This window comes from Enoplosus armatus, chromosome 22, assembly GCF_043641665.1.
Source record: "Enoplosus armatus isolate fEnoArm2 chromosome 22, fEnoArm2.hap1, whole genome shotgun sequence".
Taxonomy (NCBI): domain Eukaryota; kingdom Metazoa; phylum Chordata; class Actinopteri; order Centrarchiformes; family Enoplosidae; genus Enoplosus; species Enoplosus armatus.
Window position 1 is genome coordinate 7,792,845 of NC_092201.1, and position 285,119 is coordinate 8,077,963.

Genomic DNA, 285,119 nt, shown 5'->3' on the forward strand with positions numbered 1-285,119 from the left:
TTTTGAATATGATAATATATTAGTTCTACATAATCCATCTCGTTGCCCTCCATGTTCTTGAGAATAGAATACAAATGTGTGTCATGCTCACATTTACATGACAGAAATGAATAATGCACACATCCATGTGCAGTAAATTTGATTTTATGGCATACTAATAATGACATTAATAGGTAATTTTAACCACTCTGCTGAGGCAGTAAGTACTTTGGATTGGTTCTGAAAAACTTACATTGACTAACTATTTTCTCTCCTGTTAGGAAGCTGCTACTTCTGTTTCTCTTTGATCCACTGATATTTTATGGTTGAGCTATCTATACACTGTAAGAGCATCTCTTTCTTGCCACAGGATTGAATATGCTGTTTTCACATATGTGTGAAGCCACGCACAAGCTCACTTTATAGATTGTCTCCTGAAGCTTCTCTTTGCAAGAATGCACTCTCGTTTTTTCTAGATTTCCTTATGAAAAGTGGAACAAAAATGTAGGTTGTATTTGAACTACAGCATATATTTTCTAATAGCTAATACAGCAAGCCCGGAGGAAGTCACCATGACAACATACTGAATGAATACTACACATCACACTTTTATGGTCTGTAATATAATGCTGAGAATGATGAGTATATTTTGTGAGTGTATGTGTGCATTTATAAATTGAATTAGGATGATGATGAGGTCTGTTGAGTTTTGAACACTCCTACTGGCAATTGATACATCATTGCAAAGCCATTCCTGTCACAATGTGCACATCTTTGTCTCTCTGGGTAGGTGTATGAGAGCGTTTGTGACAGAGAGATGAACATGAGAAAGTGTGCAGTTGTGTGACTGTAAAAGACAAGGAGAGGTTGACATTACAATGCAGGCTTTTGAATTAGCATCATACCAGAAGTAATGTATTTTATTCACGTGACTGTGTGGGGGGAAAAAAACAGATTCAACATAAAATGTCATCCCACTGATTAAACAGGGTATAGGATTTGTGTGTATGTTTGTGTGTGAGTGCAAGAGAAAGAAAATTGTTTTAAAAAAGAGTTATTGAATAACCACGGTACCTGATTGAAAGCAGCCACTCTGTCTCACGGCTTTGTAATCACTAAATGCCGTTTGGGAAGTGACCGTAAGCACTTCAAACCACCTACGTGTTTCACAATCAGACCAATGAATAAAAGATTTGAGTTTTAAGTGCCTACATTTGGAATTTAAAGTAAGTGGAGATGTGGGACCGTGGAACAAAGCCAAAAGGACCAGATAGAGTTTGCGGCGACTCCTGCCGCCCCTCCTCACTTCATGCCACTTGTGGAGGCGGAATTGAAAAGTCTGCTGTCAGTGTATTGCTCACTGTCTCTGTCTTTAAGAGTGAGATGGGGGAGCAGGTGCAGAAGTATTTTCAATCTCAAGTTGTCTTTTTGATGTTTTAGTCATTGTTGCAGAGGTTTGTGCGGGAATGTTTCTTTTTTCTCCTTCGATCCCGCAGGATCTCCAACCATTACCGCCTGATCCCGCAGAGATTGTGATCACCCCTGGCCACAACACTGTCTTCTGTTCTCCACAGACAAAACAACACACAGGTAGCCCTTTATTATTTTTGTAAGCTAACCTTGCAAACAAGGTTCCTTAGCTGTTTAATAAGCCATCTTTTAAGGTTTAAGAAATATTAAACGCCTTTAAAAGCAAAAAAGGCACAACCTCAGGGATGAAAGTGGATAAAAACATTATTAGTTTTCTGATTTTGCCTATATTTATGTCCTTTCCCATAGCAACAGATACAAAACCAGATGCAGCCATGTCAGACTTCACAGTGCCATTGTTTACAGATCATGTTATATTAGGGATGGCAGTCTTTAATGCCACTTACGATGAATGAAATTTATTTTACAGGCTACACAACTTGTTTTAAAAGGAAACACTAACGCACATTGAGTCTACGCCTGTCATATGAAATGTGCTATATAAATAAACTTGACTTGACTTGACCAAAGAGAGAGACTGCAAGTAGGCCAAACTCAAATTTTATTTAGTGCTGTTTGCAGTTTATGGGCCCAATGAGCCTTTTCATATATTTTTACATGTGAAATTTCATCCCACACTGATATTGTGGATACTTCAAAGGCTGATTGCAGTATTTGCTCGATGACGCACATAAAATTTGACAACCTTTAGGCCAAATAAAGAAATAAAAGATTCAATATTTCCCTACCAGGATTTTACTTGAAGAGGCTTTCAAACAGATCTTTATGTTGGGAAATTAAATTATTTGTAAAATGGACAGATTTAAAGGAAGATAGACCCAAGATGGAGAAAGAAACACTGAAAGACACAGACGCAAGATGTTGTTTTAATGCTCACTGACCTGCAGGTGAAAGCTCATTACACACAGACACACCGACTAATAGACCCTACAAGATGTGAAGGTAGCTGGGCTTAAATAGTAATATCTCCTTATTTGTCCTTTTTTTTCCCCAAGTAATTGAGTGTGAATTTGCTGTAGCCAGCAGCTGGACAGGTGTTGAGTGGGACACCTCTTCATCCCTAATAACCCCAGCAGGGGATACACACATACATGCAGACACTGAGACAGACACACACACACCTGTGCCAGAACAGCAGGTGGTACACTGTTCATATTCAATGTTCGGTCAACACTGGAACTCAGGTATGTAACACAGGGACCGACATGAGAGCCATTTTCACTTTTTCTTCTCTCTTATACTTCTAACTAAATATTTTTTTAGCACTTTTCCAAAATTGAGAAAAAAAAATCAGGACTGAGACACAGTGGAGTAAGGCGGCAGGTACAGAAGAGATGGTAGGTTTGATCACAGGCCAGCGGGGGTCCATATGGTTACAAAAGCAGGTGGATTAAATGCTACTCGATATCTGGCAACCTCAATCCCTCTTCTCTTGTCTCCCAATTTGTTCTTTCATTTCCCTTCTACCTTCAACCACTAATCTCTTAGATATTTCTTCCCTCCTCTATCATGTCCATATGGGCAAGATTAACATTTCCTAAAGCAATAGCCACCTGTGAAGGTACATGAAGGCAAAGGAGAGGTAGATTTATTGCCTCTGTATTTGAGCAGCAGACCCCGAAGCTCCGTATACAGGCTGTATGTTTGTGTGGCTGCAGTTTTTCATGGGGTGAGGCACTGAGGAGACTGATTCTGCCTCACTTAGACTCTGTAGTCGAGGCTGCCGCTACACAGACATTATAGGCCACAGACAGATTGTGTGTGCATGCGTGTGCATCTCTTATCTGTGTGTAAAGGCATAATTTCCACAAGAGATTGGGAGGGCATGTTCCCTTCATTTTTCAAAATCCCAGATATGTTTGAGGCTTGGCAACAACAACACTTTAAAAGCAGACATTGATTGCAGGTCGGACACACTACGTGCCTGACATTGGCATTGGACCTAAATCGTAAGGCATAGAATTGTCCAAATTAAAAATGATTCCTGGGATATTTAAACAAAATAGATTTATATTTTGATTTAGGGGTGACAATGTATAATTTTAATATCCTCCTTAAAAGACACTTGATTTAAACATCAATCAAATCTAGGTCAGCACAGGACAGCGCTCTGGAGACTAATTGAGTTTCTTGGTGATTTAAACTATATTTGAGTCTCCTTCTTGTATTTTTGTCATATTCTGTTTGTATTATATACATTTTGTGGCTAGCCTTATCTGCCTTTAAAGGAATTGTTCAATATTTTGGGAAATACACATATCTGCTCTCTTGTCAAGAGTTGGATCAGAATCAATAACTCATATCTGTACAGTAAATGTGAAGCGACAGCCAGAGGTCGGTTAGCTTAGCTTAGAGCAAAGACTGGAAACAGGGGGGAACAGCTGGCCTGTGCTCTGTCCAAAGGTAACAAAATCTGCCTACCAGCACCTATGAGGCTCACTAACATGTCTTATCTCATTTGTTTAATCCATCCAAAAACAGAGGTATAAAAAAAAAGTTGCTGTATTTGTTTTTACTCGAACATCCTCGCAGCAGGTTCAATATCTTAGCTGGTGACATGGAAGGGCTTGAAAGGAAAGAGAGGATGGAGCAAAAGAGGAAGAGAGAGAGAGAGAGAGAGGTGAGAGATGAGAGAGATTAGGGATTGATTATCGATTGCCGTGGAGTTGTCGGGAGGCTGAGGAAAGATGGAGGAGCACAGCCTATTTTCCTTTCGTTTGTGTTTTTTTCCCCAGTCTCTCGTTCATCGACTGCAGGGGAGATTGGTGTGGAAAGAGAGCCGCACAAAAGATTCATGTCATTTCTCCTTCAATTACCCTCTACCCTAAGAAATGTTGAATAAAAAAGTATGAAAAAGAAAAATGCAAGGCAGGAAGATGAAGGTACAGAAAGAAGGATGGATAGAAGAAAGGAAAAAAATGCACAGTATTTACTTTATTACTAAACAGAGCAAATCAGCATGAAGAAAAGATCTTCCAGTTTCCAATTCCCAAATCAAACAAGCGCTCATTAAAACCTCGTTGTCCCCAGTCGTCTCACAAATTACTTCCACAAATTCCATTTCATGGAAACACACACATTTCACCCCAAGACAGTAACCAAACATAATTCTATGCTTCATTTCCATTCAAATAACAGTCCAAGGGATGCTTATCAATGATAACAGTGAATGTAGTCCACAGATTTCTCTGTCCATCAGCATTTATCAGCATGAGCATGTGTGTGTGTGTGTGTTTTGTTTTACATGCATGCATAGGTCAATAGACTCAATTATTCCATTAAGGAGACAGTGCACAGGAGCATGCAGCAACTAAATCAACAGCCTCTCACACACACAAGTCTGCTTTAAACACTGCACAGTCAATAAGCTATTTCCAGTTAAGGGTGAGTGTGTGTGTGTGTGTGTGTGTGTGTGTGTGTGTGTGTGTGTGTCATTCTGAACAATGGGTGTTCCTATTCTTTGGTTGAATTTGTCCCTTTTCCCGAGGCTTGTCTCCTTGATCAGTGGGGAACATAAATCCATGTCAGCCTTTGTAAGTTTTGTGTGTGTGTCTTGCACAGTGTGATTGTGTGTCTGCACTTTTGGGCGTGTGAGAGAATGTGAGTGAGAGGCAAAAAACCAGCCCATGCAACTGTGATTTGGATGTGTATGTCTCTCCTCCACACACACACACACACGCACACACACACACACACGCACACACACACACACACACACCCACCCACACACAGGTTCCTGTGTGTGACTGGCATGCTGAGTGCAGATTGCAGCATAGTGTCCTGCTCTCCTTATTCTTTTACGGAAGGACTACACACTTAATGAGTTGTCCTGGGACTTGAGGCTGTTAAACACACACACACACACACACACACACACACACACACACACACACACACACACACACACACACACACAGAAGTGCACATACACATGCCTTTTTGTACTTCTATACTTGTGAGGAGTCTCAGGGACATAATAAATTCCCTATAGTCTCTTATCTTAACCTTATCAATCCCAACTACAAGCTGAATCCCAACCTGTATCCTAACTTCATTAACACTTAAGTCTTCACCCTCAAAGAGCCCTTTCAAGAAGTGAAGGACAGAATTTACCCACTTTTTTCCCCAAGGTCTAAAGCTCACAGTGACCTTTGTGCACTGCATGTTATTTCATTTATTTATTTTGCCAGATAGAGATAATAGATAACAGATAATTGGCATCTTTAGAACAAAATTCCCATCTGATCAAACCAATGTCAATAAAGCTGGCATGAAAAGAGCTCTACTTCAGGCCAATGTGTCAGTGACTCATGAAGTGCCTTTGAGGAAATATATTGGATCTTACCAGCTCCAGCTGTGCTGTTTTAGAGATTAACCAGACCTTTGACCTTTCTAGGTGAAACACACACAAACTGTTGGTAGGTTTTATTGATAAAGACTGACTGTTTCTCTCTCTCTTAAACTCTTCCAATTAACCAACTTTATTTGTCAGGACAGTGCCTTGGCGAGAAGTGATTGGATCCGCACAAACACACTCTTTCTTGAGGAGCAGCCAAATGATTCAAACACCATACATCTGTGTGAGCTGGATGGTCTTACAAAAGTTGTGAGGGAGTGACATCATACACTCTAGCTTTCCCATAGACACCATCTGCACCCCCAAAAAATCTAAAATATACTTGACACAAGCACATTGATAATCAACAGAAAAGAATAAAGTATAACCCTATAGAAAACCCTTTCTCTCTCCCTCTGCCTCGCTCTTATACCCACACACACGTATCCTGATATATAGCTATTGTAAGGCTGGGTGACGTTTCCAGAAGCAGGTGATAAACAGCAGTTAAAGGAGCCATATCCTCAGTGTGTGAAACTGTCCCCTAAATGTCACCTTGTGGAAATGCTGCACAGGCCCTGGCTGACAAGCACTGCTGTATGGAAACACACACACACACACACACACACACACACACACAGAAAGAGTTGTATAGGGTTGATACTATGTGCTGTAAGGAATACATGGAAGAACACAAATCAATTCATTAATTCATCAATGCTTTTTTTTCCACATTCTGTGTTATTTGTTGCATAAATACACAGATACACACTTTTTGAATTGCTCGCTCGCTCTGCCTGTCAAACACACAGTTAAATCAAAACTATAGTTCATGTAATAGAAACACAGCCTTCCATGATGACCATTTCTTGAATTCAGGGTAAATTGATGACGAAAAAGTCACAAATCCAACAAAATACTCTTTTATGTAAAATATGTACACTGATATGACAAATATCCTCAGTCATGTAACAGTAACTTAACAAATGGAGAGGGAGGATGTACTTTTTGATATTTGATTCCTTCCCATCCGTCCTAACAGTAAGAGGCTCCAGTTACTGCCAGTAAAGTACCAGCAACCTGTAGACAGGAATGTACGGATTCCAGCTCTGGCACTATGTAAATATGTGTAAAATATGTAGAGGAAGAGAGTGAGGATGGAAATGTGAGAGATCGCTCACACCATCTCTCCTCTTTCAATCAATAACCCTGTGATTCTAATAGACATTGATTGCATCTGAATCCCAGATCCCAAGTCACAAATGTGATTATAAAATGGCCACTCTTGACACTTTATTGAAAACAATGAGACTGGAAAGAGAAACGGGAGGAGGGAGGGAGTGGGAGTGACTGGCTGGGAAAGATGGATTAATCTTCTGCTTGTCAGCTTGCTGAAGTCTTCTCCTTCATCCACTTCTTCTTTTGTGTGTTTTTGTGTGTTTATGTGCACGCTCTTTGCAAGATGTCAGGACTGGTGTGTACTGCGAAGTGTTGAACTACTGAAATAGAAGCAATATTGAGGAGTCATGAATACAGTATTTCCCTTGCAGCAGGGCTGTGGTGTAAACCCTACCTTATCTCAGCTACTACATATAACAGAACAACAAAAAGGACTAACATGGAATTATTATGTTGTTTAAACTTAAAGCCCAAGTATAGTCAACCCTGTCTCCTAGAAAGTATGTTTACATAATACTCATTTGTTTTCCCAATTATGTTTTGTTGGGAAATATAATCACTGCCTGGATTATACAGGCAACGTTTTCTTCGGTGAATGAGGCGCCACATCATAGAGAGTTGTTTGGGGAGGATGGTGGCCATACAAAGTGCTGGACTTTAATTCATTTGGTCTAGGGTTTGCAACAAAAGTATTTTTTGTATTTTGTGTGCCTCCCTGAATGATCGTAAACTGAAACTACTGGCCAAAGCTACCATGTTTACAGTAATTACCGATGTAAACAACTCAGAAAACATTAAATATAGTTCTTGTGTAGTGTTAGTCCCTGAATTAAAAGGTCTGTCAGTCATTTTGGGAGCTGCAGTAGGTTTCCGACTTGTGTTTTGAATTTTGCTGGTGTGGCTACCCTTTTGTTTACATTTGGATTACAAATTGTGCCAAAGTTATTCATCTAGCTATTCCATAACTGTTCTCAATATTTGTAATTTTAACTTAAAACAACACTAATCCAAAAAACTTAACCCTTACATAATGGCTGACAGCTGGCTTCTTATTTGGGGGTCTTTCATTCATCTGCTCCACGGACTCAGCTACAGAAAATCTTGTCGGGGGGGGGGGGGGTGCACTTGTTTTAATTCCTGTGTAACATGAGTGGGAGGTGGGTTGATGGTTGCTCTGTGTTCAAAGGATACAGTGGAAGCAAAGCTAACAATCATAGAATTTGCAACAGAAGCTGCTAGAGGTTACCCAGTTTGAGTGCCATAAGAGGTTTAAAGTATGCAGAAATGCTCACATTGTGTAAGTGTAAGTGTTGCTATAATGCTATTTCAGAATTTGACAGGTGGTTAAGAAACGTTTTCATGCATTTACCCTCCACAGCAGCCCTGCATTGCAGTGGGTATCCTTTATGTGAGACTGCTTTCCTTTGTACATTGATGACACTTCCATTGGATAGCGAGGATTTGCGTGTGTCCATGTGTTTGTATGCATATCTCTTGTCTGTGTAGGTGTATCAAATATGGGCCTGTATTTCCGTTGAATGTGGTGCCAGTCTCATCAGATGCCCATGACTAAACTGCTATGTGTTTTCACTGGAGCTGGCAGGTATTTTATACTAGTTTACATAATTCCTTCTGCAATATAAACTGTGATGAAGCTATTTTCTAACCCCTCATTTGTGACACAACCACAGACTGAAACATCTGTTTCACCTTTTACTGCCGCACATCTCCTCTACCTGTAAGTAAAAATGCTTAAAAACATCACGTTATGGTTCCTTTTGAGCTGCTGGAATTGAAAAGGAATGGCTTGGTAATGCAGGAAAGGCTCAGCTTTTATGTCACAATGTACTCATTTGCTTCCACCCAATTCATGTTCGTGTTTGAACAGTTTGTTCCTACTGCAATGTCATTGTGTAATGATCAGAATGGATTTTCCCCCTGACCTTAATTTAGACACAGAAGTATACTGTTTGTTGTTTGTGTGCTTGGTGCTTTTTCTTGCATTTATTTATTAGATTTATTCTATCGCAGAAACATCACAAGCAATGCAGAGTGGGATTATAAAGTATTACTACAACTACAGTACAAACGATTCAATGAAGGATTATCAAAGGTAGGGTAGATCCAGGACGTACGCATTAAAAGGGATTTCTTCAGTCACTGTGACTGCACGAGCAAACAACAAGCGCTGCATCATGGGCATCCATTGAAATGTTTTAATAAAGATGCTCTCCCGCATATTGTTTGACAAATAGGCCTGGATGTGTTGTTCTGGTGCATTTTGCTATGTGCTCTCACTCAGCTTTTGCAAATCAAAGATGTGTTTTGTCTGCATAGTATGTTTGTGTTCTTGTTATTCGGCACTGACAGATTATAGCAACATGATGTTTTGTTTTGTCCTCATTCATATATTCGTAGCTTTGGCGCACACTATTGTCAAATATAGCAACATTGTAATGTTTTGTCTACATGCCATAGCCTTCTCAGTTATTGTTTGTTAACAAGGTGCTGCAGTCCTTCTGTCAAAACCTGCATGCAAAATGAATATGATATAGTCTGTCACTCATTGCTTATGGTAACACATACAGCACTTTCTGGCAGAGTGCAGTGACACTGCGTATTTATGACATGTATTCATGCATGCATAATTACACCATTTACAGCTCTTCTGTCAGACTTGGAAGACAATGATCAATTTAAAATGTAAATGTGTTCCTTCCGTGTTCAATCAATTAACAGTGAAAATAACATTTGTGGGTAATTTAATGTTTTCCCTTCCTATTCCTCCCTCCTCCATCGTATTACTGGCGCTCATCATGCATCATTGTGTATGGGCATGTATTTTAAACTTCAGTGAAGGTATGCTTGACATACATACCATATTTCACCATGATCAGTGGAGAAGGTGGGATGGCGGCCCAAGGATGGAGGAATTGGGAGGGATTAATCATTTCATTTCTCCATCCATGTGTTTCAAGCACTAAACTTGTGTGCATGTGGGTCTGTGATTTGCTTGTGTTGTCATGTCCTTTCCTTTCCTGTCTTTGAATATCTAACATGATGTATTTAGACACATGTCAGGCTGATTTTAAGAGACACATGTTTGTGTATGCAGACTGCAGTTTGCACAGAAGGCTTTATCCGCAGTTTGAAGAGGGTTTTACTGCAGGTCACAAGACCCAAAATAAACTCATTACATGCACGAAAACATCCTTAGAAATACTCATTCAGTAAAGCCAAGAATATCAGCACAGATAAATATCACATGACAAGTATATTTGAAGACATGGGCCTACAAAATAAAGCTATTACGGAGCGAGGATATGAACACACACACATAAATGTGGCCAATGGATGCACTCCAAAGGGAAAATGGAGTGTATTGTGGAACGGTGCCAGTCGATATTGTGCTGAAAGCTCCTGGTCAAGTTGGTGACCAAATGATGAAACATACTGTCGATAGATTATAGCCACAGACCACAGCAATGGATTCCCAGAACTGTGTGTATGTGTGTGTTTACTTGTGTGTGACAAAGAGTGGATAGATGAGTGAAATACAAGTGCCCTCTCACACTGGACAGTCTGGCTTGGTCCTTATCAGTCTACCTTGCCTCGTGAAAGATACAAAGACACTGTTATCATTTTGTTGGCGGCAAAAAAAGATCTTGGGGCCATGACACACCAAGCCAACAGTATGGGCTGCCTGGTGCCACTGAGCCATGCTTCTCTGCAATTCTCTTTGGATTACTAATACACACTACTGGTTAGTTATTTCCTGTCACCAGGCGCAAAACATACCTGCATGTCCGAGATCAGCTGGCCATCATTTGTAGTTTTTGCAGAGTGTAGTCAATATACCTAGTGCTGAGGTTGATATTGAATGATTCTGCAAAATCCTGGATTATGTTCAATGACATTTTTTAAAATATCCAATAGAAATGCTAAACTGAGGTTAAGGTAACGCTAGGGCTGCACAAGTAAACCACTTGGTTAGGGTTAGGGAAAGATTGTGGTTATACCCACACCCTTACTTTCTGCTTCCTGTATTTGCACTGGACGTTGGCAGTGGATGTAAAGGGATACTGGGCTGCTATAGTGAGAGAGGGAGAGAACTATGTTAGCAGAATAACCGTGTGCTCCCTTTGAGCCTGATTCCATTTTATCACTTTATTTTTGGTTATTTGCATATATAATATGTGTCCCCAGTTTCCAACCCCCTGACCATCTGCACTGCCCATCCCAACGGAAGAGTTTAATTCTGGGGGGACAGAAAGAGGCACAGTGGGGGTGACTTGGTTTGGATCTCCACGGACATGAGCTTGGATCTCTGGAGAAATGGCTGGCAAAACATTGACTCACCTGGCCCCGGAGTGTGTTGGTACAGACACACACACACACATGCACACAGCTATATGGACAGACAGACAGGCAGCTGCTAGCCTGATGGGGAGGCTGATGGAGATGATACATGGATGAATAAACACACACACGACAAAACTGAAACACACATTTACACAAAAAGCAGTAAGTCATCAATATGCAAACTAACTAATTATATGACTGAGTGACATATTCAACACACCCGTCCATCCACCCACATGCAGCCTCCCATGCACGTACACATGATATCTACAGAAATGTCAGCTTCAATATAATTTACTATCCAGTAGCTCACAAAACAGATAGAAAATTGAAAACCTATTTACAATCCAAATCAATGGGATATCAGAGTGTCATTCATTGCGTCCATACAGCTCATAAAACTTCATTAGCTCACGACACGCTAATAGATTTTCTACAAAAATGAGATATCATGGATGAGGCTGACATATCCAGTGTTTCAGGGCGCTTTAAACCAGGGAGAAATAAGCCTTTGAAGGGAATGGGCAGACACTTTTATGAAGATGGACACACTAAATCCAGAGTCACCATTGGCAGCTCATAAATATTATCATCCCCAGGATAGAAATGACTTGTAAATTGACCATAAAGCGGATATATACACGCTTTGTATGCGTGATTTAGCAGCCTGCTGCATTGAGGGATATACAATGACAGATGTGTGATGAATGTCTGTGTCTGTGTGTATGTAGGGTGTGTGTTGGGGCTTGTAGGGGGAAAGGGGAAGACCCCCGGGAACAGTGTACCACTGTGGGGTGATCTCTGTATCCCCACAGGCTCAAGATAAACCATGTACAGCTGTGTTTAAAGGGGTTCACCGAGTTAATTCAAAAGGACACAAGGATGCAATGCAGGCTTATGTGCTGCCATACCCATGTACACATGCACACAAACACACACACACACACACACACACACACACACACACACACACACACAGGCAAGATGAGGAGAGCTGCTGAAATAACACTGTGCCAGCTGGCAACAGGATCCACACAGACACACAGATACACGTGCGCACCTCCCTCCAACCCACTTGACTGCATTAAAAAGGAGGCTTCATCAAAGCTATTCATGTTGCCTCCATAAGTCATCATCTCATTTGCAAGACAAATGGGGAAGTCAGATTGGTCAGTGCATTTTAATAAAGAGCCAAGCACCGTGCTAACGTCCTCCTCTCCTCTTCTGCCGTCACAGACGCAGGCTTTAACATAGCAGGACCACATTTACTGAACTCTTAATATACTAACATTCAAATTTATGCTTTAACACCTGTATAACAATAACCCTGCAGGTCTTGTTGCCATTTGTCACTATACTATTGTCTTTTTGTATCAATGTCAGTCAAAATCCTGTGGTGGGATTAAATCTATTTCTAGGCTTAATGTACAGTAAGTATATAACTACAAGAATTTCATCTCAACTTTTAAGATAACAACGAAATGCTCGAACAAATGGAACTTTGAACATGTACAACGCCAACAAATGGACAAACCTCATTGGCTGAGGACGCTCCAGCTACTGATGGGCGTTCTCAGAAATTCTAAGAAAAATCGAAATTTTAACACCTACAATAAAACCATCTGCTGAGGAAACTCTTGTCATATTACTGAAAGCTCCAAAACAGCTCCTAATGGACCTTGTGGTCAGATTGTTTTGCCAACATCTACAAACCCTCCTTATATCAACTCACATTTCTTTAACTAGTATTGGGCAAGAAGCAAACATGAGGAAACATTGTTGAAAACAAACAAACAAACAAACAAACAAACAAACAAACAAACAAACATTGTATAGAGATTCACCTCCAAGCAACAAATAAATGTGAACTACTTTTGAAATGTCTTTGCTTCTAAGCTGGCAACAATCACAGTAACAGGTATTTCTGCTGAGCATCCCTCATGTGTTTGGTCTTGAATGACCAATATCATTGTTTTTACCGTCAGAAAGAACAATGGACATTAAAATATTTTTCTTTAATGCCATGCCTGACATGCATGTAAATTTTCTACTTATCTGATCTATATATTTTTCACCAAGTGTACTATAAAGTAAAAACAAATCTTGTGTGTTCAAGACAAACCTGTGTGTCCTTGGATTTAATTAATTTATGCTCATGCACACAGATAGGATGGAACTCCATTGATAAAACATAATTATACAGACTCATTATCATTTGGTCCAAGCATGTTTGATCTACACATGGACCGGTGACCTTAACATTAATTTCATAAGGTCATGCAATCCTGACCCTTCATGGAACGACTATTGTCACTGTAGATTGCAGCACTATTGATTTGCTGTGTTTTGAAAGCTATCTGATATTGAGATCCACAGACTGTTGATTTAGCCCTGCGCTTCTGTTGGATAATTAAATGAAGCCAATTGGTTAGTTGATATCTATGCATTTTTATCCTTGAAATGACTCCAAGACTCGCACGGACCAAAGTATAATAAATGAACAGATCTGACACATACTGAAATCAATGACCTGTCAAATAGATTTGGGCAAATAGCGACCACCCTCAAACATGCAGCTATTGTTGATTTATTGTGTGAATTGATTTACAAGGGGTCAGTCTTCCTCAGAGGTGACATTGGACTGTTAGATCTAAAAACCTATTTTGTTTGTTGTCACGTGTTTATTTGTTTACAAAAAGCCATCTTAGTTCAAGGCCACCAAGTGTTACCCTGTCAAGAAACAGACTGCCCTTCCAATCCCACCAGTGGGACCACCTTGACCACCTTGTCTCATCTGGACAATTCTGTAAGGGGTCCTTAAATTTCCAAAGAGATCAACTATGTCAGGCTTAAGACTCAATATCTATATTTTGTTTTTGATTGAACACTGAGGCCATTAATAGCCATCACAGCTTAGTTGCAAACAGAAAGAGAATACCCGATATTGCACACAGTGTGGCGTTTTCTAAACAATTAAAGAAACCTAAGAACAAAGTAAGACTTATGTCAGGCTCATTTATACATGTTTATCAGGCCTGTTTGTGTAAAATGTTCTTCCACAAATCAATGGGCTGTATTCTTTAAGTTATAACTATAACCTAGTATGTGATCACATGAACCTTTGTGGTCATTTTACAATATGTATTCATTTTGCAGCAACTTCAGAAGTGAGCTTGTAGTCGTTGAAGCACAAAGAATACACAAGTGGGCGAGATTATAGTCACGTGACTCCAAACTGGCGTTAATTGGCCTGGTGCTGACACTGCCTGTTTGTTTACAATCATTAACTTGCTTAAACCTCAAAGTTGTTTACTTTTAAGCCTTAACCCGAGTTTAAAGCAGTGCTAGACATGCATTTGTACGCAGGAGTTTACTTATTTGATGGACAGCTGTGAAAAATATTCGAGGTGAGTGAGGTTTTTAAAACGTTACTTTTTGGTGGTTGTTTTCGCGTTCTTTCCTTTACACTTCTGCGCCATTTTGGTCCTTGTTAGTTTACACGCAAACTAAATTAGCTGTGTTAATGCCAATGTTAGTCGTCTTGCTGTTATTTCTCGGCTTTAAAATAGTAGCATGCATGTTGAAACTTCCTGGCGTTTTGGTCGCCCTTCCCTTCCAGAGAGACCAGTGGCCACACACGGTATAGCATGACCAATATTCCTGTAATATTGCTAGTCGGCCTATTGTTTCATTGTGATCTTTATAGTAGGTCTCCATCATGTTTCTTTTCTTTTCTTAAAGGCCGAATATTACTAGCATGAATACTTAATGAGACAGTATATCATTGTGGTCTATTGTAGCACTTATCTGGCTTGTCTTTTCTGTGATGCCACATTTGTATCATATCTGTCTGTCTCGGTCTGGACAGTTGTCCTTGTACGTTTTGAAGAAGTTACAGAGCATTGTGGTCACAAATGGTTACAGAGCATTGCAGAGCATGTGGTGCACTTTGCCTCGGTTTGTATTTGTCAGTGTCAGTGGCTGTAAAGTTTCTTTGGCCTGTAGGTGGGGCCCTGATGCAGTGTTTCAAAGCGAGGAACCCCTTAGTGAGAGCAGGGAGGGAAGAGGGATGAAGGGAGGGAGAGGATGCTGCAGCAGGCACGGATTCCTCCCCAAAGACACCCCCCCTCCCCTGCTCAGGGATATGGGATAAACGGTCAGGGGCGCGTGCTAATATTTTCATAAAGTTAGTTGTTTTCATTGAGACTATTACCAAATCCTCAGACCCTCTATCCTGTCATTGACTGTTTGAAATACTAATATTACACGCCAGCGGGGCTTAATCTGGAAGTTCTCTCATGATGGAAATAAAACAAACCTCAAGATTGACTCAATATGGTGCACGATATTTAGTTTATGGATTTGTTTTCAGTTGTCTTTATATGAAGATAAGGAGTAGGCTTAATAGCCTATTTTATGAAAAGGGCATTATTCCTGTACCCCCACACCGCTTATTTCGTTAAATACATGATTACATAATTAGGCCTTTTAGAATATTAATTGCTTAAAATGTATGGGGGGAGGATACCCTCCTGAAGCATGTTAAAAGATCATCAAAGAACAAAAATGCAGATGCTAATCCCCTACAACTATGCAAGTGTCGTAATTATGTTACTCTGTTGCCTAATCTCTATCTTTAAATGATCCTGCGATTAGATATTCAAATCCGATGATCTGATCATTTCACCCCGGCATTGTAGCGTATTTGTGTAAATTCCCCTTTGGCATTGCCAAATCCCATTCTCAACGGGATAGATGCATTACATAAACCTTGCATAAACCTCTATTTTAACAAAGCATAAGCTCTATTTAATCTCATATGCTCTGTCATATTCTTGTATTCTTGGGTGGGAAAATACCCGTCAAAGTGTGGAACTGTTAAACCCAAAAATCAACTTATTTTTTTTAAATTCTTGATCTTAAAAGTGGTCAACACGATTGTTTAAAGACGTTGACACTAAAAATCAACGTGAAACTGCATTGGACACTAGTGGAATTATCTCACTTCAACTGGCACTTGGTCGTTGTCTTTAAAGGAAATTAGATCATAAAACATGATTATGGTAATACGCCGAAATGGTTTGTTGTTTTGTATAGCGTAGTGCTCAGGGTAGTTGCCAGGGACTTGAAAATGTAACCCCAACGCAGCCCCCTCCAGACCCGAGATGTTATGCGGGCGAGTTAGGATCCTTGGTAAAAAAACAGTTGCCTTTTGCAACGGGCGAAGCGCCATCTACTCAGTCCCTCCCGAGCCTCAAGATCCGCGGCGAAGCTGCAAACTCCGAGGCAGCACACCACTCTCTCTCTCCCCGTCCCTCCCGCACTCCCTCTCTTCCTCTCGCACTCCGCTGCAGCACCCTCAGCACCTCAGTTGAGCAGGAGCACCGCACTGAGTCACATCTATACACACACGCTCTCTACACGCACACACACACATACACGCACACACACGCACACAAGCACAGCCTCCTGCGGTATCCCATACGGCGCAGCGGCTTTTCCAGCGGCATACCAAGTGCGTCCTCGCCGGGGGATGGGAAGTGCAGCTCCCGGTTGTCAGAGCGCTCAGAGCGGCATAGTAGGTTCCTGCTGATCGGGGATGCTGCTGGAAGTCTGCTGCTATTTCTTCTTTCCCGTGCAGGAATCGCCTTCTAACTACACCTCTACCGGGGATTTAAAGTGGACAAGCCGTTTGATCAGGATATAACATTATTCTAAGCATTTCTCATTTTTTGGGGGGAGTAAAAGGAGTTGGGGATTGCTCTGGACGTGCCTCTTATCCGCAGTGTCGATGCGGCTGCGGCTGTGAAGTGATATCTGCATAGATTACAGGTAAGGAAAGATGCTTGTCACGGCGTTAGTTGCCACAACCAGAACTGTTTTATGGGTGCTTTGGTGCCATTATAGCCAGGTTTTGGGTGTGAGGTTGCCACTGCACCAGCCAGGTGACGGTGGCATGTTGCACCTGTTCTAGCTGCGCCATGCCCGCTCTGCGCACCCCGGAGATCGGGCGGGTTTCACTTCGAACCTGTCCATTTGGATCGGCTCTAACTAGCCCCGGGGAGAATTGCAGGACATTTTAATGACCTGCTATTTCTCTCAACTTGGGACTCTATATTGACTGGATTCCCTCCGTTTGGCGCTTCATATCATTCATGCCCTTCATCCACTCTCAGCCAGAGAGAGCTGCATGCCCAAATTGTGCTTGTTCCTCTTGCAGCGATAAACTCTGAAGGTTAAAAACTGAAAGATTTGTCGGGGATTCCGCGGCGGATTTACGCAGTGCCTTAGGGGATAAACCCAGTACCTATAGGACTAGCACTGAGTGGCGTGTAGACTCCCGGACTGCGATTGGGATTTCAGCCGTGGCTCGGCTGTAAATCATGGAAATGGACACAACTATCTGGTATTCTACTACGTATGGTTTTGACAGGATTGTAACATATTATAATTAAAATGTTAATGGGAAAACATTGTGAGGCTTGTTATAACAATGACCACAGCGTTATTCTTTTAGAAAAGTTCTTGAATCCATGCGGTTTTGGAGCATGTTCTGCATCTGTAGGGATCCACGTTGTAATGATTTTATGTATCCTGAAACTATGCACGCATGGTAGCCTATGAAGAACCTCTCTAAACGGGTTGTTTATAGTGTCAGGGTATCTTTAGAGCTCGCAATGTAGCCGCACATTCATCATTTTAGGAATAGCTGTGTCAATTGTGTCTTGTAAATTGTAGAAAACGCACGTTGCCTGATGCAAAATGAACTGTAACGGGAGCATTTCTCCCCGTGTGGCTTCCAGGATCGCTGTGATATGGCAGTCTCCTCTCAAAGCTTTTGAACTTGACCCAAGGATGGTATGAAGTGGGCTTCTGAGGTTAATGTGACTTTATCTTAAGTCATGGCATTTTATTACTTATGGTTTTGTATCCTTTAGGGCCACATGTTTAAGGATAAACTTGTTCTTTTTACAGATTGTTGAAAAACATCTGAAGGATTTTTTCTTTGATACAGTAGTGAAGCCAAATGTCTGTGAATTTTTGTATTTGCGCTTGTGTACTTAACTATTTTCATGAATGTCATTCAAGTCCTTCAGTACTGAGTAGATTGTAAACCTGGTTGTGGTGGTCTGTAAATTTTGTTATTCAAATATTGAGTATTGAATATTCACTCACTCGGCTATATTTTAACAGCACTGCCAAATTACAGTTAAACAAATTTGGTAACTTTGATTTACTGGGACGATTTCAAGGTATTTGGATGGACAACATTCACCCCTTCCTCTTTATTGCTCCGCACTTTTCCCTGTGTTGGAGTCGTGCCACATAGAGAAAGCCAAGAGACTTGGTGATGCTGAATGTTTGAGATATTGTCACAGTCAACACAATCATAAAGCGTTGCATTTGTTCTGTACGCTGTGTCTTACTTTATTATCAACACGTTTGGTTTTGCCTACATTCTAGTTGTAGTTAATCATCCCCTTTGGCACAGCGTATCTGTGTGTCATTTCCTGGCATCAGTGTCATCTCTACTTGAATGGGAAGGTTTGTTGGAGCATGAGCTGATTTCTAGACATTTAAGAAGGGGAAGTAACAGTGCAGGCTCTTCAGCACACGCTGTAGTCTTAACCATGTAGTGTGATGGAGGTCCCTGGCTCCAAATGTGACTTTATACTTTGTCTCTCTCCTGCTCCAGCGCTCCCTCCTTCCTCAACCCCCTTCCTCCCACCCTCTCTTACACCTCATGCACAAAAAGCAGCTGCTCCAGCCTATGCAAAATGCAGATCCCTAGTACAGCAGTCACACTGAGTACTCTGAGCCCCTCTGCCGGTTTCTCCCTCCCTCTGTCCACCTGCACTCCAGACTCAATGCATCAATTCAGTGTCGCCCCTCCTAACGATGTCTGGTATAACTCTTAATGTACACCATTGTGTTATTGTTGTTGTACAGATATCTTGCAACCACTGTAATGATACATTTTGAGTTGTGTGCCTTATTTTTTTGGCTAACAATCCCAACAAAGGGCTTACATACTAGTGTTTAGTGCACACTCAACAGAGTGTGGCTGAAGGGACGAGGCTGTATCCTGGAAAAACCATGAGGGGCAGTGTGGCTTCACAGGCTGGTGCAGTGTGAAGATTGATCCCATATATTAAGCTTTTGTTGGCATCAATTTTGATTTTGTTTCAACGGCACAGTAAAATTGTGTGTGGTGTGTTTATTGGATAATTAATCAAAAAACATCCACATATTATTAACATGTGTAACACATTTTACTGAAAATTATAAAAGCATCTTTCCATAGAAGATGTTTTATAGTATTTATATATGTTTAAATGTGCTTTGGGGTGGTGGGGAAAATCATTGTGATATTATTGGATTTCATGCTTTTTTCATTGAGAGAAGGATGGTTCTTTGGTGGACAGCTGAAAACAAACAAACATTAGATACTGGTGGTTGATGTGTGGCTTTTTTTTAGTTGCTGTTAAACTGTGTGTAGTTTGCAATTGTGAGGTACGTAAAGGAAAGTAGCTCACTCACAGGGCAAAGTGTTTTTTACTGAAAGCCGCAGTTCTTCTGCTTGTCTGTGCCAGTGTGACTGGCTGGCAGGCTAGCTTGACTGTGTGTGTCTGTTTTTCAATGTTAATGTGTATCTCCACTCATTCCTGAATGTTCCACTTTGCTTGTCCTCTTAGAAGATGTGTATGCGTGTGTGTTTGTGTTCTGCTGCTGTCAAAGTCTCAAGGGAAAAACATTTAGTCCCTGAGCAGTTTGATAATCCTATCTCATCTGTGTCTTGCCTCCTTGTCCTTTCACCAAATTCCAGCTCAGTCCTAAACTCTTAAAGGGTGTAAGAGCACTTGGCACTACTCAGTCTCCCTCTCTCCCTTACGATTCTCCCTCCCTCTCTCCCTGTGTGCTGTCCATCAAGGCCTGCCTATAGGAATTGGAACAGCAGCCTTTATCGGCCTGTAAGCACCTCACATTGACATACTACCCCCTGTCTGTCGGCCAATGTTACGGCTACAAGGCTGGAGTTTGGACCCGGAGAGCACGGCCCTGTCAATATTATGGCTTGCTAATGGATAAACTCTCACTCCAACCTTGGCAGTAAAGACATTCATTACATTTTGGGGGCGGTGCATTTACAAGAAGAAGCTCCATAGAAAATCTTTGCAGTGTGTTAACGTCAAGGGGGAAACTGTGAATGAGTGTGAATGGGAAATTTTAGAAAGATTCTCCATAGTGATATAAATGCCTGGTAGCAATGTAGGCAAGACTCAGCAGAAGTGCGTTTGTGTGTCTGTGTGTGGGTGTGAATGATGCATCTGTGACTGGCCTGGCGAGGCCCTATACGAATACTCTGGTCACAGAGATGTATCGTCATGTCAGACTGAATGATGTGTCTGTGGATTGGGCTTGAATGGAGCTCTCTGTTTGTTCTCATTCCCTTTCTGTTACTCTCTTTCTCACTTGATGTCCCTCTCTCTCTTTCTCTCTCTCCCACTCACACACACTTACAGCCCTCTGCGCTGTGACAGGACTACCAGACGCAGGCTAGTGTCCAATTAGACCCCCCCTCCTCTCCCATGCCACCAAATACCACAAAGAAGATTGTAAATTGTATTTCCGTGTCACCAACTGTTCTTCCCATCATAACCTGTCTCCCATAATTTAGGACAGTTAGACACATGATTCTTTAACAATGTTGCAGGCTAATATAAAATTGGATGTATAATTTTTGGGTGGTGCTACCTTTTTTTCTTTTTTTTTTTGCTGGCACAATTAAATGTGGAATGTGTTGGTTTATTTGGAAAGTCATTTTTTGTTTAACAATTTATTATGTAACTGGAGTTAAATTTTGAATTATAGTCATTCAATTACACTTGTCTTAGACCTTTACTTGCCACATAAAACCTCTGCCTTTGTTATATTGTCTGTATGGACTTGACCTTAGAATACGCTTCAAACTTGATGTGCAATGCAAGATTCAAAGTCTATTATGTCTTATTTGACACTTCATTAGAAAGATGGTATCACTGACTGATGGCTAGATGGTTTTGATCTAAATTGCAATTGGGGGCGAGGAATCTAAGCTACATTAAGAGAGTAATTGCTTACAACTATGTAATTAACCCTTTGGTAATGCACAACAGAGCTGCATATTGATGTTTGCCACAGCAATGACAGCAGATCTGAAGTGAGGATCTCCAAACAATAGGCGTTGTGAATTCTATGGGGAGAAATCAATACATGTCACAGCATCCAATTTAATGAGAACCTTTCTACTCTGAATAGTTTACTCAGCATATGTGGGACGCCTACAGACAAGGTATATATGAATGTATATGTGTGTGTGTGTGCGCGCATATCCTGCTGTTCAGAACTTCTTTTTTCATCTTGGCAGCCAGAGACCTATTAAGCTGTCACGTGCCTTTATAATGGGGCCCAATACATGTACATGCTACTATATCACAGTCGCACCAATTTTATTTTCTGCCTCCAGCCTTCTCTCATGCTTCCTTTCATCTTTTTTCTCAATCCTTCTCTCTCTCTGACTGTTTCTGCCTCCAGCTCTCTTGTCCCATATCTTTCTGCCTCACTCTAAGCTGCCAAGCACATAACTTTATCTGTGTGTGTTTGTCTGTGGGGTTGGGTAAGAAAATCCCAACTGTTGTGACATTGGAATGACCTATGTGGTAGGATATAAAGTGAGAAGGAGACAGGGGATGTTGCTGTTTTAGATGGGAATCAGGGAGACGTGGAAAGGCACCAACATATCAGTGGGTTTGCCAGACTGCTCCTTTTGATAAGACCATATTAAGTGTTTCTCCCAGGTCTCGATGATTCATATGGAGCCGTGAGTCTGATGTATAAACCGCTCTCTTTGATGCAGCGGCAGGTGACACGCTGTGCATATTGGCTCTTATGTTTGTGTGTGCCAAGCCGAGCATGACAAGCAGTAAATTAGTTTTGTTTCAGATGCATGAAATGATGAGAAAATTGCAGACGGTCTTAGGGCATTTTTCCCCCCTCTTGCTTTCTCTCATTTGCTCCCGCACCAACGCCTTAAGTCCACGCACGGATTAGGCCCCTAATTCTGTTTTCATCCCGACTGTCGCAAAGAAGCATGGGCACGCATGCTTAAGTATGCATGCATGCGTGCACACACGTTTTATTAATCCATATCAGACAATACCTCAGAGCTCTCAATATTTATCACGTAACATACAACTAACACATGATATATGTTTATTTATTCTGACTCAGAGAGGGCTTTTTTTCGCTTCACTCCATTCTTTCAATAGCAAGGGTTTCTTTAAGTGAGACTGCAGGAACAAACCATGTTTTGATAGTGTGTTGCTTAAGCATGCACTTGTACTGCAATGTGTACTACAATATCGTTATGAGTCCACAGGTCAGCTAGTTGAGCATTAAGGCCTGCAGTGCCGTCAACATGTAATAGTAGAGGTTAATGTCAGTTTATTGACAGTAGTGTGTATGCTCTTGACACTCTGCCCTGGTCCCAGCCCTGCTGTAACCTTATTGGTTGTATAAGGTCTGGAGTGACATTGATGAGCACTGTATTTCAGAAAAGTTGAACTTTAGAGGATTAGTGCTTGCGCTGCTAGGTGCTAAAAGAGGTCAGTGACTTCTTTTTGGGTTGTGAGCACTCAAAGCATCACCTCTCCTTTAGAAATACAACAGCTGCGTTACTTTTAAAAGGTTTTGGTAGATGCATGCACAAAGCTTTCATTAGGCTGTCTAGTTTTGCTGTGTGAAAAGACCAATGCTAAAATTGCCATGTAGAATTACTGTATTATTGCTGTTATTTAAAATAGCTTGTCCTTACTGAGGTGTAGTGCTGCTATCATTGGCAAGTGTTTTCAGACCCCTGTAGCAATTGAGTAGTCTTGACAGTAAAATGTACTGAGAATGTGATGACTGTGTTAGATTACTATATTTCTACAGTGTAATATTGTTTCCTAGCAGGAGGGATCCTCTGTTGGGATGACCAGAGGATTTAAAGTTAATGATATGTCTCGCCACTCTTGTCACCCCCACACACACGCTCTGTTCCACTCTTTCTTGTCCCCTCTCTCTCACTTCTTGTCTGCTCCGAGTGTCAGTGGTGTCAGGGGGCATCAGTATGCAGTGTTACCACAGTAATTGTGAAACAGCGGGCTCAGGGAGGACCCCTGCCACGCTATAGCCAGAAGGCAGTGGGGTAGGGGGAGGATCTGCTTTACTGTAATACCCTCCCTGCATCACCCCACCTTCTCCTGTATCCCCCCTCCCCTCAGGATATATCATAGTCTAGCAGCATAATGTTGGGGATGTTACAGAGAGATTTAACAAGGCTTACACTGGGTTTTCATGTTATTCTTCTCTGTGTGTGCTACTCCCTTTTGAGTTTGGGATTTTGCCTTTCTTGAGTATTTTTTTTTCTTCTGTTGATGGGATTTGGAATGGCTTGCGTCTGTGCGAATGCAGTGATTGACTCTTAGCCAGGGCCCAACTCTCGCCAAGTGCTAGGAGAAGTTTGTTGCTCTCCTGGAATAAAAACGTGTTTCATTTGTTATTCTGCTTAAGCCTCGGACTTTCATCACTGATGGGTATTGATTTTTGATTAAACCTGCCAGGAAAAGGGTGACTGCACAGGGACGTGAACGTTTTGCCATTCACCCCTGTTAAACCTCTCTGTCTCTCCCTAAACTGGTGAATCATCAACCTGGTTTAATCTGCAGGATGTGTTTACTCACATGATATCATCCCTCAACTCTGACACATATGTTTGATTTCTGTCATCCTTTCTTACTCACTGAGAATCCTATAAACTGAACTCTGAAAGCTTACTGCCTTCTCAAGCTTGTATTGCTGCTCAGTGTAGGGAGCACCTATTAAATCTTTCCACTATAGTGACACACACCATCCTTACCTGCCACCCACGCAACTAACAGTGTTCCTATGGCAACATGATTTGTCAACTGAGAACCCCTCCACAGAAATTGTCCACACTGCTGTGCTTGCCTCGAAAAATAGCAGGAGGCACTAAAGAGACGTGATGGGTTGATACTGTGATGGACTTGTGACCTTTCATATGACAGTAACTGGACTCAGAAGAGTCACTATTACCATTTTTATCTGCAGTGAGAGAAAGGCACCAATACTTGTTGACATTCTCAGCACTGATTACTATGACTGTTGGATTTTGAGTGATTTTCAATGACTGATGGAGTGTTTGTAGTTTGGTGCTTATTTGGTACTCGTACTACCCTGAGCAACAGCAACAGTTTTTTTTCCGTCTTGTGTCAAATTTCTGAGCAGAATGTACCATAGGGCTGCAACTAAGAACAATTTTTATTATCAATGAATCTGTCACTTATTTTTCTAATTTAGAAAAAGCCCAAATCCTACCATACTACCAGAGAAGAGCAGTAAATGCTATGTCCGTTTGAGAAATTGGAACCAGCTTAGCTAGTTAATAGTAAATAATAAAACAATTATGATTAATTTTATGTTGATCAACTACTTAATTAATCAACTCATCATTTCAGCATTAATGCACCACATAAAGGGGAAAGATGGCAAAGAATGGAGATTGCTTTAAAATAATTTGAAACTTTGCAGCAGCAAGACGTCCAGTAGTATATATGGACATCCATATCTATATGGACAAAGTCTTAGGCTGTTATAACCAAGCCTGTGCTGAGCACAAATCTCCTTCTGCCACCTCCCACACAGAGCACTGGGAGTTGCTGTAGACATCAGCACTACTCCAATCCCCAGATGACAGACTATAAGAGAAAAGGTGAGCCACTTTGTTGTATTGCATCAAGCATCCTCCCTCAGTTTTTTTTCTCTGTTGGCTCACAAAAAGGCCATCTTCTCTCTCTCTCTGAGTCTACAAATGTAAGTGTGGAGAAAGCACAAGTTCTGACAGAGGTTTTCATCCCTCCTTCCACCCTCCCCCTTTTTTGTGTCCATCCGTTCTGCATTGTCATGGCAGTCCTTCCAGCTGAGCTTTGATTGGGTTGTTCTGGCCCCACCGGCAAATCTGGCAACCAGATAGTTATGTGGTGTGTGTGTGTGTGTGTGTGTTTGTCCATGTGTAAGTCAGTGTGTGTAAGAGGTTTTTCTCCATGTCTCTGGGAAAAGCAATGCGATGAGGTAAAGCTTGCAGAAAATCAAAGTATAAAAACGGCCATGACCAACTGTGGGGAAGCGAAAGCGGGGGAGGAGGAGGAGAGGGAGGAAGAGAGAGGATGGGTAAAACGCTGGATAACAATTTGCATCCTCTCACTTGCCACTGTGAACGATAGCTAGCTAGAAAGCTTGTCTGATGTGTTTATGCCATAGGCTTTGAGGGATGGAGTTAAAGGGAGAGGGAAAGTTTGAGGGGAGACAAACAGGGGGGAGGGAGAGAGGGGCTGTGGAAAGGCATGTAATGGAGTGTAAACCTGCCTGAACTCAGTTTACCCACCTCTCAGTTTGTGAAATGGCACACACAAATATTTTCAGCTGATGTTCAAGGATGTCTTTTTGTAAATGCAGAGTTCATATTATAGTGTTGATGTCAAACTGTCAGTTGCATTGCAATATTTCTTAGCAAATTAAATACTATACTATACTACTGATGACATTCAATAAGGAGCTTCTCAAAGTCATCTCCGTTACTATTCTCAGACACACTTAGAATATGTATGCACCCTTAATAAGTGTCTCAAACTTCACAAACTGAAGTCATCTCTTTTTACTGCAGTTTTCTGTCTGTATGCTATCACTACTGTCACAACAAGCTTGCATCCTGAGTGATGGTTGAGTATATTGTGTAATGATCAGCCCAGGGACCAGTGACCATATGTCGCATAAATTCACATTGGCTGTTTGATACATACAAAAGCATACCTCTGGAGAACAATTCAGCTCGGTCCCAATGCCGCGTTTATGTCACATCGGAGTTTTTGTAATTATGAGTTTCCAACTTGTAAATAGCATTCATATCAACATCAATGTTGTAATTACGACAGATTTTTCTTTTTAATCCACACACAACCAACTCTCCCAATCTTACCATCATCCCATATGACATGAACGCATCATAAAGGCCTATTCTCGACCCGTCTTCTTCTTTGGCAGCCAAACAGCAGAGTTCCTGGTGAGTGAGTTTTCCTGCTTTGCGAAGGACTACCCCAGCCCATGGTTAGTTGTTACCTTTTTGATGGAAAGCGGCACAAGCAAACCACAAACAAAACATTTGCATACTCTGTAACAAAACTCTTCAACTGGGCACAACTCACCCACCATATCCAGCAGCCAATGGCAGCAGCTGCAGAACAAAGCTGTTTTGCAACACTACTCAAGTTTCTAAGGTGAAGTCTGTAAATTTGCATCTCTTGCAGCAAACAAGTTGAAAACAAGTTACGCCATGTTTCTGTAGTGGGTAGTATGATGTTAGTATACAAGGCCAGCAGTGGGGATTTGGTGTGTGTGATGCTGTACACTGCTTGTGGTTTGTAATCTGTGTGTAAGCGATAGAAAGTGTGAATGAGTCTGTAGCTTCTTCCAGAATGATGACAGAGTGGATTTATGAGTCTGTGAATCATTTAATCATGGCCCTCGTCCCACTAGACCTCTCTTCCCTCCTCCTCCTCTCAGATGCCTCTTTGTGTGCCCCAGGACATCACAGACCGAGTATGACGCTGACATTAGGCTTGTGGAGCCGATTTATGGCTGAATAGACTGCCATTCTCTTTACACACATGTGTACATACCCACACATTTATTCTGTTTTTTGAATACAATTAAAAAATGTATGAGACCAACAGCACGTTGTTGTTGTGTGACGTATGGTATAAATCAAACATGTAATCATGAGGGATATTTACTTTAAAGACCTTATCTTAAACTCACTTATGGACTCCATTATCTGGATATTTTTCCTACAGATTTGACAATGATTATTACATTGTGTTTTTCAGATTGTGCTTCTGTATTTATATACTGCTTAGATGCTTTTATAAGTTCAAGGGCATCACCTCCATTGACCTGCCAATTTACACTCTTTTCATTTAGGAACATTTGAGCTCTGAGCTCTGATCCTTCCCTTTGCAGTCAAGCACATATAGGCTGTGTGTTAGTGTGTGTATTACCCTCAGCAACACCAGCTTAATCTCCAATATGTTGGCTGCAGAACCTCTATGAATGTGTTTGTGTATTTAGTTTAAATTCAACTTAATGGACATGAGGTTGCCATGCATTTGCTGCATTAACAACTACCATGGAGCGTCATTCGACTCATCAAATAAATGTTAACATTTTCAAAACAAGCCCAAAGGAGACTCTTAACTATAATTATTGACAATTACTGGCAATTACTGGCAATTACTTCCTATTATGGAATCATGCCAATATTGGTTTTAGTTGTTTAGATAGATACATACTTTCCTCATTAGACAGTAGAAGAACGACATAAAAGGGGAGATAATTGGAGTGTGAGGATGTTTAATTTGGGGAGCAGCCCTAAATATCACATTATTTCATCACCACCATTTCTGATGGTAATGACATTGATGTTATTTCACTTTCTCAGCACTATGTGAAAGCTTTGACTCTTGACACTTTCTCGTTTTTTACTTTGACCTTTTAGGGAAATGACACATCCGCTTCTCCGCTTCTGCTCATTTGTCACGGCAGCTGTTTCTTCTTCTCGCTCTCTGTCTTTGCTCATTCTCAGGCAGTAGTTATAATACAGCACCATTTGCTGAATGTGTTTAAAAATGGGATATCTCAGCTGCTGGAAGGGCACTTTTGACACATTCTGTCAAACTGCTCATTTTTCAGTTTTCTGAGACCATTACCACAGGGCTGTAAGTCTCTGCAGGTGTAGACATTCTGTCTTCACTAGCATGTCCCACATTCTCCATCTATCCCACATACTTAGGTCATTTACACTGGATGGGCATGTGAAAAGGATGACAAAGTATGACTTTTTCTAAAAGGAGAGTTGGAAATAAGGTCATATTTATATGTGGCTGCAAAGTTAAGGGCAAGACGGAGTGAGAGGTACATGAGAGATGAGAGACATGCTTGTATTGTATATGACAGTGCATCAATGTCCCTGCTAGGCTCAAGCACTGTGACTGAACTGTTAGTACCAGTAAAATCAAATGCAGTTTTCTGTTGACATTATGTTAAATGATATGTTGATTCAACTGAGTGGTAATTTGTGTGGTTGTTGTATTGGTTGGTATAATATTTTATGGATGTCCTTGTTGTTTTTTCCACCCTCCTCCCAAGTGTAAATTAAAAGATATGCACCATTGGGTAACTTCGGTGGGATGTTTGGTATGAAAGATTCTTTTTCATACCTTGATGAAGAATTAAAGTTTCTCCCTGAATTAAAGGTACTTCAGTAATAATAATAGTAGTGATTTCATCTTGGTTCAGTGGATTAATGGAGAGTTTACTAAATGTAGTAGGCAGTTAAACGTGAATTACAGAAACAAAGGAAATAACAATTGAAAACGTCACTACAGACCAGTCTACTGACCTCAATCCAGCTGTGCGTAGTAAACCAACAGATCTTTAAGACTCTTCTTCATCACCACTATGGATTATAAGGGAAAGCTGTAATCCATGCGCTTCGAGCAAACCAAATCAACCGCTGCACTGATGAGGCTGACAGCTGTGCATGGTGCTCCTCTATTTTGTGTGTGTGTGTGTGACAGAGTGTGTAATGGAATGGGATAAGATAGGATGGATTAATAGGACTGTTTTTCCAATTGTTTATTGTTTGTCCTTTGTACTGAGCTCAGCACAGCATACATGCACACATTTGGTTACACACCTGCACACCTCACATACTGTGTGAGTCTTCACAGACCAGCGCAAACCTGAAAGGCACATTTAAAGAAAAAAAAAGGTGTATAAACAGAGTGAGGGATCAGAGAAAAATTAAAGCAGCAGTTAAACGTTTTATTATAATCACCACAAAGCCTTCTAAATTATCGAGCTTTCATGTCTTAGAAGTTAATCTCAAAGGTCAAGTCTGCTTTAGCTCTGTTCAGCAACAGTATGAGAGGAAGACGGGGAAAGTGGTGGAAACAGACAGGTCACTGAAAAGGATTTAGAGGGAGAAACAGACAAATACGGATAGATATAGAGAATGAATAAAAAGCCATTGAAACCATGAAACTGCTTGTGTGTGGTCAACAGTGTGTGATTAATAGCTTCATTTGTCATGACGAAACATCTAAACTGGGGCAGGTCTGATCCTGTTTACAGCGATTCAGCCAGAAAACCTGATTTAGCCAATGGGTGAGTTCAGAAGCAGTTATTTTGGCATGTGGATATAATGTTTTTCTAGTTTTTTTCCCCTGGCGCCTCACAAGCTGTAACCAGTTGGAAATAAACACTATTCAGACAGTGTTGTCAATGTCTTGATGTCTTAGAACTGAGAATGATTAAGTATTACTAGATGGTAATGACAGTTAGGGTTATTTGGCACAACTGAGTGTGAGTCATACAAGTTAATATATTGATTGATTCACATATGGCTAATTGAATCATGAACATTTTTAAATGAAGTCTTAAAAAAGGGATTACTTTGAGGAAGTCAATGGCATTCAGCTGTCCTGAAGTATTTAAAGTAAGTCTTAGTCAAACAATAGAAACATCTGTTGTGCAAGACTGACACTGATGTTGTGGGGCATTTGACAGTTATGTGGGCTCCTTTGTTCTGTCTGTGTGGCCACATTTAAATACAAGCCATACACATTTGTTTTTCATATTTCTATGTCCATGATGCCAATGTTTTAGATCTGAGCCTATTCAAATGTTATGGTGACAATTTGCATTTGCTTTCCCTCCAGGCACCAGTAGTCTCTGGGCTTGTCTCAACCTGGACCTCAGCTATTCAGCTCTTCTGCACCCATCCCTTAGGCTCTGAGCTTATTTGTGTGTGTGGGAGTTTCATGTCTGCCAGTATGTCTGCGTGTCCTGCTATAAACAGCTAGGGCTAACCATTACACCTAACAGACAGCTCAATGAAAATGGTAACAAGCCTGGTTGCTTATTTGCATTTTTGGTTTCTGTTCTGTTGTAGGCTCCTGTTGTAGTTAAGTTATTTTACCATAACCTCTTGTAGCTCTGTGTTTGGAGGGCCACCCCAAATCTAAAATGAGGGTAGGTACCAAGGGAAGACTTATGACTTAGAGCTTTAGTTCCTACATTGATCATACAACCTCCTTTATCCTCCCCTTCTTGCAGGTTTTCTCCATCCTTGGTCAAGAGGCTTCACCAGATCACGCCCACCATTCACATAACCTCCACTGTACAGTCTTACATAAGCTGTTTGTTATGATGGGAAGCCCAACGTGTGCTGTGTGCAAAATGAAGTGTAATAATTCCTGATTTATTACCTGCTTCAGTGGCACTGACATGCTTGGATATTGCTGAGCAAGAGAGGCAGGGAAAAGGGGAGAGGGACAGGGAAGAGCTAATGTGAAAGAAGAGCTTTAAGGATGCCACCTTTGCTGGAAATCAAGTCTTACCACAGCACAGCGAGCCTGACTGCATGAAGATTAAAATCTCAGAGGTCACAGCATGCATGTGTATGTGTGTGGAAGCCTGCTTGGAAGAGTTTGTTAGTTGTGTGTATGTGTGTGTCTGTGTGGGTAGTTGTCAGTGTTGAGCAAAGGTTTCGAATCCCTCTGTTGATTCAGATTGGAGCCCAACTGATACTGGTTTTCTGAGGCAATGAACCTCTGTGTCATCAGCCAATGCATATGTTGATATTGATGTTTCTATGATGCTAAAATTGGCTGGTAATATGGCCTTGTGGATGTAACAGTCAGGCTCTAACTCAGATAGACACAGATGCTTCCATGATTGTTGAGCAGCAGCACAGAAAATTCCTGCCTTGAAGGTAACATACAGCAAAAGCCATTTCTGTCTCTTTGACCAAAACACACAGGCATTCACACAAGCACACAGAGCACACTACCCTCACGTGTCTTGTTTCAGTGTTTCTCACACTGCAGCAAAACATCTAGAGTCATTCCAGCTTCAAGCAAAATACAACTCATAATTAATTACTGTGTCAAGAGGAAAAAGGGATACTGGAAACCAGAGATGAGACAGAAAGAAAGGACAAAGCAGGCAAAGAGGGATAAAAAAAGAGAGAGAGGAGGGGCAGAAATTTCACTCTCTGAAATAACAGAAGAGCTAAGGGAGAGCTGGAAGGAGAAGAGGTATAGGGAAGTAAGAATGGATGGATGGAGAAAGAGAGGGAGGACGTGTTGGGACTTAAGATGGTGCCAGTCGGCAGCCGATAGAAGTGAGAGCTGATTTGTCTACACGGCCCTGCATTCCTGTCTGCCCGTTAGTGTGGGGAATAAGGGAATTGGGAGAGAGAGAGAAATGAAAAAGGAGAGAGAGCTAGAGGCTTTGAATTTGTTGTATGAAAGCAGCTGTCAGACAGTGCCTAGCAACACCATTTAAGAAGGATTCTTGGCTGCATTCATAGTAATTACAGCAAAATATCTCTGCCTTTTTGATTCCGAACAAGCTTATGTGGCACAACATGGCTATAACTGGGGGGCAGTTCAGAAGGATGATCGAGAGGACATCTTCTTTGTTAACACAAAATATGTCATGTGTGCTTCTTGTTAAATATAGATTAAAGGGAAATATTAAAGCCCTGCTCCACTCTTCTCATACTCGCATTTGAATTTTTTGAAAACACTCCATCTTAGAAAGCGATTGTTTATAGCATTTATTGTCAAAAGATGTCAAACTTAGCTGTGCAGCAGTGGATCAGCTTATCCTGTTTTTACAGTTTCTTTTGTTTTAAACTATGCATTGGTTTGTTATTCTGCATTGTATACAGCTAATTAATAAATGCATATGAAGCTCTTTCAATCATAATAATTTTCTTAACATCATTTGTGTGATTACTGTCCCAAATGCTCACTGATGAGTTGCTTTTGTGTCTTTTGTTAGAACTCAGTCATCCTAATTGAATCCAGAGCTTCATTAAGTTCACCCTGTAAATGGCCTTCTCCGGTCACTGTTATGTGGTCTGCGTCAAACACAGAGACCCCTCCTATTCAGGAAGTCAGCCGCAGTCTAACCCAATCAGAGCGAGCTGCTGACGGCAGGCCAGTGGGCTCTTCAACAGTCCTCCTAATGACATTAGAGCCTCTTGATCTGCACTGATGATAACACACTCCACCAATCTCAGCCTGCATCAGCACCCGCTGCACAAAGGCCCAGCCCAAGCCAAGAGTGTGTGTGTGTGTGTGTGTGTGTGTGTGTGTGTGTGTGTGTGCGTGTGTGTGTTAAAGTGACCTTACTTTGGAACCAAGGACTGTTTGAGTGCTGTACTCCCTCAAGGACTCAGTGCAGTGTAGTAACGCCACTAGTGATATTGTAACCAAAGACGCATTGCAGAGATTATTATTTCTGTACAGAAAACATTCTGGAGGGGCCTGACTCTGAGTGTGTGTTTAGAAAAATTAGTGTTTGAACCCCATCCTACTAAGGAGGATTAGTAAGTCTCAGATGTGAAAGAGGGAAAGAGAAGGAGTGGCAAAAAATGAAAGAGATTGAGCAAGGAAAGGGGATGGGCAGATGTCAGCTATTTCTCTAAAATCCAGAGGGGTTGTCCAGTTGGATCTTTGCCCAGACCCCTTCTTTGAAATGCTCTGACTCACTCTAGGACAGCGAAAAGGAGAGACAGAAAGATCGACAGCAAGCTACCAAGAAAATATGTGTGACACAGAAATTGTGTTTATACTTGACACAGTTATGCTGGATCAGTGACTCACTATGATTGGCTGTGCTTCTTTCATACAGTATCTTTTCAGGACACATACTTTTTCTGTAGTTTTGCCCCCTTTTTTTGCTGCTAACTCTCCCACTTTTGTCTTGAAAGTTTGTGGACAACCACATGACTTCCGATACACATGCAGTCATTGGCTACTTCTTTTTACCCGGCGGTGAGGAGGATGTAACACAAATGTTCACGCTATCCCACCCAGATCACACCTTGTTCCGCTCAGGAACCACGTCCAACCAGTAGGGGTCTCTGTGAGTAGAGCAACAAGGACAATGGACCCTCACTGGTACCATGCCAATCGTGATCGATGGGGCACCTTGCCAAGCCAATCACATTTTAACTATCGTTAGTTTTTAAAAAGATATTTAACAATGACTTTGATCTTTCTCTCACTGTAAAAAAACAAAACATTAAAGTATACCTCAACCATACTGCAGTTGCCATGCCGAGCTGAAAAATTAAATATGTTGGCAAGGAATGATCATAAAGGTTGCCATTTAAAGTAAAGTTTGTAGAGTTGTCAATATCATCATTCTGTTTGGTGAATACATTGCTTAACCCATTGTAAAGCCATTGTTTGCATGTAATTTAGTGGCGTAAATCTATATGAACCAAAATCTGATTAGAAACACTTGAAGACGTGCAGTCCAGTCATAGTTATCGCATAAAGATAGGCATTGTTCCTCCTATTTGCGGTCTGTCAATTGTAACTGCTGTGCAGCTGTGCTGAACTGCAACATCTGTTTGGGGTAAACTTTAACAGACTGAACATGGGGAGATTCCCTTGAAAATTGTAGGTGCAGTTTTTAAAGTCAGTGCTTGCTTTAATAATTAAACATAATGTATTATTTGCAGCGTGTTGATGCTTGTAAACACTAGGTTGATTGCTACATCTGTAGTACATAATGTCAGAGACTCTCCGTCAGTTTTCTGTCATTCATATGATATGTACAGAGTTGACAGTACAATCCTAAGGCTTTCTTTGTAATATCAACAGCTCTGTGGTGGATTAGACCTCCTAACCCCGATCTAGACAGGGTATCTGGTGACAGTAATCCACGCTGCTAATCCACGACTTGATGCAACCAAGGACACCCCGCCTTCTCTCTCTCTCTGTCCCTCTGTTCTTCTTTTTCCTTTTCTGCTGCTGCCTTCCTGAGAGAGATGAGTGTGCCATCTGTTTTGTGTATCAGCAGGGGTTAGCTTAGCCTGATAGACATGTTAGACCTGATCACTCCATCATTACTTAAGTTTTTTGTCTATTCGTCTGTTCATAGGTTTGTTGGTGTGTTAGTGTGAATGATAGGGCTGCACAATTATTCTTTATTGTACATCTCCATTTTCTCTTGGTGTGTGTCATAATAATGGAATTCTACCACATTGATGTGGTTGTTAATGTTTGTCATTCCCCTGAAAAGGATATTTGCTAATAGTTTTAATTATTGTAGAAGAATGAAAACAATTGTTAGCAGCTGCCACTTCTACAAATCCCCACCAGAAAAAGTGAAAATATAAGTTGAGGAACAAAAATGCAATCGCATACATTTGTGTCTTGAAACCAAGACAAATAACTACACAACTACAAGATTAAGCGAAATTATCATAATTTAGCCATAAATGCTGACCTATTTAATGCATACATGTACATAATTTAAGGGTGTTTGTGTGCTAGCTTGGCCTGTGATAGCATTGAATGATTGCTTTTATGTGTCTGCATTCACTACATTTTTGTTTATACTCTCAAGAAATGTACACTTGGATTCATGTGAGAGTGAAAGTGTGTAAGTTCAGGTTGTCAGAATGGTAATAATGAGTCATGACTCCTCCTGTGCTCTGTCCCTTGCTAATTGTCTTATTCCTGGCAGACTGTATTATACGTGGTGTAGTTCGGGTTCTCTCTTCCCTTCTCCTGAGCCGTTTGCTTGGATAGCAGAAACCCATGTTGGAAAAGCCTCAGTTTACTTTGCTCTATTTTAATTTGGTTTTTGCCAGTGTTGATGCAGTGTGTGTGTGTGTGTGGGGGGGGAGGGGGCATAATGTACTGTTTTTGGTGCCAAGGTGTAATGCCAGTTCGCGTGTGTGTTGGTTGGGGGCATTCCTGCTCTGCATGCTAGCTATGTTTGTGTGTATTTTATGCAGAAGTGTCAAGTTGGAGTGTGTGTCTTGCTGTGCTGTGGTCTGGATGTTTGTGTGTAGATTGGCGAGCCTGTGTGTGAGTGTGCATTTGTGATTGTGATTGTGCTGGGTGAGTGCAGGGACACTGTGTTTTCCTCCGGTCCCAGTGTGTGGCTGTGATGCAGAGTGACGCTTATTCCTCTGATCAGTGCCAGAGCTCAGCAGGGGAGGCGGGTGGGTGGAGGTTTGGGGGGGACTTCACTACTCCAGTCAGTACATCCACTGATCTGGGACACACATCTCTATCTGCTTGTTTTCTTTTTTTTCATCTGCCTCTGTGTCACCGTCTTTCTCTCTGTCTTTTCCATCTTTCTCTGGCTCCCTCATTCACTTGTTTTTTGCTTACTTGCTGATCTACTACTACTACTACTACTACTACTACTACTCCTTCTCACAACCCAAATCCCTCCACCCAAAGAACTCAGGACTCATCATATCCTAGACCAATGGCCTTTACGATGATTACAAAAAGAGTCTCAATACCTACACCTCAACAATCCTTAATTATAACTGGTTCTACCACTTCCCACGTTCACCAGTGAGTTGACAAGCAGTAGGTGGCGAGAGATGTAACCAAGCTGCCAAGCAGATCTTATAGTGGCAGTTTAGCAGTCTCGTAAGAGCAGGTGCATAGCCTGAAGCAGTGTTCATGAGAGCGTTAAAAGAACTACAACAGCAATCCACCACCCTGACCCTTGCCAGCTGATATCATGTCAACCAGAAAGACACATGCCCGTAACAGACAGCAGTGGCTGACAACACCATTCCCAGTGGGGCAAAAGCCACAAAAGGGTCCTAGGTCCCATGAAAACAGTAAAGATAATAAACAAATAATCTATGACTTACCTATTACTATAACCTACCTGCTATTTAGGTACTATAGGAGCCTAGAGTTATTTTAATCAACATAATCTTGAAATAAAGTAAATGTTACTGGATGCAAGTGAGACTTTAATCTTTTTTTCTGATTACGACTATCTTGCATCCATCTATGCATCCAGCCATCCTTCCCTCCAACTGCCCATTCATAGCAAATGGACACAGCACTGAGTGACCTTTTTTTGTAGCTGGAGCAAGACATGCTCTTAACATCTCTGTTACTTCTCTGAAACCCTGCTGACCTTTCTTCCTTTTCACTTTGCAGGCTTGGTCCTATTAAACTTTACTTTTCTCCACATTCTGTTGTTCTGTCTCTCTCAAATCTTTGTCATAACTGTGCTGCATTCAAGTCTGTTGACTTATGCAGTTGTCTTAATTGTTGTCTGTGTGTGCTAGCTAGTCATTCATTCACCTCCTTTCACCCCATGAGATTACCTTAGATAAGTGTGCGAAAATCTGTTTTTTTTCTTTATGAATATAAAGGATTATGTGTAATTACCCTACTTCTTACTCACTCATAATCTCCTAAACCCATTTGACTCATAGTGTTTTTATGAATGTGATAGTTATTTTTAAACGTTTTTACACTGTGAGAAGTTAAGCTGTTTACCAAAGACTTTGACGGTTTCTTCATTTCCAAGTCATTTCTTCAACATAAATGCCTCCCCTCCGTCAGACTGTAAATAGCAGGAGATTATTTTGTTGAGGCTTGCTTTTTGTTGTGTCTCCTCCAATTGTCTTGTCTGGCCTGGGTTCTCCATTACACAATCATTGCCAAAGCAAAATGGCTCCTGACATATCCATAATAGCTTTGCCTAATACTGTTGTCCCTGAAATTAGCTTTGCAGCATCAAAATACTTTATTTGAAAAAGGGCAATTTGTACCAGTTGATCTTTGAACGGAACTGGGTGTTTGTGTCTTGTCTGAAGTTTTGAGAATAATTTAGCCAAACTACATATAAGTGTGAGATACAGAACAGAAAAACTGTCATCTGGTTTAGGGTGGGGGAACACATTTCACCTATCTGCCAACACATTTCTGGTGTGTAGCCATGATGATGCCACTTCACCTGATGGCGCTCAGACACATCCAGAGAAACTAACAGCTCTTCTTTTCTCCTATCGGTTTGGAAACCACATTTGACTGTCTCCCCTGAAAACAGTATAATGTCCTTAATTGGTGAAGTCACACATTTATAAATGTAAATGCAGTTTATGTCTCCCTTTTTTAGGCTGTAGTTTTACAGGCATCATGTGATTCCTCCTGGCTGGCTGCTGACAGCGTTTGAGAACACACCGAAAACGGAAACATCCCAATTATTTTCTAAAGACTGCGTTCATACTCAGTTTTAAGTCTCACAGATGGAGATTTTGCACACACACACACACACACACACTGTTTTTTTTGCCCACAGTTCCAGCGATACTGGAAGTGTATGTCAGGGAAAGACTGTGGTGCTAATCATGAATTCATTAGCATTCTTTAATGTCTATGGGGCTGTAAATGTGTGTGTGTGTGTGTGTGTGTGTGTGTGTGTGTGTGTGTTTTGGTATTTGAGTAAATCTGGCAGATAGCCCAGAGCAGAACTTAAAGCCTTCTTCACCTTTCGCGTCTGATCTGCCACATTCGCTGGCTTGTCTGTGGATGTAACACATTTTCACAACTAGATTATGAACTATTTTGTCCACGTAATTAGAAGTTCTTTTATTGTCATACCGTAATTTGCACTTGCTCTCAAACATTTTCACTTTCTATTCTTCTTACCACCAGTATCATACGTTATTTTAATATGCATATATAAGAGCAGGCGAGGGAAAAGGCATGTACTAATGGCACACAACTGGATAAAGATAAACTATGTTAGAATAATCAGTCCCAGTTTGTGTGTGTGTTTGTGTGTGTGTGTGTGTGTGTGCGTATGATGTATAAATCCTCAGAACCAAAGCAAGCTTTAATTAATGGCGCTTGATGATCAGCAGGCAAAGGCAAACAGCAACTAAATGAGCTTGCCCCCCCGTCAGGGAAGATAATTGCATTTCACCAGCATATTTATGTGGCAGACACACTACCATTGCAGGGTACCACTGATGAGAGTGTCATTTTTTTTCCCCTTTTTCAGTTTTCAGTGTTTTATGCTCGCAAAACTCTCATTTATTGCTTAAGGGACACTACTGGGAGCCTTTCTTTTCAATTTCTTTTGTTTTGTTTTGGATATTAGTTGTGTTTGAGGGCGGTAGTGTTTATAGTCATGAGGACAGGTGGATGTGAAGGTGGTATAACAGCTTCTCCCCCTGTCTCTCACTATGTCTCACACCCTTCTTTTCCCTCTTAGTTCCCTTGCGTCTTCCCTCCTTCCTCTATGTCTCTGTTTCTATTAATAATAACTGGATAAAGTTGTCTGGGAATTTCAGAGGAACACTTTGTTATGGCCATCCCTCCTGCTAGGTAAATGAGAGGTGGGAGCTTCAGTGCTGTTCGCTGTATGAGATTAATATGCAGCTCCCCTTTTTATTTTTAGAGGAACATTATGGGCTCACTGCCCTGTCATTACTCCTCAAGTAGCGGCAGCAGCTTCCACTAGCTCCTTTCTCTAAACCTCTCTCTGCTGTCTCACTCTCTTACACTCGCTTTCTCTTTAGTGGGTGGACACAATAACAGAAACATCTTTCACTGCAGTTACCCTGCTGCAGACTCCCAAATGTGTTGATTTTAACACACACACAACCTGTTTTGGGGGATTTAGTTACTCAGTATAATGTCACTTAATTTGTATTTACTGCAGGTTTTTTTTAATGATATTGCAAGTGTTTCTATTATTTTGTCCACAGCTGGTTTTTCCTTCCTTTTCTCTCCCTTCACCCTTATGTCTGCGTCATAGCTATGGTAATGATCACTCTTAAACTCACACTCATCCGTGCAGAAACACACACATCTGAACACACGTCACCTTTTCTATCTCTGTATCAGTTTTTATCCCTCTCATCATCCTCTCTGGTCCTCTTATCATGTGTTGAGAGGCTGTCTGCTCAGTTCTTTCTCTCTCTCTCTGCCTGCCAGGAGATGGAGGGGAGATTGGTGAGATTGCAGTGAGGTTGCGTTTGACACCACCACAACTTGTGATTGCTTGGATATGAACCTGAGATGAGATCTGTGGCTGGATAATGTCAGGTAGCCCCACCATTTATGGGTGCAAGCGTTTATAGAGATCATGGTATAAAGCTTCTAAAGAAATATAGTTTTATTTCATGGAAAAATTAGAATTGGAATGTTATACCAAAATTAAGGAAGTGAAATGAAAAAGTCATTGTTTGTTGACAGCCATGACAAAAAATCTTTTGGCTACGCCATGAAAATGGAAATTTTCTTATCTTTTTATTTGACATTATTTTATTTTATGCCGTGAGGTAAAACACAACCATGACATTGTTCAGAAAAACTGTTTATTTTGCTGATGGAGATTTGCATGAAGTGTGACAGAAAAGCTTTCGCATAGCTTTGAGTGACACTTGAAAGTTTTTCAGCCTGTACCTCTCACAACAGCATGCAGATTGTTACAAATTGCAGATTGTTACGAATTTGAAAATATAAGATGTTGGTATGTTCTATTTTTTACATATTTCTAGATTGTACTGTAAGCAATACGGTTATTTGGATCAAATTAATACCTTGATCACAGCTGCAAACCCTCTTTTTTTATTTCCTGTTGCTCTGATTTTTAAAGTTGATGTTAGACTGTATTTTGTTTTTTTCCGTGAAGGACAATGTGTAAGAAAAATATCTGATGATTGGTTTCAGTTTGATGTAGGTTGACCACACCAGAATAATACCCTGGAGTCCCACTGCAAGATGTGATTTGGATTAGTGTTGCAGGACCTATATTCTTGTGTGTGTCTTTGTAAACCTAATACCTGGATACTACGGAGGTGAACACCCTTCCTTATAATACCCAGCATGCCACTGGAGAAGCCTAATGAGCAGATGACACACACAGGGGACCACCATGTTTACAGGAAATGCTGTCCCCTCGATTGTCTGTGCTGGTGTGTGTCTTATACTGGGTGCTTTGACAGTATAGATATAACAGTTCTACACACCACATGCAAAATGTTCAATAAGTTGTGTTGTGTGTGCGTGTGCTTGTATGCCTTGGCTGTATGTCTAATGCTGAGACTTTGCAAATGACCTAAGGACTATAGGGAAGCTTATTTCTGCAACCACTTGCATTTCCTCCCTAATTGTTCCTCTTTTGCCCATAAACCTCCTGCTTTATGTGTGTGTGTGTGTGTGTGTGTGTGTGTAGGTATGTTAAAGAGAGAAAGAAGGTCCTTTTCTCTCTGCTAGCAGCAGTGTCAGCAGGTGAGCTGCCCTATTGGGAGAAAAGAGAGAAATCGCCAAAGCATGCAAATTGCTACTCCAAGGGGAGAATCAATTAGGTGCATAGTGGCTGGAGCAGAAAGAGAAGGAGGGGCAGAGAGGGGCAGGGGTCCATGCAGAGAGATGGTGCAGAGCTATGCTGATCACCTCCTCTGAGACAATGCATTACTCCTCCTCTTCTGTCCCCTTTCTCAATCCATGGACTGATCCTATTGGCTGAAGCTCTCTCTGCACACTGACTTTTAAACCTCCACTGTGCCTCAGCCTCATTCCTTTTTTTGTCTAGCTCATTTCTTTGCTAAGTATAGATTGTGCTAGAGTCTCAAGTGTGTGGCCTCTTCACCTGTTTTCCTCATTATTCTTTGTAAAGATGCTCTGCTCTAATTTGTGCCTGATAAAATTAGAACATAGATCACATAATAGATACTTCATATGAATAATGTATATCTATCAGTGCCATGTGACAGACTTGAATGTTTAATCATTTGTTATAATGTAATCTTTCTGTTCATGTTGCTGGTTTTCACTGGGTTTTGTCTCTTCCCTCTTTAGGTACATAATGTCCTCCATCTCAAGAAAGGCTTGATCCTAATTGGCTGACTGTACTGGACTGTGCCACCTTCCCTCTCCTCGCCACTCCCAGCCTCAGCACAGCCATGACGTCCTTCACCAGGATACAGACCTGCTTTTTTGTATGCTGCTTCCTGTCTAGTATAGCACTTCCTGTGACGTCACAAACAGTGGTGCAAGCCTCACAGGCCCACAGTGCCGGCTCCCAGGTGATCACGGCGTCCCTTCAGGAGGAGGAATATGCATCATTTCGTGCTGAGAACCCTGAGTGGACATTCAACCATCTGGCGGTGGACTATCGCAATGGCAATGTTTATTTGGGAGCCGTCAATCGCATATACAAACTGTCTCCTGGCTTGGAGGTCCAGGTATCCCATGAGACTGGCCCGGATGAAGATAACCGCAAGTGCTACCCACCACGTATTGTCCAGCCTTGCAGTGAGCCACTGACACTCACCAACAATGTCAACAAGATGCTTCTAATGGACTATCGGGAGAACAGACTGCTGGCATGTGGCAGCCTCTACCAGGGCATTTGCAAACTCCTCCGCCTAGATGACCTCTTCAAACTTGGAGAGCCCTTCCACAAGAAGGAGCACTACCTCTCTGGTGTCAATGAGAGTGGCTCTGTGTTTGGCGTCATTGTGTCATATGGCAATGCCTCTCCAGACATGCTGTTTGTAGCCACAGCAGTGGATGGCAAGCCAGAGTACTTCCCTACCATCTCTAGCCGCAAGTTGGCCAGAAACTCGGAGGAGGATGGCATGTTTGCCTATGTCTTCCATGATGAGTTTGTGGCCTCTATGATTAAGATCCCCTCAGACACTTTCACAGTCATCCCAGACTTTGACATATACTACATTTATGGCTTTGCCAGTGGGAACTTTGTCTACTTTCTGACTTTGCAGCCTGAAATGGGGGGCGGGCCAACCACTGGATCCTCCTCTGCTGGTCGGGAACAGGTCTACACCTCCAAGATAGTCCGCCTGTGCAAGGCAGACACCGCTTTCAACTCCTATGTGGAGGTGCCTATTGGATGCATTAGTGGCAACGTGGAGTATCGATTACTCGAGGCGGCCTACCTGTCCAAAGCTGGTGCTATCCTGGCACGCTCACTAGATGTGGCACCGGATGACGATGTTCTGTTTGCTGTCTTCTCAAAAGGCCAAAAGAGGCGTCCACGGCAGGCCTCGCAGGACTCTGCTCTGTGTGTCTTTTCTCTGCGGAAGATCAACGAGAAAATAAAGGAGAGGCTGCAGTCGTGCTACAAGGGTGAGGGCACACTGGACCTGGCCTGGCTCAAAGTCAAAGATATTCCCTGCAGCAGTGCGGTGAGTACTACTAGAATACACACACACACACACACACACACACACACACACACACACACACACACAAGCAAGCATTTTGTGACTTTCCACACTTTTTATTCCATACCTACTTGGCGTGCACAAGTATGCACATTCTCTACTGTAACATGTAGTACTGTACTCCTAATTTACCAGAACAGCAGGACTTGACCAGTTCTGTTTAAGGTAGAATGTATCAAACCCACTCATTTAGGAAAAGGGTGTTTCATCAGAATGTATTAAGAAAAACTAATAACTGATGATGATTTCTTATTGTTTTAATAATTTGTAAGGGACACTACAGGTGAGCATCTCTGGAGGAAAATCAGTTGTGAAGGCTCTCATGTAACTATAATGAGCTTGGGTGCACTGCGGGAGGCCTTCATGAACACTGTGTTCTTGGGTGGGTTCATGCTCCATTCCATTACGATGAGATATTAACCATCCACTGCCTCTTTTAATCCGCTCACCCTTTAAACAATGCAGCTGAATGCTCAGCCAAATTACCATAATTCCATTCTCCATAACAGCATTACAAATTCAGTGATTCAGTTCATTTGATTTCTCACTTTGTGCACATAAAAACAAGGTTAAATTGGGTGTTACATGTTTAGACCACCTTCACAAGCAGCCAAAGCTGTTTCATGCCTTTTTTTTCTTGATCTCATATTACGTTAATAAAAGCCGCCAACCTCAAGAAATACACAATTACTTTGATCAGGGCAGTCGCTATCATGTTCCTCTACATAGCAAGCATGGCTAGATGAACCATGTGCTTACTGTTGTTAATTTTGAGTTCAGAGAGGTCTAGATAATGGATTAAAATGACAGACCACACTTAGAGATCGATGCACTGAAAAACAGACCTCTTTTAAAAGTCTAAAAGTCAAATTTTTGCAATGGATTTGTGGTAGATTTTCTATAACTATGTAAGTACACTATTATATATAGTGCAGAAGTGAGTGCATTCAACCTCCATAAGCTTTGTACCATAAGACAGGAAGACTAAATGAATGCACTGGTGAGCTTTACCAAGAAATATAATCATTTGAATGACTTTCCTCTCTCAGGCCAGTCAACCTTATCTACAAGAGCTACATATGAACATTTATACAGCCACAAATACTTGTAACAAGAATTTGATTTTGGTCATGGTCATATTTCAGAAACATAAATTTGACCTTCTCCCTGCTGCTCAGTCCATATTGTTCTGACCTTAGCCATGCACTATCTTGCGACATTATGAAGTTGACCCTCTCTTGTGTTTGGTTCTGGAATCACAGTGTTTATCTATTAATCCGTCTCTGGCACGACACACGTTCCGGGGCGCCTTTGTCTGCTGCTTGAGGGCCTGATAAATCATGCCTGGGGTGGAGCTGTCAGCAGGGAGAGGAAGTGTGAGGGAGCACACAGGGGTTAGCGCTGAGGAATGATGCCATTTCAGCATGCGCCACGGTATCACCACCACCACCGCATAAATTAGACCCTGCTGAACAAGTGACGGTGGACTCTGCAGGAGATAGATGAGTTCTGACACACATACACACACACACGTGCCACCACACTTCTAAGTATGGCTACTGCAGAGGTGGAGATGGTGGCTTTTAAAGGCAGTGGGAGGCTTTTGATAAAGTAGAAGAATAGCAATAAATTAATTGTTATATGAAAGGCTTATTAAGTGATTTATTAAAATGTAGATCAGATAATTCTAGGCTGCTTTAGAGTGGAGTTGATTCTGCAGCCATAAATTAGGAGTCATATTTACATGGACACAAACACACACGTAAATCAGAGCCAATTGCTTGAGCATTAGTAAATTAGCAGATGTAAATTTAGGCCATATATATTTCCTATGAGTGTTTCACAATGAGAACATATTACATGTTACAAGATATAGAGTTGTGGGCAAACTCATCTCGTGTGTGTCTGTGATGGATGGTTGCCTTTCTAATATCCCATGCTTGATTTTGTTATGAATCGTTGGTTGTTAGTCTGTGATTAATTCCTTTGCTGCTTTAAATGATGCATGACTGGGAGCGCCGTGTCTCCCTTATAATCAGAAATGTAGTTTAAAGTCATCGTTCACATCTTCTCCACTCTGTGCTTCCCTTGGGTGTGGAGGGCCAACATAGACACACACAGTACACTTACACACACGCTCTTTCTTGAACAAGGTTGCTCAGAGAATTTGTGGAAGTCAGAGTGCTTTTTGGGTTCCTGCACTCATAAGACACTCTAATTGAGGAATCACACTACCACATGAATATCAAAAACTGGTCTTACTTACTCTCTTACAACTCTTGCACTTTTCTTACACAATCTTGCTCTACTTTGTCTCATTTTTTCCTGTGAAGAATGTTTGATTATTTTTAGATCAAAGATGGAATTAAGACTGAGTTCTACTTTATGTATACTGTACGTAGATAGTGTATGCAGGTGTCTTTCAGATACAGTTTATTTGTGTAATTAAAGTTCAAAATAAAAAATAGATACTAGTGCAAAGTGTAGTTTAACATATTTCTGAACTCACTTAAAGGAACTCTGCACACCAGAGTGTGTCTGTGTGTGTATATACATATATATATATATATATATATATACATATATATATATAATTATTTATTATTGTACAACCTTTATAAAAATAAATCCTCTAATAGATTAACAATAAAGTTGTTCATCCTCTGTGATGATGAGTTTTGTACCCATTAGGAAGTGTATCAAAAACTGAAACTCTTTGAGATACAAATGTTTTGGAACAAGAAATAATCAAATCATCAAAGTAGGCATCAATATGTTCAAGGACGCAGTTACATTTACAGGACACAAGCCTGAGCAGGACAGTATAAACACAGACCTTTGTTGTTTTATACCGTCTTTTAAGAGGCTTTCAGTCGGAGTGGGAAAGATGGAAAGGGGGAGAAGTTGAAAAGAAAAAGTATGTGCAGAGAGTGGCATGATGGGCGAGAGAGCAGTAGAGAGCATAGACGGTAAGAGAGGGAGTGAGGCGGGGGATGCTTCCTCTCTCCCCCAAATGGCCACGCTTGGCTGAGCCACATAATGCGTGCTCAACAGTATAAGTCTGCAAAGGGCCTGCATCCATAGATCATTGTGAAGTGGCATGTGACCTATAAAAAAAAACGCTGCCTGCTCCCTCCATGTTCACTGTGTCAGCAGAAAAAAAAACAGAACAACAAAACAGCGGGATCGCAATAAATTCACTCTCTGCTCTCTTCGCTCTCATCCTTGATTCATTGTTCATTGCCTGTGCTGCTCTTTTCTCCTTTTGACTGTCCTCTTCATGTTCTTATAAAAATAGTTGCCGCCATCCCATCTTCTCATTCTGTTATTCTCCCCATCCTTGAGTCTGTCTTTCTCTCCCCTTATTTCCTCTCGCTATGCTTTCCATAAGCACACAGTAAAGTACCGTCTCTCACCCCCCCTCTAAACATGGATGAGAAAATTACAAGGTCGACTGTAAGTCCCTGACAGGCCACGGCCATCCCCTCATCCCTTCTGCTAATGATCATTAATTACATGTCATTAACTAACATGCCACGGGCTATTCTTCCACATTTGTCATGTGCTATCGACTTCACATTCTGAATTCACTCCAATTAATTAGATTATTCTACTCGGCCGCCACTGTTTCTTTGAGTCTTTTTCTTGATCTCTCTCACACACGTGCTCATCCCTCCCCTGTTTCATCCTTCACTTGAAAGGACCTCTTCCAATATGGCATTCTCTGTCTTCCCCCATGCTCATTTTTCATGTTACTGACTCTTTTCTTTCTGTGTGTGACCAACCTTTTGAATGGTGTTGTCTCTTGCGCTGACCATCTCCATCCCTCCTTCTCCTGATTGCGGAGCTTAATCAGTGGCTGGCTGCTGCTGCTGATGAGTCAGTCTAGGCCACATCCTCAGGAAGGGAAAGGCTAGTGGATTCATTAAGAGCATCCAGACTGCTCCCCCCACCTCTCCCCACTTCACCCCACTCCATCCACATATCCGCTATCCTGCTTGCTGGCTGACTCACTAATTAAATCTCCATACATGATACCACTTGCTAAAGGTCAGAATCCATCACAATATCATTATTCTGTGATTAAACAAATGTCTCGCTTCCTTCACTATACTCTGCTGGCTGGCCTCCACCTGAAAACACGACTGAATTGTGTGCCTTCATTTCTTTTCCCCTGTTGTTTTTGTCTTTTGTGAGCTCTGTCTCTCTTTTCCCACTATCTAATTCTCTTACTCCCCAGTGAGTAGGACTGTGCAATATTTGAAAAGTCATTTAGCAAAATACATTGAGTTAGCAGTTAAATTTACCAAGCTCTATATCAAATGAAATACAGTACAACAGCTAATCCAATCCAGCATTCAACACAAGAAATCATACCTTTAAGAAGTTTATCATAGTCACACATTTGTTTGAAACGGTCTTGGAGTGCTGTATTGTTGAACTGTATAGCACTATTTTACATCTCTCTAACACATCAACAAAAAAGAAAATATAAAAGCTGTTGTATTAGATTGAGATGGATGTAACTAAGTATACCTAATAAACTGTCAACACTGTGTAGTCTGTATAATAGGCAGACTTGTTTTTCTCAATTAATCTTTCTTTTTTTTGAAATCACGAATAAATAGTGTTTTGGGTGAAAAATAAGATGGTAATGTCTAGTAATCATTCCAAAAGAAATAATGAAAGATTTTCTGCCAGTACACAGTGAGGAGGTGGAAAACATGGGTTAGGAAGTTATCTGACACATTTTTCTCTTCATGATATTGAGTGCTATTTTCAGCTCCTAGTTTGATTTGTGGGTTTGTTCTTTTTTTCCCTATCTCTGAATCTCTTGAACTCCCATCTTGCCTCTGACATTCTTCTACCTTCTTTCTCTCCTGGGTCTGCTTTAGTGATGTCTCAGTTTCTTTCCAAAATCGTCATGCTGTTTCGTTAGTTCCTGATTTGATTGTTTTCCCTAACCAATATTTATTAACTGTTGTAGCTTCTCAGCTAACGGTTGGCAGGTGCGAGCATTCGCAAACATGAATTAACAAAATATCACAGGCTTATCAAAGCCTGCCTCCTCGCATTGAAACCTGCCAACAGAGCATGCAACTAAATCAACACCCTAAGAATTGTGCTTACTGCCTAGTATACCTATACACACTCCAATAGACACAAATGTGCTGCTTTTTCCAGTAGTTTAGTATGAATGGTGCACCAAGCCGCACTATCATTCCCCGTTTTGCATTCTATAACTGCACTGATCTGCCAAGACTGATGGTACATCTTCCTTGAGATGACATCACTGTCAGGCAACCAGCCCTGTGTGTGTGCGTCCACATATATACATATATATATATACATATATATGTATATATATATGTATATATATAATCTCTTTCTTCAGTCCTAATCATAGTGGCTGGTTTTTGAAACAGTCCCCAGGGCGCCATACAAAGGGGAAGTTAAATCTACTTGACGACAGCTCTTGTACTCCACGACTCTGGTGCATTCAGACTGAGTTTTGAGCACGATTCAGTCAGAATGCTGCAAAAAAAAAGCTCTCTTTTAACAGAACAAGAAAGAGCACTGAGCCCCAGCCATCAGGAACAGATTCACAAGGACTCCTGCTCTTACCGAGGCAACAAACTGCACATTTGATTTGAAGATTAATTACATTTTTCAGTTTAGCCAGTTTATCTCTGTTTATCATTGAATGTGTTGTGTATGCATGCTCCTGTCTCTCTCAAAACATGCTATTCTTTTTTGTGTGATTACTAGATGCGACATTTTACATCCCCATGTTGGGTTCTCATTCATCTTAATGCCACACCTACCTGCCCAACATGATTTTCCCTCAAACTAATCTCTGGATGCTTCGTATAAATTTCCTCCTAGAAATGTTTTACTGCTCCTGCGCTCCTGACAATATATTTTCAGTGTAATCAGAAGTAATTCTGTGTGTTTGTAAGAACATTTGACCAGCAGGGCTTTGATGCTGAGGCTCCTCACTTCCCTTGGCATTCTGCATCTCTGCCTGCAACAGGCATCTAAAAGCAGAAGAGCCTTCAGATGGCTCAATTGGGTATAAGGTTGGACAGTTTCCAAAACAGACAGTTGTTGTGAAGAGGGAAATGGGAAAATGATTTATGGAGACAGGACACAAGTGGGAGAGTGAATTGTGCATTGCACATCACACTGTGTTTTACTTCATGTTGTGTGTGTGATGGTGTGTTCTGTCACACGTTGCTAGTGTGACGGAGGGCACCATGGATCAGTAATCAGACGGACTACATCTTGGCACAATAGCCAGTGGTCCGTCTGATACATAACACACACACACACACACACACACACACACACACACACACACACTCTCTTACTCATGAAGGGTAGAGCTTCATTTAAACTTGCTGACTCAAAGGTTTTAGCTGAATAGAAATGGCACTAGACGCTAGCTTTCAAGCAATGTAAGCCGATCACAGAGAATATCACAGACATAGAGAAGTCATGTACAGTTTACATAACTCACCACAGTAGGAAGTGGAATTTCCACTTTGAATGGAAATAAACTTCATTTGAGTATTTATGAACCAAATCAAAGTCAGTCTGTCAGTCTTTTCCAACCATCACATTTGCAGCCAATCTCAAATAGTGCACTCAGTTGCCAGTTTATTAGGTATACTAGCTAAAACTAATGCAGTCTAATACAGCAGTCCTGCAATAAATCCTACCTTCATGAAGTCTTTGCTCTGTAACTGGGGAGACATAAACACATACTGCTTAAGGCAACATAAAACTGTTTCCATTCAAACAGTCTAATTTGTCTACTTCCATATACTAGTAAAATAAGAATAATATCCTAAATTAAATTGTTTATACATAGGAAATAAACATTCAGTATACATCAAATTATTCCTTTAAAGGATTAAGGCTGACATACTTTAGATGCCTTCTAATCATTGTGAACTAAACATTCTTCTGCATATCTTGATATATAGCCAAAGTAATGAATACCATTTTTGCAGATGCTTTACTTCAAAGTGACTCACTGCTGCTGCAGGAGTCATACAGCCAATGTTTTAGTGTAGTTAAATTGAATGTTGACATTATATCTTACAATGAATGCTGCAAACCCACTTTGTCATGACATAATTCTCTAGTGCCGCCAATCATTCTGGCAGGTCAGTCATTTAGCACAGTAGGGCTAGAGGAAATACTGGATTTCTAAGTGGCTAATTATACAAAGAGCAACCACTGGGATACATTTTTTATTTTTATTTTACTCCCCCAGTCTTTCTTTGTAAGGGAAGTTTTCCCATGTAATCACCAATAACTCCACAGTAAAACAAGCTAATCATGGACAACAAATGTAGCATGAAGACTTTTTACAATAAAATCTAAGTGCAGAATCAGCATACTAAAATTGATTGAGGAAGAAAGTCATTGAAACTGCCACGTGGAGTATAATAACTGCTTTAAAAAGGAATCGCTAGAAGTGCAAGAAAATTGACTCTTTGGAGCCTCCAACGGTTGAGCAGCGACATAAAGCAAAATGTCTCTGTGGTTTAATGTGTGTCATTAACTTTGTGAACTTGCAGCCAATGGAATGGGCCCTCACAACAGTGCAAGCCCAGATTAGGCCATACATCAGAGAGCGTTGGAGAGTGGATCTTTTTCAGTCCCCACTAATCGCATTGAGCAACTCTCTTTCTCTTTCGCGTGCGCCCACTGCCCCCTCTCTTTCTCTCCACTCTGTATCTGCTGATCCCTCTGCACAGTCCAGAAGAGAGCTCTCTTTGTGCTGGTGCTGGCAGGCAAACAGAAGCAGAGAGATGGATATGGCTGAGAGTGACCTGATTCTGCCTCAGTGCCTGGCCTCTGTCCAAATACAGAGACTCTGCTCTCCTGTCCCTCTGTCTTTAGGGAGGAACCCCCTGTCTTTCTCCTCTGTTGCTACGCTGCGGGACGCTGGCTGAAATACCTACCAGACCTGAGCAAGACTTGAGTCTGTAGTTTCAAGTCATTTGAGTTGTTAGTTGCTGTTATTAATCTAGCTGTTCTTCTTATTTTGCATACATATTAAGATGTGTACAACTTATCACATCTGCACCAGTAATAATTTATTTAAATCATATATCTGCAGCATCAAAGGAGACACTGAGCCTTATTCACTTTTCCTTACTTTTTCACATTAATTTTTTCATAGAAACTAATTTAAGATAGATAAGAGCGAGAAAATAAAGAGTCTTATATTGGATGCAGTCTGTTAGCATAAGTAAATGCCCAAATAATCTTATTTAATGAATGATCCTCAAGGTCTACATGTAGTCAGTGTTTGCCAATGCTTGGGCAGCTTGTGAAGAACTGGCCGTCAGAAGTTAAGACCGAAATGGTTGAGAGAAAAAGCAGTTTGAAAGCACATTAATGAGATGGGTTGAGTGAAAGAAAAGGCGCATAAAAAGTGATAGAAGCAGTGACAGCAGTGTCTTATTGGCAGACAATGTCAAGGGCTACGTTGATATTATTTGGTATTCTGACTAGAGACGTCTTTGGCATCACAACTACAAATGTCATGTTTTGGTGGTAGCGTAATGAAAATGTGTCTGCTTCCTGAAAGGGCTGACAGACAGAAAGTATATTTCATTAGATTGCCAAATGCGGGACAGAGATGGCAGCTGTGATTGGCAACCGGCAGAAATAATACAGCATGTGTCAGTGACAAAAGATGAAAACACACAAACACACATTTTCACACATATAAAAACATCCTTTTCTTCACATGCATCACCCCTCACTTAAACAGACACGCACACAAACGTGTTGACAGAAACAGACAGATAATGTGAAGTGATTCTTAATGATGAAAACCACTTTTACTTTTTTGGAAAAAGTAATCAATCTTGGGGGAAATGGCTGCCCCTTTTATTATCTTTTAAAGCAGCGTTCAATCATCGAGGCCCCAAATACTACAAAGTACTCCATTTTGCTCCTGATAGACCCTGTTAACCTTTGAACCCTGAGACGATGAGGCTCCTTTATAACTGATGGCAACATGGAGAGGGTGTTTCTTTCTGTCACCAAAACAAGGAATATTAATAAATGCAAAGAAAAACTGCTTCACTGGTGACTCGAGAAAACATACAGTAAGCGGACACTAGTGGAGATTAGTGTTAGCTTGTTAGTCACCAGAAAGGAAGAGGAATCATATTGATTATGAATTGTTGTCTCAGAAAGGGGGAGACAGGTAGAGTAACACTGCAAACCAGAGTGATATTTCACTGTGATTGTATGGAGTGACCCTGGTTCTCATCAGAGCGTCATTAATCTAGCAGTGAGCCACCACACGACTTGTAGGACAGAGAGTGCATTCTTGACAACGGAAAGGTCGGGGGGGGGGGGGTGCAATCTTGGAGGAAAGATTGTCCGCTTAAATATGTTTTTGCTGCACACCAATATTCATCCTTGTTTGCTCTCTTTGGCATTTCAGTCTTGCATTGTTATCTATCATCTCTTCGTCCTCCAATCCGTCTTTGGTTTTTGCTCCTTTTCATCCTCATCTCAGCCCTCTAACCATATGACATGATCTTGACCCAAATTCAGGTCATCTCTATCGATCATTCATACCACTTCATATAACCCCATGTTATAGCCTAAAGCTCATTGTGGCCTAGACCAGCCATGTTCCATTTGTCTAATGAAAGCAGACCTCATATTTCCTCTATCCCTCACTCTGAGGCTTCTGATGGTGATGATGGCCTTTAGTGAAAGGTTGTGAGGAGACACTTGGTGCTTGCAAGATTGATCGAGAGCCCGGGGGGTGTACTTCCTGGAGGAAAAAACTGAAAATAAGACATAAACTAAAAGACCCTCTGCCCCCCAGAGCATCCCACCTCTGACAGCTCAAACCACTAGGCAACTGTAGATTTGAAATGGTTTGATAGGTTTTAAGTCAAATGAAGGCCAAGATCTTATTAGTGCATGTTCACCTTTTTCTTCTGAAGCTCAGTTTTTGGTTGCGTGTTAAGATATTCCTCTGTAAGGCCCAGGGAATTTGCCACAAGCTTAAAGTTTAGCTTGTTTAGCTTTACCTGACATTTATGAATTACATGGGCTTCATTTGAACATTCAAATCAGATTGCAAGAAATTGCTTTTTATCAAGTCATTACAGTAATGTTTGTATTTCATAACTCATACCCGCTATCTCATCTTACTACTGACGTTTTTTGTGCATTTTGAAAGAAAGTAAAAGGTACTGTCAGCTGCCAAGGCATTTCTCCCCACAGCAACCCACCACATTGCTTAGCTACTGATCAAGAGCAATGTCTGCTTCAGTCCTAAACCCAGCGTTTCAAATCCATCCATACATGCAGAATAATGACCAATCCCCAGCACCATTATTCTCTTATCAAAACCCATAAGTCATTCTGCCCACAGTGACTGGTATGAATATCCCCTTAGCAGGCTTAAACACATGCATACAAACACAAAATGTAAAGAGGCACAAAACATGAAACACACCCATCTGTATTTAATCACAAAATCACAGGAGCATGTCCACATAGAAAGCATAACGGATGAACCTCCATCAAGAGGTGTATTAGAGTCTCCCAACTCTAATTCTGTTTTTAATACATATTTAGATGCATTGCTGTGATTTGCCTCAGTGTGACGATGCAGCACTTCTTTTTTTTTATTTATTATTTCACTCGGTTCACTTTGAATCATTTCACATTGAATATCCTGCCGCACTGGCATTTCTGCAGTTGCTGTTGCACTGGGTGGACGGTGGGGAATTGTGCCTGACAGAGCAGCCTCTGGCGCTATTACAGAGCTAGAGCCTGACTGCAGTCTTCTTCCATCTTCATCTCTCTCTTACTTACTTGCATGTGGACCAGCAGACGCACACACGCATACAAATGCTCACACATTGTCTCTCACATACAAATGCTTTCTCCTTTTTTTGACCCCCCTAACCCAGGGTTAGGTCTAGCGTTCATGCGGGAAACTGAATTAGATGTCTAATTAGATGTATTAATCTCTCCTCTTCTCCACTGCAGCTCTTGACCATTGATGATGACTTTTGCGGCCTCGACATGAATGCACCATTGGGCGTGTCTGAGATGGTGCGTGGCAAGCCTCTCTTCTCTGACGCTGTTGACAAAATGACCTCCGTCATTGGCTACGTCTACAAGAACCACTCGCTGGTCTTCGTGGGCACAAAAAGCGGACGAGTCAAGAAGGTAAGGAGCAGGAATATAGGATGAAGGGTAGCAGGGGCTGAATTGATGAAGGCAGAGATTTGGTTTCTCTCTTTCAGAATGTGGAGTAAGGGCTGGGAATTGGGGACTGTTGGATTGGAGGATAGTAGTAGTAAGGCAGATTGACTTTCAGGCAAATCAGCTGAGTCGGCTGTATTTGCAGAAGGAAGAGGTGTGTGTCTGTGCATGAGAGTGATGGAGAGTGAAAGGAGGAAGTGTGTGTACTTCACTCTGGAGAGAATTTGAGTGTGTGTGTGTGTTTTGAGGAAGGGGGAGAACCCCTGAGGGGGTTTTATTCCTAGAGCCAAGCCTATCTGGTATCTCTCAACATCCTCCTCATCCACTGCACCATATATCACACATACGCTTGTATACACCAGTATCAGGAGTATCCGCTGTACTTTTCCTTCACTTTGGACTTGTAGAAAATCCAGAGCCCTGGGGGCAGATTGTAGCACACATCAGCATGTTGCAGAACTTGCTAGACAGCACAGATCAGCATGTTGCAGAATCGATTAGAGTTTTAAAGTTTCTTATCTGTTTCTTGAGGCAAATTGAGCCACCAGAATATTTATTAAAATGTTTAATTAACTGCATTACAGTGTATCAGTACAAGTCTGTCACACGCAAGTCACATTTGTTCTTTATAATTTAGCATTTTTGACATTTTGTGTAGTAATTTGTTAATGTAGTAAGAGGGATCTAGATTATTATTATTACATAATTAAATGGGTTCTGATGGCTTTTAAGCTCCTGAAAACCTGTGGCATTCTTTTTGCAGCTGGGAATGTCAGCCGTAGTGTTTGTGGACATCTTTGACCATAACTGTCTCTCCGTTGAAAAACATGTCACATTCTGTGTGACAGCAAAGCCCTTGGCTCAACAAGATTAGTCCCCTCAGAGTTAAACAGCACTGGATAAGCTGGGTTTTGGCATGTTGTGGCTTCCACCTTAGACTTTCCTCGTGCCCCTGTGCCCTTCCCCACGTGGCAGCCCTTTTCTGGGCTAATGGGATGATGCACTGCTGCAAGGTGCGATAGAAGGTGTGGTAGCTCCTGTGCTTTTACTCCTACTTTCTCGCACTCACACACACACGCACATATATATCATAGGGCCATGACTGAGACTAATTCTGGGGTGGCTAGGCCAGTGAGCTCACAGGCCTGGGGAAAACAGCATTACACAGAGAGGAGGAGAGAAGGATGTAGTGACTCGGTGAAGCAGAGGAAGGTTGAGCTGGAGGGGAAAGATGGGACAGAGATGGACTATATTCCTGAAATGAAAATCTTAAAGGGTGGAAGACAGTTTGTATGTGGACGGTTGATGGGAGAATGATGAAAACCAGAGTGCAGAAAGTTAAACAAAGATGCGATTGAGGCCAGAACAAGAAACCAATGTTAAGAGGTGTTTTTATACCGATATACAGGCAGACAGGAGCTTTTTATTGCTGTTTATTACGTTGTTTGTTTTTGTTGATTATGGGCCCCTGCCTGTGTTTGTTGTTGTTTTTGTTCCACACAGGAGCAGAGTGGTTGAGGCAGTGGTTTTCCATGCTTTAAGACAATAACCAACACGTAGGCAGATGTTTCAAACAGAGGAAATGTGTAATCATATTTAATACCTACTGCTCATCTGTGATGATGAGTGCCAGTTAGGAATGGGAAATTTAGTGTCTTGGAGTTTTAAAAGCATTTCAAGTTGTTGTCAGAGTTTTCTGAATATTGTTTTTGCTTCAGGATGTTAGAGGCAATATTTTTTCCTGGTTATCTTTGTGCTTTTTTTCTTCCTTCCCTTGGCCTCTCTCCAGACATGCCTCTCAAAACCACACATTGGCACTTGAGAGAATCGTGTCTGCAGGATTTTGGCATTGTTCTCATTCAAACTTGGTATGAATGAAGATCAGGTTGTGCACATATGGTATATTCAGGCAAAGAAACCCCACAGACACACACCGTCTTTGACACAAGGTGATCAATACCCTGTGTGCATGTGTCAACACAGGCACATGCACACAGCCCCATTACAACCCCATCCTCCCCTCCCCTGTACATACTTCCCCTCCCCTGTCGTTAACTGTATACCATTAGATGACATCACAGGCAATAAAAGACAACAACAAGACAATAAAAGGTCTGAGCTTCAGTCCACCTCCTTCATCAGTGACTTTATAACCCCTCAGCTAATGGATGTTGATTTATATACACTCCTCCACCTTACTTGTTCCATCCCTCAACCCCCCCCCTCCTCCTTTCTCTCACTTCTTCTCTCACTCACTCTTTCTGTTTTTTCAGTGTTATTTATGATCCTGTGACTAACACGTCACCCTAATTAAATATAAGCATTACGGTAAAAGAGAGTGGATGGATTTTAATGCAATGGTGTTTGGGTGAGCTAAATATTTACAGTGTTTACAGGCTCACGTTTATGACATCATGAAGTTGAGCTGGACAGGAAGCTGACTGAATTAAACTCAATTTGCTTGTGAAATTGTTTTATGTAATAGGGGTGGGAGTAAAATTTTGCTAGTCTAACATGAGGCCTGTGGACCAGACTACAGACATGGCTGTACTTCTATACTGATGAGGACCTCATTAACATAATACATTTCCTGGGCCTTAAACTCCAGATCAGTTGGCGATATAGACCAATATTTGAGATGGGTGATTAGACTCATTAACATTGAGTATCTTCATGCAATGTAGGCCCATGACAAAAGGAGATGGGACATGTTCCCCTGGAGTCTATATGCTGGTGGTGGTGAAGGAGTGATTCTCCTGGAAAAATGTGAAGATCACTGTGGTCAGTGGGATGTATACGTGTATAGTCATACTGAAAGATAAGCAGAATGATGAATTAGTGGGCGTGGGAAAGCAAACGTGACAGAAAATCTGGAAAGTGAGCTTGGCCCATGAAGAAACAACAGAAATGTACCAATAGAAGAATAAAGGCAAAACATGAGAGAAAATATTTTTTTTATATTGAACTCACCAATGCTTTTTTCCCCTCTTCATTCTAAAACAGTCCTTTTGAAGAAGGAAGGACCAGCCAAAAAATTCCTCTCTTTGCTCTTATGGTCTACCAATTTCAAGTTCGTCCTCACTAAAATAGTACCACAAGACCACACACACATACATAGCCCTAGCCTTAGATGTCTCTGATGCTGAGTGGCTGTGTTGTGTAAAGTCCGTATTGACACAGTCTAAGCTGAATTTCATAACACTCTCCTGTCAGCATAAAACAGGCAGTGCTGTTGAATCAGTAGAATTCTGCACATGCCCAAAACTATAGACATGCCTGGCCTTTACTGTCTCACACAAGGCTTAAAACCCTCACACCAGACAGGGCTTATATGATCTATCCACCTCCATGCTTATTTCCACCTCACTCCTGGCTCCTGGTCTCTTTCTCTCTGCTCTTCACCACACTTGTCTCCTCTTTCTCCTCTTATTTCTTTGCTTCCCCTCCCTTTCTCCACCTCTGTTTGTCCTCTCCTCATAATTTCCCTCTTCCTTTTCCCTTCATCTCTTTCCCTCCCTCCGTCTCTCTGTCCATGGCTCAGTGGAGTTGCTGTGAGGGCTCTTTGATGACTACCTCCTGCCATTGGAAGTGAATGGACCATATGGCTTCTGTCAGCCTGTCTGTCGGTCAGTTTGGTTGTGCGTTGGTCTGTGGCTTTTAGGAGATGGAGATGTGATGGAGATAAAAGGCTGTGGCTGGGCAAGGTTTAAACCCATTTGCCGCAGGTCAGTGCACAGCAGCAGGTCAAGGGGAAAGCCTTAACCCCCTGCAGGCTTTGGTTTAGTTCATGGTCATCTGGTCAGGCTACACATTAGCATGACAGGTCGACAGACACATATGCATGATACTCACACACTGCACACGATTGCATGTATTGAGATAAGCACACATGCATGCATCAATGAACACTTACCCCCACACACCAGCCCACAAACACACTGCTGGACAAAGGCTGGCCAGGTACCTCCATGGGGCCATGGATGGAGAGGTGGACTAGGGGACGAGAGGGAGGTGTGGAGGACAGAAGTGGGGATAAAAGAGCGGGAAGAGATGAGATTGAGGGCCACCTGCCGAGGTGCTAATGCATCTCCGCTCAGTCTGTCCCAATGGGGGAGCATTGGCGCTCAATACAATGAGCAGCTAACCTTGAACTTGACATAGACAGAGGCACAAAAATGAGCAAGGCATGGCATGCAAAGGTAGTGAGGTCGAAGACGCAGTGGATAAATGTGTGTGTGTATGTGTGTTTCTGTGTCCTAGATATTACCAGTTCATACAAAGCACTGCCAAAGGTAGAGTCTGAAAAAGCAGACACACACATGCTTGTTGGAGTGATGGTACGGAGGGGAGAAAAAGAAGGTGGAAAAAAAAAATTTCCACAGAGCATTTGTCAGCATTTGGCCAAAGGCAAAGAGGAGGGTGTTGGGTTGTGACAATTCGTTCACCTCTCAACCACAGTCACTACTTTTCAGTCTGTTCCAGTCAGCGAGAGATGAGGGAAGAAGAAGAAGAAGAAGCAAAAAGGGTAGAATGACATGAGAGGAGAGAGGCAGAAAGGTGAATGAGGAGAGGAGAAAAGCTTGCAGGAGTAGTGTAGAGAGAGAGAGAGATCCGTCATTTAAGGTTGTCAGGAGAGATGGCATGAGCGAGAAACGGGTCAATTCCGACGCTGAATGGTTAATGTTTGTTGTTGAGAAGGGAAAGGTTAAACCCTCACTTTTGACTCAACCTCTACCAATTTTGATCGCAGGTTTCATACTCTGTACAGCCCTCTGCAGCTACATTAATCCTTTTTCCTTTCCCTGTCTGTGTGCTGCCCTCCTCATCACAGACATGCTATTTATCTTTCGTTTAATTTTTCCACTCTCTTGTTTTCCTCTTCCATGCCTTCTATCCATGCCACACATGTCAAACTGAAGTCTTCAAAATATGAGCTTCTTCAGGTCATCATTTCACACCATTGCGTCAATGAAATGTTGTGAGCTGTGAGGATACATGAGGAGACTATTAGTTACTCAAAGGCTTTGTATTGTTAAGAAGACTTGTTTGCTCAGCAACAATTTAAACCTTGCAGTCTAATCATGTAACAATAGCTTGGATTGCAGACACGCATAGATTGAAATATATGCCCAATTACATTATTTTGAACTTATTACACTCACAATTAACATTGCATTTCTGTGGCATTCCCTGTCTAATAAATTAACATGGGAAGTTCTGGCTTTGCTGTTGGCACAATAGATTATGGATGGATAGATGTATCAGTGTGTGGGCGTGAGAGCTTTTACTTGAGATATTTATTGCTCTGGACTAGTCCCATATGTTTTGTGGGTTGATTGTGTGCTTGTTTTGCATGTATGTGTGTGTGTGTGTGTGTGTGTATGACGGGTTGGTTAGCCCCAGATGCAGATTATTGAAATGGGCTGAGCTGAGCCGTGGTCAGTGGAGCAGAGGATTAACTGCTTAGAGCTAATGATGAAATATGCTTTAGGACGGGCAGGCATCGTGTGTGCGTGTGTGTGGACAGTGGTTTATGATTTAAGCCCCCTCCCCACCCTTGTTATGCTATAAACACAATGCTATTCAACGCAGGTGCACACACTGCTACTATCACCCTGGCCAAGAGCCATTACAACCCCACCCAGTAGTCGATTCATTCTGGCCAGTGGTCTAAACCGCTGCTGTATTCAGCCGGTATTCCCAGAATGTCAATGTTCCCATACTGCTAAGTATTCCTCAGCAGTCTTCCTCGTTGCCTTGGCACTGTGTGTGTGTGTGTGTGTGTTGCTGCTCCCACACCAGCTAGCGCAGCAGCACACACTAAAGCATGCTCAGTCGTGAGTTGCCATGGTAGCACAGGCTGTTCCACGCACAGAATGTATAGAAGGCATCAGCGCAGGGAAGACACACATGCGTACACATATCTGAGAGTATATTGTGATACACTCTGTATGTAATTCCCAGGGAAGCTCACAGTATTACACACACAGTGAAGACATTATGCTCATACAATGGACTGAGTGCACATTAGTATGATCTGATCTGACGATAGTGGGCTGGTATTCGATGACAGGTGCTGTCCACCTCACGGCTATAAGGCTGATTGAACACACAATATTAATGTGTTGGTGTTTTCGTCTCGCTGTATTAACTGCTGTCTATAACCCAGCTTTTCTCTGCTGTTTGTTGTAGAGATGGCATGTCAAGGGGAATCGGTCAATGGGAACCCCCCGGCAGCCCCCGCCACCCCCCTTCACCTTGTGCTTCTTTTCATAGCTCTTTTTTTGCACCATTGTTCCTGGCCAATTGTTTCTACATACATCTACTTCTGGTAATTGCTTGGTGCACAATGTTTGCGTACCCCCCCCTTCCAAAATCCAATTTCTTCTCTAGATTTAGGGAGTTGGTAAATAGTCTTTTTGTTTGTGTGTGTATGTGGTACTTGTATATATGAGTCTCTGTGTATATATTAGTCAATTCTGTGCAGAAAGTCACAGGAACTGATGAGAAGTGAAGTCCAGTAATGGCCTGGGAAGAGGATCAGAAGGTAGTGGTTGCCTCGTATGTTCACAATCCCCACAATACTAGCTGTGCCCAGTGCCAACACAAAAAACCTAGTCCAGTAGCCAGGCGGTCTGACTGGGCAGCAGGCAGAGCCCATGTTGAAATCAGTCAGGAAGCCTTAGTGTTCGCTTGTAGATAAATATGGGGTAAGGTTGGAGGGAGGATGGGGTGGAGAGAAATTAAAATGCAGGAAAACTGGGCATGGTTTGGGGTTAGGAGGATGAAACTGATGTGGAGTTGAAAAAAAGACGAGGTGATGAAGAGAGAGAAGGTCAGATGGTTGGATGCATGATGCAGAAACAGAAAAAGATGGATGGAGAGATAATAGACAATAGAGAGGGATGGATGCAGAGATAAACTAAGGACTAAATAATCCAAGAGAAAAAACTGAAAAGGTGGAGGGACATGGAAACAGAGAGTGAGGTAGAAGTGGAAACCAAGGGCCCACCAGGGAGTGATGGAGCATGTCTTCCAGACCATTACGGTACACACACACACACGCACACACGCACCCACGCCTCAACTTTTCCATTTGGCCATTCAGCCATACACAGTGTTTAGTTGATGAAAGACATGAGGGAAGAGCAGGAAAGCAATCTCTCCTCAGATTTAGACAGAGTATCACATGGTGCTCAGGTTAGCAAAGAGCAGCCACTGTGCACTCTGCCTTCCTGACTCAACAGATACATAAAGTGCCTTGATGTGGTAGATGACATTGCATGAACGTGCAGCCTGTTTGGCTGTCAACCTTTGTGTGTGTGCGTACGTGGTTGTATGCAAAAATAGCTGTTCACCTCACGTGTGTCATTCAGGTGTGTATTTATAGATGCCATTGCTGTAGCTTGGCCTTATCCCTCCTTTCCAGTGCTCCTTTATAATTGATGAGCTGCCAGGGGCTGCACAGGGCAATAGAGCACACAAACACACACACACACACACACACACACACACACACGAACACACAACCAACCTTGGTAACCAGCTGCTTCACTGCAGGTTGACACCATTTTTGCACACACATACACTAAGTCAGAACCACTAGATTGCTTCAAGCTCCAGTGTTGTTGCAGCTTGTCGCAAAGGTGAGCCTCCAGCTATGAATCATGGTCCGTGTAGTCTTGCAACCTAGATGCTGTTTATTTTTGCTCTGACTTGCTGATTAGCTGCACCAGCTCTTAGTCAGAGTGAAATTAAACTACCTCGCAGTGTCAACTTGATGTTATGCTGCTGGATATTTTTAACATTTTTCCAACCTTCCTATGAAATTGAATTAGTATTCAGACACAAGGCTTGCAGAAATCAGTTTTTTTTTTTATTTACACAGATCTTTTCTGAAATGGGAAGCAGGAAGAGAGTGGGTGAACAGCTACAGAAAGGAGAGCACGGCAGAGAGAGACTGAAAGTGTAGAGGGCAAAATTGGTGAGCAAGAATGATGGGTGAAAGCTACAGAGATGGAGAGAATGTCGACAAAGGGTAAAGGGAGACAGTCTGATGGGGGAAGAGGGTGAGAGTGGTGAAATCGAGTTTGATGTTCATTTCACTCTTGTGAGTCTGCACCTATTGAGAAGAGTACCAGTATGTGGCAGCCTATTGAGCTGTGAGTGATTTGAGTGGCTATTCTCCGCCGTGTGTACGTGGAGTTGAAAGGCTTGAGCCAGCAGAGAAGTTGGAGAGAGAAAATGACTAACTTCAGTCTGATCTTTCCGTTTCCTGGCAGTTTGAACTGTAGTTGACTCTGATGCGTTGCTGGCTCAAGGTTGGCTGCTGAGAAGGATGAGTCAAGGTCTGGGGACATAAACAAATCAAAGGGCTGACATGGAATCTGGAATCTGTGCTTTGATCGCGAGTATAATTTGCGCCTGTCGTTTTTTTAAATCTCTTTTCAGTGGATGGTTCGTCTAGTACTTCAGCTGAAAACCTCAGAGTTCTTAGACCTTGGGGGAGAACAGTATTTTGTCAGTTCAAATTACTTTTGAGTATTAGTTTGTGTGTTTGTTAAACATTTTCCCTGTTTGGAATGAAAGACTGCAGCAATCTTGCCATGCTTTGACTGTGAATATGTTGAATTGTGTGGACATGGCATGAACATAACTGTTATGCGTTCCAGTACAGTCGTCCTACCTTTTGTGAAGTTTATAATGTTGGATTTTTGATCAAGCTCATGTGGTGGTTTACAAAGTAATTTTGGTCTATACACACTGACAATGCCTGTAATCCGAGCAAATGACTATTGAGCATTGCCAGACCACAGTGTGCAAAGCGAAAATTGTGGGTTGGCTTTGTGAAGCTGGGAAATGCTTAATTTGTGGATCCTTTAAATATCCATGCAGCTTGTCTCAGATAGTGGGGAATGCAACCTTAGCTGTGTTAAGATGCCAGCCCTTAAGAAACAGCAAATATAGGGATGGTGTTGTGACTACACTTTATAATCTAGTGGCAGGTGAATTACAAGCTGCAACAACAAACCCACACCATCTTTTTAATTTCTACCATTTAATTTGTTTCACTTCTCCTTGTCTCTCTCTTCCTAGCTTCACAACATCCTACTCTCTCTCTCTATCCTCCCTATGCTTTTATTTGTCAATCTTTCTTCCTTCCTTCCCCTTCTTTCTATTCTAATTAACATGTTGTTGTATGGCTGTCCAGTGAGAAACGCTGGCAGCCTGTGTGTGTTTACAAGCTGCTCAGTGAGGATGGCTTTGCCAGGCGGGCATGGGGCCTATATCGTGAAGCAAGTTTGACTCAGTCAGGCTCTCTTTGGGTTACCTGTCTTCACTAACACTGCTGATTGTGGATTAAAAATATCACAAAGCTAGTTTACAACTGATGCTGTTAACCCTGGATTAACCAATGAACCTTCAGCATTCAAGTCATCTAGAGGGAGAAGCAATGGAAATCAAAGTGATTCTACTGATCTGTTTTGATGTCACTTTGCAGTAGTTTTGCCTGTGTTTGGATCTTGTCAGAATGATGACTGACTATTTTCGCCAGCTGATTGATTAGTGGGCGGGCTGATTAAACACTTTGATCTGGTCTTATGACTGAATTTAGCCATGTAGGTGGTAATCTTTTCAATTTAATGGTGATCCAGCTTTGTGATTCTGGAAAGCCTGAGTTAAGCCCAAAGTTAGCTGCCCAACTCACTAATCTGGCTTTGTAATAAAAGCTGCTGCGTGCAAAGATGTGCAGTAAACACACACTCTCTCTCCACAAACACACATGCACGTACACATATGCCCAGACACCCTGAGCTACACTGAAGGATCGGTCGAGTGTGAAGACGGACAAGGAATATGTTGTAAAGAAGGTAAAACAATCTGGACTAAAATCTACAAACATCCCAGATATACTTAGAGGACTTCCACATCAAATGCACACTTACATAGTTTTGGATTGACATAGACATTTGACAACACAGCCATGTTTCAGATGACAAGATAATTGCTTGGATACGTCTCTCAAATGTTCATTGTCATACAACACAGTTTTTCTCTCTACCTTGCCTGTTCTGACTCTTCAAGTCTGGATCTACTCACCCAGTTAATTAGCATCACTATTAACATTCTTCAGCCATATCAAGTCTGTGTCAAGCCAGCAAATTGGAATATAATTATGTCCAAGCTTTCTCTCTCTTCTGCTGATGGATCATTGAGTAGGTAACCACAGAGAAACACTCCAAACAAAGCTGTCTCCCACACACATACACACACACTTACACATTTACACAGACTCATGTCAAAGGTGGCAGAGCAGTTAAGAATCACGCTCTGTGGCTGCTGCTGAAGGAAGACTCTACTGTTTTTTTTTTTATTCCTGTTCGTTGAATTGGCATTAATTACTCTTGTGTAGCAGACTGTGAAAGCGTGGGCTCTCCAACACTTAATTGACAATTCCTAAAAGTGATTTATCGTTAATTAAATGGTATAGAAAAAGTTTGTAGGAGCTGCACCCCAACAAAATTATGGTGTATTAATTATCATTTCAATTTTGTTTCATGCGTTGGCATTTGCCTGTATGCGAGTAATCATTTCATGGCGATTGTTAATTTGTGCTCCAGCAGTAGAAAATCAATACGATGTCTGGCAACTAATCACACAGTGTGTTCCTGTGTAGCTCAGTGGATGGATGGCTAGCAGTAACCCTGCCAGGGCCAGTTAAATTTCCCATCAATGCCTCCCATACCATTATTATGATCCCATTATTAAGGTATGGGAGGCATATTTAGTTTTCCAGTCATAACCAGGCATAACTTCAGGTTCATGATGATCAAGGATTCATGAAGTTTAATGTTGTTTTAATTCCTGGACTGGTTTATGAGACACAAGATAATGTTCTCCTTTCTTTTTCATTCCACTCTACACAAACTTTCATCACTTTGTATGTAATGGATTTTCTCAAAATCACTGATGGATGACTGGTTGAAGCAGATCCATTTTCTCTCCATTTTCTATCAGTGGTAGTGCATGTTGCACCCACATTTCTACAATATCTCTCATACTTTGGATTCCTACAAGCAACTCATACCTCTTTCTCTCTTCTATATCTCCATTCCTTTCTTTTCCGACTTACCTCCCCTCTCCAAGTCTCTGTGATTTATGGCTGAGTCTGTGCAGCAATAGAGGACACACCACTGCAGGTGAGCGCTCTGCCTCCCCTCCTTCTCTCACTACCTCTCTCCCTGCACGCCTGTAGCCAATCATTGCACACCGTAGGGACAACTAGTGCCCCCGCACACCTTTTTCTCTCCTCCACCTCTCCTCTCTATCTCCCTTTCTCTCTCTCTTTGCAGAGAACAGTCTGCTTCACAACTGGGTCATTCTAGCAGCCAGTCAGGGAGGTAAGGCTAGGCTAGGCTGCACTCTGTAGCTAGGCTCAACTGCAAGGGAGACTTCAGAGACTGCTGATGGAAGTGTGTGCCGTCGAGGGGGTTGCGTTTGTTTGCATGTACGTTGGTGTATTCAGACCTGTTGAGATTGCAGGCAGATTGGAAAATGTGAATGGATGTGTATATAAATGAGACCTTTCTTTCCATACGTTTGTGTGTGCATGTCCTTTGTTCTGTGTTTGGAAGCTTCTATTAGCCACCACATGTATTAAGACTCCTGCAAACATCAGTTGCATTTCCCAGCACCTGTTTGTTTGTTTCAGTTTATTTGCACATTCTTATATTGCTCCGCTTCTCCTCCTACTCATCTCACAGACACATGCAGACACGCTTGCTCACACACACCCTCTAATGTAGCTGCAGTGGTGTCAGTGAGTTGCGATTTAGATTACTCTGACTCGCCCATTAAGCAGATGCCAGCATAAACATCTTTAAAAGGGTCCCTGGGTCTGTCTGTCTGACATCAAGACTTTGAAGTGTGCCTCAGGTACCGAAGCTGCTTCATAGACACAATGACAGCAGAGATGGAAAGTGAGAGACTGAAAGTGTAAATAAATGAGATGGAAGTAGGAAGAGAGACTGAGAGAGGAATACTGGAAGACATGAAAAAAACAGCAGAGGCAAGTAAAAGGAGAAAGAGAAATTAACATCTGTAATCTTGCACACCTATCCTCGCAGTCTTCTTTTCCTCTCACCTCCTCTCCTCACCCTTTCTTTTCCCATCCTCAACACAGACCTTAATAAGTGGATTTTTATCTCAGCTACACCACCGCTCCCAAAGGATTATGGGATTTTTTTCCCCTACTGCACACACAGAATGGTAATTGCCCATCTGCAGTTAGAGACACTCCTTGTCTGAAGGAATAAGGAAGAACTGGTTAAAAAACTCAGCTTTTTAAAATGTTAATGGTGGCTTGGTGTGGTCTTTTCTATTACCTAGCAGCTGTGCTGCCATCACACCTCTGTAATCTGTGTGTAGTTTATAGTTCACACAGGGTCTCATCACTGTCTAGACTAAGACACATTATCAGTGGCCTGTGTCATCTAAAGATGCAGCGTCCTCCCTTCTTCTCTCTCCTTTTTCTCTCTAAATCTCCCCTTCACACAGGATGCGATGACATGTGTGGCCATGCATGCTATTTACAAAAATTGTTCTTAACACACACATGTAGTTGCACACAAACTGGCTAACTCACTACATGTCTCCTCTTCCGCCTAGTGAGTATTATATAGCTATTCATTTGTCAGTAGCGTCCGCAAGTATGGTGCTGTATAGTGGTGCCCTCCCCAGACACAGACACTCACTCAGCCCCAACTGTCCATGTCCTCCTCCTCCCTTTCCCCATCAACTCCTGCCAACTAAAAGCCAGGGATGGAGCCAGTGCAACATGTCATTAAATGTTTTTTCGGAGAGAAATACCCCCTGAGCCACACACTCAGAGTGCACTGTTTGTGACACCTTTTGAGCAGTTGCACGTGAGACTCAGTCACTACACACCCTCTGTCTCTCTCCTTCACTCACTCTATCTCTCAGCAAGTGCCAGCTCTTTCCTGCTTGATATTCATCCCTGCTGTGAGACTGGACTCGTGGTTTGTTTAACATGGATAACAAAACAGACCTACTGTGTTATTGTGTGTGTGTTTTTGTATATCTATTAGGAGGGTATTTAGCTCTTAGAAACATTCATCACTATAATAAAAAATACAACAAGAAGAGAGGCACCCAGCATGATGTGAGTGAATTTGTCAGATAAGTTTAGGTAGGGGTTCTATTAATGTCGGCTTCCTTTTTCCTCCCTCTACTGTAGCTCAAAACAAATCGGAAATGATCCAGTGGGAGAAGTTGCGAGAGAAAGATTATCCTTTTTGTACAGTAGAGTACAATGCTCTTTTGTGAGAAAAAGGGTAAAAAGCATTGGGAATACCATGTGTTCCTCTCTTATCTGTCGAAATATTGTCTGCCAGCATGACATCAGCCAGCACAACCTCAGTTGAGTCACTGCTCACTGCTGTAATAGAGCAAGATGGATTTAGGTTAGCCATCACAGTAGCACTGCAGCTCCATAAACTGGGGCTGGGTATGCTGAGAGATGTGTGTGTGTGTATGCGTACGTGTTTTAGTGTGATTTTGTGTCGGTAGTACCTGCCTGAATCCTCTAAAAAGCCAGCACATGGATATTTTTTATCCCTTTCTCCACGTCCTTGATTCCTGACACTTGAGCACCCTGGGAAATTTGACTTCCAAGGACACTCTGATGTGCACCCCCCCCAACCCCAATTCCTTTTTTCTCTGTCTGCTTTCATTGTTGACTAAAACTCAGTGCGGCATCTCGTCTACTACACTCATCCCTGGAGATGGAGGCCTAGTTTTTGCTCCCCATATGTAATCAACTTCTCCCCTTTCATTAAAGTTAAGCCCTTAGCACACAGTGGAAGGGGGAAAAGCTTAGTCACCAAATGTGCCCAATATCAATCAGAGAAAAGGTTTTGAGTTGAGAGAGAGAGGATGCAGAGAGGAGGTGAGAAGAGCACATAGAGAGGAAGGACTGGAGATATGCATTAAATATGTGATATAACCAAAAATCTGGAAGAGAAGAAAAAAAAATTGATATAGAAGAGAGTACATCGCTTAGTCGCATTTCAACATTCCTCCCATCTTTTTGTCTTCGTCTTTTAGTAAATCTCTGTCTGTGTCTGTGTTTGGCTAACAAGCCCCAAGCTTTGCCAGGCAGGCACGTGGCTGTGGCCGTTCCATCTGGTTTGGCTCTCCAGATCTCTCCTCGTTAGGCCATTACTGCCGTTTAGTCTCAGCTGCCCGCTCCTACAACTGGCAAACCAACCAAACCACTGTCCTCCTCTCCTTCTGCCGCCACCATCATTGCTTGGCCCTCGTCCGCCATAGCAGCTTAACTGTCAGCTCCAAGTCCTGTCCAATAAGCTTTGCAGCCACATGAAAAGTGCTGTCAGTCTCAGAAAAGTAAAAACCCAAACAGTGCATTCATTCTCAGCAGGAACTGTTGTGACTAATGGAGTGCATATGTGACGAAACCCTGCTGTGAACACACTCTTTTTACTTTTGGGGATTCATGTTAGATTTTTTACATTTTAAGTTAAACCCATAAATAAAACAATCAAGTATATTTAAAACATAAAAACACTGCATGCATCATTCTTGCATCATCTTGCATAATCAGCACATTTTGAATGTGCATTTAAAGGTGGATGCTGGTTTAGCTCTATTTATTCTCACTAGTACCTTGTGTTGTGATACAATGCCCTACAGTTTAGGCTCTGATTCCCTGGCGGCTTAGCACACTACAGATGTAACTGTGTGTGTTAGAACGTGTTGGCAGGCTCCCTGTTTCACACAGCGTGGGCTACAGACTTGGCCGACGAAGACACGCCAAGGGAGACACGTTCCAAAATAGAAACATCAGACCCGCTCACTTCTATCCAGACGGATGAAGAAATAGGGGAGGTAGCGATGGATACCAGAATATGGAGAAGGTGCTGTTGACCCCTTGTTTTGCTCCTCGCAGCTTTCCTCACATGATTGGCTGATCTGTTTGTCAGTCAAATAATCTGCAAGCGGGCTGATATTGCACCATGCTTTGCCTGTGTTAAAACAGCAACTCAGTGGAGATTTTTGATTCCACACTCAGACCTCGCTCAAGACCATCAGGCCAGCTAGCATCTGCTGGATAAGATACTCCTTTCTGATTTGCACATAAGGCCAACATGTCTACCAGTAGTTGAATAATGAGCTTGTGATGCCAATTTGGGAGTTTCCGTGGGTGGAGGGATGGTGGGTGGGGGTGGTGCATGTTGGATGATATGCAAAATGAGCAAAACGAGCAAATGAGGAGGAGGAATGGAGGGTGCATTCACATCTCTTAGGGAAATGTTATTTAGGCTTCATTTGTCCCAGAAGAATGCCGGCAAAAAGTGCTAGAGCTCCGACTCATAAAAAATCACTTTCTTTTTGCTTATGAATATGTTAAATGGTATTGAAGATACATGCTGTACCCTTCCTCCTTTATCTTATCCTTTATTTCCTTCCCTTCATTGATTGTAGACTCTTATGCTTTTACTTCTCCCCCTTCAGGAGCAAAATAAATGCACACTGGGTTCGTCCCATAATTGGTAATTATCTTTAGCTTTCTAAAAGTAGAAGTCTGTAACAAAAAGGGCGTTTTATGAAAATTCACAGCTGAGGTGTGATGCTATATATTTGAATGTTCCGAGTAATAATACATTTATCACCTCTCTTTAATAAGCAGATAGATGCTAAGAATGATTTCAGCCAAAAGGCTGTAAACCGTGATAAGGTGTTAACACTGGTTAAATAAAAGTGGCTCGGCACTGACTGAACTGAACTGTCGATGCTTTTGCTGCATCACCATAGCAAATAACTGTGGGAACAGCTACTACTGTTATATAGCCCAGTATATTATGTCCATGGTATCTGTGTTGCTCTCTGTGGAGACTCCAAGCTTGTTCTCTAGTGCAGCACTCTGTCCTCAGTCAAAAAAAAACATGTTTACTCTACATCAGTATAACTCTTTCTGTTTAAGCAAATCATCACTCACACTGTTCCCACATAAACACACATGGATGTGTTCATGTGCACACACTCAGCACACTCAAACACTTAGCTTCCTCATGTTAAATGGCCACTAATTCTCTGTATCAGGGGATTATACATAATTGATTTATGGATGAGGAGTGAAATTACTCATCAGTTGAAAGAAAAGGGCTGGAACGTGCCAAACTGTACTCTGGAGTTAATAGAGGAGATGTACTTGTGCTCAAGGCCATCTATACAGCCTCTGTTAATGCAGTGCAATTCAGTAAATACTGTTTATCCAAAACTGATGATGATTCTATGACATGGTAACAAATGCTAAATCTTAAGCAAATGGCTTTACTTAAAGTCGTCATCATCTAAGATATTGGACCCTGAGGCCAGAGTAATCAACTAACTGCTACTAACAGTAGTCTGCTTCATTGTGTAGCACTTTAAAGGGACAAGAAGCTGTTTGACTGTAAACAGCTTTTGTCTTTTTCTTGTTGGCACGCAGCAGGCCCATGGCTAAGTAGACAGAATATACACTCTATAAACTCTTTTCACTAACTCTGTTTGTAGCTCAGCTCAGTGTAGTTTAGAAAAATATTGATCTCAAGCTATGAAACTGTCCAAACTCTGCCTGGTACTCATACAGCTGTCACCTTTTTTTCTCATGTCTAATTTGGATATATCCCCTTGTAGCTGTATGAGTGTGTTTGTGTGTCAACAGAAACCTGAGCCAGCACTGAACACTTACTCATCAAAGTCCGTTCATTGTGTTAGCACACAGTAGGAAAGGGATCTGTGTCTACATTACAGTTGAGATGGCAGATCCATTTCAGCAGAGTTTGATGTTTTCCCTGGGCCTCTGTTAATAAATGCCTGCTTTGCTGAAAGTGGAAGCATTTCTCCCCTCGAGTTTCCTGTACTGTGATAGCATATCTAGACTGCTGCTGTTGCTAGGCTCTGTTGCTAGGTAACTATTTATCTACTATTATGGGATTCTGTGGGGCTCAATGGGGAAGTTAGCACAGACAATTTGGCCTTCTGTTTTGTAGACTATGTGGTGTCATATTATGCATATTCAAGTTGCAAGTGTGAGCGTTCTGCTGCTGTGGAGGTAAACAACAGCTGCAAGTCAGCTGCTGCCCACAACATATTCATGCATAAATATACAGTACAAGACCAAAAAACAAAAGCAAAACATACAAGACAGTATCATAAATCATTCAGATGCACACAGCACACTGTCTTTCTCTCTAACACTCAGAAACAGTGATAGACGTTTTGTTTGCTGTTGTCAGTGTGCAGGTATGGAGGCTGGTAAAGGTCAAGGGGAAGTCAGGTGCTAATTGAGAGCTCAGCTATTTATACAAGAGTGACTTCTACTGTATCTCTCGACCTGTTCTGTCCACACACACATAGAGATACTCACACACACACACACAGACACACACACACACACACAAACCTCCTTTCTATCCCTCTACCTGTCAGTCGGCAGTCGATCGTTTCTCTTATTCTCAGCCCCTTCAAAGGTGAGTCTCTGACCTTCCCAGCCCATCCTTTAAAAGTATTACCGTTCAATCCAATCTAACACACTCTACAGGACTATCTGCACACAGTTGCCATAAACACACACACGCCACCATTATATCATCAAAGTGGGCACGCTCAATGTCAGCTCCAGCAGTATGGGCTCACCGTTGAACAGGGGAAGGAGATGAGTGATGTCGATTAGTGGAGAATTTGCATGCCAATAGGACTGTGAATAGGCAGTGAATAGTTAATTTCTTTGCAGGCCTAAGAAAATCTCTTTTCCTCCTCCTGTGGGGTAAGAGACACCAACTGTAAAATTTTCCTGATGGCCTCCACATTTTCATATTATGAATTGGATTAATTGCGTGACTTGGAGGATTTAATGGGCATCTGTTGATGATAAGGAGAAGTGTGGTTGTTGGTTTCCATGCGATTAGGGTCATATTATATCTCTAAATAAGAGAAATTACTTTTATTAAATGTTTTGATATGCATTTTTGATCAAATAAGCATATTTTCTACACTGTTAAATTGACCAACATTGATATTTCCCTGACATGTCGAGCAGTGGTAAGCCATAAATCTTGTGAAACTGATTTACTGTATACATTACATGGATATGTACGTGTGTGTGTGTGTGTGTGTGTGTATGTGTGTTTACTAAAGCTTATGCTTGCTTGTGGATGTGGCGAATCAAACATAGCAAGGGAAGTGCTTTTACGGAAAATGAACACCCATAAAGACAATGGAAGAGATCTTGTGTGAGTGCGTGCGTGTGTTTGTGTGTGCGTGTGTGTGTGCGTGTGTGTGCACATCAGTCTGTGTGTTGTTAGGGCCTCTGTCCAGGTGATGAATGATCCAGGGGGCTGAGTGGAGGAGAGTGTCTATAAAACACCCAAGCCATCCTTCCCCCTTTTCTACCACCCTCCATCCTTTCATCTTTACTCTCTTTCTGTAGCTAAAATCCCCTTCGTTTTCTCTCGCCTTCCCCTCCTGTCTCTGTTTTGTCTGTGTTTCTCCATGTCATCTATCTCTTTTTCCTCACAAACCTCATCTCTGTCTGCGGTGCTTCAGGCCAAAGCTCTGGCGGTAAACAAATGAGTGCAATATTATTTTACGGTACAGCGACTTCAAAGTTTCCCTCTGTTTGGAACAATTAACAAGGCAAAGACCTGAGGGGACAATGCAAGGAGAGACGAGTTGGGGAGAGAGAAATGGAGAAGGAGGGGAAGCTAATGTGGTGAAAAACAGACAGGAGGAGTATGTTTAAAAAACCTGTACAAACCTGTGTACCTAAAAACACAAGGAGAGAAGACAAAGATGACTTAAGGAGCGTTTTGGTAAGAAACCTTTACCATTAATGGCATACAGAAGCTAAAGATGACACTTTGTAGAAACTGGGTAATGCATTTATTAGTTTAAATGAGTTTACCCTTTGATTCTGGGGCAATTTTGGAGGGATGTGGCAGCCACGGAGAGCTGTGTTTCCCTTCTATTTGCAAAAAGTGTTTTGAATTTGTTACAATTCTGACTCATGCCACTGACTGGCCTCTTCTTCATAGCAATGGTGGCTGATGCTCCTGGGTATTGCAGTAATTATAGCCCGCCTCCACACTGATGGGAAAAATGAAGACGAAATGATAAAAGTAATGCCATCCCTTAAATCTTGAGTTATCCAGGACACTTTTATAGCAAGGAACATTGGGGATGTGATTTAAAATAAACTTTAAAATGTAGATTTCCTATAGGGAAAATACCTCCAGGACCAGTGGCTCGTTCCACTTTGTAACTCACTCATTCACTTTGATATATGATTTTGTTCTGCAGCACCTGTTGGCCTTGGACGTTATGGCTGTTTTTCTTTAGCCCTCAGATCTCAGCCAGCCGCCCGCACCCCCACAAGTACACTACACAGACACTACTAAAACGCCCTCAATACCACCCAGCTCCCTGCCTTTATATCATGGCGTCTTGCCCTTGTTTGTGCCAACTACCCCATACTGTGCCAACTAACAACCTCCCTGCAACCCTCCATACACACACAGACTAATGCACACACAGGCAACCGCTTCCCCCCCAAACCAGCTGAGATGAAAAGGCAGCGGATCACACAACTGCTAAACTTTGATCAATCTGGCAACAAGTGTAAATAGGATCATTAATAGGGATTTAGCAGGGGGCTGCCGTCTGCGATTAGACATACGCAAACACGCACATATGCTCTTTTCAGCCGCTAGTATTTTAGATAGCTCTTCTTGCTGTGCATGCACACACACATGCAGCCACACACGCACAGACTCAGTTCATTTTTCTGTTTCCAGAGACGAGATGCAGCATGCAAACAGAGTACCAACGGGGCCTTTAATTGGGGTGTAATCTGAAAAGTGTAATTTGCCTAGAGTGGATAGAGAGATCTGACAGCAAGAGTAGAAGAAGGAGGGATGGGAGGAGAGGATTACTGTGAAGAAAAAAGGGGGTTGGAAGAAAAAATCATGTGGATGAGCATAGAAAAAGAAGATGAGAGCATGGTGGCAGGGCAAGCGAAGAGAAAGGCAAATGTAAAGAGAGTGGGATTCAGTGACAGAAATCGTGAGGGGAAAATGAGTTGGAGGCAGACAGAGAATGAGAAAAAGACGGGCAGAAAGGCTGCAAAGCAGTGAGCTTCACATATTTTTCCAGTATTAAATTATGTGTCACTCATGGCTGTCTACATTCCCCGTCTTAGTCTCTCATACACAGCCCCTCCTCAGATTACAGCTATTTGCCGCATTAGATCTGGTTCTGAACGAGTCTCAATCCAATTCAAATCCACAAATCAGTGAGTCTTCCCCTCCCTAAACTCCTTAGATTTCTATTGCCAAAACCCGATTACATCGCTGTTATAACCCACAAAACCCACTGCTGCTGTGGCTTTCCAGCTGCAAGCCTCTTATCTATCAAAACGGACTAATGAGTTTGAAGCCGACCACCACCAAAGCCAAGGTAGAGAAAGAGAGAGAAATTGTGGCCTTATTGTATTGCATGTGGATGGTTGATGCCTCTACGAAAAACGCGAAAATGTGATCCTGGAGATAAAATTGTAGGACATCTGTGATCTCCCAGCAGGGGTGAATAAGGGTTGTAATTCTGAAAAAATAAAATGGCATTTCAAATCTGACTTTGTTGCCTTTTACTCCCACCCTAATGTTTTGGGTTTTTTTTCTTTGTAATTCAATTTCTGAGCCTTTTGTTTGCCTTTATTCTTCCGAACATTATTGTGAAAATGTAATAGAATTAAGTTATTTGTGGTATTGAATCCCTCAATCATCAATTTACTCAGCAATTTACTCAGCAATGGCTATAGATCATGACTGGAGACTTAAAAAGGCACTGAACCAATGACTCCAATATTCTACAATATCATTATCTTTATTCATTGCAGTTGGCTTCCCCTCTGTGTTAAGATCAATTACGATGAGCATGTGTTTATCCAGCCAAGGTCATATAGTATCAGTCTATTGTTGAGCTTTTCAAAATGGTTCTGACCTCAACCTTCACCTTAACCTCCCGTACCCTGACCCCTGACCTGTGACCCTGGTGTTATAACATTATTGTTTGTCCAATGAGCAAGGCAAAAAGACAGAGCAGTGCAGTGCAGCTGTTGCAGCTACTTGTTTTAATGGGCTACTTAGGCTTTACAAGTCTGAGCTTGTGTCTTTTGAGTCTTTGGTTTCTTCTTTTATTTTCTTTTTTCCCTCCCTTATTCATCCTCCTACTCCACCTTTGGCTCCCCCTTCTTCTAAAATAAAATGAGCCTGGCAGTTGGCATTTTGCTTTTTGGACGGCAGGCTTCTTCCCCCATGTTCAATTATTCATGCTGAACTCCTCACTCCCCACAGCTATGGAGGCTAGAACACACACACACACACACACACACACACACACACACACACACACACACACACACACACACAGCTCTGTAAATGCATGTGCCATGTGTTGGCCGCGATATTTTTGGGGCTTTGTTTTGCGAAGGGGAACTGGCAGCTTCAGTATAGAGTGCAATACACGAGTGAGAGACTATTACTGGAGATGAAGGCAAAAGGAGTTCTATGTCTCTCAACAGTTTGGATGTAATTTTCTTTGAGACTTAAGACCTGCTCTCACTTTATCACAATTTCCAGTTGTTTTTATTTCTCTCTTTGAGGTCCTTTATAACACTATTATTGTCTTCACTTTTATATATCTGCCTCACTTTTATTTATTTGCCAATCTTCCATAATGCCCATCAAACGGTGCATCTCCTTTGTTTCTCACGCTTCTCAGGTTCCCTCATTTCTCATTCATCTATTTTTACTCTTCAGTCCATTTCATGTCCATGCTCTGCTCATTTTTCATTCATCTGTTTTTCCTCTACAACCCATTCATCTCCATACTCTCTCCATCTCCCTCTGTGTGCAGTTTGATGTCCCTCCCCTCTCAGTCCACCCTCACACATGTTGTTATTTTCTCTCAGTGCTGTGACAGTGTCTCTGGCAGGGTTAGGTAACAGTGTGCAGTGTGCCCTACTGAGCCGCGGTGAATAATTCAGTCAGCAGGACATGAGGCTACACTCTTATGTCAACTGGAATTACAAGTTACAAAATACTGTACGTACAAAAGAGAAAGTCAGGGCATCAGCTTAGCAGTGTGTGTTGATAAGAAACGAGAAGTGAGAGACACAAGTGTACCTGCAGATTTAGCTTTCTTAAAAAAGAAAATCGACATAAAGCAAAAATATTTCATACGCAGTAATTGTGCTCTCTTGCTGGATTACATTTTCATAGTGCGCTGTTACGTGACATCTGTAAAACTGATTAGTGTGCCTTCTGTGCTGTTTTAAGCAGTAGGGTACAAAATACTCAGTCAGGGCTGTTTTGTGAACAGGAATGGAGGAGGAAGATGGTGGGAAGAAAAACATGTGTAGGGAGAGGAGATGAGTCAGTGGGACAGAGGAAGGACAGCAGGAAGAGAGTGGAGGGAGAATAAGACTAAATAGGGAATCAAGGTGAATTACAGGGGACTAACTGAGGGAGGGGATGAGAAAGGAGAAAATAAGGGACGTGTGAGTGAGTGCGATAGGCATGGACAGAGGACTCCTGATGTGACTCATCCAGCCGGTGAGAGATGGGTCACCATGGACACGGCCACTGACCCTGCACTGATGCCCGATCTATTGATCCCATTAAAGCTACACCTCTGTGTTTCTGTTCCTCCCTTTCTCTGTGGTTGCTTTCCTGTCTGACTGTATTAATCTTAATGAGATCAACAACTCTGCATCTCTCTTTGCCTCTCCCGTCTGTGGCGTCTGTCTGTGTGCATTAGTTTCTGTCTAGCTGCCTGGCTCCCTTTGCACATCTGCCGTCCTATTTTAGCATCTATTTTGTCCTTTTAACGGTTGGCTGCCTGTGGTTTATAGTTTAAGTGCCACAAATAGCAAGCATTATGCAAATCATGATTAAATACATGGTGAGGAAATAATACTGTAAGATAACCTAATAAATACAAATGTATTGGGCCAAACACGACTGAATGAAACTGTGTCCCAATGTTCAAACCCATTCCTGCCTATGCCCTTCTGTTTTGCCACTTGTCAAGGTTTTCTGTCCTTTCTCCATCGCAATCAGACAGACGGTTTGAAATATTTGTCTCCTGCTAATCTCACTACAGAGAACCGTAGATTAAGTAAAGACCATCAACAAACGAGCGCAGGTTTAGATGGATACACTGTATGTGTAGTAGAGAGAAGTGCTGTCCGATTACTCACCAGTGAGATCATTCGCAATTAGCCCCCTTTGTGCTCATATAAAAGGTTATCAGCCACGTGGCAACGCATACACACATACACACAAGCATCCTCATTTAAAGCCATTAAAGTTATTTCTGTGGGAAATGTCCTAGGCGGCGAAGCTTTACCATTCTACGCTGAGGCTTGATTAGAGGTTGATTTAATGCTCTCCAAACAATGAGCTCCTGTTTATTTCCAATTAGCATGATGGATGCAGACTATAACAAACACACTGCCTTGCTCCTCTTCTTTTCCCTCTCCCACCACATATCTCTTTCTCTCTTCCTTTCTCTCATTTAAACATGGTTTTCTAGGATGGCACTCACATGGCAACAGCACGCTTTCACATGAGTGTTGCCATGGAGGAGCATTTTAACAACTGTGGTTGTAGCTGCACCATGTTACTTATTAATTGGATGTTCAATGTCCTTAACCTCTTTTGAGGATTGAGCTTGGCTCTGCTTTGTGCCACCTAGAGAGATTCTGATTTTCCAGTTTCTTAGGTCACTGAAGTCATTGACAAGGATTTGATTTGTCTTGTTCCCAAACATTTCTTGTCAGTTTGACATAGAGTGTGCAGTAGTTTCTAATGTTTATTGTTGTCATGTGTAGAGGATTAAGTGGCTTTAATATTTTTTGTGACTAGAGGTGTCTGGTGTTCAGACCATCTATAAGCAAAATTAAATCTACTAAGTAATCTAAATCTCAGCATATTCCAGATGAGACACAACAGCACATACATATGCACAAGACACACACATAAGCACGCACACACACACACACACACACACTATTAAGACACTAGATACATGCATATAAACAGACACATTCACTTAAACAATTCCAGTTTAGCCCATGCAGTAGTTTCCTTCCAATCATTCAAAGTTGAGTTGAATGATCTCAACTCTGTAATCTGTATCAAATATAGTCTGGCATTGCACCCAGGGAGCCCCCAGCTATCAGTCTGCCACACATTCACCTTGACACATCCCATCATTTAAAATCAGAAGCACTCAAAGCTCTATTTGCAGGCAAAGAGGGGTGGCAATTTTATGCATTTTTGATCTGAAACTTGAACAAGCTCCTTCCCTCTCCATGCTGGCTTTCAATAAATTCAGATGATTTCCCGTGTCATTAAATACAGAATTTGACTTGCAAATGGCCTCCTTGTGCTTTCTATGACGACGAGATGAATGCACAGTAGACACACACGTTCGTATATCCAGACATACAGAGGCAGACAGACAGCACTTGGTTAGCTCATGTTTAATTAAGCGGTTTGTCTGTGTGAGAGAGTGTGATGGCCCTAGCACAGTGTTACCTCAACGTGGGTTTTCTTCAATAAACTTTTCCTTTCACTACTCAATATCCTGTGGCCCTATAGGGGGCAGTACATATTGGTGGCCTCTTTTGTCCTCTGCCAGCATGACCAAGGTAAACATCCTCTTGGATTATCTCTTTCATTCTTTATCTCACTCTCTTCATCCTTTCACCCCCCTTTCTTCACCCTCCCACCCGCCTTCTCATCCTCTTTCACACTCACTCCATCTTGATTCTGTCTCTTTTTTCCGTCTCAGAGATGAAAGCCTCCCCACAGCTCCTTTCACTCCTCCTGAAGCAGCCCAAATGAGGTAGCTTATCTGATGAATCCCCCCCCTCCTTCTTCAGACAGACAGAGACACACACTTTCCCACACACGCATGCAGATACATATGTCTTGGTAACTTACATTCTCACAACACTGGCTCACACAGCTGTAAAAAAAAACCGTTCTACACATGTACACACTGTTTTAGAGGTCCATAACTCACTAATGCACCATATAAACATATGCATAGGCGCATAATAAGTCAACACCCACACAGACGCACATACGGTGTGCCTGGGGGCATGGCAGGCCTGGTGGGAGATCCGGGGGCCTGGCATCCTGGTATAAGGTGCTTGGCGTCGGATCCCCAGGGGTGCTGGGCTGACTGTGATGTTAGGTTATTGGGATCCGCTCAGCAATGCCTTTTGGTCTGCTCTGTAGGGGGGCATGAGGGAGTGCATGCGTATGACGGCTTTTATTAAACAGTAATCCCAACAGCTGTTGTTGAACCAAGTATCTCCCCTTCCCCCATCTCTCTTCCTATGTTCTTTCTTTTCCTTCCTTCTTTTCAGGCGTCTGTCTGTTTTCCCTGTCAGAGCACAGCACGAGCCAACCGGATCCACTAGAGACCCCTTCTTACCAACTCGCATATCCACCCTGTCTCCTAAACATCTCGCTCATATGCAACTAATTTACATTAGCATATTTGTTTCGTTGGAATGTAATGCTGCCTGGAGTATTTTTTTAATCAACATAACAAGGATATTAATGTAACTGAATGTATCTGTAAACTACCAATGTAAAGTGTTTATACTGAACATATCTCCAAAATAGTCACCTTGCAACCAAAACAGGACAAACACAACATGATGATCTTGTGCTTTTTTCAGTATTTAACCAAGACGGTTAAATACTGAAAAAAGCATGAGACCGAACGTGCTGACTTTTTTACTCTTCAGCCAAAACTGCATTGTTTCCCTAACCATAGTCAAGTATTTTAGTAGCCTAAACCTAACAACACGTGGCATGTAGGACCTAAACTCTGGGCTCCTGTGTTTTTTTTCCACATTTTTACCAAAGACTCCTATGTCCTCCCTGTGTATTTGAAAAAATGTTGCACGTGAATGTAATTCAGACAGCAGTTACATTTCCTCTTAAACATATAAGCAAGCATTAGTAGTATATAAGCTCCCTTCAAACACACACGTGCATGCACACACACAATAAAGTTCCATCAAATGTGTCTATGCTAGGTATGATGTTCAGACAGCAAGTAACACCATTAGGGCAGCCGGTATTCAATAGAGATGTGTGTGTCTCTTTGTATGTGTGCGGGTAAACCCTTTAATGTAGCATAAGAATTAATGAGTCAGAGTGCAAAGGGTAAAAGTGCAGCTGTACACTGGCACCTGCACTCCACACACACACACACACACACACACACACACACACACACAACCCCTTATACCTGCAGCTGGCTACTGATTGAGCTGTTCCCCACCCAGGGGACCCCCTCAATGAGGGGCACGTGTGTCTCCCTCACTAATTACCCCCCTTACACCAGCTTGCCAAGTGTGCACCCCTTCCTCCTTCTTAATAAGAAGAAAGATACTGTAGTTTCATCTCTGTCCCCATACGTTCATACGTCTTCCCTTACTTCCCTTTCTTGGCCTCCCTCCCTCCCTGCTGCCTGTCTGTCACCCAGGCAGGACGTGCTGTCTCACCCCAGCTCTCTCCCCCAGGCCTCTGCCCTCTCCCCTGGGTACCATGTGGAGGAAAGGCCCGGGCTTTGTCTCCCTGTCTAGACCCTGACACCAACCACAAGGGGAGAGAACTTAATGATGGGTTCAGCAAATGTGCTTACTGGCTCTAACCCACATGGGTGTGGGTGCACACACACACACACACACACACACACACACACACACACACACACACACACACACACACACACACTGCTTTCTCCTCTTTCTGCCTTTCTTTTTCCTTCCTCTCTCCCTCTGTCTCTCTCTCTCTCAGTGACAGGAATGACAATGGTGCCGTCTGTTCATCGTATCATTAACATGTCCCCCACTGTACTTATCCTGTTGGGTACATAATTAAAGATCATTTTAATCTAATCGTCATACAGTTTAAGCTTGATACTAAAACTAATAAACTGTGAGCATTATCCACTCTTTAGCTGACTCAATACTGATACTGCTAAATAGTGTTGGTTGGTTGTTGTAGCAGGAGAGCGTTAACTAAACTTTGTTTATTCATGTTTTTCATCACGCTTGTGTGTTTGTGTTGTAGTCTTCTGCATCTCAGTTTGTTATTGGGTGATAACTAAGTTGTAGCAGAAGTGACAAGTGAGTTGAGAAAACTTCTGCCCAGAAGCATCACTCTACTGACATTCGTGTTTCAAAGAAGTAACATTAGTATTCACCATCTCAAAATCATTCACATGAATGGAAGCCCATTTCATTTCTGTGGTGGTTATGTGTGAAATTTGGAAAGACATGTTTTTCATGCAAACCTGCAAACTTTGTGCTTCAACCTGAATACAAATTGTCATGTTTTTAAGGGTGTGAAGGTATATTATATGTCGTTCCAGTCATCACTTATGTAGTTAGGAATTACATTTCAACACTATTGTCAACTAAAAATGTCACACTGTCCTCCCGATTGTGAAATGTAAATGCAGTAGCATGAAAAATAACTTTGAGGAAGATTTAGACCACGTAATTGAGTTCATTGCAATATTGAATGTATTTGTTTTCTGCTTAAGTCGATTGAACAAAGAAAAAAATAATGAACTTGCACATTCTAATTAAAACTATATTTACTCAATGTTTCTCATGCATGCATCATTTAATCCTTGAAAGTCAATGACATTGTAATATCCTCGATTGGAAGATTTAAGCCCCAAACTTTGAGCGTCACAACACTGCACTGCGGCTGGCTTCACCTCAGTGTGACCTACAACGGTTTGGTGACTCAGATGTTATACAACTTTTCTCCTTGATTCACATGTTCAAACACTCCAATTTAGTGTGTGACAGTCCTGTCCCATACACTCTGTCAGGCTTTCTACTTGGTATAACAGGAAACACTCTAAAACTGTATGTAATCCAGATGCAAAAAAACAAACAAATCTTCAAACCCATATCCCAGTGTGTATGAACAGGTGAAAATCAGGGCTGGTATTAAAAATGCATGAGTTTGTCTTTGGTTGGAAAGTGGCTTGACTGGCAGGAGTTGAAATACAAAACATTGTCTCTGCCTCTTGTCTCACACACGCATCTGTCTTTCCCTGTTTATTCCCCCTTCTCTTTCTCAGGCAGACATTCTGCTTTGAGCACTAATGAGAAATCAGGCATGGCTGCTGAAAGCTTTGGTCATGATGGTCGGGACAAGAGATGGACGTTGCCCTTTTCTCTCCTGTGTTAGTTTTGTGTGTGTTTGTGTGAGCAGTGAGCCAAAGGACAGGGTCAGTGGTGTTGAATGATAAACCGAATGACTGTCTGTGTGCGTGTGCATGTGTGTTTGATTTGTTTTAACTGTTTAAATGACTGATATGAAGGCAGTGGTGTGGATTTCGGGGAAGAGGTCTGGTTGATAGAGGGTTTAGGTCGACTTGCCTGTCTATGTATGTCAGATGCTTTCGGTTCTCTTTTTAATGGTGTTTTTAGTAGACATTTAACTCTGTTTCAAATGGGATGTTGCTTTATGCTGTCTTCACTAGCATTATATGCTCCTTATTTGTCTTCTTGATCACATTGTTGAGAGTAGTTTAAGTATGTCTCTTTTCTTGTGTTTTGGTCTAATTGCAGTCTCTCTCTTTCTCTCGGTCTCTGTCTCTTTTGGTCTCTCCTCTGTCTGTCTGTGTGTGTGTGTGTGTGTGTGTGTGTGTGTGTGTGTGTGTGTGTGTGTGTGTGTGTGTGTGTGTGTGTGTGTGTGTGTGTGTTTCTGGCCACTGGCTCTTGTTCTCTCTACAGGCAGTCTAATGAGCACACAGACTTCTGTGGAACACACAAATGCAGCTGCAAGTGCACACACACACACACACACACACACACACACACACACACACACACACACACACACACACACACACAGCTTGATTGGGCCCTGCCAGTGTATCTCTCTTCAGCCTAATGAGCAATGCTGGACAACCAGTATAACAATTATATCTCTGTTTCTGTTTGTCTGTTTGTACTAGAAGCTGTGAGCCAATGCTAATTCTACAGTAAACTCTCTACGGCTTGATGAGCACTGTTTTACTTCAGTACTCCTCGGCAACACAGCCCTGCTGAAGAGTAATATACACCTTAGAGCTTTTTGGTGATTTTGACTGTTTCGTGGCATAATAAGCTGCTTGAATCTAAAAAGGATGGGTGGAGTGGTTTAGCATTATGAAAGCAGCTGTGGTTTCTTAGAGTTTGTTGTTGTAGTGAAGGATAAAGGTCATTGCCATTTCTTTGGAATTGAATGATGAAATCCAGATCTCTGTTGAAATTGGGCAATTTCTACTGGAGGCACAGCATGTGTGTTTCTGAGTGTGTTTTGTGGTAGAGTTCATCTATATATTGTGCAACTGCTTGAGTACTTTGTCCTTAATTGACCTACAGTAAATTTGTCCTGTCTCCAGATTTGTGTGTGTATTCTGAGGGCCAGCAGCTCTTTGATGTTCCTGGAATTGAAGAGATTCAGTGTGATACCCTCCCAACATCTGGCCTTCAATTGTGATCCATAGATTATTTTTTTACTCTCTGCTACTTCAGTACACACATCACTTCATGAAGCGAAAAGATAGTTGTAATTATGTGTTTGTTTGTGTGTGTGAATTCATTTCAGTAGACTGGCCATTGTCTTGTAGCAGACACAGCATCTGGATCATCACTTCATGTGATGTGTGAGGGGGAAATAATCTCAACAAGGTACATTTTTACTAAGTAGAGACCAATAATTATGTCCCTTTGCCTCTTAACCAGTCTCCCAATAAGTTATCCTTCACACATGGATGTAATATATAACACATGAAGTGAAAAGATGGTTGTAATTATGTGTTTGTTTGTGTGTGTGAATTCATTTCAGCAGACTGGCCATTGTCTTTTGTAGCACACACAGCATCTGGATATTTCTAATGGATAAACAATTCTAGTGTTATTTACACTGATAATAAATCTTACCAATCAAATTTTAGAACATTAAGTACTGATAATAACTCTCACTAATCAGGTTTTAGAACATTGTTGTGTCTGGCTGTTGGAAGAACAGCAGAAATGTATCAGCAATGCAGCAGTGGAGGATAAAGAAACTTTATTGTAGTTTAGTATTATTTTTTCCTCAATCTTTTCCTTTTTCATTGAGCCTATAAACCAGTTTTCGCTTGTTTATAGCCTTACATAACTTTTTAGATCACTACTTTATAGCATACTGTATATCACAGTGAGCAGTGCAGACAAAGCTTGTTTTTCTGAATATATGTATTCATATTGATTGCTGCTTAATGATGACCACCGACTGTGAGTCATAGTTCATCATGTTTTGATTTACCACTACATCACTGTGTGTTTGTTGAAACTGGCTGTGTGTAATGACCATGAGAGCAGTGTTCAGAATGGGCCATTAAATTGCAGAATGTTGTTTTGTTTGTGTCAGTTATTTTTTTTCCAGGCAGCAGTTAGAAGCAGCTTCGCCTTATTGGGTCTTTCCTTTGAAGCTGCCAGGCCTCTGGTCAGGAAGTTTAGACTTTAAAATTCATCTCTCTTCCTCCATCATTCGCATCCCTCTTGCCTCTATTCTCAACCCTCTGGTGGACATCTGTGTTCTGTCATACACAACACAAAGAATTAAACACATACACACACTTCTTCTCTGTTCACATCGCACTTTGAATTCACATCCAATTTAGACTCTTTGATGACAGTGTGTGTTTGCGTGTGAATGTTTTAAGCATCAGTAACTGTGTGTGTGTGTATGTGCGTACAAATGTGTATACTATATACTAAACATAATGACCATTTTAATCATTTGGCAAACAGACACACATGCACACACACTACCACCCACGCCTCAGGGAGCATGTCACTTGGTTTGACCTGTGGAGTTTTGGCACCAGATGTCTCCAGCTGGCACTACTGGAGACATATGCTACATCTCTATCCTTCTGTGTGTGTGTGATTCTTTGTGTGTGTGTACCTTGGCACTTTCAAGAAGCCCAGTGTTTGCTTTTTGCCTTATTGCCTTTGTCTTTTCATTTCAGATCTTCTCTTGGTTACCTTCCCTCCCTCTTTTTCCACTTCGCTGTTGTCTTTCTCTCTGATTCTGTCATAACTCTCTCCTCTCTATCTGCGAGTGTTTTCTAAATAAGCAGTGCTTCTCTACATTTAACTATCAAGACAACTGCCGTTGTTGTGTTAAAGAAAATTGTTTGGCCCAATTCCCAGCTGTTTTGTGCTGCAACTCACCCCAAGGAGAAATAGAAAACTATGTATAATATCCACTTATGTGTATGTTTGTGTGCACCTTGTTGTTTGTAGTTTTTCCACACACTTGGAGAGGTATGATAGATCCACATGCATACATGGACGAAGACACTGTGTCACATAAGAAAATGAGAGTTGCTTACACTGTAGTAGCCCTTTTGGTTTGTCATCCTCTCGTTCATCATTTATGAGGCCATTTATTCTTCAGCATGCACAAGGATGTTCCTTTATTTTGTAGTGTTGAATTATTCAGCCGCTTGTTGTGATGGATCCTTGATGATAAGGGATAGTAACACATGTGTACGAGCTTGCATGTGCACACACACACAGGCGAGATTCCCCTTTGTGATCTATGGGGATTCTTCTTCCGTTGTTTATCGCTGCAGTATGTGTGTGTGTTCCCCATGGTAGATGATGATGAATCATAGACTTGCCTGATCATGTACTGTTTAGGAGCAGCACTTTGCTTTAACAAAGACAAGACCCACTATTCCATGATGAAGACTGAGGAGCATATATACACTTAATGCTTTTTTGTATAAAATGATAATAATAATAATAATACACAGCTTTCCTGCCAACCCTCTACATAATGTGGAGTGACTCATCATGGTTCATAGGAGTTTGTTTCTGTGAGCACTTTCTCAATTTTGTTCACTCACTGTCTTTTTTTTTTTTTCTTACTCTGTTTTAGTGAACGGTCACACCAGAAAGTGGCACAGAGAAATTTGTCATGCATCCTTGTGATATAGTGATAACTTGCAGGTTGTACAGTGGCTAAAATTGACAGTGACCAGTTTCGTTACGTGGTAAAATGAATACGAAACGAAAATCAATTTTGACACAGCTCTACTTGTTCAGCAGTGCGGGGATTAAATCGGATGGTGCAACACTGAGTTAGAGTTGAGTTGCGTTGACTTTATTTCCATAACAAAATTTGTAATAGCTTACTTCACTTTTGACTCTCTACTTCTGTCTGTTACCTCAAAGGTCAACGCTGCCAATTTAACTGGACTAGCCTACATTCAAACTGAACTATAAACAAATTCCCTTCACCTCCAGTTCCATTAAAATCAATTGAAATTTGTTGTGAATGCAGGTGTAACCAAGCCCTTTCTCGTTCTCCCTCCTTCACCCATGCACACACACACACACACACACACACACACACACACACACACACACACACACACACACACACACTCACTCTCCCTCTCTGTCTGACGGAAAGTTGCACCCTCTCCTATGGTCTCCAACTCTGTCTTCTTTCCGTCGTGTTGAGACAAGCAGTGATTTGTTCCACTGTATCTGTTTACAGTTTGTTACATCATGGCACCTTTCACCGCTCTCGACTGTTATTAGAACTGGTTTGTCTGTTTTTTCTGCCGTGCTGTAAATGGAGCCTCAGACAGGGAGAGAGCACATGAGCTGAAGAAAAACGCTTTTACATTTGTCTGTTACGAGTGTGTATGAGTTTCTCTTTGTGATGTGTGGTGTGTCACTTTTCTCTTACTTGTGACAGGTGAGTAATAGTGGCTGGCTGATTTGTGGACCTCCAGGCCTCACCATCGTCACACATCATGAGCATCTCTTAGCTGATGGAATTGGTTTACCTCCCACCTCTGCTGCTGATGCTACCAGGGAGGGGTTAGGCACACATGCGTGCACGCGCACGCACGCACACACACACACACACACACACACACACACACACACACATACTTTAGTTGTTGATCCCACATAAACACATTTAGAAGTATAAACCTCCAATATAAACTCACACATAAACACATCTTTGATTAAATTACAAATATACTATACTGAATAACTCCACTATTAATGAGGTTAGTGTTCACTCTTTTACTATTAAAATACTGCTCCCTTCTAGCTTATAGAACATGGCTAAATTTGGTATACTGTAACCTCATTAATAATGTATCACACACATTCATGGACACACAGGGGCCGGCACAGCACTGATGATTACCTCCCAGTCCCTATTTATCATTCATAAGTGGAGAGACATCCGAATTTTAAATGGGCAGAATCCTCAGCCAAATTAGTCAAAGTTGTAATGGTGGTTGGTTTCTTGTTGTAACCAGATCTTGAACTTACATTTCGACACAAGGGTTTTAAGTTATTAAGGCTTTTCTTGATTTCATATGAACATAGAAAAAGTTTTGATCTTCCTCGAAATATGTTTTTCTCTCAATGGTAATCCTGCCCTCTTAAGTTTGACGAGATCACATACACTTGACACCCTTCGACAACTTTGGAGTTACATCCACAAATGTGATAATGACTTCATTAAGCAGTGCTGAGACAAAGTTGAGGTTTCTCAGACTCAGTCACACTAGCAGCTCTTTACCCATGGGGGTGTTTCCCACACTCTGTTAAAGGTTGTGGTACAGTCTTCTCTATATTTCTGAACAGCTTAAACAGCAAGGCTCCCCGGAGATCAATTAATAGTTTATAGAAGAGAGGAGAGAGCAGTGAATTTGCCTGTCTTAGTGGTTCATGCTCTGATGCGCCACCGCCAACGTTTGCTTAATTAGGCCAAAAATATCCTTAAAAATTTGACTGCTGAAAACATTTTTGTTTATGTTTTCACAGGCTTTGAGTTTTTTTAATGTTTATGTGGCTTCATAAGAGTGTGTCTGAACTTATGGTGTACCAAATCAATTCTTCAGTGAAGAGGGAAGGCTTTTTCCACAAGAAAGAAAACAAAATACATTAAGAGCCAACTAATACCATCAGAGGATGTGCAGTATATTACAACTGAGCCTGGTAACAGCTGATGGGTTGCGGAAGCAACTGAGTGAACAGAAGAAGAGGATTGCGTTGTCTACTGTATAAAACGAAGTAACCTGCAGACTGAGCACACGCAGTATGTACAGGTTATATGTTCCCAATTATTTCATGACACTATCCCCGGTAATGGCAGAGGGTGGCGTACATTTGCCCTCAGAGTCAGATCAGCACCATGGACAGGGACCAGGGAAGTCCCTCAGATTGGCATCAACAGCACCACGGCCAGTGGTCGTGATACGGTCCTATTGTTAGGATCCAGTTGCAGATTTAGTTTAGTATTTGTCAAAATAAATGAAATGCTCACTGTTCCTCCAGCTCTGAAAACGTAATTGAATTTGCCACAATTATTTGGCCGGAAGGTCTAAATGTATTACAGCAGGGACTGTTTACTCTTGTTTTATTCCTCCTGGGTTAACATAATCTCTTTAACGTCATGAATTTATTGCAGAGAGGATTCTGTAGCACTGCAGTGATTCTGTCAAGGGTCAGTGAATGCTGTAGCACTGCAGTGGTAGTGGCTGCTGTTGAGCACACTGTAGAGCAGACTGGAGACTACAGAGCACAGACATAAACTCATGATTGTCTGGTCTCATCTGTACTCCAGATGGAAGAGACGGAGGGAGGGAGAGAGAGAGAGAGAGAGAGAGGTTGATGAAAACAATAACTTATGTAGTCAGGAAAAGAGGCAGTGGACAGAGGAACAGTGACAACATGTCACTGTGTGGAGGAATAAAGGTGAAAACTGAGCTGTAATAACTGAGACAGCTTTTTACTCCACTCCGTGTCTTATATGCAGCCCTTGCCTTTCTGCCTTTACAACAACAAATAAATCTTTGTATTATAACTTGCTTAACATATTATTCTTCAGCTCTGTTTTCATTTTTCTCGCATAAAGCTCTTTGCTGATTAATTATTTAAAGTGAAGGGAATATAGTGCAGCTTGCCGTATTTCTCTTTTTAGTTGATTATTATATTATGCTGCTTGCTTGAAGATGTACATGATGTATGTGCTATTCTTTCATATGCAACACATATGTAAATGGGTGAGCGTGTGAAAATCACGTGTCTTTCTTGTGCCGAGGAGCTCCATATGTGTATGTCTCTGTGTAAAACACCTTGCTAGCATGACACTGTGTTAGCATGTTTCTGCACTTGGTACTGACAGATTGTAAGGAAGGAGACAGTGAGCTGTGAGGGTGGAGCATCACAGGTTATCCACAACAGGAAAAAACTGTGTTTCTGTGTATCCTGTAGTCTGTAGTGACTTGTTTATTTGTTACGTCCTTTGTTAATTATGGCATTTTGTGAGCATGCATATATTACACGTATACACAATAAATTGTATCTGAGGCACATGCACTTGCACACTGAGTATCTCCAGAGGGACAGCATACATCTGCTCTTCCCTCATTAACTCCATGCAGAATGCTATTTGTCAGCTCCACTGTCACCGGCTTCAGTAGGCCACATGTGTGTCCAGAGATGGATCAGGTGGAAAACTCAAATCCCTGCAGGCTTCCTTGCCCCCACCCCTCCACAGACATCAGCACAGTGCCAGTCGCTCACCTGCTGCTTCACCTCTGACACGAACACATGGGGAAAAAGATGGGGCGCACTCGGACCACGGAAAGCTGCTGTTTGATGAATTCTGTTTCCTCTCTTCCCTGTTCTTATATAAACACTGCCATCCCTCTTTGCATCCTCCTCAAACTCTCTTCATCTGTGTTTCCGGTGGTTTAACATGCTCTTAAGTCCACCTTGCTCTCTTTCTCTCCTTTTCCTCCCAGCTTTGTCTATTCCAAGGAGGAAACATACCGGTGGTTTTGACCAATCTTGTCCCATTTAAATAGGCTAAGCCCGAAATAGTATGCACATGTAATAATCTGAAATCAGGCCTCATCAACTCAAGTCTTGGTTAATGAAACCAAGATATGTTCGGTTCATTTCCTTGTCTTAACCTTGATGGCAGGTTGTCCGTGTTCATTGTAGTACACTGGCTGGAAAGATCTGATATGTATTTTCATCATGTAATGTAATATTCCTTTCATAAGGGAGTGGTATTATTAAAACATGAATAGATTGAGTAACCTTGAGACTCTGACTCCAACACATGCTCTCTTCACCGTTGCCATGGTAATGCAGCAGCAGCTCCTTGCAGTGTAGAGTGTTTTCTCAAAAGCTCACTGCAGTTTTCATTCCAGTGGATTTTGTCTCCCCTCAAAGTTTCCACCTGCATGGAGATGACCCAACAGCTTGTGCAGCCACTGCAGAGAGAGAGAGAGAGAGAGGGAGAGAGAGAGAGAGAGAGGGAGAGGGAGAGAGGGACAGGGAGAAAGCTGTGAAAGGATGTTTGTGTGTGTGTATGAGTGCAAAATGCAATATGACCAAGTGTGTGTTAGTGCCTGTGTATATGTGTAGCCAGAGAGATAACCATGATTGGGTGTGTGACTATCAACGTGGCTTCATGTGAAGCAGCCCCTCTCTCTTGCCTATCTGCCTTTAGAGATAAGACTAACACACACAGCCACCCATCCAGCATGCACACCCAATTTAAAGTTTGATCACTAGACGCGCATCTTTGCTTGGTGGGAGCACCATTGCCACACCCTTAAATATTTAAATAGTGCATTTCTTGACATATTTTTGGGCATCCAGGTGCCAGAGGCAGCTAAGAGTCATACCATGTACTCAGTGTGTTTGACTCTGGCTTATGACCTTTATTTCATTCTCCCATCTTACCTGTCATTCTTAGATCTTGCCACATTGTCTGAAAAGACTATTTCTGGCTTTCAGTGTCTCATGGCATATGAGTATGTTCAGTGGCTGTCATTCCGCCTTTCCATCTGATTTAGCCCACGTTAACAATATTCAGGAGGGATGGCAACACCTGTCGATGAGCACTAAAGAACAGGTGCCGTCGCACCATGGGAGAGCTGCTGAGTCACTCTCACACTTAGACACACACATACACAATAGACGTGGAAAGAATATCAATGAACCATGACTTATTTTATTGCATCATCATGGCATTGATGTATTTGGACAGATGATTTCTGTTGGTGCAACATTGAAATGAAGGCTGACAATACAGACCTGCTACTAAGCTTTTTGACCTGGATTTGATGTTTTAATATGAAATCCAGCACACCACAGATGATGAAACTACAGGCTCATTGAGCACTCCTTATTTTTAATTTTTCCAGTAATCACTTGGTAAGTGCAAATATGATTTTTTCAAGCACTAGGTGTCATGTTATAAAGTGTATATAGGTTGAAATACTATGGTGTTATATGGATCAGTAAGGGAGAGAAGCAACATTTCCATGGATTATTTATGCTACAGTATAAACTCAATGGCATTAGGTTTACGCTTGCAATACTCCACTCTCTCCTTGACATTTCTATATACATAGAGTGACTTGGAAAACCCCAGGGGTTTATATGGGCTGGAGCTCAGCAACTTAGGCTTGTGTCTAACCTCTCTGTTACTACATGAAGCCAGCAGCTCATGCTGTGTCCGTCTCTGCTGCAGTTATAGCTAAGCCTCAACCCAGGGGAGCCTCTCTCCAAGCTGCCTGGAAAAACAACAACAGCAAAGGAAACATTTGGACACGACAGGAACAGCATCCTCTATTGGTTTATATTTCTCCGTTTCTCATGCCACATCCTCACCTTTTCCCCTCAGATTCTACCTTTGGCTTGTTACTTCTTCTGCTTGTTCCTTTAATCCCCTCCGTCCTTCCTTCTATCCATCTACGTATATCCTCAATTCTTTCCTCCCCACCCTCCCTCCATTTTTTACCTCCCCCTTCTCCGCCTTACATTCTATTCCTCCCTTCCTCCCTCCCCTCCTCCCTCCTGCCTCCTGCCTCCTGCCTCCTGCTATACGCCAGCCAAGCTCCCGCTCCCCACTACATATCTTTACCCGGGCAGCGCTGCCAACAATTAGAACACATTACTGCCAATTGTACCACCTGCGGCCCTCTGAAAGGCAGAAAAAGAGGAGAGGAGGGGATGGCACTGTGCCAGTGGAGGTGGGGTGGGTGTGTATGTGGTGGGGAGGTGGAGTGCTTTACAGCATTCTGGATACTGCCACAAAGCACAGTGTTTAATTACCAATAAGCACCGGTTTAATCAGGGGCCTGAATACTGCCGGATAGACAGACTGCAACTGTCGTCGTCTTTGTGGGGGGCTCGGGTATGTAGGAATGGTAACTGTTTGTGTGTGTGTGTGTGTGTGTGTGTGTGTGTGTGTGAGAGTGAGAGCAGGGGTTTATGGTTAAGCTGTTTGGTTTTGGAAGAATGAGACACAGGCTTGGATAGACGGAGGGGGGTCATTGTGTAGGGGGTCCATTATTGTTTTGAAAATAATTCCGTGGTTGTGGAAATGAGATAGTGGAGTGAGACATGCATAGAGAGGGAGAGACATTATGTGTGTTTGTGCGTGTGTGTATTCACACCTGCGTTTTGGCCAAGGACTGGCTCAAATCACAGTGAATTGGATGTGTTGTGTGAGGCTTGAGTGAAAGCAGTCTCTTTTCTGGTCTTGTGGAGAAAACGAAGAGGTGTCTGTGAGGAGATTTAGCCCGGAGCCAAAACCAATTCACAACCACTCCACACTGGAGAGGGGTCTTATCCCCCCCAACCTGCCCTCGCGGTGACAGGCCTGAGCCTCCTGCACACACAGAAACACACATATGAATGCTGATAGATGCACAGTGGTATGCTGCAACTTGTGTAGCTCGCATAAAATATGAAAACACACTGTCCCTTAGACACAGACACACTGTGTGCCAAGGTAGTATTAAAGCCGTAGTGTTTTTCTGTGCTGGCTGAAGCCAGTGGCCAGATGAGAATGTAATCCTCCATTGTGTTTTAAATGGATCAACCTGAGGGCTTAGTGAAGGCTGGGGAGAAGGCAAGGAGACGCACGTCCATGTACACATAGAGTGAATTTACTTGTATTCACTGTTATAACTTCTCTCCAGTATATTATGGCTATTTCATCACTGTTTCTAGTGTGTGTGTGTGTCTGTGTGTGTGTGTGTGTGTGTGTGTGTGTGTGTGTGTGTGTTTTATCTTGCAGAGAGAGCTACAGCTGCTTGATTGGACTATTTTCCAGAAGTGCCTTGTGTGTGTGTGTTGTGTTGAGAGCATGTGCGTCCCAGCTGTAACACACACATTATCCTCCCCAATGAATAAATGATGTTGTGTCATACTGCTGTGACCCACCTCCCTCACAGACACACACTCGCCTTAACCCCACACTGCACACACCACCACACACAGATGCACACACACATTCACTTTCACAGATAAGACACACACACTCTTGCTTGACACCTTGACCCTGGTCGTTGATGACCAGATGTTTTGAGGCGCTCTTGTTTAAAAGCTACAGACTCTTGCAGTGAGTGACAAGCAGTCTTCATTCACCCTCGCTCTACATTCATCTCTTCTGTTTTCATCCATCCTTCTGTCCTTTTCTCTCTCCTCAGTTGTGCCCCCCCCCCTCCTCTCTCTCTCTCTCTCTCTCTCTCTCTCTCTCTTCTCTAGAGTCTTGATGAGTAATTGCTCAGGGCTTCAGAGAGAAGGAAGGATGGAAAGAAAAAGAGAAGGGGGGGGGTGTAAGAAAGCATGTATGTAAGAGAAACAGAGCAGGAGTGAAGGGAGGATGAAATCGGGAGGATTGTGTGTATTGCTGTGTGTGCACATGAGTTTGTGCACTGTGGAGGGTATATGTGCATATGTGTGGGTGTGGGGAGAGAGTGCGTGTGTGAGGCACAGTGGGATCATTGATCTGCTGAAAGTGCAATGTGTGTGCTGAATTAGAGGAGCAGGCACAGAGCTTTGAGCTTGTAAAACACTCCCACAGTTATAGCTCTTAGCGCTCTCTGTGTGTCTGTCTCTCACTCCCTCTATCACACACACACATACACAAATATGCACACTTGTACACACAGATCTATATTTGGGTGTTACTTACACTATCCAGACTGGGTGTGTGAGGGATTTTATTTATGCCTTATCTGTGAATAGGTGACTGTGTGAAGATATCGGCAGCCTTATTTGGACTGTGCAAACCTGGCTGCTGGGAAAATGGATGGAACATTTTATGTACCCTCATTCTCAGTGAAGCAAATGAGTCAGCAAATGACTGAGTACTTTTCCTATTCAACTTTTAGTTTACTGTGTCAGCAGCATATTAGCAGACCACAGAAAATAAATTAGCAGTAATAAATAAGGACAGAATACGTGTAATAAATTTCAGTATTTACAGAATGACTGTATAGTCCAAACCATGAAATTAGGAACATTCATCATCGAAATAATAATAACAATAACAGACATTGTGAAATTAGAAAAAGCTTTCCCCTAAATCAACATAAAAAACCACTTCATAATAAACACTTCAATCTTTAACAGTTACAATTGAATGAACAATGAGTTGAATGATTGACTGATTGAATAACTGAACTTTTGGTCCTCTCCTCCTCCTTCATTCAGCCCTCAGCCAAGGCCTGGTTCCAGTGTGACTGAGCAGCGCAATGCAAGTCCTAATGGGCACAATCTGTCTGACATGCATGTGCAATCAATATTAATTCTCTTATCTGAGACCCAAGCTCCATCCCATTGTTCAGCCATTCAGTCACATGTCACCTGCTTCAGCCTGATTGCGAGCCTGACATGCCAGATTAGCTTGGCGGCCAGTAGGAAGATAGCAAAGCAATCGGAGCTTATCTGTGGCGTAGCAAAGTGCAAGTGCTCGACAGTAGAGACTGACATTGTTAGGATAAAAGCTCTGATTTCAAATTTTTGAATTCCAAAACGATGTGTAGGGTTTAATTGTGCAGAAATTGTAACGGTGGTGAAAACCATAGTGATGATGATGATGCTAATGATGACTCATTTTACCTTTTTAAGCAGGGAAAGGTTGAAAACCCATTACAACCATTACTATTGAAGAAGGTGTCAAAGTATGTCCTTGAAACCAAAATGTGTCCCTAACTTTTTATTTTTAGGGGCTCAAAGTGCAAAATCAAGTGATATAGGAAAGCTTTTTTCCCCAAAAGCTACTGTAATGCAAAACAAAGAGAGCATAGGTTCAGCATATACGCTGTATTCTAGGAAAAAACACTTTTATTTATGTTATAATTTTTTTTTTACGACATTTCTTTTGATGTCTGTTATGTTGTTGTCTCTGAATGCTTCATCTCCTGTCTGGAAAACAAAATTACCCTTGTGTAAATAAACCTTGAACTTTGAGTGAACCTCACTAAGCACTGCACAAGATGTATTCCTCACTGTTTTGTCGCACTTGTTAATATAATTATAGAACCAAACGTCTTGGCCACTTTGTATGCGGTGGTTTCTCATTATGAATACCGTAATACAGTTGATGACAGTTGTGACAAAAATGATTGTAAGGGCATTTATGACACTAATGGTAGTGACAAGGCCTGAAAAGAGAAAATAACATTTAGCATGCTGACCACAATACGCCTGTGGAAAAAAAATGTACATACCGGAAGCAGCCATAAGGCGTTCAGATCCCACCCCAACCCACCTGCTGTTGACCATTAACATAATGAACTAGTACCCATCTCCATACAAATTACTACTTAAAGCTTTAAGAGCGTCTGGGAGCTCTAATGTAGTGTCTCCAAACTTTCCTATGATGATGTATTGATTATGCCAATCAATGGGCCTAAAAAGCCATAAGTGCATCTGGTAACCATAATGGCGGCACTTAAAAGAAGGATGGATGAGCGTAATATTCACTAAGCATCATTGTCTGTGATGGAGGAAGAAGGAGGGAGATGTGCATAGAGGAATTCAGAGCACGAGAAGCTAAACTAGCAACAAATAGAAAGAATGAGTGTGAGGGTAAGGGAAAATGTGTGAAACAGACGATTTGTAGTCATGGTGGAAAAGACGTAGGAGATGAAATGAAGTGAGAGGCAGTTAAAAAGAAAAATACAACTACTATCCATGTCTTATGTAAGAAAAACTCACAAAATGTTGTGGCTTCAGCGACTGTTGAGCTATGATTTGTGTCAGCTATGCTCTGATACCGAGACCCAGTTATGAATATTAAGGACTGCAGACAGTGCACATTAGGCAAGACGTGGCATTGATCCTCAACTTTTTCTGTGAATGGAAGGGAAATGAGTATATCACAGGAACAAAGTCCTCCTTAAAGTGAATTTAGTTAAGGGACAGAATGAATGTACCCTAACTTTATAGAAACATCTGTTTTTCATCCTGTTGGCACTTCATCCCAATGTTTATCTTCGTCTCGTGTGTCCTGTAGCTCCTCATTGCTCCAACTCTGTTCAACTGCACTTTGCCCTCCACTAAAAGCCCACCTGGCTGTCAGCAGCTGGGTCACACAACAGGCCATTTGGGCTCATCAAACATTCATCCACCCAAATCTCACTGCTTCTCCTTTAGATTATCAAGCATTTTGAATTTAAATCTAAAAAGCCTCATAAGGCTCTTAAAAAAAAGCATGAGGGATGAGACCGAGCTTCCTGCTGGAAATACATTTTCTTTTACAGTATGTGGTGGAGTTGTACCATTCCTGATGGAGTAACTCAAATCTAAGCTTTTTACAATGGACACGGGAGTTTCTCTCATTACACTAAACAGGTTGGATCTGTGGATATACCTGCCCCAAGGGTTGAGGCTTTTGGGCTGATTTATATGTATGGAGGCATAAGTCTGTCTGGGAGGAAGTCAGGGGGAAAAAAGAGGTGAAAGTCGGAGGAGATGAGTGCAGGAACAGTAAAAGAGTATTAGAGGGGAGGTGGAAAGCCCTTAGACCTAATCCTGGAAAGATGGTCTCACTTAGCTTTTAGATATTCCACCACCTCGAAAAGCCCTAAAGGCCTCTAGTGGCACATTCCCAGCTCATAAACTCATGCATGTTTTAGAAGGGCTCACCTCCGGGGAAGTGGGTGGGGGTATTGACTGGTCTAGGATACACAACATCCCACAATGGAGCGGAAGATGGAATAAGAGCCGTAGAGAGCATCCCTAAGGCAAACTGCCTAACTAGCACCCGCCATATTTCATACTGCCTTATCCCTTCCTCCTCCCCTTCAAGCTTTCAAGACCCCAATACTTGAGGGAGAGGGGCTGCACAGGGCAAAGTGCCTCTCCCTTGATAGCAAATGTTGTGTGTTTTGAAATGGTAGGACCTTCTGATTGTCCTTCCTTTGATCCATAAGTGCCCTTTATCTTCTGGAACAGGAATAATGTGAAAATCCTAAGGATCAATCTGGGTCCTACAATACACACATACTCAAAAATGGACACATAACCGTTGGCAGTTGTTTGTGGGACGGCGCCCCAATTTTGTGGCTTGTAGAGACTCATGGAGTCAAGTGTGTTTTGATTGATGAGCCCAGCCAATAACTTGCCTAGCATATGTCTAAGCTATTGATTCCCAAAACTCCCAAACCTCCCCCTACACCACACACACACACACACACACACACACACACACTCTTAAGCTTGTATTGACAAAATACAGATGACCTAAACACAGAAGGGAGATTATCAGAGATCGGGTATCACATTTTAGGAGCCCTTTTGTCAGTTTCCATTACATTATGTAGATTTCTGCCTTGCAGCACCTAATCCATCATAACAATGAACCAAATACACAGCAGGTGTGTTGCAGCCCGTCTTGTTATCCAACTATGAAAGTTTGATTATTTTCTGTTCTCACCTTTTGGGTTTGATAGATATTTTTTCCATAGAATTGTCTCTTCATTTACTGATTACATTTTCTCTTCCCCCATCCAGCCAGAAGAATGTTTTTTAAATGCTGATTTGGCTTAAAGCTGATAAGCACAGCTTCATTTAATGTTTTCTGACTCTGAATTAATGACTTTGTTAAGTAATGAAAATGACATTTCTGCAAATTACTGTTAGGTAATTAAAAAGAATATTCACACATGGACACAAACTCTCACAGGTGCTCCTACCTTCCCGACAGTGTTTACCAGAATTGCAACAACAACTTATTCAAGAGAGTCCCTTCCCCAATATCAAAAAAACATCCTTTCATTCGTAAATCTCCCCAGCGATCAGTAAGTGGTCTAGACGTATTTAGGACTCTGACACTGTATCGAAAGGTCAGAGGTTAAACACAATGCAGAGGCGAGAATGATTGCCCCGAGTGTCACCCCTGGGGCGAAAGCTGGCTTGCACACACACACACACACACACACACACAAGGGAGGACATTTTCCTTTATGCATGCATGACTTGTCTCTGCCATTATCCAAACAATGGAGTGTGTCAGCTGTGTAATTGAGTGGTTTCACTGGTCCTGTGTATACCATAGACATACATAACTCTATGGATATCGGCTTTAATACTTCAGAGGTCTTTATTAGGTCTACCTTTGGACAGGCTTCTATTAAGCAGACTTGGTTCGAGGTGCCTTGTGTTTAAAAATACAGGAAACATTAGGGGAAGACACAAAGAGTGGACAAAGAATGGCAATACATGTTTGTCTTATTATGTTACTGTGTGAGATGATGGAGCACAGACAGACAGGATGATATTATGGACAGAAGTTAAATGTGTTAGACACTTGATGACAGCAGTGCCAGTAAATATTTAACAGGGTCAAGTACTGCTGCCCCCCCCCCCCCCACCCCAGACATGGGGATGTTTGTGTGCGTCTGCCTCTTCTCATGTGGTTTTTGTGCGTGTTTGTGTTGGATGTAGTGACCTAAGCTTACATTTTTGAGGCCTATCCTCATGTAAGCAAACGCACGCACACACACACACACACACGCACACTGGTGACATCTGACCTCAATTTAGAGCCAGAGGTAGCCCGAGGGAAGGTGATGAGTTGAATAGAGACAGAAGGACCCATATGGTTAGAAACTGGACATTGGCCGCTATTGATGACACACAAAGAGCTGTGTTTCTGTCTGGTCGGTCTTTCATCATCTTCTTCATCATCGTCACCACAACGGAAGCATCCGCTTTTCTTTCATCAAGCTCTCTGTTATCTAGTTCCAAAAGTGATTAATGTTCTGACCTTTTGGCGTCTTTGCTTCTTCCTCTTCTCTATGTCTTTATATCCACCCTTTATTTTTTTCCTTTCACACTCTGTTGTAGACGGTAATGATGACAGTAATGGCTCCACTTTGTTTGAAAGTCAAGGTCATGCCCATTGAGGGCCATATCTTTTATGATGCTGCATTAAAAATATGCAATCAGGTAGGTTTTAAACTAATTACTCATTGATATAGCAAATCGAGGGATGAAAATATAAAGGAATATTTGGACTTTTTATAAGGAAGTAAAAGTTTGCATATAACACACTGATGCATGCACACACAGAGAAATACACTGCCACATCAAGCACAACAGACACACAAGAAGTAAGACAGCTCCAGGAGCAGATGCACTGGTATTTAATTAGGACTGACTGCAGCTGTTACTGTTTATTACCTAGACATTGTGAGGAGAAACGTCTTAAATACACACAAACACACACACAGGTCAACCATGTGTTTGAGGTGTCTTCTCAAGAGAACATCGGTAGTGTGTATTAGTTTGAACAGTTTTTGTGTGTCCAAATACGCCAACGCCCTCCTCATATGTGCAGGGTTGCAATAGCGTCCTCTATATCCAAGCAGAGGCTATGTGAGTGGGAGACCATAAATGATCATATACATACATCATGTGACCAACTAAGAGCCCATTCCCTCAACATGCACATACACCCACTCAAACACACACACACACATGCACACACCAGATGGCCTGCTGTTGTCTTTATGTGTAGTCTGCTCTCCCTCCCCTGTTCACCTTCACTTGCCTGTAGCTCATGTGTGTTGCCATCTCCCGTTTGCACATTTTTTCTTTTAATCTCTCTTCTGCCATAAACTTATTTTTTCTGTATTCTCTCTTTTCCCTTCCCCTCCATCCCTTGTGTTCAGGTGACAGGTCCCCTGCTTGCAGTTAACGCTGTCGTGTTCTCTGTCTGCTCTCTGTCAGCATCACCGCTCTACAACACACACTCACACACAGTTGCACATTTGTGATTCTGTTCGGCTTTTTGCAAATTCAGACAGCCTGATATTTACAGTAATGCCAGCTTCTGGTTTTTCAACGATGTTGCATTACCGTCATGTACTATAAGACTTTAACTGGAGGTAGCACAATTATAAACTCATACAAAAATGTACCTTTGAGTATCAGATGCTCATCCAATGTACACTAGAAAATAGTGATTCTTTGCATGCAATGGAGGCTTTGGTTAGCTTGAATTCTCTGACAAAAGTATCAAAACATATTTTTTAACTTTTAAAACAGCTCATATAGTTTTATAATCACTTCCTCGCTGTTCCTTGTATGCTCTTTATGTTCTGAACTAAACATAATGCCCTAAATACCTTGTTATCCTAATGCACAAACCTGTTGAGGTTGTTAGTAGTCGAGTGCATTGGTTTGCGCATGACAGAGCACGTTGATAAATAATATATGTACTGTAATGTAAGTATGGTGTACACTTTGTAGAAAGCAGTCTGTGTTTGTAACATGTCTGCTTGTGGTGAACCCGAGCATCATGTTTGTTTTGGGGTCACTGGTGTGTGGGAGGAATTTTATAATTTCACACTTGAACAGTAATTAGCATAATATATGTTTCTGTTTGTACATGCCCTCTTCTTCCTTATATACTCTAACATACACACACACAGTTCATATGAACACACTCCACCTTAACTCCTTCATATTTGCACTTTTTATTAGGAACTAGGCTAGTATGATTAATGTTCATGTGATGATCCATTGCTGTTCTCCATTCCAGTGGGTCCCATAGGGAGCCCTCTGCTCTCTGTCTCACATACGTTGGCTGGCCAGCTAACAGCCTCCAACATACTGAATGGTTACTGTGATGAATGATTAACATGCAGCCTTGCTAAATGATGGCCAATAGATCATTTATACTGTAACTAGAGAGGAAGACCCTACAGAAACCAATGAGGAGAGTGAGTGAGTGTGTTGCTGCCTGGGATGCATCTGTCTCCCCCTGTCTCATTCACTACAGTAGTCTCTCCCTGTGTTTCCTCCCAAGTTCAAGGATTTCCCAACTGCCCAGTTGCCCAGCGAATATGTCTGTATTGTTTTCTCTACAGGCAATTCTGTGTTAACCCATCTCAGCTGTAGCACAGCACCCATGTGTGTTTAGTCCCTGTCCTCTCCCGACAGTACTCGATTGTTGTGTGCTTCTGGCTGATTTATTCCACTGCACGGTTAAGTTTTTTGTTTATTAGTCAACCTTAGTCACCCTGTGTTCATGATCCAAAGCCTCTGTATTCCCCCATTCAGCATGTCGGTCTGCGTGCTGGCATCTATGTCATGTTGCAGTGTTCGCTGAGATAGTACTTTGGCCTTGGCAAGGCACACAGATTCACACATGCCCCACACCGAACAGCACTCACACTTTGGGTCCATTCCATCGGTCATCAACAGTCTCTTCTGCACCTCTCAGCATCCTTCTGCGTGTCCTCTTCTTCTTCTATCTACTGCCTATCTTTCTCTCTCTCCTTTCCCTGCGTGGTGTGCTGTGAAGACAGCCGTGAAACACAGCCTCATTTCCCCAGCTATTTCCCAGGGAAACCCAAATGAAAAGATACTACCAACCTTTTCTTTCTCCTGCCACACCACTCACCATAAATGCTGACAAGAGACTGCAGTACCATCTCTGACCTTTTACAGGGCTCTCAGAACACACACGTACACACACCATTCCTATTACTGGCAGTGCCTTTGAATCAGCAGAGTCTGGGGTGGTGTGGAGGAATTTAATGACACACAATGTCGCTTCAATTTTAGCGCTCCACGGCCAGGCTACCAGGTGCACCATTTGTCCTTTATTCAAAGGTGAAAGGGGGGCTTGTGTGGCCCTTTAAACTGATCTGACAGCAAGAGAGTGAGGGAATTAGTGGCGTGAGGAGGGAGTGCATTCTACTACTTAGATTTGAATGAATATAAGATCTTTATGTATTTCTTATTGTTACATTTACAACATAGCCACCAAATCCCACCCTTAAAATCCACAGTAAAGCCCCTTAAATCCCCCCCATCTCCCTCCTGTCCCCTTATTGCCACTCTTTCCATATTTCATGAGGGCTGGGTTGTCCTTTCATCATGCACTATGACCCCACAGTATGTCTTCCAGGGATGGTGGATGAGGAACTGAGAGGCAATGGCCTTAAATATCCTTTATGGAAATACTGCTCAGCCTCCTCTCAGACCCCATACGCAGCCCCTCCTCTGGCCCCCTGTTCCCCGATCAATAAATAATGGGGTGAGGCGGCGAGAGTGTGCAGCTAACAGATTGTGAGAGAGGGAAGAGAAAGTAAGGAGCGAGGCAAAGGAGAGTGCTTGCTGCATTGCAAAGAGAAGCTGTGGGAGCTGTCATTGGTTGGAGAGACAGAAAGACAAGGAGACAGAGAGAGAGAGGGAGATGAGAGGCTGAGGAAGAGAACAACAATGGCAGAGATGAAGTGAGAAAAGTAAGAAAAGGTGTAAGAGAGGAGTGAAAAAGATTTAGACAAGAGATCAGAGAGGATGATGCAAGATAGTTCTGTTAAACAGCATTCCTTAGAACTGGAACACTTCAAAATCACTGCAAATTAGACCACTAATGTTCAAGAATTGGCAAAGAAAATAACACAGAGCGAGGAAGAAAAGAGAGACTTAAAGAGAAAATAAAACGACGCTGCCCAGAGTTTAATGTTATCAATATTTTTCTATGTCTGCCAGTTGTAAAACTCTTGATGTTATGGCCACTAATTTCCCCACGCTCCTAAGGCTCAGGCCTGTCAGTTATAGCCTATTGACAGGTAATTACAGCCATATTAAGAGCAGTCATTAGTTGCTGTGAAATAATGTTTTGAATTCTACAGGTAATTAGTTTGAGCTACAGTCGAGTGTGTGAAGGCAGTGTGCAGAAAGAAAACAAGAAGTGCTTAAGCCCCCTCTGTTGCTCCCTGAAGTATCTGAAATAAAGGCGCACGCGCACACACAGACGTGATCTTATTCAGACATGCTCACACTCACATGCCAAAACACGCATGTACTACAATTCTCCTTTCCTCTAAGTGTTTACTTAGTGCAGCCTTATTTTTAGGAGAACCAGTCTCAGTACCCATTTCCCCCTGGCACAGAAATGTCAGCTGTGGCTCATCTACATGACGCCCATCTGTTGAACCTTAATCAAAATTTCCATAATTTTCTTCATGCACTATTATGTTTCTTCACTCCCCTCCTTCCTTCATCTCCCCCCTGTCCGCCTCTTATCTCGTTTGCAGAGTTTAAATGCTAATTCGTGAAATGGGTAGTATTCTCAGGGTGGCCACATATGTTGTGGAAATGTGAATTTGAAATATGATAATGAAATAAGTGGCTCCCAGTATATCAGACCTGCTCCCACTATAAAAAGGGTCTTGACCTACTATGGCACTGTTATGATAGATGGAGGCCATGCAGAGAGGGGTGGAGTGATGTTCCTCAGGGTGTCTCCTTTGCACTGTGCCCTGCCATGATGACTGGCAATGGCCCTGCATCCTTTGGGGTTTCGATATGGATTTTCCTTTCCCTTTAAGGGAGGTCTAATCTGAAGTAAGTGGCGGGTTTCACTAATCAGTTGACCTCTTGAATCACCCTTTGGTGGCTGACAGGACAGGCAATTGGTGTGTTGTTTCAGCCGAATTAGTCTACCCATTTTATTTGGTCATGGCCAGCTGGATAGTTGATAAATACCTCTACTTTTGTTTCTCCACCTCAGTAGTCCGTCCAGTCAGGCAAAACCAGATGGCTAATAGTTGGTTAATGGTTATTGTTTGTACCTTTTAGATTGTGGTGGAGCAATGTTAGGTGGGTGTTATTGTTTAGCTCATTAATTTAGACTAAAGAAAAATGAGAAAAAAGCTATTTACAAAAGACTAAACACAGAATATAATTTCACACCCGGAGCCCTTTCCATGCAGTGGAAAACTATGATATTACTTATACTGGATACTACATTAGATGTCTTCAGTCTGGAATTTCTTTTTGGAGAGAAAGGTATAACTCACCCAAACTTCAAAGTGAGTGGTACCTAAGAAACAAGACCCATCTGTCTTCAGCCTGATGGGACCTAAATGTGAGCCAGCACCCCCACAAATTACATTCAACGCACAGACCCAGCTCTAAACAGGCAAGAGTTACTACTTCCTGTCAGCCAGAGACAAAAGGCTGTTTGGACTGGAGCTGACCGTTGTTTACATTTCACCTCTGTTCAGCTTTTCTGTCCTTTAAGCACTATGCCAAACACACTTGCAGTCAGCTACTGTGCTACAGTATTCAAACTCTTTCAGAAACTGTGTGAACATGGTCAGTGAGCTGCTCTTATGTTCTGTGTTTTTCTCCTTGAATCTCAAAAAACTAAAAATCTCACAAGTTGTGAATCCTTAGTGACTCATCTCCAACCTACAGAGGGAACTATTGCCATTTTTCAGCTCCTTCCCTCACTAAAGCTTATCCATTAAGACTGTTGTGAGAGACACACTGCGTCAAACTGTGTTTTGGCTGCACAGTTATGGTCTTTTATCTCTAATCCCAGCAAGGCTGTCCTCTTAAAGTGTCTGTCTGAGGGCTCCATGGGGCAGACTGCATGGTTACTCATGATGCTAAACCGGCACTTAACAAGAGCCTGGGAACCTTAGGGCATTTAATGGCATGTGCAAGTTTCTTTTTTAGAGCCAGACACTCATCCTCAGTGTATTGATAGGAAGTACTGCATCCACATAGTAGCTTAGCTTGTGTGGCACTCAATGTTGCACATGTTGTTTTCTCAAAAGAGCATGTTAGCCAAAATGACAGGCGTAAATGACAAACATTGTTTTAATTTACCATTATCTAAATGAGAATTTAGTAAAGGAAACTGATGTCTGCAGGGCTTCTAGTCTTATCAAGGTAAAAACATTACAGAAAAAAGCATACACCCCCTAAAGGTCCTCTAACCTTTACAGAACAACACAGGGGACCTGTATAATGTCGTACATAACACTGCAAACAACAATTACTGGCCACTTCAGGCCCTATTATAGCTGACAGTGATTAATAAAACCAATGTTACAACATAAACGAAAATGGGAAGTGAATGTAAACGGTGGACCAAAGAGGCCAGTTCGGCAAGATAAATCTGGAGCTTTCAGATAGAAATTCCCACTCTGCTTTCAACTAATTATCCTTCTAGCCTCGTCAGTCTCCAAACCAAGCTCATTCTATCACAGATAAGCCTCACGGGACAAAGCTCAGGCAAAAAAGTATGAATATTTATGTTGACGTGTGTGTGTAGGTGTGTTTAATTACTAGTGGGATGCATACCGGGGTGTTGGTGTGTTGCATACCCTTATGTATACAGCATACTATTGTGCTGTTTGTCCAGTGGATAGTCAGAGGGGAGTGGAGGAGAATGGAAAGAAAAGCTGTGCCAGCAGGCTGCGTTATTCCCTGCGGGGGGTGTTGATTAATGAATCACATCTTTCTAACCTGAGGCTGCTACTGTGCCGCTGCACTTTCACAGTACTGCAGAGCGCCAGTCAGCACCGTGCCAGCCCGCCTCACTGGCACAACATGGCACAGGGTGTGGGTGCTGTCACTGCTAACCGGGGCTGAGAGTTAGCGCGAGGAGAAGAAAATTAGATTCCGGGTATGAGCGGAAACTGCCTGACAAATTTGATCATTTCAGCCTGTGGGTGTTTTTCGCTTCACACAAACAACCCCCTGCGGAATGTTGTTGAATTAGTTTGACATATGTGGTTATTATGTGGTGTAAATTGAGCATTTCATTTTTTGAGTTGTTTTGTTGTGCCAGTCTTAATAATTTTTGCTCAAAATGGATTATTGTGTATCCTTGTTTTTGTGCCCAGTCAATACTTTATTAATATGTTTTTTTTTCCTTCTCTCCTTTTCTTCTATATTCCCATGTTGCCTCTACTTGTGTACACCTTTGAAATGGCCCTCTCCCAATATCAGGTATGTAAACCTTTTTCAGACACCCGCACTGTGACCCTGTATCGACAGGCAGTTGCATGCTGCCATGCAGCTGTGTACATTTAAAGCAATTAATCTTTATATGAGGACAATAAAACAGGACTGTGTCATGTTTTATTTTGTAGAAAAGTTAAGTAACTAAAGTCTACAAGTCTACTAAGTGTCATCTACTCTTACATAATGATTGATTCCACAAATACTTAACAAATAAAAAATTGTTAATGGTAGATTTTATCATACTAAGGCATTTTTATTTTATATTTAAAATGGATCCATTGATTTCCAACCTTTCTGCATATTAGGCCACTTAACAACATGAATTTTTCATAGTTGCACGTAATTTTTCACAGTTGTACTATCTTCCTGTTAGCTACACAACTGGATCATTGTGCCCAGACTTATCCAGCCTGTCTGGGTGTTCAACTTGTGACCTCATGGTGGGCCAGGTCAAAATGTTCCTGTTGCACCCACTTTGTCATCCTAGCCTTTGTGTGCTGACTGAGCATTACAGACAAAAATGAATTTGAGGCCATGTGATCTTGCACAGGTGTGTGTGTCTGTCCTGTGTGACCTGCATGCCCATCCTGTTTGGGCCGTTACTCCGGGCCAGAGGCTCTCTTAATCAATTTGCAGCTGGCACAGCAGGTACCATGCCACTAGCTTAGCATCCGGTATGTGTTTGGAGCTTCTGTCCTCCCTCTGCTCTGTGTTGTGTTTATTTTGTCTCTCTTTTTATGTCTGTTATTAGTTTGCCACGTATGAAGCAGTGGTACTTGAGGGACACCTAAGATCCAGTCTTGCTCTTTGAGTTATTTCTTTTCCATTAGCTTAAAGCCTTACTCAAGCCATACTGTGGCCTGGATGTAGGTGAATGTTGCTAAACAGTCTTCTCAACTTTCAATATGTAGTAAAACTAGTGTGTGTGTTTCGTCAGGGATGATGTTAGATTGTATTGATCCAGTGGGACTGCTCCCCAACGATAATGCTATGTCACCCTATACTTCCCTGAGCCATACACACACATTGATAATAGTATGGCTTGAGGCAGATATTGGTGTGTATTGTCAGCAATGTTTACTACCACACATTAGGTCCACAGAGGGCCCTGTAATGACTGAGGGACTGTGAGTGGCAGCGCTAGTGTTTGTTTGTGTATGCATGTGCACATGCAAATGTTTGTTAAATGTTTTATGTTTAGAGAGGGATTGCTTTCATAAAATCTACATGTATATCATGTTTTAGATAGTGTTAGACATCAAATTACTGGTTATGAGCTGGTGGAAGTTTGTCAGTATTTGTGTGGGCAGACTGGCATTTTGCATGCCAAGAGCTCTGAAGAGAAAAAATCCATATCAAGTCTACTGCACATCTGTGCTCATTTCCATTCCCCTCGTTCCTCTCTTACCCACAAACACACACAGACACATTGCCTTACAAAGCCAGTAAAGTTAAAGTCTACCACTGCTCAAAACACTCTAACCTTCCTAATGAGTAACTGTCCAGTCCTCAGCACTAATGGCAGTTTTATTAGTTCTCCATGGTGACACTCATTGGCTTTTGATGATGTTTCCCATCTAGTTGTCGTGTCACACAATCTCACATGTCAAGCAATGATGAAATTTTCATAATCTGCTCAGGCTAAACACAAACAAGAAAAAAAAACACATTAAATGCAAATGCAATTATGTAAGCAGCCACTCTGTGGTCTCACACTGACCTAGATGGAGACATGCAGACAAAAACACTCACACTTCAAGGGATCCTTTCACTCATTTCACATATTGCTCTTGGCGATGATGACCCTAATGCCAGAGATGTTGGTTGCTTTGCTGTTGCCAATGGTAACCTGTCTTTACCATCAGTGGGCAAGATTAATAACTTAATAATGCTCTCTTTTCCCCCCTATCTTTTTAACTTTCCTGTTGTTCGCTCCATTTATCCATTATTAAGACAAACTATAGTTCCCCATTCTGCTGTACATGTGGGTGTCTCATAATGATCATCATTTTCCTTTCTTATCTCAGATACACAGTGCTGTAGGTTAATGCCCTTGTTAATCTGAACGTGATGGATACATTACCATGTTACAGACACAACACTTATGTTTGTGTTTCTGATATAAGCATGTATCACACCATGATTTTGTCCCTGTTAAAGGCCGTTTTGCCCTCTAAACTGCCTCAAATGTTTTATTCAAGTATCATTGCCCTGTTAGACAGAAAGTGTTTATATTTGGATACATAGAAATCTTGAAATGAATCCTTCTCTGATATTGATTATGTCTAGGTCAAGCTGTAGTCGCAAAGAACTCTTTGTGTATTTATAACTTGCTTACTTTACCAGGTGTGTCAGTTTTGCTGCTTGTCAATTTACATTGTGTAAGAAAAGTCAATCACTGAAAAACACAACTTCCATATTCTTTGCTGTGATTCGTGAAGCATTTGGTACCTGTTGCCTTGCCCTACATGGCAGGAACCAGGAATGTGAGACTTAGATTCTATATCTTTGCAAAGTTTCCCCAGTTTTCCAGTTTTCCCCTGAATTCATTTTGACGGTCAGTTGACAACAGACAAGAAAAAACTGAGAAACTGTTTCTTTTGTGTGAGTGTGTTTATTTGACTTAATGTATTGAAAATGTCTTGTTGAAGTACTTAGAGTTAAAACGAGTCTTGCCATTTTTCTTGTTAACCATACTGGACGTACTGCAAATTCCCCTTTTTGTTAGTGTGTGCAAGTCCATGCAAATGTGATTTTAACTTTTAGCTTTTGAGGAAAATACATTCGGAAAGCAATATGTGTCACCATAGGAATTATCATGCCAACGTGTGCTGTCGTTCTTGCTGTTATCATCAAGATTTTAAGTGGAAGCCTATTGACCTTTTAGCCAGCGCTTTCCCTCCCCCATTACAAAGGAGGCTGTTAAGCTCTTAACAGGACTTTTTAGCTAGATTTTCAATTGCTGTCTCTTGGTGAAAAACCCTGCCACAAGATGAAAAGCACTTAATCCGTCAGGTGATGTCAGAGGGCTGTGATGGTGTCAAGAGAGAAAAAGCAAGTGAGCAGGACAGCCTGTGATTTTTTTTTCTTCATTTTTTTGGGCTTATAGTTAACCTGGCAAGGATATACTCTTTTTCTGTATTCCCCTTTCCTTCAGTCTCAATCATATATATTTTTTTAAAATCCTCCACTCTTCCTTATTCTCTGCTTTTTCTGCATGACTAACCCTCTGTAACTGCTCTCACCCCTGCTGTGCCTTCCTCAAAAGCTCTTCCAATCCAACCTGGCAACACCTGCCTCCCCAAACATGGAGCCACTCCGTCTCTCTCTGCATCTTTGTCTATCTGTCTCCCACCTAGTGTACACTGTCACCCTCCCACACAATTTAACTACTCATGTGATAGTGTAATGCATGCTAATTTAGGCAGATGAGATGTGTAGCGGCAGAAGTGCCACATGTCCCAGCATGGTGTCATGGGCTGGTGTGATCACTCCTTACCTGGAGGAAGATGCCCTGGAACAGCAGGCTGGGCAGCTGGAGGAGGGGGTGAAAAAGGAAGATGGGTTATTAGAGAAAGAGATGAAAATAGGAACAGAAACGTCTCAGAATTTAGTACAGTGTATTCTGAGAGTGGGGGTATAGATTTTATAACAATTATATATTACATAAGAAATATCTTAAGAAATAACATACATGCATGTACTATCTAGATTTGAAATACTAATAGGAATTAATAACTACCATTAATAGCTACCAAGTATTTGATATGATCAGATGTATCTAATATGTGTCCAGTGGCACAGTAGGTAGTCACATCAGATCAAGTGTATTTGCAGCTCCAACCATTAAAAAAACTGCTAATTTCAGGTAAAATGATCACCTACTTATCTGTACAACACGAGTTGCAGTCATGTTGTTTAGAGGTTTGTCCTGATTTGGTTGCTCAGTTTTCTCTGCTGTCTGCAGTAGTTGTGTTGCTGTTTCATGGTGAATGCAGGTCTGGATATTTCTCATGACACAGCAGCAGCCCATCTGGCTTGATTAAAATTCATTGCGGGTGTTTGCTGACTCATTGTTTATCTCCCTCTCTACTGTCATACTATCCTGACTGACAAGATAAGACACGTCGAGGTCACACACTTGCACACATACACACACTCACACAGACCTTGAGGTAACTCTGCCTGCCTAGTCAGCTGTCATAGGTTTATTGACACCTGTAACATAAATCACTTCTTACTGCAAGGAATAATAGTTGCTAAAGTTAGTAAAGTTTGGTTTCTGAAAGTTTTTCACCCTAAATGAGACTTGGCATTAATTTAAGAGGTATTAGGTAAGTGATCACCTCAAACACCTCAATCTCTGCAAGGGAAATTTCTAATAGATGCAAGCTAGTTGTCATTGTGTCATTTGTGTTGTCCTCCTTGATATTGTCTTTGAGGTGTAGTTAAACAGCTACAACCAAATGAGTTGCAGACATTGTGATTCAAGGGGACACATAAACATGATGAGATAAGAGATGAAAAATATTCCTTCAGCTCCTGTAATGGCTTATTTATTTTCTCGTGCCACACGGGCCTCTAAAACCCCTGGAAACTGTTTTAGCCGAAGAGAGGATGGTAATGAATTGAAGTAAGGATGGAAATAAATAGCTTTAGCAGATTCCACTACAGTGCTCTGCCCTGGCCACGTGAGTCCAACCGCAAAGCCATTATTATTACTATCATTATTATTATTGAAACCATAGTGAGCTGCTGGTCTCACAGCTATCTCAGTGTCACATTAAAATGCCAATCATGTCAAGTACTCACCATTCACCTTCTCTCTCATTTCTCACATTTTCCCTTTTATCTCTCTTCTTGCTCTCTCCACACTGGAATAAGTGTACAATTCTAACTGATTGGGGGGGAAAACAGAGGAATACATTAATAATTTATCGTTTTCTCTCTGTGGGTGAGACAATATGATTTTTCTTTTCTCTGTTTCTCCTCACAGTTCACGTTCTCTCTTCACCTCTCTTTGTCTCTTGTGTGTTTGGTACTCATTTTCTTCACTTCTCCTTCCTTTATTCTTCAGTGCTACACTTTTCCTACCATCTTCACCTCGCACCTCATGCCACCGAGAGATTTGGACCTTTCCAGTGCTCTCATGACTCACTTGTCCACCATACATTTTCTTGCAACATCTTCAATGGAGCACCTCTCACTCCATTTCCCTTTCCTGCATTTGAAATATGTATGACTGCCATTGCCCCCACTGGATCTCTGAGTGGACAAAGCTCATCTAAATGGGGCTTAAATTATGTAGGGTGAATACCAGCGTAGTTCTGGCATGCAAACCAGCTGTTAAAAAGTGTTTCCATGGTAATGTACTACGATCTGAGAAAATGTGCTTTTCGTCTTTTTACTGTGGCGTGACAGCATTTTAGCATGATGGTGTACATGTCTGTGCATATGTGTGCGAGTGTGTATGTGTGTATGCCCTTTGGCAATGTGTCCCTCACATTTGCAGAGGCCAGGTTTTGATAAAGCTTCCCATTCAGTAGAAGAAAGCTTTGAAGCAGATGTGTGTGTGTGTGTGTGTGTGTGTGTGTATGTGTGTGTGTGAGAGAGAGACAGACAGACAGACAGACAGACAGTGAGCACAGTGTAATATCTATGACACATGCTTGCTAATATGTTTTCTGTCTATGGATGTTTTAACATATTCCTTGCCTGTTTAGCTGGTGTCAATCTTGTTTGGGATAATTCAGGTTTATTACATCATCATTTCAATCTGTATTACCACTGTACTGTAATTTGCAGATTTAAAAAGAAATTGGCAAGGACAGCCGTGTTTGCATATTGAGCTTATGTCTCCTCACTTTTCTAGACTACGGAACTTTTCTAGTTACCCTGATTAAACTTATGATTAAAATAGCAGCTGCCACAGAAATCTATAATTTGCTTTTAAAAACCTCTCTATATATGTTCTGAAAATAATAACTGCTGAACATATCGTGCATTGTTCCAAGCTTATATCAAACTTGATCGAACAGGAATTAGTGGAACAAAACCGCCCTCCTGTTCTTTCCTGTTGATTTGCTGTGATTCACTCCACGCCTAATGAATATTCACAACTGCAGTTGGTCTGCTTTTTTGTTTTCACCCTCTGTCTTTCTTTAGTTGTCCCTTTCTGAGCAATGGCTGTTTTCCCACCTACACGGGGACACAGATATACAGAAGCATGCTAACCACACACACAAAAGAACACACACACACTGTCTCACTCACTCTCACTCACTCTCACAATAGTGGTTGGGAAGGCAACCTGATACTCGCTCCAATCATGAATATTCATCCACACCTGCTTCCGGCAGAAAGTTTTTAGCAGGTTTCATTGCTGCTTAGACAGAAGGTTGGACTTGAGCTCTTTTGTCTATTGTGTGTTTGTGTGTGTGTGTGTGTGGGTGTGTATGCTGTGCTTGCCCCACGGCTGTTGTCTCAGTTCATATAATAGGCCATAACCATCTTTATTTCTATATCCTTTTTTGTCAATAAAATTCTACCTGCACACATAATATCTTTGATATCTTTTGCCCCATAAAAAAGGTATTAACTATAATTTGTTGATATTTTGACCTTGTGGTAAAATTCAGCTTTTATTCTCCTGGTGGGAGCGTACATATCATATTTCTATTGCCTATGAAATAGTTAGGGTTACTAAATGGTGACAGGCTGATTTGTTTTAATAGCATGGCCATTATGCAAATCAGCCTTTTCTCACCAGCTTTGGGCTGTAAGGGGCTGTGGTGGTATATGCGGTGTCTGGTGTACAATACCAACTGATCTATACCTCAAGGAAAGACTGTGATGTCATCAAACAGACAACAGTGATGATGCAACATCAGTACAGGGTTTGGAAATCACTGTAGGCTAGAGGGAGGAAGGTTGAGGGGATTACAGTTGGGTGAGAAGGGTTTTGCGGATTGACGGTGAAGCCCCAGGCTGTTGGTGTATGTGTGTCTATGTGTGGATGCTGGCATTTATGCATGGAGTATGTGTCTGTGTCTGAGGCTGTTTGTGCCAAACCTTTCACAGCTTTAGTTTACAGCTATTTGAAGGTGTTTGGTTTAGTTCCGCCTGTCTGTCTTCCATTTATTTTTCATTTATTCTCTTCACTTTGCTTTTCTAGCCTTATTTTCCTTCTTCCCTTCCTTCATCCCTCACTTCATTCTTATCACTATCTGCCATCACTTCTCTCCCCATGTCCTTTCTGTTCCTTGTAATCCTTCTTCTCTCCATCCCTCAGAAAGCTATCAGTGTTTGAGAGGCTGTGTTAGGAGAGTTAAGAGAGCAGGCGAACATGACACTCACTCATTAAAGAGAGGAGTTATTGGCCCGGTCCAGTCACATAGCGACAATTTCTCCCTCTCTTCTTCCCTTTCCTCTCCCTCACACATGTGCACACACACAGACACACAAACTATCTCCTTCCCAGAAAGCTGCCCGTGTTGGAGAGGGTGTGTTTGGGGAATGAGCAGAGCAGGGGAACACGACATGCTCATTAAAGAGAGAAGTTATTGGCCTGTTCCACTCACACAGAGAAAATAGCGTGAACAACTTCTCTCTACTGAGTGCCAACAGTGGTGGGAAAAGTGGAGGCATAAGAGGAGGGAGGGAATAAGTAAGGAGGGAGTGATGGAGGTGCATCAGAGGAAGGACAGGAAAGAGACAGAAGCTTATTTGGCTTGGCTCTTCCAACGACGGTGCAGTTGCCTTTACTCCCCTCTCTTTTTCTGTGTGTGTATGCAGATTGGTGGGTGGATGGTGGTGTGTGTGTATGCATTAAACCAGTTCCAGGATGGGAAGATAAAAGACACAGAGGGACCCTTTGATGTCTTTCTCAAAGACCATATCAGTTAAACACCAAACCAAATAGCGCTCAACTTTTTTACCGTGTTATTTACACATGAGAGCAACATAACAACATGCACTGACAAACATGGCTGCCTGCTTGGACAAGTAGATGATTGAATGTCCTCAATCATTTATCTGTATATGAAAATCCCTATTACAAAATTGGATCAAATGGGAGACCTACTTTGAGGAAATGATTGCTTTCATTAGAGTAAAATGTATGTAAATATATAAAAAAGACTGGAAATGGAATCAAACTCTTCAGCGACATTCATGCTGCCATTAAGTCCCTTTAGTCTACCTCTAGATGTATTCAACACTAGATGAAGTATTTAAAAATTGCGGCCCATTCATTCAAATTAAAACTGTCCACCCAGCACATAATGAAAACATATTTTTTCCTGCTTGCCTCTATATGACCATTGCTTACTTGCATGAATGAAACCAACAAGTCTTAATAGGCATTTTTGTAGTACATGCCCAGGACACTTTGTTAATAGGTTTACACTTTTTTAAAAATAAATGTGTAAAAATGACTTTCTGGGCCCAAGGGAAACGCTAAGACAGGCCTAAGCCAGTAGTCTAGTCAAAAATATTTGTTGTTTTAACCTTGGCCTCTCCTATCCAATGGTGCACTTCATCTTAAATCACTGAGCAATAGTATGACCTCATTTTGACGTGGCAGCTGTGATCTCATATATATCAAAACATCTTCAATTGAGACACGGTTGCAACTACGTTACTGGACAGTGATGGCATGTTGATTAGGTGTTACTCACCTGTTTACGCAGTGCTAGATCATCAGCTGACGTATGCTGTCTTGCCAACCTTTAGTTTGAATAAACAAGGAGGAAAAGAATTCACGTCTGAAACGAATTACCAGGCTGAACATTTTTATTTTCTCTAGGATTTCATTTTTAAAGCTCATTTTGAAGCTCCTGGCCTTACCAAGTCTCACTTTTTCTCCACTATCGGAAAAGGACAATTAACATCAGAGGCTAATGACAAACTCAGTACCTTTTGACATATTATATATTTATATATATGTGCAATACTTATTGTATGTGAATGTGTGGTTGTATTAATTTGTTTCACCTAGCTTGATGCTGAGAGAACAGATTTTCTGCCTTTGCTAGTGTGGCCTCTGTCATTTGCTGTGCTTCCCTCATCCCTCCCTTTTCCCCTTTCAGCCTCTCCACCCCTTACCTTCTACTTCTCTCTGTAGATCGCTGCAATTTGGACATAGTCCACACAAGTCCTGAGATATCGCTGCTTCTCTCATGCTCTCATTCCCACACTGGGAACCAACATGGCGGCCAATTACACTGCGAGACAATGCTCGCCATAAATCATCCATTGGACTGTCAGACACATGGGGACTCAGCACTAGAGAAAACATGCTCTCCTCTATTCTCCTGTCCTCTTTTTACTCACTCTCTCCCTCCTTTGTTCCTTCCTTTTCTCTATTTATGAACTGCTTCAGAGAATCGTATGTTGCATTGCAGTCATGCTTTGCCACATTCAATCAGCATATCTGCTTCTGTTTCTCTTTTGTTAATTTTTTCTCATTGATTTCTCTTTCAACCTGTTCTGGCTTCATTTTAATTACATTTCTTTTCTTACCTTTGTTTCTTACTTTAACTTTTCATCAAGATTGTCATTTGTTTCTATCTTTCTCACTGCCTGTCTCGCTCCCCTAATTCAACTGGGCATGCTTTAATGACATGCCTGTTACATGAATAAATGAAAATGTTTTTCATGGAGCTTTTCAGTTGGTTCATTATTTGGCTCACTGATATTTAAGTACAGTAGGATTTTGTTGTAGGTTAGAGGTATAATACCCTTCTTTTCCCTCTTCCTTTCTTCCTTTTCTTCTCCTCCACTGTTTCTCTGAACTCTGTAGTGATGAAGGAGCTCCCTCTTTGGCATTGTCTTTATGTTTTCTTTTTTTCTCTTGCTCTGTTTATGTTTTACTGCTTTTCTCTTCTTCAGCTTGCATGCCGGGGAGTACAACAGAGCGAAGACATCAGGGAAAAGAGGTTTTGATAGAAAGAAGAGAGAGGCAGACCTGGGTCAGAGGCAAACTTTAAAGGGAGATAAGGGAGATTAATTGAGGAGGGATTTGGTGTTACATCTTACACCATGGTGTATAAAGCGTCAGATTTAAAAGCTATGAATCTATATTTACAGATGTTTACATTATGCAATATGTTTTCTATGCTTCTTCATGTGCCTTTGTGTATGACGACAAAAATATACAGGCAAGTGGAGGGTATTCCTGTAGGGTATGAGAGACTCTCGAGGGTTAATGGAGTGAGAGCTGGACCAAATAAAGGGTCTCTGTGGCAATATTGATGTGGATGTATGTATAAATGTACATGTGTATGTGCTAACATATGGACTTTTTGTGTGTGTATTCTTCTGAGATTTAATCTGTTGGTGTCTTTGTATTTCTGTGTTCACCCAGAGGTGTGTTTACTTGAGTCAGATCACAAAGAAGGTGTTTGGTTGTGCGCTGGTGTGTGTATGTGATAGGAACTGGGCTTTGTTGGTGCCCTCTATGGTTCTGTGTGACTGTACTTTGTCGTGCGGTGAATATTCAAAGGAACATATCAATAATGACCATATCTGGCCGTGTGTCTATACATTAGTGTGTGAAAAATTTATTCTGTATGTGTGTGTGCACAGACAGGTCTTATCTTCTGTTCCTTATACACTGCTTTGCTCAAGGACATGTTTCAGACATCAGTGGGCACACTCACTCTCTACACACACCGAGAGAGAAAACAGCTATTTTCAAAAGCAACCATTTAGGCTGTAACAGATCAGATTTCTTGCAATTATTTTATATTTTGAAGTTTGACACAACAAGAAGTTGCACATACATACTATAGCCATGTGTGTCTCACAATATCAACTTGACATTGCCAAAGTATCAGTGTTTTTAAGTCTTTCCTTGGCATGTTGAAAGGATTAGGCACAGACATTCTCTCTTCATGAACCGTGTATTTGTTTTAAACCGTGTTTATAAATTGTCATATCAGCGTGCCTCCACATGAAGTGCAAGAGCTCCCGGATTTTCTTTCAGTTTGATTTATTGCTGGTGCATCTCTGTGGTAACAACATAAATACTACTGGCCTGCAGCAATGTTGTAGGAACATTGATAGAGAATTTGGGTGTTTTGCTGTTGTATCAGTGGAGCCTCCCTCTGGCAGTGTGTGTTAATTAAAGTAGCGCATGGCAACCTTGAGAGAGGCCTGATAACACTCAGCAAAGTCGTGTTTATGACTTTTGTAAGCCTTGGAAACACACATGGCGGTGGGTGTGCATGCACATTAAGCTACACTTAGACACTTGACAGACATGCAAACCCACATGTGCTATATCAAGTCAGCACATCTTAATTAGTCTTTCCTGTTTGTATTCTTTCCACTGTTCATTTATACACTAATGGATTCTGTTAATGAATGGGTCTTGCACCATAACACCTCTTCATCCCTCCATCTCTGCCTCCATCTTCCCATGCAAGCTTTTTATTATGTTTACACAGACCCAACATCCGCCATAAAAAGCTTTTCCAGCGCACTTCATTTATTCTAATCAACTAGCTTATTATTGCATTTTGTTATATAACTCAACAGGGAAGAGGACAGTGATGGAGTTTAGTATTTCAGTTGTTCTGAAAGTCCTCCAGCCCCACGGCACTATCTCTGTCTCTGTACCTCCTCTTTCTCCTCTGACCTTTAACACATTTCTTTAAAATTTCTCAATTTTAGACACATTTTGGCTGTGTAGTTTCCAACACACGCTTGTTGTGACGCTCTTAGGTATAAAACTCAGACTGAACTGTCTTTATTCAACCTTTCCGCGATCTAAGTTGTGCAGAGAAATGCTTAATACTGTCGTAAGTTTGGACTAAAATGCAATTTATGATGATCAACGTGATCTATGATCCTATTTTGTCAACTGCCTATAGGTACCACATGGTGTCCTTGGCCCACAACAGCACACTGATAGTTGAAATGGCAATGTCGGTGTAAACACCATATTAGATCACCACTGAAACCACAGAAAGAGCAATAAGTGATAATGGCTACTGGTCTATCAAATCAGGTTCCATCTGTGCAATACACCGATTCCCAGAATCCATATTTATATTCCTCTACAAATAAAAATCCATGATTGATGACAGGTTTTTATTAAATGTGATATCAGTGGCAGTATCAGAAGGTCTAAATGTCTTTAAACTGAAGGGATAAAGAAAGATATGTTGTACAGCAGGATAGATGTATGACCTTCAGTAGGATCCATCCCAGTGTAATAATACCTATCTGAAATATCAAGATTCAAAAAACACACACTGCCACACACCCATGTATTGTCAAAAACAGGATGCTGGTAATTGGGTTATGTTGTCTTTCAAAGGGAATGTGAGCTGCAGTAATGAAGGGATAAGCAGGCTGCCTGTGTTATGTGTCAAAACGTGATCCAGTTGGGTTTGGTGCAAGGCATTAGAGGACGTCCCTGAATCTGATCATATCTAGTTTCTATGTGATTTCCTCTTGTCATCTAATACCTCAAATCTGAACCAGAATCAGCTGGTGAGATCACTCCGATCACAGCCAGTTTGGTAGCATAAATAGTGAAGATGAATGGGACAGGAGCTTGGCTTGTGCGCGATGTGTCTGTCTCTCCATCTGTATGTGTGTGTTGTTGTACGTGTGCATGGATGTTGCATCTATATGTGCCTGATAAGTATCTATACACTCCGTGACAGCCAATATAAATCCTTTTATGAACATCTTTATCAGGCTGATGGGAGTCTCGGCACCCTGGCCCTGCTCAGGTCAGATTGTTACATCAGTGTGACAGCTCTGCCTTTACTGTGACTCTAACCGGCGAAGATATAGATAGACTTTATTACTCCCCACTGCTTCTAAAGCCACATAAGCTCCTCATATCGTAACAATATAGTGGGAATTATGATAAGGCTGCATGTTGTATCACTATCAAAGCATGAAATAATATTTTTGGTATATTGCAAGTATAGGTGAGAGAATAAGAAACTTAACTTTTTGATATGATTCTGATGATTATGCATTATATCATTGATTAAGGAATTGGCTTTTTGCTTCAAACCAGATGAACAGCAGCACAACAGCAGCTGATAGGTATTCAGGATCATTCTCAAAGGCACACCAGCACAGTGGATGCTTGCCAATGCAGGCGCTTGATCCTTGTTTCTGGTTGAAGGGCAGTACAAGAGAAACGTCTAGTTAAACCCACTGACATCATGAGATTGATGTAAAACTACAATCTGGGTTGTAGAATTTCTTAAAACTATCAAGGGCATGAACAATCAACTAGCCTGCTATCATTCATGAACACCTCTTCTGGGAGAACACCATCAATTTCCAGTACACATACTATACAAAAGGCCACATACTGTGTCTCAATTGTGCTTGAAAAAAGAGATACAAAGGAAATGTTATGAATATATATGTGTATATATATATATAACAGGGTGAGAATAAACTGAGGCTTGAGGGGTCAATTTTATGTCTGCCACATAATGTCATAAGGTGACATTTCAAAACCAAATATTTCTCTCAGACGTGAAGTGACAGTCATACATCTATAAAGAGAAATTCACTATGACTATTTCTAAGCTGTCCAGTTACATATAAGACTGATATGACCCTGTAAATACAATGAAGCAAAATTAGTCATTTCTTTCTCTCCAACAAAGTACAGATGTCACAGACAGTAATGGATCCTCTCTCATTCTCTTGGTATAACCAGGAGTGACATTTTTATAATTACAATTCTCCTTCACCACTGTGGTCCAAACCACTGTCATTACTAATTCATTCCAGGGGATAGGAGGTGGAGAGGGACAGACGCAAAGAGGAAGAGGAAAGAAGGGAAAAAAGAGGAAGAAAAGGTCGGAAGGACAAAGATTGTAGGAAAGAAAGAGTTGTGCAATAAGAAAGAAGAGGAGGGCAGGATAAAGGAGCAGAGGATGGAGATAAGAGAGGAAGAGACAGAAGGACAAGTCAGTGTTGATGCTGAAGGACAAATACGTTTGTGTGAGAAAGGAAGTTGGGGATGAACTCCTGTCTCTCAGTCTCTCCTACTAGATTCCCTCAGGGTCCCTGCTGCTGGTAGGAGACTGCAGGTGGACACTTCCTTCCATCACTTCCTCTCCTTTCTCATCCCTAGTCCTCGCCATGCCGCACCAGTCCTTGTTGCCATGGTAACACAGGGTGAGTCGAGCCACGCAACAGAGAGACAGAGAGATGTAGGAAGACAGCGAGAGAGAGGGAGAGAGAGAGAGAGAGAGAGAGAGAGAGAGAGGGATCCACTCATCCATTTTCGTAATCTACAGGGAAGAGGGTGTTCCCCCTTAGGTCCACCTCAGTGGAAAAATAGATTCAAGAGATATGTTTGCTTTCAGAGAGCACATGCTTTGGATGCACATGCTGTCATCTATCTGCTTGGCTTGGTTTTTGCATTTTTATCCTGTACTTTATTTGCATGGTTGTTGAGGCTTCACTGTTTAGTTTGGCACGCACATGGCAAAGGAATTAGGAGGAGCATCGAGAGAAAAAGATGTGCATAAGTATGAGGACAAATGTTCATGGTTAACTTTTTTTGTAAGGAACATAGATATGCTTCCAGATTTGTGATGATCATCTAACTCTATCACCACAGTAAATATATTTGTGTTAATATTGGTGGGTGAAACTATTGTGACGCCAGATGGTCCATCATCTCTGCTGTAGTTTGAATGTGCAGAAAGATTTTAGTTATCATATGATGTGTTGACTCTTACAAAGCAGTTTGTTATCATGGTGTATGTGTCTGTGTGTATGTAGACCTCTTTATTGCCCCATGCCAGTAGAAGCTCACTCTAAAAGCCTCAAATGCTTTTATAGTTAGTCTCTTGGTGTCGGTTGTGCGTCTGTGTTTGTTTGTATAAAAGCTGCCGGAGGATAAGCTTATTAACGCCACCAAGCAAAAAAATGGGGCCGTTAATCAGATGGCATTTTAGGCACAGTTGGAAGTGATGTGTGCGCACGCGTGTTTGTGGGAATATGCACTTTCAAACAGGCAGGCATACACACACGCACACACAGCACATAAACAGAACAATCCAAACCGCCAACCAACTCATTACTAACTCTCCCTGCTTAGCAAAGGCAAAGATAACAGGAAGGCAGGCATGGTGAAAGCACTGCTGTGCTTATTCAGCGGCAGAATTTGACTTTTGAGACCAACATGAGTACGATTAGAGTACTTTATTGAACCATTTTGAATAGCTGCCTTGCCTTGTTCATGAATAGATATTGACTTCATGGTCAATTTGGTGGTGTTTTTATCCTTCTTGCTCTTTGGGATCCTAACTGCAGTAGCTTGTTGTACCATGATGTTTCCCCTTTTCTGTACTCTCAATCAATTTTCCATAGTTATCTAGTTCTGCTGATGTTCCATCTATTGTGCAGTTTCCTTTACTGTTGGGAAGGTAAAATATTCAGTCTGTCAGATATTTTGAAATACACCATAAATATTTGAGTTCTAACAAGATCAAACAAAGTTGAGAATCATTTGAAGGGTTATTGTTGGAGTCTATGGACCTCGTAGCTCATTAGTGAGTGTCCTGTCTAAAAAGCACATCTTCAGCTGTATCCGTTTTGTCCCTGACAGCACAAGTGCCACACCATGTTTCACCAACAAACAAGCAAGCCGCTTTCTTGTTAAGCAAATATTTCATTACTTTCCACCCTGAGTTTATGCTTCTCTGTGATCAGGCTAATGGTCAATAACAGCCTGATTGTAGTAAAGTGTGTGTCCATATCCATGTAGAGGGAAGGCAGACAAATTGCACGTGTGTGCATGCAGGCGTATGAGCATACACACAAACACACATGCACAAAGAATAAGAATTAACCCTGTGAAGTGAGGGGGATAATTCCATGGTAATTAGTGTTCTGTGTAATCAGTTTTTATTTTCCTGTGCTGTTGTTAGGCGCAACAGACAAAACAAAAGGAGGCTTGCACGCATCTCTCCCTCTCTCGCCCCCTAATTACAAACATATCCAATTAATTACACACAAGTCCTGCTTTCGTCTGTGTGCACCACGTGAGAGGGAGAGATGAGAATGCAAAGCAGTCAGGCAGGAGCAGTGACACACACTAATACACAAAGAAGAAATTAATAATTAGTCACACACTGGCATCATATGTATGCACATGCACATCCGAGCCTCAGAGTGGTTTCTCAAGACAAACATGTTGTGCATTTGTGACTCGACTGCTGTTGATTTAAAGTTGTCCAAGGTGGTTGTGCGTGTACAGCATGTTGTGTATGTCCCTCTGTGCATACTAGAGACAGGTAAATTTTCCTTTGATTATTTAGTATATGTGGGCGTGTGTGTAAATAGTGATGAGAGACCCCCATAGCTTGTGTCCTATCAGTAGGGGGATTAATACGCACCTGCTGTTTGAAATCAAACAACTTAGCAGGATGGAGGATTCTCGTGGAGTAACATGGAGTAAGTCACTTGATGCTGTATTTCCAGTAGGAGCTGTGGCTTGTAAGCAACGTACGCACTTGCCACGTGTGACATATGTGTTTGCATGACATCTCAGACTCTCACTGATCTCAAAACATCCCAGAAACTTTCTCAATATTCTCCTGTTTCCAATTGACTCTGTACATTCTCAAAGTGGGGTAATACAGCTTTTTTTAAATTCGAAATTCACAGTATCAGTATTAGTAGTTCATATATATTTTTCCACCCGCTTTATATATTTTCTCACCTACTGCCCTCTACTTTGTACATCTATTGCCCAGGTACATGCCAGCCTTATTGTCCAATCAAATCACTTCTCCCACTCCTCGACATTGCACTTTCTCTGTCTCCCCCACGCCCTCCCTTTCTCTTCCTCTCTCCCTATGAGGCCTGCGCCCTATTTCTTTAGTCGAGAAACTAAAGGCCTTTGGGCCTTATGTTTTTCAATTACACACGGTGCAGAGAGTGAGGGGAGCTGGGGAGGGGGTATACAGAAAGAAATTGAGAGAATGCTAGCTGTCTTCTAGTCTCCCCTCAGGGAGGCTGTCCAGGTAAAGCAGAGGCGTTTGTTCTTATTTAGCGCCTGTGGCTGGCTGTGATTTAGCCTGCCCTGGGACTATAGGGCCTGAGCACAGAGGAAACAGCCTTGTTGAGGAGAGAAGAGGAGAATAAAGGTGAGCAGAATAGAGGTGTAGGTCTGGCAGAGGATAGCGCACAAAAGTGGTGAGTGTGAAATAAGAAGGAGAGGTAAAGAGGGACATTAGAAGAGGAGGTTATTGGGAAGGTAAAAGGAAATAAGAGGACAGAATTGCAGGCTGTTTCACAGGTTCAGGATATGACTACAGAGAGGCATGGCTTGGTCTGAGGTCATTCAGTGTATGTGTGAGAAAGATTGAGACAGATAGACAGAGCCTAAGTCATTGTCAAGCTCTAGTGACAGTAATTATTGTGTTCTATGCCCCTTGAAACCCTTAGGTCATAGCATTGAGCCTAGCCCTTAACTCCATAGGCATTTCTGCCCCAAGGCCAAGTGTCTTTGGCTGTGAAATGGTTCTCAGTCTCACCCTCTCTATGCCAAAACCACCGTGAAGTGGACTTCAGCCTGTATCAATGACTCCTCTTCATGGACTCCTCCATTATAACCAATTCAATAGCCATGGCTGCACGCATTCACATCAGTAGCATTCTTTGGCTGGTCTAGTTCCTCTTCTCTTTTTATGAAATCCTTTATCACTGACACACATAGAACATCAGTTCAAAGTTATTTGTGTTTTTTTTTTCTCTAAGGTTGATTAGCCATGCATTCTTTCAGAGTGTGTGTGTCTGTGTGTGTGTGTGAGAGAGAGAGAGAGAGAGTGTGGAATCCCAGTGAGCCATTGTGCCCTTATTTGAGTTTTGACCACCCTCCTGACCCCCTGTGATGATTGACAGGTCTTTTGTCCAATAGAGAGGACTCACTCAGACCCCCTGCTGTGGATGCAGTTTTGTTTTGCTGTGGGGTTTTGTGGAGTCTGAAAAATTGTTTCAGTCTAGATTTCTTTGAGGTGTCATTGGATGCTTGCTCCCATGGAAGCACGGACAAGTACATGCACATCCATGTGCACGCTAGAGACACAGACACACCTTTGATCTTTACACACACCACTAGAGCCCTCAGTCCCTTTGCCTTTCCCACTGTCCATCCTTGTCAAGCCCTGTGGCAGCCCAAGGGCTTTTTGTCCATTCTCTCACTCCAGTGGCAGTAGCTTTGTCCTCCTTTTAAAGCATCTAGTAGACATTTGCCTTGCATAACCCCAGATGGCTTTGGAAGTATGTGTCGGAGCCAATTCACTAATATTGAATCCAGTGGCACACACATGTCCTGTTGATTGCAGTGCCATGAATCATCTCGTCTTTTCTGGCAACAGCTTTTATTTTACAGTTGAATGTGTCCACTACACAATGTATAAACATTATCTGTAATTTAAAGAGAAATAGACAAAAAAGTCTGGAAGCACTTGAGTGTTTGTTAAATCCAGAGAAAATACAGTCCCAGACAGTTGCCCTTTCACTGACTTGGCCTGATGGTCATTGTCTTTTGTGAAAGTGATGTTGCAAATAAAGACTTACCACCCAATTTCTTTCCCCTGCTCAGTTAACCCTTACCATTCACTTGGCTGGTTTCTGTGGATTTTTGAATGGAGAATTGTGGTAATACTAATATTCATATCAGCAGGTAATTACAGTTCCTTCAATAGAGAGTTAATCCACATGTGCCCTCTCTGCGTTATCGGAGTGCATACCAGGGGAGCTTTGGAGGTAGGCCCATAGAAAGACCTAAATTACTCTTTTATTCTGGGAGAAGACACACATAGAGGTTTGTGCGTACACACTCATATACGACACCCACATACTTCCGTCTCAGTCTGTTTCTCTCTCACACACACACACACCTCTCCTCATTCCCCTCTCATCAGCGCCATATCTCACTCCATTTCCCCGTACAATGGCTGCGCTGTATTAGAACCGTCCCTGAACCCCCGCAGCCGTAGTCTGTCCCCAGGCCCCAGACTATGACACAGTTGGCTGGGGCAGAAGAAAGACCCTCTGGCCCTGCCTCATTAAAATGGTAAAGAGCTAGAGAAGGATAGGAGGGCTAATCCTTCTACCAGTCCCCTCCTAGAGTCCTCGTCTCCTGGCCTAGCCTTGCTAAAATACATAACCCCTGGGAGATGGAAACGATAGGGCTCAAATGGGACAGTTTTTAAGCTAGGAGTGATGGAAATGGGTTCAAATTGTGTCTCATGCTGTTCAACATTAGTACAGATTTTCTATTAAGCACAGATAGTTCAGGGCCTCATATCATACAGTATCTATGTTTATTGGAATACCAGATGGGTAGTTTCATATTACTGAATTAAAAATCAATCACAGGGAAGCTCATCTTGTTAATTCATGTGGTATTCACTAAAGAGGTTTAAACAATAATGAATATTGTGAATACTATATCCCAGGACCTTTTCAGGACACTTCATCAGTCATTCAGTCACTCAGTATGTAAGTTGCAGGGCTTGCAAAGCAGAAGGAAAACAGGGAAATGTTAATTTCCCCAAAGACGGACGTTACACAGACTAGCTGAGTAGTGACAACAATAATCCCTTTCACTATTACTACACAGTGACGGCCAGCAAAGAATGCTGCAGTATATGTTTTGAGGTATTAATTGCATTTATTGATTTCACTTTAAACACCACAGTGCCAGCAACTTAATAATGCAACAATTGATTTAATACACAATTAGTGGGACATGTACTGGTTTTACCGTTTAGGCAGTATTAGTTCCCGTAACTCTACACACAATGAGAATTACGGGAAAGACATATAGAGAAAATGGATGAGGTTGGTCAGTGTGCTTACTCAGCGGGTCCACCTGAAGACTTCCCGACAGATAACGATGCTCGGCTTTCATCCCAGAGAGAGAGACAGAGAGAGAAAGACAGGAAAAGGGTGAGCAAACCCATTTGTCTGTGTCCAAAGTTAAAGCACTGAGGCAACAACCCCCTCCAGTCTGTGCAATTAACCCGCTCTGGAGGCTGGAGGGAGGAGGAACATTCAGCTGGGAGACGGAGACCCTGACGAAGACCCTGACGATGGTCTGTTGGGATTATATTAATGCGTTTGGCAGTGGACAGCAGCAGTGTTATTTTATGCATATGTTTGTGCAGTTACACAAGCATTCCCACCAAATAATGAAACAAAAAAGAAATTAAGTGGCCACTTTAGACCACGTGAATAAAAATACTGTTGGCAGAAATTATGATATATGCATGTAGTAGCCTAAATTAGTATACAGGGTTTACGGAGATTTATCCTTAACTCTGTGTCCTGGCTGCTCGTACCCTCTGCTTGAGACAATTCTTCATATGTATACTATGATATATACATACTTGACATTTACCCATATTTGCCTGCAAAGATCATGAAAAGATGCACAAGCAATAGAAAACAGCTTGTGCTTCAAACTCTGTAATCCTTGTGCATTAATGTTATATTCATGCTACATTAATGAGAATATGCAGAGTGCTGCTTTCCAACTTTGCACATTATTGTTGATGTTTCATTTTATAATTACTTTCTTGGCTGATAACAGCAATTTCACCATCACCTCCTCAGTAACAATGAGTTTCCCACAGAGTCTGACGAATTAGCTGTTTTGTGGAAGGCTTTAGTTATAAATGCTTATCACAACAGGGTAAAGCTCGGCTCTTGTCTTTGTCTGTATGTGTGTGTATGTGTATGTTGTGTGCATGCAGGATTCCGCCGTCTTTTTCGAATGCTGCAAGAGGCCTGTTGCCAGACTGTTGATCACTTCATTTATTCACTCATTCACTGAGCTCATCTGCCTCAAGTGATTTCTGAATCTGCACACAGATGATGTGGACAGAAACCAAACAGCCTCTGAGTGCCTATTGAGAAAACTGTAGATGATTCAGGGCAATAAGAACCACATACTGTTAGCTTTGATTATAAGAATTATTATGACATACATGTTAATGTATTCATTATGTGTAATTTCCTTTTTTTTGTGTGTGGGTGTTTTTTTCTGCCAGAGACTTACAAATTATTTTCAGAAATTGCTAATTCAATACAGTTCGTGAGTGTAAAAGCACTGCTTGGACAGTTTTGTTCTCCTCCCCACCCTTCCCTTCTTTTTTTCTCTCAAGTCTTTTTCTTTCTCTCCCTGTTTTTTTGCCAAATTAGTGTGTTTGCGCCTAACATACAGGGATTGGACTGGGAGCCAAGGCTGTGATTTGGCATTTGTTTTTTATTTGTTGTCTGTATACGAACATATCATTTTTTTTGGAGGTTGTGTATTACTTAGTGTTATCTCTGAGCACTCCTCCTTTCTGCCTGTCACTTCTGGCCTACATTTGACTGACATACTGTACTCTACTGTACTGTACAATGGTCTTGTATTTCAACAGTCTCACATTCACACTCTCAAGTGCACACGCACACACACACACACACACACACACACACACAGTGCCTATGTGTCGGTTGGCAGTTATCCAAGGCCATAGTCATAAGGCAGTGACAGTAGATGACAGCAGTAAGATTAAAGGGTGTGGGAGTTTTGAGTAGGGCCGGAAGACTGACAGGTCCATAAATATCACATACAGGGATGCCCTTAATACTTCATAGCACCATATCATCACACAGCCCCATCATAGAGGATAGACCTGGTACAATGAGATTTGGATGTGTCTGAAGGAGAAAGCAAAGTTAGGCTGAAGGCATAGAAGAAATGCTCTCACATAATGCACAATACAAGGGTCCATTTACAAAACTGCCCAAGAGGAAGCAGATGGTGCCAAAACAATTATGCGATTAATTGATAAGTAAAACTAACTAAATTAATTGACCACAAATCTCTTTACTTTTTTCCCCTTGTTTTATGTCATTGTGAAGTGAATATCTTTGGGTTTTGCACTGTTAGTCGGATAGAAAAAGCAATTTGAGAATGTCTGCTCGGGTTCACAGGACTTCAATCAATTATTCTCAAAAATAATCATCAGATTATTCAGTCCTTAGAGTAGTCATTATTTGCAGCTGTAGATCCAATGAAAATTAGTTAAGATCAGTAGTCATGTCATGCCTGAGTGGAGTGCCTTAGTCCGCCTTATACTCCAGCTACTGATTAGAACTGTAGGAGGATTCACTAAATGCAGAAAGGATAGACATTTGAAATGGCTATTTTGGATTTGCTGCTGAAACATGGTTAAAGAAAGCACATTTCATTTTTAAATAACAATATAATGTGCTGCTATCTACACAGACAGGCACACACACACACACACACACACACACACACACACACACACACACACACATACACACTCAAGAACAGAGCTACACACTGAGCTACACTGGATACTCACCCACTGACACAGTCCCCCCATTTCCACAGCAACACACACACTCAAATGCACTTGCACAAAAACACATACAGTAAACGCACAAATGCACACACACACACACACACACACTGAAGCAGAGCGATAAACAGCTGGAGGGCCTTCTGTAATTAAACCTGTACTGCTGTTTGTAAGCTGTCAATGCATGTATGTGGGCAGAAACACATGCACACACACACACACACACACACACACACACACACACACACACTAAGGCACATTTTCTGTTGCATTTACATCTCATACATTCTTTCTCTCAAGGCTGAGTAAATTTCAGACTACTGTGTGGAGCTGAGTGGTGCCTATCTGACTGAATTACACCATGAACACATCTCCAGGTGTATTATCATGCTACCATGTTGTGTTTTCTTACACATGTGTATTGTGTGTTCAGACTACGCTGGTTTGTGTGTACACTCATGACATTGTGTATGTTGCTTGTGTGTATAGTGTCGCTTCAGCCAACTTGTGCATGTGTGCGTGTGCATATTTGTCTGTCCCCAGTGAGGTGTGCTCTCAGTCAGTCAGAGTGGGCGTTTCGCAGACAGCCAAGAGACCAGCGGGGAAATTTCCCATCAGCCAGTGCAATGTGCAGTGCAGGTTAACCACTGAAGACTCTGAAATCCATAGTTGCAGCACAGCACAGCCTAGTACAGCCCTCCCTCTCTCTCTCTCTCTCTCTCTCTCTCTCTCCCTCTCTCTCTCTCACCCTTTCTCCCCCTCTCCCTCACTCTCTCTGTCTCCCCAGATGAATAGGAGCAGAGATGAAAAGCTTTCAGGAATGCTGGCAGACAGGCAGTGCTTTACAGTAATCTAACCTGGGGAAGATGAAAGCCAGCTGGGAAGCTGGGAATAGAGCGAGGGAGGTGGGGGTGGGGGTGAGAGAAAGAGAACGACAGGATAGAGTTTTGGGAAAGAAAGGAGCAGAAGGGATAGATGGGCTGAGAAAGAAAGGGTAAAAGAGTGCGTGAGAGAAGATTTGTGGAGAGAAGGGATGCAGCGGTAATAAGAGAAGGATAGTTTGTAAAGAAGGATGAGGGAAAATATGGCAAAATGGGTAAAATGCTTGGGGGAGAGAGATGGGAGAGTGAGAGGATGAGGAAAGGAGAAAAGAGCTAAACTTACCTGGAAGTGGGATGGATTGGAGAAGGGAGAAGTAAGAAAAGAGAATATAAATATCATGTTGGTGACAGCCATGAAAAGATATTTGGCTTTACCTTAAATGATAATTTAAAAAGTTTATTATCGATTTATAGTAACATTGTACACACCAAGTTAATTCCTTTCCAATGAGGCATTGTTATATTATACATTTCAGGTGGCTTATTTTTACCTCCAATTAAAGTGATTCAGAATCTTGCTAAAACCTGATTTTCTGACTGATCGTGTTTCTTGCCCCTTGTGACCTCATTGAAACAATGCCTGAAACACGTTTCCAGATCTTAGCAGTTCAACATTATCACAACCAGTAGAAATGGCCAAAACTACAAAACCAAGTTGTAATAAACCTCTTTAAGAGTTGTTTCTTTATTAAATTAAACAATACATGCCAGGTCTCAGTTCACTTGATCCTCTTGAGACTCTTTTGTAAAATCGGTGTAAGAGTAGCTAGTAACATTTTTAATAAACTACTTTTTACTTAAATTTAATTTAACTTTTAAATAAACTTCAGAATTGAAGTCAGATATTTTGGTTCTTTTTCTGTCGTGTGAAAATCAGGGAGATGGTGACAGGCGAGGGAATATGAAAGCAAAACACTCGGGTGGGAATTAAAATGAAAACAAACCATGAAAATGGGCCGCTACATTTGGCATTGTAATTGCTGTAAGTCAGTGTCATTTGGAGAGGTTGACACGTAGTGTAATTGTAGCTGTCATACAGATGACGGCAGCCCAACACAAACCTGTGGAGTTTAAATTTCAGATCCTCTTCAGTGGAACAAACTCAATTGCAACACTGCTCACTGAACACTGAAGTAGCATCAAGTGTACCACTGTTGTCACTCGAAATGGCTTTGGCAGGTGGAAGGGGGAGCTTTCTTTGTGTGTGTGTGTGTGTGTGTGTGTGTGTGTGTGTATGTGTGTTTGTGTTCTTTGAATCATAATGTAGGTGGAGCGGGCCTGTCGCTGCTGTGACAAATCCCACCTCATGCACCTCTTGTACTTCCTGCGCAGAATGAGAGAAGCGCACCACAGCAAAACGCTTCCCCACCTAATTGAAATTTTGAGGTATAAGAGGATTTCTGCACAACGTGAGCTGACAGGCTCCATTCACCAAATATCCTCTTAGACTTCCCTCTCTCTCTCTCTCTCTCTCTCTCTCTGTCTCTTCCTGAGAAAGAATTAACTTTTATCTGTCTTCAAGTTTTAGTGCAGCTTACACCCATCTCTATCCGAACGTTCTGCAGGTGATCTGTCTCAGTTCCTCTCAATCTCTCCTCTTTGTCTCTTTTCCCCTCTGTCATTCAGGCTCGCTCGGCTCCGACAGGGCCACTTGGTTTGCCTGTTTGCTCGTCATACTTTGATGTGTCACAGTGTAAAAGAGCAGAATAGGTAGACAGTGAAGAAATTAATGTAGATAATAAGACTGAGAGATGGAGGACGGAGAGGACACAGACAGAGTAGAGGCAGAGTGGGAGTTAGAAGTAAGACAGAGAATGACTGTGGTTATTAGATGCCCTTAGACTGTCATATCAGCAAAGTTTCTCCACACATACTTAAAATGAATTGTCTGAAGAGAAAATAAAGAACTGTATCAAAGTTATGAGTCTCTGCTTTGACACATTAGCATTAATATGGACCCATAATTGAATTTTCTTCAATGTATGTTCACTATGTTTTACACTATGGAAGCCATATATGTTAGTTTTCATGTTTTGAGTCACACAGACTCACACATCTACATGCTTACACACACAAACATAGTTACATCAAGGTGCTGTTTCTATTCGGACATGCTTGCGTGCTCCTTTTATTTATTCCCTTGTCTTTGTGATTAGATAACCAACCATCCTGAAACAACACGCTCATTTATTTATGGGGTGAAGTTATTTGACTCCCACTGTGAAGCCTCCATTATCATGCACAATACATTGCTTTTGTGCTACGGCATAATGCATGGGCGTGAAACTCTAATGTGCTCCCTTGATAAAGAAGCGCTAATTTTAGAAAAACCTCCTGTGGAGTCAGTGAAAGGACGGCTTATACTTTTGATGGCTTCATCGGTATAAGAGAGAGAATGCGTTTGAAAATAATACAGAGAGCAATGTTTTACTGAATGAGCTCATGACCAGGTGGGGAATCATTTTCTTAATTCTTCACTTGAATCAATTGCCATACCATGTAGTAATAAATGTCACTCAGACTAATGCATCATAGTTTTTTTCTGACAAGCCCAAAAGACCCAGTTGCTGTATGAAAGTTTAAGTAGGCTGTAGCCTAATGGTACAATTCCAGTGTGTCAGACATAATTCAGGGTGAGGTATAGCGCAGCATACAGGGAGATGTAGAAATGAACTTGTTGTGATTAATGTGTTTGCCTCTGGTGGATGTTTGGAGTGAGAATAAGACAGAAAATCTTCCTTCTCATCTTGCTCTTTTTTTTTTGAACACTCTCTTATGGCAAATGTCCCCTGCAAAAATGACTAGTTTGAGTGGTAATGTCACGGCAACAACTTAGATGCAAGAAGAAAACATGCACCACCTGTTCAGGATTGTTACATTTTTGTCTAGTGGTTTAGTCAAAAACTCTATTACTGAATATTGAATATGGTGTGTTTTTTTGTTTTACTTGTTTTTCAGTCACAAGCTCTTTTAGGTCAGATAGTTGATACTGTTTCCAATCACCTGTGTCAACAAGGGGATAAAATATTAGATTTGTATAATCACTCGTGAAAACACAATTGCATGTTAAGCTGCTTCCTTGTGAGTGTTTATGTTTGTCGGTAAATATTATACTCCAATAGCATTTCTACTCAGAAAAGAGTCTTTTATGCTTCAATCATGTGTGCAGGTTCACCATGATCATACTAGGCTAAATGCATGAAGTTAATGATGTGACAAAAATAGTACCCAGGAATCTGCTCACACATGGCTCCCACCAGCCGGTGGACATTGAAACCATTATATCAGCCAGTTTCTCAATTTGTTCTCACACACACAACCTTTATGGAATGCATCCAAACCATTTTCAGTGGACATTAGCCTTTAGTCTTCTTGCTCTTTCTCAGTCTCGCCATCTTTCCTCCAATGATTTCCATTATTATCGCACATGCCTCGGGGGTTTACTGCAGTGTTATTCCTTGCTCTCCATGTCCTTCTCACTCTCCATGTTTTTCATTTTCTCACTGCCCACCTCTCTGTCTCCCTCTCTCTGTCCCCTGCTATGCCAGCAATGCAATTTTTCACTTCAGTGGGAAAACAGGTATAATAGAGGGAGTGCGCCAGTCTGTTTAATAAAGGAATAAAGGCAAAGAGGAGAGATGAGAAAGAAAAAGGAAGCGCCCTTGGGGCTAGAAAGCAAGGGAATATACACACAGACACACGCACACATAGTACATGCACGCATACACACTTGCACAGACAATAAGGAGGGAACACAGAAATTCACACCTGCTTATCTCTGAGGAATTGGTTGTGAGGTGCTTCCCTATTTAATTAGAAACTTTGGTGGGTACCTCATAAATCACCACAACATAAAACTGAAGGGTAGGCAATGAATGCTTCCCGTATACACACTGCTGCACACACACATACACAAATCTGCAGTCCAAAAGGTAAGGCCATTGGTAATTCATGAATTCATGAGTGTGTGTGATCTTCAAGTTCAGTCAGTGATCCATAGATTTAATATGAGTGTGCGTGTGTGTACCACTCTGTACTGAGTCTAGTCTGTCTTTAGACCATAGAGGCTGACACCAGTAGAATATTAAACCACTACTTTCAGAAACATTGCTGGAGGAATGTTTACTTCATAAACTTCACCTAAAAAAAGAGTTAAAATTCCAATCAGAAGATCATATTACTCAAGTCTGTGATTGCACCTGAGCAAAGACACAAGACACAGGTAGTGTTGTGTTGAGAGACGGAGAACAGGAGTGCAGAAAGGTCACTGTGTATATGTGCTTGTGTGTGCGTAGGACTGTGCACGTATATAGCCCTGTGTATGTGTGTTCATGCTTGAAGTTGGGGCATGTTGCGCGTGCGTGTGTTTGTGTCTCCAGAGTTATTCTGATGGCAGTGTGTGGTAACGGGATCCAGGGTGATGTCTGCTCTCAGACAGCGTCTGGCTCTCAGCTCCCCATCTATTATTCACACACCTGGATACACACACAAACACACGTACACACACACACACACACACACACACACTGCCTTCTCCCCAATGCCTTACTCTTTACTACACTTTCTTTTCCACATTTATGGCTGGACATTTAAAAGTTCTATGACTTCTTCTTGCCATTTTCTTTGTGCATGTATGGGCAAAAGTTTGTGTATAAGCGTGTCTCTTTGTGTATTTATGTATTTGTGCTTATCTCCCAGGAAACCGATCACACCCTTGAAGTCATTGAACTACTCTGTTTGCTCCGGTAAACAAGCTGAAAATTAGTATTGACCAGAGAGGACAGACTGATAAGCAGTAAAAGAAAGCAATAGATAACCAGTGAAACAAAGCATAGTCTGGAAAAAAGGGACAAAAAAGTTCTCAAAGTCGTCTCTTCACCTTGGCTATAGTTGATCTGAGCCTGTCAGTAGGTCATTATCAGACCTAGACATCTCTTTGGGGACCTGGCCTGGAGTAAGGTCCAATCAAGAAAAGCCTATTGAGTTTGCCCCGTTAAGATGAAAGAATGCACCCCTGTTATTGTGTTGTGAAACACAACCATACATGGAGATGGATAAAGGTCACAGTGAGGGTGTTAGTGAGATGATCCTTTGAATGTTGATCAAAGTTTGTCAGCAGACCAGATGAATATGAGCTCTTTACATAAAGAAGTTTCTGAGGAGAGCTAGATACCTGCTCTATCTAAGGTTGATCTAAGGTTTTCCTATCATTGTTATTTTAGGGTTGTCCAATTAATCATGACCTTACGTGATCTTAGGTCAGTGACTCTCAGTCTGCTTTGCTCTGAAGACAAACAGATCCTCTTCTCATTATCCTCAACGGTTGGATAAATTGGTGATTAACAGTTTACTTATGTGACTCAGTGGAAGGATGGTCAGCGTTGTCCTTTTGCTTTTTCAGTCTTAAGCCTGGACATAACCAACTTCTCAAACAAGCTTCCATGCACATATGCTCTCTACGCTTTGGGCAGAAATGTTGGCTGGAAACTTCCTCTATCTGAAGGCTGCATGCCAGACATTGTGGGAGGAAAGGAGGGAAATAAGGGAGCAGTTTTGTGATGAATATAGAGGTGGTCACTAATGCAAGAACATTATATATTTATATTTATAGTGATAAAAAGTACTTCATTCTCATTTAACTTGTCAGTGTGATGTTTATTACTTTATGCTATTTATATAGCAAACTGTCGTAATAAATTGATCCTTAAGTGGATTTAATTTACAGGTAGAAGGAAGTAGATATTTCTTTCCATCTTTTCCTCCTTCCGTCTGCTTCTCTAATATCAAAGCTAGCTGCCTCTTGCTCTGCCATATGTCCAGCTTCCTGGGGAATGCAATTCTCACAGGTGTGGACATCTGCATACAACATTTCCCTGTCTGTAAAGCACACACATGGACACACACACACACACACAATACAGCCCCCTGAGTATAATCTCAATGTGATTATACTCAGTGGGCTGTATTTATACTATTCAATCTGCCAAAAAAAAAACTTTGCCAGCCGCACTCCTCCAAATGAATGGCATCCGTAGCTCTGAGTTTGTGCACTGCTGTGTCGCCTGAAAGGCCAAGTCTTGATTCGACACAATAGGCTGATTTGGTGCCCTCACTACTCCGGGGAGCATGTTGACTTCATTAATGGTTCCCATAGCCTTTTAGCTCTCACACAGTGGCCTCTGGTCACAAAATATAATAGGGTGCACACCACTCTGTAGCACTGCCACCGGGTTGCACCACTAATAGAGACACAGGTGGTGATGTGTGTTGAAATTATGCCGTTGCCTCTGTGGGGTCCTTGAGGCCCAGCCAGTAGCTGCAGCAGCAGTGGCGGGAACGGCAGCTCTTATCACTGCAGAATAACGGGGTAAGAAAGGAAAAACAGTAGAGGAAATAATTGGTTTGAAAGAGAAATGTGCGTATGGGTTTTTCTCAGCCAGGCCAGGTATTTGTCTGCACTAAATGAGGTCTGTCAGGAGATCTCTACCTGTCGCCTCGAACACCCTGCTGCGGCTCTAATGAGACCGTGAGAGAGGAATTGGATGGGAAAAGACAGAGAGAAAGAAGGACGAGGAATAAAGGGGTTGTATAGAGAGATACAAGCTCTGACATCTTCTCTGCACAGTAAAAGTGATGGAATGATGCATATTGTGATGAAATTTGTCAAAACTGAACAATTGTTGGACAAAAAAATTATTCAAGACCCTGAGCACAAAAGAGATGACTGAGAGAAAAAAAGAGTAAGAGATGGAGCAGTTGTTAAATAAGGAATAGGAACTTGTCCAGACAAAGCAAGGCTTTTTATTCTTTACTGGGCACATTGAATACATTTGTGTCTGTTTTGTCCTTTTGACTTGATAGAAGATACTTCCTTTCCACTTCCACATATAGAGCATCGTGTGACAGTAGAGAGAGTGAAGCGTTTTCAGTCTAAAAATGTGTAAGCACAATTAAAGAGGTCGGATGAATGGTAGACAACATACAAAATACACTGTTCCAGCAGCAGAGGAATAGAGTCTGCAACAAACATACCAAGAAAGAGGGAATGAAATTTTGAAAAGGCAAAAAGTAAATCAGAGAAACTGAGTGAGTTGTTAGAAGTCAAGCGGTCACAAATGTTCTCAAGATTGAACCGGCCATAAGCCTGCAGGTATTTTAGTCAACCTCATGACTTACAGATTGAGACAGAACGAGATAGAGGGAGTGAGAGACCGGGAAAAAGAGCAAAAGCAATAGCAGAGGAGGGAAATGAGTAACAAAAGCTGAGCTGTGAGCCCCCTGCCTGGTCACAGTGCTCTAAGGCAGCTCAGCAGTGAAGGGAATGATAGCAGGGAGACCTGTCACTCACCCTTTGAAGCCATGGGGGAGATTGAGGGAGGAGAGGAGAGAGGGGGGGGAGAAATGAGTTAGGAAGCCTCCAGACACTTGTCCCCTTTCACGTCCAACACCATCATCCCTCACAATAACATTCTTGTCCTTCTCTTTGCCTCTCCCCTTGCTTTTTCTGTCTGTCTCTCAGCAGGGGGATAAGGTTAGATTAGTAAGCCACATGGACCTGCAGGCTAACAGGTACCACACCTTTAATGCCACAACGGTCAGTCACTGAGCCAGGGGTCCCCCTGCGGCTCTGTCTGCTGTAGTGTCAGATCCCAGATGTAAGGTGGTGGAGACTGGAGTAGCACCAATAGAAACAAACATGAGTGCACATATGTTTGCTCACTCCCAAAACTTTAAATTGATTTTAGTTGTCTCCTCTGACTCTCTGTATTGCCATGACACAGCTGCACTCAGGCCAGCCACTAATGCCCCCACTGTCTTTTACCCCTTTTATCTTACGGCACCAAGTTGTGGTGTTCCTAAACAACCTAGCCAAAATAAAACATCTCCAGTGGATTAACCTCAATAAAACCAAACCCAACAGGAGGGCCATTATAGAGGTCAAATTCCTGCATAGTTTTGACACTGCCAATGCAAGTCTCTGTAGTTACTTCCCTGCTAACAATGACATTTCCCTGATTTGCACCCACAAAGCACCTTCCCTCACAGTGCAGGCATCCGGGGAAATGCATTAATTAAAATCCTGCTGTGTAGCAGATATGCCTAATCGCAAACATAAAACAGAGAATAGTGAATTAAAGCACAGAATGTGTTCAGTTCCACTCTGTGGGGTTTTTTGCCCACTCATCCTCCCATAGAGAGAGGAGTCGAGCCGGAAGGAAAGAAGGAAGGAAGGAGGGGGGGGGGGTTAAAGTGTCTTTAATGAACTGAATGAATATTTTGCTTCCATAAAGTACAGCAGTAAAGCACTGAGTTGATGTTGTACCTTTGGATAACTGCAAGATGTCTCTATAATAGCTTGTCATAAAACATAAAATACTATGCCAAAAGACATTGTCGATGTAGAAGTGCCATGGCATTAGTCATTCATGTGTCACCTGCAGTACTTGTTTTAGAAACCACATATCTTAAGTGCCTTCCTCTCCGGCCAGTCTTCCTCCCAGATAAAATAAAAATGTGTGTCTGTCTTTGATTGTCCCTAATAACTCCTGGCGATGAATAGCGGATGATATGTGATTCTCTGCTCCAGCAATACTACACAACCAACCTGGCATCCCACATTAGTGTGCTACATCCTCATTAATACCCTGAGATTAATGTCAAATCATCCACACTCCCCCACTAGTCTCACACCAGTCCATCTCGCCTAAGGCTGTATATTGAGGCATTGAATGTGGAAGAAGATGGTTTGTCCCGGCATTGATTGACACTGAGAGATGGATCCAGTCCGCCTCCTAGCCCCCTTTCCTTCTGTTATTCTCACCACCAACCCCCCACCCCTCTTTTCTCTCTGTCTGCCATATGTTTCAGTGAGCTGGATAGATTTGGGCAATCAGACAGCCGCCATTGTATTGCTGTCGGTATGAATAGAATGCGTGGAGAGACACATTGCCATTATGTAGTGACGATACGTTGTTGCTTTTCTCCTTGTCTCTTTCACAGTGAATGTTCCTCTCAGTTGTCTCTGTCTGTCTGGCTGTCTCTCTTTCTGGCCTCTTAGTGCATATCCTGCCTTGCCTGGTTGAATGCCTAACACACTGCTGTGGTTTGACAAAGAGGGTCGAAACCTGAACGAAGTGTGGCAGGTCGGGTTACAGCAGCATTTGGCATGTGGCTGTGCTGTTGCTGCTCCAAAATGTTTGTGATTGATATCTTGAACAGGGTAGGGACCCAAGGGCTTAAAGAGGAGACCCCAGGAGACCTCCATGTGCACGTTTTGCTTGTACTCTGACTCATTCAGTTTTGTGTAGTTTTGGCCATCATTTCAATTGGTTACAATTTTACTGAGATAAAGGAATGTGACCCTGTTAGAGTCCAATATGGAAAAATACTACCAATATACTGCAAGACAATATAGACAATAGTCAGACAAAAATCATATCCAGCAGAAAAAGTTTCATGAACCCTTTTTGGCTGCAGAAATGCTGGCACTGACGCTGGGTTTGCCTATGCACGTTTCAGGGATTTGAAGGAATTCCTCACACAAATGTTGTGGTAATTTAAGTTTCCCAGCATGCTGTATGACTTTGGATGACATTCTGCTCCAGCCCACTCACCTCACTGTGGTTGCATGGCCCATGTCAGACCACAGTGATACTATAGTCAGCAGCTTATTCTGGCTTCCACCAGCAGCATGTTGGTCATGGTGTGTGTTCCAGCCATGGTGTATTAGTGTGTGTGCCATGCTTAACAGACTGCAACTCTGTGTGACTAGCCTTCCTTTTGCCACCCCAAAATTCATGCCATTGCAGGCAAGGACACAATTCTCCAATCGCTCTGACAGTACTGACTCAGGACCACACAAATAGCACTCCCTGTCACTCCTTCACTTATTGTATGTTTTAGGAAGCACACTTTCAATATGTTGTTTTTCAATGTGGTCTTGTCCAGAGGGGGTAGTTTTGAGTATTTCCTGCACTTAGCCACTACAGCAGTATTTTTTTTTTTATGTCTCCTGAGGATTGACTAGACTCTTCCTAAAATGTGGACAATCCATCTCACCACTTGATGTAAAGTAGTTTCTACATAATGGCACAGCAGTTCTTGGAGATTATCTAAAATCAATAGAAGTGCTCAGATGTTTAACCAGAAGTACTGAATTTCAAAGGTCAATTTTCACTGGAAGAAGGTTCCACAGGGGCAACAACATTATTGACCTCGGATATGCAAGGTGTCTGTTGGATTCAACCAATGACAAAACAAGCAATCCATGTTTTGAGATTGTAACTACTTGATACTGTAATGTTTTTTCTTAGATCGATATGTTGCTTTATATATTTTTACATATTGTCCACCTTACATGCTATTGATTTTATTGTACAATATAACATAATAGCACAGTTCTTATGTTTTGGGTTTTTTTTGTCTGTAAAACAGCATATGTGTAATACAGTGAAGAACCTAGCATTACATTTTTTTACCTGCTTCAAAATGGATTCCATGCAGAGTCAGAGGAAGTGCGGTAGTTTCCATGTGCTTTTACGGTACACAGTGCCAATGCGAGGAAACTGAGAGAGGGTACTCCTGTGGTTTTCACACCGGAATGGCTTCCCTGTCTGAATCACACCTTCTGCTAGCTGTTAGCCCCATGGAGAGAGGGAGATAGTCACTTTGGGCACATTATTCTTCATTGACAGATTCAAAGCAGAAATACCATCTACATATGGTGTGGCATTTGTTTTTCTCTACGCTGTCACACTGAAACTGTTTTAATAAATGCATATACCGTTGGCTGTATTTCTGCTATACACTGCCCTCACATTCTGTTATACAATAATGGTAGATCGCAAGAAAATGAAAGATATCAAAAGGTCTGAATAGCTTTAAAAGACTCCATAGATAGCTCAGAGCATTTGTGTTTTTGTGACAGAGAAAAGACACTTCAGGTGCATCTAACCTGCTTTTTTACTGCAGAGCCACTGTCTTTATATCTGTCTTCAGTGATAGTGTTAGTGTAGTTATTCCTCACAGCCACTAGGGGGATACAGTTTATGGCCAGGGTGGTCGTTTTATGGAGGACTAGGATTTTCTCTGTATGATCTGTGGTATGGTGTGGATTTCTCCCACAGATGCACGCACATACGTATCCCGACACACACAGAGCTAATGAAGAAATGTCTGCTACACACATTTTGCAGGGCTGAGGAAGTGTGCTCTGTGAGTCAAAAGTGCCAGTAACTCCCCAGAGTATCCGTCATTACCATATGAGTAGCTCCAGCCAGACAGCCTGTGTGTGTGTGAGTGTAAGTGTGTGAAAGAGAAAAAGACAGTGAATGCCAATGTTTCTATATCCATGCAAGTGCTTGTTTGAACACACTTATTTGTATGTGTGCATTTATGTGTGGGCCCAATGCATCTCTCACCTTCCCACTACTCGGAGGCAAAATTAAGTCTGTCTGGCAGTGAATGTCTATTGTGTAGTGCTAATGTGATAGCAGAGATTAGCATTGTAATCCATTTAGCATAGAGCAGCTAATCCACTTTATTACTGTTGAAAAGGAATCAGATAATATTGGCTAGCACCACTGTAGCTGCCTTAATGATTTTAGGCTGATGAAAAAATTACTTTAAGATATATTAATAATTACCCGTGCTGACAACGAAACTAGGATTAGTCATTTCATAACAAAAACATAATCATTAGATTTGGCTTTTCATCAAGGGAATTAAGGTATTGGTTGTGTTCAATCTGAGTAGGCTTTTGTAGATAGTGTTTTTGTAGTAATAAAAATCATGCACTAGCTGTTTATTTTCATTAGATTTTATATACTCTTCACGCAGTAGGTGGATATTTTTGAGTAGTATTCCTTTAAAGCACAGAGTTTGATATCAGGGGAGACGAAGTCTGCTGTAACTGTTGTTTTAAAACCTACAAGCCTATGGCGACTGTGCTGTGTTGATAAAAAAAAATAGAGAGTAAAATTGCTATTAAATTCCTTATATGTGCCAATTATTGTACAAATAAGTCAACTGGTCTTTGATTTCTTTCTTTCTCCCTTACGTGCTCCCCTCCAGTCCCAGTGTGACTCAACCAGCAGTGTTGCATGCTTGCGGACATGCTGTTCACTCCCTGGTGGCTCATTTGTTTTGTCGGTGGTCAGATTGAGGGATAATATACAGGAGCTTCCCCTTGAAGCCCCCCTACTCCCTGGTGACTGTGGATCTGTCCCAACACAATAAAACTATATTCAGCCATTGCTATAGACTATCTGCCCTTTAATTCTGCTCTGCAATTGGCTCCACACTTTTCTCATATGCAGTGGGGGTAAGCTGATATACGCACATCTTCACATACATGCATATGCACACACTTGCTGTGTACTGTGCACATCGTCACAACGCCTCAAATTAACTCACCCGATCGGGCAGATTAGATAACCCCACCTGCTGAATCTAGCCCTTGCTCGTGTGGAAGTTTCTTTCTTCCTACCTCCCCCTCTTCTTTCTCTCTCTCTCCTATTCACCTTCTGTTCTTTTCTTTGCAACTGACCCTAGTGCATACAATGATTCCCAGTGAAAGTGTGTGAGGCTTTGAAACACAGAACTCAAGGTCCTTTGAGATCTAGTTCACTACACAAGCCAAGCAGAAGGCAGAGCGAGGCAGGAAGAATGACTGAGAAACAAAGAAGGAGGGATAGCAGGGTGAAATCAGGGTGAAAGATGGTGCCTGTTTAAAGAAATGTCATGTTGTGAAACTGGATATCAGTAGAAGCAGCAGGAGTAGGGCTGGGATGTAAACGGCACCATGTGTACTTAGGTTTCTCTCTTTACTATACAATAGTTGATTGTCCAAGCTAAGACAAAAGTTTCATTGGGCTATAGTAAAGCAGTTGATGGTGGTTGATTGGTTTCTGTTATAATTGAGAATAAAGGAAAGGGACAGAGCCACTACAGTTTAGTATATGAATGTGCATATTGTGCTTCTCAAAATCGACATTCATTATATTTGCTATTTTGATGTGACTATTTGATCTTTTCTTAACAATAAATCTTTCAAAGGAAGACGTGAAGAAGAAATGTGTCTGGTCCCTAACAAGGACCAGTTCTGTTTTCAGTGGATACAGCATCATTTTATTAGAGGGTTCAGTTTACCTACTTAGAACAGTTAAGGCGTCTTGACCTTAAGGAGACTTTAGCTTAAGGCGGGCCAGCAGAAAGGTATTTTTAATAATATGCTGACAGAGAGAACACAGAGTATGTTGTCATCAGCGTATTATAATTGACTCACCTGTCTGCTCGACCATCTGCTTCCTGTCCAATTATCTCCCGTTTGTGCCTGTTACCTGTGAACCCTTAAGTGCTGAAGAGCATAAAGAACTACCAAGAGTCATCACAACTTTAACAAGACTTGCTTCACACCTGTCCGCAAGCCCACACAGGTCTCTGAGTGTGTGTGTGTGTGTGTGTGCGTGTATTCTACTGGGTGCTGAAAGTTGCTTGGGTAGGTATGTGTCAGAACTGTGTGTTAGTGAGAAATTACAGCCAGAGGACCAGATTTAGAAAGGATCATTTGGAGCACACTCCTGTGCAGGCGCGCATGTGTGTGACGATGTAAGCAGATGTTCGGGCGCAACCCAGAACACTTCCATCACACCACCAAGTGAGTGTGGGGCCAATTCCATGCACTTTCTGCTGAGTAAACACACCTAGGGGCCCACCGACCACACCTCTTGCCCAGATGCCTAATTACCATAATCACTTTTGAATGGCTGTAACTGTGATAGAGAAAGATGAGCTTCTCAGATACAGCACTGAAAGCCATGATGCATTGGAAAATCCTAAGGCAATATGGGGTAGATGGGCAATTTTGTCAATAATAATGTTCAAAAGTACCTTTTTAATGATACCTTGGTTCCTAATTGCAGACTTTGTTGTCCTAGACACCACCTTTGTGCCATTGCCAAGTCTTTCCTTGAGAAAGGCAACATTACTCTTTCTCAGTTTGCTTCTTTTCTACATCAGCTATTCTTCATTTTCAGCCCTGTAATTTACTCAGTCCATTTATTTTAGTTGCTGGCTTTTCTGTGCTCTTCTCTACTTCTGGGGCAGCATTGGTAACATAGTGTACTTGACCAACTTGGTTGTTGAATTCAAAACCCCAAACCAAATGTGAAAATGTCACTGATCCCTGACCAAGGCACCTCACTCCCTCCATATCACATGTTAATTGTTATAGCTGCATCTAAGACAGGGAGGTAGGTTTGCAATTTCAGTTGTCGTTGAAATAATAACTTTGGTATTTGAGTATTTAAAATCTTTCATTACATTTGGCACTGATTCAATGAATCTGAAACTAAATAAACTTGATAATATACTTTATATTAAAAGTTTCTTTTTAATGTTGCTGTAATTAAGTATTCATTCTTAATGTGCTTCTGTGTTTCCCCAGATCCGGGTAGACAGCTCTTCTCGTGCTCTGCAGTATGAGACGGTGCAGGCGGTGGAGAACGGACCCATCCTCAGAGACATGGCCTTCTCTTCTGACCACCACTACCTCTATGTCATGTCTGAGACCCAGGTCAGAAACACACACACACACACACACACACACACACACACACACACACATATCAAAAGTCCCCCCTGCTAACTCAATATCATAACCACTGGCATTTATCATTTTCTTATGTCACAGGGTAGAATAACCTTTGGTGTAGCATAGAGGATTTCATTACAGCCTGGCTGGAGGAGAGAACAGGATTAGATGGACTGTTGGAGGCTATGGCCATGTCTTTTTATAGAAACAGACTCTAAGGGTAGAGCTGGAGTGAATAAATGTGTTGAATTATAGGGAGAGAGGAGAGTGGTCTCAGTCCACTCGTGTTGGTGTGTATGTCTGTGCACATACAGATTCACACATACACACTATCTCTCTTAGTACCTTTGATGACATGGAATGTGGAGCGAAATAGCAGCACTCTGTGTAATGGACACAGACACAGAGAGACTGTGAACACCTATCAGAGGCAAAACCTTGCTAAAATAGCACCATGGAAAGTCCATAACACACACATGCTGTGCTCACATAAATGCACACACACACCTATGACTCACTGTGTTTAGTATTCACTTTTTCTTTATATTGCACAAAAAAAGACACGCAGCCATGAGCAAGTACTTACATTATGTTTTATGCATGTACAGTAGGTAGCAATGCATGTTTTATGTGGGGGAAATATGAGTTACGTGTATGTTGAGCTAAACATTGTTTGGATAAATAGTGCAGACCTGTCTTTTTCAGACTCAGATGGATACAGTGACTGTTTAACTGTCAAGTGTCTGTCATCTAGTCCCTTTTCCTTTAAAATTGAAACAGACATTTGCGAAATGATTTCATTTATTTGTTGTCCTTACAGGGAAATTATTCTAATTGAGTCTTTATCCCAAAAGTTAATTCATCACAGAAACAATAAACACACAGATTTCTTACCATTCAGCACTAACATTATCTTTTCATTAAGCGCTGTTAAAGAGCTAGTAATCAAATCACTGAGGCCAAATCAAGCCACCAGTTGAAGAGCCCATGGTGGATTTCTCTCTTTTTAGTTCAGTGGAACCCCATTTATTGTTCATTATTAATGTGACTGTTAGAAATAATATTGCAAAAGCTCTGAAGTTCAGATAATATGCATATCATTCCCTCTCTCCCGCCTCTTTATCTCCTGCCACCCGTAATCACAGAAGGCCACTGCTGTTTTGTTGGCAGTGATAGCCTAGTTACCCCCGTATATTGTCTGCAGCTTCCAGAGGATTATAGACCTCTCTGGCATCATGAAAGTGTCAGTATTTACTAATGTGTAGTGCAATTTGTTTGTGTGTGTGTGGAAATGCGTGCCCATTTTAAGTGCCCAGATTATCCTGATAACACTTTTAAATATCAGACAGACAGAGAGTTGAAGGTGCCCTTTCAAATGCAGCTTTCATTGCCCCTCCTGAGGTCTCAGTCAGTCCATCTGCAGAGAGATTTGGAAAGGAATGGAGGGAGAGACAAGTTAGCAGAATAATAGACATTTAGGATGCTATTTTGTCATGGCATCCAATTACATCCAATCATTCTTTTGTACAAATCTGTTAAGCAGCAATGTTAGAATTTTTTTTTTCCCCTTTTGGATTGCACTGCGTGTAATTGGGCTTACAGAAGATATTACAGAATATCAAATGAATTATTAGGAATACTTAATTTCCATTTCTTCCCATCATGTTGGATTCCTTTTTGTCTCACTATTATCGCCCAACATCGTGTTACAAATTCCCCATTTTTAATTTGCATGCCAATTAGCATTATTTTGAAAAAAGCAACCAAGTGAGTTTTGCTGGCCAATAGTGGTCCCGTGTGTGTGTCTTCGGCCTTCGTAGTAATTAGTCTATTAGCCCATTAGCCTAGTTAGAGGGCTGACCTCCACTAACTGTTTAGGAGGAACATCTGGGAATTATCATACACACAAATATAGAAAGCAGTTAATGAACACAACACAAACACACACCCGTTTACTGCTGAAGGGTTTATGGAACAAAATAAGAGTGAATGAATACAACTAAAACAATGTGGCTTTATTCCACCAATCCATTCAAACCCTGTATAATTTTGTATTTTGATAGTTTAATTTGTAATAAGTCATTTCAATAATTTAACCGATACTGATATTTGTCTCATTTCATTGCAGTGCCTTTCTGTTTACTAGAGTCAGTAGAGTTTATCAGTTACACCTTAACTGTGATTCTTCATGCTGATTGAGACTGAAAATCACTGCTTTATTACCTCCAGCAACTGTCGTGATTTACTGTTAAATACAACATTGTTTCCAAGTGTCTGCAATCACTGAAGGAGATGAGCGCAAATTGCTTCATCTCAAATGTAGAGAACATGTAACAACAATATTTTGGCATAACAGGTTGCACACATGCACATTCCCGATTCCCAGTGGTGGCAAACGCTATTAAAGCAGCCTGAGCTGATCGATAGCAGAAGACCACCTGCTGTTTTCTGGGGCCTGGGACTCTCAGAGAGAGTGTGATAGATGGAACAGGGGAGAAATACAGAAAGAGGAAACACATGATAGAAAGAGAGAAGGGGGGCACAACAGGAGGCTGAGAACAGAGTTGGTCGATACAGCTCGTCCCCTGCTGTTCTTAGCCTTGAAACCTCCTTCAGATTGGTGATGCCAGGCCTGGGGTGGACCAAGAGACAGACCTCCTCTGGATCCTGGCTGGTGTGAGAGTCCAGTACAGGAGCTTGAGGGTCGGACACTGAGGTTGAAGGGGAGGGACAGAGTAAGGAGGTTAAATAAGGATGTAGTTGTTAGTTAAGAATAATGCAGATTGCAGATAGTTGTGCTGCATTGTACATTTCATTTCTGTGTGTTTTTTAGTTTGATGATAAGTGGTTTTATATGTTTTCATACTTCATATGATTCATACTACATATAAAGACTGTAGGCAGCGGCTTTGAGGTGAACTACACGTTCAGGGTATAGGGACTACAGAGTAACTGTAATAATAACTGTGATTGGTCAGCTTGAGTTGCTCATATTTCTGATCCTAGCAGTTGATAATGAAGACAACTTGGACAAAGTTGAGAAAAGGCTTCGTAATCTTCTGTCCTCACTGCAACCATCTGTCTCTATCACAAAGTGAATTAAAGAAAGTAAACATGATTACTTCAGTCTATAATGACTAAAAGACACAGTCTAATCACAGTCTGATTATATGTGGCACGTCCATCTAGTGTTGCGTTAGTGCTACAACAGTCACCTATAATCGTCTATAGATGAATTACAATGTGGCAGGACCACTGGAACACCTTAACACAGAAGTATAACTCCAGCTTCAGGGAGCGGCATCATGCTGAGAGTCACGATGTACCCTGCTTGTCTGTGTCACATTATACAGTCATTAGAGAAGAAAGCTAGCCAAACACTAACCCAAGCACACATACCCATGCAGTGTCGTGTACTGCAAAAAACTGCTCTCCATGTCCTAGTCATTGTATTTTTCTCATCCTTCATTTGATTTATCTTGCAATCTCTTTTTCTTTCTCTGCTCCATCCTGTGGCTGTGTCCTCTTTGTTAGGTTTGTTTTTCTTTCAGGATTATAGATTTTTGCTCCTACAACCCCCTTTTCATTTCTAAGGGGATTTGTAAAGCGAATGAGGATTCAGCCTTTTGTGTGCCTTGCTCCTCTTTCTTCATCTCCTTTTTTCTCCATCTTTATTCCATTTCTAACCCTCTCTTGCTACCCATTGTCATTTATACCCAATGCCAACCCCCAATCCTCCATTCCTCCATTTCTTCACCATTCCTTACTAGCAGAGTAATCTGTCATCCCTTCTCTCTCATTAATCCAGTGATTGGCTGTCCTCTAATTGGATCTTCCTCTCTCTCACGCTGTATTTCTGTCTCACTCATACGCACCCTCTCTCTCTCTCTCTCTCTCTCTCTCTCTCTCACACACACACACACATCATCTTATTAGTGGGTTAAATAGATGTTCTGGTGTAAAGAGGACAGTTAGGTTATAGAATGGGCCGTGATTATGGATGTTAGGGTTGGTGTTTGAGTGACAGTGGCAGGTCAATCCCACTGTTTAATATGAGCTGGTACTGTACTTCACTACTATGTTACTATCCTATCAACACCGGTTCATCTGTCAGCCACAATGAGGACATCTGGATGGAATGAATGAGATGGTGTCGGCGGAGGTTGGGGGAACATTTCACCGTTAGTTCAGTATGTAAATTAAGTACAAATCATACACTAACAAAGTGTTCATTTTTATTGTATTTTTTATTGAGTTAGAGAAGATGAATAGCTTATGGTACCATTTCAGTGTACAGTTTCCTCCTTGTCCATCTTTAAGAAATTAAGATTTCCAAAACAGCAAACATCACCATAAAAAATACCTTGACATATTGATTAAAGATTAAAGATTAAAAAACAATATGTTACATAACTCTTTTTGGAAAAGTAGACTCTGAAATGCACACAGTCATGAAGTAGCATTACTTATGGAACATAGTACATGTTAGAAACAATGCTACACCTTTTACACAACAGTCCATGCAGTCAAATGGAATATAAGCAACTTCTGTTTGGACCCAATCATGAGAAACTAATTCAAATGAATACGATTTAGATAGCAGAGTACATCAGTGGCTGGCTGTGCTGAGACTTGACATGGGTTTCAGGGCATTTGGGAGCAGTTCAAGCAGTTTGTTGTGTCTTAGTCATTCAATCCATCCTCCAATGTTCCCACAGCCATACCATTACCCTCCAGCAACCCAGCAAACACATTAACTCATCCTGCCAGCAACTGTCAGTCAGTGGTTGGATTTTATCGAGTATGTTCCTACATGGTTTTTCTTGCTTACGTTCTTTTTTTTTCCCCCAACATATACCAATGTTTTTACATTCAGCATATAAACTGTTGCTTGAAGGTGCTGGGACTGCCACACTCACGGTGCTAAATTATTTATATTCAGTGTAGCAAATGCAGATCTGTAAGTGTGAATTATTGAAAGTGTGTACTATAGTGGGGTGAGATCGTTCAAAGTCAAATGCTTTTTTCTGTTTTGAACCGCCTGAGGGGAATCCGACAAGCCAATTTGTGGAAGTATCGCGTCTTCGCATCTCATCAAAGATGTTTAATACCAGAATCCTTTAATTTCTATCAGCGGAAAACTTTTTACCACATCCCTTACAGTGTGGCTTCCTCACCCCTCTAGTATGTGGCTGTGAGTTATGAAGGTGTTTAGATGTGCATATTATGTGGTGTCCCAGTTTAGCTGCAGGCTGCTTTGGTCTAACAAGGCAAGTGAACAGAGCTGATGTGTTGCAGCCATTGCTGCCTGACATACGTCTGAAATGTCAACAAAGTGGGGCAGACAAGGTTAGAGTGAACTCGTGGCTCACTCAGAGTCCCTTTTGAAGTTTTACCTTTGTCTTCTCTCTCTTTCTCCCCCTTGTTCTCTCTTGCTGTTTTCCAGTATATTTCTGAATCTTGTATTCTCCTCTCTTTTCCCATTGAAGATAGTTTTGAATCTACAAGCCCATTATACTGTATAACAGACACTTTATGTCATTCATATGAGTCATCATCAGCATCTTTTGTCAATGTCTTAGCTGCTGGAAACAGTCCAAACTGCGCACTCTGTCTGTGTAATACAGGCCTTATTTTTACCCAGGCTATGCCCTAGGGCAAGATGATGCAGCCTGTGCAGAATTAAGACACTGTGTGTGTGTGTGTGTGTGTGTGTGTGTGTGTGTGTGTGTGTGTGGCTACACTTCTGGCACCTGCCAGTGGAAGAAATGGCATTACAGACTAAATGCAAATCCCCACACTTTACCTTGACATCCATCTTGTCTTCAGCATGGTTCTAGCACTGAGGACTGACAGTGTAATGGGACAACATTAGCATGATGTTAGGGCAAGTTGTGCTGTATGAATTTATTGTTGCTGAGGTTAGCATGCTTCAGCTTTTGGTTGCTTATTTGGTAAGCACAGACAAACCAAAGATGACATTTGGTAAAAAAAAAAATCTAGCAGTGAATGTGCCTCATGCAAGAAATTCTAATCTGTAATCTGTTGTTAGTAAACTGCCTCAAGCTTGTTTAACTGCTTTTTTGTGTGTATGGGAGGGCTTACCCTCTTTGGAATGGAAAGATAAGTGAAAATGATTGATTGTATCCGAGTCGTTTGTCATGCACTGACAATCCTGACAGCGCAATGGATGGCTTTCTCATTTGACCTCTGAGCACGTCAAATGAAAACAATATTGCACTTGCAGCCACTGGCCCGCTCTGTTAACTTAGTTTATGATATAATACCGTTGGTTGGTGGTTGACGGATTGAGTGGTGCGTCAGCTGTGACGAGGCAGTGGGTCGTTGATGTGTCCCTCGCTTCATTTGACTCCCACGTCAATCTGTCCTCCATCCAGCTGGAGAGGAGGTGGGACATAAGAGGACAAGAAAGAGAGAGAGACAGAAGCACCAGTAAATGAATGAAGGAATAAACACCGGAATTAATAGATATTCGGTGATTAGAGAGTAAGAGACAGACCAGAAACTGAACTGTGAAGTTGAGTCGAAATAGATTGTTGTTTTACCACTTGTAATAAATAAGCACTGGCATTGCCCTGGATAGAGGGACTGCATATGTACTGTATATTATTCAGGGACACTGAAAGACCACCTACTGTACACATAGTGGCAGGCTGATGGAAATATTGTTGGGGATTTGTTGAGGGTGTCAGGCCTGTTTCCATTTGCAAGACATGCTGTTGTGATAACAGCAGATCAGTAATATTATTCCTATCCATTGTCACATATATGAATAATGATTTCATTTCATCAGGTTTGATGATTTTCGCTGATTTGCTCACAGTCATCTGCCTAACTGGAGGATATTTAATCAGAGATGACTACTGTCGTAAACAGCAATTTATCTTGGACACATGCACTCAACATTGCTAACCAAATCACACTACATTACATACATTTAACCAAATTATTTCTTATTAATTTCTGCTTCCCTGCCAGTAGTAATGATGCACTGCCAACAGTGTGCCGAACTAATGAACAAACTTACACCAGGGAAGGAGAAAAAGATGAAGCTAGCTTGGGGGAAGAAGAGAAAAGATAAGAGCAGTTCAGTGTGCCCTACAGGCTGTAAGGCAGGATTGGACTATCACTTTAATTTCCCCCTCTCTGTTCATTTGGAGTGGTGGAGTTTGGCTGCAGGTGGAATCCCTGTTTAATTACAAGTGGAGGGGGCAGGAAAAGAGTAGGATAAAGAGAAGAACAGAGATGAGGCAGAAGAATTAGTTAATAATAAAAGTCTCTGCAGATTTATTAAATGATCACTTTCCCACTGCAGGTTGACTCAAATGCCCCTGGCATTATGTAAGGAGGAGGGGAGACGGAGAGAAAAGAAGGAGAGAGGAAAGAAAAACAGAGTCAAGCTTTATCATATCCTCAGTGTAGTGATGAAGGAAATTCTGAATACACTTACAGTGAAGACTCCTCTCCTTTTGACACCCATCCTCCACAGATTCAATAGACACACACACACATTTAGTGTATATATACTGTATATATAATTTTATGCCATTCTGCCAACCGCAGAAAATGATCGAGTATGTCTTAATCTCTCTCCCAGCACTTTAAGTCGTCAAGTACGTCTGTGATCTTGTCCTTTTTTTAAAAGCACGATTCTTTCCAGCTGCTTCCATCTCTCCCTATTGTGAAAGGAGGGAGAGTGCAGGGTGTAATGGCTGTCATTTTCTCACCTGAAACAGGAGGGAATTATAAATGCCATGCACCCCATCCTTTGTATTTATCCCTGCTGATATGATAGCGCAGCCATAGTGAAGAGACAGTGAGCCGTAATGGTTGCCCCTCTGGCAAAGCCCATGAAGAAGATTGCATGAAATGAATGTGATATCGAGATGAGAGAGACAAGGGTGCATTGGGTCGTTTAGCCACCAAATCCCTCCATTTTTTTTGATAAAAGAGGGGACAAAAGTGTTGCCTGCTTGAGTGTGTGTATGTGTGTGTGCCAGATAGAGAACTGAGGCTCTGGAGAGATGATGAATGTATGATCTTACACACTTCAGAGCGTCTGAGTGACAGAGAAAGACAGACAGACAGAGGGTGAATGAATGATATCAGGATCCGCGCTCTGGAACAGAGGATTCACATTGGCACCCATCACTTCTGCTGGGCTCTGAATGTGGTGCGTGTTTGTCTTTGTGTGTGTGTGTGTGTGTGTGTGTGTGTTATCTGTTGAGAAAACCATTTCCCCAGATGCAGGCATCTGAGGCCTCGATAGGCATCAGGAGGTCCCTTCCATTCTACAAAGTCTAAATCCGTGTGTGTTTTTGGTACATTTGGGCGGTGTGTGTATCGGCATATCTGCCACCAATGAAGTGTTAAATTATAAAGCGTTCAGATATGGTGGCATTGTTTGCTACAGTTCTGTCTGGGTGCTTAGCTTTTATGGCAGATCACGAGGTGACAAACCACTCGATGCGGTGACATGGCTACATAGATTACATAAACGCACACACACACCTACACATGGAGATTGTGGTTTCATACACTCTCATGATAAGGCTTTGGCAGCTGAAACCCTTCCATAGGCTAAGACAATGGCCTTTCTCTTCAGCGACAAACAGGTTATTTAGCTTGCAGTGGGCTAAGGCAGTGGTGGATCTTAAGAGGAGGAGCAGGCTTGGGGGAGAGTGACAGGAAGGGAGGGAATCTATCATGTGAGATGCAATGAGGATCAGTGTTGAGTTTGATCATGTGCACACACACTTGCACCACTATCGCTCTGATTCCATCTCAAACTCATTCCCTTTATCTACCTAATGCAAATATGCCTCTACGCAATAGGGAGGGCAAAACATACCAGCTGATTTTTTCCCCCCTAAGTGCACACACACACACTTAACACACAAAGATGCACTTGCCTTGTTTTTAATCTGTTATAGCATGCAGGATTCCTCTTGACTTTGACAAGGAGATACGCCCCCTCTAAATCCATTCAGCTGTGTGTGAATCTGTGTCAGTGTGTGTGTGTGTGTGCACATGTCTGCCTGAGTATGCTATTTATAGTATTTGGAGAGATACACAGAAGAGACATAAATGTAGAGAGCAAGAGAGAGGATGATGTGGTAGTGTGAGTATCTTCATCATGCTAGTGTGTCAGTGTCTGACTTCAGTGACAGCATGTGTCTTTGTGGTCCATGTGCATCTGTGTGCACACGTGTTGAAATATGACTTCCAGTGTGAGTGTGGGAGACGTTGTAGCGTTGACTTGGTGTGTTTTTTATTTGAGAGAGAGAGAGAGAGAGGCTGTCAGGCAGAGATGTGCTGTGATGATAGTCTGTGCGTCCAACAGAGAGAACCGCCGTCAGTGCCAGGCTGCGCTTTAGAGATACCACTACGCATAGGCGTTTCTGATCTCGTTACATTCAGCCATGCCCTACATGGGATGGTTTAATTATGGTCCTTTTCATACCCTTGAATATGGAATTTAGTCAGTAAAATGTGCTGTGAAGACATGTATAATTGCATCACTTATATCTGGAAAAAAAGAGAGACCAGCATCCAAAAGAATTTTATCCTTGGCACCTACTGGAGGTGGTGCACTGAAGCTGTGAGAAGATTTGAAAATTACTTAGATTTCATCAGTGCCCATGATCACTGCCCTGGTGTATTTAAGCCAGGCCCTAGATTCACCAGCAAGATGCACTGGTGCTTATTATATGTTCTGACCTCAGACCCATTTCTCTCCTTCTTTATACTATGAAGGTAATATTATTTGCAGGGCTACCTTTGTCCAATTCAATGAGAAGTAACCGTGTGATCAAAGGGAATAAATAGATGTGTGATGCTTGTCCTTCATCAGATTTTCTAATAAGTAGAACTATGGCTATTGGCTGTTTAACTGTACAGTACTCATGTATTATTATTCTTACATAGAGTAACCTTCTGATGTCTTTGTGTTTAAGTCGGATTCTAAAATCCTGATTCAAAGAGAACCCTTTTTAGTATCATGAGGAAACATTTGTTCAACATACTTAGGAATGTGGCAGAGAAAGGAAAAATATCTCAAACTTGTATTTCAAGACTGAAATTCCAGTTAGTGTGCAGACACACACACAAACACAAACATACACACACAGAACTTTACCCTCATCATAACCCAATATCAGTCCCACGCTGATGATGTCGTCTCTCTTTCCTGGCTGTCGTCGGTGAGCAGCGTGAGTGACAGCGGTCATCCACCAATGACGGCTCATTAATCAAAAGTGCCAGCAACACCTATTATTGCCCCATGCCGTTACCATGGAGACAAGAGGAGGGGATGGCTGGAGATCTACCTCAGCTTTGCCCATTGCGCTCGGTCACTCAAGGCCCATGCCAATCAGTGCCAGTCAATGCCAGTTTGAATTGGCAGGGCTATATATCATAATAGATGGACTGCTCTCCCAAGTGGCCAAATTTCCCATATGGAGTCAGTGAAGAAAGATGGAAGCTGTCAAGCAGTTACATTTTCATGAAAATCGGTGCTGATACAAAATACGTAGTATTCTCACTTTACATATTAGTTTGGTTTGTTTGTTTGTTTTTGCAGTTAATGTGTATTTGGCTCTAAAAAGTGCTACAAACAATAACATTTTGTTGGAATTTTTCAGGATGCAAACAGTAATGCAGCAATAAGATGTGCTGTGTGAGTAAAGGGTGTATCTGCTCACTTCTCCACCTACACATACATTGACCATACAGTATCTGACTGCAACAAGTGCATTTCTGTAGAGGTACTCTGCTACATTTCTAGTAGTTTAGATAGAATTGACCATGATTCAATGATTCATACCCTCTGTACACCTTGTTTCACTCTATTGAGTTTTTCACATTCTCTGTTGGTTTTGTGTTAATGTTTTCTTTTAATATTTTTGCTTATCTTTACCATTCATAAATTCAAAAATGTACCTGGAATGTCTCTGGACTGTATTTAATCCTTGTTGTATGTTTCTCTGCAGCTGTCTAGGGTGCCTGTGGAGGCCTGTGGTCAGTACTCAACTTGCAGTGAATGTCTTGGATCAGGAGATCCCCACTGTGGCTGGTGTGTGCTGCATAACATGTAAGTACTACTAGAACTATCATAGATGTGCACAGACACACACACAAACACACATCTGTATTTCTCTTTTTCATAATTTATATTTCAGGCTTACAAACATTATATTTTCTCACTTCCCTCCAATGCAGTCACAGAGCCTCAAACTTGTTAACCAGACAGTCTTGGGGGGGGGGGGGGGGGGGGGGGGTTCTTAGCCTCCCCTACCTCCATGACGCCTGGGCCCATGCCCAGCCCTCCATCCCTTGCAGCCCTTGAGCATTCAGGGACTCCTCTAGCCAACCCAAGCCAACTCTCAGATTGCTTCCCTGGAGCTCGGCCTTGTGCCAGCATCCCCCTTAGATCCATTACCAAACCTGACCACTGGCATTGTTTACCAGCCCTGAAACCAGAGCCTGGTGAGAGCACAGACACTGGCTGGTACTGCCAGGGCTCTGATGGGCACCATTCCAAACTCCAAGGAGTTGACACGAGGAGAGTGATAGCTTCTGTTATTGTAACTGAACTGGAAACTGTTGAATGAGATATAGATTATCTTATTAACCACTATTCACTCACTCTCTGCCAGGCTAACCTGTTCTCCTTCCTGCATTTATTTTTTGCTTTACCTTTAAGCTTGTCTGTCTGTCTGTGTCGTTCTCTCTTTCACATGCACACACATAGATGCACACAAATTCACACACACCCCAGGTGCTGTCAAACCCTTGTCCCTCAAGATTGGAGTGGGAGATATTGCTTGCTGGGGGCAGGGAGATTTCCCACTCCACTGTAAATTGAAAATTGGTTTCTTGTGTTGGTGCTAGCCCTTGGGTAGAGTGTGTGCATATATGTGTGTGTGTGTGTGTGTGTGTGTGCACGTGTGAGTGAGACGGAGTACATTTAGGAGCTTCATCCCTGCTGGCATGAGAGAATATGGGCAGGGCAGAGAAGTGGTGTGAGTGTGAGAGGAACATACTCACTGAAACCCTGAAAGGAAGGAAGCTGGACAGCAGAGGAGACAGAGTGACAGAGAAAATAACAGATGAATGGTGAGATGATAAAGGTGTACGGAAGCAAACTAGGAGAGAATAGACTAGTAAATTCTGAGAAAGGCCAAAAGAAAAGAAAGATATCATGGTGGTCATCCTGGATACAAACTTCTAAGAGAGAGGAGCTGTGAAAGAGGAGTGAAATGTGATACATTGACAGAGATCTGAAAACGGTTTTAGTGAGAAAAAATAGTAAGTTTGTGTTCAGCAGAGTGAAGGAAGGAGAAATAGAGGATGAATGTGCTTGAGGTCTCCAGGGTAGAAAGTGCATTAGCAGACAGAAGACACACTCTGATGGGTTATGGGTCACATACCAGAGGTTAGAGGCAAAGTCACACACACACACACACACACACACACACACACACACACACACACACTCCCATGCATGAATGTGTAATGCATCAATCAGAGTTTCATGTTTAGCACAATTTCTTACAATGAACTCCCTCTCCAAACACTACTTTACCAAACATTAATCAACGTGGTGTATTCTAGCAGATCATTTCATTTAAAGATTATTTGTCCAAAAATAAAGTACCAAGATCAATGTAAGGTGCCAACAGTGAGCATGGAATGTGCTTGCAATTTAAATCAAATCTTAAGTGTGCTGCGACTGTATGTGGATATGGTCCACCAGTGAGTGCATGCTTGTTTCTTTGTGTGTGTATGTGCATGTGTGTGAGTACAAACCCATTAACACCCTGGACATCCTCCCAGTCGGAGCAAATGGGTGACCACAGATTGGCCTGTCACACTTAGCCTGATAGAATCTGCTCACCTCAGCTCACCCCTCTCTTCACTCACATACACACAAGGGAGGGCATTCACACACACACACACACTCTTTTCTTGCTGGAGAATTAGTGTCAAGTCGCCAAAACGAGAGTAGAGCCCAGAGAGAGAGAGAAAATAGTCGATCTCAGGTGTCTAGGTGTTTGACCATCACAAGGGCAGAAGGGGAGATTACAGGTGTGTTTTTTTGTGTGTGTCAGTTTGCCTCTCCTTAACCTTTCTAGCAGACAGACACACAAACACGGGTAAAATGCACAACCCAGTGTGATTGATCGACCACAGGTTTACCTTTCCCAGAATCCCTCTCCTCATCGCTCTCAATCCCCCTCCTTTTGAATTCTTAACAGGGTCTTGGTGTAACTGAAGTCCCCCTGAGTGCCACCTCTACCACAGGGCAGGCAGGACTCAAATCCCCTGCCATAATCACTCCTGTTTACCTGCTGTATGTCATTTTCTGTTATATTAACCACTGTTGATCTTTGGCACCTGAGATATTTATTGTGTTAGCCCCATTTACTTAAATCAACTATCTGTAAAGTTTAAAAGTTTAAATTTTTGGCTATTCAACCCAATGCACAGGTCAGTTTTGTGTAGTGTCGTGAGGATTATTACAAAATAATTAGACTGCTACACGTAAAAACGCACACTGAGATTACAGGGCCTCCAAATGTATGCTTTGTTGGTCCCTAAGCAAATGGCTCAGATACACTGTGTGTACGTATCTCTCCACTCCACCCCCCCCCCCCCCCCCCCCCACCTTCTCTAGTAACAGTCAAGTGAGGTCAGTAGTGGTGCAGGACCATCAACAGGCCTGATTCACAGCCTGAGTACATCCCAGCAGGTTCTACAGACAGACACATGGCTAATTGTAGTGAAAATGAAAGTACAGAAAGTATTTTGGATTTCCCTTTTGTCTTCAATCTCTATTTTTATTATATATATGCAGTCTCTGGAATCAAAAGACTTTAGGACGTTCATAATACTGGTCACCTTCCAAACCCCTAAGGTGAAATAAGCAACAGGTGTTGCAGTATATAATTTAAATGTGCTGAAGGATAAAGAAAGTAAGGAAAGCAAGGAAATAAGTACTATCATGTAAGGTGGATAGTATGACAGAGAATTAAAAATGCATTAAAGTGTGTCCTTGCTGAATAGGTCTGACACACACATACCTGACCCAAAGTCCTTCTCTCCAGGCATCTCAGCCATAACAAATGCAACATATCCAGTGCGAGCTGAACTATTTGATATTCAGAGGATAGAAATATCCATCCTATGTCCTTCAGTCTGCTCTCACCTCCACTTGAGTATCTTGAGTAATAACATTGTTATTTATATTGCTCCAAGAAGTGACTCAAATAAAGTAGATTGACACTTGAAAATGATAATTTTAGATGGATGTATAGATAGATATAGGCGTGGATAGGTTGATGTTGGACGTAATAGAATAGCACTGCTGAACCACAAACTCCTGAAAGGAGGAGTTCACTCAAAAATAGTTTTTTATATTGATTATATTATATTAATCAGCTGGGATGCTGGACATTAAAGCTTGTACTCTCATTTTATAGAAATCAGAGCTTCTGAGAGTCAAGACTCTGTTATCCACTTGTATGCTGAGTGCATTCTGAACATTGTATTTTTACTACAGTGACACTTACTAAACCACTGGTGCAAAATGCTTGCCTCCGGTTCTGTGATTGGCCAGGAGTCCTGCTCAGTCATAGCTTTAATTGATTAACCTGACATTACAGAATGTAGCCAATGGGCAAACCAATGAATGAGCATCCACAAGTGAATGACAGCCTTTTCATGCTGGAAGCCCACTGGGTCAGTCTGCAGTGCTTAGGAGAATAGGGACAACAGATGGATGTGTTGCGAATTATAATGGAGTGTATTTTTTTGTGTTCATATAAAATGCCATGCTATCTTGTGAAATGCTTTTCCTGGCCTGGCCAAGGTTAAAGATATTTCTACAAAGAATAAAAATGTGAAAACAGGCACCCTGCCTAGAACACAGACTGCAGACCAAAGGCTTAAACAATGCATCTTTAATAACATATAGCAAAAAGGCCAAAACACAAGGAACTCTTAGAGTTCACACACGCTCTCCCACCCACACTTAGTCTGTGCTGGAAGGAGGGGCGTTGAGGGGAGGGATAGCATGTGGTTCATCTTCAAAGTGTTCTTCCAGATAGTTTGTTGTTCCCAATCAACCTTGAAATCACCTCACTGATCTGAGAGCAAACAGAATTGGAAGCGCCCTCTCTCTCTGTCTCTCTCTGTCTCTCTCTCTGTCTGTCTCTCTCTCTCTCTCTCTCACACTTACACACACACACATACACTCTCTCTCTCTTTCTCAATCAACATTGCCTTTATTTACTCTATAGATCGGTGAGAGGAGCTGTTAGAGAGAACACCAGGGGAAGAGGAGAAAGGCAATCAATAGTACAGGGGAGGAAATCAACAGGAGTGGATAGTGCACGTGTGTGTGTGTGTGTGTGTGTGTGTGTGTGTTTGTGTGTGTGTGTGTGTGTGTGTGTGTGTCTGATAGCAGTCATTGTCCTTGACAAACACTGGCCATTCATTTAGAAAGCCAAATGTCTTCATTTATAGACATATGCTTGTATTTATCTTATGAACTGTGTACCCTATATGACCCCTACATATTCTTCAAGCCCACTAAGAAACTATGCGTCAGATCACCCCCCACCGCCCCACCCCCCCGCAGGTAGCCCTGCCGCTATTCGAGTAAACCCGAAGCTTCACCTGTCAACCAAACTGTCTTGGCCTATCAAACTCATGCTCTCTTCTGCTGAGATGCACGACTTATGCTAATACCTGTCTAGCACAGCAGGTGAAAGGAAAGTTTTCACTCATATCAGCCCCCCCTTTTCATCATTCCCCTTCTTTCCACTCTTTTACCACTGACATTGCATGTCATTCTCTGTCAATCAGAGGAGAGTCTCATAGGGGACTCTTATGTAAGGAGCATAGTGTAGTCCTATGTACAGTAGCAAACATAAATATGCTTATGTTATACATATGTATTATTTATTCTACACCCCAGTATTTAAACTAAATTTATGGATAAAAATAATTGACTTCTTCTACATATTAGAACATCCTAGTTGTGTGATATATGACTGGACCTAGTACGGATAGTATTTATAAATCACAGTCATTGAACATTATTCTAAAGCCACTTTTAAGTCACTTTTCTATGATGACAAAACTTGACTAATTTACTAATACTTGTCGTTCCATTCAGCAAAGGAGGTTTTGTGTCTTACTGTTTTTGTAAGACGACACTAATCTGACGTGGCATATTCCTTTTTCCATCCTCACTTCAACCTCTCCAAGTAAGGAAGGGGCACTTCTGCAATGAACAGCTACGTTATGGACATGTTACCTCCCCTAATGCCGGTCTGTCAGCTGTCAGTTTTGTAAGTGGTTAACTAGGCTGTCAACGTGCCTGTCATGCGTGACAGCCAGACAGATTGGAAACCATATTTGGAGAAGTAGCATTGTCAAAATGAATGTCATCATATTTGGCATGGATGTTGAGAATATCTCACTGAGAATATCTCACATTACTCCGTGATATCGGTGTCAATTTGGAACAAATGGTGCTAATGTTGCAATATCTTCACATTGATAATTGGTTTGACATATCTCAATCTCTGCTTTTGGCTGCGATAGGGGTAATAGTCCCACAGCGCTGAAATCATTTTCTCTCTCTCACTTTTTCGTTTTCTTCTTCCTACCCTTTCTTCACTATCATTCAAATAACACTCTATCTCCAGCAGGCTTATCATACACAACATTTTTGTGTGTACAGTCTACATGTCTGTGTATGCATATATTTATGTGTGTCTGTGCTCCCACGAATCCACTGACAGTCTGCATATATTTGTTCATATATTATCAGTTTCAAAGTGTGTTTTAGTGCATTGTATCGTATGTGCAGACATGTGATCTTTTATTGTAAGATCCCAGCATGTTGTGTGTTCAGAAGCGTGTTTGCCCATAAACAGCATCACTCTCCTGCTCCTTCTAACTCCTTTCCTCTCTTCCTCCAAACACTCATAAATATCGATCCCTCCTTCCTGAAGTGGAATAGGGACAGTAAAGTCATCTATGCCACTGGCCGCAGGCAAATACCGTCTCCTAGTTCATTAGAGAAGGACTGTCTATACAATCAATAGTAAACTTCTAGAGGTAAACTGTGATACAGGGGAGTCCTTATGAATCAGTGGACCCAGACAGCCAATGCGAATATTTCATTTTCCTTTGGAGTAGCACTGTGGTTTATCAAAATGAACAGATGAAATACGTCTAAGTGCTTTTATGAAGTTGTATCCTGGATTCACACGATCAAGTCTTGATAAACAGTTGTCAAACACATGTTCAAGCTTATTAAGATGATACAAAAAAGTTCAAGAAGTCATAAGTAAACACACAAAATGGGTGATAAAACTTTCAAGTCAAGCTGCAAAGCTTCCTGTCTTCTAAATCCTTTGTTTTCCCAAGATATCTCTGGTGCTGTCAAACGAATAACCTTTTCAGAGGCAAAAGCTAATTGGCAGATCCATTGAATGGTTTTTCTTTCTCTCTCTCTCTCTCATATTAATTCTGCACCACCAGTACCTGTCGCTGTGTCACAGTCATCCGTTACCTCAGTGTGCTCATTACTGCGGTATGCCACACTAATGCTAATTAAACTGCAGTTCCGCAATTAGCATGCTACCAAGGACTCATGTTTGGTTGTGGCAAACACTAGCCTTCCCCTGGAGATAGCCGTAAGTGCTTGGAAACATATTGTTGGCAGAGAAAGGAATTTTTAACACCAAAAGAAAGTTTTTCCTCTAATGTTAATGTGAGATCTAACATTATTCCAGCTACCTTTTAGTAAAAACATTATCTGTGATCTCATATCAGAAGCCAAGCTAGAAAGTAAATAGAATGATTCCATATATAATACATTATGTGTGATAATTGCTTGAATGCATAATAGTGGAGATGTTTGCTAGTGTGCTGTGCAGTCTACGTTCAAACTGCTGGCGTCATGACTGACTGAATGGAAATGTCACCTACATAACAGCAATGAGAAAAAATACAAATATCTGAAATAATATCCAAAGGTTAATTGTGATGCAGACAAACTTGTGATTTAAAAAAAGTTGCCTTGTGGAAAACTAATTTAATTTGTGGACTTTCTCACTATCACTACTGAGCCAAGATTCAAGGACAAGGAGAAAGTAGAGATAATGAAAGTAAAAGAAAAGATTCACAAGAGATAACAAAGAACAGAGGCTTTCTGGTCAATGAAGAAATATTTGTTTTATCATTGACTTGAACTTGAACTAGCTTATCAATAAAGAAAAAAAATCTACCAATAGAAGACAGAAATGAAGAAAAGTTTTGGAAGTTTTGAGCTAACAGCTGGACTATATCAGTATATAATGGATTCCCAATGAAGACGTGTCAGTAGTAGACATAAGTTTAGGCTTCACTTGTGTATCCACTCAGCACTTTGAATGTCCCCTGAGATGCATTTTACAGACCACAACATCATAACACCTGGTTTTCAAATAATTACTGCCCAGTAAGATTTTAGAGCCCTTGCATCAGAAATTAAGATACTAGAATTAGTTGCAACTATCACAATGCGCTGCTCAGCCCAATATTCCCAAGTGGAGCAGCTGGATTTGGTATTAAACAGTGGTAAAAATGACCTGGTCAACTCTCAAAGTTAAATTTATTCAAAGTTGTTTCTTTGATCTTGAGATCCTTGCATCCATGGCACTTGCTCTGATGTCTGCGCCCAGGGGAGGATGGCCATCCCCTGAGTATGGGTGGCTGGTTTCACCCTGCCTTACCCCCACCCTCCACCTCTTGCTGAATGCTAAGGGAAGTTGAGGGAAGGGAACAAGGCCAAGAAGTGACAGGGGCATCAGGACGGAACGGAGTGCTGCACCTCCTAGTTCCCTCTCAACTGTCACCATCATAGTGTGAAGAAGCACACACCCACACACACACACAAAGCAATCTACCTAGCCCTGACACACATGCACAAGCACATACACAACAGCTGCATGCCCACTTTTAAGTCAGGACCATTGCTCACTGTCACCTATTGTCACCCTACCATACAGAGGGAAACAAACACTGAATGGACATGCACACACAACACACACTCACAGTAGGGAAGGTGTCTGCTTTTGTCCAGCAGAGCATGAACCAGACTCAGGGACTGACATGAAACAGAGAGGATGAATGAGAGATAGGTTGACAGTCAAAGGAAGTGAAGGTATATGGTGATGTATTCCACGTGATGAGAGGGAAAGAAAGGTTACATGAATTCACAGAAAGGGAGAGTGGGGATGAGAAATCTTCCAGTGAAGAGCATAAATTAAACTCTAGAAGCAGGTACTCTAGTTGAGGATATGAGGGTAAACACATACACACACACACACACGTACGTTTCATCCTGACTATGACTGTGAGCACCTCTGGGAGAGGGTTCTCATGCAGGTCACCTCACATGTCCCATCACATAGCTGGTACTATGGCAACAACAGCATAGTAAGAATATAATTACCCTGTTATATAATTCTACAGCTCGATAAACATTTATGTAAATCTGTATTGTTTACCTTTTTTTCACCAGCACCATTTATTTTCACTGCATGACTTAAGCCAGTTTGAATATTGTGAATATACTATATGGACAAGCTCTTTGATCAGTGTATCTTTGGAAGTGAATCTTCTTCAAAGTAAGGAGTAAATGGAAACAGTGTTTAGAATATGTCTTTTGTACCTTTCACAACCACTCTGTATATATATATGAGTATGTTAAGTGTCCTCTCAGTTAGAGTTAGAATAGGCACCATCTAGTGCTAATGGAAATGTTATTTTTATTTGCATAGTAGAAACATGCAAAAAACATCAGATGTGTCTGTATTAGGCCTTAAACACTCAATACACATACACTTCAGAGACCCCTGAAGTGCCCTATTCGCTACTATTCGTGTGAATAAACACACCTCAACTCCACAGCCTGGATATTGACTGCCTGGATCAATAGTATCATATGCTGGTGTCTACAGCTGCACACGCGGGATAATAACACAATATATGGAAGATAAAAGCCAAGTGCACTATTGAGACCCCACTGAAAAGCAGCCCTCCAGTGCCCTGCACTATCACCCCAGGGGTGGTTATGAAAACATCATCAAAGAGGGGGTATTGGGAAATACGGTAGATGCAATGCAATGATATGCCATTGTTTTCCCTTGTCAGCGTCTGGGCTTTTATTTTATGAATGTGAGGTCAGATTGTGTTTCGATGTAGTAATAAATGGGGCAGTGATATATGAGCTGTTTGGAAACTTTCCAGTTTTAGCTTTTACGTCATTTGTCTTATCACATCCAAGCTATCACATTGGTTTAATTTTGTCATCTTTAAATACAAAGAATGAGCAATCTTAGAACTCACATGGACATTTAGTGCACATATGTAATTAAGATATACAAATAACCAGCATTAGTGCAGTTAGCTGCATAATTTCTGTAATTCTGCTCCTTCCGGACGCTTTTGTGTCAGTAAAACGCTCCTTAATAGTCTAATTTTGTGCGGTTTGAGAAAAACAAAATTATTCAATAATTCAAGACTTTATAAAAGCACATTTTGTAAATAACATCTGCTTTGTCGTCACACTCTTTAACCTTCCTGCTCCTCACGCACACACCAACATACCTCTGAGTCAGACAGATAAAGCTGTTTGATATAGAGAACCTGGCCTAATGGCATCTTCAGGGGCAGCAGTGGCATCACATATCCTAGATAAACAGCGTAATAAGCCTGCCACACCATCCCACCATTAGATAGCTCTGCCAGGGAATTGTTTGTTTGTTTGTGTGTGTATGTGTGTGTGTGTGTGTGTGTGTGAGGGAGAGAAAGAGAGATGAAGGAAGTTGGTGGCACAGCTTTTGACAGCTGCTAAAATTGCGTGGTGGAGTGTGAGGCTCCAAAAGTCACGGCAGAGAGAAACAGCTGCTACTTGTTTGCCCGCAGGGCCAGATTGATGCTGCTGATCACCATCTATTCCAGTGTGTTTGTGTGTGTGAGAGAGAAATATTGGATTCATGGAGGTTGTTGGGAACAATAAATGATAACAACCTTTATTTTATTCAAATGTTTATACAACATTGATTGACAAAATCAGGCTCTCTCCCTGCCTCCCTCTGTCTTTCATACATATATTTTAAGAGGTTGTTTTATCTCATACTGTATGGCTACCTGTGCAAACTCTCAGCAGCAGTGTTACTGTGTAATTTTCCGCTCAGCCGGCGTTCTTGCATTAGTTGTACGTAAAGGGGATGGCTCGGAGATTTCTAAACTTGGGGGTAGTCACTCTGCAATTTCTATGTCTTTGTGTATGGCCTTATATGAGAGACACAGATTTTGTGTGTGTGTGTGTGTGTGTGTGTGTGTGTGTGTGTGTGTGTGTGTGTGTCCACAAACTGGAGTAACAGGGTCATGGCCAGTGGGCCAGGTAATGACTCTCCCACCGGCCCCTCCATGCGGATTTCTGCTCTGTGGACCCCAACTCTTAATGATAGCACAAGGAGGCACACTGACTGTTGTGTGTGAGTTTGTGTGTATTCAGCTGTGTTTATGTGTGTCTGTGGTCACATGTACGAGGAAGAGGATGTTGCCTAGCCAGGCTGAATGTATATATGTGTGTGTGATTTGACTTAAGTTCTGTGACACAGCTCCTGCTCTACAGTACCTTATACAGCCTCAGGCTATTAGTATGTATAGGATTCTATACAGTGTCTGATGATGCATGGGTAGTATGGTAATTGGGTTTCAGTTGGTCTACAGAGTGCCTATTTGTTGTGCACTGATTTACCACAAGCAACGCTGTAAAGCCAGAGACACAGTTGTGTAGTATACAACAAATACTTGTAATTTCACCGCAGGGGAGGTTTTGTTTTTTTATTTGTGTACAGGAATATGCATGCGTGTATGACATTTTTGTATCTTCAGTGTACATATACATGTATATACTTGTTGACCACTTGTGCCTGATGCTTGTGTGTGTGCATGCGTGTATGTGTGTTTGTTTCCTCCAGTGACATGAGCATTTGATAGAGCCGTGGATGGCTGGACCTCGGCTTTGTGAGAATTTAATAGCTTTCATTTCCCAGCCTGCTTGACCTTCTCCATGCCTCACATTAGATATGCATTACACCTGAAGTCTCACATGGCCAGATACATCTGCACCCTCTCTTTAGTATATTTTCTCTCTGCGCTCCCCTGAGCCCTGCGCCCCACTGATACTCGACTAGTTTCAGCCACAAGGGATCAAACCTGGAATTATACTTGTACCACTTATGTCCACATGCCTTCAAAATATCAAATAATACTGTATGTTTAGTACTGACTTTGGTCCCTGTGTTTATTTTTTGTTGCCAAGACAGTGAATGGTGAACAAGTTTCTCATTTTAAATGTCGGTGTTTTTCGCAGTTACCTGAACAAAGTTCTGCTCTTTGAGTTCTTGTTCTCTTTGTTCCTCTTGCTCTTTTTATGTCGTTTTCATTCATTTCCAGGATATGTCTCATTATGCTGGTGCACATTTCAAACCCAAACTATGAATCAAAGAATGAGTGCTTGCCAGGGATGTTCCTTTTTTAAGTTAAAGGTTACCTTTTTGAAGATAGTCATTTTAGAGGGCTTGCAGAATAATATGATCATCTTATACTCTAAACATTGTAGTCAATTAAATCATCAAAAGGGCTAAATTATAAATATTGTGTGATGAAATATATTATCCACAAGACCATCTAGTTTTGAGTGGCAGTGACATCCTCAACAACAATTGCGGGGCTAAAAATCCTTCTCTGCCCTCTTCTCAGTCTCACTCTAATTGTGTCACCTTATCAAAGGCTGGGAGAAACAAGAGTGCAGATTAGTTTCCATTCAGGGCCAATCTAATCCTTTCAGCTCTCTCCCTCATAATGTGTCATTGACAGTCAGTCAAACAGCTCTGCACAACAGCAGTGTTTACTAACCAAATGAATATGTTGGACATCTAATTCTAATTCTCCACAAAAAAAGATAGCCCCAATCAGGCTTTTTATGCTTTTTATTTGAAATCTAAATCACTTTGATTTCTGGGGTTCTCTAAATGGTCTATTCTCTGATGTTTACTAAGGGTGGGATTGTTTCATATTGTTACAAACGATGCAATCTTTTTTTCTTTCAAGGTCTGTCTGGATAGTAATTGAAAACAATTATCCAGTGCTTTGCTCTGATAATACCCACCTCTTACATCAGCCAAACCATGTTCGGCATTATCTTCAATATCTTTTCACTGAAGCCCCTAATCAGCTGGAGCAGCTATATAAATTCCCCTTCACAGTGGTGTGGACATCTGGGTTAATCCAAATCAATATGTGTACATGTTTTACACATTGGTGAGAGATTCAGTCAGGATGCAAGACCACTTCTTAAAGAAAAACGCATATATGTTAGCTGGTGTATCCCACTAGCATCTCAGTAGAGTTTTCTGCTGGTATATACAGCAGAATGAACAGGAACTTGTGGGTATTTCAGGAAAGAAATCACATCAAAAGAGTGTCAGTGTTTCTCCACAATTAAACTATGCTAGGGTTGAATTAGTATGTACATGAAGATGAAATACAAACCAGAAAGTCCAGTTTGAAGGCTTCTCAAATGCCAAAACACAACACAAATTAAATCCTTGTTTGAGCCATTATTCTGCAGAAAAGTTGGCACTCTGCACTGCATCTCATTGAGTTGAATGAGAAAAACCCTGCACTGTCCAACCCTTAGGAAGGTAGAGAGATGCAGAAAAAAGAAAAACCCTCCCCCTTGCGCTGAGTCACAGTCCCTGCATGGTCTGTGCCTGGGATGTAAAAGTTAATAATTCGACCTGTTGGCTGTTTCATCCTTCCCAGCAAGTCTGTGACCTTCTGACTCAGAAAGAGATGAAACTTACAGTCCCTGCAGGGCTACATTACATCTCCATAGATAAACAGAGGCCATGCAGGTACTTGCAATACAATTCACTGGCTTGCACTACCACCTATATAACCTATATTACATTTTAAAGTCTGTGAAGGAAAGTCCAATGTATGCAGTAAAAGCCGGCATTGCAACATCATCTCAGGCTAGAAGGCTCCACCTGCATTCAAACAACGAGGATCATTATACATTATACATCATTGTTGATATTCAGAATTGATACACTAAAAGAGGGTAGGTTGTAAAGGAAACCTACATGAAGTCATTATTTAGAGGATAATGGTATTTGATATAGATTCCATACACACAGGGAATGGTGGACCTGCACACACCAGTTGAAACTAATGTATAGAAGAGCAATTACTACAAATGCATCCAGTTGGCTATTGGTACTAAATACTAGCATTATGAAATGTAAATGTATTTTTTAATATCATAATCTTAGATTAACACTTATTGTAGAAACTGGGATACAGGATTGTGATCACTGGATAACTTTTCTTCAGATTGATGATCTTTGATGCAGCTGAGTGAGGGTGTTAGTTTGTTTTTTTAACATTTGCATAACAAGCAAAAACAAATTGGTCCCTGTCCACTTCTTAGAGCAAGTGATATATCCTCTCTAATGATAATGTATAACAGGCCCCAGTCCAGTTATGTCAGGTCTAGTTGTTGCACTCGTCAACTCATACTGCCTCATTATGTGTCTTTGGCTTGTAACTATATTAAGATACATACTAAAATTCTGCAGATGATAAACTTGTGGGCTGAAAATCTTCGCAGAAATAATTAATTCTAACATTGTACATTGTCACACACATAAAAACCTAACCTAAAAATGTTATTTGCAGTGAGACGGACATTAATAAGTCTTTGCAGCACATGTTGTTTACTCAGGGTCAGGTATGTGCCAGCTGTAAGACGTCTGACATTCCCTGTCTTTGAATTTTAAAGCAACAAGTGTCACAACTATAACTATATAATGAAAAATGAAAGAATGAAAAATGGCCAAACTCCATTGGCAAAGCCTCTTTAACAGGATGATAAACAACACAAAACTAGAACCTGGAAAATTATCAGTGAATTAGAATGAATAGCATCTCATTTACACATTATCAACAAAGACTCTAAGTTGAGAAATGTTGGTTCATGACTGGGGGCTTTTCCTCTTGAAGTATATCTCCCTACACATATATCTCTTGTGTGACAACATTTGATTTAAGCTAATCTGAAGGCAACTGGGTGCCTTCTTCCTTTTATTAAGTACTTAATATTAATATACTGTTATCAGTGTACATTATGTTGTCCCTCGTAATTTCTTTGTATTAATGTTTTATTATACTGCTCTCAACACCTTAACATCCTTCAGGAATCAATAAAATATAGCTGTTTATTAAGATATATATATGTAGAAAATAGCATATAAATGCATATTACTGTGTGTATCTGTGTGTGTTTGAGAGTGAGAGAAAGAGAAAGAAAGAGAGAGACAAATTTATTGAATGGTGTAAACCTCTATTCACCCATTTATTATTCAATTGTAATGATTCAGTCACTCATAGTGATGATTCACTTACAGAGATTGTGCCAGTAAACGCTAATAATGCATTACTTCTTGTCCTCTTGGCATGAAATTTGAGGTTTTTCTACCAAAACAGTGACTCTGTCAAGGAACAAGCACAAAGGGGAAACATCATTATACAAATACTCACACACACAAAAAACACATACAAACATCTACACAAAAAGTCTTGCTAAGCATCTTTTTACAGTGTTATTCTTCCATGGATGTAAACAACAGACCCATGGGTATGCAAGGAAACAAAGGGAGTGTATATGTTTATATGTATATATGTAGGGGAAAGTGTGCATTTGTGGGTTTCTGTGTGTGTTGTTTGCCTGGGGGTACTTATATGATGTGGTCTTATTAAATCAGTGCGAGAAAAGGAGGAGCAGACAGGAGTGATAGAGAAGCACAAAGGAACCCGAAGCGATTAAACCCCTACTCAAACCGGCTTAGCTGTGAAAGCTTCACAGAAAGCCAACAATGGTTGCCTTCCTTTTAAATCTTGCTCCTTTTTTGCTTTCTTTTCCTCTCTCTCTCTCTCTCTCTCTCTCTCTCTCTTGCACGATTTACCCCTCCTTCTGTTCTTTCCCTCTCTCAAACAGATTATTTCTTTTCTTTTTCTTCTTGTCTGTCTTCTTTGCAGCACGTTAGGCCGCTTAACTTTACAATACTCATGTCAGGTCAAAACCCACCCTCCCTCAATCTCTTCAATTCAAAAACACTAAAACACTTCTTGCTGCATAAGGTATTACTGTATCTCAGACGTCAACCACCTCGAAAGTCTTTCTTTCATCCGTTCATTACGACCTCTTCCTTTCTGTTCACTCTTTTCTTTCTCTAAAGGAGTTTTGGGGCACTCTGTGGATTTGCCAGGTTGTTAATTGCACAGCGAGTTTTTGTCTAAATCAATAGGGGACTTGCATAAGTTTATGAGGGGATTAGATGAGAACAAGAGTGTGTGAGTGTGTGTATGTGGAAGGTTGAGGTTATATAGTAATTTGGGCCGTTTGATTTCTCACAGAATTTCTCACAGAACATACATTTATTAACAACTTCGAGCTTCATCAGTGTTTTGTTGGCCACTTCTGCTGTAATATTTAACTAAATAAACTTTCTGCTGCAGGTGTTTGATGGGAATGAATTGCAGTTCTCACTTTGAAACTCATTTAGAAGTTCAAACTATGGGGAGTTACCCTGCGGTATGTCAAGGGATATTGTTTGGAACAGGAGCCAGTAAATTCCTCTTACAACACAAAGGGTCCAGTCCTCCAACTCCCCAAATCACTGTAATGGACTGGATTAGACCACCTGGTGTGGTTCTAAGAGGCAGAGGAATCCCTCCCTGCCCCCCCACCAACATCCACTTCTCCACCTGCACTTGGCATTGCCCATGAATGCCAGTCATTAAGACAGCATTACAAAGACGAGGCCTACCTCTTTCCCAATGGACCGGCTCCACTTCCACATATAGAGCAACCATTGTTTTAAATGCCACTGCTCCCACCCCCTGGAGACTGGGTTTCCATTCACTGGCCACTGTAGCTAGTACACTGCCAGAGAGGAAATATGATAAATGTGTCTAACTCCGTCTGTCAGGGAGCAGCGGGACATTCTCTTTTTCCTGTGTGCCAACAGGTGGAAAGGGGTAAGCCCTGGTCAGGTTTCTTGATTCGTGTATGTGTGTGTATGTGCATTTGTCATCCGTGAATAACCCCCTCTCTTGTGTTTTTTCCAGGTGCACCAGAAAGGAGAAATGCGAGCGCTCATCAGAGCCCCGTCGCTTTGCATCAGACATCAAGCAGTGTGTTCGTCTCAGTGTCCACCCAAACAACATCTCAGTGTCCCAGTTCAGTGTCACGGTGAGTGGATGGAAACACACTACTCCTCATCTATGCTAAAATAGAAACAATGACATTTTTTCCTCTCATGCTGTTACATTTTTTTTATCTATCTTTTTTTTTTAATTAGAAGTGATTCATTGTATTTTTTGTTCTATAAAGAAGAAGCACTTCAGCAAGCATTTGTTTTAGTGGAGCCGTATTGCAGTAAAAACTGAGGCTAGCTGAATGTGTTGCTAGTGAGAAAATCTTGTCTGGCAGATTGACACTCTCACACACTCAAGCTTAATTTGTAATGCAATGTAATTATGCTCTAGATACTGATTAGTAGCCGGTGTTAACTCTATAATCCTGCTTTACATCATTTTACTGCCTGCCAACATGCATCCTTCAAATCCTGACCTCAGAACTTACAGTCCCGTCCAGTGAAATACTCTCCCAACAAATGTCAACAATCATTAACAGGACACAGTTTAGCTCAGCTGTGTTCATTGTGATTGTTGGCAACTAAATGCAGCACTTTTTTCCTCTGGACATTTCATTCCAGAACAGCTGCCAGATTTAAAGGGTCTGAATGGTTTTTGATTGTTTAAGTGCATTGATTAGTGTGCAAAGAGCTGTGATACATTGCAACAAAAATATGTCTCTACAGGAAATGGAGAACTACAAACACGTGTTGGACAGTTGTTTTTCCATAGTTTGTTTGAACTCATATCTGCTAGGAAAGTATGTGATAAAATACAGGTCCCATACCATTCGTACCATGATACTATATGCTGGTTATATTGCTGTACAGAGACTCTAATGGCTATGCTTCTTTAGCTGATTAGGCTTGTATTGCATTTAGGTGGAATTAATCAAACAGAGACCCGTGGCTGTTTCCTCACTTTAGACCCAATGCCCATTCTGATTTGACAATTATTTTTCACTGGGACAGGAACAGGTGGCTTCCAATGTTTTCAGGTGGCTGTGTATGTGTGTGTCTACATGTGTGTATCTCTTTGGGTCTGCAGGATTTTTCTGCAGGTTCAGGAGAAGATTGATATTCGCTGAACACATCATGCTATTCAATATCTCCCAAGGCTTACTGGTTTTCTTTATCAAAACCTGAACCCTATTTCAAAGGTTGAAACAATAAATGTTGTGAAAATCCCACTGACCTTAACCACGTTAACCACACATTTCAATTCCCATTTCCTATTTAATGGTGGTTTGGAAATGGCTTTGAATCTCAGAGACCAAGTGCATAAATATCCAATATGATTTTCTAAGGTCAAGCCTGAATGACGATTCTCCATCCGTGTTGCTCTGAGGGTCACATGAGAGGTGTTGATTTTCTGAGGTACACCTCTGCATCACTCTAATGATATTCATGGTCTGTGTGTGTGTGTGTGTGTGTGTGTGTGTGTGTGTGTGTGTGTGAGCCTTTAGAGAGTGTTTAACCTTTTCCCAGCGAGTAGGCTTTACCCAAAGGCTGTGCCACACATCTCCCATCCAACTGATTGCAGGGCAGAGGCTCCTGCCAGACAGACAGGGGCTCCTCTTGACCTTTGTGTTATTAAATATTTGTTTGGAAAGATAAGTCAAGACATTCTCAAGAGACACTCTTCTGCTGTAATCAGACCCGTTGTAAAAGAAAAAAAAAAAAAAGCCATAATTTTCTTTTGCATTTAATTCTCTCTTTGGTTGTTTACTGTATGTAAAGTTTCTTCTGTTATGTTTCAGGAGGAATCGTCTCTCTAGCTACAACTAACAGCTATAAACACAAATAAAATCATGACTGAGTTACAGTGGCATTTCTTATTTCTGGTTAAGTGGCTGTAAATGTGTCATTAATGAGCTCAGAGTATAATATCAGCATTGACATTTGTAGTTTAATTCATGGCTTAAGAATGAAGAATATAGGTTGATATAAAGTCATATCATTTTTCTCTACTGTCTTTTTTCTGGCATCTCTTTTTGAATAAATTCTCACCAATCGTTTGCAGCCAAGGCTTTTTTTTTTTCACCATGGCAACATGAACAGCCCATCATCACATATCCTTTGCATTAGATATGGTGTTTTGTAAACTATAGGAGGGCATTTGTGTATATGTGAGTGTGTGTATGCATATGTGTGGCGGATGTTTCTGTTAACATGAATAGGTTATTTTCATATTTATGCAGCCCTGCTGTGGCCATGCTTGGCCTTGACTACTCCAAATGTAATTGATGAAACTCGTGGTCTGGCTGTATTCCCTCCTTTAAAAGGAAAAATTAATGAAAGTGAGAGAAGAAGAAGGTGAGAGGCAACGAATGAGAGAGAGGATGTGTAAGAGATAGAAGCCTGGTCGGACATTGTCCATCTTATGTGGGAAGCTGTGTATCTGTTCACACTCGGGCTGCTGTATTTGTATTAAGCAGCAATATAAAAACAGCGCAGGTCAGCCCTACTCAGCCGCTGAGGCAGCTTTCAGCATCACATCACAAGTGCACTATGGACTGCACCTCAAATCAATGCCTCGACCAAGGCCCACTGTAGACACGCTTTTCCATCAATATTTATATTTTGGTCTTGACCCCACTCCACCTGCCTCCACGACCCTCTTTTTTTCATTCTTATTCAAGGACAGTGTGTTGTTTTCTTTTTTTCCACCTGCTCCACCTGAAGCCAGTTTTTGCTGAGGTGCAAAAAGAGCTTACACAGCGCTTTCAAATGAAGAGGGAAGATTTGCATTCTCTATTTCCCAGAGTCCTCTTTTCCCTCCCTGCCCAGCAGCCTGTATGCCTGCACTTCTTCACCTCAGTCTTCCTGCTATTTCTGTCCTGTTTCTCATCCCATACTTACCTTGACTTTCCACTTTTATCATGATTTTCACTTTCTACCATGAAAAAATTAAGATGGAATGTTAAATCCATACAGCTCATGGATGCCAAAAAGGCACTACTACTAAGGTAGTAATGCTCATGGCCATCAGATACAGGCTGGTTAAGATGGCACTGATTCTAGTTTTAAATCAATCTATGTCTTTCTGTATCAGAGTATTTTGATGTTGTTTGGACATCTGGGCAGAATGCATCTGATCCCTCCCATTCAAGAGTCCCCAAGTGGCTTCTCTGGCCACTGACCACCCTGCAGATGGATCTTTACTCTGCTCAGAACTTGCAGCTGTGCTTCTCATCAGCAATATTGTGTTATGGTCATATTTGAAGAACATATTGGCTCCAAAACTGATCTGAAGTGCTCACAGATGTGGGAATCAGAGCACTGCAGTAAATAACAGTTTGGGCACAGATCAAACGTGTTTATCTCTGACCATAGTCACAATTACAAAATGCACTTTGTCATGCTTTATTAATAGCATTTTAAACTGATGTAATAATTTGATGTGATGTGAGCTGTAATTGAAACTATGATTCACCATAGTATCCGAGCTACTGACCACTTTCATTAGTTAATTTTATTACTGTTTTATTATATTTTTCATTACAGTCCAAGCAATTACCACAAAGTGAATATTTAGTATAATGTTGCATAGAATACTGACATCTTTTAACACACTTTTCAATCTTTCTCTCTCTACAGTTGGTGTTGGAGGCCCATAATGTCCCAGAACTTTCTGCGGGTGTCAACTGCACCTTTGAGGACCTGGCTGAGATGAACGGCTTGGTGGAGGGAAACCGGATCAAATGCTCCTCCCCCGCAGAGAAAGAGATGCCACGTATTATTGTTGACAAAGGTAAGGGTGGACCTATTGCAACCTTTTTGTCCAAAAAGCAAAAAACTGACATCAGAAAATGTGCTATTCCATACGAGCCAACAATGGATGTCACAGTGTTGGCATTTGATTTGATGTTTGCATCGTGGACCTACACAGAAACTCTCTGTGTATAGAACATTGACAACCTGTGATTATCTGGTATCTGGAAGCCTGCTGATAACCTGTCAAAATGTCATTATTTTTACTGTATTATTTAGAAAAATATATATGAAAAACCATTGCCAGCATCAACTAGTTATCAATATTAGAGCACCTGTTGAATATAATTTTACATGTCTGTCAGGAAAGCACACAATCATCTGGATGTTTTCCCTTCTGTCAGAAGCATGCTTGTCCTAGGGCTATGAGTGTTCTATGAATTTTTGTTTTCTCTTATTGCCATCAGTAACTCAGTGGGCCTTGGAGCACTGCCTTAGGACATGTTTAGTAATTGAATGAACATTAGTTATTAGGCTGCTGTGGGATTTATTTACCATCCTCCCTCAAAGTGGATATGCTCCAGAGGGAGTGATGGGACCCCAGTTAACCTCAGTGCAAAAAGGAGAATATCAAGCTGCACAGCTAAGTGTTTTTACTACAGTATTTCAGCTAATTTAGTGCCTGGAGATTACACAGTCCCTGCAGACAGTGTCACTGTTTCCATTTCTTTCAAGAGGCAAACAGCTAAAACATTTCTGACAATATTCATTCCACAAGCAGAGAAGGGAAAATATATTTTTCTCTGTCTAATTTTCCTGCTCTTAACCTCCCCTCTCCGGGGTCGGCGAAGCCTTGGTCTAATTGAACAAAGCTCCTGGCCTGTCCCCAGGCAGGTAATCCTTCATCACCAACACGTTGTGTCCTCATGTTGGCATAATGAAGATGCCACCTCCTTCCATACTTCCCCTGAATAATGAATAATGAATGAAAATAGAAAGAAAATAGAACAGAAAAAGTGGCGATCTATCAATAATGCTCAAAATGTACACAATGCTCATTGATGTTTTTAGACACTGTTGATGTCAGAGCTAAAGAAAATGGTGTTAACACTTGCTTGTGTGTGGCTTGCAAAAATGTTATCTATGAATGGTTTTGTAGATATTGGAGCCAAAAAACAAACATAACTATAAGATAAGTACCTTTTAGGAATCAGCTGTACACATGCACGAATCTTCACATTTTCCTTTATTTATTCACACACACATGAACAGAAGCTTCACACACACACACACACACTGCCATGAACAAACACACGGCACCACTGCAATAAAGTAATCCACAGATAGACAGCACACATGTACAGATGTAAGGCTGACAGGGAGCCTGAGGGTGCTTTGGGGAATTAAAAACATTTGTTTAATGTTTGCCATGTCAACCACATGTGAAGCTGATGATGCTGCAGTCATGCAAATACAGATATGTAAATATCTGCTCTCAGACACACATAAACTAGGCATTCAGTATTTCTCCCCATCTTTTGTTATGTCTTTCTCCCACACTCACAAAAGCACACGGTTATATCCTTTTCTTGTTTCGGGTAGAGGAAAATATTCCACATTTTTGCCTATATTTGAACCTTTCTTTTTCCATTTTTACTAGTACTCATTAGTCTAAGCTTGGTTGAAAAAGAGAAAAGAAGGGAGAACGATGGAAGGAGTGAAGAGAGAGGGAGGGATAGATAGTGTTAGCAGGCTTCAAGGTAACATTTAGGTGGCCTAATTAGGACAGATCCGTTGTCAGCGGTGCTTTACTGTGATTGATGAATGATTCCTTCTTTGTTAGAGAGATGGAGAGAGACACGGGGGAAAAGAAGGAGTCGCAGAGTGGAAGGAAGCAAAGAGACCTGTGTGTAGAGATAGAGTGGGGATGAGAGAGTGAGAGAGGTACAGAGGTAGTGTAGCGAGAGAGCAGTTAGATGTGTGGATGTGCTGTTGAATTAAACATGAACTCCTTCATTAGGGCCAGACAAAAGGACACACCAAATACAGATGAGGTGCAAGCTTGCATACACACACACACACTCACACGCTTTCTGTTTCATCTTCTTCCCCCTTTACCTTGTCAAAGACACTCTCAAAGACTTTTCCGGGGGAATATTTTCCATCCCAAGGGAAATGTGTGTGCACCAACTTTTTTTGGCTCTTGTAAGGCAGCGGGGATAGGGAGACTTAACCCAACAAAACCCTACCCTCTCTTAAGATATTGCCTTTACCACTGCAACAGGCTGAGCACCTGTGGCTCAAAGCAGTCATCTTTTCTTCATGGGAAAATCTAATGTGACTAGACACTGAAAAAGGATATGTGGACAAGTGAATAAAATAATTATCATACAAGCAGGACTTCTTTAAAAGTGTCTACCCACTGCTCATGCTGCTGGAAAAGTAGCTGTGACATGCACCCATTACCATTATAATACTGTTTTATTTCTCCTAGTTGTTGAATGAAACTGGAATAAAAGCAATTATTTTTAATTTATCTTACCTTTACCACCTATACCATCTTTACCTAAATGCAAATCATTCTACCTCTGTGTATCAAACTATTGATCTTGACTATGATCTATTTTCTCTAGGTGACCACCAGATTGTGCAGCTGTATCTCAAGTCCAAGGAGACAGGCCTGGCATTTGCAAATACCAGTTTTGTTTTCTACAACTGCAGCGTGCACAAGTCGTAAGTCTATGTCTTCTTATATCTTTCAAGAGCACTTCTCTCTAGCAGATAGTTTGTAATGATTCAGATCCCTTCACATTGAAAACTGACATTGATTAGTATTATTAGAAGTAGTATTGTATACTTAAGTAAGTAGGCATATTGAGCTTTTGTTCTTTAGTGTATTTGCTGCTTCAATACTAATTCACAGTACTGTCATCCCTCTCCTCTCCATTCAGGTGTCTGTCATGTGTGAGTAGTCCTTACCAGTGCCACTGGTGTAAGTACAGGCATGACTGTACCCACGACCCTCGCACATGTTCCTTCCAGGAGGGCCGAGTTAAGAAGCCTGAGGTGAGTCCCAAGCCATGGCTAGTGATAATTGTTTTCCTTGATTTACTTTTTTCTTATATTTCTGTTACCTCCAGTTATTCAGTCATCACACCCCCTGTAGGTGGAGGGTGAAACTCAAATTTCCCCAAATTTCTACCTGCACCTCTGCCTGTAGGTTCAAAGACAATCAAACTGGCCCATTAAGACAATGTCCAAGAATCCCCCAAATCTTCAATGCTGCACAGCTCCATCCTCCTCTTCCTTTTGGGTTAGCTTAGTAATAAAACATGGTGAAATAAACTGAGGGGAAATGTTTGGCTACGTGAGACTAATAGCTATCATTCTAGGTTTCACATGCAAAAGGAGTTATGTTAAAATGATTGAGACACCTTTCAGCTGTAGTGCTTCCATCTGGCATGAGTCTCTTGGCATGTCTCGCTCCTGACTGCACATCAAAGGGCAGTGGAAACTAATAAAACGGAGCCATTTCCTCTTGCCCATCCCTATTCCCTGAGACAGCTTAGTCTGTGTGAATTATCAATAGTATTGGCAGCCAGTTCTATTCCCGTCGAAGCAGAGCCCACCATAATTAGGCTGCTCTGCTGCAGAGGACAAGCCACTCACTGGATGGGGTACATTCAGTGAATGCCCCCACCCCAACCATTCCCCATCCTATGAGAGAGGTCTCTCTCTGATTTAGAGTCACTGCCACAGTGGCTGTCAGGGCAGAGCGAGGAGGTAAGGAAGGTTTGGGTATGTGCCCATGTATGTGTGTAACCTCTGGTGTGAGCTGGTGGGTACAGTATGTCTGTATATCAGTGTGCTTTATGTATTTTTGTGTGTTTATCTTGAATACAGTTTTCCCTGCCAGTACCCTGCCAAATCACGGTAGTTTTCAGGGGGAGGCTTTTACAGGGAGTTAGTGGCCTGTTAATCCTAGCCTGAGGTGAGCTATGATGAAGATCACTAGTGCTCATGTCTGGGTTGGCAGACGCTGCACGACGGGCAGGGACAAGCTTAGCCAGATTGCCTCCTTTGATGAGCAGTCTGCTCTCAATTGTGTTATTCCACCCATGTTTCCCCCGAGCTATTCAACCTGCGTAGAAGATATTATTTTCTTTTAACGCCGTTTCCATTATCCTTTTGAACCTTCTGCTTAGTCAGGCCCAAGCCTGAGTCTTTTCAGGTTTACTTTTCCAATTAACTCAGGGGCTGGTGGTCAATATTGACTGAGGATAATAATGTGTGAATCCCCACCCATTGTGTTGCTGACTAAAAGAAAACCATAAATAAAGCGAAGGGGATTTGGTATTTGCACATTAATGACATCCCTTTTTTGACGTGTTGTTTCAGAAAAAGCAGGTGTTTTGCAGGCTTAATGACTTTTAATTTGCTTTTAATTAACCCCTCAAATCCAAGGTCATGTGTTTGCTACCAGATATTTGGTTTCCGTTTTGAATTAATAATTTAGACAAACACACATACAAGCTTAAGAACATGCAGACACACGCACTATCCATAGAATCATTCCCAAATTTAACGAAAGGCAACAAGTCAACTTTGCTCTGTGAAATGGGATGGCCTCTTTCTGCTGCAGATGACTTTTTGTGTACTATTACAATTACGGGATTTCAGGCAGTGATCTGAATAATCCCTTAACGCTATGCTAATGATCGAGGCCAGGCAAATCTCCCTACTGGTTGAGCTTGTTGTTAGTATGCATGGCAGGACAGAGTTAAAGCCAGGCCTGGGCGTACAGTGGGTGCCTTTTTATTCATGCCAGCAATGATATGGGCACATGGATCAGACGTTTGCCTGTTGGCACATTAACCAAGGCCACGTCCATGTTTGCCCTCCACATATCTCAAGGACTTAGCCATTCTGATGAGCCTCACTGACAAAGAACATGCATGCAGCTTCATTCGGTTACACTGAATAAATAGCCAAAAGTTATTCCTGACCACAACTTTGCATTGCTTATATGAATAGTCTTGTTTGTTTACCTGCATATTTATCACTTTTCAGTTATCACTAACTGTATCCCCCATCCCTAAAGCGCAAACATAGCCTCACGAAAAGCAACTGAAACTAAGGACACTTCCTGTTCTCTTTGTCTGATGAAAACCGCAGGAGGATATTTCCCTTTCTTCTTCTCTTGTCTACATCACAGCATGTTCATATCCTGAGCTGCTGCCAAGCCTTTCCCTAATCTATTCAGCTGGTAACACTCCAAAATATGACTTTTTCTGAATATATATCACTACCCCTTAACACATCCTCGCATTAGTTACTTCTTGTCTGTGTTGTGGTGATCAATGCCTGGGAGTTTATTTACCAGGAGCTTATTGATCAAGTGATCAAGATAATTTTATTAAAGAAGCTAAATGCCAGCAGTAATAGCTGCTAGTTGCCAATATTAGACAGGAATGGTAGAGAGAGGTGCTTTCGTTCGATTCATAGACAAATCAATGTCATACACAGGCACTGACTGGCTGCTGAGGAGTCAGTTGATTATTTGCAGAGTGAAGACCAAAGGGATATGTCGAAATTAAATTAAACAAAAAAAGATATTGAAAGAGAAGAGCTTGAAGAGCTTCATAGTGCCATTGAACTGCTCTAGTATAGGGACCCTACGTGGTTTCACACAACCAGGTTTTAAACAAACCTCCAGATTAGGTAAATCTATTGGAAGACAAAACAAAGGCAAACGGTAAAACTTTTATCCACACTGTCTGTTGTAAACATCACAGTTTACAGACTACTATTGTTACCGAAGTTGTACGTGAACACAGTTTGGTTTTACAATTAAACAAAGTGGTTTAAATCTGGCTAAGCTGTTTATTTGTTTGATCATCTAAAGAACTGTGTTTGTTGCCTGTCAGATCTCAGGAATTAGTTTAGTGAGTTGAATGTTATCTTAACCAATAGAAATGAAACTTTTAAAGAAAAGCCCAAGTTGTAATAAATCGTAATGTTCCTTTAAGACCAAGGACAGAGATGCAGGGAGAGACACCAAAAATGGCAGGAGAAAAGAGTGAGAGGTATTTGGAAAAAAAAAATGTAAGGTGTGGACTGAACGGCGGAATAGAAACAAGGTGAGGAGCAGCAGGGAAGGAGGGAAGATGAACAGAGAGTGAGAGTGTCTTTGCCCCAGGCTCTATTGGAGATGATAAAACAGAGGCCAGTTAAGGGGAGCTCTTGGTAACCACAAGGTGTGTGTGTGTGTACGTGTACTGTATGAAAACTTAAGATCCTCCTCATCTTCACACCTTACACTGCTATAATTATGGGCTTCTCTCTCTTTCACTCCCACCCTTCCTCCTTCCTTGCTTCAAACTATGCCAAGGGCTTTTACATTCACAGTTCCCACTTCGCTGCCTACTCTCTGTCACTCTCCCTATCTCCGCCCTTCACACCTCCCACCAGCCTCCAATTATCAGATCTAAGTAGGTCCCGGAGAAGAAAAGAAGTCAGGAAAGGGAGGAGGAGAGAGAATCAGTGAGAGGGAGTTGATAAGAGAAATGAGAAGGGTCAGTGAGCTAGATAGGACGAACAACACAGGCTGGGTGTAGAGAGAGATAAATGAAGGAGGGATAAAGTATGAGCATGACAGAGAATCAGAGATGAGGTCAGAGAAAACAATGAGTCAGGGATGGAGAGAGGAAGAATGGAGGATAATTATATAGAGGAAAAAGAGAGGCACCAACTTGCTTTTCAGAAGTCAGGGCTTATTATGTGGTTATGATGAGTCATGCTATTGACAGGTACTTTTCTCTTCCGAGTGCAAGTTCTTGATTACATGACTACAGGACTGTCACTGAAGTTCACACACACACATAAACACATGTATAAACTAGTCTGCTTCACGTCTACAATGTACTTTGTAGTCTCTCTTGCCTCCTGCTGACAGACCACTTATCTCTTTCTTCAGCCAGGAAAAAATATATGAAAGTTGGTTGTTTCACCCAAATTACAAAAATCTTTCACTTACCTGGCTGGTAACTACTCAGATCGTTTTGGTGAAATTTGTTGTCTGCCTACACACTAATAGAATGGGGTTAAATGAAAAGTTTCTCTTTCCAGAAATCGTTTCCCTGTAAGTCTAAATAATCTACATGATATCCTATCAATAGTTGTCATAAGAAACTAGAGGTGTCGTCGAAAACTGTTTACAGTTAGGTCTGTAGATTATTATAGTAACCGGGAATTTGTAAATGATGTGAGCTCCACAAATGAAATTCACCTAGAGGTAAAATCTTTTTATTTTTATTTTACTCTAACGTTTTTATATGGTCATACTACCATATCTCACTTGTCTTCCTCCTCCTATTGGTAGGAGTCAAGTACTCAACCGTATGGAGCCTGATGGAGTGAAGAGTTGTAAATTTAAATTCTTGAATTCTGTATGATGGCGCTCAGCTACATTATGTGCCTGTTTACGGGGATGTGTGAGAGTGCACATGTGGTTAGTGTGCATGTGTATGTGATTTGCATTCGCTCCTCTGTTATTTATTGCACTTCAGTTGTTGGGGGTTGAGAGGGTGGGGAGCAGAAATAAACGCACTGACATTAGATCAACTTAATGTTGACATAAATCTTAACGGGCGACAGCGAGCATCACTGCCAACACCATCAGCATCAGTAGCCAACTAGCATATAAACGTGTGTTTGTCCAAACCACTGAAAGCTCACTTGGCCTCAGGGACTGCTGGCAACAATCACGGTGTGCAATATTATTGTGTCTGAGTGTGTATGTATACATACAAACAGAAAAATCAGAGCTAAGTAGGAGAAAAAACACAGGGTACCAACAGCATGCACACTTGCTTGCTTGTAGATTCCCTGCCACATTATGAATTTTTAATTGTCGTTGAAGCAAGAAAGGCATCTGTTTGTGCTTTTATATTTTGCTGTTTCTTATGTCACAAAACTTAAAAAGGGTGGGAATTAAGATTTTACAGATTTTGAACAGACATGAGGAATGACAGTTTGTAATCCTGGTAAGGTTGACAGTGTGCAGTTGTGTGAGTGTGCACAATCTGTAGCAGTGGGGGAAGCCTGCTTCACAATTACAGGGCAGATGAGTTTAGTTTATGGGTTTAGATCAGTGTGTGATTGTGTGTGTGTGTGTGAAACAGTGTGTTTACATGTGACTAAGGTTATTTACCTGAGACAACATATTTGTAGCGTAGCTGTAAAAAAAAAAAGAAAAACTGCTCTGATGTCAGTGTTGTAAAGGGAATTGTAGAAAGTGTTGATGAAATGGTGTAATAGTGTATATGTGTGTAAATGTGTGTAGTCAGCAGCTGTTGGAATTTGCTTTTTGAAGTTTTCCATCTCCCTGACATGTTGTCATAAAGGCAGATGATGCAAGAGATGCTGTCTGGCTCTGACTTATGGCGTTTATCACATTCTGTAATGAGATTCCAAGGCTGTAGCTTATTCTTTGTATGTGTCTGCGTGCATATGTGTGTTTGCATACACTCACATGTCAGTGTCTGTTAACCTTGAATCTGCTTACATGTAGAAGAAACTGTAGTTTTGGTCCAAGTTTTTGGGTTCATGGTTTCAAACACTGCCGTGCATTTTAGCTGTGGTGCTCTGTGTATGTGTGTGTGCACAATCCTATCACCTCATCACCATATGCCGCTATCAGTATAGATCTGTGTCTTCAAGATTCAGCTTTAGTCACCGTGTTAAGTCATACTCCGGTGCTCCCCATGCCTTCATTTCCACAAACTAGATCAAATTTATTGTCCCTATTGTTCAAGTGTATTAACTGGAAGAGATGTGATTAAAAATGGATTGCATCTCTCTTTGCTCTCCCACTCATTTTCATTCTCCAAATACGACCCTTCGTTCTTAGGAAAATGAGATTTGGAAGAGCAAACACGTGTGCACCCACCTCTTCCTTCCTCTCCTCCTCCACTGAACTCACTCACCCTGTTTGTCATTTATCTATAATGACTTTGTGAATAGTGTCACAGCGCGTTCCCCTTTCTCTCACCACGCAGCCACCCAGTCAGTCACTCAGCCTAACCCAATCAAGTGGCTTTTAATGAACTTCAAACAAGTGTTATCATCCAGTTCAACGTGCGCTATGCTTCACTCCCCCCCCAGCTCCATCCATGCGGGGGCTCACCTTATCTTCTCTCCTTCTTTTCACACTATTTCCTTCTGACTCTTTGACATGCTAAAGCTCCCCCTGTCGCATATGCTTAATGATATTTTTTGCCTCTTTCAGTCACTCTGTTCTTTTGTTGTTCCTCTCTTTCATTTTGCCTATTTTGCGCTCTCTCTCTATCCACCTCTCTTCAGCGAAAACATGAAACAGTTTTGAGAAGTGCTGTTCTCTATTTACTATCTTTACCCTCCTTTACCTCCCTCCTCACCTTTCACTTCTGCTTGTCAGTCACTTTCCTGTTCTTGCCACTGTTTTTTCCCCCCACTTGTTCTACCTCTAGCTCTGCTCGTCTTTCCTTTTCTCTTCTCTGTCCATCTCTTCTCCTCTCCTCACCTGTCCTCCCCCTCTTTCCTCTCCTCTCCTCTTTGTCTTTCAGGCATAGGTGCTCTATATTTAGCCAGCTACTCGCACCTGAATTGATTGGCTGTTAATTTTGGACCTCCAATTGCTACGTGACTCATCTCCCACTCTCTCCCTCTCTCTCTCTGTCATTCATTCTTGCCTAATTACCGCACAGGCAACGTTATTTTGATGCGTCAGTGACATCTTTTCTTCATGAACAAAAACATGAACACAACAACCAAACATAGAATTACAAACCGAGAGATCATATCATTTCTGTTTTCATTGTGTCATTAATGCTCCCATCCTGTGGATAATGACGGTGGAGCACCTATTGAGCTGGCCCTTCACTCACAGTGAATGGGAGCAGGTCCTAGGACTGTCTAACCAAGAGACTCAGCTGGAAACACTGAACACTGAAAACAGTACATGCTGAAGTGGCTATGTCATTCAATTAAACCGATGTTTGTGAAGTACTGTACCTGATGAGAGTGTTGATGGCTCTGCGAGTTTACAGTTCACTGTATGTCAGTCATGTTGTTGGAATATTCCTGGTGCAATTAGCAACCATCCTTACTGTCTCCAAATAGGTTTAAATGATTAAAAAATGACATTGCACAATGACACTCCTTGAGTAACATTAATCTAATTGCAATTATGCATTAAACCTGGTGATAAGACTCATAGTTGCACACCTTGTCTTTTTGTCTCTCTTCCAGGGTTGTCCCCAGTTGCTGCCTGCAGAAAGGATCCTGGTGCCAGTCAACGTGGTAAAGCCAATCACCCTGAGGGCAAAGAACCTCCCCCAGCCCCAGTCTGGACAGCGGGGGTATGAGTGTCTGCTGACCATCCAAGGAAACGAGCACAGAGTTCCTGCCCTGCGCTTCAACAGCTCCTCTGTGCAGTGTCAAAACACATCGGTGAGGTTGAGTGAGTGCATATGTGTGCTTTACTTGCCAGCTTTGGTGGGATATCATCATTGACTACCACCCACCCACACACCAACACAATCTCTGTAAAACCGCCCTATTTCTATAAAGTGTTCCTACAAAAGTGACCATAATATATTTTTCTCACACGCATACAGCGACACACGCACACACTCATTCCAGCTGAAGTTTTTCCTCTTCTAGCTAGACAGTCGGTAGATGAGACAAGAGCCTGACTTTGTCTCTCCTACACGGCCATCCCTGCGATCACGCTCCATTCACTGACTGAATAATGCATTGACAGCAATGAAAGACTAGCATGAAAGAGGCTTTATGCTGGTCTTGATGCTAATCGTCTGTTGATACAATAACATCTCATCTTCCTGTCTATCTTCATCACTCTGTGTGTGTGTATGTGTGTGTGTGTGTGTGTGTGTGTGTGTGTGTGTCCGTGTGTGTCCGTGTCTGTGTGTAGAGATGTCTGTGGGATTTCTGTGCATAATCACACTACAATCCAAATATTGTACTTTGATTGAGCAGTGAAGGAGGGAAACTGTAATTTAGCGGCAAATTATGATTCTAGCACCAACTCTCCATGCTGCTAGTGTTACAGAACCAAATGAAAAATAATGTCGTCTTTAAAAGCTCTCTGGTGTGTACAGTGTGTGTGTGAGTTCATGTGTGTATTCACTGTGTCTACAGGCACTTGTTGATGATGCGTTTTGCATTCAAAAGAGTATTGTGATACCTGAGGCTTTTGGACTTAGAGATAATAGACAGTTTAAAGTAGCTCAGCAGCTTCTCTCTCTCATACTCTCTTTACCGTATCTCCCTCTTTCCCTCTCTGGTTGCCATGGTGATAGTATTTCTATGATGGGATGGAGATGAGCAGTCTTCCCGTGGAGCTGACAGTCATCTGGAACGGAGATTTCAGCATCGACAACCCCGCCAACAACAAAGGTTAGCATGCACGTAGTCACGAGCATGTGCACACACATACATACATCCATATGATGTCTTTCCATAGTGTAATACTCACAAGGAAACCACACACACACACACATAGTCAACATAGCCACTTATAAACTCTCACTTTGCACACACATAGACACAAACACACATTAAAGCCACTGCCTTCCCATTGTTGCCCTTGGAGTCGGTCTCCATGGCAACAGGCGGGCGGTGTGCTGAGGTGCAGCATCCATCCCCTGATGTTGCAGCGTAGAGTGGTTAACTTTAACACATCCGCTTTCCTTCTGTAGGTCTCTCTTTCCCCTCCTGTCTCTCTCCATTTGTCCGTATGTCTCTCCTGGACTTCACTGTTGTCTGTCTGTCTCTTCCCAACTCTCTAAACTCCATTTTCTTGCCTTCTCTCAAACATTATTTCTTTTCAGCTGTTTCTCTTTGCTCTGTCAACACCTCTCTTGGAGTTTGGCAATCTATCCATCTCCGTCACCACTGCCTCTCTCCTCCCCTCCTCATTTTTCTCATCTCAGCAAATCAATGTGCAGTAATGGAAAAAAACATATAGATACATACATGAGCATATGAGATATTTTTTCTGTCCAACTCTCAATTTACTCTCAGTATATGTGGAAGGACAGCTTAGTGCTGAATTTTTTAGCATTCAGCATTCAGCTGCTGAGCTTGATTCAGTTTGCCTACTGGCGATCCACCACTGTGAGTGATCCATGCTGGGGCAGGAAAATGGCAGCATGCTGGGGGTTGTAGTTCTCTGACAGGAAAACAACTCATTCTAACCAAAGGCAGTGGAGTCAGGCACAAGAAACGTATTGTTGAAATGTGAATGATATGCCAACATGACACTGTGCTGTAAGGCAAAGTTTGTACAGTGTTTGTGTGTGTTTGCAGTTGTGTACATGTGTGTCTGAGTCAAATACGGAGTACAAAACATATCCTTGAGCATAAGTGTAAAATCAAAGAAGCAACAAAAGTTAGAAAAAGAGAGGGAGATGCCTGAACTAGAGAATCCTCCTCTACCCTCCGCCAGCCTTTGTTTACCTGTGGAGGAAGCGGTCCTAGGGCATCATTTGATGGACAGATCACACATGCATCTAATGGCAATTAAAAAGAAAATGGCTGGCTGTTGCCATGGAGATGATATGTTAAATGTGTGGTGGGTTAGCAGAGGCGAGAGGCAGCAGTGTAGGAAACTCAAAAGAGAGGGAGGGAGAGGGACAGAGAGTATATAGAGATGATGATAGAGAGAGAGATAATGAGACGAAGATATCAACGAATGTCGCTCTCAAAATGTTCGGTTTGTTGTTCGCATATTCAAACAGCAGCTGACAGACATTTAGCGATTTCGGTAAACAACCCAAATTTTAGTCTGTTGTGTGTTTTTGAAGTGTTTGTCCATCATTTTAGAGGCTTTTGGCTAAAATAAATTTGCATGCATTTGCTGTTCTGTAATCATTTGTACAAAGGTTGTTCACTTGAGTTCTCCACTCTCTCTCCCTCTGCCGTTGCTGTCTTCCCTTCCTTCCCCCTTATTTCCTTCCCGTCCTTCTCTCTGTTTCTTTCCTCCCTCCTGCACAGTCCATCTGTACAAGTGCGATGCCCAGCGTGGAAGCTGTGGTTTGTGTCTGAAGGCAGACCCGCTGTTTGGGTGTGTTTGGTGTATAGGAGAGAACCGCTGCACCCTCAAGCAACACTGTCCTCACCCCGAGAACCAGTGGCTGGAGCACAACGGCATCAACAGCAAGTGCACCCACCCACGGATCACACAGGTGGGACACACACCAGGGCACACATGCATCATTGTCCACATATGACCACACATTCAGTACATACTTTACACATAAGCACCTGCAATGCCAACATTGATGCAAGTGCCTTTTTAAATCAGAGGCCACACATACACATAATTACAGTGCACTAATGGGAACATACTTACACTCATCACTTTTGAGACAGTGCGTTTCTTTTTCACGCTTTTACAGTGCAGTTACACATCTCTCATGCATCAAAAGTTTAAATGATAATGATGAACTAGAATCACAATTATAGAAATCATGTGAATCTGCCTTTTCAAATGTCTGTTGTGGGACAGGGGATATTTTTGAATGGATTTATTCCTCTCTTACTTTCAATGTGAACATACAAACACTTGGATCGTCCATGTAAGCCCAGAAAGAGACAAATCATCCTCTTTCTTGCTAGTTATCAATCAACTCTGCACAGATGTTCACACAAACCCTGACTTAACCCACCATGCTGCTGAAAACCACTGACACCATGTGAGGCAAATAGACTTGACCTGTGCAAGATATATTAAAGGGGCAACAGCAGAATGGATAAGGGTCAGTGAGATGAAGGATAAGAGGATACAAAGGAAAGATGGATGGAAAGAAGCCGAGATGAAGGGAGAGGAGGATGGATTGGGTTTACACGAAAGAGAGGTGGTGACGGATGGGCAGACTGAGCCAGAATAGAGTCATATGAGGCTGAAGGGGTGGAAGAAGACCCCTGCACCCTCCCCATTTCCCCATGATGGATATAAGGGTCCTGTCTGCATCCTTTTCCCAAGGAACAGAGTTAGGAGCAGATGGTCACTGACTAGAGATGAAGGGATGAAGCAAAGCGTGGATAAAAAAAGACAGAAGGGGGGAATCCCCTTTGGTGTCTTGGGGAGTGTTGGGTTTGGACGGAGAGTGGGAAGAGGGATACAGGAATGATAGGATAATCCCTTCTCCACTGTCTGCTCTCCACTGTATACATCATACCACATAGACCAGCATACAGATAAGTGGCCAACCTTGGTGGAGATTCACTGAAAGCAGCACCGTAAACCCTGTTGTTTCTTGTAACCTTGAATGCACCATGAATCTGACACGAATCTTCACAGATCATGTACAAATAATGTCTCCAAAGCAGGGGACTTAATTATCGTCTACTCTACTCATGGATAACCCAATCCATTGTGATTATTTTTCAGAATCAGAAATACTTTATTGATCCCCAGGGGGAAATTGTACAATTCAGGCAAAATCAAAGGTGATGAGAAGATGCTGATATTTTGTCCCCTGTTGCGCTTATTGAAGAGTCTAGATCAGTAAGGTGCACTCTATCATTCCTCCTCTCTAGTGTTTGTCTTCACCCCGAGCAGTGGATTTATTCCTGGAGACGGGCCCTGTATTTCTCCTTAGATCCCTAAGGCTGCAGCAGGGACATATTGCAGCCTTCTCACGTCCCCCATAAAAACTGTCAGAGGGTGAGGAGTGAGGACTTTTCCAAGACGGCCGGGGCCCTAATGCATTCTAATACGCTTCATTATAATGACATCTCCCATCAACAATATGAGAGGGAGAGGCTCTCGTAGAAGGATGGAAAGAGAGAGGGAGAGAAGTGATTAAGCGTTTGCCTCTACCCAACCGTCAATTATCTTGTCAAAGTCACAAATCTAATCAACGCCTCATTGCGTCTTTCCTGCTCTCTTTCATTCTTTTGCTTCTTCCTTCTCCTTCACTATTTCTCTTTTAGTCTTTCTTCCTCTCCATCCTCCGTATTTGCAAATAAATGGAGAGCCCACGATGCATTGTGTGCAATCTTTTTAATTGCATGTATTATAGCACCATTCCCAGAAGGCTCTTTTTTTCATTAAGATATCAGCAGGGAGCCTTATTAATCAGAGACATTGAACCATACAATAACGATATCTCCCACATGGCAGCCACAGGACTTGTGTTTTGCATGACCTGGCTTGAGCTTGCATCTGTCATTCGATTGGCTAGTTCCCTTCAAGCCCAGCTAGTTCAATTTGTTTTAGTTCACTTCTTTGAAAAAATAATCAAATAATCAAATTAAAATGTTTGATGCACATGCGGTAGTAACATAAGGATTATCATACTACAACAAGCAAGAGCTTCAAGCCATAAGATAACCCCCCCCCCCCACACACACACACACACACACACTCTCTCACTCACTCAGCACCCCACCTGTGAACACCACAGGGGGTCATGCTGCCAACTATAAACCGAGCAGAGAGGCAATGAGAGTCTCATCCTCAGTGAAAATCCTTGGGATCACTATTTTTCAGGGGGCTGGTGACACAGCACCATTAAATCTGGGCCCCTGTCTGCAGCATGGAGGACTTCTATTTGGCAGAGACGGATAGGAACAGACTATTCTGTGTCCGTCTCTAACATCCATCCATCTGGGCCGGCCTGATGATGTGTAGGCACACACACTCTCGTTGGCCAAAAAGTAATTGTGTGAGTAAAGTGCTGATGGATGTTGGAACCGCCTCATCAACAATGAGAGATGTTACTGATAAATCAAAGGACACTGTGATTACTGCAGAGATGTCACCCAATGCCAAGTTTTAAGTTACTCTTACATAATATATTGTTGTGCTTTTCTGTTAATACAGGATTGAGAAATGACAATCCCTTGACCCTAAGTCTTGACCCCTTAGCTCTCCCTGCAGCTGTTGTTTTGACGTTTATTGTCTCTTTTCTGCAGTCATCTCTCCCATCCTCCCACCTTCCTACCCAGCAATGTAATTTCTTCCTGAGTTACATAATGTGTGAAAAGAACACCCTTAACCCTTATCCCCAAAGAATTGAAAATGAATATATAGCTATCATTCTTTACTGTCCTTCTACACCTGTTGTTGACCCTCTGTTGCTTTTACAGAGGGCTTTCACAGGAACCAAACCACTAAGAAGTAGGAACATTGTAGACTGACTGACACTCTTTATCACACCATTTGGGAAGTTATCATTTTGGCTAAAATAAGCTTGAAGCTCTCTCGTGATAACGCTGTGGATCTTCAAATAGTTTGACATCCTAATTTCAGATAAATTGTAATAAAGTTGTATTTTAAAATAATGGCCTATAAAGCTAAAGACTGAGATCTGTATACACTATGGACGCGGGACTGAGAGACATATTGCACCTAATGGAGATAGATAGACAGATTGACAGATAGATGTATTATGTTAATACATTGAATATTTTTTGTTGACATTACATACATTTAAAACATTTGAGTTACTAAGTATAGAAATGACATATTTTACAAAATATACTTGGAGACACAGGAGAGAGAAACAAATTGAGTGTCACTTGTATTGCTTTTACTTTTCACATCTAAAATTTCACTGATTATGGGTTTTAAATTCAACTTCCTCTCATCTTCTTCTTCTCCCCAGTCGGAGCTTATATTGTGAGCAAATTGCTTTGTGAAGTGAACTAATGCTCGTTGTTTAGGAAAACAAAACAAAATCATATCTCCAAAATCATCAGTCTAGATTTTTATTTCAACAGATCACCCCTCTCCGGGGTCCCAGGGAGGGCGGCACGCTCGTGACTATCCGTGGTGAGAACCTTGGACTGGAGTTCAGAGAGATTCAGGATAACGTGAAGGTGGCCGAAGTGGATTGCACCCCCATACGTGAGGGCTACATCCCTGCTGAACAGTAAGTCACATTTTATATTGATGACTGAATATAAAACATCAGCAGCCCTGAGTAGTAAATGGCACGTTCTTACCTAGCCTCTAATTTACATTCCTGCAAAGCTTAAGTCCCATTTGAGGCAGCAGCCAGTTGATAGCAGCTATTAATAGTACATACACTCATAATTACAGGTTGTAATGATCTTTGCTGTATAGTCATTCCCCATTTTGTCAACCAAAATGTACATAATATCTATGAATACAGTTTTTCCAGCTGCACTGGAACCATAGGGAGAAGTCAAACTATATGGAGCGGCAGCAAAGCTAAATCATGAATTCAGCATAATGTTTCTGCTCTCCCTTCGCTTGCCACAATCCCATTTAAAGCACTTTGACCACAGCTGAACAGTTCATGCCCTACAGGGAACAAGACACTTGAGTCACACACAGGTACAACACTGTGTTACCTGTGTTACCCACACGGCCGAGCCATAACAAGTCAGCATGACCAACTGATCATGAGTCAGAGTACTCACCTCAGGCTGTTTGTGTGCATGTGTGCCTGAGTGTGTAAGGCAGCAAGAGAGAAGGTGAGTAACACAGAGAGAGAGACTATGTAATAACCAGTGAACTAATGCTAAATTGGCCTAATCCCTAGACCAGAAGAAATTGGAGTTTGACTTCAAATTACAGCGGTGCACATAGAGTACAAGAGACTTGTATGTGTACTGCTGTGGGCAGCAGGTAACAACTCAGGCCCCCATATTTCATAGTAGCACACACACAGGCACTGACACACTCAACCACACACAGTCCCGTAATCATTTTAGAAAGTTCAGGAGGTTACATTTAGTTGACATTTGGGTTTAATCCAGAGCTTTGGTTCCTTACAGGTGCCGTCTATCAAATTATTTTAAACTAGTTTAAAGTTGGCTTATCAACAGACCCAGTGCCTCTTCTGCTTAGAAAGTAAGTTGTGTGCCAGCACTTTCTAAGCAAATGCTGACCCAGCAGAAGAGGTAGCTGTATTTGAGGTCATATGTAAAAGGATAGAGACTTTTTCCTTTTTCTCCCACAAGTTGGCAGTGCGCTGGAGGTGAAGTCTCTGCCAAATAATACATTATTTTACTGAGGTTTTAACAGAGGTTTGGGTCCATTCTTACTACATAATCTGCTCTGCATTTGCAGGCAAGGTGAACTGCTGCAGGATTTTCTGAAGGTTTTCGTATAGGCATTTTTTGTGTGTGGCATATACATTTGGGTGTGTCTGTATATGCATTTCCATATTTTTCTAACATATTCCACAATTATGCTAATGTGTGTTTCCAGGATTGTGTGTGAGATGGGTAAAGCAGAGAAGAGCCAGTATACTGGAAACGTGCAGGTCTGTGTCGGGGTCGGAGAGTGCAGACCAGAATTCATGGCAAAGTCCTCCAAGTACTACTATTTTGTGGTGAGTCTATGCTTTCAATATCTGATCTTTTTGTATTAACGTGTATTAACATGTACATGTTCTACATCACTGTGGTTCCCTCTGACTATTTGATTGGTTAAAGAGACTCCAGATGGATTCATTACATACAGTATTTTGCCTCTGTGAGCAGGAAGGCACCCATGCTGCATATGTCACCCTCTGCATGTTAGCTCCTGTGGGACTGTGTTCTCACCGTCTGTGTTAATACAGTATGTACATGTTGGTTTCCTTGTATATTTGGCTGTTATCCCACACGGTTGCAGTTCTCACCAAGAATCTCCCTCTCATCATTTCTCTCATGTGTGCATCAGCACTGACACATAACTGGCAGTCACTAATGAGCGCCGAATGAGAAGGAAACACTGATGGTTATAAAAACATTTTTCTGACATGAACACAAAAACACACATAACAGACTCGCTTTGTTCTTCCAACACTCACTCTGCACACAATTAATCAGCATCAGTCACACACACTCGCACACTCCGAAATAAATTTGCAGTTGTTGCCATTATGTACTCGTTTTACGCAGGGATATCATTTTTACTGCCATCCATTAATGGGCTGCTGGCCGAGGTTTATTTCTCAATGGGGTCCCTGTACAGGATTATATGATGTTAGGTCTAGATGTCACACCACACAGCAGGCTGAAGATGAGATTATAAGAAGGCCAGATGAACTGGAGGAGGATTTACTTTATGCCCCGCTTCCAGTGGACTACATCAGCTGCTGCTGTGTCACTTGAATGTGAAAGCTTTCCACCACAGTATATTGTATGTAAATGGGATTAGTGAGTGCAGGTATACTTTATATCAACACTCAGAGGCCTTTATAGCTGAGAATGCTCAATCAGTAGATTTTATCCTGTATAATATCAGATAAATAAAATAAATAGACATTTTGATTTATTCGCAGCATTATTCGTAGCATATAAAAAACAGCACTCAGCACTATTTTCCACCTCTCTTATTTATTGTCCGCTCTTTGAGGATTTCTATAATTTCGCCCCATACTTTGAATACTGCCTGATTCTGGTTCACCTTTACTGATTAGTTTATGGTCCGTGAGTATTAGACTTTCACTGTTATGCATTTATTTTCCCTCTTTAATTCACCTTGATTCCACCCTCTGATTGACTTCTGACCTTTCAACCTCTGCCCTCTCTCCAGATCCCAAGGATTATCAACCTCAAGCCCAGCCGAGGGCCCGTCTCTGGGGGAACCATTGTCAACATCACTGGCAGCCACCTTGATGCGGGGAGCAATGTGTCAATCATGTTTAAGGACCAGCCGTGCACTTATCTGAGGTTAGTGGAGAACAAGCCAGAGCTGACCTGCCAAACACACTTAAACAGTCAATTAAAAGCTCAGTCAAAGCCAGTGTTAGTCAAACTACAGGGAGTAAACCCCTCTGACAGCTCTCAACTCTGCTAGATCAATTTTTCCCCACATAAACTGAGACAATAATTAAATATCCTGGGAGGAAAAATGGTGGTGATCAAGGAATCGTCTATCATTTTTTTAAATTATGAAGCTTCAATCTGTTATTTAGCAATGGTAAATTTTTTGCTTGATAAATATATTTTTTTTAACAAATTGGAAATGTAATTTTCTTAGAGTATACATTATTGCAAAAAGACATTATTATATCATTGTAATCTACCACTTACGACTGATCAATGCACAACTCCAAGTCCAGTCAATAAGCTATCTATCCATGTCCACTTAAGCAACCATTCAACCATCTTAAATATTAAATTGATATTGGTTTTTGAATAATTTAGTAGTCTGTACTAACAGTGATAAACAGCTGGAGAGATAACTCCTGAGTGGCAACACAATGCAATATATTGTATTTATTGTCTATATTAGGTAACTGCATTGTCTATAACTAACTAATATAACTAGTTTTTCATCACTTTAGGAGAGGTGGACAGTGGCTCACTTGCAGAACGCATGCTTCGCTGAATGGCTATGGAAACGTGTCTGTGTCTGTGAGCATAGACAAGGCTCACCTCCAGAAAGACCTGCGGTTTGAGTATGTGGAAGATCCCACCATCACCAAGATAGAGCCTGAGTGGAGCATCTACAGGTACGATGCAAGAGCACATTTATGTCAGTTAACCGTTTTGACAAAAGCTTGCATGTTACTCAGAGGTAATGGACACTGATGCATGCTATGGATCCTGTGGATGGACATATCCCATTAAAGCGGGCGCTTGTCAGAAGCAAAGACATCCAAAAATCCAAAGAAGATTTAACCATCTACAAAAAATCTAAAATCTACAACATCATAATTTTGCACCAACAGCCTGAGCTATCCAAGCATCAATATCACTCCCAGTGAGTCATTTATATCACCATCTGTCAAAACAATCTGAACTATCCATTTCATCTTGTTGTCAATCTTCTCCCCTCTCACAGTGGACATACCCCAGTGACAGTGACGGGAACTAACCTGGACATCATTCAGACCCCACTCATCAGAGCCAAATACAACAGCCATGAGACACTCAATGTAAGTGATTGCATACACGGACATTTGGGTGATTAAAGAAGCTGCCTCGTGTGTGTCATCTTGGTAAAAATAAATCCAAGGTCGTATACCTGAAGGAGGTTTATACACACACACACACACACACACACAGAGTCAATGAAATATCTCTACCACCACCGGTGTTTCTAAGTCTCCACCTTCCCTTGTCAGCGAGACGTCCCAGAGGAAGTCAGCCATAGTGAATGCCAGAGTAATTTTCTTTTTTCCAGAGCATGACTAAATGCCTCAGTGCCACTTTTAGGTAAATGGGTCAAGGAAAAAACTCAGAGAACACTGAGAGGGCATAGTGGAAATCAACAGGTTGCATTTGAATTAATAGCAAATGATGTAATTCCTCTCCACACCTTTGTAACAGCAGGGAAGTTTTGACACTGAACTAAACCACAGAGATTGGCCCTCATCAAATTCTTCTACCCTCTATTCACCCCTTTACCCAGGGGAGGATAGATAAAGCCATACAAGAGTCTCTGTGATCTGATTGAAAGAAGAGGGAGTAACAAAAGGCGGTAATGATATCTTCATGGTCCATTTGTGCACGACCTTGCACCACGTTTAACATCTGTGCTCATATATACCTGTACAGGGCATTGTGTCTCAAGCTACTGTTCAGGCCGCTTGTACCTTGAACCAACATAAATTAAATGTGCCAACAGATAATTTGACCCCACATCTCACTTTCTCAGTCTAATGTAGCTCAGTTTTGGACTGAATGAGAGGGAAACAAAAATAAACATCCAAAGCATTTTCAAGCAACATTTGTGCATGGAAAGGATTTTTTTTGTCATTACCTTCCTGCTGCAGTATAGGATACGTGTCAGTGATGTCCTGAAGACCTTGCAGGATTTGTCAAGTTTGATGTTCGAGGAGCCAATTAGAGTGACTGGCAATAGTTTGAGTGGCTTGCTTTGAAGAGGTTACTGTGGAAATGTGAAATGTCTGTGAATGAGACGGAAATGTCTGTGAATGAGACCTCTGCTTGCGGTTGATTTGTCAATGCCCTGACAGACGGAGAGGAATGGAGATGTTAGAGGGATATTGAAGGGCGTGTGGCATGACAATGACAGATCGGACAATCTATTCTTGTTCATAAAACTGGCTTAGAGATGTGAATCAAGAAGAAGGATTTATTCCTTCTTCTTTATTCCTTCTTTAATAAAGAGGAAGGATTTAAACTGCATAACATGTCAAATGAAAGACCAGGACACAGACAGAGAACCCCAAAACGAGTGAGACAAGACGGCGAAAAAAAGATGTAAGACACACTGTAATTGAGCAGTAAAATGGTATAGAAAAAGATGAGTGACAGAATAAGAATGTGTCAAAGAGAGAAGAATAAAGGAACAGGGAATATAGAAGTGATGAGAGGGTGGGGGTGTCTTTCTAGAGGGTAATGAAGGAAGGGTAAGACCTAGTTATCACTCCTGGATCTTCACACATCAAAGCCTGATTGTGGTGAGACCGCACACGCTCCCTAACTACACCTCATTTGGGGGCTTTCTTTGAGGAAAATACTCCAACAGGTTCTTCTTTGCACTTTTTGAAATAGAGGAGCTTCCAGTTTGAATAGAGTCTCCAGTGGGCTTAGTGAAATGTAAACCTGTGGCATAAAAGATTCACACTAACTGTTGATGGGATGTCTTGGCATAGAGTAAAGTTGGTGCATGTTCAAGTGGCAGTTCATCAGTAACAGGGAACTTGGTTATAATTTGAGTATGAGGTATATTGAGATCCAGACATCATAAATGAAATTAATAATGTGGACCGATACATAGTCACTCACAGTATCTTCAGTAAGATGGAAAGCACCACAACACCTTCCAAAATGTGCATAACAAAGGACGAAATGAAACATAATTTAACTTCTCCCGTCTCTCTCTGTCTTCTACCAGTTGTGTCAGGTGCTCAGCCCGACATCCATGCTGTGCCAGGCCCCAGAGCTGCCCATCAGTCTGGCAAGGCAGCAAGAGGTGCCAGAAAAACCAGATGAGTTTGGCTTTAAACTGGATGATGTGCAGGCTCTGATGGCACTCAATAACACCAACTTTATCTACTACCCCAATCCTGAGTTTGAACCACTCAGTGTGTCTGGGGTGCTGGAGCTTAAACCTGGGTCACCCATTATACTGAAGGTAGGAGGATAGATATTACCAGCACTTAGTTACAATCACTCTTTATTGATTGTAAGTTATTGACTTTCAGAGGAATCATACTATATACACCATGGTGCATTTAGCATTTCACAAAACAGTTGTCCAAATCAGTGATTCCGATCAAATTGTCATTAAAAACTAGCAAATAAAGCAGATTTTGTTGAACATGTGTGAAACACAGACATGCGCATCACACATCAATGTAATTTGGATTACATGTTGTGAAATTTAATATCGGAAAGGTTATTTTTAATATTGTAATATTGATTTCAACCATATCACGAGCTCTATGTTCAACATATATTGATGATTGTATGGAAGACTATCAGAAGCAAACACACTCAGTGTTCCTGTTAGATTAATATTAAAGGTATAGACATCTCTGCCTATACTAATCACATACATATTGCAGACCATAATGTCGACCCCCCCATAACATATTTGTATGTCAATTTGCAGTACGATCAGTATAGATATAAATGCCTTGTTTGACCCCTAACTCTCTTACCCCTCCCTCTAACAATACAAACTCTAATTATGCATGAATTCTCTCCTGCAGGGGCGGAACTTCCTTCCACCAACCAATAGTGGTAATGGAAAGCTGAACTACACAGTTCTGATTGGCGAGAAGCCCTGCATGTTAACAGTGTCAGAAACCCAGCTGCTCTGTGAGTCACCCAACCTGACGGGTCGACACAAGGTCCTGGTGAGTGACGCAGCACATGTTAAAGACGTGAGAGAGAGAGAGAAAGAGACACACGACAGATAGGCAGACTGTGGTGGAGAAGGCAGGCAGACAGACCTACAAATCGATTGACAGTTTGACAGACAGACGGGCATTCCTCGTGTTGCTTTCTATCTGTCTTCTGGTCCACTTTGAGACAGACTACAGCTCTAATCCAATCAGCTGTGTGGTTCCTGTTACTGCCCACAAGCAGACAAAAAAAACAAATAAGCCTTCAATAAGAAGGATTAGGGCCCTGGCAAACTCAATAAAGATTCCATTTGTGGTTTAAAGAGGGACCACTTTGAACAAAGCGCTTCCTGATGTTACCACCTGAACCCAGCGTGGACACATTATTGTAAAACAGTTAGTAGATGCACAAATAAACATAAGTGTGTACACAGATAAATCAATATGTCCGTCTGAGCTCTGACCTTGATTTTGAAGACAGACACCTAAAACTGATTCACAGAGGCAATATTATGTTATGGTTCATATATATTCGTGATATGTTTTGCCTTGAAGAATACCATACTTCCTTGTGAGTTTGATGGCCACCCATTTCTCCTTTTCTGAGGGTCAAATTATGGAACCTTTTCCAAGTGTGATTGCTGAAGTGATATTTAAATGAAGCTCTTCTCTGATTAAATCTCTGATGTATTGAAGCACTTGTCTCATGTTTTAAGTATCCACACAAGATACTAACATATAGCCCTCCCCTATGAAAACCTTTCTAAGAAGTAAATTGTGTATTCATGTTTAGTACATGCATGCAGTAAGTATAATCTGCCTCTTTATCTTTCACTATCACAAGGCACGCGTGGGTGGTATCGAGTTTTCCCCGGGTGTGGTCCACATCACGTCCGACAGCCCGCTCAGCAGCACGGCAATCATTGGCATTGCAGCAGCCGGCGCCCTGCTCATCCTCTTCATCGTGGTGGTGCTCATCGCCTACAAGCGCAAGTCCCGTGAGAGTGACCTGACCTTGAAGAGGCTGCAGATGCAGATGGACAACCTCGAGTCACGTGTGGCTCTGGAGTGCAAAGAGGGTAAGAGGTTGATGCTGAGGTGTAGTATGGTTATATGGTTTCTTCCTCAATAGATGGAAGAAACTTTGCTACCTTGGAATTGTTCAAAACATTTTGAATTATTTATTTACTCTGTTATTTATTTATTTACTGTTTAGAACAAAATGTCAAATCTCACCATCTTCATCTTGTGAAAAGTATTTTCTATTTACAACTCTGTAAATGTGAATATTAAAATTATTTAAAAAAAAGGCGTGACAGAAATAAAAGTTGCATTTGCAGAGTGAACTTGCTGATGAGTGAGGTAAAAATAGAATATGTGCTAAACTGTTTTTATGGTATTCAGTACTGCCAGCCCCACTTAAGCTATACTTTTATGTTTATATATCTAATACTGTATCAATTGACTCTGAGATCATAGGTCAAAATACTATCATAAGCCTGTTTTGCTATAAAATAAAAATCTGCTTTGTGTATATGGTTTATCCATCAGCTTTTGCAGAACTTCAAACAGACATTCATGAGCTAACCAGTGATCTGGATGGAGCAGGAATCCCCTTCTTGGACTACAGGACCTACACCATGAGGGTCCTTTTCCCAGGCATCGAGGAACATCCTGTACTCAGAGATCTGGAGGTACGGTACAACGTTTCACTGATACTCAAATATTACATATGGAGTGTACCCCCTTTAGTCAGTGTCTGTTTTAATGAAGGGCCACCTTGTAATTGGCTGAAATGGCTTTTGTTATATTGACTTAATAATATTTACATTCTGCAGGTGTCCTATTGTGGAGATTTTGTGTTGATGATCGGAAAATACCTTGTACATAGGGGAAAAAAAATCAACTTCTTCAGAGTTCTTGTAAGAAGTTGATACCAATTTCCTAGTCAATTAAGTGTCCTACTACCAGTTGAATGCGATTACAATGCAATTAGCCTTATTTGAAAAGAGAGCAAAATGAGCAAGCAAATTAACAATGTGGTGGGTCACAGTAGGTGAAATTGACGCTGATGTTGTTTGTGTTGCTGTCTGGTAAACAAAAGACTTTTGACGGCCGACAGCAACACTTTTTCAAAAACAAACAAGGCAGCCCTCAAATCAGCAGCGCGCTCTCATTAATAACTCAAACGATACGAGACACCGCGCCGTTTTCTCTCTCCTCCTCAAAAACAAATTAAAAGTCAATCAGAGGGAGAAAAGCAAAAGAAAAAAATCAAGTCATTTATCCCCAGTGGTGACATTGATAGACAGCCGTAATTGAGCAGGTCGTCTTGTTCCATTAAGAGAATGATGGACCCCCGATTCACTGCCCTCAGGGTTGGCCACTCTATCCCTGATGAGAATTTCCCAGTAATAAGCAATATTAATTATGTTTTAATTGGTATAAATGTCGAACTGTATGAGGAGTATAATGTGGAATAGGAGCCTAATGAAAAAAGCAGCAGGCTTGTCTTAGGCAGCTGACGGCTCCTTAATTGTTATTGATGTGTCTGAGAATTTTAAGTCAAGTCTTTGGCTGTGGGCTGTAGACAGTTATAAATACCACAGGTGAGGGAAAGTCTGTCTAGGATTACTGAAACGATGGGAAGTTTGCTCATTACTAACATATTTAAAAACATGTCAGGCACTCAATTAAAATGAGAATTACATGTATTAAGATATTAAAATATAGCCTGGGATGTGTCACCTGTTTCTTGACATTGTATTTGTTCCTTGTAACTGTTGTTTATTATTAGCAGTCAAAACCATTTTCCCAACAATTACACTTGAATCCCATTTTGTTTTCTGCTTTTGAATGATTTTTCTTTCAGCCATTATATTTCCCATTCCCCTCTTGATCTGTAAGGAAACAATTCAGTTTCAGCAGCCATAATAGTTTTACTGCTCCACCTGCCAACGTGTCAAACTCAAATATTCCAGTGTTCCCATGGAGATTGTGTGTGGGTCAGGACATTATACTGTTTTTATGTACTGTCTCCTAGTAATCCTAAGAGACATGTTGGTTATGGTACTATACAATACATTTGTGGGGTCTGTAACGCTTAAACATTCACAGTTTATTTGGGTGAATACCACAGAAGGGAGAAAACATGCACATGAACACATACACAAGTTTTTCCCCACATTTCCATGTATTCACACCCTCATACATACTGTATATGCACAAAGCAGACAAATGCTAACACTCAAAACACACATGCACACACAAACGCTGTACACATCTTGTCAGGCGGTATGAAATTAGACTTGCAACTTAACAATAGCTCCCAGCAGATTACAAGGGGTTCCTCCAGGAAAGGTAAAAAGACAGAACATATGCTGGTTGACAGCTGCATTGGGCACAAAGAGATGCTGTCTTACCACGAGTGCTCTTGACAGATAAAAAAAAAACCCAACATAATCTCAATAGGTGCTATTTATGAAAAAAAATGAGAAAGGAGGCATGTGCAGCAAGTGACTAGTATAAATGGTGGAGGGACAATCTGGGCTCAGATGAGGGGAATTCACATCACTGCACTCCCTTTCTACTTGCATTAGTGTGGAACGCAACGCCATCAAAGTAATAAACATTCCCTCCAGAGGCTCAGTGTTTTCCTGCCTTTATTCTCAACCTTCAGACTAAATGTAACAAAAGCTGGAAGATGTTACCCCTCATCTCCCTGGATTATTTTTTTTTTCTCTCTTTCTATTTCTCTCCGCTTTCCATCCAACTGATAATTGAACATTTAAGTAGAGAAACTATACATGAATTAATTTATTAATATACAGATTTTCATGTTTAAGCTTTTGTTAATATAGCATATATATATATAAACCTGATATGAACACATTAATTATGATCATTATTATATGAAATATAAAACTTTGTTGACACAATTCAACTCATGTTAATGTGTCTGTGCCTATATAAAGATGTATTTGATTATGGAGCAGAGATGATATTGCATTCAAATGAACTGATGACTAATTAGGTCTGTATGTCATCACCTTAAATGTGTCACACAGAATCTGTACTTTTTTCCCTCCTTGTTATTTTTAATGTATTTCAGTCAAGTGAACATTTCGTGTTTTTCCTCACAGGTGCCAGGCTACCGCCAGGAGCAAGTGGAGAAGGGGCTTAAGCTCTTTGGCCAGCTCATTAACAACAAGGTCTACCTGCTGTGTTTTATTCGCACTCTGGAGGCCCAGCGTGGTTTCTCCATGAGGGACCGTGGCAACGTGGCCTCACTTATCATGACAGTGCTGCAGAGCAAGCTGGAGTATGCCACTGATGTCCTAAAGCACCTGCTGTCTGACCTCATAGACCGCAACCTTGAGAGCAAGAACCATCCCAAGCTATTGCTCCGCAGGTGAGAGGCAGGCACAAACAAGAAGTGCAGAGTTTAACTTTCCTCCTATCATTGTCTAACAAATATCCCAAGGTACACTGCTGGTAGTGACCATTTTTGATGTAGTTGCTTTGCTGCATTTGCTAAACCAAGACGGAACCGTCCAACCCAAAATTTTCAAAGGCCTTATGCTGAATATTTAAACACTGAACAACGCACATTCAACTTCTATAAACTTAGTGTTGTGGTTAGTTAGGGATAGAGGTAAAGGTTTGTACTGCTTTATGTCAACCCTTTACTATCAAGGACCGGATATGCTACTCTGGGCTTCCTATCTGTGACATGTTTGGATTAATTCCCATGACCTTGAATTGCTGACTCTGTCTCAGAGACACCAGAGTGTATTGCCTTGCACATCATTAGCAAAATAATTATGATTAATTAGCAGTGAATCCAATTTCAAATAGCTCAAGAGGGGAAAAAAATCATTTATGAAAAAAGGGAGAAAGTGAGACTGTGAAAGCTTGCACTCGAGCACAATCACAATCCTCCCTTGGATTTGCAGTCAAAGCCTTAATGGCGTGCACTTGAACACAGCACTGTATGTGATTATGCTTCCTGCCCGCAGTGTTTGGTAAATGTGATGATTATGGTTACTTGAGTAAACCGGCTTCCTCACAGCTGTTGTGTATGTGTGCGATATGTGCATGCATGTCTGTACATATATGCACATGCATGTTGTTTTGCTTGGGGGTCGTCAGTCAAGTCTTGACACCCCCAGATGATTTGACAGGCATGTCACAAATTAATTTGTCCGTCTAATTTCAATTAAAATTCAGATTCTCCCTCCAGCTATAAACTCATCCCTGCCAGTAAAGACACACACAAATACAACAAACATTATGTGGAGAGGACTGAAATGAATGCTGTTCATCATACCATCCACAAAACAGTGGCCATATTCATGTCATGAAAGCCTGTTTAGACTCCACTTGGTGATGCGCAGAGAGATTAATGCTGTCTGGGCAGGAGGCATGATTAATTGCAGCCAGAGCTCACCGAGCATGGTGCAGCCACTAAACAATGGAGTAACCGCTGATCCTGGCAGTAGATACAACATAAGAGATGGCGTGTGCAGCAGAGACAGGGAGAGGTAGTCAAGGACAATGGAGACACTTAAAGCTGTGTCACCAAGTGAGGAAAGCTGCCTACTGGGGCATGGAGGCAAGTAGTGAGATCAGCTCTTTGATCACTTAGCTTACATGTCACCAGAAATACCAAACATTGTTCTTCAAGCAGTCCAAATACAACACACTCTAGCACACCTTCTTTCCACATTCCTTCTCTTACTCTTCCCCTTCCTTGTCGTCGAGGAAGAGGGTGAAGGAAAACCTGAGGAAAAAAACGCTATCGCATCCTGCCAGCACTGGAGGGAGAGCACATGTTTACAACAAATGCATGTCCAGTTTGATTGCCCATTTGTCAAGCACACGATTGTGATGGGCACTGATCAGACTGTCTTCATCTCATTCTTCCTCCTCAGATGCGCTTATTAGTCCTTCAACATCCCGGCATGCATTTCAGATGTGATGAGGCAGTGTGAGCAAGCTATGCCACCCCACAGTGTGGGCTGACTGGCATGTCCTTGGATAGCAGCTGAAAATAGCCAAGATACACAGGCATAAGGCTGCAAAGATGAAGTTTAATATTGTCTAGGAAGATGGCACTCATCCCTCTCTTCTCTCTCTTTAATTTGTTCTGTCTGTTCTCTCTTTCTATCTGTCTGTCACCATGTTTGTTCATTTTGAGTGTTATTCTCCCTCACAACCCTCCTCTGTCTGCTCACTCTTCAGTGCTCTCTCCTCTATTTGTCTTCAGTTCTGATGCTTGTGCCGCTTGTGTCACACCGTCACTATCTTTATCTCTCTCTTCCTCTCTTATACTCGCTCTCTCAATCTATATTCCCAGCTCTTCCTCCCCTCCTCTCCCCCCTCCCCTGTTTTCTTGATTGCTAAATCAATGCTTAAAGTGCGTGAGCAGGGTGTCTCTGGCACAGCATCTGAGCACGGCTACCCACTGCCTCCTCTTCCAAGAAATCTGTGTGTATGTGTGCGTGTCTTTTTCCTCTCTCTCCACACACAAATACACATCCTTCCATCTGTCCCATCTCAACCTGTGCTGAAGCACAACCACCAGGCAAGCTAACTAACGAGAGCCTTCCACAACCATCTGTCGCATTCCTTGCTGCATTCTCCTCCTTTAACTCCTCTCTTCCCTCTATCTCACACTCACCTCCCCCCACCACCATCCCTCTTCCCATCATGCAGAGTTAAACAGCCTTTCCATAGCCTTAAGTTTAGTTTGGCTGCAGTTGATGCGTCAAAATAGCCGTTTTGGTATTGGTCAAAGATGAAAGCCCAATATGTTCTTGCGTTGATTACAAGCCTGCTTTGGCTCCACCTCGGACACACAATCATCACACAGCATCCAAAGCTTCCTTGTTTAATTGTAAGGATAACCTCTGTTTGTTTGTGTGTGAGTAATAGACAGAATAAATGTCTGTATGTGCATGTGTGCAACGACAAGTCAGTGTCAGCAGCTAGCCGCCACTGTGAGACTGTTTGACACATATGATGACCAATCTTCCTCACCGGGAGCCAGAGTGGGAAATAGAAATTATTTCTGATTTCAATCTGTGCTGTTTTAACATGTGACTCCAGCGGAGACTCTCAGATGCAGTTACATGTTTGGTTAACACAGCCTTTGCTCATTTTTACAAGAATGGAGTCTTCAGACTTATTCCTTTAATCTCTTTGTTTTTATGTTTGTGAATGTAATGTGTTGTTCATGATGGGTCTTAAAGGCACCATGAAAGGGCCTCTTTACTTATAGTATGTAGTGTCAAAATGATCAGTCAATTAAATCATCAGTCCCCAGAAAATCATACACAAGAATTTTGATAATTATAATGACTCTGGCTGGTTCCAGCTTTTTAAATGTGAGGGGAAAAAATGCTAGAACAACCACTGGAAGACCTGTAGATATGTAGGAAAACGGGGCTACTTATGTGAGCCATAATACAGTAATACAGACGAGGAAGAGGCCACCACAGCCGAGAGTCAAGCACCGCCAGCTGGTGAGGATAGCAGCGCAGCGCTACATCTACCATCAGATTCACAGTTCTCTAGGAAGTAACAGTTTTCCAGAAAGTCTAAGTGTCCATTTCATACAGATACACAAATACATGTTACTGGCAGCTATGGCCAACCAGAATGTAAAATGTGTGATGAAGCACGGATTCCCATCAACCCTACCTCGGTAATCAGTGGGAAGTGAGCACTGCCAGGTCCCCTCTGCTCTAGATCATTCTCAATGCCCACTGCCCCTCTGACTGGCTGCCAAGTAAGCAAGCCCGACCATGTCAACACGCCACGGCACATTTTATTGCATTAACCTAAGCATAGGTTGTGCTGTGTTTTGAGTAGCAGCTGAAGAGAGGTTTGGAGAAGGCTGTTTGAAAGTTGTAATACCAAATGCTAACGTTAGATCTTAAAGCAGCTCCGTCACAGTGCCATTTTTATCCTTGTTCCCCACAGACTGTGCTGGGATGGAGAATGAGCATAAGCAAACTAGTGGGGCCGTGCCAAGACTTCTTATTACTGCAGGGCTGGCACCCGCACCCAGAAGCATGCACAGGCACACACACACAATAAACACTAGTCAGCACCCATGCTAATTTCTGAATACATATGCAGTGGGATTAATTTGTGCTTTTTGCACACTAGCCTTAAAACAGCCGCACACTTGTCCACTTACACAGGCACACAAAAACACAATATCCATTGGAAGTGAGTAAAGAAAAGGAAGTTTAAAAAGAAGAAAAGGGAAGGCCAGACTTTGCCAAGCCATTTCTTTTTTCTTTTTCACTGCTCCCTCCCTCCTTCCTTGCCTGTGCACCTCCTCCTTTCTCCATGCTCCTTTCATCCCTTTGATAGATGGGCTACATTTGTGGAAATGGAGAGGATTTGGAAGTGTGTATGATTACAGGATCCAGAGTGGGGCAGCCAGAGGGAGGGAGGAAGACAGCAAGGACACATGAAAGAAAAGATGAAAAGTGACCTTGCTGACCCTTGGATCTGTGGACGGCAGAAGGGCGGGGGGGGGCAGCAAAATGAAAGTGTGGGCACAGTGAGAGGCAGGAAGTTAATCCCCCCCAGGTGTTGTGCCAGCGTTGGCGGGGGATGCCAGGCCAGCCCACTGGCACAACGGACATTATGTCCCCCCTCATGCTTCAGTGTGGAGCCCCCTAAAGAGGCTGTATGAATGGTGAAAGGCGGGAGGGCTGCAGGTGGCCTACACACACACATGGACACAATGGACACTAATCCTGAAATATTGATGCCTATGGTAGTTGCTCATTGAAAGCAGAGGGAGGGGTGTGTGGGTGTGTGTATTTTAGGTGTTCTGACAGATTACCCACACACCCCTGCTGCTGGTCAAGAAGGTTGTTGTCAAAGGATATCTGATCCTCGCCTCTCCTCTTTCTCCCCTTACAGCCACCGCTGTTGTTATTATGTATGCATATTAGCCATTCACACGGGATCAATCACACTGTTGGCCCAGGTCAGCACATACACACAGACACACACCATTTTGCCACACCAGTGGAGCATGGATGCCAGGCGGAGAAAGAGAGGGAGATGTATTCATTCACTTTCTATTGTGCAGGGATCGAGTGTTAGTCCAGTGAATAGGCAAGGGAGCGTTTGATAATGAGGCCAGTGTTATTACAGAGCCGCTCCAGCCCCTAACGACATCAATCCACTGGGATCAAATAAAGGCTTTTAATTGCTTTGCCTCATATTAAAATCCCCGCCACAGTAGACGAGCTGCCCTTGGCATGCCTGAGCATAAAAGCCAGCCGAAAGATTGTCTGAAAGGCCATCATATAACATGTGCAATGGCTCTCTCAATTCATGTCTCAGCAATTATATTTGTGTAACGAAAGCCTATTCATTAGCAGCGGTCATCATTTTTAGCAGAATATTTGATGATGGTGTTGAATATTTATGATGGTAATAAGAGCGTGTGGATCATATGTTCATTATGTGCTTTGTGTCTATTTGTTTGCAGGACTGAGTCTGTTGCAGAGAAAATGTTGACCAACTGGTTTACGTTCCTTCTCTACAAGTTTCTGAAGGTAACTTTTAAATATTTGTTTTCAACGTTACTAAACATTTTAAGAAAAAATTAAAAACAAGTAGTTTAGTTCAAGCCTCAACCAAGTTGATGAAATCACTGTCACCTCACTGCTGGTTTCATTAGTGGCTTCAATGATAGTTAGTAGTTTTTTTTCTCTCAAATTAGTGAATTGATTGGGTACAATAGCAAGTAATTGTGATAGATGTCCATTAGTTCTCCATGTATTTTTGAGTCTGTAAAACTGTAAAAAAAATACATGAAGTTGTCTACTTCTTCATGTATTATACAACTTCTCTTCTCTCTGCTTCTGTGCTAGTCTCGATTAAAGGCCAGTCTTTCTGCCATATCTGCCTCTGAGATTCATTTGAGAATTAGTTGTCCTTTTTCAGCTAACATGTAAGCTGATGTCATTGTGCCATTGAAGAGGAGTACCTTTTACTCCTAGGGCACCAGTATTCACTAAAAGCAAAATTCACCGCTCCTCTCCACCCTTGGGTCAAAAAAAATGTCACCATCATCCTGTTTTTCTCCTGCATCTCTCCACTCATCCCTTTACTGCAGCTTGGAGGAGAATAAAAACATTGATAAATGGCCTACCTCTTCCGTTTGATAAACAGCAGTGTTTTCAGGAGGGAAGACGGGGGTGGCTTCAAAAGGCTGTCTTTTATGGCATTTTTCACAGTTTATCCGTCAAATCTTTCCCAAACTGCAGCTTCATTTCAGCAAAGTTTATATATTGATAGGTTGTACAATTTTCTTTAATTTCGGGGACTGATAGAGTTTAGGACATGATGTTTATAAGTCTTATTTAGCAACTCTGGAGGCAAGGCATTCTGAAAAACATTACAAAAAGTGCAGAAATGGCTTCAAAGTTTACTTCCTCCCTCCAAACTTTTTTCTCTGTTCCTTTCTCTCCAAATCTCTTTGCAGGAGTGTGCAGGCGAACCTCTCTTCTCCCTCTTCTGTGCCATCAAGCAGCAGATGGAGAAAGGCCCCATTGACTCCATCACAGGAGAGGCACGCTACTCGCTCAGCGAGGACAAGCTCATCAGACAACAGATTGACTACAAGACGCTGGTAAGGGGTTCACCTGCCCAAGGGTCCAAGGGCTAAAAGGGGACACTTAATATGCTTTCAGGGACAAGAGGAAAGAAAAGGGGTGGTTATGGGTTGTTGGTCATGAGATGAGCAGTGGGACATAAAGTTGTCATTGTCACGCTTGACATGAAGGGGGCACAGGAGTGGCGACCTCACTTCCTGTTGAGACCGGAGCTGTCAAGGAAAAGAGCAGGGCTTCAGGATGAGGAGAAAGGAAAGCGATTATGCATGTCTCTGTGTCTGCACAAGCAGAGAGAGACGCTGAAGCTCTCTCCTTCTGGAACCTCTCGTTTATTCCCCAAGTCTGTCTGTTGTTGTCCTCTCTCCACTGTGACGTGTTTGTTTCAGCATAAGAAACTCAGACACTGTTTAGCTCCTGTCTTTCTTTTCTAGTGTCGCATCTGTTTTTACTCTACATCCTGGGAATACAGATTTGAACTGACCTGTAGAAACGACACTTTAGATAACACATTTACCCTCTCACTTATAATCACTTATTTCCACCAACACCTGGAGGTAGTACTGAAAGAAGTGATGAATATCCTAATAATATTATAATTAGCTGGTTTACTGCTCATCATTTCAGGTAGCACATTGCTGTCTCTCTTCAAGCTCCGAGGAAAGAACAGTTTCCCCGGTGAATGAGCTTTCTTTTTTTTCCTGTAATTCTCTCATAGACCCTTTGGCGAGCACAAAGTTATTGCAGTTCCATTGAGTAGCAATCCACAGTGCAATCAACATTATTAATATACAACACACAAACCTCTGCTCTGCCAAGATCATTAGATATAGCACATATTTATCCTTTGCACTAAATCAACTTGGACAGCTTTATCTTTACATGTTGACTTCTGAAAATATTGCAAGAACCTTACATATAGATACCCAGAAAAGATTTCCCACATGTGAAATATAACAAAAGCTTGCTGCCAACCCCCCCCCCCCTCACAGTGGCAGTCTTGTGTGTATTTCTGCTACAGGTGGTGAACTGCATCCATCCAGAGAATGAGAAAAGCCCAGAGATCCAGGTGAAGGTGCTGAACTGTGATACCATCAGCCAGGTGAAGGAGAAGATCCTGGATGCCATCTACAAGAACGTCCCACACTCCCACCGCCTTAAAGCCTCCGACATGGACCTGGGTACGAATATTTTACTGGAACCTTTTGTTTACTGTGCAGGTTAAGTCTAATGAAAACATTTACCGTGACAGTCCTTCAATGTAGTCCTATCGTGACTTGGAGAGTTTTCCCTTCTTCATGTATTTGCGTGTTATATTTCAGTGTTGTAGTTGATGCCCCCCCACATCCCTGTAGCTCCCTTACAGCTTATCAAAACATTTGTGCCTGAAGAAAAGCAGGCTGAACTTCAACACCCATTGATTTTTACAAAGGCTTCCCCACCCCTCCCAGCCCCTCTTAAAAAGTACAAGTCTTCTTAGATATAGAGAAGCAGCTTTCTTTTCAACCTCAGGAGACTTGACTTCCTGGCTCTCTCAGTCAGATGTCTGAGATTGGTCTCTCCCCTCCCTAAACTTCCCATCGATCCACTCTCTTGTCGACTAGCGTCTGAGTCACATGATTGATCAGCTAATCAATCGAGACACTCTCTTCCCTACAAAATCTTTCCTTCTTTCCTTCCTTCCTGCCATTTATGGCCAGCTATAGTATATAGACATTTTCCCTTGTGTAACTGTATTTCTTGGGTATCTCAATTGTATCTAACTTGGGTCTAATATCTTTGCAAATTACTTTAAGGGGCCTCTGACAAGAGAGGGTGCAATGATATATCTTCTCTGCAAGACATCCAGTGGTCAGGAGGTTTGGTACACCTTGTGTGTTTGTGTGTATAGTTGTGAGCTTAATAATAGATTGTTTGTGCTGGCGATACCTACAAGCTCTCTCTGCACCATGCGCCGTGCTTTTTATGGTTTAATATTGCCAGATGGATTTTCTAAGCCCCTGCTGTGTGTTCGTAATAGCATATTTATAACCAACCCCGGATCTAAGATGGGCTGAGTGCGTACCGTAGGGAATCTGCCTGTGTGATAGCTAAGTGAAGAGATTGGTTTAGCCTTTTGACGACATTCCTGGATAAAATTGTTTTATGGCCCCCTTTGGGCAGGATGTGTTGTTCTATTATTGTTTTATTATGAAAGGGAATTGGAAATTGTCAGAGTTAGCTGGCCACTCGCTCCGTACGTGTGTGATTGTGAGAGAAAGAATGAGTAAATGCAAGCTCACAGGAGAACAGGTATATATATAATTTTCCAGTGCTATATTAACAGTATGTATCCGACATGCTGCACAGATTAGAAGAAAGTTCTCCATAAACAGTCCATAAATTGACTTTTATTTGCAAGTCATGTTGAGTGGAAACCGGTTTTTAACTTGAAGAGAGGAACTCTATGTATACAGGTAATATCAGTGGCTCTCATGATCTCTGACTCACACACACACACACACACACACATACAAACACATACACAGAGTGATTACAATGGTTGATAAGGATAATGGGATTGTGGCAGCCCTGTCCTGAGACAGATTGGCCAGGAGTGTTGTTATCCCAGATATTGTTTTTAATTCCCTTCTGCTGCAATCCACAGTTCCCCGCAGGGTTTCAGAGAAGATGGGGCCTGAGAACAAAGAAGCTAGGCCCTGTGTGTGTGTGTGTCTTTGTGGCCTTGTGTGCGTGTTGCCAGTAGCAAATGTATGTCATACATCTCGGTGGAGTACAACAGTCACCTTCAGCCTTTCTCTTCACCATCAGCTTCTATTCACTCCCCAAAGCCCTTATCTCTTTGGTTGTGTGCGTCTATAATGCACACACACACACACACACACTGTTCTCTTCCTAGTGAGTAGCGACCACTGGATTTGGGAATCGGAGAAATCTCAGTTTACTTGGTTTCGCACCAAGTTTATTCTTTTATTTATTCCTGTCTGCCTTTCTTTTTTTCCTTCATTTGTTTACTGAGCTTCGACTGGAGACGGGCGCTCATTTGCATCTTTATGGGAAGATGTACTGTAAAGACAAAAACAACAGGAGAATCTTTATTCCTGCAGATTTTTCAGATGCTAACACAGTTCTGGCCGATCCTCCAAAGACGGGCCTCATCATGCACCACAGTGATTGCCGCTTTGTTTCCCTGTTTGTGATCAGAATGGGAGATGACAGTGGCCGACACAAGTGGGAAGCACAGCAAGGAGTGCAGGCAGAATAACGTATTCATAAAGCCCATGATGTCTGCAAAAAGAATAGAGGAATCATCTGCTTGTTTGTTTTGTTTGTTTTTTTGAGATGGGTTTCCTTTCTCACTTATGATAATGTTGCTGGGGTATTGTGACTTGTATCTATCAAAGCTTTTGTTTTGTTTTGTGCTGAGGTTGCACAGATGTGGGAAGCCTGGTGTAAATATAATTTGGTTGTAAGGTCATGTAATGTCGTCCCTGTTGTTTAAATGAAAGACACTGTCATGTGTGCTTGAAGTTATTTGTAAATTATGGAAATTAGGTGAGCTGTCGCTTTACGTTTGTAGCTTTCTAGTTTCTCCATATGTTGTTGCCGTGGATATGAGTCTGGTCGGCCTCTACCAAAGCTCCCAGCAGTAACAATAAGAGCAGCTAGGCAAGGGGCTTAGAGCAGTGGATGGGGGTTTGACAAGGCGAGGGCAGTGACCAATAGCACAAACACTGCAAACATAACCTTAGAACCAACTGTTTGTCTTGTTGTGGTTAAAAAACACAACTGTCTCCTAAAAGCCTCCTAAGGACAACCTCCAAAATTCATTGTGTCTTGATGCACAGAAAGTAAACAAATAAGAGTAAAAAGCAGAGATACATTGATATGGTTGGTAATATCCTCATCTTTTAATTTTGTTTTTTCTTTGCAATTGCAGAATGGCGTCAGGGTCGAGGACAGCGCATGATCCTGCAGGATGAGGACGTCACCACTAAGATCGAAGGTGACTGGAAGAGACTGAACATGCTGGCCCATTATCAGGTACGCCTAGACAACTGCAACCTTAAACTCATTCTATATAAAATAAAAAGAATAACAACCTCAGTATTTTAATAATATAGAGGACACCCATAGACGTGTGTGCAAGTTTTTAAAAAATCATTTCATTGAAAGAAATGTGTAGACATTTTAGTAAAATTTCAAAGTCATTGAAGTTTGAAGTTTTAGAAATACAAAGGGTTTGTAAAGTTTTAGATCTCACAGAGAAAGAAGTATAAAAAAGATTGTTATCTGCAGTTATCTGTAATAGATAGATTACATCTTTTATTTGAAGACATTCACATCTTCTTTCTTTCAAGAAAAGTACGGTTGTTTTCATCCGATTGCTACAGCAAAGGTACACAAATACAATGCTGAAAGGCGTCTCTGACACATCAAGGAAAAAAAATGTTTTGCAAATCACAAATGCCTGATATTAAGTATTGAACATTTCTTGTGTATTTTAATTATTCATTTCAGCCTCTTTTCTTTACCACCCATCAACCTATCTATCTAGCTTTCTCTGACACCCTCTCAACTCACCTCCACCTTTTCCTCTTAGGCTATGTGACCTGATGATCTTCACTAAGCTCCAAAACTATCTAATGGTCAATTCAGTCAGTCAAAACACATTTCTAACCATTTAGTTGTGCAAGTCCTCAGCTGACAGGGACACCCCCCACACACACACCACCGGCACAAGTTATCTGTCAGGTGAAGGGGAATGAGGCAGGGTAGTGACCAACAACAGTGACACTTGGAAGTAATCCCTTATGAGAGGGGGAGAGATAAAATCTGATGTGCTGTCCAAGTGTCGCCTTCTTTATGAAATGCCACGCACGGTACTCTGTGTACGCACACAAATTCACAGTTAATAGCACAAGGTAAGGTCTGAATAAAACACATTTATTAACATTTAACACACAAATGCTTTTATGCATAATGTCATACAAACACATGTAGGCAGGTGAGTGGCAACTGTCTATCCGGCCAACCAGAAAGAGACTGAATGGAAAAACAGGCCTGCTTTGTCAACAAGGTGTTACTAATTTGAGCAGCTAAGCAAGCAGCCACTGTCCCCTCCAGTTGTGGAGTGCAGTTTGCATGGTGCCTAAATTAAATGTCAGCATCAGCAAGTGTCAACAGGCTTGAAGTACGAAGCGCCGGTGGAATGGATTAGGGAGCTGATTCGAATTGGAGATACGATAATGAAGACAGAAGTTAATTCATTTTTTCAGGCCAGGGAATAAGGGCGCCTTATCCTAGACGGACCAAAAAGAAAGGAAAACACTCCGATCCTCTCAAAAATTGTTAGGAGGCTAAGCAAGGAGTGAGGAAGGGAGGGGAAGCCACAAACACATTCAGACTTCAGTCAAGGGCATCTGCAATTCCATACTTAGCATTTCCATTTTATAACTTAATTTCACTGAAATGTTGTGGCTTGAGTTTAAAAAGCTTAAATCTATAAATCATTTTGTTGAAGATCTTGTCACTGTACAAATCAAATCCATTGATGCACTCTATCGATTGATGTCACCCTTGCCAACCCAGATGTGCCAGTATATTTGGTCTTGGGATGTCCTCCAGACATCTTATCTAAATATTGTTTGTCTTATTAGAAGCTAATATGACCGGCCAGACACACTCAATAGAATCATGTGCTCTCCTTTATGAAACTAATCTGGTTTGATCTGCCACTAGCCAAACTCACCCACTCACTCTGCCTTCACTTATGATGTTTGCATCACAAACTCAGTGAAAAGTTCTTGTTCAGGAAAACATCACATAAATTTTGCGTTTCCCATATCAGATCTTTTTGTCCCGTAATGAGAAACATATCTCTCCTCCTCTCTTTCAGGAAACTGTACTCCACTTTCTGCCTTTATCCTCAAATGTGATTTCTCCAAATGCCACTCCTCCTTTTTATTATGTTCCATTGTGCTTTGCTCGTTTTATATCCATTCAACATATAAGAGCAGTGATCAGGGAGCATGCTTAAGTGTGGTGGAGAGTTGGGGGCTGGCCACAAAGGAATAACATGATCTGTCCTGTGGGCCTCCTGCTTACAATAATATAAACATATTATGCATAAGGAGCAGATTGACTGACTGGGTGAAATAATGATACAATCTTAATAAGATCCCGGCTCACACACACACACACACACACACACACACACACACATATATATGTTCGCACAAAAGGCCCCTGGTCCGTATTCCCTGTCCCATCCACCTATACCAAGATAGAGATCACTTCAATTAACCCTGCCTTACCCTGCAGCATGTGTAGCCAGATTATGCAGAATAGGGGCATACTGTGTGTGTGTGTGTGTGTGTGTGTGTGTGTGTGTGTGTGTGTGTGTGTGTGTGTGTGTGTGTGTGTGTGTGTGTGTGTGTGTGGGCACGGCTGGGACAGAGTACTTCCCAGTTGTGTTAATTGAATCCTGTTTGGCTGACTGGGGAAGGAGGAGCGCACGATTGACTCATTCATTCATTTACACGCACTTATTTACACATAGACCTACACAGACACACACACTGCTTGATTCTTCACACCTTCGTACGCACACTCTCAAACACACACACTACCCAACCCTAGAGGAACGGTATTATTGAATAGAGACTGTGGGACCTGTATGATGCTCTGCTAAACTCTCCCTCCCCCTGTCACTCATCATATGTATGTGTGGGCTGAATAGAGCACATAAGGGTAATAAGATATTCTGTTTATCCACATGAAACCAGAATAAATGGAGAGAAATATAGAAAATGACACCAACGCAATGATCTATGGGTTTTCTGATTGGTTGTGTTAGAAATCTGCACAAATGAAAAAACTAAATCTCTGCACATGGCTTTTGTTTTCAATAGACATTTGCATAATACATGTGTGTCTGTTTTTCAGGTTCCTGATAATGCAGTAATGGCCCTGGTTCCCAAGCAAGTGACAGCCTACAATTCAGTAAACAACTCCACTGTGTCGCGAACGTCTGCAAGTAAATATGGTAAGCTGACCTGTTTCTGTGCATCTTCAAGGTTCAATAGTGTCTGTGTCAGAGAGGCATATTCCCAGCCGACCTAAGACCAGGCACACTGGTAGAAACTAATATATACTATACAGTATATCTTTCAAAAATACTCACAACGTGGTCAAATACTTATCATTAAACTAGACCTCTTGTCAGGTACAGTATGCAACATAAGTAAGTTGTGTTTGCCACCTTTGGTGTGGCTTCAGTCATCCAGGTGCAGTTCATGCAAATCTGACCCCAAAATGGTCCTTATGAGAAAATTACACATAAAAATAATTTGAAGAATAATGTCAATCAATTCACATCCATAACTATACGAATATCAAATATGTGTTTAACTGATCCCGTAGCAGTGGTTGCTCCCACCTGAGAGTGGATATGTGGTGACGAGCATCCACAGGACCCTGCATGAAAACATTGCGAGACCTAGACAGACAAGACACAATTTAGAGTAGTTGAAAGGGTTTCTAAAACATAACAAGAGACCAAATAGACTTTTTCCTCTGTTGTTCTGGCCTCTTGAAAGGTACTTCTATGTGCCAGTGTTTTTTCCGCCTGTCCGTCTGCTCCACGTCTCCTTGAACCTCGGAAACCATCAAGTTAGTTGCTGATCAAAGGGCCGGCCTCACTGGCCACAAACACTTCAGACACATCAAATGTGGTGCCACATTATTAGCATTGCCTCATCTCCATACGGTCTCACCTCGCTTCTCCAGCTCCAAATTAGACCAGATAGGACAAGGTGAGTGGCGCAACAGAAAAGGGAGGGTGAATGCCAGGAATATCTCCCCCCACATTTTTTTAAGGGGTTGACTTCAAACACAAGTGTGATCCACTTCACAACTGTTGGGGTACTTGAGTGACTTTGAACTCACCCTGAGTACAATGGCCGAATAGTCAAGGAAAAGACAAGGCTGAATTTAATAAAGCTGCTGAAGAGGGGGAGTGGAGCAGGAGAGAAAGTTGTAGAAAAAGTACAAAGATTAAGCAAACATTGTGTAACATGTTGAGTCAGACAATGAAAGAAGAAACATTTGTGTCTTTGATGTAATGTTTCCATCAAAAACCACACGGAGAAAAATAACACCTCCTTTGTGTAGAGCTGGATCAGAATAGAATCCAACCAGAAATGAATCTCCTGTGTATCCATGACTCTGCATCACCCTCAGCTTTCTAACTTCTTGAATAAATAATTAACACAAAGTGAATGCACTACCATTCTCCCTTTATACAAAGACCCAGCTCACATCCTCTTGCACCCACGCAACCTCAAAAACAGCACAATTAGTGTCACACTTGTCCAGTGTCCCTGAAAAAATAGAGGTAATACCAGCCGTGTGGAGAATACTTGACACAGGCCTTATAACAAAGCTGCTGTTAAATATTGCTCACTGAAGTACCCTATATGAGAGACAAACATTTTCAGTTGATCATACTGTAATTACATTTGAGCAGTCCACACACACACACTCTCTCTCTCTCTCTGTATCTGATGTCTCTAGCTGTCTCTTTTTCCCTGGACTCTCCCCTCTGTACTCTCCTCCCGCTTTTCTCTCTGGACAGATTGATTTCTGTCACAGTGAAAAACACTTTTTTTTCCGCTCCTCTCTCTAAACCGCACCCACTGATCAATTTTTTTCACACTGTGTAAACATTCATTGAGCCATGTGTTTGGAAATGTCATCGCCACTCCGGCCATTGGGTGGGCCATACATATTTCATCTCCTCTGACACCTGTTCGATTTTGTGTCAGGCCGCCGATGCCATGTCTTGTCCCTCAGAGAAGAAGGCATGAAAAATTAACCATGCACACTTTCTAAAAGTTTCATATCCAATCTCACGGACCTGAACATTGGCAGCCACAAGCCAAAAAACTGAATTCTATACCTGACGTGCAGATTATGGCTTTCCTTGCCTCTTTGGTCTGCAACAGACTTGTATTTTAATTTTTTTATTTGTTTCTGTGTGTGTGTGTGTGTGTGTGTGTGCTGCCTAAGTCCGACTGTTGTTCTTCGTTTACCTCACACTCTTCTCTCTGTGATTATCTTCTCATCTTCTCTTTCTGATGCAGGCAACACAATTCAGCATATACTTTACAGATCTTTAAAGGTCAATGAGATAAATTCACATTACAGGCAATGCTAGAGGAAAACAAACACTGATTGGACTTTTGATTTACAGTTGATCAGTACTAGTTGAACTAATGCATGTTGTTCTTCACAGAGAACATGATCAAGTACACTGGAAGCCCTGACAGCCTGCGTTCCCGTACTCCTATGATCACTCCCGACCTGGAGAGCGGGGTCAAGGTTTGGCACCTGGTGAAGAACCATGAGCACGGAGACCAGAAGGAGGGCGACCGTGGCAGCAAGATGGTCTCTGAAATCTACCTGACACGACTTCTGGCTACCAAGGTGAGTAACTGTGTTTTAGAAAATCCTACATTTAATGTATGTTTATCTCATCTGGTCATGTCATTTATTTAACCATTTATTTAATATTAGCTCTGTCCTAACAGCTGCATTTTTAACTACTGTACAGTATGTGGACATTTTTCTTGAAGCAGTTCAGCAGGTGAAAGGCTAAAAGGTCGCTATAACCTTCACCCTGTGTTACCATGAGTCAGAAAACCCTCACTCTCTTTAAATATTCATGTTTACTTTGGATGAGTCATCTCAGTGGAAACGTTTATTCAAATGTATTCCTCTATCCCCTCAGGTGAGAAAGAGACAATAGATATTTCTGTTTGTTTTCTCTTTTCATTGCTGTTGCATTGGCGTGGCAGCATATCAAAAAGGGTAAAGAAGACCCATGAAGCTAGTGAAGGTGTTTTCTGTAATGAAAAAAATTATCAGGCAAAAATAGAAATGGCTGTAAAATGAGTCTCTTTGAATGTGCCTTGCGACAATGGCCTCCAGAAAGAAAAAAAAACTGTTAATTTGGTTTGAAGGGAAATGTGACTTTGATCCAACAGCTGAATGCAAATTTCCAATCCACTCCTAAAGCACCTTCTCCCTCTTTTTTCATCAAGACATCCACTCTATCAGACACAGACAGAGGCGTACGGGGAAGGTAAAAGAAAAAGAGAGGCTACGATCTGGAAATGTTTAGGCTGTAATTTTTTGATTCAGGAACATTTCAGATTGTTTTTTGATCCACGGCCTGCTTTTTGTTTAACGGTTCACATAGAGAACATCAGCTTAGTTCTGTGTATGTCATGTAAATACACAGTGGCGCAGTATAAAACGGATTTCCTCACACATACACAGTAAACACATACAGTAAACAGGCACAGAAAGAAGAAGCAGATTAATAACATCTATTCCTGAATGTCTGATTAGCCGATGTTTGGTTAGTCCAAGTTGTCTTTAAATTAGTACCACCAGATAATGTGCAAACTAGTCTAGATTTTTTGGTTTCTCTCTCTTCATCAAAGGAAGTCTTTTTGTAAGGCGATGTAACTTTTGCTGAACAGTGGCCACTGTGGCCACAAGTGGAAATTACAGCATTATGGTTTATGCTAAAACATAGTGAAACCATAACACAACCGTAGAAGAAGACGCAGTGATGCATTTCATTTCCTTCAACTTTTTATTTCTATGAGGAAGAATGTGTTACTTCTTTTAAAAAATACATCATCAGCAGACCATGATACTTATGTAGTTAAGGGTTACTTAACACAAAATGTAAAACCTTTAGTGAAACACAGACATTACAGGCTAAACAGACAACGTGACAAACAACTCATCAATTGTTTCTGTTTATACTTGGGAGAACTAATGACTGTGCAGATGTGTAAAATCAGGTGATCAATTCAAGCAGAGAACTGGGACAGTGACAGTATGACAGGGTCATGAAACAAGACATGACAGGCCACAAATGAAAAGAACTAATAAACAAACAAAGTGGAGCCTGCAGAAAAGGAGGCAGGAGGGGAGGATGGAGCAGCCATCACCATGATACATACTGTATAGCCCTACACACACCTACACACATGCGCACGTCACCTCTCGGCCTCTGCGAGCCGCTCTATTTCCCTGCCATTATCCCATTTCAGAGTGCAGGAAGGTGGCTTCGGACTGCAGACAGCACATCATCTTTCCAGATGGATTGTTTTTGTGAAATAACCAGTTTATCTTGGCCGGCCATCTCTCTTCGTGAGAAATGATTGGGCAGACAGGCAGTGTAATTGACTGCGTTTGGCTTTCACCTTGCCAATAAATACCTCTCCCTGGCAACGCCGCTGACGTCTCTCATATTAGCTCCATCAGTGTCACTCTGACTGAGTGTGGGTACAGTGCGCGTTCATGTGTGGAGAGTGGTGGGGCAGCGGGAAGGATTGCATTTTCTATCCTCACTTGTACAGTCAAGAGTGTGTGTCCATCTCTTCCTCACCGTGTCTCCTTCTTCGTCTCTCTATTTCTGTTTCAGTACTATCCCCAATGTTCTGATTGTTTGCTTTCCTCTCATTTCAATGTGGAGGCAGACGGCATCAAAACATCCAGATGACACATTGTGTTTAGAGTGCAGTCTAATGACAGGGTGGATGGTCGTGGGGGGGATGTGTTGGCAGTTCCAGCTCCACCAGGGAACAAGAGAACCCTGTGATGATGACAGTGTTGATGCATAAGTCCCCCTCGAGGTAGAGGATGACGTAAAATGTCACAGCCTCAGCACTTGTAGACACACACACACATATATGCATGCACACACAAAGTGTTCGGTCTTCCCTTGCCAGCTAATGCAGACTGTCACTTGGAAGGCAGGTAAGCTTGATATAGAGATATGTGATTCCATCTTCATAGAAAAACGATAAGCTGTCGGGAATGTGGGCCACATTAGAATTATAGCTGTGATTGTCGGACTAACAGGATTCTCTCCTCCCACTCTCTCCTACCTCTCTTGACTCCGTGATTCGGTCACCCGCTCCAACCCAAATTGGATTTTTATTTGCCAGTGCCTGTACACACCTCATCTGCCACACTCAATGGCCTCTTTTCCTGATAGGAAACCTCTGTCGTTTCATTTCCATCCCTCGCTCTCGCCTTTTCCCGTGCATCCCATCAGCTCATTCTTTACAAGAGGATTAGATTCTCTCACTCTCTGTCTCTCCTCTCTCTTCTCCTCCTCCTCCTTAAAGTCGCCAACATTAAATCAAATTAGGGTCAATGGTGCAGTGTGGGAGCTAATCCGGCAGCACAAAGAGGCTTAGGAGATGCGCCTCCTGTTCCCAGATATTATTAAAAGTCAGCTGTGAAACAACAATTTCCCCCATCAAAGCAACAAGCAGATTTAGGCGCCGGGTCTGTGAGATACGAGTCAGACACATCAACATCTGAGCTAGGGGACAAAGTAACATGCACTGCACAACTCATAAAGTCACACAGAAAAAAATGTTTATGCCAATCTTTCTTACATTAGGCTTTGGTATGTTGCAAAATGTATTAGACAGTGACAATCTCATTCACTGGTTCTGTGTGCCCCGCTCAATAGAGATACAAGCTTTACACTGTACACTCGCAAAGCCTTTCTTGAAGTTTAGAATACATTTAAAAACTGTATCAACTCGTGATTATCACCTGTAAGATCATTTGATGAAGAAATACCTGGTTTAGGGCTTCAGATAATGTTTTCCACTTCTCCTCTCCCTCTGTAGGGTACGTTACAGAAGTTTGTGGACGACCTGTTTGAGACCATCTTCAGCACAGCCCATCGAGGCAGCGCCTTGCCACTGGCCATCAAATACATGTTTGACTTCCTGGACGAGCAGGCCGACAAACACAACATCCATGACCCGCATGTCCGACACACATGGAAGAGCAACTGGTGAGTTGAGCAGTTTGTTTCTTAATCTGATTCTGTAAATACCTGAAAACTGAGACGTGCATACAGAAAAAGACATAGTGGGCTCTGGTCATGAATGCTGACGAAACCAGTGAGGTAGTTACTTGGATCTTTGATGGACCCAAACTGTATGCCATTATTTGTACAGCAGTGTGGTGCCTTGAGCTCCATTCATGGCCTTTTCTTTCTGCACTGTTGTTTAATGCACTGCAGACATAATCAGTACATTTTGGCATATTTCACATGGCATTGCCCTGGTATTGCCCTGTGTCAGTGCCAAGCTTCACCACACGCCCCTTCCTTTCCTAATATCCATTAACCACAGGGGCGTGTAATCTTCATTAAAGCCAACCACAAGGGGCTAATCCAATTGGCTGCCAAGACTCTCCATCTATTATCATGGATAACTGGGCCAAAAAATGCCTGTCACTGTGGAAATCTCCATAGTGACAAATGTACGCTCCCAGGTGGAGGAAGTACACCTCTAAATTAATATCTGCTGATTAATTTAGACCATACTGGCCCCTGTGAGTCCACCTTAAGAGGTTGGTAGGGGTTAAATAACCAACAGTGCACCAGAATGCAGTGAGGAGAGAAATGAAAAGGTGAAGAAAGGGAAGTGAACTCAGTGGGAGTTAAACGCACACTAATATCTCATTAGCCTCCTGGCCTCTGCCAAGATCCCAGCATGCATCACTCAGCCCAAGGCCCAGGGGAACCATGGAGATGGGAAGATAAAATTGATGTGCATCAAGGGACAAATAGAGAGATGGAGGGAGGAATGGGTTGAGGGAAGCTAAGGAAGGGGGAGAAATATTATTTACTTTAAACTATGGTCCTAATTTTGGTTCTTTCCTGGGTCTGTGTTATTGGGCTATTGCAGTGTGTTAAGTGTTTTCTGAGAGCGCAACGGGTCGCTCTTACATTAGACTTTTAATGGAATGGGCTCTCACTAGAGGGCTGTGAATGAATAGCAATTTATCATAACACACCATCACAAAAAGCCACTTAGATTGCACACAACAGTTTGTGCTGATGCCACTGCAGATATCTTCTCTGTGTGGGATGTACATATGCCTGTCTTTTCACTTCTCGCTGTGTGTGCTTACCCGTAACCTTTAATCGTCTCAAAAGAGTGCAATCTTGGCTGCCACAAAAGCCTTCATTTTGTCTGATGATGGAGAATAATAATGCCAGTGCCCCTCCCATGCTGGGCCCCTGTCCCATTAAAGCTACCAGGCCCATTGTCGTCATACATACCATTAACTTCAACCCATCACAGCAGCCAGAGCCTCTACACCCCACAGCTACCCCCACACCCCTTCAGGGTTTCCCTGATGTAGTACTTATGCTAGATTATCCCTCAGCCTGTAGTGCTTCAGGGCCTATATTGTTTGCTTCTTATATCATTGTCATATATCGTGATGTTTGTAGATACGATCTACTAACCACAACAATTAATTTTTCAAAATATAATCAGTAGCTTTATGAAAAGAAGGTTTGATTTGCATAACCCATACTCAAATTAGACTGGGATCAGTTTATATCTGTAATAACTGATAACAGTGTGTAGCTGTATTACATTTCTATATTGATGTATTGACATGATTCTTGCTTGGTTTCAGAGCTGTACAGTACATTTCAGATTTCCATTTATTTTGCACAACATCAACACACTCTAAGACCTGAAAGAGGCCTAAAGATGGCATCCAGGATTTATTCAAGCCCAGGAAATTATCTGTGACCCCTTACAATCCAAGGTCATCTTTCACAACAGTCTAGTGATAGCAATAACACTAACACTACACCTGCCTATGTAGTGTATTCCCCTATATTCAAGCTACCTTTGTGTATATCAAGGTTTTAAAATTCAATTAAAATGTTAGTTGTTTCTGCATTGTGTGACAGGGTTGTAATGTGTATTTGTATGCGTGTACAGTAAGTGTGTGCATGCATGAGTCACTGGCTCCTAGAGCATCTCCAGATGGTATCTGTTGGATTAGCAGCAGTGTGTCAGCGTCTCCTCTCATCCTCACCCCTCTGTATTTGGTGTGTGTGTGTCTCCGTCTGCACTGAGTGTTTGTCATGTTGGGACGCAACAGACAGAATTTTAATTATTGTGCAAAACTGGCACACACTTTTCTGCATGCAGATAACCAGTTATCTGCTGTCATACCGCGATCCCAGCCCACTCACATGGTAAATGCATCACTAGGACTTTTAGGGTTGAGCTAATTATCTGGCAGTAGTAAAGTTGCGCGGTGTGTAATTTACAGAAAGTTTTCAATTTGTGTTAAGCCCTTTTGTCCAGGCATACAGCTTGTTCAGTAGTGGATTGCAACTTGCCATTCACATGAAAGGTCGTTCCTTTTTGCCAACTGAGGAACAGTTGGAACAATGCCCAGTCAGGTCACCTTTATAAAGCTGCTAATTCAAACTTAGGTTGCTGCATGAAAAGGGTCAGGCTTGGTCAGTTCCCTGTCTGTGCTGTAATGCCTCAAATGGGATGCTCTGGATCACAACATCTGTGACCCTTTGCCCGCCAATGGATGGCAACTCCATTCGGCCCGTCTGCAGGACTGGGACAACATCCCACAACTGCAGATTCAGAGGCTCGCTGGCTCTGTGACGGAAGCGTCAATCAGTGCAAACTGCAAGAGACAGTTAGACGTGCTACTGAAGGACTGCAGGGAGACTTGGTTGGTGTGGATGTTCTTGTGTGTTCCTTTTGTTTTCATTTGCAGCATAGTGTCGAAATATTTAGAACTAGGCCTTCTTTCATAGGGAGATGAGAATTAGCAGAGTTGATTTTAAATAGACTAATACTCTGTAGTACTGCATTAGTACTCACTCCTTTGAAATGGACAATGTACTCTTGATCCATGACAGAGATTTGCCTTCACCAAACACTATTTTGTAAATATAGCTACTGTATGAGCTATTGCTTATATTATCAAATGCTTCCTATTAGAGTAGTAGGTCAACATGCATTGTTTTGTACTATATAACACACTTTTCTTAAATCAGTTTGTATTTATAGCACTTTGTAGTCCTAAATCGATGGCCAGAGCAATAGTCTTTTAATAAAAGGGCTTTTTCTGACTCCGCCTGTGTAATTCCTCTAGGATAAGAGGTGCCCTTGATCTTGGCAGCTGATATTTAATCTAATCCCTGACCAAAAGAACTGATCATGGCCATCCTTCAGATTCCTAAAACTACTCAGCGTGAGTAAACTGCTGAAAAAACCCTTTTTAACACAACAGATGATATGTAGATGTGTCCACTGCCCCACTGGAACAGCACATACCTCAAAGCACGGGGCAGCTGGGGCAGACTGTCAACAATCAAGGCAGCACAGCAGTGGTGTTAATATCCCTTTGATCCCTGCACCTAATCCCACTAGATTCTTTGCTTAGATTAATTTTGAAGTCATAATGCAGAGTTTTTCCTTCCTCTGAGTCCAAATCCTCTTTTGTTAGATTGTACATCTGAATGGCTTTGTGTGTGGTTGTGCTAGGATAAATGCTAAGTGGGATGGTAGAGGAGCACCAGTGGTATTTAGATGATTGCATTTCAATTTTTATTGCCCCCGTCCCCCCCGTCCCCCCATCCTTTGATATTGTGCCACACAGACAAACTCCTATGCAGGCTAGACTGCACTGTCTTCCTGTTTTGATTTTTGCCACATCAGCTAAAAGCGCATAGCCCAGAGAATAGTAAAGATATAGAGATCCAAGTAACACTCAGCTCTTTCTTAATACCACCTGAGCCCTTTCACTGCAACACACAGATAAAGCTGGCCCTATATCTAGTCATTTTGGCAGAAACAAGCCCAGCAAATAAACAGACTTGTATATTTTTATTATTCTGGACAGGCACAAAATAGGACCCACTTGCACAAACAAGCCAATATGAACTGTGTCACTGTGCGGCCCCCAGCGAGGACCCCTGGACACTGCTGGAAAAAATGAGAGCCAGCCACCACCTGGTTTTAAAGATAAAGGCTTTATTGAATTGAGCACACACATCAAATAGAGCACATCGGCAACAGCAGGGCCTGTGTACTAGCTTTGCAAAGTGAATGAATCCTCGTCCCCCTTCTGGCGCATAATATGCTCATGTCTATTGCCTGACTGGCTGTAGCAAATATAAAAATGGCATTTAGGGACTTAATCTCAGAGCAGTTCAACCGGACACAGACTGTTGTTTTACTTTACACTCTTTGTTCCTCTGTTTGTATGGCTATTTGAGCATTCTGTCACTGAGATGGAACTGAACAATCACTGTAAAAGTCGTTTGTATGACAGGAGGCCTAATACAGCAGAGTACATTAACATGTCAGAAATAATTTTGTCAGATTAGATCTTTTTTGTTTACAGGTTGCAGTACAAGTTCAAGTAAAAGTACTAAACTTTTATAATAACTAGTTTGCCACTAACCTGCTTTGTTCTCTTTTTCCACCTCCTTGCAGCCTACCTCTGCGTTTCTGGGTGAATGTGATCAAGAACCCCCAGTTTGTGTTTGACATACATAAGAGCAGCATCACGGATGCCTGTCTGTCTGTGGTGGCCCAGACCTTCATGGACTCCTGCTCCACCTCAGAACACCGCCTTGGGAAGGACTCACCCTCCAACAAGCTGCTTTATGCCAAGGACATTCCCAGCTACAAGAGCTGGGTGGAGAGGTGAGCTGTCAATAAAATGTACACACCCAACACTGGATGGATAAAGGGAGGAAGTGTGGGGAGGGTTCATATGTGAGTGAAAACATCAGAAAACCACACACAATGCAACTGTACCACTGTGATCTATGGGCCATGAAACACAATCCAAATTACAACACAGTGAGAATAGATGGGAGCGCCCAGGGCTTGAGATCTACAGTACAGAGGAGTTAGTGTGCTGGGAGGGTGCAGAAGTGTGTGTGGAAAAAAGAGAATGCATTTTTGAGAGTAGCAGGCAGTAGAAGCCAGTAATTTGTTAAAATGAGAGTTTTATTAAATTTATTTGTCAGCGGGGGAGGCGAAGAGGTCCTGAATAAAAGATGTGGGGTGTGAAGCGGTCAGAGTATTTATGTGTCGGTAGCTTCGTCACAAGGCAAGGCTCAGGATGAGAATATATGTGTGCTGCTTCAATGGGTGGAACCAAATGAGGAGCTTCAGGCTCAGGACCGTACTCATTAGTCCCGTGTGCGTCTGCGGTCTCCCATAAACATCAAGTCTGAGGAAATTGTGAGGGTCTTCTGCTGATTCATACATGGATATGTGGCTGTGTGGACAGAGAATACGGCTACTGCAGGGGGCAGCACAGGCAGAAATTCTATCCTGTATTTAGTTATTTTTAAAGTGCTCGTGCACAGGGAAAAAGAAACGTCCTGTAATGTATATAAATCACACCTTGGTTGCAAGTTTGGTGGAGCAATGCTGTCATCAGTGAACCCCACAGTGGAACTGCGTTATTCAGTTAGAAAAGCTTATAGTAATGACTGAGTAAGGGTGGATCTAGTGCTGCTTCACTCTGCTGGCCAACCGTGCCAAAGTACAGGTCATGCCAGGGAGAGGATTTAAAAGGCAGAATGCTGCAGCTATGAAAGAGGACTGCTCAGGGAAAGGAAAGAAGGTGAACACTGAAGAGGTAGGGTAGAGATGTCCTCCTTGTCTCTTTCATGTTACAGCTAAGTGTAAGGATGGGACGTCCTTACCTGGTGAGCAGACTAATGGAAAGCTGTGTCTCAGGAAAGACATCTCTGCTACATCTTCAGTGCTTCTCTGTAGAGACAGAACACATGTGGACATTGAGCTTTTAGTATTCTGCAGTCAATCTACAAAGAAAACACTTGAAACGCTGATAAATGACACAAGTCAACAAGTATGCATATTCAGCAGTGTGGGGTTCAGAGGCAGTGCAGTTGGGCAGAGCTATGATTTCCCACAGAGCTTTTTGCTTGCTACAGTATGTTGATGTTACTCATTTGGGGCTGTGAAGTGAAGCGGGCTACTGAGATAGTGACACTTTGCTCGAATTTGATGTGGGAGCTGATGGTCTCCAGACAATGACAAATCCATCACGGCTGTCATAACATTATGTGTTTACAAGAGTGTACGCATATGGATCAGTACATTTGCAAAGCTAACTTTATAAAAAAAAATTTTAAAAAGGCTAATGGCACAGCTCTTATTTTAACAATGCAATAAAGATCTAAGATTTTCTTCAGGTGGCTTGTATTCAAAATGTATTGTTTGGCAGTAGCTTTTGTAAATGTTTGTCTGTTGATAAATATTAGGGTATTATGGATAAAAGTTTATCTTTACATTATTAAAAGCAGATTTCAGAGAATCACCTTATGGGCATTCTTTCCATAGAGAAATTGGTCACAGAATTAAAGTTTTGCCTTAGACACCTCGTCTATTCTGCATACATAAATCACAAAAAAAAAAGATTAAAGCCTAAAAAGTCGCTTTGGTTTGCAGTTTTGCATGAGCGATAGACAGCTGTATTGATTAAAATTGAAACATATCTGTCCTGTCAGACGCATAAGAGATGGACGACTGAAACACGTGACAGCCAGCTTGTAGCAGATATGCTTGAAAAAAAGTTCTACAAGTCTCCTTCCTTCCAGCCACTTTTTCAAAGCAATTTTAGTTTTGTTTATAAAAACCCAAAACAAGCACACCTGGTCTCCACACTAACAGCCCCCTGCTAGGAACTCCCTAAACCTGCCCTCCAGCACTGAACAGGTGTTGATGTGTGTGTGACCTCTGTGCAAAGGCTACGAGCAACACCCACCTGCCTTTTCCTTTGCTCAGTTTGCTCTGAAGACTTGCTTCCTGGCAAATACATCGCTCCCTCACACATGCCCAGAGTTATCCAGCCAAACACCGGGCCTGTCCTCGAGCGGCTGCAGCTACAGGAATTTAATATGTAAATAACCAGCTTTAATTAACATAGTTGATAGGGGAAGCACAGCTGCTGCTGACAGTGACTGATTACCCTCACCGCTACGCAGTGTGTTTATTGTATGTGTTCTGTTGTGGTGTTCAAGGTTGAAATCGAAGGCCTGTCAGTGTCGACTATGACTCCATTTCAGTCATGTTACTGTTCAACACACTTGTTGCCTCTGTGCATTAGTTACATATCTACAAAGAACTGCCGTATACCACTGCAAGGAGTAATGAGCTCCAAGGAAAACAGCAGCACTACCTACATGAAAACATGCACAGTTTTTCTAACAATGTTCTCAGCAGTAAACATAGTCTAACAAGTGTTCATGCTTTGTTTTATTCCTCCCTGTCTCTTGTTACAGGTACTACTCAGACATTAGTAAGATGCAGGCGATCAGCGACCAGGACATGAATGCCTACTTGGCAGAACAGTCACGGATGCACATGAACGAGTTCAACACCATGAGCTCTCTCAGTGAGATTTACTCCTATGTGGGCAAATACACTGAGGAGGTAAGTAACACTTACTACACTTCTAGACAACACATCTGTGTCACCATCATCTACAATTTAGACCCACTGGTGTTAAAGGAATACTCCACTGAAAATTGGTCTCATATAATCTACATTTATATGATGATTGCAGCATCTCCATCAGCTCTCTTTTCTCATTGGGATTATGGTGGCCAGACAGTAAATTAGGCAGACACGTTCCTCCCATTAAACAACTGAAACAACCACCTGTAGGCTTGAGAGGCGTCTCACAAACGTCCGTTGCTTGGATTCACAGCAGAATCAGAATCAGAAATACTTTATTGAAAGAAAAACGCATCAAAGTGTATGTTTTCCAAACAATTGTTGCCTCCCCAATAACAGGGTTAAATGATAATATCAGGGATAAATAAAGTATCTATCTATCTTTAGATAGATTGGGGTTGCCATTCTAACAGCTGTGTATCCAAGCTTTCATAGCCACCTTTCAAGCTTACATGGAGTGAGTATTTGATGTTTAAAAGATAGTTTTTCCCCGGAGTATTCCTTTAACTGTTGTTAAATTGTTTAGTTTAGTTTACAGTTCTGTCAGGACACTGAGCACTGCTACATGTCATCAGGATATTACATTTACTAGAGTAAATATTTTAAGTAGTATTTAAATAAGTAAGAAAATACATAACACATTGGAGCTTTTTGTTTCCGCCTTAGATTAGTTATCATTAAATACCAGATTTGAAAGTACAGTTTTGTTATGTTTAGTACTTCTACTAACATTTTTGTGTGTCTGTGTTTACCTCACTGTCCTGCCGGCAGATTGTGTGTGCACTGGAGCAGGACGATGCAGCCAGGAAACAGAGGCTGGCCTTCAAGCTGGAGCAGGTGGTGGCCTTCATGAGTCTGGAGAGCTGAGGACCGCACTTCCCAGGGCGCACTGGGAAGAGACCCCATCAGAAACCGAGCCGTGCCTGAGCGAAGACCTGTCCCCATCTTTTTCATCATGTGACTTCCTCCCTCCGCCTTTCAAAAATGATGACTTCTTCCTTGACCTTTTTTCTGCTTCCTCTTCCCCAAGAAATATTTTGTTTTCCTCATCCACTCTGCTGCATAGACTAGTTTACCTGAATATATCTGGAGGGTGGTTCGGGGCTGAGGTTGGTGTCTCCCACAGTGCAATGCGGGGGATCCCTCAGCTTCACCACAGGGAGAGCTTCGAGGGGCGATTGCTTGAAAGCTGGCCATATTGGCATACTTCAGTCCCCCTTGCTGGAAGAAAAGAGGGGGAAAAACATTTTTATGTTGCCTTCAAGAATTTACACTGATAGGTAATTCTTTAAAAACCACAATGTTGGGTGTCCATTTTGTTGAGAACTTTTTTTCAAAAATAGGATAGTTAAAATAAAACCATCTCTAGAGTCCAGTTTATTGTAGTTCTATATTCAATATACGGAATCAAGAGGAAACATCAAAAATGATGACTGCAAGCCAAATGAACACCTCTGAAGAAAATTAATGCAAGGATGGTTTGCCAAGTTTACACTGTACCTACAAGCGAAGCATACATATCTGCGAAATTTGGGGCGAGTCCAGGCAAACCTAGAATGTTCTTGTGTTCTTTCAATGTAGCTGGAGTTGTATTTAAGAAAAAGACTGATGGGGATGGGGAAGGATTAGTGCTTCTCTGAACTTTTCCTTTATTGAAACGTGACTGACACTAAAACTTTCGCACATTTTTCCCTGGCCCAGCATACATTTCCTTCAAAGAAAATGCTCATGATTTCTGCTTCCATCTGGCTTATGTGGCTACTGCAAAATTAACCTATTAGATAAAACCCTGGAGGCCCCGACCCAAGTTGGATCCTCTATAAGAAGCACACAACCAACTCTGGAAGACAGTGTTTTGACTGCTGATCCAAACACCAGGAGCAGTCTTTGGCTCTTGCCACTTCTAATCTTGTGTCGCCACCGCGACGGTCTATCAAAGCACACACACATACGCACAGATACACACAATCAGCAGCTGCCCAAGATCCTGACTGCCCAGATATCTACGCCAACCCTGGAGGAGGTAAAGGGAAGAGCTGACTGAAATGTACTGGGTAAGAAACTGCTTGATCATTTAAAATGAGAAGAATGATTCAGTACAGTGTAGCCATAGATGGCTGACTGCTCCCTAAAGGGGCTCTGTTGAAAGAGTAGCACTTCTTTCCCAGGATGTTCTTATGTAAAGACTTTTGTGTGGAGAAATCGAACAAGATGGACTTAGTCGGTCAGCCAAAAACCAAAGGAGCTTGAAATTTTCAAAACGGTCAAAAATGTATTTGTAAAGTGCCACTGAGGAACTGACAAAAAAAAGGACTATGTAAAAGACAACCACGTCTAGGACAAAAAAAATATTGTGACTGGAACTTTAAGAAACGTGTGTGATTTTTCTGACCTCAGTGTGTCGAGGTGAGAGGCTCTGTGGGCGAGGCGATCTGATCCTCCTTTCTCTTTCCATCGTCCCGGGTCTCTCCAGCTCTCGGCACACCGTTCACCCTTGTGTCCAGCTCCTGACTTACCAGTTTTCTTTTCTGTTTTGCACAAGCGTTGGAGATGGTAGCTAGTTGCATACGGCAAAACCCCAACTCTTGAGTGTGTAACTGTTGAGGCGCTCTTGTCTGTATTAGTGTAGTTGTCCTCAGTGGCGGCAGAGGGCGGCCTTCTCCAAGCCTCAAAAAAAGAAAATAAAAGAAAAAATCTGATTAAGCAGAGCAGGAACCGAACAAGAAGTGAACATCACGGCAGGATAAACAGAAAATGATAGACATTAACAGTAGATAAGACTTGTTGGAAAGAGCGATTGAAAGAGAGATGATGGAGGCGCCCTCCGTACCTTTTGACCTCTGCCCTTTCTTTTGCCTTGACAACGTGCCCCATGTGGTGATGTGAATGTGTGAAGACCGCCCTAGGTCCACCTTGGGTCCTTTATTGGCTTTTTAAGCGCATGTAAAACGTAAACAATTTAAGAAACTTATTTAAAAAAAGTGAAAAATAAGAAAATTAAGCCTTGCAATGATGATGTGGATGTGTTCTTTTATCTTTCTTTTGCTTGGAAGAATCGAGATGGAAAAAGTGGATTGTTCATGTAATAAAAACTATAACGTTCGTTTAAGGTGGAACCTTTATCCAGTTCAACCCGTACTGCAGAACCTCATGCCCATGGTTTTTGTGAAGTGTTAGATGCTAAATAAAACAGATATTATATACCCTTGCATGTTGCCCTATTTGGATGGTATGAAATGGAACTGCCTTGCTCAAAGATATTTATATACTTCTACTACAACTAGGGACTTTAAAGTCATTTACGAGCCAACTATTCATTTCAAGATTATGGATCTCACATAAAGACAACATTAACTCTGTTTTAAATTTCTTGTCCTGTTTACGTGTCCTCCATTACAGGCCATCAGTGTTCTGTGACAGCTGTGTGTCCTCTGTGGTTTTACTTTTGGTACACAGCAGATGCAAGTCGAGTCTTGCTCTGTCTTTGCTGCTATTACATCTTGTTTTGAAGAGTTGTCTACTGCAGTATACTGATTATTTCATCATGATAATTGCTTAATGTTTTTCTCCATCGGTTGAGCCCAGAACAGAAAGAAACATGTTAAGTGATGAAGGCCTGTATTCAGGTACAAAAAAAACAAGCAGATGTGGGTCGACAAAGGTTCATTTCATAAAAAGCAACAAAAGACTGCATCAGTTTGCCACCATGTGTGTCACAGAATACAAATATTACTATCCCTTTCAAATTTCTTGAAAAACACCTGGAAGAAACCATTTATACATGTGATTTATCATACAGAAAAACACAACTGTCTATTGAGACAGGCACGTTAGGCTTGATAGTAGACTTATGTTTAAGACTGAGTTTGGCAAGTGACTGTTTCTGTCTTAGCCCTTGTGTCAAATGTATGTGAGACATCCAAGTCATTGTCCATTAATTACTGTCTGCAGCTATACAGTATGAATGTCTGTTGTTTCAACTTGGAGGGGTACATTCACAAGGTGTTTGCTGGACATGTTATGTAGTAAAGATATCAAACCTATTCATATGTTATTGGAAAATGAGGGGACTAAAGATTGATTTAGCAACTGGATGATTAATTCATGCAAGGCTGGCATTAATATTGTAAGAAACGTACTACTGAAATTCCTTTAGACAATTTCAAAGAACCTGTCATTCATGTAGCTAACGTATACTCTGTCTAGATACCAAAAGTCCCCCCCCCCACAGCCGTGTGTTAATAAATAACACAAGGTGAGAGTCCTGGACTGTCATTGTGAATCTGCCCCCCAGTGCAACATCCTGTCTTTCATTTCTCCCTGCCCCGTCCCTTCCCCTGCAACTAAGGTTGTCTGCTAGTAGCCACCTTGTGTTGCCAAGAGCACAGATAAAGTTTCCACCTTCAAACGTTTTGTAGGAACTAAATATGTCCTCCTAGCTCAGTGTTATAGCAGGTGTTACAGAAACAAGCTAGAAAAGACTTTTACTAGACCATATTTGAAAGATAAAGAGTATCTTATCAAGAGATAAAAACGAAACCTGGGGGATATAAGGCGAGCTTCTCTAACTTTGTTATAATTAATTGTATACCTGTGTATGTAAATATAATGCATTCCTATTTTGCAGTCAAGAACAAAATACTATTTGTAATATAGAATAAACTTTATTATGAAACCAAGCATTCCATGATTGTTTTTTCTCTTTGCAGTCAGTTTGCAGACTGCAGTTTTGTTGGAGGCTAACAGCTACATTTGAATGATACTGTCATTGAAGAAATGTGAAATACTTTGGTCTGAATGTAAATGAATCTGGGAGACACACAGCCTCCTGCAAGATGCACACTTGATGATAAACATTTAAGGGTCCAGTCCACCTGCAAGACCTCTTCACAGGCTAAGGAGCTATGTCACCAAAAACCATAAATGAGTAAGTTGGTGCAACAAAACCAACACAGGAGACTTGGAGAGGTGTCAGTCAAGCAGGCTTTGTACACTCCCACACAGTCCCAAGATCAGGTACAGTCTGAATACAGCTGTGTGGGCGTACCAGGCATTACAGAGCCTTATGCTACCTACACACCATTGACACACAGCGCTACATAAAACTGGAAGCATTAACCAGTGACAGATAAAACAGGATAATGGCTCTGAATTCTGGGAATGCATTTGCTCATACAGACTATACTGTGTTTCGCCAAATGTCTCTAATTTTCCTTTCCATCCTAGTGACAGGTGCTACGTCGGCCCGACCAGGTGTTCAGAGATTTTGAGACCATCTCTGGTCTCTCGCTATCTGCTGCCAGACAGAGCAAAAAAGAATAGATGCACAAAGATGCATAAGAGCCATTTCTATTATACTGTAGTAATTCTTTATGCATGTCAGGATACACAAGAACAAATACTCAACTGTGTGTAGTAGAAGGACAAGACTTCACCCATGAAAAGAAGGAAACCCTTTTTAGATGCATAATGGCCCAAATCATTTTAGACTTTGTTAAGTATCCTAATTATTCAAATTATGGTTTTATCCAATTAATTCAAGTAAGTTAAGTCTATAGCCTGATTTTCCACAGTACCACTGAGGAAGATAAAGAAACCGAGGTTTGGAATAAATCTTTTCACAGGGGAAGTCATGCTCCAAGTGCACACACTGAATAGTCCAATTCTGAATAGGAGTAGCTCAAAGAGTAAATCTAAATAATATGTAAATCAGCATCCAGCAATCATACTGTAAGCCCACCTTTCTAAGAGCAGGGACAGAGGCTGAGCACACAGTGATTACATCAAATTCAGTCAAAACCACTGTCATCATAGTGGTTGATTTTGACTTAAAAAGCTACTTCTCTACTGACTGACAAAGCCATCTCATAGAGGGCAGGACAAAAACAAACATCCCTGCAAGATGGTGATAAAATGAACAAAGCTGGGCCCGCAAATCAGCTACAATCAACACTTGAAGACAGGGTTTGTCTGTTAGAACCAGCTGATAGTAGCAGTAGATATTAGATCTACGGATCCTTAACTACTATTTTTCCAGCATAAGTTGTTTAAAGAAGTTTCACCCAACTCTTCTCCTTCCCCTTGTCTTAAGGCAACAAACATCATACAGATGTAAATGTAATACATCTTCCAAACTTTGACAACTTTTTCATTCTATCTTCCAAGTTGGATTTGATGGTTAAAAACTGGCTGATGGATTTTCTAATTAATGAGTAAGGCTGGCTCACTGGGCCTGGACCTCTCATTGTGTTTGGCTCTAAGTCAGCCTATTACTACTCCAAGTGATGCAAATGCTGCTTAACTCCTAATCTGAGTTGCAGTAAAATAAGCTCCATGGGGTAAATCCATGGATCTTATTTATATTGTCGAGAGGCAGGTTCCAAAAGCCTCTCTGGTTTAATGAGAGGTGGTTCCTGACATGATGTAACCCTGGTCATAACGAAGGGAAAGCAAAAATCAGCTGCCAAAATAATTAGTAAACAGCAGCGTTGGGAAAGATTAGTTGAACCTGTAAGCTTCTTGCTCTTGAAGCCAATGTAGCAGACCTGAAGCCATTGAGGAAATCAAAGAGGGAAATCCCTGCCTCTAAGCACATATCAGTCTACAAAGCTTAGCTGTAGTTCTGCAGTAAACATACTGGTTTATTTTACTCTACAGTCTGCATTATTCAATATCACACATCAAAGAGAGTCAAACACACACTTTAATGTACAAATTTTCTGATTTTTTTTCAAGTGGCCCATCAGCTTCGTTATCTCACAAAACACAGCTTCCACTGCCGACTTTTTGCAGCATCAACTTTTTCAACTTCTACAGCTGCAGAACAAAGCATATCACTACCACGGCACAACAAGGCCATCTTGAAACACCTTCCCAAAGGACTTTAAAAGTCAGAGGTAAGCTAAAAAAAAGACAAGTAAATGGAAAACAGGAGTGACAGATGAGGAAATAGAAAGTTCTGTGTAGCAAAGGAGGGCAGTGGAGGTGTGAAGAGTAGAAAACAGAGTGACACCCCACTGGAGGGGTATGCCCATAGACGGGAGGCGGCTGCACTCCGGAAGGCTGAGTGGCTGACAGGGACGAGAGATTGAATTGGCCCAGTGTCACCCTCCATATACCAACCAGTGAACTGGGAGTAATGGGTGAGAAATAGAAAGAGGGAAGGTGGAAGGAGAGAAGGAAAGAGAGGTAGAGAGAGGAGGGAGGGCCGCCAAGTGTCACCCTAATTTTCTGACTAGTGAGGTGGGAATAATGGAAGGGAGGTGAGAGGCAACTCTGAGGGGTGATGGGTTGAGAGAGGTTGGAAGGAGGTAGCGAAGGGGGCAGGATGATAGAGAGCCGGCTATGATTGCTTCGCACTAGGGGTGGTTTTCCACACTCCCATGATCACCGCAGCCTTTTCACCCCAAACCCCCACCCTGCCATCACATCCACACACACACTGATGTGATGTGGCCATGACGGGGAAAAAAAAGGAAAAAGATTAGAAGGTCGGTCCACTTTGAGATGGAGCGTTGCACAGACGAGGAGGAGAAGAGAGGAGTTTGGTGCCGTTGAGGCAATCAGTGTTAGAGGGCATGTGGGGTTACGGGATTGGATAATCGATAAGGCTGAACCTGCAGCTTTGGGGACTTGAACCCATATTCATCCCCCGGCCACCTCAGCTTAAAAGACTTATCTTCCAGACAAGAGACTATTAGATTTACTGTCAACAGAGCAATTCATAAGATTAATGTCACTCTATCAGCAAGTTCTCTGAGAAAGAAAGACATGTTTGAGTAACAGGTCCAGGCAGAAGACTAATGTTACAGAAAAGCAGGTTATCTTGGAGTATAAAAACACTTCAAGCTTACTAATGGTGTGGCCTGGCTAATGGTGCCAGCCAGCCTCCCGCTCGTGATGTATCTGTAACACTAGTTGGCTTTGGAGCATGAAGACGGTAGAGGAGAAGGAGGGGAGACTTTGAGGTATGAGACTGTAGAAGGCGCACAGAGCCTAAATCTTTTTTATCATCTCTCTCCTTTTGGTCTTTTTATTTTGCAAAAGGTTACAGCATCTTAAAGTTCACTCATCTTTTACTGTTCTCACCACAGAGTGTTTTCAAGCTTTTTTCTAATGACTCAATAACAGTATGACAGTCGGTTGCTCCTGTGTGATTACTGTTTCAAAAGCCAAGTTAAAATGTTCTGGTTTTTGGAATAAAATACTGCCAAAAAGCCTTTTTTTGTAATCCCAGATGATGTTCTTGCCAAAAACTGTTATTGAAACATCTGGTTATGGCTATGATTCTGAGTTTTGGAGTGAGGTTTCTCACGTGGCTCCTGTCAGGTGGATGTCTGGCTGCTGTGTCGACTGCCTGACTGGCAGGATGGATGGATTGATGATAGGAGTGCAGCTTGGACACTGGTTGATGGGTCTAATTTCAGCAGTGGACTCAGAGATATTGACAACTGCACGCGAGCAGATGGAAGCAATTACCGATATTAGTCCATTCTCCTCCGTCTGCTCTGTCTTAGTAAACATTTGTGCTGCTGGTGGCAGCGGGGATAGAGTGGGAAAGAAATCAGACAGACTCAACATTACAGCCAGAAAACACTACAGATGGAGAATGAAGATACAAGTCTGAGTCTGTCAAAAGGTTTCAGAACAAAGAGTTTGAACTGAAGTAACATTCAAGCTAAGACAAGGTGTGTGGGTCTGCTGGAGTCAAATCAATGTGTATACACGTTTGTGATCAGTCTTCTTTAGGGTAGACGCTTGAATCCTATTCAGTCCTATTAAATGGCTTACCTCATGAGAAGGTAACATTAGGCGAAACTGCTTAAAATGATGAGTCCTATTTATGCTCAAATAGTGTTTTTAATACGTGATAGTCACCAAACTACATCTCTGAAACCTCCTCTCCAACTGCAACCCCCCTGACCACCTGATAAATCAGAGGCGCGGTACAGGGTCTAGACACATCCTGTTATGCTAAACATTGCCATTGATCTTACACAACCCTGCCTCTCCCCACACACACATACACACTACATGCTCTGAAGTCTCTCCTTTATGGGCTCCACAAATCTTCTCCCCCCATTTCAGCTCCTAATCAATAACAACCATGCAATTCCTTCTAAACTGCACATTTGTTCCCCGGGCTCCAGCACCATATGCTCTCGCCGAAACACGAATTACCAGAGCACCGTAAGCCTACACAATACAGTAAATTGATTATCTGGTTGAGAAGTGCATTGAATTTATTATTACTTTATTGTCCGCTTACATGTCCAACACGTTTCTCCCGTTGATAATGGATTAGAACTGCGCAACAGACAGGTACGATTCCTAAAATCCCTCTGCTGCATAAACATGGAAACATGTTTAAGCAACAGGAAGAGGAAATTATTTTCAGACTGTAATTGATTTGGCTCAACACAGTGACAGATGTACACTTCACTGCTCATGTAACAATTCCAAAACACTCTTTAGCCATAAACTATACAACTCCGTTCAAAACAACATGTTATGAAGTCAAAGTTTACATTTGTAAATGTATTTCTGCACATTTGTAGCTACTGTGGTGGTACAGAGTATTTCTCAGTTTACACATTAACACATTTTTAACATGACCAGTTGTATGTGTTTGAACTTGAATGTCATTAGTTTTACCTAATAAATAATTGTATTGCATAATGTGTGTTTTATGTCAGAAACAGTATAATCAAGTCACTTGCAGGTGTTCGTTCCATTCTGGTAGGTCACTATCATTACCATTTCCAATCATAAATAATTTCTTAGTTTTGCCATCTCCCAGTAATTATTCAGCACTTTATCAATCTGGACCCCTAATTATCTTTCATGTCAATTGTCTCCTCAGTTGACATGGACATGCTCTTAAATAACTACAGACAATTAATGGCAAAATGTACTTTAACTCCATGCATTAGTGCCATGAAATGTATGTAATGCATCACTGTTCCTATACAATACATTGCAGGATAAAACAGTAAAAAATAAAAATAAAATGACAAACACTGTCTACGATCATATCTAAAAAAAAAATCCTTCATCAATCATTGTCAAAAGAATCTGTGTTTGTGTGAGCGGCTCCAGTGGGGCAGCAGACAAAGGGCAGCGCTGTATCATAGTCAGCCACCTGTGGGCTTCTGTCCCTGGCTCAGTCACACACTCCTCATTCCCACCATGTTAGCCTGTCTACAATGGACAGGAGCCCATCAGCTGGCCTCACGGCTGGCCAGTCTCTGTGGGCTGACTGCTGCATCATTCACAAAGGAGATTCCCGCCAGGCACACTCACACAGATATTGAACACAAATACCCCCCAAAAAACCACACCATACGTGAACAAAGGCGCGCACGTTTTCACAGCTTCTCCAGCACCAACATCATGAATATGAATAACCCTCTGGCCCAGACTTAAGCAGACTGTGCCATTCTGTGCTGCGTTCCAGCCCTCAAGATGTCAACACAGAGACAGAAGGGCAAACTGAGAAACAAATCTGACAACACAGTGTGGGCCTGTAACCGGCTATAGACATTAGCAAGTGATCGGGGCTAAAAAAAATGCTTGTCCGAGCATTGTCCCAATGTCTAAAAATCTGAACGGAGCACAGTGACTTACACCAGTATGCAGTAAATGTCCATGTGGCAAACTCAAAAGTTTGCATTTCAAGGGGAGGAGGCTTGTGACGACAGCTTGCTGAGAGGGTACAGATTGTAGAGGGGTAGAAAGGATGGCAGGAAGATCGTCCTCTAATCCAATTCAACACCAGCCGTTTGAATAATTGATGTGGGGACATAAATTGGTCCATTCCAGATGTCCCCTGCTCCCTTAATCAATACTGATTCCCTTAATCAATGGTTGGCTGCCCAGCCCAAGGCTTTGGCTGTTCTCCCCCCACACAGCCATGCTGCAGCCAAAGCTTCCCACAGTCAGAGTCACAGGTGGTTGGTTGCAAAGTGGCTGTTTGCAGTGATATGCTCTGGGTAATTGAGGCTCTTACCCGGCGGGGATGGGGTGGTGAGAGCGGCAGTGGGGACTGTAGATTGGTCTGGTGTCTAGAGGAGGCACGTGGTTTCCACTGGGAAATAACTGCAGAGAGATTCCAAGACTGCATTGAAATGAAAACTTTCATCCTGTACCGACTGACTTGATTAATTAAAAGACAGAAGAACATGGAAGGACGGTGGGTTGGTAGCTAGCTAAAGTGATACCGTCTTGGGAGGGCACAGAGGGAGTCTCATATTGGTCCACGCTGCATAAATAACCTGAACCTGCTCATTTCCATGCTAATAATCTTCACCGTAAGGACTGACAAATGCGGAGTACACACACACACACACACAGGCAGATAATGATGGGCAGAGGGATGCCAGGACAGAGAGGAGCATAGCAGTGTGTGACAGCTGGGTGGCACAGCTGGGGGAGACAGATAACCCTCAGTCTGTAGGAGCTGACAAAACAGCCACATCCCTCCACAGAAGACTGAACATAACTTCACCTGGCTCTGCTCTTTCTCTTCCTCCCTCTGTACCCGGTCGCTCTTGTTGTCCCTCTAAATGCCTCTCTCTTTCAAGCTGCCTCTCATTTTCTACCTTCACAATCCCTGCGCCCGTTACATCCCTCACCCTTTCAACATCCTCTTCATATCTGTCTCTCTTCCAAATGTAGCCCGCGGCTGACAGGACACAGTCAGAGTACACCTGGCCAGAGTGGTCCTGAGGCTGTCAGCAGGACATCACAGTAATCCATCAATGTTGCTGCTTTTTTTTTTTTTTTTTGGCCAAAAAGCACATCTCTGTCTGCCCCACACTCACAGCCATCAACAGGTGGAAAGTGCAGGAAGTACATTTGTTAAAGAACAGAACAAAGAGCGACGATCAAGAGCTTTAGCTGAGCAAACATGCTGCTGATCAGGAAGGGGACGTACATCACATTACTAAAAATCAAAGCTGTAGTAATTGATTTTTGGGCACTAGGGGATAGAAAAAAAATCTAAGCTCTGACATATTATCACATAGTTATAATAGATACAAAACAAAGACCTACTTACACATCCATCAGAGCAATATTTGGAGTCATGTTTGTGACACCAGTGTCTGACAGAAATATTTGTGTCTTTAACCTGCTGTATAGTCAGTGTTCTTCACAGACTGGTCATTAACTTTGTCTGTCTGCTATTTGGTGCAGTATATGTAGCATGCAGTGTGTTTATCAGAGCCTGTTTTGCAGAAAATGGCTTTGAGACAGTGGACTATATGTAAACGTGTAGTATACTCACGTGTATGTAAAATGTATGTGTGTATGCTTGTCTGATGTATGCAGTGTTTAATAATCTCCTCTCTTAAACACGGCCCTTGGCTCTGAAGCTCTGCTCCGAGCCGCCTGGCTCTCTGACAGCATCCTTGGAGGGAGCTGTTGCCATAATCGATTTACACAGCAATCACAGATCTGCACACAGCGACCTTCAACAAGTCCTTGAGCGCAATCTCTCTCCGCTGATCAAAAGCCATCAGCAGAAAGTGATTAATGAATTGGTTGTTTATGTGTGCATTTAAAGTCACAATAACATCAATTTGTCAATAGCTTTGCCGCAGCAGTGATTATTACACTTGTGTCGGACAGAATGGAAAGAGGCTACATTATGTCTGGCTGTCTTTACCAGCAAATGTCACCTAAATGACAAGCGAATCACTCTGAATTTTGTAAAAACAGAGTGGGAATACACACACAGACACACAGAGGAGGAGAGAGACATAGTGAAGGGAGGTTGTTTCTTTTTAAGTTATTAAACATTTAAGATTGAAACCAAGCTCCTTTTATAAAAGGCAGCTGCAGCAATAAAAACCTGAGCTGCTCCAACCTTTAGTAGAGCCCCATTAGTTGTGACTGCAGTAGAAAATCTGTCAGCTTCATACTGGTATTTCCTCCCATTTCTGTGCTACATAAATCCCTATAATGTCTGGCGTTTATTTTACTGGCTACCCGCAGGAAAAAAAAACTGGGTGAAGGCTTGCTGTATTCTGTCAAGGAGATACGGCGTAGCGAGACACTTGTCAGTATCCATCTGTTTACTTCGCTGCCAAAATGGTGGTGGTGATGGAAAACAAGCGTTCTCTTCAAAGGCCATTAAAAATGAATGAAGAGAACGAACACATCACACAGAGCTTTCCAAAGCACTCAGGCCATTTTATGCCTCAGGTTGAGAGATCACCGCTCGCACTGTAAAACATCTCACCATAACGAGATAATATCAAATCCCCCGCTGCTCTGAGACAGAAACACACACACAGCTAATGAGCCGAGCAATTAACTTCCAAACGTGCAACAAAACTTTGTCACCGGGGAGATAAACAGACCTGCTGTCTGTGTGCGAGGAAATATAAATGATTGCAGTCCTGTTTTAATCAGTCTGAAGAGGGCAGAGCAAGGGGGAGGACAAGGGTTTGGGACTCAATCTGCTAATCGATCATCTTGTCACAGGTGTTGACAACCTGTCATCGGGAGGTGACAGTGTTATGTCCAACAGCTCGTCACAGGAGTGTATGTGACACATCTGGTGTTGGGTTTGACTCTTAATGGGCCCTCGGGTCACACCGCAGCCAGCCAGGGTGTCATTTAGGGTTCCAGAGGTCGCAGTCTGGTCTACCAAACACACAAAGCCCTGGCGGTAACCAGGGACATTATTGTCAGTGGGCAGGGAGAGGGTATGTGTGTGTGTGTGTGTGTGTGTGTGTGTGTGTGTGTGTGTGTCGTGGCAGTGTGCAGATGGAGGGGGCTGTCTGAACGGAGAAAGAACAGATTGACGGAGTGGAGAGGGAAATGCACTTTTCAAATGTCACCTTGCCTTGCCACCCTTTACGCTGAGAGAAAGAACGGTGTGAAATAGAGCACCAGGAGAAAATAGCTTGAGAAGAGAAGAAAGAACATGACTCTTCTTCATTTTTAGAACTTCATGGCACATACTAAATGGAAAAGAAACCTAACTCTCTGGTATGCTGGTGTGGTTTTAATACATTGTAAAGAACACTATTTTAAGCTACAGACTTCACCTCATCCTGTTTTTCCCCCTCATACTTCAACTTATCATGATACATACAATACAGTCCTTTGCTGGTCTAAAGAAGCCTAGAGTTCTTCAGGAGTTTTTTTTGGACACCTAGGTGACAGATGGTATGTTAAAATGCCCCTTTAACAGTTAACATGAGTCATTATAATCATTGTAGTTCAAAGCTTCTGAAAAACTGTTTCAACATTTATCTACACATCAATGCTTACTGGGAAACCATATAAAACCATATAAGTCACTATCCTTTAATAGTTTTGCTTAAATCTAAACCCATTAGAAAGCAGTGCAAGTGCAGACAGAGACAGATTAGTTAGGGTACAAGAACAAAATACTGAGACTGAAATAGCAAAAGGGTGACACACCATCAAAAACAATTACTCAAATCTTTGCTGTAATGAGCTTTATTGGGTTTGTTGGTAGAAAAATGGCCTCATCCATGCTTACACATTTCTCTGTCATCTGAAAGCCTTCAGCAAAGCATGACTAACATTTCTGTAATGAGACAAGTTTTGGCCAGTCAGTCGAAATGCTGATTTTACCCACTGCATCCCCACTGAAACAATTAATTCTTTTGGAAACTCCCTCAAGAAATAAATGGTGTAATTCTGGAACTTAATTATATCTGACTAAATCCTTGTTATGTCTCCCTCCGCCCTAACCCCTCCACCCAGGCACTACAAACCTGCCAGCACACTTTTTTTAATGATGATGATAGGCATTTTCAAGTTTGCCTTGTTATTGTTGCTACACTATGCTTCTGTTGCATAGTAACAGTGGTTAGTGATTCATACCTTATTTTGTTTATGCGCCTTGTTTTGAAAGTTAATATTCCCCCAAACTAAATAAATGAGCTGTTTTCCATCTTTTGCTCCAGTGTTGATTTATTTTCAGTGGGCCACAAGCTTTAGATTCGTTACAAGTAAGTATTTCAGGTGTAGTTATGCACATGTTTAATATATTAGTTAGTGTTTTTAATTTGAATGCAAGAAGAATTTTAGGACCCAGCTCCCAGTTCTAGGACTAAACTCTTCATATCCTCCTACTTTACACCTTTCCCAACTTAATTCATGTAGTTCATATTCCCACCATTTTCTATGCATCTCTTTCATACAAACACACACACAAAACAAAGAAAAGAAAATTCCAATAGATTTTGAAGAGAAGAAAAAGTTACCTTCTAAGCCTTCAAGAATATAAAGGATAAAAATGATTCACAGAACCTGAAGTTACAACTGACCTTCAAGGAACAGCTGAATAGCTTTCAAACTCAGACTAAGTAGTGTACATGCTAATGGTGCTTTGTAGCTGAAAGGATTTGAATGTCACATCAGTGGCACAATAGAGTCTCTGTACTACAGTAGAGTGCAACTCATTACTGAGAGAAACCCTGACATTATGGTTCAACTGGGAAACCTCACACTAACACTTTTTCTCTTTCTGCCACAACAACACCCTGAAAGCAGGAGCTGACCGACAATTACATTAAAATAACCTGAGGCACGTTCAAAGTCAACTCTACAATTTAGTGGTCAGATCAGGCGCCAAATCTTAAATCACTCCTACAGTGTGAAGCATATGACTAATTACTGTAATGAACTTCACAAGTTCACTTTGACGAAACAATGCACAGGCTGCCAAAAGCCCCATCAATGACAACCATAATGAGGATTTTTCATTACTCACACAGGTACAGCACCCTAGCAAAAGTCCTAATAATCAGAATCGCTGTGAGAATCGAACTCAACATGTTCAATAGAGCCATTAACAATTCTGGTAGTGTGGCTGGCTGGTGAAGTAGATCCACGCACACCGTTTAAAAGTATATTGCTGATCCCAGCTGAGTTCTGTGGCGTAATGTGCGCTCTGTCTGCTGTATGCCAGAAAAGAAGTTTGACACCGGCTCCCCCCTCACTTCAAAAACACATCAATCAAGTCAGTCAAAAAATGTCAGAGACCTTCTACTTGTCATAGTGGGCTACTTTGTGGTGATTGATGGTCTGATGGTCGTCTCCCTCAGGCCCCCCCATCCCCTCTCCTCTTACCCATGCATCAATTTGCACACCATGTGAAAAATAACAAATGATAACGTTTTGAAAAATGATTCACAATATCCTCTAGCAATTCAGATAAACAATTCACTTCTACAGAAAGGAGGGAGCAAAACAGACAGACGGCGACAGAGAGGGAGAGAGGGAGACGTGCCAGCGCCGCTTTCTATATTGACATTTATGGCTTAGAGGCTGTGAGAAAATGTGCGTGAGGGTGTCTGCGTGTATGTGTGTGTGTCTTGAGAACAGAAGATGCTTTGAATATTTGCTGCATGTTGAAGGCTGCAGTGGCCTCTATAGGCAGTGTGTGTATTCAAAGACCCATTAAGCTGCATCCTCAAGGGGAAGGTGTGATAGGGAGAGATTCAGGCTGCCAGCACTGTCTATACACATATCTGTCCACACTGACTCAAACTGGCCTCAATATCAATACCCTTGAGGCTTTTATTTTCCAGTTGCCTTCCTTTCTTTCACATTTATTTGTCTTTCGCAAAATCTATTCAACTTTCTCTTCTTCCATCTGCCACTTTCTAAAACGTCACTCATTTTTTTCTCCCGTCGTGTTGCTCTCCTCCTCGTGTCTCCTGCTAACATGATTTGTCTGTTTCGCTCAGTATCCACATGTATCCTCTCTGTAGCATTCTGTTTTACATGCTGTTACCTTCCGTCCATCGCTCCATAATGCTGCCCCCCCCACCCCCCTCCCTACTTCATTCCCTCGCTCAGGACTGTCAAATGGCTTCATGAAATGAGCTGGAGAGATGATGAGAGAGATTGCAATCCTAATGGTGTGACATGAAGCATTGTCCCTGGCCCCTTTGATAAATGAATTTAACCGAGCACTTGCTCTGTGGTGAACCATGCTAATTAGGCACGGCAACCCAAACAGAGATGTGTCCCGCTAATTGAGGTGAGGTCAGAGGGATTGAGGGGAGTGTGGACATGCCTGTGACTGTGTGTGTCAGAGAGGGAAAGCTCTAACTCATCTGTCTGTGGGCTGCTTGTATGTGTGTGTGTGTGTGTGTGTGTGTGTGTGTGTGTGTGTGTGTGTGTTGTTTGCATGTGTGCCCACAGGGAATTGACTTGATACCCCCTTTGGGGAGCCGGTAATGGTGGTCTTTCCCTGTGAGTATTTGCTTTGCGGATGGAGACAGAAGGTTAGTGGATGACCTTGTTTCCCAAGTGCAATGAGACTTGTCCCCTACACTGTAGCATGGTTACCATCCCACTTTTGCCATTATAATTCTAGTGGGGATCTGTGTGAGGTCAGTGCGAAAATTGAAAAAGCAAGGGCAAACCACTCACTTCGTACTCAAATGACATAAGCTCACTTGCACATTGATTCCATCTATGTATTGAAATGGATCTGTGGAGGAACAGTGGGCTGTACACTGCCCAGTTCAGTCTCTTAAATAAACATTATTGACATGTTTAGAGCCAATCCAAACGACCTCTGCTGTTTAGCCTCCCATCATTGATATTATTGGCGTGTTTACTGAGTGGCCGTGCATCTGTCATTCCCAGGATATCCATATGTTCATGATTGACCTGGAAATAATCAGAGGAATGCCGTTAGACAACAATATGCTCTCAGGTCATTAGAGACATAAGGGAGTGGTACAAAACGGAGGGATTCAAGAAATGGCCTTTTAAATTTTTGTTCAATCAAACACGTTTTAAATAATAACTTCCTACTTTCAGTCAGAGAATAGGCTGTGATTTCACTTTAAAAGCATTTCTATGTGTAGACAAATGTCTGCCAATCAAAGCAAGGTTACATACTCAACACGGTACCAACAACAGATGTGAGTCTTTTCTTTGAAAACATCATATTATCACCTGATATTGGCTTGTGACAGATATAGTGAGCATGTTGACAGATATGCTTATAGAGATACACATAAGTTGTATACAGCTGCACTTTGTTATGTATTTAACCCAGACGTTGTAACCCTCAACTCTCACCGCCACTATGCGTGCAGGTGCACAATAACAAGAACGCTGGATTCATAAAACTAACTGTCAGATGCCACTTATGCCAGTAAGAAATCAGTATCACCAGTGAAAGATCAACATTAAGTCTCTGTAGGAAGTTCAACACAATAAATAATCTAGTCCACAAGAGTAAAAGTACAGTCAAATATATAATAGTTAGCCCAACAGTAATTAACATAAACAGTTAACTACTTAGAAGGTTGTATTAGCAACACAATCAACAATCACAAAACAGCTATAATAAAAAAAATTATGCTCCAATAATGTCTGTTAATATGTGTCAATATTTATGCTAGCAACAGACTTTTCAACTGAAACATATCAGTCGGGTACAAGTACACTTGTTTAACATGTTTACCAGTAATAAATACTGTACGTACATTGGCTGATGAGTGGGAGGTAAGGGCGTCTAGCTGGACTGTCAGTGTACATACAGGGAAGCCAGATAGCACCCGTCAGGTAATATGAGGTAAGACAAAGTGGGTATCAATTTCTATAGCAGGAGTGTGTGTGATACTTACATACTAGCATCACAGGAGCCGACACTCATATAAGGTCAGGAGAGGCATCACATTTTTGACAAGTACCTCCCTAAATGGTCTATTTCACAGAACCTTGAGCAACGTGTTGTCTTGGTAACTCAAGGTGCACTATCTCATTTGACAAACGCGGGGTGGGGGTGTAGGTTTAGACGGGGGGAGGAACTAAGGGCCATTAAAGCCCCACTGGGAGGGCTCATGCATATTTAAGTGGGTTAGATTAAAGGTTGGTCGTCTGGAAGTCCTGTGTGCCAACCAGGACTGAACCTTCTTCTGTGACATGTCATTAACCCTTTAATTGACTAATGGGTGGCGTAGTTGCAGATGTGAGCTAATGTAGCCATTTCTCAATGCAAATGTTGGCAGTGTGTGCATACTACACTTCAGCAATGGGCTGTAGAAGTAATGAGCACTGACAAATGGACAAATGGTTAGGTGAAAAGGTCAAACTGTGACACTGATCTCTGAGCATTTTATCTGCTATTGCAGATATAGTATATAGTCTATGGTACAGGGCTGCCCCTATCTGATATGCCTGATTAGAATCAGCACCGATTTTGACCTTTGACATTAATCAGATCCGATATCAGTCACACGTGACCGATGCACATTAAAAATATAGATTCTTCATTAATGTCATTATAAAACTCATCCCATCATTCACATTTATTCGGTCACAGCAGGCCACCAACTCAGTTTTGAGCACCGCTGCAATCTCTGGCCTCATATCACTTTAAATAAAACAATCCTAATAACTTTCATGTATTGAGATATACAGATTTCAGATTTGGTCAAAAGAGAGCACTGGTATCAGATCTGTACCTGGGTTGAGGTCGGGTGGGTTGCTCTTATATGGAATGTAACAATACTTGGCAGACCTGTAGATTTGAGAGTTGAGACTTTGACTTGAATCTTGGCCCACTGGAGACTTGATCTGACAGTTTAGAGCAAAATGATTTAAATTTCAAGTTTTGACCCTAAAAATTGAGAACAATAGATAAATAAATAATACAGCAAGAGGCAGAGTTTGCTTAGCCACACACCTTTAGTTAAGCCTATGCATTGGAAGACCTGCAACCAACTTGTAATGTTATGAAGACTTGTAACTTGACTTGCCTCAAAAGCACAGCACCGCATCCGGCTAGTCTTTTCCCATCTGCTTGGTCCCACCTCTCCGTGCACTCCCATTGCTGTGATGATTTTGTGCATTTGCCATAAAAGCTATTCTAATTTCAGGCAATTTCCCCCAAATTTTCCCAAGGCATTGATCCTCAGAACAGCCCAGCGTGAACCCATGGGGGGAGGCAGAGGAAAACATCAAACAACTATAATACACACAGCTTTGTTGTGAACAGGACACAGCACACAGAGTAGGAGTGGAGACATTTCTTCACCTGTCACGACTGTCAGAACGTCTGTATTTGTGACTGTCGGGCTGGCTTCTGTGTCGCTGCACGTCTGTAAAGACAACCAGCGAGCTCTGTCTTTCTATATGCCAAAGTAAATTACAGGGCTTTGTGTTTACGTGTGGGAGAGTGAGTGGGAGAGGGCGAGATTGGTCGGCCTATGTGCATAAGCATGCGAATACAATATCTCTCACATCTCAAATCTCTTTCTAATCTTGTTATAATTGCCTGGTGAGCCTCTCTGCTATCCTCCACCTTAATGCCTCCTCTTCCAGCTGACCTTGCTACTTCAAATTCACCTCCACAACAAGAGAAAATCTCACAGTTCATAAAGTAGACACAAAACTTCTGAGTTAAACACCAGATAAAACCTTGTACTTTCTCCCTTTGGAGTAATTGAGCTTGTGTAAGCCTTAGTAAGAGGAAAGGAAGAACATTGCTTTTTGGAAGAGAAGGTGACTCAATGGTTTTGTTACATTTGTAACAGAGCAGCCTACATTCTTAACTTATTAATATATGGGCTCTGAAGTCTAAAGAGCATACATTTGTTGTTTTTTGTATCAGTCTTGCATCATACATGCAAGTGTGTTTTGTTATATTATTTATTATTACATACTATTGTAAAAAGACCAAGTCCACTGAGAACCACATCTGCTCGGCCTCCAGCACACCACCTAAGGAGAAGACTTTGGCAGGGTAAACTGCCTGTGGTAGGTCAAAGACAAAACCTCCCTACATCTGCAGACTCTCTAAACCACGAATGTTTAATCAGCATGACTGCAGTCTGAAAGAGCAGCCAAATTTGGGGCAGGCCCAATGTCGATGACCCATGAGGACCAGCCCCCATGGGCTAGGAGTAAACTGCTCCTCTCAGAACCAGCGACCCGGCTCGCCCCGCTTCCGAGCAGTGACCTCAACCACCACCTGTATCGTCCAACGCCAAAATGTCAACCTCATACAAAGTGGAGACAAATGTTCCCCTTGAATTCTGAAAACAGTTCAGATGCCAAAGTTCCAAATTTGCCATTTTTGGTTGGAAGTTTAGTATAGTTGTTTTTGCCACTAACTTGTGCTTTCGCACAACTTTATACAACACTATGTTGGAAAATGCATGATTTTTTTTTTTAATCACATTTCCGAAAATCTTCTCACCATGTGTGTGAATGTGTGTGTGTATGTATGCAAGTGTTTGTAAGTATAAAACTGAATATGAATGTTTGGGGACAGGAGGAAGTGCAGAGAGCCCGAGATGCCTGAGGAAGGGAGATAATTGGGTGTGGAGATGCTTAGAAGCTGCTTTTGTTGCCATGGCGATAGACTTGTAAACACTGACCGATCCAATCTTCTTATAGAAGAGAGAGAGTAAGGAATGGAGAGATAGACAGAAGTCAATCATGCAACCAGGCACAGAGAATTAGACATAAACACAGGCAGACAGCCAGACAAATACATGCAAAAACAGACACACACATACACAAACACACACACAACCTTTCCTGTGTCCAGGTAGAGACTTTGTGCTCGGGGACAGTGTTGTTCCATAGAGATTATGAGGTACATGGGTGGCACAGATCCCATCAGGGCCTTGGGCATGCAGGCTAAAGTCAGTCAAGTCACTAACACCTATGCAATGCCGAGGGGAGCACAGACAGAATTACATTCGCCACATTCAATCTCTGAGCAGGGCCTCGAGATGCATGCGTTTCATGGAAATGATGTAGAAATGGGAAAACAATGAAATTGAGGAGATTATGCTCTCTCTCTCCAGCCTCATCTAAATTCTGCTCCCACTGGACCTATGCAAGCATTTTCAGAGATGCTACCTTTAAGTGGTAACCTTGTTTCGGGGAACCAGAGAACATTCCTAATTCAAACCCTTCGGGGATGGAGGCCACTCAATTGAGTAAAATGGAATATACTGAAATTGCATTGCATTCTATATTCATAATATTGAGCATGCTGCACACACTTCCAAACATTGTGGCTCCTGGAATGCTGAAAAACAAATATTCCTACTATAAGCTGTTGGGATAGAGATATTTCAAGCCCTTCAACAACCAAAGGAAGAATCAGCTCATTTTAATAAGGGTCATAATGCCTCAAAAATTATATTTTTTTTCCCCCAATTTCCTGAGGACCCATGTATCCATCAAGACTATTTCCTTGTGGGGTTTGCTAAAGTTGTCCAAGAAATTCCCATGTTGTGGAATTTGTATACAATTGATTGATACCATTAGCAAGGACAACTGAGCTATAGTTTGACTTAGATGTGTCGACATTCATTTCCTTGTATTAATGAGTATGTACATTTAGTTTTTGACTGTTGTGCTTTCTTTTGTCCGAAGGAGGACAGTTTTTATCTATTAAATATTACCTAAGCTGTTCGCAATATTGTTGGATTGGAAAACAGACCTTTCCAAACTTCAGCCAATCACATTAAAATTATATAGATGACCACACTCTAGGTAAGAGGAAAAATAATAATTATTATAATTATTTTCATCTGTACCTTTATGAGTTTGGAGTGGCCTAACATTTAATAATCCCATTGGTAACATGGCTGCTTTGTATGTCATTGGCCATAATCAATCCCAGCCAATCTACAGTATCACTGCCTTATTCAATCTATAAGCTTTGGCACTATGCACAAACTAATCAGATGGAAGTGCAGCAGTGAGTTTGCTTGTGGTGTGGCTGCTCATATTATATTTTACAATGTGACTGTTCATCCATCCTCATGGTGACTTTGTATTCAGGTATGTCACGACTCTAGTGTATTTATTTGCACCAAATGTATGAATCTTCCATGTCTCTTTACGCATTCATATATAATGCATATATCTTTTTTCTAAGGCAGTGCATGTGTTCGTGTGTGTGTGTGTGGTAATGGAAGGTGGACCACCATCTCCATGTGTCCCCTCCATCTGTCGCCTGGCGACTCATTAAGTCCAGGGGGCGTGATCCAGCCCCCCAATATGTGGGATTGCTGGAGGGTGTGTGGAGGGGTGGGTCAACATCCATGTCACTCTAATGGACCCGGGGCCCACGGCTGGGGTGGTGTGTGTCTGATTTTCTTCATGTATGGAATGAATGAATGCATTCAAGACTGCAGGCGCTGTTATTGTCAGTGGGTCTCCCTGAATGGGCCGTGACCTCCGGAGTTTTGCTGACAGACAGATGGACAGAGCGACACCAGCAGCAAGGCAGACACTTTCCTCAACCCGTAGCAGAGGTCATTAACTGGGACTGTGATCCACAACAGCAGTCATTACTGTTGGAACTGTGATCCCCAGTACTGACATGCCATAATGTCCAGGCTGTGTATGGCTGTGTCAATAAGACAAAATGACCCGTTTCAGTGGTCATTACATAGAAGCCAACGGGTCAGTGGCTTTGGGGATGGATGGAGGAAGACTGTGAGGGAGTCTGAGGAACAGAGGGCAGCAGACATATTGTCATCGTCTGTAATTACAGGACAGTGTCCATTCATTCATGCAATTGGTCGCTTGGCAAATGTGTGTGACTGCCTATGCAGCTGTGTTTGTATGCTGCCGTGATTCTATGTATCATATAGCAGCTCACAACAACCACACTGTCAACCACCAGCAGTGGAACATGACGGAGTACTTTTATAAGTACTATATATTAAGTACAACTTTGTGTGTGTGAACGATAGTCATTTTGCTTATCAGGATTCAAGTCTATAATGAGCTTATACATACTGTATGTTGTGTTACACAACTACAACTGTATATGAGGTAAAATTAAATTAGCTCATTCTCAACCAGCTACAACTATAAAAGCTGCATGTTAACGCATAATGTACTGATGATGGGGGGGTCACTCTGCCTGCATAATGGTTACTTATGGGTACTTTGTTGAATATACTTACAGACTTTTGCTTGAGTAAAACTTAAGATGATACAGTATTTTTACATTGTGGTTTTGCTACTTTTACTTTAGGATACAATTATTCTTCTTCCACCACTGCTGCTTACTTAACATTCATGGCAATTTCCATTGTGACTAATCCTATATTATAAAACTGGGGAGCCCAAAGTCTGGCTCATACTAAGCAGCACACCGTCAGCTGCCTGACTTTCCATCTGTTCATCAGATCCTTTCCTCAATTGTGTTGGTGGTGCTCAGAAATTGATTGCAACCTCTTAGCGTGCTGGTTTTTACGTGTTTATTCCAGCTGTTCCAATCGGATAGCCAGCTGGTCTTTGTGTGTTTACGTAAGGTGCGTCTGTGTTCATGACAATGTGTGTGTGGCTGATGTTCATGTCTGTGGGTGTGTATATGACAAGGCAGTAAAAAAGACAGAAACAGAGTGAGCCAGTGACAGAATACCAGGAACAACAAGCAGAATAGTGGAACACACGCCTGATTGAGCTGAAGATGACAATTAGGAAATGGGCTGTGAAATAGCTCAACAATGGCATCACTCACATACTTTGCTCAAATTCTTTTAAAAAATAACATATTTGGGACGGAAAAGTGTGTCGGTTAACAACATGATGGGGCCATGGCTCTGCTGATAGTGAAAATTAAGCTGCTGCCAGAGCATTGAAGATGAGCTCAGGGAGAAAGAAAAACATCATGAGAAGAATTCTGAAGCACTCTCACAGTGTTGAAATGCAAAAGCAGACTAATAGCATTACATGGTTTCACTGCAACAGGCAAAGAAGGGGAACTTTGACAGCCTATGAAAAACAAACTCACCTCATGAGATGCAGGCTTATAAACAAGCTTTGTGTGCCAGATTTGTATGACTGAGGATGTGCTATTTAACTCAGTGCAGGTGTGGATTGTAGTTTACATACATTGTGCAAGAGGGACATAAAGTGTGGCTCAAGCTGCTGCCCATTTTACTCACTTTGGCTGAATTATTACTAGTAGTACTTCGGGAAACTTCCACTGCTTCTATAATTTATTTAAAATGTGATTCTGTTAAACCTGTAGAAGCTTTCTTGGAGCTTTGTTGAGAACACTGAACATAGACAGTACATAGAATATTACAGCTATGCAAAAATCCCTTTAATTGTCTTTTCATATGCCAAGTATGTTTTTATCAGCTCCTGAAACCCAATTAAAATCAACTAAGTAAGTTCAAATCAGCATGCCTATCCAGGGAACAGCCAGCCCCTTTTCCTCATGATGAAAAGATTTCACCCAACAAAAGCATCCTTCCAAATTTCAGCAGCACATTCTCTGAATTGTTATAATTTAACTCATTTGCTCCCTTGCTATTTCATGAAAATATATCATGTGGTTTTACAGCAGCTCCTAATGTTGAATTAAATTTCTCAGTCATGATAGCTGGCCATATCGTCAGTCTCAAGAGAAATTTACCCCCATTTTGTTACTTTCCAAGATCTTAAACATATAATTAATTCAATTTCCTTGTCATGGTCTTTTCCCTCTCTTTAATTAATGACATATCTTGTGCTCCATAAGAAGGGAAGCTTCGTCTGGTGTCAAGTCACCGTCAGATTTATGACAGGCACTGGCGACACACCAATCGAGACACACAATGAGAAAGAATCCAAACCTTACTGGATGAAATGACAAGATAACATAATTGACAAATGATTTCACTTTGCATGCATGTAATTTAATTGTTCCTGGATGCTGGTTTGCTTTAGTTCCGTCTGGTCTAATGAGATATACACAAAAAGCGATTGGCATCACTTGCTGTGCAACCCCGCTGAGCTTTTTATGAATTCATTTTACACAACGCTTCTTCTAACTGCTCACATTTAGATGAACTGAAACTGCCGATGCCGATCATTAATGCAACAGAGAAGTTCAAGATTTTCTCTTGACCATGACTCCTGCCTGACTACATTCAGTGTTTTTGTCTCTTCTGCTCCGTCTCGGATGCAAATATATCTGTACCCACAACTTCATATTCTCTCTCATAACACAATCTCAAATACATTCTGTGGAGAAATAACCCCCTAAAAGTCAATCATGGCAATTAGTCACAAGTAGCCCGCTCTATGAATTTATCCACACATTGATGTATTCATTGACTCAGGCCTTCTCCTGGTAAGGGCGGTAATTAAAGGTTCTTAGTGGAGTTGGCCGGGGTAATCTGGGGCCAGTTAAAAGCCTTAACGCCCAGCACTGTGGGGCTTAATTGGTACTGTGCCATTTATATGATTAACAACCAACCAAGGTCTGCCACCTAAAAGGCACTCTTTACTCTTGGCAATTCATTAGAATAGAGGGTACTCTGGACTCTAATGAAAAGAAAATATGTTGATACAATAGCCTCGTTCATTTCCAGAGATCATATTTGCTGCGATCCTATTCACTGATTATCAATCAATTTCGTTGCTATCTGGCCTTGGGGGCATGGAGGCAATGTACTGTTTTATGGTGATATGTGCTTATTTGTAATACTGTTGATGGACAAAAGGAATCATTTGGGGCTGCCATTAGGCACACAAAGCACTAGGAATGCAATTTTGTGGGAAATTAAAGAGACATGGGAAAATAGAAAATGTTAATGGCTATCTTATAGATAAGAGTGGCCTTCTGTCAAAACATTTTTTTCCATGTCTTATTGTGTAGTGTGTGTGTGTGTGTGTGTGTGTGTGTGTGTGTGTGGTAGAAAAAGTGCCAAAATAAATGTACTAATGTGGTCTGTGGACCGATAGCATTGTTAATAAAGTGAGTACAAGTGATTGACAATATGTGGGATTCTTTGGTTTCGCCAGCAAAAATGTTTGCAAAAATATAGTAACACTTTGCATCTGCATTTCAAGTGGTCAGTACATAGCTCAAGTACGATGTACGATCAACTGTATGATCATTTTGGAGGCTGTACTTACACTGTGGTGCTGTTGAATTGTATTGCATCATACAGAGAGGTATTTCTGTTATTCAGCCTGCCATCGCCTCTCTAAAACAGTTTAAACAAAAATTGAACCTAATAACCTTCATGAAGGAAGGATTTATTTCAGGACTGTTGTATTAGACTGCATTAGTTTTAGCTTTAGGTGTACATAATAAACTGGCAACTGAGTGTAGATTGCACCGATTTTCACCATTTTTTCATTATTGTATAAACAACAATTATGCTATCAGAAAAATGTAAAAGATGATGTTGCATAAAACTTCAACACATAGTGGTCTTAAGTATTAAGGCTAACTGTTAAATACTAAAGTTTGAGTTTGAAATGCAGTTATTTCATCATTTTACAGTAACTTTTCATGCTAAAATGGCAGCTTACAATCCACCTGTGTGACAAAATCTTGTTGGAATAAATGCCAACAAAGTGAGTTGATGAGCGCAGAGGGGCACTAAACAGACGAAGCATACGGCGCAGAAATAAATGTTCTCAACACTACTCCCATATCTAAAACCACCCAAAAAACTGGACAAAATCCAGGCTGAAATAGCTAAAACCGTCAGATCTTCTTCCATATCACTGCAAACATTAATTACCTCAGAAAAGCATATGTGCTTCCCTATAGGACCACTCAAACATATCAGAACTGGGCCAAAAAACAGAAGATCAAACTATTCTCTATAGCTGACATTGTGCTTTGCCAACATTAATAACTGTGTATATTCATGGAGAATTCGTGTTTTATCTTTTATTCTCTCAAATCAAAATTAAGTCATGTGTGAAGGACATTAGTGATATAATCCCAGGAAGTAGCAATTTAAAAACCACAGGACAACATTAAACCCTAATCGGATCTTCTATTGATATACTGCTGCAATAATGAAAATATTATATTTGGTGTAACATTCATGGTTATGGTGGTTGGCTGACTTTGTAATTAAGGCTTAATTAACTCATCGAGATTGAGTAATGTGTCACAGTGGTGATGTGTGTGCACTAGTATCCAGTGGAGATCATTATCTCAAAATGTCATCATCTCAATCTAATGTGAGGACAGGATCTGATGTCTGTTTCCTCCAGTCCTGCTCACACACACACACACACACACACACACACACACACACACACACACACATCACAGCTGACCACTCACTTGCCTCCACGCAAGTATACAGTATAATCACAACTCTACAGTCTTTGTGGGCCTGACCTCGTCCAGTGATGGAGGTGGGGGTTGAGTTGCTACTTATCAGCCCGTCCACGTCTGCCTACTCGACCGTCTTTGCGTGTTTCGCCATTCTGCTGCAATGCAAAGCTCTGCGAGGGGAAATCAACTTCAATCAGTCACACTTTCCTGCTGCGTCGGGGAAGAGAGTCTACACCTCTCAGTTTTGATGAACAAGGACTCGGCTGTGTGATTTTAGAGTAAAGAGCCAAGTTCTTCGGCCTTGGATTGTGCCCAGCTGTCACCTTTCCATCAAAGGTGGAGATATATGCACGCACACACACTGCTTATCACGTCTCATGAGGAACAGCAGCAAATTGGATTTTTTATTTTATCAGAAATGAGCATTTCCTCAAGCGCAATTGATATTTGTGTGTGTATATTTACAGTACACCTTTTTGAATTTGTATGTCAGCCTACTCTGTGTGAAGCAGCATTTGCATGTGTGTCAGCTGCAGATCATTTTATATCCTATTTCCTCCAACTATAGGTGAGGCATTGGTGTCTAAAGAACTCCAATTACCAAGACCTTTCCTTATCTCTGTCTATTCTCAGCCCACGCGTGCCGTCAACAATCATCAAACCTTAATGAATTCACCCACATTATTTCCCAGGTTTAATGACCTGAGACCCCGGCTCTCTATATGAATGAGCCAGACCTGGGACAGTCCCACTTAAAAAAGCAATTACAAAGAGTGCAGACATCCTTATTTCCCATATTACATCCTACTCTGTTTCTCTGTCTGAGCAAAGAGCTTTAATGAAACTAAACATCTCCAATGGATGAGTTCTGGATGCACAGTACTGACAGGCTGCACAGGAAATAACCAAACACACAGCGAGGCTGTGCCACTGCATATGAGGAAAAGCAGACGAAGGAAAGACCGTTTACAGTGTAGCTGTGTATATTCTAACTGTTAAGTTCTGTGAAAGGTGTTTTATTTAAATGTTCATAATTTCTTGAGGTCATTGTAAATGTCCTGTGGGGCTATGCAAACAAAGACAGTTTACAGTCAGTGTTACTCACCAAAATACGTCATGTGTATCCTTGAGGCATAACGAACGAGGCTGATTTGCAAAGCTTTTTTTTATTTTATTAATATTTAAAATTCTGCAATTTGTACACCTTGCTAGCTCATATTTTTTCTTCCTTACCTTTGTTGGCACATTGTTACGTTTCTTGGTGTGTTACCGCCACCAACTGTCAATCAGGGGAACAGCGTAAAAACCATCTGCATGTATATGTATCATGTCACCCTCATGCTCGCGGGAAAGAAACAAAATGGGGACCTACTTGTAAAACACTGGTCAAACCACTACTAGTGGTCAAAAACTCCACAGGAGAATTTAAATGTCTTTAAAGTTAATTAAAAGTAAGTGAAGCTCTTGATTCACCAGGGCATAAACGAAACATTTAATATCTTATCCTGCTCAGATCTCAACCTCAGGTCATACCGGATTTGATAGAATATTGCTAATAATTTATTAGAGAGATCAACTCCATTGCTGCTATATCTATTTCTGTACGTATTAAGGAGAATAAGATGTTTTTGTGGTGGTAAACATGGTATGCATAACACGGTGAGCAGTGAGGAGGTGAGGAATAACGGAAAAGACAGAAGGAGAGAATGACAAGAAGAAGAGGCAGCAGAAAGAGAGGGGAGGAAGATTATCCATAGAGCGGGAGGGGGAAAGAAAGAGACAGGGAGAGGAGGAGGAGAGCTGCTCATAATGGATTGATTCTCACATTTCTTTGAGGGCCTGTTCTTCCTGTCTCCTTCCAGATGAATGGTAATTGCCCCGCCGGCTTTAATCATGTGTTGAATTGGCAAAAAAACAGGAGGAAAGCGCTTCTACGGCAATTGAGAATCGATTGCTCTGGAAGTCGAGCCATTGCTACTCCCCCATCACACCAGCACACACTCTCTTACACACACATGCACAGACTAAAATGTGCACACCCATGTCAGAGGAAATGACAGAAGTACTAATTACAGTGATGGCTAGGTAGAAAAGAGGACAAAAAATGAGGGAGGTGGGGGGGCGAGGACGGGAGAAAAAAGGAGGTGGTGAGAGAGTTGTACAGTGGGGCGCAGGCTCCCATCTTGGCCTCAGTGTCAGCTGTGGCAGCAGACTGAGAGGAGGGTAATTGTTTCATCAAGGGTGTGATTGCCATCACTTCCCTTATTCTCCACGAAGAAAGCACCTTTTAACATTTGTCTCTCATTTAACTTCATGGTTGCAGTCTGACAAACCGATACATCCCAGCCTTTTATCCCATTCATCAAAACACATGAAGCTTTCAAGTGAGCCAGCAAGTGGCAAACATACATGGTGCTGTATAGACCCAGTATATCGACCTATAGCAGGTACTCCAATATGGTATCATAAGGTATTTCTGAATACACACAGAATACCAAGAACTTCACTGAGGGTTAGACAAAATGAAAGAGAAAAAAAATGAATTAGAAAAAAATGATTTAAAAATGATTAGAAACCAGGAAGCTTCAAATGGTTACATAAATGAACAATGTTGATAATAAAATGATATCACACTGACAAACAGAACTCCAAAAATCTGGAGGCTCTGTTTGACGGCCAGTGACAGAAAACTTTCAGACACAGCCAACTTTTCTGGGCGAACCAACTTGTCAACCATCCACACACTGGTTGGGTTTTCCTGGTTCTTCAGCTTTAACAGGAAATGAATATACTTCTTGCCACTGATTGATTGTGTTGCCACACAAATGAAAGCATTTCATTGCAAGTACCATTTAAACAAACGGCAGCACAAAGTCAATGGGCTTTATTAGGATTTGATTTGTTTTCCCACCCATACTTTGACCTTTAAAAAGGTCACTTCCAGCATGATGGAAGATTTTGCAAATTTGTCATGTTTCCTAGTGCTTTGATTTTGATTTGTTGAGATATTTGATATTTTTACATTTCTCTGAAGCATAACTAGGTCATAGTAAAGAAAATAACTTCAATTTAAAGCTGTAATTCTGCAAAGTTAAGCTTTAACCTTCATTGTATTCTACATAGCTGACAGTCATCTCACTATAGTTCATCTTTTGGCCTTCCAGGGTTGAGACTGATGGGAAACAGATTTTCTCAACACAACTGAAATGAGTGTTACTATACAGTATGGCTGTATCTTTCCGGATTTACTGAAATTACTAGTCGATTAATCGCTTAGTTAATTTACAGAAAATTAATCAGCAACTACTTTCATGACAGAATAATCACTTCAGTTTTGAGCTGCTCAGATGTGAGGATTTGCTGCTGTTCTTTGTCATATATGACAATTGACAAAATATTCTTTAGTTTTGGAGTGTTGGTTGAACAAAAAGACATCACACCTTGCGTTCTGGGAAATTACAATTTAAACAATATTCCATATTTATATTATATAATGGACATTTTTCACAATTTTCTGACAATTTATAAACCAGGTGATTAATCGATTAATTGGCATAATAATTGGCAGATTATTCCATAATAAAAATAATTGTCAGTTGCAGCCCTACTACTACTAAGGGGTGTGAAGGTTAATACTTAAAGAACTGCTTTCTAAATGTACAGGTTGAAAGCCTGGTAATACCTTTCTGATGTAACTTTGCAACTGCCAGCTTCTCAGTGACAATGATGGATCACCTTTGCAACCCACCTCTCTTGGGACTCGCTTTCTATGCTACTTGAAAATTAATTGTAATTAAGTCTGAGGTATGAAAACATATATATATATTTTTTACTTTAATCATGGTGCTTGCATGTAGCATAATTTACAAAACTATGGAAGATGCTGTAGATGCTATGGAAGAAGTTGTTTGAACTCAAGAATTGAAGAAAATTGTAGTGCAGATTTCTAACAATTATTTAATCACAAAACATTGGGTAGTTAAATAATTACGCTATGTGTCTTCCATTTACAAAAGGTTGGCTTTGCGTGTGTCTGTGTAGGAGCGATCATCTCTTATCCTAGCACAGACACTCATCTCCTATCTGATGAGGATATTAAAGTCCTCTATTATTCCTCTCCCTTTTATGAACATGTCCCTGTTAGCATTAATTACTCCTTGCAATCAGGGGCTCCTCCAGGGTCATAGCCCCTTATCAGAGGGGTTGAGTGGTGGGATAGAGGGATTGACGGGGGGATGTCTAACAGAGGGCTGGGGGTTGGTGGTGGTTGATGTGGCAGGTCACTTCATCCATTTACACTACATTAGTCTCTGTTGTCGATTTGGGATGTCAGCACTTCTGCCAGACTATCACCATGCAGTTACCTGCCCTGAAGAAAGGATCTCAGGGGGAAAGGGGCCTGTTGGACTGAGAGAGCATCCTCTGAAATGGAAAGTCCATGTTTCACCAAATAGAGACTGATGGACAAGGTGTGACACTGAGACCCAGCCACTTAACAGGCACTAATGGCTGTACCAGATTACCTGTCGAAGCCAGCCTATCACCATCCAAATCACCATCTCAAATTGATAGCGCCGGCAGTGGCACAGAAAAATACCTCCGATCAGCTTGCTCTCAACCTCAAATCTGATGGCCTCCCTCCTCCATTAGAAACGCCATTTTCCCACCGGTGGGTTTCAAATTGAGTTTGGGCATGCTTAATATTCCACTGCTTTGATACCTATGGGCTGCGTGTGAGACATTATTCATCATTTAAGTATAGAATATTAGATTGTGTCGCTCGTTCCAACTTCATAATGCAGCACAGCGAGACAGCAGGTCATAAATCTAGAGACAGACCACCAGTAATTCATCACATCTCAGAGACAAAACAAGAGTGAGGCGACCGAGTTCTTCACAAAGTTGGAAAGACTGAAGCGGTTCAAAATTGTAAGATGGGATGTTTTTTTTTTTTAAAGTGGAGGGATAAGTGCATTGGCTCCATTGCCTCAAGATATTCTCAGCTTGGAGTGCTGTGACGCAATTTAACAACTGTGAAATCAACTTTCAAGCACACGGAGCCTCGAGCCATTATTAGAGGTACCCTCTACTAAAGGTATCGCACCTTGTGCTGTATTATTGTGAATCTGTTTTTCCCCATCAGTACACATACATCACAGCATTTCCTGTGAAGTGTTCTCACATATGAAATGCTTTATGTTCTCAGAGGCATAGGAAAAATAAAAAGGAGGCTGGTGACTACTCAGGGACAAAAACTGTCATTAACCTTAAGAAAGTTTCTCCTCCACAACAGGGCACACAAAATGTCCTGGAGTTTTCCTGTTTAACAACTGATCAAATTGCTAACATCTATAGAAGTCTGATTTGGAGTCAAGGCTCAACAGCTCAGAGGAGGAAAATCCACAGGTGCTCAACAGCATGTCATAACAGCCACTTAGGAAAGAGGTAATTGAACATAAAATGGTAGTTCAGCGCTCATTCATTCAGCGATAAGGAGTTTTGTGAGAAGTGCTACGCTACTAAATTGTTGACTCTATTCGCTTCAATCAAGCTCAGTGTTCAATCATTATACCTTATGCAAACACTGAATGTTATATTAGGTATGAGGTTTTGGAACAGGGCCAGGGACGCAGCTCACAAAATGATGATGATTAACCAGGCAGCAACAGGTGCTGAGTGTGCCTCAGTCTTAACACAATACATAAGGAATACAATAACTGTTAACATAGCAAGAGTTACTGACTGTATTTACTCACATTTAGTCCATAATCATATTTTGTATCCTTTTATTGTAGTCAGTGTGTATCTCTGTGACCTTGTCCTCCATCAATCTTTTCATCTATCCCTCCATCCACTGATTCATGCATCCTATCATCCTATTATCACAAGCCTCATCTGGCTTTAATTCATGCATTACCTGAGCTAGAGCTAGAGCAGGCCGATATATCGGTATAGTCGTATATGTTGACTGATAAGAAACAAGAAATTGCAGTACAGAAAGGCAACTGTAAAATGTCCTGCTCAGTCAAATCAAAACATCCAGTATCAGTCAGACTATAACATGACCATGACCTCTATGCTATCATTTTATTTATAATAAAGTAATATTTTATAGTGATACTCTGTTGACTAGTCAAGTTAAAAACTGCTGCATGAACAAGGTTGTACCAGTAGAGTTTATTGTTTGTTTATTGTTTACTATGTAAAATGACCCTAAAATGTCTAAAAAAAACCATTTTTTCCACCTTTCTACCCTGCTAACACATTTTACCACTACTAAGTTTGCATCATAAAGTCTGAGATTTCAGTGTCTAACTAACTAACTAACTAAATGACACATTTGGGTTTGAGTAGCCCAATTTACACCAGAAGAAAACAAGGTGTTTCTCTGTGTGCACATACGTGAACGTGTGTGAAACGTAATGCCACGTTCAGCACAACAACAAGGTGGTTGCTTGCATTATGATAGCTGCCAGGGTGAGAGCTTTAATTACACTCCACCAGTCCACACAGTTTGCAGCGTGGAGCCTAATAAACTGGAGTGTCAATCTCAAACTCATTTAGGGGCGAGATGCCGCATCTCTGGTTACATTAATCAATTATACTGAGGCTGAATGGGAACACGACACCGTGATGGATTCTCCCCCTCAGCTGATAAAGTTAGGAGGGTTTGATATGGAATAAATCTGATCACAGAGTGAGAATGATTAACACTCTCCTCAACTTCTCTCGAGGTATACTTGAGCAAGGCACTTAAATCCAAAACACTCTACTGGAAGTGTTCAGTGATAAACAGTAAAAAGACTGAGATTATTCAGCTTCAGGTTCAAACAAACAATGCTTCATTTGGTTTTCAAGTTATGCAAACTGACTACAAACAATGTCAAAACACACTGTAAAAGTACAAATATCCATAACAAGCAGGGTTTAAAATCAAAACCAAAAGGTAGATGGATATGCAGTTTCAATAATGCACTTAAAAACAAATATTTACAGCTAATGTGATTTATATTTCCCTATGAAATACATTTACTTCCTTGCATTCAACAGGGTTTGTAAAACTGTAAATCTGCCTCATTGGGCTAAATCACAAAGTGGGTTTGGGATAAAGAATTGCCGCCCATACCCCCTAACTTGCACATAATACCACAGATTACCCTAAATTGTCCCCAGAAATTGTGCTTGTGTTGAGTACACACACGCAGATATGTCCATTACAAAAATTGCCTTTATGTTGCTCAAAAAAAGAAATCTGGGTGATTTTACATTTCTTTCAAAAAATGTTTTATGTTGCAAATTAGTAGTGGTATAAAACATTTAAAGAGACTGACAAAAATAAAACTTACAAGTGAGATACAGAACTGTTTCCTAAACAGCAGTGACTGAATCCAGAGAAAGCTGAACTCACCAAAAAGAGTCAGTAGCTTACAGTAACTGACTGAGATCAATTTCCATTTGATTTTCACCGCATGAGCAGAACAACAAGCCAGTGAATCCCAAACAGCTCAAGTACTGCTGCTCTGACCTTGACCTCTGACCTCAATAGAAAATTATCATATCGCAAATGTTTGCTTTTTTACTTCACTAAAAAGTTCAGTACTAGTGAGTGTTTCACTTACTTTACGCACTTCTGTCATTTTATAAGGTTGAGACAGCGAGTGAGTGAGACAAGCACTTGAGTTTAATGCTCTCACTGTGCTTATTATCTTGGAGGCGGCATCCATCACACATTGAGTCACCACTCTGAATGTTTTGAGGAACAAAAAGCAGAGGCAGCTCATTTACAGGGAGACAGTGAGAGAGGGATAAGACTTACTTGAGTCAAGTATTTGTCTTGACAGCAGCATATTTTTGAAAGTTGGATGAATTTGCAAATGAAGTAAGCATCAGAGGGAGCATACTAAATGGAAAAATAATAACAGATGAAAAAAACCCATTCCCATTTCCTACAAAAAATAGCCAGCAAGCTCCTTTAGGTGTTATTGTGCAGATAGAAATACCTCAGGTCTGTAGGCTATCAACAGTGCAGTCTTCATGGGTTTGTGCATAATGGGCTTGTTGCCTGAATGCAGAGGAGAGCCCGGTGAATTTTGATCACTCTCTCTATTATCTTACTTGTCATTGTCAATCATCTGCCTTCCTTTTCTCTTCATTTTTCTCTCCATTATCTGTTTCTTCCACTACATAATCCATTATTCATTCTTTCTGAGATTTACATCGTACTATTCTTTGTGTTCCCACTTTTTTTCAAAGGCTCTTTCACTTGAGGTGGGTGACAAATTGATGAACATTTCCAATTAAATGTTCTCTTTTTATTTATTTATTTATTTTCACTGCAGACTTGAGACTTTGTGCTGCCATGCTGTTCATATGTCCCTTGTAGTCTTGTATTTTCTAGCAAATGCTGGCGCTCACACTGCCACATCTGTCATAGTGAGGCAGTACAACTTAACAGACTGTAGGTGTGGGAGTGCTCCTGCCCACACACACTCCGCTTGGTTTAGAGTTCAAGTTGGTGCCAGTTAAACATCAGCTGCTTGAGGCCTCACGGTGGCCTTAGCAGCCCACTGTAAACCAGGCCAGATGGCCTCATCCACCAGGGAACACATGGCACCTCATGACAGGGCCCTCCAAACGTCAGCATGCTCTCTGAATTATGGAGGCATGTGAAATATGGAGAGTTCTCTCTTAAAATTAACACTTCAGTGTTCTTAATGAGACCGGATATCTATGGAAGCTGTGGCAGTCACCTCTGCCGGCATCCCGAGGTGGCATTCTCCGAGCCGTATTTTAGCCATCTCTATTGCATTTTGAAACTTTATCAGTGGCACGCAGGCCTCGTCTGTGCTGCTGCGAGGGCACAGTGTGATGCTATCAGAGGGCGCGTTAACTGCTGCGTTAAGCTTTAATGAAGAATAGATTGGGACATTAGGATGCAAAGCACATACCATCCCCATGCTGAGGGGAAGGACCGTAATAGGCCTGATAAGAGCTTTTTCTGCTGATCTCACACAAACATGGATGGTCTCCAGGGGGCTGTTTTGGCCCAGCTCAATGTTTACGATGCCATTCATCACAGAGACAAGTTTTGTTTGCAGACTGGGTGTCACAAACAGTTACATGCACATAAGCAGGTGTCCATGCACATGCAACCAAGCTCACATACCCACAGAATCTACCCTCCTCTGCAAGGAAGTGATGCATCTCGACCTTAGAACCTCTTATCACTCACCTACCGATAAGTAGGCTCAGGTTCAAGTCTTCTCTTTGTCCCCTAATTAACAGAAGTCTCCTTGACCTGAATTTTACACTTGAAACCCTTCATTATAACAACAACATCATATCCCACTCAGACACAGAATTACAACAGCTGCCCAAAAGACAAACCTCAGCTCCCAACACCTATTGGAACTATTTTTTGCACCTTCACTCAACAAACGTTTATTTAAAATAAGAGAGCTTTAGATATAAGACCTCATGACTGACTAAAATAATTAAACACACGCATGTCACTAATGCAGACGTTGCACATATATTGGTCTTTCCTCTTTCTGTTCTGGCATCACAGTTGGTCATTTCATCTACTGGGCTTTCCACTTATGAAAAATGACATCAATATTACTTCAAAGCACTACAAACATATTCCCAAAACCATTTCTTTTCCATCATTTTCCTCCATGGCAATAAAGGCCAAGCAAAATCAAACCCATCGCGGAGTTATTTCCTCTCATCTAGGCCCATCATCATTTCAGCCTCCTGTGTTCTCTGCCTTCAAACGTCAAAGGTCACTCTGCACCTTTACAGAGCTGCTCCAATTTGACTGGGACTCGCTTCAGTCCATAAACATACTCACATTCTACCAGTGAATTATGACATACATCAAAAGCTGTCCATCACTCACTAATGATCTTGACAGAGAGGTATGCCAGCTTATAGGAAGAAATAAAATAGAGACAGAGAGGGACAGATAGACAGAGGCCGAGCAAGTGTGTGTGAAGAGGACGTGATATACGAGATGGTGTAGACTGTTGCTCCTTTCATCATCTCCTCTATAAAGTCCAGCCAGTCATGAAATGAGGATGTTAAAATCCTACAGCAAACACAACCATCAAACTGTACAGCTAGCTCCCAGACAGCTAACATTTCTGTACAGATGACAGCAACTCTGATTGGTCCGCAATTCAAACAAGATTTGCAAATTCAAATATTACATAAAATGAAGATAATGCACAAGGGTGTCAGGACTGGTCGGCCAAATCCTGTTAAGATTGTAATGCATATATATTAAGATTAAGATGCCAGTTTTTATATCATGCAGATTTGAGCTACCTGTGATGCAAGGGAAAAGTGTTCAGGCTGCAGCAGAATATTAGACACTGCCCTTTAAAGAGATTGATTTTGTTTGAGGACAAACTAATCCATATTCTTTGTCTTTTCATCTTTTAAGTATTCATTACTTTCTTTGCTTCATCAATGAGGTGATGTCAACACTGAAAGCAGGTATTGTCAAATAACAAAAAAGTTCTTAGGGGTTTCATTTAAAACATTCGGTTAATGTTATAACATCCCAAACTTCATTAATAACCCAAAAGAATGAATGTGACATTTACATTCCGATGTGATTCATCTTTACCGGTTGGAACGGAGATAAAAAAGAAGAACTTGTAAGAAAAGGTCAGTATCTCTGGATGTAGACCTCGTGCATGTGTGCACGTGTGCAGTGGGTAAGTGGGATTTATGGAGACAGTAAACCCACGGATGCTTGTCGATGCCTCTGCTGCAACTCCTCACACACACACACACACACACACTCACAACACACACTCACAACACACACCCCACTACACTACCTCCCCTAGTTTACTGCAATGCGCCAGCAGCGGTTAGCACATAAGCACTAGGAGACAAAAGAAAGACAGAAGAGGAATATAGTCAGAGCTACAGAGAGAGAGAGAGAGAGAGAGAGCGAGCACAAATAATAGAGCAAAACACTCGCTGGTAGTCTACTGCTATGGACTTTCTCCTTCCTCTTCATTGATTCTTCAGATACATTTTTTAATACACCCTCATCAATAGCACTGGTGGTCTGACAAATGCATTTTTCAAACATTTGGCAGTCAATAGTCATTTAGTCTGTATCTTTGTCCCTTGAGTAAAGGGTCTCGATCAATTGAGGTGATGAAAATTCAAATAAATCAGAAGCAGGAATGAAGCGGAGCACTCCTCTGTATCCAGTGGAGCACAGTACAAGCGACTGTGTGAAAAACCAATATGTACTGCTATCTCTTTCAATGGAAGATCAGTTAGAGCTGTGTGTGGGGTGGAGGAGCTACAGCTAGCTGGCTTAGGCATTGTTAAAGCATCGGAGAGTCAATAGACTACTACAGACACATTCTGTTGTGTTACGAGCATGACGCTGCTAGAACCAGATAAGGTGTTCACATGGAGAGTGATGGAGAGGTAACAGGCTACAGGGGAGCTGCTCAGCATCGTCTCTGGAAGGTTTAAATCTATTTCAATTCATCATTTATCGGGCGTTGAGATCAAAAGTCCTCCTGTATTAAAAAAAACACAAGGGGCTGGGTTAGTTGGGACGTGTTGTTTTATTTTCCTGTGAGACTATGAAATACAATTGCTGGTTTGAGTAACAGACCCATGAGTTTGAAGGCTTAGCAAACACTGCACAGGGAAAAATAATACCACCAGGATTGTATAAATCTGGAAAGTGGCTGCAATCATTTTGTTACTGTGTACTCTGTTACTGTGCAAAATAATCCATCAGGAATGTGCGCTTGCACATGCAATACAATGGTTCTATGTAAATGAATGAAGGGGCTGCATTTTTCCATGTAGCGCTGTTGGCTATGTGAAACCTTACCATATAATATGTCAGAAAATAGTGGAAAATACCCATCACAATTTTCTAGAGCCCAAGAAGACAACTAAAATTACTTTTTTGTTGGATAAACAATCCAAAATCCCCAAATATTACAATGAAAAAGAGAAAACCCAAATCTGAAAAGCTGGAACCATAAATAACAAACGGATAATCGAATATCAAAATCTCAATGATTCATTTTCTGTCGATTTACTAATCGATTAGTTGACTAGTCCTTTCAGCACCAGAGAAAGGTTACTTATAATTGAGTAAGTCCACATCCATCATATTTGTACAAAAACATTTGGCACAGTCTACTTCTTATCCATAACAGCCTTAATTGGATCCGGGGCACAAAAGAGAACACCTTCAGTGTGTCTGGGTGTGAGAGTTGTTCTGCTTTCCTCATTGCAGATCCCATTCTGCCATACTGCTACCATTTAAACTTGAAAACTGCAGGACAATTAGAACCCATGGAGACCTAATTACAGCCAGGACCAAGGCTCCAGCTTCTTCTAATGGAGCAGCAGAGCGCGTCCCCAGGGCAAAATCTTCTTGCCAGTTAATTATGCCATTATTCTATTATTCCAGACTGACAGAGGGGGCTGAAGCTCAGCTTGACCTCCAGGACCCAGAGAGCGAAGAGAAGAGATCCCCTGTAAAACCACGCAGCCCTGGATGACTCATGACTCCCTGACTGCTCCCTCTCCACCTCTTCCCCTACCTCTCACCAATAAACAGTGAAGAAGATGAATAATGAGAAGTTGGCCCTGGTCCAAATTAAGCGGGTACACCGTCCACACCGGTAATCTCCCCTCCTTGCTCTTGCCTAATAAATTTGGTTACTTGCAGACGACAGCACGGGGTTTTGCAGACGCTGATTGTGAATATGAATGAAGGTGGAGCTGAAGAGGTTGTGAAGGGGCAAAGAAGTCTCGGGCAAGAGAAGTGCTGGCCCTGCAGTATAAAGCAGAAACTTTGTGATTATACACAGATGTAAACATTCAGACCTCCAGACGGATTCATTTCCTTCCTAACGGATGTATTCCAAGCTGCTCACTGACAACATCAGACTAAAATGTCATGGTTTTTTTACAACACACCCATGACCTTAGATCATCCATCATAAATCACTATACCAAAAACACCACAGGCCATTTATGATGAATCGCACATCTCCTTTCTTCCTGCTCCCTGAGAGAGTGATGTCACTCAAAGACTATAATGGACCTCTAATGAACTCCAAATCCCACGCCAGTACATTTACACTGCATTATCGCTTCCTGACCCTTGACCTCCCTGTGGAGTAGAGCGGAGAGCACTCCTGTCTGCAGAGCTCATTCAGTCATTATATATGCATTCACACAGAAGCATAGCATGCTGCTAGAAGAAAGGGTATTATATACGTAATGGAGTGTGTGCAAGAGTGTGTAAATGACCAATACATACTCCCAACCCTGCCTCTAACCGCTGGACTGCTCTCAGAGTGTACTTATTGGCCTCTATACTGTTATGAGGGCCTACATTCATAGTTAAGGGTAATGTTTTTATGTGTAGCCAGAGTTGAAAGAAAAGTGGTAATACATGTTCTCCAGGCCTTAGCGCAGCAGGGAAAAGAGGAAAGGAAATGTCAAAGAAGAGAGCAAAACGTCAGGGAGTGGGCACACGCTCTCTTTTCCTCAAACTCTCGCTGTACCTTCCTCTCTCCCTTCTTCACTCACAAAAAGACTGAGCAAAAAAAAAACAACAACCTCCAGAGACCAACTCTCACTCTTAAACTCTGGCGTTCAACAACAGCAAACTGCTTTGACAAATTTCCTCATCAAACCCAGAGAAACACTCCAGCAAAGGCAAACCTGTCTCCACATTACTCTCTCATAACAAATTATGTGCCCGATGTTGTGCCGTGGCCAGAGAGAAATGGGAGAGGAGGGGTGAGGAATGGGAGGCAGAGTTCAACTAATTGCCTGATGATGGAATTTAGTGTCTCCTTCATTATAAAGCAGCTTCTAAGTGTTATTGATCTTAGGAGGGGTGTCTCAGAGTCATGTGGTATTAGAAAGCCCAACTGCTCGGAGGCCATGCATTATTCAACAGGCATTCTGACACGACGCCTCGCCAGGGCCTGCCAATTCCTCTCAGGTGGCCTGGGAGTATAGCTGCAACTCTCTATCCACCCCATCCTACCTCTACTTCATCAGACACACACACACAGGGGCATATGCATGCCTCATGTGAAAGCTGTAACATATAAGCTGCACACACACACGCACACACAGTAAAATCACCAAGTCTCGACTCTGACTGGAGGTTGTTGATTGTTGTTCTGCTCTCTGATCGACCTCACACTCCACTGAGGGGTTAATCTATAATGAACTGACTGATGCTGTGGTCTCCTTCTATTCCCAACAAGTCATTTATGGACATCAACCTTTCCCAGCAAACACGCAGCAGACAGCATCTGAGAACCGAGGCCGTGGAGAAGGCGATGAGGAGGCAGATGAGACGCAATAAAGAGAAAAAGTGAGTGAGACACAAAAATAAAGCTTGTCCTAAACTTAAAGATTTACATTCAAGTTAGGGAGGTTTTCATCTTTTAACAAAACCAAACCAGCCATTTAAAAATTTAGCATATCTGTCTGCTGTCTTTTATCTGGAAAAAAACATAATAATTACATGGCCATGACAGGCATTAAGGGTTAGTATCCCTCAACTGATAGCATTACTTGTCTTGTCAAATTTACATCTCATTTGGCACCAGATATAAGATAAGTTTCCCATAATGTATACATAGAGGGTATATTGAATTCTCAAGTTCACAAGTCTGAAAGGACATGCTACAGTCATGCAGTTTATTCTTTTATCTTCTTTCGACTGTGTAGCCGTTTAAAACGGGAACAATATTTTTTAGTGTTTTTGGAGATTCAAACACTCTCGGAAACATGTTGAGGGATTTATTAACTGTGTATGTAACATTTTCCGATTGCTGCACTTCAAACAGAATCATCACAAGTGTTAATAAATTCAGACCTCAGGCACAAAAAGCTATTTGCAGCATAAGAGTCTGCTGTGGTCTACTGTATGCTTGCATTCTGTCTGATACCTATATGAAGACTGGAGTGTGTTCACTCTACTGTTGCTCCTTTTGACTGTAGCATGGCAGACTTGACTCTGAATACAATCAAGAATGTAGTTACAGTATCTCTCTTTAAACAAAGGTAAAAACAACAATGAAAATGTTGCCGTCATCAAACAGGATTCGATCTGGAGGAAATTGATCAAAAGGAACCTAATTGATGGGAAAAATTAATAAAAAGCTTGTCGATCAAAATTTACTCGATAATACCAGACGGCTCATCCTTGTACGTGAATGCTACCAAGTTACAGTTGCTATAAAATATTCCCGTGAGGACACGCAACCAAGAGAGGTGCACAACAAAAGCACATCTCATCCATATGTCCGTTCATCATTGTCTAGCCCTGGCTTCTGGTAGAAGGGACTTAGTCTCATATAATGTATCTTTGTTTTCACTGATTGCAATTATCTAGGAGATCAATGGGTGTTATCAATACTTTACAGCAATTAACATTTAATATCCTTCCACAGCCACTTACTCCATTAATGGCTGATTGATTATGCGAGGCCTGGGAGCCCCGTGGCTGGGAATGGCATGGATCTATTCTGTCTGTCTGTCAAAGTAAAGGTGGGCTGTTCTGCTGCAGAACCTCTGACTCCAGCTAATACCGTATCGATATGAGGTTACTTCAACCAGAGAGGGAAAGATCAAGAAATCCAGGAATTTCTTTAGTTTGCAGTCTGTTTTTCTCATGCCACCACCATTGTCCTTTCTCTTCCCACTTGACTGTTAGCATAGAACGTTTCGCTTGCATTTCAGCCTCATATCTGCCACCACGCCGAACACCCTCCCTTCCACCCCTGCAGTTCTTCATAATCTAATCAGCAGTGATGTATTTTCAGAGCAAGAAGGCACTGCTTTCCATTTCAATCAAATTCAGGCCTTTCAGAAGAACCCATAATGCAATCGTTCCGTACAAAATTCAGGCCCAATTTAAGCCCTATAGACTGCAGATGACTGATAAACACTCCACTCCACTCCACGTCACTCTCCTTCTTGTGGCTCTACTTTGCTGCAGTGCATCGTCATAAATAAGCTCTGTGCTCTCTCTTTTGGAATAGTACAGGCCAACTTTAAATTGGCTGTAGAGGTGGACAGGGTAAGGAAGAAGGTGAAGAAATGCAGAAGTTAGGTACCCTGACAGGTGGGACTTTCCTAAAGAAATGTAATTGGAAGACACTACAAGTCTCAGCTGGGCGGACAGGTCCCAGAAACAGGCTCTCCATTACCAAGTGAGGGGGATAGTGGAGCAGAGAGGGGTGGAGGTAGAAGGAGATTGGGAAGGTTTCGCTTAATAAACACTTTGTTTTCTGCTGACGATCAGAGGGGCAGAGCGAGGGATACATCGACAGGTCGATAAACTGATTTGTTCCGGGCTCTCCATGTTCATCAGACCCATACCTCTCCCTTGGGGAGTGGATAGACGGACTCAAAAAAGAAAAGAAGGGCTGAAGAGACGGAGGAGGGGTGATTGGAAGGAGGAAACAGACAAGTGAAATCAAGGGAGTAAAGAGTAGAAAAACAGCAGGAGAGTTGAGGAGTCAGGAAAGCAGACAGACGGATGATGATGGGAGGGTGTAATGGATGGAGAAAATAGCAATGGTGTGGGAGGGAAAGAGACTGCAAATGGTGAGAAGAGGAGTGGGAGAGGATTTGGATAGGCTGAGGGTCAAGTACGAAGGTAAACGACAGCAGAAATGGTAGGAGGGGTCGACTGTGTAGGCGACACACAGGACAGGAAATCCCTTCAATCTCCGCTGGATCACTGGCTCAAAAACCAGCCCAAATACGTTTCTCTATCCTCCCCTGTTCTGCAGATAGATAGACAAGACAGACAAACACACACACTTCCCTCATCACTCCCCCTGACAACCAACACAAGTTTGTCTAGGTATATTTACAAGAAAAGAAAAAAAACTCCACTCTCTGCTTATCTTGCACTAAGGGCAACTTTATTCAAGGAGAGATGATGAGAGGAGGAGTACAACGGTTAGATAATAGCACAGCAATTTTGTGTCTTCACCACAAAAGCTAAAGAGGCTCTGGTGCATAATGGCAGCAAGCAATTGTATCTGTGAAGATTTCCATTGCCATTACAGCATTGTTCGCCATTGTAGGATTTGATGTCAGTCAAAAAGCTATAGCGGTGTAAATCACTCCGCCTGTGCCTTCGAGGTTCTCTTGGCAACAGAAAAGATGCATTATTGCTCTACAGTATATCCAATATGACCAATAATTGCACAGTTCATAATTGCTCCTGCCTCAAATCTCAGCAATTAAGAATGGAATTACACCCAGAGAGGGATCATTTAACAGGTCATGAAGCAACAGGAAATTGCAGTGATCTTATTAGTATGATTACAATTCATTGAATAAGGAGCACATAATGGCCCTTGTTTTTTACAGAAAATGTTGATCTCTTCCTGCGATCTGTCTTGTAGTAGTGCATCTCTACTTTACTTTTACCTCATCATAACATTGTAAATGACTCAATGAAAGGCACACAAGCAATATGTGTTCAAGAAATCCAGAATGGCCAAAGACAATATGGCAACGAAGATGATATGAAGAATTAATATCAACTGAACTTCACTGTTGTTCAAATAGCCCACAATGTTTAACATATTTCATCCTTTTGTCAGCACCATAGGTTGCAATGCTATATTGGAGTTACAGTGCAAGTAAAATACTATCGCTGTCTCTCTCAGAACAATAAAAAAAACAAGCAAAAGGAAAAGTTTGCTATTAGGGCCATCACTTTCTTTTTTCTTTGCCACCTGCTTCTATCATTAATTCCCTGGGGCTTTTCTCCACAAGGTGAACAGCAAAAATGAATATGATAATAGTAAAAATACACAAAAGGCAAATCTCCAACATAAATGAGAAACACAGCCAGAGGTGAATAGATAAGAAGCAGCACATAAATGAAAAGTGTAAAAGTATAAATGTTCCACAGACTGCAGGTATAAATATGTATTATGAACCTGCTCCGCTGGTGCATTGCTGTGGGCTTCCATTCTTCCACATGGAAAATAGCCACGGATGCCGTGTTTTAACCAATCAAATTTGCCCCTGGGCAGGTCGTTGTTGATGCAGTGGAGCACAATAATCTCAGCCAATCCTTTTGTGTGACTGCTGGGGCTTCTGGGTCAGAGATGAGGGGAGTGGTATGAGGAGAAAGTCGCCAGGCAACTGCAGTCATGGCCTGTGGCTACAAATATGCAGTAAACCCCTGAAAACTACCATTTCTGTTCAAGTTCATCATTGCAAAGTTCACCTGATTGTATCAAAAAATACCTTTTTATATTCCTGCCATGTATCATATTCCCAAGACAACTTTTACATTTTTGTTTACATTAATTCATATTGTGCCAGTCACTGTTGGGAATTAATTAACAGTAATGGGACCTGCAACAGAGTCACATTCTCAACTCCACAGACCAAAACTAATAGATGAGGAAGGCTTCTGCTTACTTTTATTGTATCTTGATATTTCTGTAATGCAGAAGAGTAACAAGAACAAACATTTCTTGTCAATGTGAAGGCCTTAGCCAATACGTTTGTGCTTGTTACTTCTATGTACTATGAAATGATTAAAATTTAGCAAATGTGAACTTCAAAAGACAATTTTTGTTGGACACTGCAGATTTTGCGGTCTTATATGCACCAGGGAAAGTGAGCATGATGACGTGATTCTTACCTATTGGATTTTGGGTAACCTGGTAACCTGGTTAATGACAGGTTTCTGTAGTTTTGTAAAACATGGAAACAAGAAACACAATTTCCTAAATCAGGAAAGGATTAAGAGAAAGCCCATTAACACAGACAGACTTCTGCTAGAAAAACTATATTTCTTGTCCATTTATACATTTAACAGGGGTTTTTTTAATGCGCGCAACACTGCAGACAGGGAATGTATCGTAGTCAATGTTCCATTAAAATGCAGAGTCAAAGGTTTCTGTGTGTATGTGTGCGAGTAAAGATTTCTGCGTACATGCGTTTGTGTGCGTGTATACACACATGCAGCTATTTTCACGTGAATGCACTTGGTTGCATTCATGAACACATACATAATGCGGGTCAGCTAGTATGCAAATTACTACAAAATTGTTATCCTGTTAGAGCTTGAAGGACAGAAGTTCAAGCTCTGGGCGCTGCTTGCCAAGCAAAATGTTACTGTTTTTGTCTGTCTGGATGTTTATTCCTTTGTCAAACTACCTGCTTTCAACAGCCTCTACATATTTACTTCTGACTAAAGTAAGTAAAACTGTTAATATGAGGCATGATGCAGCTACACACGTTTGAGGCCACACATAGAACAAATGACAATAATATACCAGCAGGGATTTGATAAGGTTTCTGTTCAGTACCATTAATTGAATGATTACATTGATTATTATACTGTGAGTGACAAGTGAAACGACACGTGTCACTCTATATCACGAAAAGTAAACAATTCAATTAGAGATGAATATCTAATCAAATAGCTTATTCATCTCTAAGACATGCCTTGTGCATATTTTTTTCATTACAAATAATAATAGTAAACAATAATAAGTGTTGTGATGTTAACAGTTGATAGAACAGCAACTAATAATTGCATCAGTTGCAGAAACCCTTTCATGTCAGCTGTACATTAGTTGACACCTTTCCCCTTCACTCAGAACCCTCCCTACACCTGAATGGATGAAGGCATCACTGCCGAGCCGTCACTGGTCGTTGTGAACTGGAATACATGACTGGCAAATATCTAACTTCTACCAAATCATCAACTAAAATGAGTTTCTGGAAAAATATAAGGTGAGAGAGAAGCCATGCAGTTGTAGAGTGATGCTTTACTTCACACTTATTTTAAAACAGATGTTGACAAAGTTAGGGAGTTCTGAGATTTGGCAAGCCCTGTTATCATCAGTCACTCCCCCACAGTTTGCCAGTTGGTCTGGAATCTGGTTGGGATCAATGGACTCTCAGTTAATGTCCAAACTGAACAAGCTGATTCACCAGTTTTGGTTTAATTGAGTTTAAGAGTGAAATACCTTAATGACTTGGCAGTGTTTTACGTGGCAGCCGCTCGAGGGCTTTAATCGTGTAATGTAACTTCAGCTAACTGTAAACATATGGAGTTAGAAGTGGCTAACAGTAGTTTTTGCAGCTGGTTCAGGCAAATGTCAACTTTTTACAGGAGAGGTTGCTCGCTGCCATTTTGGGGCACTCAACAACTGCCTCTTTCTAGGACCACCATTTCGCTCTCTGCAACAATCATACACTAAATAAAAATCCAGACACACCATTTCTCACAAATAGAGCATAATGCAGTGCAGCCAAGGCATGCTGTTTGTTGCTTAAGGGAACAACAGGCATTGCTTTTAAAACGCAGTTGCAATGTCTGAAATAGAAATATATTAGGCCTGGCATGACTTTATTTGTCCAGATCATAGTGTCTAGTAGAGCAGCAGTTCAAATAAGTCTCCTGCAGGAAGCACCATATCTAACACAATCTTCATGTCTAACAGGGAAAAAAGGGGCTTAATCTTGTCAAACACAGCACAAAGCAATCAGAGGGGCTGATCTTTGATGAGGGAGATGGATTATAATCAAATAGAGGCTCGGAGTCTGGCTATCATCCTGTGGAATTAAATGTGGCTGTGGCACATCCACAGACCACAGGAGTGTAACGAAAGAACAATATCACTAATATGAAAAGGGGGTTTTTGAGGATGAACGTTTTACTTTTTAAGGCAGCTTTTGTGCAATTGGCATAAACAATTTTCGAATAAAGAGAATAGAGAATACGAGCAGACAACTTTCTAGGGATTGTAACTTGCAGTAATGCCAGTTAGTGGGAGCAGCAAAAGTGATGGAGGTTAGATGAGAAGGCTTTTTATCAAAAAGACACTGTCAAAAAATACTGTGGGGAGAAGTTGTGAAGGTATTTAAACAGCATGAAAGCAAGACTTTGCTGGAAGAAATCTAGAGTGCTGGATTGATTTTCTTTGGATGAATGAAGAATTTTAAAATGCTTTTAAAAATGAATTATCTGTAGCTTACAATGTGAATTTATGACAGACAACAGAAGCATTGTTTTACACACACACACACACACACACACACACACACAATAATACTGTACTGTCTAGCAATCATTACAGAGCTGAGCAAAATCCTTTAGCCAAACATTGGACAGACATGCAGAGAGTCTCAGCAGTGGATCAATCAGTATGGTTACACAGCAGGCAGTTTGACTGAGTTCAACCCCTTGATAAAGTATGTTGCATTATTTATGGTTACCTGTAGAAGCTATTCATTACCCACCTTTCAATAGCTGACACAGACTGATGGATAGTTATCCTGTTAGAGGAAATTTATTCAATGGGCACATTACACAATTTTAATGGATGGTTAGATAATGCTGAGCCCCTAACTTGTTAGCTAGAAGCTCCCTAATTAACATCAATATCCATCTGATGTGTCCACAAACAGAAGAAAGGTGTGGGATTGTGCTGAGTGATGAGGGGTGATGTTCACTTTCAGCTCAGCTCCAGTCTTGTTTGCAGAGGCATGCCATCGTCTCTCACTTAAAATTGTGTTGATGAGGATTTATTTTGTTTAAAATATTTGAAATGGAAAAAGATACTAAACATAGTAAAACATTAAAAGTTAGTATCTTGTGATAATATCTTGTTATATTATATTTATTCTATTCTGAGAAGAAATGTCATAATCGATGCCAGACATTGTACGGACAAAACAATCTCCCAACATATTGAAAAATCGAGACTTTCAGTAAATAATGACAAACATTATGACTTGTCATTACAAAAAAGTGTACTATAATTTCATAAATGATTAACAAAAGTTACTGACACTTTTGAAACCACCATATGTGTACATGTGCTGTATGTATGCAGAGTTTGAGCCTTTATGTATATATTCTGAACTTTATTAATGCCCTTGCACATGTCCTTTGCATCCTCTCCCCTAGGCCTGAAGTAATTGTCACGGATGTCAAGCTAAGAGAGAAAAAAAAAAACGGGGAAGCAGAAGACCATGTCCAGGCAGGACACAGAGGACAAAAGCCCAGTCAGGCGCTGCCTTGTGGGGTTGTTTCGACTATAACAGGACCCTTCTCCTCCAGAGATCAGGAGGAGAGGCCCTCCGTTTTTGGAGGGTGGGTGCACTGTAAGCTGTACAATGAACAGTCACAATATATATGTACATGTCGCAGTTTTTACTTTGGAGTAAATCTAACACTGAAAAAGGACTCTCCACACTGATCTGCGCTCTCAGTGTGTGTTTATTGACGAGATATTTCCTCTGGTTATAAGAGTTGACAAAACAGTGTGCAGATTATAATTTGTTTGGTCTGTCTTTACAACACTGGGTAGCTAACACAAACTGGAGATTATAGGATGATGTCTTGTCAAGAAACACAAAAGAAAAAGTGGATGCACATACTCTACTTTGGTGAGGCATCTGATAGTGACACGCTCCTCACCAAATGTTTTGCACAAGCAAAGGGCTTGAAATATAAATGTTTCAATCATGTATTAGTCTATTTGAAAATAAGAAAATCTATTAAAATCCTGAAGCCTGGAAAAAGAAAAGATTTTTTGGCTATATCCCCCAGCTCTCTGGACGGGTCAGCTAGTGGAGAATGAAACACTAGATTCAATACTAACAAAACACACTTGATTTTCTCCTTTTATGTAAGGCAAGTAAAGCTCCCCAGGTGCACATAATGTATATACACTGCCACACAGCACTGCTGCACAATCATGCGAACGCTATACACAAATCTTAACTTATATACACTAAAGCCATCTTTCTCCCTTCAATGCACACACCTATAAGTAAACAGGAGATGCAGGACGTGTTTGTGAAATTGGCTTTGAGCTTTGAGCCCCTCAATAAGTCGTGGGTCGAGTCAAGGAATTTGGGTTTGTGGCAGCAGAGACACTGGAAAAAAGATAAACATGCTCAGCGCTTTCCTTTTAGGGTTCATTACTCTGCCGTCCCGGGTGAGCCAGAGTTGAGAAGAGGAGTTAATTCCTACCGAGTGAGAAAAAACACATTAACTGAGACCTATCCATCTTCCCAGTGCTGACACCTCCATTTAAATCTCTTATTTCTAAAAGGATGTAGGGGGAGAATCGTCTTCTCTATGTATGAGCCTGCACATAGGGGGTGTGTAAATGTGTGTGATGCCTTTTGCAGTGAAAATTCATTTAGATATTTTCAATTTAAAAAGAGGCCAACATTTCCTGCTCTTTTGAAAAATTAAGTGGCGCTTTCTGTGGATTAATTCTAGACATCTGGGAGTATATTCATAATACTAATGCAGGTTGCTGTGTTTTCATTTGCTCCAGGGAGTGAAAACTGCGATTTGGGGGTGGGTCTGTAATAATCTATCCAAGCCCCATATTTTAAACATGGGCCACATTAAAATTACACTTGACATTTCATCAACAAGAGGTCTATAATACCTTTAGGGCGAACTATATGTAAAGATGAAAAATTACATTAATAGTTGCTAAGTCTTGAACATAAGCTCAATCGTCTTATGGAATGTTTTATGAGAAAGTTTTTATCTTTCTTTCAAACTTTTCAGTGCTCCCCCACCCTCTCATTAATCTTCACCTAAATCTCCCGCTACCTGGCTATTATATATGCTAAGTGGTCTTGTCATTGGGTCCCTAGTTTCCTGGTGTAATGAGCAGCCTTAGAAAGGGATCTACTGGGTTTAATCAAATCAGCCCCGGGTATCACCAGCTCCCCAACGAGACCAGCTTTGTGCCAGGGTTGCCAATATTATGCACTATTAAGGAACAATGCCCAGCGCGCGCACACACACACACACACACACACACACACACACTGATTAGCACTAATCAGATGAATAATTAAGAGTGCCGGGGAGTACAGTGCATGTATCATAGGAGTATTATTAGAAGAGAGTGATTGATGTTATTAGACATAAAATATGTCACATTAAACACTTGGGGTGGTTTGGGGATTTTATTTGAATTGAATTAGAAAATTATGGTACAAAATAAAAGTTTAACCTGTTTAATGAACTTACTATTGCACTACTACTTCACTGCACTAGAAACCTTAACAACAAAGCAGTTGAAGAGTTTGTTTTCCAAAAGCATTTGTAGTGCTTTAGGAGTAGGGTTACGGTTCGATAGCATCTCGTCAAATCCAAACCCAGTATGAAACTAAAGTTAACTACATCTCAAAGTTTCAGTTTAGATGTGTGAACATCTTAGTGGCACCTACTAAATTCAACATTAACTTTAATTAAGCTAGCCTAATTATATTTCACATCCAGTAGCTACAACCTTATTATGAGATAAGCAGCAGAAGATATGAAATGTTGATTGATATTGATTGTTCTGACACACTGAAATAATATCTGTAACATACATAGTTTTACACCAGATTTTTCACAAACTACTTGATGCAAGTAATGGAGGACTCTCCTGTATCAGGTCAGCTAGATCATTCCTGTAGAGAAGAGTGGGCACTCTGTAACGTCACTCTTGGATCACACGTGAACTATGTTTTTGAACAGAGTGATCTGCCTTTTCACTGTCTATCACATGAATTAGCTACAGCTGATATGATCTATGGCAGTTAAAATGATCGACTATCACTGCCACAATGGGAATTTAGTAGGGGTATTAGTAATTGGAAGCCTATCCACAGGATCGAGACTGGGGCTGATCCAAGCATTTTTGATGGCCCAATATTGGCTATATAAAGCTCAATCCATTTCCAAGCCTTTGTTTATTTGCTCTGGTTACCCCAGCTGTCAAAATGCCCTTTTGAGCTCTGTTAAAACTCTGGAAGGTCTCCTAACACACAGTCTTGTGAGCTGCATAGCATAAGGCAGCCAACAGTTTCAATTAGTAATAGGTATCGGCGAAGACTCATTCTTGAAAGGGTCTCAGGTTGGAACTGGAGTCCAAAACTGTGATCAGGATATCCCTATCAACAGTACAATTTTTATGTGTAATTCAATACCATAGTTTTGAATACATCTCTGAGAGCTAATCTTTAGTCTGAGATGAATTTGGCAGAGAAGTCATCATTTATGACCCAGCAGCTTCTCCTGAAATATCAATCTCAAGGGTAATGCTAATGTAATTACCAAACTTTTAGGATTCCTAACAATGGAGAACACGACCTGAACAACATACTGTCAAATAACAAGAAGCATCATTCATTTTCCTTTTCTGCTGAGCAAGAATTGAACACCCATGGTACATGGATTACTACAAATCTAGTGTATTTGGCACAGCTGAAACTATACACACACATGCGCACACTCCCACTGGACCTAACCTTCAGGGAAGCAAGACTTGCCTTAACAAAGTGGAAAATAATTTCCAATACATATTAATGAAGCAGAGTTGAATCGATGCCCTTGGAACTTTATGAGAGTGTGTGCCAATGCAATGCTGCGACATCAGCATAGTGTGTGTGTGCCTCTGATTTTGGGAGGTGAGGGCAGGGGTGCTAGCTAGCTTGGCTCAACAATAAGAGCCCTCATATATCATGCTGAGCTCAGAGTGTGATGGGGCCTCATAGGTCCATGTGAGTGACCCTGACTATGAAAAAGCCTATCAAGTGTGGATTGAGGGACTAGCAGTGTTTGAGTGCTTCACTACTGCACGTGTAAGCAATTTTAAATGGTGGGTTAATGATTCAAACCACAGAGAGAGATTCCATCAATGATGTTTGGATGTGCAATCGTTTTCACATGCACATATTTGTTAACTACTAAATGTGTCAGCACTTGCGCGCGCGCGCACGCACACACACACACACACACACACACACTATAAAATCCTGCTCCTGCAGCAAATTGCCGGACCACCTTGTTCATCAAGCCCAGAGTGTGTATTGAACAGAGAGGGAATTACAACCCCTGCAGCACTCATGGATGACACAGCCACTTACAGCTTGACCAATAGGCCATTTGCACTCAATGAATCACATATTTAAACACATTAATAACTAAGGCCACTGGCTACTGTACAGGGGGGAACAAAAACAGGTGAGGAGACAGGCAATCATGAATGTGCACACACCTGTAATTTAAAATTGTGCCTATAGCCACAGAAAAGCTACAATGTGAGCTTTTGTAGCTTTTCAGTAATTAGTAATCGTTATTTGACAGCACTGTTTACACACACAGAAGGTGTTTTGAATCAGTTAATTGGGTCTCACTGGCATGAATTGAAATGTGCTGGATGATGTTGATTTTCCAGAAAAGAAAGACACTCAAAACTGTAATTAAAAAGTGTCTAGCTGCAGTAACAACACACACACACACACCCACAAAATGCAGCATGGTTAAGCTTGTTGTTATTCCTGTGCTGTGTTGCTACTGCATGATCATGCTGATACCCTGGGGCAATTTGTTATGGACATCAGAGGAGCAGAGAAGGTCACAAGCAAGACAAAGTATCCAGCCAGCCTATCATAGGCACTGCTGATTCAGCACTTTCAAAGACATCACCTGCCGATGTTGAGAAAGGAAAATGACGAAAAAAGAGAGAAAAGTGTGGGACAGAGTTATAACGAGACATGCAGGGAAAGGGGGAAAAAAGAACTACGTCTGTTTTGAATTCAAATCAAGATCAGATTTACACTTTACAGTAGATTATTGTGGGCGGCATAGTGGCACAGTGGTTAGCACTGTCGCACGGGAGGTAAAGCTGGTTAGAGCGGGTTGGGGGTTCGAAGTTTCCTTGAGCAAGACACTGAACCCTAAGTTGCTCCCGATGGAGACCAGCACCTTGCATGGCAGCTCGGTCGCCATCAGTGTGTGAATGTGTGAGTGAATGGGTAAATGAGACTTAACTGTAAAGCGCTTTGGGAACCGTGAAGGTTGAAAAGCGCTATATAAGTGAGATCATTTATCATTCATTTACCATTTAAATATGACAGGGTTTAATTTCCATTTTGGATAACAGGTTATTTGTCTCTTATTGGAGAGCAGAAGTTGCACTTTTTGAGAGTTTGAAATGTCACCAAGCCTAGGCATCTCATCTTAACATCTTGAGCCTAAACAGTGCTTGTTCTGCCAACTAC

General features: G+C 41.7%; 1 protein-coding gene across 1 annotated transcript; it reads left to right on the forward strand.

The window, feature by feature from the left end:
- Positions 1 to 41,276: 41,276 nt before the first annotated feature.
- On the forward strand, positions 41,277 to 230,797 carry plxna4 (plexin A4). Its single transcript, XM_070929103.1, has 31 exons — positions 41,277 to 42,521; positions 53,610 to 53,792; positions 143,865 to 143,993; positions 155,024 to 155,124; positions 171,306 to 171,429; positions 174,974 to 175,127; positions 177,721 to 177,820; positions 178,039 to 178,153; positions 185,378 to 185,578; positions 186,451 to 186,547; positions 188,147 to 188,337; positions 191,882 to 192,033; positions 193,341 to 193,464; positions 194,655 to 194,791; positions 195,409 to 195,576; positions 195,909 to 196,002; positions 197,931 to 198,170; positions 198,751 to 198,897; positions 199,730 to 199,964; positions 200,437 to 200,579; positions 203,028 to 203,296; positions 208,409 to 208,475; positions 209,408 to 209,554; positions 210,556 to 210,715; positions 213,475 to 213,578; positions 216,483 to 216,582; positions 218,833 to 219,023; positions 222,266 to 222,435; positions 226,925 to 227,137; positions 229,756 to 229,906; positions 230,702 to 230,797. The coding sequence occupies exons 1-31, from the start codon at positions 41,277 to 41,279 to the stop codon at positions 230,795 to 230,797; spliced, it is 5,748 nt and encodes a 1,915-aa protein (XP_070785204.1).
- Positions 230,798 to 285,119: the final 54,322 nt, after the last annotated feature.

Bases quoted from the DNA above. Each gene is read 5' to 3' on its own strand.
- plxna4 (XM_070929103.1), top strand. From the start codon at position 41,277: ATGACGTCCTTCACCAGGATACAGACCTGCTTTTTTGTATGCTGCTTC. The intron at 171,430-174,973 runs GTGAGTGGATGG...CTCTCTCTACAG, and splicing joins TGTCCCAGTTCAGTGTCACG to TTGGTGTTGGAGGCCCATAA. The intron at 203,297-208,408 runs GTGAGAGGCAGG...ATTTGTTTGCAG, and splicing joins CCCAAGCTATTGCTCCGCAG to GACTGAGTCTGTTGCAGAGA.